Source organism: Coffea arabica, chromosome 4e (assembly GCF_036785885.1).
Source record: "Coffea arabica cultivar ET-39 chromosome 4e, Coffea Arabica ET-39 HiFi, whole genome shotgun sequence".
NCBI classification, from domain to species: Eukaryota; Viridiplantae; Streptophyta; class Magnoliopsida; order Gentianales; family Rubiaceae; genus Coffea; species Coffea arabica.
In genome coordinates, this window is record NC_092317.1 from 3,716,047 (window position 1) to 3,942,389 (window position 226,343).

General features: G+C 36.7%; 29 protein-coding genes and 2 long non-coding RNA genes across 47 annotated transcripts; 12 read left to right on the forward strand and 19 right to left on the reverse strand.

The window, feature by feature from the left end:
• Window positions 1-231: 231 nt before the first annotated feature.
• Window positions 232-5,289, forward strand: LOC113742672 (factor of DNA methylation 1-like). The gene is made up of 8 exons (XM_027270568.2): window positions 232-447; window positions 1,969-2,872; window positions 2,977-3,158; window positions 3,242-3,331; window positions 3,436-3,717; window positions 4,154-4,369; window positions 4,585-4,821; window positions 5,025-5,289. The coding sequence occupies exons 2-7, from the start codon at window positions 1,969-1,971 to the stop codon at window positions 4,810-4,812; spliced, it is 1,902 nt and encodes a 633-aa protein (XP_027126369.1). The 5' UTR covers window positions 232-447; the 3' UTR covers window positions 4,813-4,821; window positions 5,025-5,289.
• A 2,550-nt stretch (window positions 5,290-7,839) lies between these two features.
• Window positions 7,840-9,474, reverse strand: LOC113742877 (probable CCR4-associated factor 1 homolog 7). The gene is made up of 2 exons (XM_027270890.2): window positions 9,070-9,474; window positions 7,840-8,927 (listed from the first exon to the last, which is right to left on the reverse strand). The coding sequence occupies exon 2, from the start codon at window positions 8,769-8,771 to the stop codon at window positions 7,944-7,946; it is 828 nt and encodes a 275-aa protein (XP_027126691.1). The 5' UTR covers window positions 8,772-8,927; window positions 9,070-9,474; the 3' UTR covers window positions 7,840-7,943.
• Window positions 9,475-11,782: 2,308 nt separating this feature from the next.
• Window positions 11,783-14,570, forward strand: LOC113740290 (small ribosomal subunit protein eS12-like). Its single transcript, XM_027267860.2, has 5 exons — window positions 11,783-12,095; window positions 12,766-12,806; window positions 13,373-13,667; window positions 14,138-14,203; window positions 14,290-14,570. The coding sequence occupies exons 2-5, from the start codon at window positions 12,799-12,801 to the stop codon at window positions 14,347-14,349; spliced, it is 429 nt and encodes a 142-aa protein (XP_027123661.1). The 5' UTR covers window positions 11,783-12,095; window positions 12,766-12,798; the 3' UTR covers window positions 14,350-14,570.
• Window positions 14,571-16,107: 1,537 nt separating this feature from the next.
• LOC113742869 (stromal cell-derived factor 2-like protein) lies at window positions 16,108-19,081 on the reverse strand. The gene is made up of 6 exons (XM_072047221.1): window positions 18,651-19,081; window positions 17,974-18,114; window positions 17,742-17,882; window positions 16,791-16,840; window positions 16,578-16,707; window positions 16,108-16,435 (listed from the first exon to the last, which is right to left on the reverse strand). The coding sequence occupies exons 1-6, from the start codon at window positions 18,747-18,749 to the stop codon at window positions 16,340-16,342; spliced, it is 657 nt and encodes a 218-aa protein (XP_071903322.1). The 5' UTR covers window positions 18,750-19,081; the 3' UTR covers window positions 16,108-16,339.
• Window positions 19,082-26,268: 7,187 nt separating this feature from the next.
• On the forward strand, window positions 26,269-31,664 carry LOC113739746 (cinnamoyl-CoA reductase 1). Its single transcript, XM_027267059.2, has 5 exons — window positions 26,269-26,719; window positions 26,973-27,127; window positions 27,946-28,131; window positions 29,323-29,675; window positions 31,260-31,664. The coding sequence occupies exons 1-5, from the start codon at window positions 26,599-26,601 to the stop codon at window positions 31,441-31,443; spliced, it is 999 nt and encodes a 332-aa protein (XP_027122860.1). The 5' UTR covers window positions 26,269-26,598; the 3' UTR covers window positions 31,444-31,664.
• Window positions 31,665-32,755: 1,091 nt separating this feature from the next.
• Window positions 32,756-41,035, reverse strand: LOC113739747 (metal transporter Nramp1-like). 5 transcript variants are annotated; one of them, XM_072047223.1, is made up of 15 exons: window positions 38,692-38,824; window positions 37,982-38,102; window positions 37,074-37,152; window positions 36,949-36,989; window positions 36,479-36,557; window positions 36,279-36,383; window positions 35,549-35,658; window positions 35,210-35,391; window positions 35,053-35,122; window positions 34,133-34,306; window positions 33,905-34,009; window positions 33,631-33,762; window positions 33,389-33,484; window positions 33,190-33,261; window positions 32,756-33,040 (listed from the first exon to the last, which is right to left on the reverse strand). In XM_072047223.1, exons 2-15 carry the CDS (start codon window positions 38,093-38,095, stop codon window positions 32,996-32,998), a joined length of 1,404 nt encoding a protein of 467 aa, XP_071903324.1. In that variant the 5' UTR covers window positions 38,096-38,102; window positions 38,692-38,824; the 3' UTR covers window positions 32,756-32,995. The 5 variants fall into 5 exon arrangements, with proteins under 5 accessions (XP_071903324.1, XP_027122861.1, XP_027122862.1 ...); XM_027267060.2 differs by lacking the exon at window positions 38,692-38,824 and adding an exon at window positions 40,881-41,035 and having other exon boundaries at window positions 32,756-33,261; XM_027267061.2 differs by having other exon boundaries at window positions 32,756-33,261; window positions 38,692-38,823.
• An 8,120-nt stretch (window positions 41,036-49,155) lies between these two features.
• Window positions 49,156-50,985, reverse strand: LOC113738577 (CBL-interacting serine/threonine-protein kinase 5-like). The gene has a single exon (XM_027265820.2). The coding sequence runs from the start codon at window positions 50,791-50,793 to the stop codon at window positions 49,426-49,428; it is 1,368 nt and encodes a 455-aa protein (XP_027121621.2). The 5' UTR covers window positions 50,794-50,985; the 3' UTR covers window positions 49,156-49,425.
• Window positions 50,986-53,025: 2,040 nt separating this feature from the next.
• On the reverse strand, window positions 53,026-54,529 carry LOC113738780 (dehydrogenase/reductase SDR family member FEY-like). Its single transcript, XM_027266048.2, has one exon. It carries the CDS (start codon window positions 54,287-54,289, stop codon window positions 53,180-53,182), a length of 1,110 nt encoding a protein of 369 aa, XP_027121849.1. The 5' UTR covers window positions 54,290-54,529; the 3' UTR covers window positions 53,026-53,179.
• An 11,090-nt stretch (window positions 54,530-65,619) lies between these two features.
• Window positions 65,620-68,212, forward strand: LOC113738517 (probable WRKY transcription factor 40). The gene is made up of 5 exons (XM_027265756.2): window positions 65,620-65,961; window positions 66,088-66,144; window positions 66,362-66,703; window positions 66,890-67,006; window positions 67,550-68,212. Exons 1-5 carry the CDS (start codon window positions 65,887-65,889, stop codon window positions 67,913-67,915), a joined length of 957 nt encoding a protein of 318 aa, XP_027121557.1. The 5' UTR covers window positions 65,620-65,886; the 3' UTR covers window positions 67,916-68,212.
• Window positions 68,213-69,861: 1,649 nt separating this feature from the next.
• On the reverse strand, window positions 69,862-73,544 carry LOC113740019 (uncharacterized). Its single transcript, XM_027267495.2, has 5 exons — window positions 72,580-73,544; window positions 71,721-71,778; window positions 71,528-71,611; window positions 71,086-71,227; window positions 69,862-70,419 (listed from the first exon to the last, which is right to left on the reverse strand). The coding sequence occupies exons 1-5, from the start codon at window positions 73,121-73,123 to the stop codon at window positions 70,048-70,050; spliced, it is 1,200 nt and encodes a 399-aa protein (XP_027123296.1). The 5' UTR covers window positions 73,124-73,544; the 3' UTR covers window positions 69,862-70,047.
• Window positions 73,545-75,655: 2,111 nt separating this feature from the next.
• Window positions 75,656-78,712, forward strand: LOC113741265 (photosynthetic NDH subunit of subcomplex B 1, chloroplastic-like). Its single transcript, XM_072047225.1, has 6 exons — window positions 75,656-76,311; window positions 76,787-76,977; window positions 77,149-77,406; window positions 77,578-77,683; window positions 78,129-78,214; window positions 78,430-78,712. The coding sequence occupies exons 1-6, from the start codon at window positions 75,727-75,729 to the stop codon at window positions 78,599-78,601; spliced, it is 1,398 nt and encodes a 465-aa protein (XP_071903326.1). The 5' UTR covers window positions 75,656-75,726; the 3' UTR covers window positions 78,602-78,712.
• Window positions 78,713-79,910: 1,198 nt separating this feature from the next.
• Window positions 79,911-83,257, forward strand: LOC113739856 (uncharacterized). Of its 3 annotated transcripts, XM_027267238.2 has the most exons (5): window positions 79,911-80,103; window positions 80,726-81,053; window positions 81,863-82,108; window positions 82,592-82,643; window positions 82,788-83,257. In XM_027267238.2, exons 2-4 carry the CDS (start codon window positions 80,766-80,768, stop codon window positions 82,619-82,621), a joined length of 564 nt encoding a protein of 187 aa, XP_027123039.1. In that variant the 5' UTR covers window positions 79,911-80,103; window positions 80,726-80,765; the 3' UTR covers window positions 82,622-82,643; window positions 82,788-83,257. The 3 variants fall into 3 exon arrangements, with proteins under 3 accessions (XP_027123039.1, XP_027123038.1, XP_071903327.1); XM_027267237.2 differs by lacking the exon at window positions 82,592-82,643 and having other exon boundaries at window positions 79,913-80,103; XM_072047226.1 differs by lacking the exon at window positions 82,592-82,643 and having other exon boundaries at window positions 79,914-80,103; window positions 81,863-82,075.
• Window positions 83,258-84,439: 1,182 nt separating this feature from the next.
• Window positions 84,440-86,925, reverse strand: LOC113739857 (phosphatidyl-N-methylethanolamine N-methyltransferase-like). Its single transcript, XM_027267239.2, has 2 exons — window positions 86,497-86,925; window positions 84,440-84,884 (listed from the first exon to the last, which is right to left on the reverse strand). Exons 1-2 carry the CDS (start codon window positions 86,739-86,741, stop codon window positions 84,635-84,637), a joined length of 495 nt encoding a protein of 164 aa, XP_027123040.1. The 5' UTR covers window positions 86,742-86,925; the 3' UTR covers window positions 84,440-84,634.
• Window positions 86,926-90,487: 3,562 nt separating this feature from the next.
• LOC113739512 (probable N-acetyltransferase HLS1) lies at window positions 90,488-93,388 on the forward strand. The gene is made up of 3 exons (XM_027266734.2): window positions 90,488-91,017; window positions 91,357-91,505; window positions 92,441-93,388. Exons 1-3 carry the CDS (start codon window positions 90,796-90,798, stop codon window positions 93,312-93,314), a joined length of 1,245 nt encoding a protein of 414 aa, XP_027122535.1. The 5' UTR covers window positions 90,488-90,795; the 3' UTR covers window positions 93,315-93,388.
• A 1,325-nt stretch (window positions 93,389-94,713) lies between these two features.
• On the reverse strand, window positions 94,714-111,665 carry LOC113742696 (ABC transporter C family member 13). Of its 11 annotated transcripts, XM_027270604.2 has the most exons (36): window positions 111,213-111,665; window positions 110,688-110,728; window positions 110,493-110,580; window positions 109,740-109,895; window positions 109,509-109,637; window positions 108,365-108,465; window positions 107,504-107,573; window positions 106,049-106,300; window positions 105,678-105,747; window positions 105,097-105,157; window positions 104,669-104,756; window positions 104,139-104,257; window positions 103,464-103,561; window positions 102,929-102,995; window positions 102,487-102,604; window positions 102,282-102,398; window positions 102,105-102,185; window positions 101,792-102,016; window positions 100,973-101,074; window positions 100,824-100,891; window positions 100,490-100,621; window positions 100,239-100,386; window positions 99,474-99,748; window positions 99,141-99,297; window positions 98,418-98,593; window positions 98,232-98,343; window positions 98,060-98,113; window positions 97,350-97,472; window positions 96,974-97,072; window positions 96,659-96,751; window positions 96,403-96,513; window positions 96,165-96,323; window positions 95,718-95,905; window positions 95,337-95,526; window positions 95,103-95,270; window positions 94,714-95,017 (listed from the first exon to the last, which is right to left on the reverse strand). In XM_027270604.2, the coding sequence occupies exons 1-36, from the start codon at window positions 111,249-111,251 to the stop codon at window positions 94,937-94,939; spliced, it is 4,356 nt and encodes a 1,451-aa protein (XP_027126405.2). In that variant the 5' UTR covers window positions 111,252-111,665; the 3' UTR covers window positions 94,714-94,936. The 11 variants fall into 11 exon arrangements, with proteins under 11 accessions (XP_027126405.2, XP_071903328.1, XP_071903329.1 ...); XM_072047227.1 differs by lacking the exons at window positions 110,688-110,728; window positions 111,213-111,665 and having other exon boundaries at window positions 110,493-110,631; XM_072047228.1 differs by lacking the exons at window positions 102,105-102,185; window positions 110,688-110,728; window positions 111,213-111,665 and having other exon boundaries at window positions 110,493-110,631.
• Window positions 111,666-112,486: 821 nt separating this feature from the next.
• On the forward strand, window positions 112,487-117,748 carry LOC113742958 (protein LPA3-like). The gene is made up of 12 exons (XM_027270987.2): window positions 112,487-112,973; window positions 113,570-113,600; window positions 113,780-113,872; window positions 113,978-114,040; window positions 114,873-114,984; window positions 115,292-115,377; window positions 116,112-116,170; window positions 116,261-116,363; window positions 116,446-116,506; window positions 116,970-117,052; window positions 117,132-117,212; window positions 117,415-117,748. The coding sequence occupies exons 1-12, from the start codon at window positions 112,636-112,638 to the stop codon at window positions 117,472-117,474; spliced, it is 1,170 nt and encodes a 389-aa protein (XP_027126788.2). The 5' UTR covers window positions 112,487-112,635; the 3' UTR covers window positions 117,475-117,748.
• Window positions 117,749-118,057: 309 nt separating this feature from the next.
• Window positions 118,058-125,180, reverse strand: LOC113741545 (probable cyclic nucleotide-gated ion channel 5). The gene is made up of 8 exons (XM_027269081.2): window positions 124,888-125,180; window positions 124,194-124,366; window positions 122,412-122,997; window positions 121,590-121,802; window positions 120,936-121,243; window positions 120,241-120,352; window positions 119,364-119,600; window positions 118,058-118,959 (listed from the first exon to the last, which is right to left on the reverse strand). Exons 2-8 carry the CDS (start codon window positions 124,247-124,249, stop codon window positions 118,285-118,287), a joined length of 2,187 nt encoding a protein of 728 aa, XP_027124882.1. The 5' UTR covers window positions 124,250-124,366; window positions 124,888-125,180; the 3' UTR covers window positions 118,058-118,284.
• Window positions 125,181-133,171: 7,991 nt separating this feature from the next.
• On the forward strand, window positions 133,172-135,817 carry LOC113742928 (putative receptor-like protein kinase At1g80870). The gene has a single exon (XM_027270957.2). The coding sequence runs from the start codon at window positions 133,438-133,440 to the stop codon at window positions 135,616-135,618; it is 2,181 nt and encodes a 726-aa protein (XP_027126758.1). The 5' UTR covers window positions 133,172-133,437; the 3' UTR covers window positions 135,619-135,817.
• Window positions 135,818-140,777: 4,960 nt separating this feature from the next.
• On the reverse strand, window positions 140,778-141,448 carry LOC113741551 (early nodulin-like protein 17). The gene is made up of 2 exons (XM_072046787.1): window positions 141,265-141,448; window positions 140,778-141,061 (listed from the first exon to the last, which is right to left on the reverse strand). Exons 1-2 carry the CDS (start codon window positions 141,446-141,448, stop codon window positions 140,778-140,780), a joined length of 468 nt encoding a protein of 155 aa, XP_071902888.1.
• Window positions 141,449-143,281: 1,833 nt separating this feature from the next.
• LOC113741498 (pentatricopeptide repeat-containing protein At1g80880, mitochondrial) lies at window positions 143,282-146,393 on the reverse strand. Its single transcript, XM_027269028.2, has 2 exons — window positions 145,489-146,393; window positions 143,282-144,881 (listed from the first exon to the last, which is right to left on the reverse strand). Exons 1-2 carry the CDS (start codon window positions 146,100-146,102, stop codon window positions 143,807-143,809), a joined length of 1,689 nt encoding a protein of 562 aa, XP_027124829.1. The 5' UTR covers window positions 146,103-146,393; the 3' UTR covers window positions 143,282-143,806.
• Window positions 146,394-146,503: 110 nt separating this feature from the next.
• On the forward strand, window positions 146,504-148,626 carry LOC113741840 (uncharacterized). Its single transcript, XM_027269482.2, has 2 exons — window positions 146,504-146,860; window positions 148,229-148,626. Exons 1-2 carry the CDS (start codon window positions 146,689-146,691, stop codon window positions 148,324-148,326), a joined length of 270 nt encoding a protein of 89 aa, XP_027125283.1. The 5' UTR covers window positions 146,504-146,688; the 3' UTR covers window positions 148,327-148,626.
• A 273-nt stretch (window positions 148,627-148,899) lies between these two features.
• On the reverse strand, window positions 148,900-152,899 carry LOC113741435 (magnesium transporter MRS2-1). Its single transcript, XM_027268962.2, has 6 exons — window positions 152,451-152,899; window positions 150,779-151,372; window positions 150,481-150,609; window positions 150,049-150,384; window positions 149,906-149,953; window positions 148,900-149,270 (listed from the first exon to the last, which is right to left on the reverse strand). Exons 2-6 carry the CDS (start codon window positions 151,361-151,363, stop codon window positions 149,040-149,042), a joined length of 1,329 nt encoding a protein of 442 aa, XP_027124763.1. The 5' UTR covers window positions 151,364-151,372; window positions 152,451-152,899; the 3' UTR covers window positions 148,900-149,039.
• A 2,368-nt stretch (window positions 152,900-155,267) lies between these two features.
• On the reverse strand, window positions 155,268-157,280 carry LOC113742777 (chaperone protein dnaJ 8, chloroplastic). The gene is made up of 3 exons (XM_027270731.2): window positions 156,717-157,280; window positions 156,277-156,345; window positions 155,268-155,675 (listed from the first exon to the last, which is right to left on the reverse strand). The coding sequence occupies exons 1-3, from the start codon at window positions 156,927-156,929 to the stop codon at window positions 155,496-155,498; spliced, it is 462 nt and encodes a 153-aa protein (XP_027126532.1). The 5' UTR covers window positions 156,930-157,280; the 3' UTR covers window positions 155,268-155,495.
• A 7,789-nt stretch (window positions 157,281-165,069) lies between these two features.
• LOC140005689 (uncharacterized) lies at window positions 165,070-165,846 on the reverse strand. The gene is made up of 3 exons (XM_072046715.1): window positions 165,629-165,846; window positions 165,413-165,532; window positions 165,070-165,294 (listed from the first exon to the last, which is right to left on the reverse strand). The coding sequence occupies exons 1-3, from the start codon at window positions 165,821-165,823 to the stop codon at window positions 165,229-165,231; spliced, it is 381 nt and encodes a 126-aa protein (XP_071902816.1). The 5' UTR covers window positions 165,824-165,846; the 3' UTR covers window positions 165,070-165,228.
• An 11,727-nt stretch (window positions 165,847-177,573) lies between these two features.
• LOC113742569 (probable protein phosphatase 2C 21) lies at window positions 177,574-184,865 on the reverse strand. The gene is made up of 11 exons (XM_027270432.2): window positions 184,636-184,865; window positions 183,507-183,629; window positions 183,008-183,071; window positions 181,631-181,739; window positions 180,919-181,072; window positions 179,975-180,100; window positions 179,454-179,577; window positions 179,265-179,341; window positions 178,971-179,023; window positions 178,101-178,155; window positions 177,574-177,992 (listed from the first exon to the last, which is right to left on the reverse strand). Exons 2-11 carry the CDS (start codon window positions 183,621-183,623, stop codon window positions 177,795-177,797), a joined length of 1,077 nt encoding a protein of 358 aa, XP_027126233.1. The 5' UTR covers window positions 183,624-183,629; window positions 184,636-184,865; the 3' UTR covers window positions 177,574-177,794.
• A 3,775-nt stretch (window positions 184,866-188,640) lies between these two features.
• LOC113741356 (uncharacterized) lies at window positions 188,641-189,723 on the forward strand. Its single transcript, XR_003460596.2, has 2 exons — window positions 188,641-189,146; window positions 189,230-189,723. It is a non-coding gene; the product is annotated as an uncharacterized lncRNA (long non-coding RNA).
• Window positions 189,724-194,961: 5,238 nt separating this feature from the next.
• On the forward strand, window positions 194,962-199,170 carry LOC113742233 (shikimate O-hydroxycinnamoyltransferase). Its single transcript, XM_027270023.2, has 3 exons — window positions 194,962-195,208; window positions 195,326-195,773; window positions 198,075-199,170. Exons 2-3 carry the CDS (start codon window positions 195,366-195,368, stop codon window positions 198,969-198,971), a joined length of 1,305 nt encoding a protein of 434 aa, XP_027125824.1. The 5' UTR covers window positions 194,962-195,208; window positions 195,326-195,365; the 3' UTR covers window positions 198,972-199,170.
• A 312-nt stretch (window positions 199,171-199,482) lies between these two features.
• LOC113739651 (uncharacterized) lies at window positions 199,483-200,567 on the reverse strand. Its single transcript, XR_011813455.1, has 2 exons — window positions 199,919-200,567; window positions 199,483-199,847 (listed from the first exon to the last, which is right to left on the reverse strand). It is a non-coding gene; the product is annotated as an uncharacterized lncRNA (long non-coding RNA).
• A 1,146-nt stretch (window positions 200,568-201,713) lies between these two features.
• On the reverse strand, window positions 201,714-204,229 carry LOC113738805 (heat shock 70 kDa protein). The gene has a single exon (XM_027266073.2). The coding sequence runs from the start codon at window positions 203,879-203,881 to the stop codon at window positions 201,914-201,916; it is 1,968 nt and encodes a 655-aa protein (XP_027121874.1). The 5' UTR covers window positions 203,882-204,229; the 3' UTR covers window positions 201,714-201,913.
• A 2,732-nt stretch (window positions 204,230-206,961) lies between these two features.
• LOC113739534 (uncharacterized) lies at window positions 206,962-210,474 on the reverse strand. Its single transcript, XM_027266754.2, has 2 exons — window positions 207,793-210,474; window positions 206,962-207,433 (listed from the first exon to the last, which is right to left on the reverse strand). Exons 1-2 carry the CDS (start codon window positions 210,383-210,385, stop codon window positions 207,018-207,020), a joined length of 3,009 nt encoding a protein of 1,002 aa, XP_027122555.1. The 5' UTR covers window positions 210,386-210,474; the 3' UTR covers window positions 206,962-207,017.
• A 7,757-nt stretch (window positions 210,475-218,231) lies between these two features.
• LOC113742474 (F-box/kelch-repeat protein At1g57790-like) lies at window positions 218,232-219,374 on the reverse strand. Its single transcript, XM_027270309.1, has one exon. The coding sequence runs from the start codon at window positions 219,372-219,374 to the stop codon at window positions 218,232-218,234; it is 1,143 nt and encodes a 380-aa protein (XP_027126110.1).
• Between the last annotated feature and the right edge of the window lie 6,969 nt (window positions 219,375-226,343).

The window sequence follows — 226,343 nt, forward strand, 5'->3', positions numbered from 1 at the left end:
CTCTAATCGTGTCTCATCTAATGATGATGTTTGATTAACGGTTCCAATTAGTCATAGTGGTTTTTGCTGCGAAACACCGGATAATTCTCATCAGACCTCCAAGGTGGAGTGGAGGAAGTGACTCTACAGCTTTTTCACTTTTTCAGCGTCCCACCAAATTCCCTCCCACCAGTGACTTGTCCATACTCTCTATTGGTACTGTACTAAGAAGGATTATTATAGCTACAAAACCAAAACCCATTTTTCTTACTGACCTTTTTTCTTACTGCTTCTTAGGGTTTTGAGGAACCATTTTAGCTCTCCAAAAACCCTGCGATTGCTGCCGGCGATTCTCGTGGTCGCCGCCGCAGTTACTGACGGTGGAGCCACATACATTTGGTCATCGTTTACAGTTGTCGTCTTTCACTGGTCACTCCCCGCTCTGTCTCTCCTCCTCCATCTTTTGAGGTAAAATTTTGTAGAGGCCTTTTATTTTTCTTTTTCTTTTGTTGACAAAAAAAAAGTGGTGGAAATTTTGTGCTTCCGCTCTGTTTTCTGGCGTTATTTTCTGTTTTTAGTATCTATAAAGCTCTGCATTTGCGTAAGCTTTACCGTACTTAATCCCCTTTGCTTAATGTGATTTTTTTTTTCTCGGGGCATCATTTCATCCTCCTTTTGAACCTGCGTAATGGGACATTTTTGAAGTGTTAGCTTGGAGTACTGTTTGGAAATTTTTTTTTTCTCTTTTCAATCAAATTGGTTCCTTTTTTTCAACATTTTTTCTTATCGTATCTGTCAAATTTGCTAAATTTCTAATATTAGTTCCTGTTCACTCGACTATTAAGCACTTTTGAGAAAGCAGAAGAAAGCAAAAGAATATTTACCCACCATCAGAGAAAGCAGAAGAAAGAGATTAAGCAGAAGGTGCTCCTGTCTGAGCACTTTTGACTAATATGGCATAATTGATTTTTCTAGAGATTTGTCTTGCCTCTGTGAACTCTGCTATTGGGGTATAATGTAGAGACTGCTAACTCTTTAGTCCATTTAATCAAGAGTTCTTGTCTCAACCTTCTTGTATTTTTGGATTCAATTGGTAAATTAGCTCGACTTTACCCACTGCATCACACTCTAATTTTCATTCAGGTAACAATGTCGTGAAAGCTTCATTTTTATGTGATTTTTTAAATTTTCTTCTATTATTCTTGCTAATGTAAGAATACTTCTTTCCAGTAGCCCTTTTAAAATTTTTTTTTTTCCTCTCTCTCCCCTTTTTTCACAGTTTTTGGACATATTTGGTATGTTAAACTGCAGATACTTCTGCTCCTCTTTTTGTTTCTTTGCTTTTGATACAGAGGACAGGGACAGGATTGGAGGTGGGCTGGGCATTGTGGCTTTGTTTAAACTCTAATTGATGTACAGGGATTTAATGAGCTTGCAACTGATTTTTTTTCATTGTGCATGCTAATTTACAAAGCTTGACTTCACAGGCCAGACAATTACGTATTTTATTCTTCTTGAGTATGGATATGATGGCTCACAAAATGAAATGACCTATTCCACCTAAGCATGTTTGTGCTATCACAGCTTTAGCGCTCTCAAAATGCTTAGTAAGATTGCTTCTGTATTTCAATTGTCATTCCGCTGCCGTCATTTGGAAGTTTACAACTTAAAGAACAGTACATTGTTCACTTCAATTCTGCATCTGAGTACCTTATCACCTGAATTTATGATAGATCACACATTGTATCAAATTCAGTAGTCAGTACCTTGGGATCTCTCATGCAGTTCTATCATTATAATTTCCTTGTATTCCTAATGCTTATATTCATTTAAGCTTGATTCTTCAGGCCAATGTTTTGTGGTTTTATTGGTTGCTTCACTTTATGCAATTTAATTATATGTACAACTTTTGCTAATGATGTCAACATATTAAGCTTTATGGGTCACATGATTTATGTAAATCATCTTTTGGTTCATGTTTATTGTTAGATGGGTAGCAGTTGCTCAGATGAAGAATCAGATATAAGTGATTCAGAGATTAAGGACTACAAAGAAAAGCCGTTAGAAGAATTGAAGAGTGGAAAGTTCAAAGTAAAGGGCCCAAATGGCTCCCTTCGTTGCCCTTTCTGTGCTGGAAAGAAGAAGCAGGATTACAAATACAAGGACCTTCTACAACATGCTTCTGGAGTCAGTAAAGGTTCTGCCAACAGAAGTGCAATACAGAAGGCAAAGCATCTTGCTTTAGCTGAATATTTGGAGACTGATCTTGTAAACGAGGCTGAGCCACAACCATTACGTGTAACTCCACCAGCGGTTGCTGATACATCTGAGCAGAATGAGTTATATTGTTGGCCTTGGACAGGGGTGGTGGTGAACATTCTGAACGAGACGAAGAGTGGGAAAGCTGTGGATAGCAGTGCATTCTGGTTGAATAAATTCTCCAAATACAAGCCTCTGGAAGTTAAAGTTTTCTGGGATGATGAGTGTCAGATTGCACAAGCTGTGGTAAAGTTTGATAATGATTGGATTGGTTTCAGAAATGCAATGGAGTTTGAGAAGTCCTTTGAAGGTGATCACCATAGCAAGAAAGAATGGATTGATCAGAAAACTAACTCTGCTTCAGGTATTTTTGGCTGGTCTGCACGTGCTGATGATTATTATTCAGAAGGACCCATTGGAAAGTATCTTCGCGATACTGGAGAACTTAAAACTGTTGCTGACCTTGTCAAGGAGGCCGTGAATGACAGAAACAAAGTTGTGGCTAATTTAACCAATGAGATTGACCTGAAAAATGAAAATTTGAATAAGTTAAGAACAAAATACAATGAGAAGACCTTATCTTTAAGTAGGATGCTGGAGGAGAAAGACATGCTGCATCGTGCTTTCTGTGAAGGTTTTTCCTCCTATGTTTTCATGCTATTAGACACACTGATTTACTGTAATTAACTTTGGTTTATGTGTGTTTTTTTTTTTTTTAAATTTCCTTGTTCCTTTCAGAAAGAAGAAAGATGCAACGGCTTGCTCACGATCATGTTAAAAAGATTCTTGATGAACAAGAGAAGCTTAACTCGGAGCTGGATAGCAAGAAGAAAAAACTTGATTACTGGAGTAAAGAGTTGAACAAGCGTGAAGCCTTAACTGAGCGTGAAAGGCAAAAGCTTGATGAGGAGAAGAAAAAGGTGATACCATTTGCACATTAGAATGCAGTCACTTATATAATGTGAGAAACATTTCCTGATTGGTGTCAACTGATGGTTTCCAGAATGACATGAGAAACAATGCACTTCAAATGGCGTCTGTAGAGCAGAGAAAAGCAGATGAAAATGTGTTGAGACTAGTTGAAGAACAAAAGGTGGGTTCGATTAATATCATGTTTATGCTCCTTTTTCCGAGTTAATTATTACTTTGCTTTCTTTTTCATATTGTTCCTTGTAAATTGGGATGTTATATATGCAGAGAGAAAAGGAGGAAGCTCTAAAGAAGATTCTGGATCTGGAAAGGGATCTAAATGCAAAGCAGAAGCTGGAAATGGAAATTGAAGAACTGAGAGGTAAATTAGAAGTGATGAAACATTTGGGAGATGATGCTGCTGTTCAGAAGAAAATCAAAGAGATGACTGAGGAACTGAACGAGAAAGTTGAGGAAATGAAGTCTGTTGAGGATTTGTATCAAACTTTAGTCACCAAAGAGCGCCAAAGCAATGATGAGCTTCAAGAAGCTCGAAAAGAATTGATATCGGTACTTTCTTTTTCTTTTTTCCCTTTCAAGTTTCCATAGAGTTCATTAAAACTGAAGTTGTGGTTGATACTATATGAGAAGTATAGGATCAGAAAGCAAACATCGGAACCATTCTACATGAACTTGATTCATGTTAAAAAATTATTGCTGATTTATATGGACTGGACATCCAAAATGGTAGTGGCTATCTGATAATGCCTCTCTGATTTTATCTAAAGAATGAAAAGTTGGTGATGTTCTTTTGATACTAAACAAGATGACTGTAAGGTATGTTATATGTAGGAGAGGAATCTAGGCATGAGTTAATCAATGGGTGGTCCTTAGTTGATCACATCTGATTCAGAAGTGATATTCTTTTGCGTATCGTGTATGGCGTGAAACTGATTAGTTCACATGTTGAAATATGTGAATACAATGTTGTGTTCTTTGCTTTCAGGGCTTAAGTGAGATGCTGACAAGAGGCCGTGCTCATATTGGTGTTAAGAGAATGGGTGAAATTGATCCGAAGACTTTTGAAGGTGAATGCAAGCAGAGATACCCTGATGATTATGACTACAAGGCCCTAGAATTGTGCTCCTTATGGCAAGAAAGATTAAAGGATCCTGATTGGTACCCATTTAAAATTGTGAGGGTCGATAGTGAGAATCACCAGGTAGGCCCAAAATCATTCACTGTATTCTCTCCAGTTTCTGTTTTTCACCCCATCTTTTCACTCAATGCCTTTCATGGCTGACTTCCTCTTGTAAATACCGGAAGCCACTAGTTGTACGTCTCTTCAGCATGTTTTAGTTTCACTTATCTTCCATATCTATATGGGCAAAGGTTCTTTTATTCCCAGTATGTTGTAATATTTATTCCTCAATGCAGAAAATTCTGGATGAGGATGATGAAAAACTCAGGGAATTAAGGTCAGAATGGGGAGAGAATATCTTCCTTACTGTAACAATGGCCTTGAAGGACATAGATGAGTACAATTCAAGTGGTAGATATGTAGTTTCTGAGTTGTGGAACTTCAAAGATGATCGAAAGGCCACATTGAAGGAGGTGATTGGTTTCATCTTCAAGCAATTGAAGACTCTCAAGCGCAAGAGATGATTAGTTGAGGTACGCGTCTTATCCATGTATGCTGTCTGTTTACTAGATTTCGGATACATGCAATTAGCTTCTAGTTAACAGCTGGGTCAGTTGTCAAGTGATAGGCAATTATATATGTGGTTGTGCTTACCCTACTAGGGTTCTCTTATGTAGATGTGCTCTTCTTTCTCTCTCTCTCTCTCTCTCTCTCTCTCTCTTTTGTATTTCTGTAGGCTAGCGGGAGAAGTTTGCAAATTGAATGCTCACAAGCCAGCATGGATTGGACATGGTTTGAAACGATAATCCTCTGTAGCACAACGAGTCTCAGCAGGCATATGTTTTCCTTGTGCGCTCTTGTGGGAAAGACCGTTCAAACTAATAATAATAATATTTGCTGAAACAAGACAATTCTGTACATTCGAATTGGGCCTGGCCAAACTTTTGAAAATCAATTCGACCATGCTTAAAGGTCTCCTTTGCAATGGTCCGTTCTGGAAACTGATGCCTGTCCGTTATATTTGTTTTAGGTGGCCTGGCATATCATCTGTTCCATTCAATCCGGAATCGTTGCTGGGATGCCACGCCAACTTCAACACCCCAAACACATTCTAGAGTGTCAGGTTATTTAGTAGATTATGTTTTATACAGACAGAGTCCTAAAAATGATAGTTTAACCTTCAAAAATCAATTGCAAATCAGTTCAACATGTTCCGCGCACGTTAGCTTATTTCTGTGAAATAACGCTGTTCGTTCCTGGGTTGGGCTCTAAAATCACATAGCAACAAGGAAGACTTTAGAGGTGGTCAAAAGGAGAAGAATATTACAACCACCGATTAATATTATCAAACAAACAAGAACAGAAGAAAAGCTCATTAGCACTGTTGGTAAGGGCCAATTGTTCGTTAGGCCTGAAGGTTTCCTTTTAAAAGCTAGTTTTTGCACCGATTTTCGCACCGCTTGACCTGAGAAGAAAATCTAATTCTGGCAGTACAAAACATCATATGATTAGGGATCAATAATATTCCAACAGAATTTGGGTCACAATACAGTGAAGCACGTCTGATTTTACAAAACATTCTACTTCATCCTGCACTGCAGATTATTAACTACATATGCTGGAAAAAACAAAGTAAATGAAAAGGATTACGAAACTAAATCAGTGCCAGCACAAGGAAATGAAATCAGAATACCTGGTGACTTCATCCAGTCAATAACCACCCCAAACATCTGACTGTCGAATAGACGTAGAAAAGTAGAATTACTAGCAGATGTAGTACACACACGGTACTATGCTGGGAGAGAAATTCTTACATATCCGTAGCAAAAAAGTAAGACATTCCTTGCATATCCGTAGCAAAAAAGTAAGACATTGTCTGCGCTTGTGCGCTAGAGTAACTGTATAGAACCATTTCTCCAACAGATCATGTTTACCCAGATTGACTGGCCCAAAAATTTAGAACCCTTATGTCACCAACTACAGTTCCCATAGGTTCCCACACTGACCACAAAACACCCTCAGACTAATGCAAACAGAAAAGAATGGAAGGAAAAACAAATAGAGGAATGGTAGAAAGAAATTTTGACAAAAAAGAATCGATGAAAGAAATTTGTACTCACCTAGAGAGAAAATTTTGGACGAAAAATCTTCCTCCATATATAGGCCTGATAATTACAAGATAGCAATAATCAACAGGCAACAATAGATATTTGCAGGAAGAAAGTCTAAGTTCCAAGTTAGTAGTAAATTTGAATGCCACAAACCCAATGACATGCTGAACTTGATATTTGCAGGAAAAAAAAAAAAAAAGCTTCAGACAACTCAAAAATACAATAGATCCAAGATCCAGGCTTGCATGACTCATGTCTATGGTACCAACAAGATGCCGATTCTGAATCCCTTAACTAAATGTCAATGGTTGAGTGAATGAAAGAAGGCAACTTGGGAACAATCATACTAAGCAGCTTCTTTCGTTGTTCTTGAGCAGTGGGACAGCTCTCTTTCGTTGTTGACACTTAAAAGAACTCATGCTAAGCAGACTGTCAACATCCTTCTTAAAATGGAACTTCATAACATTTATCTCCAAGCATTAAGAGAAATTCACATTTTAACCCTGCAAATATAGTGGTTAAAACAAAGTCGAATATTACAGGAAGCACATCAATGGCACTTATCATTCATTTCTGACACTTGAAAGAACTTGTGCTAATATGGCTTTGTGCAGACTTTTGACATCCTTCTTAAAATGGATATTCATATTATTTAGCCGAAGGAGCCAGCTAGAGATATTGATTTTAACCATGCGAAGATCATGCTGGTTGGAAACAAAAGGGAATGATCAAGGAAGTAAAGACAAAAGGAATTCCTAACCAATATAACTATCACTATGACTTCAACATGCTCAATAAAGAAGAGATGAGTTTGAACGTGGAAACTATTTAAAGCTAATCTGTGAACCACAAGCTGGGAAAGCCATTAACTCACAATGAAGCCCGGTTCTAAGAATAAATTACTAGCATGCTATTGACATAAATGACGCAAATCCCGAATTAAGGTAAGTTGTGACTCAAGACATTTCTGTTTGGTCAATAAACCAAATAGTGGAAAGATTTACCAGGTTTCTATCACCCACGGATTGACTATTGATTCAAATCTAGGTTACGGTTAAAACTGGAAAGGACCAAAAGAACACAGATTAATTATGGAAAAGAAAAGGTACAAGAAGAAGAGAAAACGGATACAAAACATACCTGTACAACCTCTCACAAAAGTCTCGAAGCAAAAGCATTTGATTCAGCCAAAATGTGCATGATGAACCCTGGAATGTCAATGAGAACTTGTTTTGATAAACTTGAGAACTATCATTAATATCAATGAGACCTTGTTTTGATAAACTTGAGAACTATCATTACTCGCGGGACACCCATCCAAATGTTTTTAATTCTAGTCATCAATCCAGACCACTCATGTTGGGAGTGAGCAAGAAGTGAAGAGGATTGAAAACACAAAACCAAGGAAATCATTCAATATATACGGAAACGAACAGATAATTTCATCAATCAAACATCTTTATCTGGAAAGTTTACAAAGAAGTACATGGAGTACAATAAACATCTACTATCAATTCTTTGTTTTCACACATTTTTATTTTTTTTCAGTGAACATTCTGTCCATTCTCAACACCTAGACCGTACAAGACACCAGTATACTTCTCCAGCGAGCCACTAAAGAAGTTCTCTTTCAACTTCCTGAATGTACAAGCTGTGAGCAAGCTATCTGAACCGGCTTGGTGGCAGACACCAACCCTCTCAACTTCCAAGAGCTCTGCCAGCTTGTTTAATCCACCATGGAGGCTGTTGCAGAACTTCATCAAATGCTTGATATCATATATTACCGGAAAGTAGATATTAATCAATGTAAAAAACTCTGCCTGCGTGTCCGGCAGGTTCTGGCATGTGAGGAGCTTAAGCAAATACCCGAAATCATATCCACTATGAAATGTAACCCAATACACATTATCATTCAAAACAATCCCGGATGACATCAATAGCTCCCCGAAATGCTTTGCATCAATACCCTTTTCGTTATTCTTCGCAAAATCAAACCCACTCTGCCTCAACAATTCAATGGAATCATTCGCAAAAACATCTTCATTCGGGTTAAACTCCCTGAAATTGAACTGCCAGGTGCAATACTTATTATCCACTCCACATTTAGGCAGATTTCCCTTCTCATCCGAAAATGTGAGGCCTAATTGGATTAACTTCAGTAAGTCTACATTGTCCTTTAAAGTTTGATAATGAAAATCAGTATTGCTCTTGAAATTTCCCACGGGCCTAAGAACAACACCAGGAAACTCGGTATCCATAGCTACATAAGGATAGTCATCCACAATTTCTCGGATCAATGCAAACTCTTCTTCAAGATTATCATTCCATACCTCCCGAATTTGAACCGATTCGCTTTTAGGCAAAAGCGACATCTCTTGGAAAAACAAAAAAAAACCAGAACCTTTTTTTGAACTGTTTCAATCAAAATCTACACAAAATTTCTCTCAAAGAACATAATCCTCAGAGATCCTTGAGATTTACCAGAACCTAAATCCGATCTATTGGACAACCCTCCAACTCCAACAGACCTGCAAGAAAGTCAAAACCCAGAAAAATCAGCCCAGAAAACAACAATTAATCAAAACCCACAAAAAATTAACCAGAAAAGAAACAAAAATTATTAGGATCCGGATAAGCAAAAAAGCCAGAAAATCTTTCCGAAAAACTTACCCTCCAATCAATTAAAGATCCAAACTTCTTTGAATTCTGAATCAATGATCGGAAGCTAATAAGTATAAGAGCGTGGAAACGTATAATTTTTCTTTTCGAAATTATGTATTCCTTTATACATACATATCAATATATGTATATATATCTCTATAGAGAGAAATAGAGAGAGAGAAATGTCTTAGGGTTTGAAGATGGGAGATGTATGGCGGCCAAGAGAGATAAGAAGATTAAGTAAATTAGGGCAAGAAAACAAAGGCAATTTTTTTTTTTCCAATATTTTTATTTTTTTTTTAATCTTTTTTTTTTTTTAAAGAGAAACAGAGAAGAGTTGTTTTTTCTTTTCTACATAGAGAGAGTGAGAGGAGGCTTTGGGGTGAACGAGGATGGGGGGCCCCTTCCCTGTTCAAACCTTCTGCAACGAGTCTCTGAATTTCTTAAAGTTGCTGCTGCAGCCAGTAAAGGGCTTTTTTTTTAAAAAAAAAAAAAATTGTCATTATTAATTTAATTTAATTTTAAATTTTTGGGAGGAAAAAGAGGAGACAGAGGGCTGCATAGGATGTGGAGCATAGTATGTGGAGGGGAAAGATTTGAATTTTACTAGTCAATAAAAGAATCAAGGGTTTTGTTTGACAAAATGGTTTGATGGATGGATGGAAGATTATTGAACAAGTCAAGGGTTTTGTTAGGGTCTAATGGCCAATCTAATCACAAATTATGCATTTCATAATAAAAAAAAATGTATTATGTCTCCGAACTTTCTATTTTTGTCATTTGTTCTCTCGAAATTAAGCAAATCGCACCTTTACCTCATTACCGTTTCTCATAAATTGAACCATAACTAAAGCACTCTTTATCAGATTTGTGCAGCAGCTGATTGCAGATTAATAATTAATTAATGTTACTGTAATTAATGAATGAATAAGTTGGCACTTCTTCTACAGATTTGATTTTGATGGGAGCAGAAGCGAAAGTTAAGGAGGATAATTAATTAGAGCTAATTTGAAATGTAAGGAATTAGTGTATGAATAAATAAATAAATTGTATCTGACCTCCCTCATTCTCATCGTGGATGCCATGGTAGGGACCATTTAGGCCGGTAAGGGTAGATTAATGATTGAGATTTGTGTGGTCAGCGATGGAAGCCTCGTCCGGGGCGGCAATGGGTTGGCTTTTACCTATCAGATTTTTCTTGGGACGTTTTCGTTGACTCTTGAGGCCCCAAAAACAAAACAAAAAAGTTGCACAGTGATTTTTTAGCTCGAAGCATTGCTAAGTGGGACATTTGTACCACTACAAAAGCTGAGTAGAAAAAACGACCCAATTAGTGAGTCAGCAGAGGTTTTGGTGAATCTGAAAACAACACCTGGTCCTGCGCCTGCGCCTGCCGTAGTAGCTGCTGCCGCACTGCACTATGATCGATCATCAGGTACTGTCTTGTTCCTGATTCGTGAAGGATGATGACATATTATTAACTTTTGAAATTTTAAAGTGCAACGCTCGCTGTCAATTAGTGTACAAGTTTGTGGAAGATTCCACCGCGTAGGTGAAATTCAGTTGTTTGACAAAAAAAAAGAAGGTGAAATTCAGTTAGAGAAAGACAAAAAAGAAACTTGTGTTAAACCGGTTTGTTTGGATAGTGTATTATTTAAAATATTATTTGGAATAATTACTGTAGCATTTTTTGTGATGTGATGTATGTGAAATAAAAAAGTGATTGGGAATATAAAGAGGTGAGTTGGAAAATGTGTTTACGATGCAAGCGGAAATATTATTTGAGATAAAAGCACTATCCAAACAACAAGATGAAAATAATAATGACAGGTTTGTTTGGATTTTTTATTTTTTTAAATAATATTTCATTTGAATCATAAACACGTTCCTCAATTTATCTTTTTATATTTTCAATCACTTTTTTATCTCATATACATCACATCATAAAAAGTATTACAGTAACTATTATAAATAATATTTCAAAGAATACTCTATCCAAACCGACCCTATCTTAATAATGTAATCGAGAATATAAAAAGTGGTCAAAAAAATATGTTTATAAGAATGTAAATAAAATATTTTTTAGTGGCTCGACCAGATGAAAAGCTAGGCATTATCAGAAGGGGGCAACGAAAGAGAAGTGGTGCTACTCTGTACCAGTAATTCATATCCATAGTGGTTAAAGTTTTTCGAAGAAAAAAAAAAATCTGTAAAGCTGAAGTAACAAAATTGATGCAATAAGTGCAGGGGAGTGATGATTGGGACGGTATAATCATCTTCAAATGCACGCTACATTGACGTCTCTTCACCAAAAAAAAGTGAAGAGTGGAGGCCCCACTTTTGCCGTGAGCATTGAGCAGTCGCCATGAATGAATGAATGCATTATTATTGATTTGTTTGAGATGAAGACCGCTCATGGCAATTGGCAATACATTCCATGTACCAAAGGAGATGAATCTGTATCTTTCCTCTCTATCAATTTCCCCAACACTTTGCTTTCAACGCATTCATATATATACCTATCTACCTCTTTCTTTCTTTCTTTCTTTCTTTTTTTTTTTTTTAAAAAAAGCTACTCCGCATAACATCCAGTGATAGTTTAATGGAAGTGAAATTACTATATTAAGGAAGGGTGGGTAAAGAAATTCTTTTTTTTGGGTAGTTATGGTTCTTAAGAAAGATAATTAAATAAAAATTGTCGACTGAAAAATAATTCGTTACGCATAATTGAAGCATCGACAGAGGATATCCGAATCAAGCCCAACTCCGTAAGGAATTCCAGGCTACCCATCACAGGCAATTTGGGGCAATATCCGAAGTAGGCCCAACAGCGACGTGGCTGGAACATTTCCTCAGGGTAGGCCGGGCCTGGACTTAAACCAGATGGAGGATAAATCAGTAAATTCAGTGAGCAGCTAGGGTTTTGGGGCTCTCGTATAAGAGAGCAAAAGTTTCAGTCGTCGTCTCCGTTTTCACTCTCACGACTCTCAACTGCGGCCTCGGCTCTCTCTCTCTCTCAACCTCCGTCATCCCAGGTTAGTTGCCAACTCTCTCCCTTTAGCCTTCCCTCTTCATTCATTATTATTCGTATATGAGATTTGCAAATGTGTTTAAAGTTAGAGCCTTTAAGCTCTTAAGTATGAATTTTTAAATTGGTTAGATGGCTGCTTATTAAACAATGGTTTTTTTTTTAATGTTTTGGGTTGCTGAGGTTGTTTTGGAATTCAGTGGAAACTAACTCGTGGAGAAAGGTTATTTTGCTGGACCAGAAGCATGAGATGAGGAAATTGCATATTGTGAAATTTATCTGTTTGGATTTTGCTTTTCAAGTTGTAATGAAAGGCTAGATTAGTTGAACATTGTTGAATTGGAACTTTAACTTAAAAAAAAAAAAAATTTTGGACACGCTTTTGCTGAAATGAGCTTAAAAAAATGAAAGAAACCCAAAACAAGTGCTACAATTAGTTGTTTTTGTCCCATGAAGAGGATGCTCTATACTTGTTTTCTGTGTTTTGGATAGTAGAAATGCTCCTTTTCTTTTACATAGACGTTCATGAGAGCGTGATTTATTCTGTTTTTATTACCACTCTGTATATATTAGAAGCATTAAGTGATGCATAGTAATTCTTTTGATGTTTGGATCAGTTTTCCTGTGTGCAGGTTTTATGCTACATCTTACCTTTCCTTCACATTCTGTTTTGGCAGGTTTTAGTCGTTGTTTAAAAATCGAAGGCAACAATGTCGGGGTATGTGTATATGATTTTTCAGTTTGGCTTTTCTTTATCCTCTGTTCTGCTCATACTTTAATGGGAAATGCTCTGGATTGTCTTCGGTTGGGGTTTTTGATTAAACTTTTTAACTCTTGTTGTTTTCTTTTCTCAATATTTTGGTGGACTTATCTAAACTATTAATTAGTTCTTCTAAGTGTTTTGTTGCACGTAACCAGTTTGGACTAGTGCTGCCTTTTTCGGTTTTGTCTTGGCACTCGATGATGATTTTACTTTTCAGTATGGAAATTAGGATACTGATTATCATTTGAAGGACCAGGATCTTGATTCTTTGAACTTTGCTTAGATGGTAATATGTCAAGTGGAAAGTATAGCTTGTTTCCCGTGCTGGTTAATCATTCATTTTATGCCTTCCTTCTGTTTCTTTTTCTTATTTATCTTTTGCTGGCTCTATGTTTTCCTGCATCTGGGTTTCATTGTGGTTTGGATGGCTGTTTATCTTTCATTCTTATTTCGGAATTCTTATTTCGGATAAAGAATGCTGTCTTCTTAATTTTCTTTGTTTTGTATCTTTTATGTTGCAGTGAAGAGCAGCCAGTTGCTGTAGAGACTCCTGCTCCTGCTCCTGCTCTTGGGGAGCCCATGGACATCATGACTGCTTTGCAGTTGGTCTTGAGAAAATCATTGGCTCATGGTGGCCTTGCTAGAGGCCTTCATGAAGGTGCAAAAGTGATTGAGAAGCATGCTGCTCAGCTCTGTGTATTGGCTGAGGACTGCAACCAGCCAGACTATGTTAAACTAGTCAAAGCACTTTGTGCAGATCACAACGTGAACTTGATTTCTGTTCCTAGTGCCAAGACTCTTGGTGAATGGGCTGGTGTAAGTAAATATATGCTGTTGGATTTTGAGGATTATGCTTTTTGTTTCTTGATTATCCTTCCCACCCCACAACTCTTCCTGAATATAAACTTGTGTATCCTATAGCTTTAGTTCTTTAAGATCTTGAAATATTTAAAGCTACTTGCACATACAAAGAGCACTCATACAGGCACATTCTCTTGGTGGAACAAAAAAGCATGGTTAGCAAAGTAGGCTTGGCTGTTTGTTTCAGCTTTTTATACATATTTATGGTCAAAACATGCTGGAAACATTATATTTGAACATTTGAGGACTGATCAGTTAGAAAGGTAGTATTGAGGCATTGGACACTTTGTGATGGATTTGTTCCTTTTATGTGGAAAGAGGAAAATTTGTTTTTTGTACTTGTGATGTGTCTTAAACTTGTCTTTTACTTTTATCGTGTGAGATATGGTGCTGTAGTTTCACTTGTTTTTCCCCTCTGTATACAGTTGTGCAAGATCGACTCCGAAGGGAAGGCAAGGAAGGTTGTGGGTTGCTCCTGCGTCGTTGTAAAGGTAAAGAACGAGCCTAATGTTTTTTGCGTGTTTGGTGTGAAGATACGATGCTTAATATGAGCCCCAACATTTTCTTTTGCTTTCAGGATTACGGAGAGGAAACGGAGGGTCTGCACATTGTTCAAGAATATGTGAAATCTCACTGAAAAAACTGGACGTTGTCTGGGATTTTTTCCAAACAGAAAGCCTAGTTTCAGTTTGTTGTTAAAGAGCTTCTCTTAGAAAAGTTTTGTTATTCAATGAGAACCAAACTACCTTTTTGGAGCTTAACAGATTTTGATAATTGAGATGCCAAGAGTTGCTTCTTATGTATGTTTCACACTGCTACAGATTGTGGCTCTTTATTAGTGCAGCTTGTTTTTAATCATCATGGTCTTTAATACGTCTGGGGAAGAATTTGACAAGAAGTCTTCCGACTTAGGCTAGCAGTTGATTATCTATCCTTAGTTCTCGTGGTGATGATGATGTCTTTGGTTGAATGGTGGGTGTTAATTGCTTTCAGTAACGAAGTAATAATGTTTAATATGATCGGTTGTTGGTAGTGCCTTGTAGAAGTTTTAGCGCTGAAGAAGCAAGTCTCTAAGGTATGGAAGATGAAAATTTAGGCGTTTAAGTTTTTTTTTTTTAAATTAAGAGAACAGTAAAGTGTTCTTGTGCTACGTTGGAATTACAGCGAACTTCACTCAGTGCTTCATGCTGCCGAGCCTCCGTATGTTACTTCTTTTTCACCGAAATGCGTATGTCACTTCAGAATTTCTATGATTCAAAGCAATTAATAAGAGAAGGAAGGAATAATATGCAGAACCCGTGGGTTAGACATCTTAATGAAACTTTCTTTTTCGCCGTTAGAGGATGAGATCATATAGCCGGCTCCCCATAGTGTGATAAACATGAAGCCAGTTAAGCATCATCAGTCGATGGCAATTTATACGCGCAACTGAATACCATAAGCGGGTTATTATAGGCAACAGAAAATAAAACGGATCCACCCAAAAGGAAAATACACACACATATATATATATGTGTGTATGTATGTGTGTATATGCAGATAGTAATTAATTGTTCAGGAAGGTCTCAAAAGTCAAGACCATCTCCCCGAAACAAAATACGGCTTCAACCAAGTTTACACGGAAGAAGACACAATCTTCTTGTGCATCATCATCATTGATGTTGTATTTTCCAGAATTCGACCTCTGTAATTGCTAGTCGGACCTGAATTCTGCATCTGAAATCACCAACTTCGATGACCAGGACTAACTAATCAATGTCAAGATATGTCACGGTTCTTGAGGGTACTCACTGGGTTCGGAAGTTCGTATTTCACACCTAACTAGTTGAAAGAGATTTATTTGTTGCATTATTTGTATGTTCAAGATTAAACAGTGTATAGAAAGACTCTGACATGCAGTGAATATTTGAATACTTGCAGTTTATGAAGTTCTAAGGGTTCATTGTTTTTTATTTGAATGGCTGAAGGAACAAAATTCAAATTTTCTACTCCAACCAGTAACATAAACGTTGGACGAGGGAATTTGGGTAGTTTTCCACGGTAGATTTTAGCTTTCACCAGAAGCAATTCTTACGCGCATTAATCATGTTAGCTTTCTGTAAGCAGTTAATGTACTATATACAAACCAGAAGCATCAAACTGAAAACCTTCGGCCCCGTTCGTTAATTACAAATGCTTTGGGATCAAACGCACGAGTGCGGAAGGGGAGCCTCAAGTAGTAACCAAGATTACAAGCGTACATCTGTGCGTGTAATGCGCTTAAAGAGTTCAACAATGCAAGATTATATGGTAGAGAGAGCTCAAAAAGAGCACAGAATCATGATTTGATTCTTATCTACAGCAAACTTGACACCACCGGAAATTTGAAAGGACGATAAATTCCTGGAGTTCCACATGATTGTTAATAGTGCATTACTCTATATATTGGTTCAAAATCTTAAACACTTGCAGGAAAACGGGCCCTCTGATACAACTACAATTCTGAACCTCATTTGGAACAAAAACAGCAAATGAAGAGACATTTAAATGACATGTAAACGGAGCAAGTTAAAAAAGGTTTGGGCAGGGAGGTGCAGACGCAAGAATTCAGAAAAACTAAGGCATATTAGTGTCAAAGAACTCTAAAATCATGACGATGCATGCTTGCTTTCAGCTACTGGGAGGTACACACCCTCTGCCGCCAACCAAACATTATCAGGGCGCTTCTCCCGAACACCACAAACCTGCAGAATAGGCAAAGAAGCTGTCAAGGAAGGGCAGATTAAGGGAGAAGGGGCATTTAGCCTTTGGAATTTTCCAGATGCAAGAATGAAGATACAAATCATCCTTGTAAAGAGCTAAGTTTGCAATATATGTAGCTCTCACCTCCTGCTGGCCCCCTGCTATGCGGGTGTATTTCTTATCATGACTGTGGAGGTATCCACCTGTATCTACATGGCGAAGCCTCACCCGCTGATCTTGCCTCCAGCTTTTTCCGTTTCCCTCAATTTCAAGCCTACCGATACAGCATGATGACTAAATATCAATAATTTTTAAAAAAAAAGATATAATAGAAAATCTAAGGAACTCAAGTATCACCTCCAAAAGTCTCCGGTGTCAGATTCACCATCGCTGCCAAAACAACTGACCTGCAAAATTTGTTTAACAGATTACTTACAGCCTTTATAGTGTCAACACACTAAGTCCAAAATGGAGCTGATTCTAAAGCACAAAATATTTCTCCATCTGTGATAAGACACATTAAATTGGTACAACTTTAAGCAGGCTCCCTGTAAATTTAAGTTGATCCATCAGACTCAAAATAAATGATTAAATTGTAGCCTGAAAGTAATAAACCAGAAAACTTGTAGTCATGTCAAACTACTCTTCAAGTTCATTCTTTTGCTTCTACTATTTTCCTGTTTTGCTTGGAATTCACTCCCATGCTTTTACAAGTGATAAAGTTAATATAAAAGCATTCCTTGTTATCTGCAAGGCAGTATGACTACCCAATTGAAAAGAACAGGAACCTCAAGGGAAAGATTAGAGCAAACACAGACAGAGGAACTTAAAACACTGTGTGTCTTTTTCCTTTTGGGAATTGGGGTAAGGATGCGAGCTTTACTACAAGCAGAGTCGTTCTTCCTCTTTAGTCTTGTCCGTTTGTAGCAAGTGCAGGCTGATTCCAGGTAGGTCCAAAAGGATGCCTTTTTAATCAAGTGCCGGTTATGTAAACTATGAGTGAATTAAGACCAATGGAACAAGAGTTTAGGAACTTTCTTGCACAAGATAAACTGGAGGTTTCTTGAAAAGACTCCTATAACTTCAATTCAGGGACACATCTGTATTTGACATGTGAATGAGAGATTGTGATACTAACATGATCAGCTGCACATTCTACAAGTTCATAAACAGCTCGAGCTACACAAGTCAGTCTTACAACATTAACAAAGCCAAGGACACACCACTACTTTATACGTCAAAAAGAACCATTAAACATCATGTTCAACTTGGACGAGAGAAGCTACAGAGAAAAAGTAGGTGGCTGACCTCCATATTGCCAGAGATGGGGGATGCATGCAAGTGGCTATGTAACCATTTTCTGGTCCTCATGTGTTGCAGCTTGATGATGGTACCACCTTTGATTGTATCCCCTTGTTGGGCATTGGTATCTGGTACAGGTCTAACAATCTACAAGCCAAGTTTAATTACGTTAACCTTTACCTAACCTTAGAAAATTATGATGATCTAGAAAAAATAGATAGTAGAAAAAGAAACATACCCAATAGCTGTTTGAGTCATCAACGTTGGGAAAACCAGTGACGGACTGCTGCCCACTACCAGAGCCATATGGTACATCATGCGAATGCAGCCTAAACTTTGTTCTTTCATGCATCAACTTGATCACTGACCCATAAGTAATCTACCAAAATCACAGATGCCGAACAAAATAAGAATGACTTAGCACAAAGCCCCATTATACAACTATTAGAACTCAAAGCATCATACACCCATTTTTAATTTTCGCCACACAATAGAAACCTCAAACTATAAAATAGGAAAAAAAATCAAATTTAATTCATTAATCAGCTCTTTAAAAAATCCAAATTGCAATTTTTGACTGACACCCAGCTAGATTTTCAACAAAGATTGTCGAGGCATTTCATCAAACATGTCGAAGGCTATTACTAATTCTACACAAACAACTCCATTTCCTCTTTCCCTGTCCTCTTTTAGCTTAGAAGCCTCTGAAACGCTAGAATTTATATCCATCACATGCCTATAATAGCAAAAACTAGGTCAAAATTTTGAACCAAAAACAACTATAAATCAACTTTCCGAGTACAGTTTCAACAAATAGGGGGAAAAAGCACACACACAAAGATGCACCGCATATCTGTGCAACTACAGGAACGCAAAAACCACGAATTTGAAGTAGTAAGTGGGCTTTCGGTTTACCTGGACGCCTTCGGAAGCGGCAGAGACAGGGGAAGAGGTGAAATCGGAGTCAAGGGTAAGAAAAAGGAAAATGGCGAGACCGAAAAACGAGATTGCCATTAGTAAAAGTAAGCCAATGAACCAGGTAGTTTGCCAAAAAGGCAAATTGAGATCGGACTTGGAAGACGATTCTCGATAAACTATTCGAGTCGGGGGGGAAATTTGTTGAGCCGAATTCGAAGAAGAAGAAGATGATGACCCGGAAGTGGGTTTCCTTCGAGAGAGATTTTGTTGCTGTTGGCTGCCTGAGGGAGCCACGGTTGAAGCTTTATGGAAATCGGAGCTCCAATCACAGGCTCCGATGCTTGGAAGATCCTAATGATGAAGATGAAGGCGGGGCTAATCGCAACCGGAATCGTTTTTTGTTTTTGTTTTATTTTGATTTGATTTTTGTTTTTTGCTTTTACAGTTCTTTTGCCTACTGAGCTAATGATAAATTTCCAGTGCCACTCGTGCTGAGTCATCATGGCGAATTCCAATTCGCCAAGTGGAGATCGAGTGACGTGGCTAAATACAATTGGATGACCAGTAAGTCACCTGACGTGTCCCTGGCTTCGCGCTACTGTGGACTTTTTTTTCTTTCTGTTGCTTTTAATAATTTCCTTAATCAGCGATGCATTAGAAATTTCTAAAAGAAAACTTTCAAAATAGGAATTAAAAAGAAAAGGTTTTCCAAAAGAAAATTAATTCAACTGTAGATAAAAAAAAAAAGAGACTAAGCTCGAACCTTGATTTTTCTAAGGGTGCATAATATAGCTCATGACATAGATGGTTATTAGTAATAGCAAAATTTTACTTAAAATGTTCAAATTCATTTCCCCATTCTATTCGTAATAAATTTTGGGTCTCCAGTAGCAATGCTGCATATTATAGTGCTCACTGAAGTTTAACAAATTAGCCAAAAATTTTTTTTTTTAATAATTAAAGAAAACCACAAAGAATGGAAAAGGACCAAAATTCACAAGAATGATCCTTGATGCCAAAAGTTCAATCAATCACAAACTAAACCCCGATAGGTAATTAGTAGGCCATTAACAGCACATCCAAGGATCATGCACAATGCTCGTCTATAATCTTCCAGGCTTTGATGTCAAGATTAGTGTTGCTGGCTGCCCCCCGCACCAAAAATGCACGGCCAGTTAGGCACAAAAATCTTTTGTCATCTGCAGCATCTTGTGAGTTGTGAACGTAGCTCGTCAACTTATTTGCATAGAACTGCAATAGATACATGGAAAGCAAACCAATTAGTAGGTTTATTGGCAAGGAGCTAGCAGAAGAATCAAGCTGGTCTAATGTCCAAATTGACGTCTTCTTGCAGATTTTTTTTTCCCCGCGTATTGTAATTGATGGAAATTAAGTTGAAGGTCTAGTCCCTGCTTTATGCTCCTGGCACGGTGGACCTCTGCTTGCTCTAACAAACCGTTCCAAGCACAGTTGTAAAATCAGAGAACATCTGAACTCCTAGTAGCCGTCTCTTTAATTTCTCCGCTTCCTGTTGCTGTGAAGCTGTGGACATTCTTGAAACTGTTGCAAAGTTCAGCTGCTTCATTATCTTGTAAGACCCAGGCTTCGATGCACCAGCAGTCACTGAAATCTTAATTTGAACTCCTTTTGAGTACCATTAAGTGAGTCTAATATGCTACCACTCGCATGCCGGATTCTCCAACGTGGAAGAAATGCCTTAATTACAGATGAAAGAGATGGCTTCTAAAGCCCCTTCTAGCCTGGAACGAGAAAGGGAAATGATGTAATGATACTCTTCACTCCATATATATAGATGGCCCGCGCAATGTTTCATTTTCTTGTCATTCTTGTTCCATCTTCACTCTTTGCCACAGATCACTTCACCGGTTTCCTCTTGGTTAGCAGCAGGAGATCATTTAACAAGAATGTCCTTTGCTAGCTACTGTGCTACATCCAAAAGGAACACGAAAACAAGATTTGTACATAGGTGTGAGAGTGTGGCTATGGATTTTTCTAGTACGCAAGGCTTCTACGAAATGTTAATTGATTAGATTAATTATCAATTCTCGTCCAAAGAATTCCAATTAATTAATTGATGAAGCTTATGCCTTGGAATTGTTGCTTTGACATGCCTTGGAAGAACAATTGCACCTAGCAATCAGTATAATTGCAGTTCGTCTTGCTTTGACATTTAAGTTTTACCAGTATAACTGCAATTGCACCTAGAACAATTAATTCCTACTGCATGCTTTGACATGCCTGTTGGTGAATGAAATCGTAGTAGGAATTAATTGAACCTCGGTATAATCCACGAACTTCAAGCTCAGGGAAGCTAAGTGTTGAAGCTTGTATTGAAGTCTGGAAGAAGTTAACGGGCATATACGATTTTCACATAGAAATTCAGTGAAATATGCGTAATGCTCTGGCGAAACAAGCAAGTATAAGAAGTATCATTCATTCCCTCATGTTTCTATGGCTCCAGCAAAACATGACAGTTAAAACATTTATTGGCATGTTGAAGTGAAATCCAAACGTGATTATTGAGTCACTAAAAGAAGTTTAGGTTTTGGTGACTTATAAGATCACTACAAGCCACAAAAACTTCAACCGGTTTGTTATTTAGAGAAAAGCCAGCAGGGGACAATGTGGTACGATTATTTCTCTTCCTTCAACTGATTTGTTATTTAGAGCAAAGCAGATATAATTTTGTTTCTTGCTGCATCCAAAAATTCGTACCTCACTTCTGTTGTAATACTGTCTTGCTCATCGTGTTTGTGGATGACGGAGATATGCATCGCATGGACTTCCTTAATGTTGCTTTCCTTCATTTTGTCCACAATATGAGGTGTATGAAAAAGATCATCTTCCTGTAACTTCACAATAAAATTTGAAGGTGTACAGGAAGATAATCAGTGTGGAATGTCCCATTTGGATTGTTATTTTCTGAATCTTTTATATATAAAAAAACATATACTGCAACGATTTGATGTATGTAATGTAAAACAGTAATTAACAAATATGGAAAAAAAAAAGTAAAAATTTTTCTTTGAAAATCTCCTATCCAAACAAACTTAATAGTGTTTTGAGCAAGTGAGAATTCTTGTAGTGGTTCTGCATGGGCCACTCTAAATTCGTCTTGCTGCATTACCTAATTTTGATTTCGTGATCGCGAGTTTGATTTTGTTTGGAGCAAGTGAAATATGATGTTTGGAATTGAAGATTTTCAAAGTTCTTGAATTGACAACATCTTCTTTCTTTGCATTCTAGAAAAAGGCAAACCAACCCTCAAAAAAGAAGAAAGAAGGGGAGGAACAAAAGGGGGGAAACCAGGAAGCAAGTGAAAGGTAGTCTACTGACTTTCCACAATTTTATCGCTGGTGGTCTACAACTGAAAGCATATTATCCCGGAATCAGGTAGTTTAGATTTCTACGCATATGCCTTTAAGGTGTTCTTTAGGTAGACACAAGAAAAAATCAGCCAAGGATTGACATGTATCGTAAACAAAGCGTTTATCTTTTATCGTAAATGAAGATTACTTGTGAAAAACAAGAAATGGTGGTGGTATATTTTTTATGATTGTGGACATCGATTTGTGTTTGACTAATATTATTACAAGTCCCAAAAGCTTTTCAAGGATTGGGGGTCCGTCGGCGTCCACCATTATTATTACCTAAAAGAGAAAACAGCAAACAGTTCCCACAATCGGAAAAAACAGGATACAAAGGTGGAGGATCCATTTTATTAGCATTTAATAAATGTAATCATGTGGATAAAATGGCTCTTACATTTTCATTTCTTATGCTATAGAAGAAAAGGAAAAGTTGCTAAAATAGCACCTTAATGATCTGAAATCCCCAGCAGTTTAATTTTAATTAGTGCTCATGCATGTTTTTTTTTTTTTAGCACCACCTGATGGATTAACTCTAAAAAGGTATAACTTGAAAATTCATTCTTGATGTTGTCTTCTTTCTCCATCCTCTTTTCTAAAGGATGCGGAATCTATTCTGTCATTAAATTCTTTAGATCAGCCAGAAATGCACAAACGAACTGGCAGCTGGCAACCACAACGCAAATTAAGCTCCCTCCCTAGATAGCTAAGGTGGATTTATTAGTGCATGAAAATTGGATTTGCCATTTTTCCACTACGTTAATTAACCAGAAGCGACTTTAATTTACTTGTTTACGTTTATGTAGATTAAGGTATATTTATGCTGCTTCATGGACAGAAGGATGAGGAACCAGGGAGGAGAGGAGAAAAGAAAACAAAGAAAGTTAAGGGGAAAAAAAAAGAAATTAAAAGAAACAGAGAGAGGGAAAGAAACCCTCTAAAAATTTAATTATAAGTCAAATATTATTGAGAACTAAATTGTAGTTCGTACAAATTTTGTTGGTTAGTTTGCCTCTCTGACCAACAACGTTAATTGTCAAAAAAAAAAAAAAAAACAAGAGCTAATAAATACTGGGAGTTTGTTAAATTCAGGATTCAGAACACGACCAAAGTCAATGTGGGGAAGGAGAGCTTTAGGCGTAGGTGTAACTACAAAGAGAAACTTCCCCGAACATGGTTGAAATTTTCTAGCTAAGGTTGTTGCACTTAGATTATGCATTGAATTTTTTTCTGGAAGACTGGAACTAACTTGAGATGACAAGTCCGTGTAAATAATGAGCCAACATAATTAAATTTATTTCGCTCAAGAACCTGCTATGAATATGCTAATTAAGGTTTTCTCAAAAGGGGAAAAAAAAAAAAAAGAACTGGTGAATAATTAGTTTTAAACCAGAACACTGGATTCCTAGTTTATTGAATGTGAAAGCCAAATTTTGCACCAGTTTCCAACTAAAACCCTCTAGCCTTTGCTGTCTGATTGTCACGATACAGTTGAAATTGAAATGTCAGAAACAGGTGATTGGTGTTCGTCAAAGAAGGTAGCAACTACAAAAAAAAAAAAAAAATTTCCCCGTTTCTTTTGCCCTTCTTTTCTTAACCAGTAATCTTACATTAAGAAAACATCGATCAGCTAGCACAAGAACGTACGTAATTTTCAAAATTGGCAAACTGATTCGGTTCGAGTTTAGTCCAAGTGCTATGGATAAGAGGGGGCTGTTGTAAGCGTTTGTTTCGTCTGATGTTCTTCAATTGACTTGAGAAGCCGGTTAAGAGGTCATCGAAAATGACCATTTTTTGAGGACCAAGTCATTCACAGATATGAAAGAAATGCCAAATGCAGACTTCTTATGTCGATTGAACACAGAGTTGGTGAAGTATTTCAATCAAATGCATTTGGAAAGGAGTGAACCGGTCACGCGGTTTGAATTTTTTTCTCTTGCAGCCGAAGTAATAAGAAATAGAAGGAACAAATTAACGGTGGGAAGATAAAAGTTGGTACCGTTTGACTCTCAAGTAGAGTTCACATATGGGTACTCTTGTATTAGAATCATTAAATTCCACTACGAGTATGAGTCTTAATGATTCTGTTTGGCTTAGAACCGGGATAGATTTCATTCAGTCAATGAACTAATCGATTTGAGATTCAAATAGTAAGCGTGGAATGATAAGGGCAAAACTAGCACTTTCATTGCCATTGCAGGATGCCGAACAATAGGTATAGGTGTTATTAATTTTGACACCCATTTCTTACGATTATTCATAACTGTTTACCAAATCCCCCTACCTAAATCTAGTAACCTAAATTTAGACTTCTAGGTTATGTTCAAGAACTTGATTCTTCATTTCTCTCGTCCAAATTTCTTTTTTAAAATTTTTTCCTTGTGTGGAAGTAAATTAAGAAGCATGTTGTCTACTTTAAACCCGTCAGCAATGTTTACATGTCACATATTTGTGAATAAATTCAGTGCACAACATTTCTTTTTGCTACAACAACTATTACTGCAAGGAAAATAGCCTGCGAGACACCCTCTTAACCCAATATTTGCCGTCTTACTATGAGAAAGATTTGTGATGATTTACATCAGATTAAGGCAAAAGTGCTTTGCGTATGAGAGATATGGAAGCTGATACAAAGCATTGAATCAAAGAAGTTTAGCGTAATTGAAATATAAGGTTAAGCACTAAAACTGGGCTGGACATGCAAGGCAATAATAGGATCCTCTCGTTATGGTCTTCTGTGACTGCCGTAATCTTGATTCTTGATAACGGAAGAAAAATAATACTTCTGTTTATGAACAAACTAGTGAAAGCGAAGGCAATAACTTCTGTTTATATCTAGAATTCCAATTGGGTCTTTTGATTTGTCAGAGTTGCATCAATTAGGAGTTTTGGGCAGCATTCTAGGGAGTGGTCTTAAACCCCATGATTGATTAATGTGCCAGGATTCAAACTTCTGATTCCATACACATACAGGATGAAAACTAATACGCTACTATTGGCCAATGGTCGGACTGTTTTATCCACGTTAGGAAAGATGTTTAATGCAAACCCTATGCAAGTAGAAACGTTTTGTACCATTAATTTTTATTTGTGTGCATAACCAAAAAATGATGGGCTTGGCTTGCTTTGCCTAATTGGTTCTAGAATTTCTCTGCCCTCAACTGTTGTAACTCGTAACCTGGCTGGATATTTGATATTCTTTGTCATTTCTATTATTACAAAAGAGTAAATCTTATATATACTGACGGTGTATACATTATCACCGTTGAATTCATGATATGTATGTAAAAATTGAATTTCAAATTCAAATTTTGCATAGTTGTCATTCATCCGACGCTGACGGTGTAAACACTTTCAATGTAGAAAAATTAATCCATTACAAAAAAGTAAATCTTATATACACTGACAGTGTATACACTATCACCGTTGGATTCATGACATGTGTGCAAAAGTTGAATTTCAAATTCAAATTTTGCATAGTTATCATTCATCAAACGCTGACAGTGTATACACTGTCAGTATAGGAAAGATTAATCTATTATAAAAGAATAAATTTTATATACACTGACAGTATATACAAGTACAGGAAGGCTTACCAAAAGACTTGATAAAAGAAGGCTGGATATTTGATAATCTTTGTCATTTCTATTATTACAAAAGAGTAAATCTTATATACACTGACAGTGTATATACTATCACCGTTGAATTCATGATATGTATGCAAAAATTGAATTTCAAATTCAAATTTTGCATGATTGTCATTCATCCGACGCTGAATTCAAATTTTGTATAGTTGTCATTCATCCGATACTGAGAGTGTAAACACTTTCAATGTAGAAAAGATTAATTCATTACAAAAGAGTAAATCTTATATAAACTGACAGTGTATACATTATCATCGTTGGATTCATGACATGTATGCAAAAGTTGAATTTCAAATTCAAATTTTACATAGTTGTCATTTATCCAACGCTGACAATGCATACACTTTCAGTATAGAAAAGATTAATCCATTACAAAAGAGTAAATCTTATATACACTCGTCACAACGTATACAAGAAGGCCTACCAAAAAACTTGATAAAAGAAGGCCCTACAACGAATGAAGTAGACTTTCATCATCCAACCACCTCTGGAATCCTAATATATTTTCCTTAGTTTTGTTACTTATTTAATTAACTCGACCTGTCTATACATATATCCGGAAAATCACCAGCAGTTTAATTTAATCTTTTATAACCAACCCACTTGTCCCTCTCTGGCCTCTTCTTTCAGGAATTTCTGTTTATCTAATATCTATCACCATTTTCCTTTTATATTACTATTTCTAATTTTTTTTCTTTACTCGAGTGTGGTAGGTGAGCCAGTGAACGTTATTTTTCGCACTATAAATTCCACTTGAATCACAGCCTTTTTCTGTACTTTGGGTCTCTCCTTTGCCTTTCATTGCAGAAGAAATTTTGTTCTCGCGCGCAGAAATCTTCTCATTACTTACCAACCTCACGTCTCACCTAAACCAAAAAGAAAAGAAAAGAAAAGAAAAACCAGGTCAGAAGCATGCCTTCAGTTTCCGGCCAAGTCGTCTGTGTCACTGGCGCCGGTGGATACATCGCTTCCTGGATAGTTAAGCTCCTCCTTGAAAAAGGCTACACTGTTAGAGGAACTGTTAGAAACCCTGGTAAGATCAAATATCATTCCCTCCTCTTGACTTTGTATACTTGCGTGTTATGGTTTTCATCTTTTCTTAGACGGGAAAAAAAATGATTTTTTTACATGGCTGGTTGCTAAATTATTGATCATGTCTTTCCATTACTGGAGGAGGGAATTCTTGAGTGCATGAACATGTCAACAGCCAGTATGGTTATCAAAATGTTAGGTCCACCTATGTTTTTTTTTTTTTTTCCAAATTTTTTGTTTTGTATTAAGTGTAGATGATGCGAAGAATGGTCACTTGCGGGAGCTAGAAGGAGCAAAAGAGAGATTGACACTATGCAGAGCTGACCTTCTTGATTATCAGAGTTTACGTGAAGCCATCAAAGGCTGTGATGGGGTTTTCCACACTGCTTCACCCGTTACGGATGATCCGGTAAGTTCAAAGTTGTGGATCATGGTATCTTATACTGCATGTCTGTATCTCATCAGGAATCGACTCCTACTCACCAGTCACCAACCACCCTTTGATCTTTTCAATGTTGGTGAGAAAGTGAAAGAAAGCGATTGCAATCATCGCTATGGACAGCAATAGCATATTTTTACAAATTTTCTCGGTAGCTAATACTAGTATGCAAGATTAAAACCTTTTTTTTTTTGGGCGAAAAGCAAGATCACAAACTTTATGGCCCTGAAATAATTGGAAATAATTAGGTCCCGTTCGGATTGCATTTTTCTGGATTTTTTTGTAGAAAAATTATTGTAACAATTTGATATACGTGAGGTAAAAAGGTGATAAGGAGATGTGGTCACGGAAAACGTAATAATTTTTCTGAGGAAAATCGCAATCCAAACAGGGCCTTAGCATTTCTTAGATTTAAAAAAAAAAAGCAAAATTTAGAATATAATTTTGAGTTGGGTTTGGTGAAGGGCCCTACTTCTTGTTTATTATTATTATTATTATTATTATTTTTGAACATATCTTTTGTTTATCTTTAGTTGGTGGCATGATGCTAAGTAACAGAGCACCTGCCCAGCACCATATATTTCTTTTTTGACATTCACATTACCGGTAGCCTGTAACTCTCCATGGATCCCACCAACCACGGGCAATTTTTTTTTTATTTATTTATTTTGGGAAGGGGCGAGGGGCAAATGCGTATGCATGACGCTAGAGGAAATTCAATAGTACTATAGTTTTATTTTTGATGCCTTTAATAATTGTAATAATGATGATGGAATAAACTCATAAAGGAACAAATGGTGGAGCCAGCGGTGATTGGGACCAAAAATGTGATCAACGCAGCTGCTGAGGCCAAGGTCCGGCGGATGGTTTTCACCTCATCAATTGGTGCGGTCTACATGGACCCCAACAGGGAACCTGAAAAAGTTGTGGACGAGAGTTGTTGGAGTGATCTTGAATTCTGCAAGAATACTAAGGTTTGCTGCAACTCATCTTATCTGCTACATTTATAGCATTAGTCCATTAAATACTAGGAGACAAGAAGAAGAACCTTTTTTTTTTTTTCTCAAAACGGCAACATTTCATTCATGAAACTAAAACAGATTACAATTGTTGGAGCAACTGCCCCTATTATCCGCCTGAACCAACTCAAGCAACCATGCTGGGAAGTCTGACTTCCATTCAGCAGTTTCTTTCAGATTTATAGCAAACTTTGCTAAAGAATGACTAACAGAGTTGTTTTCCCTTCTAGTGAAGGAAAAGCAACATTCATAAAAACTAAGCTTCAGACTGTTTATATCTGAGAGCACAGCAGCAATTTCTACATCATCCCCCCCATTTGTAACTCTATCAATAACATTCTTGCAATCAGACTCAAATTCTACCCTCCGCCACCCTTGTTGTTTAGCCACCAGCATTGCTGATCTTAAAGCCAGTGCTTCCTCCATCTTTGGAGTTGAACAGCTCATGCCTGGTACTGCCCAAGCTCCAACCAATTCCTTCTGCCACGTCCTTGCCACCAATCCCCAACCTGCTCTCTCCTTGTTTTGATGCACTGCTGCATCAGAATTGATCTTCACCCATGCCTTCTTTGGTTCTTTCCAAGTACTCAGCTCTTCCCTCCCTAACTTTGCAGTTCTGCTTGAGTTTCCTTCCACCATTTGCCCCTCCTGATACTCCCTCCATACAAGAAGAAGAACCTTGCAAGTCATTTATTTTGTTCTTTAACGTGGACTCGAACACTTAATTTAGGTGGGGAATGTTGAATATACCGCCCAACAAAAGCTTGATGCTTGATCATGCGATGAACAAGTATATAGAAATGTGACATAACTCATTACACACATCATTTGTGCTTTTCGTGTAGGTGAGCAGCTTCCAAAGTTGCCAACTTAACCTGGCTGCCCTTAAAATATTCCGTTGAATTTTTACTGGGATCTGTCACAATTTTATGAACAGTGATCCCTTTTGGATCTTACGTATAGCTAGAACCAGATTTTGTAATTCTACCTTGCCCTTGTACATTGAATAGAGAGAATGACGGTATTGCAAAATTGTAACAAGATAGCAAAAAGATGGTAGAAAACTTTTGCCGGTGACCGACACATAGTCCAAACCATTAGTGATGATCCTACAAGGTTGATGCTAATTGATGATGGTACGTGCAGAATTGGTATTGCTACGGGAAAGCTGTGGCAGAAAAAGCAGCATGGGACGAAGCCAAGGAGAAAGGGGTGGATTTGGTGGTGATCAACCCGGTGCTGGTGTTGGGACCATTGTTGCAACCGACCGTGAATGCCAGTATTCTTCATATCCTCAAATACTTGACTGGATCTGCAAAGACTTATGCCAACTCTGTGCAGGCCTACGTGCACGTTAAGGATGTTGCATTGGCACACGTTCTTATCTACGAGACTCCCTCGGCATCTGGGAGATACCTCTGCGCCGAGAGCGTTCTTCATCGTGGTGAAGTGGTTGAAATCTTGGCCAAACTCTTTCCGGAGTACCCAATTCCAACCAAGTAAGTTCACTTGCTGCTCAATCATTCTGATTCTACTCCAACTCACTGTAACATTATTCATTACTTTTTATGTAAAACCCAGAAAAGCGGAAGTGGTAAATCAAATTTATGCTGTAGAAAATTAATGAGCCCACAAATTAATTTGGTGGCCGTTTGACTAATGTTAGGTGAAATGGTTTACACCCAAAAATAAGAAATAAAAAAAAAGAGTTACTATTTGAAAAATGACGGCGATTTCTTGTTTACTAATTTGATTGATATCTTTCTGTTTCCGCAACATTCTTTTTGTAGTCTTTACCCAACTTTATGTCAAAGATTTTGCTTCTCCAGTGATAGGTAATTGTTTCCCTCAAAATGGCCGGTGATTTGGCTTCTCAATTTCACCAAACCAAAAAAGTTTTAGCTTTTGGAGGATGGAAATAGTTTTTTTTTTTTGGGACGCATGTGTAAGAAGAGGCTTTATTATTATTATTATTCTTTTTGGGTGTGGGGAGTGGGGGAGATTCATTTATTTGTCATCTCCAATGGTGTTGTAAACGGATTAGGGAGCACAAGTTATGCACAATATATTAGCATAAACTATATTTTAGAGATCAATACAGTACATATAATAATCTTGTGGCTCTGAATGAAAACCCAAAATAAGCTCATGTTTGGAATTTCTGATAGTTTTTAGAATCAGAAAAGCAATCCACTCGCTTTGACAATATGTTAAGAACTTCCTCTTTATTATACAATCAATTTGAATTGATTTTAACTTGAATTGGTACTATAACAAGAATGAGTACACACCAACCCTTTCTTATTCAATTATCTTTTTTCGTTGCTGGTTTGTGGGCTGGAGGAACTTGGAAGCTCCTTCACGTAAAGTGGTTTAGGTAACCTACTATGACAGGCAAAAGTAAGTTGTGTATCAAATCATTAGACGAAGGCATAATTGGCAGTCATCCTCCTTATTAAAAATGATAAAGAAAGAGACCTCACCTACCGCCACGACCACGAGTCGTTTGTTATCTGCATACATCTCTACCTACCGGGGCCTTGTGTTTTGTGGCTTGCCATGGTTGAAAACGTATCCCTTTCGATCTATGTCATGGGGTCTAATCTCGTTCTTGTCCAAGAAAATCTAGTTCTGTCTTAATGCTTAGTGGCCCTATTTTGATATCCAAGTGTAGGGAAAGAACAATTTTGCTCCTCGCATGAGATGTATTAATTCTTGTTTCACTTGCGCATGAAAGTTCTGTCCAATCTGATGCTAGTTACTACACAAATTTTCTTTTTGAATTGAGTACGCATGTGGGGTTTTTTTTTTTTTTTTTTTTTGTGGTTTGAAGAATACACGTATGGATTTCAAATTTGCATCCACAATAATAGACTAGTATGTGCTAATTTCATCTTCTGCTCGTCATTGTTTTGGTCTCATACGTTATTGCCAACCATGCAGTGACTAGGATGAGATCATAAAATAGAGACATCTTGAATCTGCTGTACATTTTTTATATCATCTTGATTTGAGATGTTGACTTATTAGTTTGTGAACTGAGGTCTCATTTCATCGTGCAAACGGTTTGTATGGATGAACAGGTGCTCCGATGAAACAAGACCAAGAGCAAAAGCTTACAAGTTCACAAATCAGAAGCTCAAGGATTTGGGGTTTGAATTCACACCGGTGAAACAGTGCCTATATGAGACGGTTAAAAGCCTTCAGGAGAAGGGCCAGATACCCCTCCCCACTCGGAATGATGAGCCCATTAAAATTCACTACTAGTCTGACTCTCTCGTATTCTGATTGCTATTGATATCAAAATGTTAGCTTTTTATCATTAAAGAAGAAGAAGCAGTAGAAGTATAAAGAATGTTGAAGGTTGCAATCCAAATCCGTTGCTTGTGAACCAGAATGCTTAAGGTAGTAGTATTTGCGCTCCAGATTTCCGTACCCGTTGTGAAGTCTTTACTACCTAAGATATATACATATAGTTTCTGGCTTAATTTATAGTATCTACTTTTTACTGTTCTTGGTTCTTCCAATCACTCGGACAACTGTTTCTGGCATAAAAAGTCTGGATAGATGATTAAAAATCTTGCACGTTTTAGCGAGGGGAAAAAGATATGGTAGTATTAAATCAGGACGACTTGTCCACTGTATGCTACGTGCAAAACATTCATACGGTCACGTATACTTACAATATCCAGAACGTCTGCTAGTAACAGTTTTATACTTTTATGCATGAATGATCTGGAAATGATGATGGGCAAAGTCACCCAATGACTTTCTAGTGTGAAAAGTGAAAACGATCGTCGATTGTACTAGGGAATAGTGCAAGCCAAGTAGTAGTTTTTCGTGCGTATGGACTATGGTCTGAACACTTGTCGGTCATCTAATAAACAGACCAACAACAATCGATCCTATACATCACAAGGGTCGTGTTTTTGCCAACCTTGCTACTGTTTGACAAAATCTCTGGTTTGACTAGTTTGACCACACACACACACACACACTGCAGAAGCAATAGAGCTCGCTGTCTGTCATTAGCCCAGAACAGAACAATGGGAACAATGGGTGGGTTACACTTACACCACTGTGAGCCCTATCAGTTCAAAACACCAGAATTATGAATAGACTCTCCAGCATTTGCTTTTTCTTGGACCAATATTTTATATTCATCCCAAACCAGGAAAATACTTGGTTTAGATTCCATCACGTTTACATCACTAAAATCCTGCCACAAACTTTGGTCAGAAAATTAACCAATATAAAATCTTACACCCAACCACCCCAATAGATGAATAGACCCAGGGAAACTCGTGGAATCCTCCGAATGCACAGAATACCTCACAAAGTGTTGTGTTTTTCACTTTTTCTTTAACATCTCATCATGCTTAAATCAATGCAATTATCTTTTTGCTATCACATAGATCCACTTATATGGCAATGCCTAACCCCTTTTCCCAAATTCTGTGCTGATCCTTTTGCTACTTCAGCACTTGAGCTTGTGCTGCCCTCTAATGTTACAAAAAAAAAAAAAAAAAAAAAACATTCGAGACGAATGAATGTTGTCAATTTAGAATAAGCCACTGTGTGAAAATTATTAGTCCACGTGAGCATTGGAAAGACAAAGTCAAGTCACTTAAAATCAACAGAAAAATGGGGTAACATTCTGTGTAAAACAGCTACTTGAACTAGCTATCGTTTATTTGGAACTGAAAACAGAAACTTTCCCCTACTTCTGCCTCGCCTACGATATCTATACGGAGTACTTTTTTAGTCATCATCCGAAGTAGTCCTCGTCTGAGGCAATTGCATGTTTACTATATCCTCCCTAGGCAGAACTGATGGATTGCCCGACTCGTTTGCCATCTGCAAACTTTCGGGTAGAAGAATGTCAACTTTCTTAGTCTTGCGCACGACCAAGTATAGGATACCAGCCAAATAAACTAACACGGCCGAAAATCCTAGTACTCCACAGAATACAATGCCAACAACCCTTAAATGGCTATGAGTAAGAGTTGTTACCAACTTCTCTGCCAAATAGTAGATGTTTATGCCCATTATCAGGGAGCCAATAATCCAAGTTGCTGCAGAGATCTGTGCACAACAAAAGGCAGCAATGTGATGTGATGTTCTTAAAGCTGATATTACCGTACCTTAGATCGCATAGGCTGCATATGTATCAGCAAACCCATAAACAGAAAGCTAGCTCTCAGCCTCTTACCCAAATAGAGTTTGCATGCATTCCCATCTTAGTCTTGCTACTTGTGAACTTGAGAAGTGGGATGAGTGCAAACGGAAGTTCAAATGACAGGATCATCTGCAAAGAACGATAAAGAAAAGTAGTTTAACCACAACTTCTGTTATTCAACGATCTATCAGCATGACCTACAAAATTGGGTGTTCACCAAAAAGGAGAAAATAGCAAGTACATGTGTTGAAGACTACAAGGAAAGGATACCATACCGATGCTATAATAATAAGATTTCCAGCACCAGCAGAGCCTCCAATCAGTGCCACAATTAGACTGGGGACTATAGCTAAGCATCGAGTCAAGAAGTTCCGAATCCACGGTTTCATTTGCAAGTCAAGGAATCCCTGCAAATATGAGATAAGAAACATATAGTTCTCTACCATAAAGAACAACTCTTGCACTTTACTGCCATCCATATGCTTCCATTATAAAACAGAAAAGCGACAATAAAATTGTTTAACATATAAAAAAAAAAGTGCAACTGACTTGCATAACATATTGCCCTGCATATGTTCCAGTGATTGTAGAACTTTGGCCCGATGCAAGCAAAGCAATTGCAAATACCTTGGAGCTCCAACTTCCTAAAACATGCTACAGGTAACAAAGAAAATGATAGAAACCGGGGTCATGAAATCACGATAATTTGATGGTAATTGCAGTCAACATATACTCGCAATCATGTGTACCGTTTATCTTTCAAACCACGAAACATACTTTAAGTAAGAATGATGCTTTGTTCAAATCCAAGTCTTGACAATTCTGCTCATCTTCTGGGTTCAGATCTGGGGAATTGCAAACTGCACCACTTACTGAGATGACCGATACATTAATGAGGAAGGCCACCATTAGGGCAAACCCGCTTTCTAGCAGATAAAATCTGCAAGCCTCCTGTAGACAATACAAATAATTCAAAATTATGTGAAGAAATGAAAAGTAATAGAAGTGCTTCGGTAATTGCACTTCAAACGGCAAAAGTAGTGGATTGATGGTACTTAGTCCAAATGGAATTATCATTCATCTTAGGCTCAAAAGATCAACTGCATTGGTCAGAACAAATTTTAAATCTTCATCACTGGAGTAGCTATGGATGAACTTGATCCAAGCTTAAGAAAAAGACCTCGCATATAAGATATGCCCATGCTTTACCAAAACATCTTAATTTGGATGACTGATTGTCAAGAAAATCAAAAGTAGACAGAATGTGGTAGCCCGTAGTTTTAGATTGATTTGATAAGAGACTCAGCTTTGTACTAAATAGACCTCATCGTTTTCAACTTGATTTTGAAGTAATTACAAGAAACATCCGGGTAAGTAAAGGCAAAAACATGTAGCAGTGGAATGGGCTAGTAATGCAATTTCTGGGATGTAATGTTTGTTGAATTAAAAATTTCTATAAATCCTATATATTCTCTTAACATGGTAAGCATATAGCACTGGCATTACTAGAATATTTAAAACCTCATATCCAGTAACAGCATCAAAACATCATTTCATGATCAAAATACCTGTTGAAATTTAGAATAATCAAGCTAGTGTCAAAAGAACTAAATGATTTCACTTACTTGCATGTGCTAGTTGAAAATAATGAATAAATACATAAGTTGAAATTATAGTCATTTGGAGATGAAAATTACATTGATGCCAGAAACTGATCGTGGAATTTTCCTAGATAAGACCAAAGCAGAATGGAGGAACAGATTATGCCTGCAAGAAGGAAAGTTAATTACTGTTATAATGTGCATTAGCATGAGTCATTTCATTGTCAAATTAGCTAACATGCTAAACACTCACGGCATAACCATAGCACCAAGCAATGAAATGGCTAGTTTAGTGGCACCACTTCCCTTGAGCTGCGGAACAAAAAGTCCATAAAGAACCTCTGAAGATTTGGGTTTTGCATAGCCAAGCTCCACAAAGAAGCATGCGGCCATGATAAGCACCAACAAAGCAATAAAGATCTCAAGTTTTCTGACCTGTATAATGGTTGGAATTAATTAATACTGCAGTAACTGTATGCTAGGATTAAGGTGCAAATTCTTGATTAAACCATAACTTCTTCGAATTACAACTCAAATTCATCTTTCCTAGTAAGTTCAAAAACCTCAAAATTATTAAGAATAGCTTTAGTACCCCGTATTGCTGTAACAATAGCAAAACCAAAGTACTGAGCCCTGTGATTAGCACGCCACACCATATAGGAATTTTGAAGAGCATGTTTAATGCAAATGCCGTCCCTATCACTAGTATAAGAAAAAGTAACAGAGTTAGCACTGAAATTTATTGAGAGCCACTCACACAGTTTATGTCTTCAAAGAAAGTCACAGATAAGGAGAAGATTAAATTCTATCATAATGATATTATACTCTGCCAAATTTCAGGATGAGGATGTTAAACCAACATAACATCATCATTCCTCTGAATAAATATAAAATAAAATATGATACTCATGCAAGCCCAAGAAACCAGTTTTTGATGATAAACCCCACTTTCTAATTGCCACATGTTGGTTCTCCATTGAAGATAGAAAATTGATTTTGTAGAACAATCAGATTGTAGTCCTTGACAAGTCACTTACCGCATCCTTTCCACCCCTGCTCCTCCTTTAAGTGAACACACAATGAGAATTTGAATATGGAAAATATGTTATATGGTGCTGAGTTTTCTTTCTAAATGCCTATAATGTTTTCCAAATTAGTCAATCAACAATACCCACAATCCAATCATAAGTTGTGCTCAGCCAACTCACACACTAAAGCTGAATAGCTCCAGAAAAGAAGGGTGGAAGTAATATAACAATACTGAGAGCATGATATCACTGCCAAGATGAATTAAGTAAAATAAACAAAAACTGAATACCTACCTTCAGGAATATCACATGCAACAATAGCAATTTCAGCAAGAATCCACAAGATGATATTGGCCACCTTTGGATACTCTTTTCTACAGTGTTCTGCTAAATGCTTTCCTAAAATAGTATAAAGTGATCCAAACTAGCCAAGGTTACAATCAAATCTGAAAGATGATGGTAGCGGAAATACATATGGTAGACCAATAGAATACCTGTAACAACACCCAAATTTGCTGCTAGAGATTGGATTATGAGAGCTGCAATTGATGCCAGTAATATGATCCAAAGTAACTGTAAAATATTAAGAGAAGGTCTGAAGAAGTGGAACAGAATCTTCTTTAGTTACTCATGGGTAGATGTAGAAAAACTCTTGTGAAGGCAAAGCTTTTGTTTGGTGGCTCGCCAACCAAAATTGTAGAACAATGTTCAATGGCAATCCTACTTTTGAGCTCATTATTCGACGCAATCCACAAAAACAAGAAAGCTAATCAATGTCCCTCGTCCATTCAATTGGATTTTCTTTAAATTATAGAAGTCTAAGGGGACCAAATAGAGGAAGTTATTGCTCTTTCAATATGGGACAAGCAAAAGTATCTGATGCCAACAGAATCAAGACTTCCCAACACATGTTCAAGATAGACTTTAAGTTGGATGGACTAAGACAAAACAGGACAATACGCACCCCATACTTGTATTGGGCTCCTGACTGCAGATCAGTTTGAACTGTAAACCAAATCACAAAATAAGGGTCATGATGTGCGGCAATATCTCCATTAGCATGAAACAAAACACATGGCGAAGTCTTACAGTTTCCTGGATCAATGTAGGCAATAGAAACAAGAAATCCAGGACCCAAATAGGCAAAAAAGTTCCTCCAGCTTTTCTTCTGCAGATTGAAAATTGGAAAAGCCTCCAATCAAGTATCTATATTTCATATTACACAGCACTTCAATTATCATATTCAGTGATGAAGAGAAATAGCAAACCAAAAGCCAGAAAAATTATAAATGGGTCTGTTAACAACCATAACTCAAAGTGAAATTTTATTTGATGGGAGTTGATATCTGCAGCTCCAAGGTTATGCTTCTATGATCACTTCTATAAAGTCAAGAAGCAAGACAATGGGACTTTATTTACTTAAGATTTTAGAGATCAGATACATCAGTAATTAGCTGAGCCACTGCCACTTTATAATGCTGCACGAAGAAAATCAGTGATAAATGCTCAATGAGGCTAACCTGAACAAAAGATATGATATTTTGAATCAACAGATTTTGCAAGGAAAAAGGTTAGCTACTCAACTGAGTGTGCTCTCTCACGAACTCAATTGCTGAAGGCCACAAATGGAGTGCATTCTCTAATTCTGAGATTTTTAGTCAGAAATTTATGTCCATGGGATCCTTTTTAGATTCTGATAACTTGGTCTGTTGCACTAGACCCCAGCTTTTAAAATAAATCACAGTAAAGACAAAAAACAACCGACTCCTGCAATATAATTTTGGAAGATTCCTTATGCACTAAAAAAAATCTTCGTTTATCAGACATTTACATGTTGACATAAAACTAAAACCAATCTCAGATAATAAAAACAAACTAAGATGATACATCACTGCATGATATTGTCACCTATTACAGTTGTGGAAGACAATAACCATGAAAAAGGGAAATAAAAACTCCAAAAACTGGTGAAAAACAGAAGAGAGAGAAATACTGACATCAGAAACGACAATCTGATCATATTCAATGTTATCAATGAGCGGCTCATTGGCAAGCCTCGGATTTTCAGAGCTGGTCATGAACTGTCCTTGGCCAGCAGTTCTAGCCGCCATCTTGCCTCTGCTTCATGGGAAGTGAAACGAAAAAAAATTAGAAAATGGATTGAACATAACTGATAAAAGCTTGAATTTTTCCAAGAACAACAATGAGAAAAGAATAAAATTCACCAATCACAATGCATGCAAATAAACATTGAAAAGCCACCCGCAATTACTGTGAAGTATTTCCATCATATAAATTAAATCCACCGAACCGAAAACAAACTTCTGATATATCTAAACAATGGGAAAACCCCATTAAAGCTTAAGCTGCCATCTTGAAAAATTCTCCAAAGGTGCAAGGATTGAACCCAGTTACTCAATCTTCAAAAACATGCAAATTCATCGACCATGATTCTAGAACAAGCGGTAAGGATTAATCTCGTGACCCAGATCATGGTTTTAGTTTTTGCTCGTGATAAAATTGACTGGTTGACCAAAAAAATAAAAAAAAAATAAAAAAATAAAAAGAGGATAGTCTTAACTCTTAAATTAACCACCATTTTCAGGGCAGTTAATCTCACTGAAAATGCAATCAAACGCCGAGAAAATTAAAAAATTTCCAGGATTGAAAGAAACGAAAAGAATGTCAAGAAGAGTATGTGAACTACCTTTCTTGAGATACGCGTTAGTTTTGAGAAAACTGAATAAGGGTTGGTAACAGAAAAAAACTGGGGAACCGAATAGTATAGGGGTGGCAACAAAGATTTATCGGGGAGAGAGACAGAGACAGGTCAGAGTTAGGTGTCAGCTCCAGAAGTCAAACATAGAAAATATTTTTTTTTTTTCGGAGACGACAACAGTTGTATAATCTAATCTATTCTACACTAAGAAGGAGGGGCGGACCTAAGGAGACTCAGGGATAACACGGAGGGAACTGAACCACCACCGGACCAAACGATCACCAAGTTAGGTGGTGGCTTGGGCTGGTGGTTAAACATAGAAAATACTTGCTATCACAAAACTTATAATGTGGTGGTTTAAAATTATTTGGGACAACTAAATACTCTATGTTATAAAAAATCAATTTATTCAATAATCAATATTACAGAAGTTTAAAAGAAAACTATCTAAGGCTTGGTATTTATTATTTGCCAGGTCATCTAATGGAATAAACTTGTATAGTAATTAAAATTATATATATGAATATAAGATTTAAATTCTAATATATAATACTATATAGTAGACGAATAATTTGTATAACAATCAAACTTTGAAATGAGCTTGTGCTCCGCTTATAATTCAAATGATTGAATATTTAAGTAAAGTTCAATATTAAGTAAATAATATTTATTAGAAAGTGAAAGAAACAAAGCAATTTGTAAAATATTTTAGTTCAAGGTTCCATTGTGAAGATAGGTGAGAAATTTCACTACTTTTGTTGTAATCTTGGGGTAGAAGGAATACAATCAAAATTCAGAAAGGCAAAATGTGGAGCAATAGTAATATATCTAAAAAATAATAATAATACTATTCTACAGTTTCTACTACCGACAACGATAATATTTGTATAATCTAATCTATCCTATTCTATATGAGGGGGAGCCTAAAGAGGTTGTGTAGGAGGCTAGCAGGTAAATAATTTTTTTTGCCGGTAAAGTTTGTTTGGATACCTCAATTATCCCAAATAATATTTCGCTTGCATCATAGACACATTTTCCAACCTACCTTTTTATATTTTCAACCACCTTTTTATCTCACATACATCACATCACAAAAAGTGCTACAGTAATTATTCTAAATAATATTTCAAATAATACACTATCCAAACAGGGGGAATCTAAATAATACACTATCCAACGATAATATTTGTATAACCTAATCTATCATATTCTATAGGAAGGGGGAATCTAAAAAAGCTATGTAGGGAACTAGTAGGTATACAGACCTAACTAGACCAAAATGATGCTCTGTCACCACCTTTAAAATTTTTCCAAAACAGATGGAATTTAAACTCTGGACCCTGCAGCCCAAAAGCCAAAAAGGTACTTAAGTTTCGATTTGGTAACCACTACTTTTACGAGTACTACATTCATAGTCCTTGAATTTACCAGGAAACAGTTTACTTTTCCACCAATCACTACTTTTTTGGGGTTGTAAAAAAGATGCTTGGGTGAGTTCTAACTCCAATTATCATAATGGATTAGGATATACTTTCGAAATTATAAACAGGATTGGTATATAATCCACGCATCTCTCACATTCATAGCGAAATTTGAATACATGATCAATTCTAAAGCTTTGCATACGGAAAATTATGTACTAGTAATACAATTTGCAACAATCAAACTCCAAACGAGGACGAGGGGAGAGTGTTTTTTTTTAAAAAAAAATCTCTACTAGCATTATGTCTCGTGCACGGTGCACTGATAAGGTTGTCTAATATTTGAACTACTGCATTCTTTATGAACAATTACTCGGTCTCTTGAACGAATTATTTTCCTAGCTCTGTACAAGTAGTTTTACTGTATGACTACAGATAGTTCTACGGTTATATTTAACCATCCACAACTTAAGAAAAAAAAATATGCTAGTAAATTCCAAAAGGACTAGTTTACGAAGATGAGTCAATTAAACCAACAAAATTGAAAAGTGAAGAAAAGAAAAGAAACTAGCAGTAGTATTAGGGTGAGTGTTAGATTTATCAGTGTGGTTGCCCTAAGAAATTTCATTGAACATGCAATGAGGAAACGAAAAAATATAGTAATAAAGTTCCCGGAATTGAAAAAGAAGAGGAGGAAGAAGAAGAAAGGAATGTGAAGAGAGAGAGAGAGAGAGAGCTATAGACAGCTAAACATACCTCTTTGAAGAGCGAAGACTCGAAATTAATTGTACGGGGTTGACAACAAGATTTATAGAGTGGGGAAGAGAAGGGAAAAGAGCTTCTCTGGGAGCGACGAGGCTGAAAATAGTGAAAGTCTAACGCCAAAGGGGTCCTGACTCCTGAGTTGTTCCGTTCTAGACTTCTAGTACATGCAGTCCTTGTGCACTGGTTTTACTGCACTGTAAATGCTGCTTGTGCGGAACTACTTGCAGCATGCCCCTTTTAGCGTGTGCTAATTTTCCGCTGCGTAATACGCGGCCACACTCTTTGAGATAAATAATTGAAGATTAACTTTACGTAACTTCACGCAAAATGTGTCTCGATACACAATATTTTTTTCAAGTATTATTTTGTTTGCGTCATAAATGTATTTTTTAATTATCTTTTCATATTTTTTAACTATATTTTTATGTCACATACATCACATCATAAAAAATAGTACTCCCTCCGTCCCACTTTGATAGTCATGATTTCTTTTTCACACAGTTTAAGAAAAAGTAGTTAACTTTGTTGGAACAATCAATTTAGGTAGTTATTTTCCTAAAATAACCTCACATTAATTAGAGTACAACTTTATGGAAACTTGAATTGATGGTAAAAAAAGAATCAACTCTCATTAAATGGGGTAGATTTATAGTAACAACAACTTACATTGAATAAGGGTATTTTAGAAAAATTAAAATACAACTACAATCTTCAATTGGAAAGTGGACTACAATTTGGGACAAACGAAAAAGAAAAACAGGACTATCAAAGTGGGACGGAGGGAGTAATATTATAGAGGTTATTATAAATAATATTTAAAACAGTTCGCCAAACAGGTGCCTTATGAGCACTCGTTAAAATATATTTCAGGTGTTATATTTTTTTAAAAATCTTAAAAAAAATAAATAAATACAAGAGAAGGTTGATAAGATTAAATAACAAAAGCATATAAATATAAGAGATAATAATAAGTATTAGTGTATATATATATATAGTAGGTTAGACAAATACTGCATCCATTAGAAAAACCCTATTTAAAAAATATACACTATCCAAGTACATCACATCTTTCTTTACTTTCTTTTTGGCAAAGGTGGAGGAAATATTCGTCTTTTTTCTTGATAGTAATAACATGATTATCAATTGCTTAAGAAAACAAAAGGTATTTATTCTCAAACTGAAGCTGAAGCTGACTGTAGATGCACAAATCCAAGTTGACTGCTGAATAAGTGGAGCATGCTTAAGTAGCACGCCATACTTTCTGTTTTATTCCCAAACTCAGGCGGCGTAATTTATCCACCTCATCACAGATTGTAGTGTAGGACCCAGCTAATTCCATCAGTCTGTGATACAGACAATGTCGTCGTTTTACTGTTTTAGTGTTCGGCATCGTTCTTTTTGGACGGAAGTGGATGATTCTCATCTCTTCTTCTGCTGATTATTCATTTTCTGATCGATTCTCTTGCCAGTGGACAGTGGAGTGGGGTACTTTGAGATTACTCAATTTTGACGAGTTTGAGATTTTGTGGGTCCTCTTAAAGTTTCGAGCCTTGCCGCACACGTGGAATGCGTCAATTCCGGTGCTCGTACTTCCATTGCTACGCAACTAATACTAACACAAAGTACACAGGAAGGAAGATTAGTCTAGTTAAATTGAGATATTCTCTGTATTAAAAAAAAAAAATACACTAACACAAAGTGCAAGATTTATTTTTTTCCTCATTATTAAAATACTAGTAAATTTTATGGGCTACACGTAGATTGAAGGATGCTGGATTAGTTAATCGTGGACGCGGGGCTGAAGCGGTTGTCAGAACAACCGCTCCGGAAGGTGTAACACCATTTGTACATGGTGTAACATCATCTGTACAAGGTGTAACAATTGAATAACAGCGAGTAAAATAAAACAACATTTTTGTGGGTCCCACACGGCGTGAAAATCGAGTTACAAGACGTGATCTGAGCCGCACAAATTTTTGAGACTTCATCCAAGTCGTGAACTGCCTGGGACGGTTGTCAGACTGACAACCGTCCAGGCCCCTCGTCCGTTAATCGTAGTGCTACCGATGTTTGTGGGTCAAACAAGAAGGTGTTCCTTTTGCTGGCAATACCAGATGAAAGTATGCCTCCGGTCCAATGAAAGAAAAACAAAAAGAAACTTATGCAAAGTGCAACGAATCCAATTCCACATTTGATGGATTTAGATGTCTTTGAAAAAAGTAGCCATTAGCCAACCCCGTTTATTTGTGCACTTTTTGTCAATGGCATTAAATTTGGATAAACCCAATTTTCAAATATCAAACTATCAAAATTATGTTATGCACTCATCAAGTGGTATGGTACAATTTGAACAATTAAATCTTTGAAAATTGAGTCTATCTCAGTGTAAGACTCGTCAATACTTCGTGTTGGATAGATAAGTCAAGCCTAAAATGAGAGATTTTCTGTTTTGGACTTAAAAATTCTAGATAGCTTGAGACAACTAGAGTCAAACACAATTTAGCTAGAAAAGCTTAAAAAGAAATTAAGTGAAAGATTACCTTAAGGTTCAATGATTATCTTTTTTTGGTTATCTAATGTTTAAAACAAGAAAATCTATCTTACTCTGGAGGCTTGCAAACATGAAAATCTTACTTACTGTGAAAATCTTACTTACTTTGAAGACTTGCAAATGGGATGGGCCATTAAGGTAACACTTGTTCAAATGAAAAAGGGATGGGCCAAATCCATGCCTTTAGTGTCTAAATCCACGTCTGTACTGCATTGATAACTTGTATCACGAGCAGTCATAACTTGTGTCATTAGTATTGAAAATTATATCATGTGTGGATTTAGCCCCCAGTGAAAAATTACTCTTCATGCTAAGACTAAATTGAATATTTTTTTTCTGATTCAAGGGAGACGACCTAATTTGGTTTGACAGTAGCAGAAAATATTAAACTAGTAGTGAATACTAAGAAATTGGGCTAAGATTTCTGTAAGCCTCATGATTGGATCAGTAGCGCATAATATTTATTGAACGCTAGCGAGTGAGGCTATGAACTGCCCTTGACTGAATTCGCAGCAACCATGCATAGGATACAGAACAGCGGGCCTTTTTATTGGGCCATGAAATTTTTTTTCGGTTGCACCCACAATGGAGGCGGCCCATGTCTATCTGCCATTTTTCAATATTTGTTTGCTGTTATTGCATAAATATTAACGTTTATCCAACGGTTGATATACATGTATTATGACTTTGATTAGCTTATTCATTGATACACTTAGGCTCTATTTGATAACTCAATTCAGCACTTAAAATTAATAATTTCGGATCTTAATATATTCAGTTGCATTTGATAACAAAAAAAAAAGCATCTGAATTAATTAAGTGGTACCGAATTAGCTAACAAAAAACTTGGTCTCAAAAATAAGTGATAAGTGATAAGTAATATACACTCAAACATATCAAATTTAGTACTTAACTGTTCAATAATTTAATAAATTCAAACTTCAAATTTCAGTTTTATCAAATGCACCCTTAGTATAATTTATCTACTGATATTACTTGCATGAACACTTTTATTGAAAAGTTGGCACAAAATTTTATGTTAGGCAATAAAATACGTCTTAGGTGTGTTTGCTTGCCGGCTTTTGAAGTTACTGTGGGGATTAGGTTTATTTGCGATAAAAATCTTACTTTCGTAAGAAAATTTGGGAAAAGGTGTGTTTGCTTGCCTCTTGTTTGAGCATTGATTCACATTGTGACTACCACAGCTAGCCACAGCAATGGATGAGAGGTTAGTTGTTATATTTGTTTACAATATCTTTATTACTATACTTATGAACACTATAAGTGGTAATGCAATATGTTGGTTTATGTAAATGGTTACTTGTTAGAACAGGATTCAACCTCAACAGCAACAAATGGTTACTTGTTACATATGATACAGCAGAACCCGAAGAGAGAGGCAGAAAAAGACTAGCACAGCGATGACAAGCATCCAAGTCTGAATGAAACAACAGCCGCATGCAACTCCTTTTGATTAGCCAATGAATCACCCATTCGTAAATATAAACCTCTGCAACAAGGGCTGCATAATCTTTGGACTGAGGCTACATTCTGATAACTAATATGATTTATATAAAACAGCCTCATGAGTGGTATTTCCAATGGAAATACAAGAGCTGTGAAACAATCAGTTTATGTAAAAAATTCACTTATGTTATATAAACACATTAACTTTTGCATAAATCTTAATCATCTATATACACTGTATTATGTATCCATCCATTGCCAATCAAAACCTCTGCCCGAGCCACCTCACTCGAAGCCTGAGGCCGGCCCCTCTTCAACTAGTTTGAATACAAGTGACAGAAACAGCAAACCATTATAGCTTCAGAGACAAAGACAGCATCTGGAGAAGCACGATGTTTCGGCCCATCAGATGGGCCACCTTAGCTCATGGCCCCTTGTTTGAGCTTTGTTCCAATGTACACCAAAGTCTCCCAAGGGTCTTTCAGAAGATAAAACCTTCACTAGAAAAAAACAAAAAAAAAAAATCGTTCGTCTTTGTCTTAACTAATTCATCCCAATTTTTTTCCTTTTAGGGATGTTACAAAAATTAATGAGTTAATTACCATCCAATATAAGATGATTTTAGAAAATTACCGAGCCATGCTGGGAGATTTTTGATCCATGTATGACCTTGATAATTTGCTTGTCATGAGTTTCTCCACCTCATTGGGTTAGGTTTCTCCGAAACGTAAGTATCAAGGGATATATTATTTGTCTCCATATCTTATAAATTCTGAACCTACAAGCAAAATCCCCATACAACAGACGTTTGCTGATGGCACATTATTGATGATAGATTGCTTTTGCGCATTATTGGTGATTAATAAGTTTATTATTGCTGGGGATATCATTACAAGCATTATTATTGATCAAGTAGAGATATAATTAGCCGGAACTGGTCAAGCTCACGCCACTTTTGTAACAGGCCCTACTTCACATGATGCCCATTTCCATCGAAACATCGACGTTTGGAGTTAGGGTCAAATGCGCATGCATGAGCGTACAGTTGCAGGGATGCATGAGTTTTTTGACAAATTGTACTGTCCAAATAAAAATTACAAGAAGCCAACAAAAAATTAAACACACATCAAAATCATCAGTCCCCAGGTGGCATTTTCTAGATAGAGTTACACTAGTGCAAGCAACAAAACTGATGTCCCAAGCCGTGATAAAAACAAAAAGAAAAAAAAGGGTTAGTCATGTACTCCTCCTGCGTTCCTGGAAAAGACCATTGACAGTGAAAATTTGCCCTTTCTTATCATTCTTATTTTTGTTTTTGCTACGTTCCCCTTTTTCTGTGTTTTAATGCTCTAACTGATCAGAAGTCCTACGGAATTCATGTACTAAACAGAAATGGTTGTGAAGGATTTTTTCCACGGTAGTGAAGAATAAAACGATATACTCTAGACGAAACTTGGGGAACGAAATTAGATTCTAAGCAAGGAAAATTTTTCCTTCTATTAAACCTTTTCAGGGACTTCTATGGTTTTCTTTTTCCTTCAAAAGAAAAAGTAAATTTCCAATACTTGGCTGTGGTGACTAAAGCTTTTGGTAAGCCCCGACTCTCTTTATCGGACAAAGGTGTGAAGGCAAAAGAACAAGAAAGAATGTTTTGGAACCTGGACCTATCAAAGATGGACGTTAAGATTAAAACTTCAATGTGATTGTTCCGTGGTAGAGTCACTCTCTCTCTCTTTATACATGATTTCACTGGTTACATTTTTATTGGTAACAATCAATCAAACGTTTCACCCTCCTTAGTCTTGCCTTGGTCGGTCTAGTGGTTGACCTTGACGACTGATGAGATCATGAGACTTGTAGAACAGATAAGACACTAAATTCTGTTGAGAAATGTGACTATATTGTTGTTTTTCAACTTTTTTCATTTTACTTTTTCCCGTTCAGCAGAAAATTTCAGGTTCTACAACAGGAAAATGGGATAAAGGACTAGCTATTTTACCGTCAAAATAAGGACGTAATAGTAATGTCCCTAGCTATTAAGCGATTGCGTGTTGGGACTCATATTTGTGGTATGCATGGGTCCAGTATAGAGTAAAATCAGAAAGCAGGTACCTTCTTCTCTTTCTTCCGTTTCTTTTTTTCTTTCGTTGGCAAAATTCTGCATCAGACAAGTTATGTAATCTGCAACAAAAATGAAGTGCTTGCTATCCTGTGTAACTAATGGAAAAATATATAGTTCTCAGTTCTCAGCAGCTACTACTAAAGATTAGTCACGTTCTTTCCATATTTTATACTATACAAAGATATCTCGTTATGATTATAAGCAACGTACGTCTTTGTCTGTTACTTTGTCTCAATTACTCTCAAACTTCCAGAGAACAAATATCTAAGATAGGATAAAGAAAGAGAACATCTGATCTACACGAAAACCTCTGTAAATTAATAATCTTGGAACCATACAAATTCTCTTTATTAATTAATCAATAAACTGATAATTTATTAATTTATTGAGTGTACTTACAACTTAAAGAAACACCCGCTTAATCAACTAAAGTTTTATTTTATTTTATAAAAATATAAATTATTCTTTTAATAAAAGGATGCTAAAAGTTTAAGAAATATAAGTCAATCCATGTCTACTTGATTTACAAGTATAATTTAATTCTATTAATGTCTTCAATATATATATGTCATTGATATCATTTTTCTATGATCAAGTGGTCAAAAAGTCTTGAGAATATTAAATGGTAGATGTCCACTTTCATTTTATTAAATGCATACAATGAATTAAATTAACAATAACAATATAACGTATATAAATGATATGCAAGTCTTCTTATAATAAACACAGACAAAGTCTTCTTAATTAACTATCTCATTATTTGTTAAACTATGACTCTCCATCTAAAAAGCATTCATAAATAAATAGTATACTCATATTTTAGGAAAAACATTATATGTAATTTTAGTGAATTATTAATATATAATATGGACAGGACCAAAGGGTTATGCAAGGTTTTCAAAAATAAATTTATTATCTTATCATTTTATCAAAATTATTAATTTAACTCGTTAGCCCAAATTACGATCAGAAAAAATTACTATTATTTAATTGAGATTATTAATTTTCTGAATATTAATTTATAGAGATTTTAGTGTAGTACTTATTTTAGTTTGATATTAGTGTCTTCACCGGCTTTTATCCAATTTCATTTCACTAAGACCAAGGTTTAAAGAAATAGACAAAGTACTAGAAAAATAGCAACAAAAATAATGTGCAAAAGAATAAGGACAATGGTCAAATATAATTAGCTTTAATTTTTTTGACCTAAAGCTCAAGTGTATTGCCTAAGCACCATTCTTTTTTCTTCGTCTATTGAAGCCCTAACTACTATTCTTAGCGTATGCTTATGCCTCCCTTACTCGAATACAATTATTTTGCTTTTCAATATTTGTTTGGCATAAGTAATTCCAATAAAAGGACATTTTTTAAAAAAATTTAATCCTCTCATTTCCGAAATAATCTCATTTTAGTGTCTTATCCCTTGCACATTTGGTCCCTTATGCATTACGAATTATGATATATTTTGTTTCACTTTAGGTCACATTTTGATCTTAACACGTATAATCCCTTGTGCTTTTCTAGTTTGAAAATTTTGTATACCACTTTTGTAACTAAGTATTTTAGAAGCATACTTTGAGTACACAGCAAAATACAAAATATGAGGGTACAAAAGGTAGATAAAACCGAAAAATAAATGGATTCGTTGCCTGATTCGGACCCGGAATGTAGGTCAGATCCGGTCCCGTTTCAATCCATTGTCAACCCTAGTAATTCCAGGTGCCACGGAGCCCTTTAATTTGCCATTTCAGGGTCGGCTTAGGCCAGAAACCTTTTTCTTATCGGGTAAAAATAGTGTGTGGTTCCACTTCAACTACAGTCTACATCAAGCCCTCGAGAATTATTTTGATTCCGACACATAGCAACCCCACCAAAGTAGATGTTGACTACAGAACCTCGTCATACCCTGTCCCAGAAACCCTTTTCCAACTGCACAGCCATCGCTCAACTGCACAAACCACCCATAATGGAAAGATAATCTAAACTAAAATAAAAGTTGAGGGATTCGTCAATACGACATTTGTGTTGCCATGAAAACTTGGTTGGGGAGCCAAAATTCTTTCAAACTCCATTCTGACTTCTGAATAGGTGTATACCCAAGTCAAATAACAATCATATGCTCGAACTTAAGTTCGAACTCTGAATTTAGCTTAATTGCTTGTATTAAGAACTTGCTTTGACAATGCTATGTACATTCCCATAGCACAATCATCCAAACACAAAATTGAAATTGAACTAGCATCATTTACAAACACAAAATATCGACACTACTACTGCATCACAGCATGTCCATACAAAATTGGCAAAACAAAAGGCATGCAAAAACGGCTGTTAGGGAGGAACTTATCAAATCTAACCCAATGCCCATGCAGACAATAGCTTTCCAAGAACTAGCATTAGTGAGGTTGGTCTTGGCAATTACTCTCACCTTGCCAACTCCATACAATGTCCTTGAGGGCAGGCCTAACATCCTCATCACAAAATTTCTTATACTCTAGTGTGTCACCAGCGGACTTAGAAAACTCAACCACGGCCACCTCCGGCGCCACCTCGAACACCTCGGCCTTTACCGTTAAATTCCCTTTTCGGCCCTCGGAAACCCCTTGCATCTTCAAGGTGAATTCCTTGGCACCAACAATTTTGTAGTTGAGCTTCTTGGCCAGTGACTCCAACTTTCCCATGATCACTGAAGCAGAGCTCTTGGATGTGAAAAGTGAACCTGATTTTCTTTTGTTCTCAAATAGACTAGATAGATCAAATCCTGATGACATTGATGATATGAACTCAAATGCATTATAAAAAGGCGGCGATGATTTCGTTTTTACCAAATTTGCTTCTATGTTGACGTCGTCCTTCTGGTCAAGATTGTCTTGACCCGGTTCTTGGATTGTAAAGGCAGTTGGCCGGGTGAATCCCTTGAGGAACCAGGGGACTCTCATGATTGCTGGAATTAAAATCCTTTTCTCCGGATCGGCAACTAGAAGCTTTGTAACCAACCTCCTTGCATCACTTGAAAACCAAGGTGGGATCTCAAACTGGGCCTTGAAAACCTTCCTGTACATCTTCACGACATTTTCATCCCGAAATGGTAAACACCCGGCTAGCAGAGCATACAAGATAACCCCACACGACCAAATATCAGCTTTTGCACCATCATAGCCTTTCTTCCTCAGTACCTCCGGCGCAACGTAAGCAGGGGTGCCGCATTGAGTGTGCAACATCCCATCATTTCTCAAATGCTCAGGCAAAGCAGAAAGCCCGAAATCCGAAATTTTCAGATTCCCATCATCGTCCAGAAGCAAATTTTCCGGTTTCAGGTCCCTGTGCGAAACCCCGCGACTGTGGCAAAAATCCACAGCACTAATTAATTGCTGAAAATATTTTCTTGCCACCTCTTCTTTGAGCTTCCCTTTAGCGATTTTGGCGAAAAGCTCGCCGCCTCTGACATATTCGATGATGAAAAAGATTTTCTGCTTTGTAGCCATGACTTCTTTGATCTCCACCACGTTGGGGTGTCGAACCAGACGCATTACCGAGATTTCTCGCTTGATCTGCTCCATCATGCCGTCTTTCTTGACGTGATCTTTGTTGATTACTTTAATAGCAACGCTTTCGGAAGTGTTGAGGTTTCTACCATAGTAAACCTTGGCAAAGGTGCCTTGGCCTAACAGCCTGCCCATCTCGTACTTGCCAAAAATGATGTTTCTGTTGCCATTGATGAGGCCGTAGGTTTCGGATAACGACTTTTCTGATTGGACCTCCATTGATGAACGCCTGGAGGAAGATGCTGAAGGGCCTCCTTATATGGGCTGCTTGCTTGAAGGAGTGAATAAAAGAGGTTTGTCTTTTTTTTTTTTTCCCTTTTCCTTTGGGTTCCAGTGAGGGGGTTGTTTAGTAGTGACAGGAGGACATGGTTTTGGTATTTTTGGCGTTGGGGCAAAGGCAGAGGGGTGGAAGGACTGGAGAGGGCGGCAAGCCCATAGAAATAGAATGATAGAAATATCTACAAACATTATTATGTGGAAATTTGTCCCACTAAAAATGGGACAAGTGGAAAACTTGGGATGTTCTGTTGACAGGGAAATAAAGAATTATAAACCATTTCAATTAACAATTTCACAAAAACAACTTACTTTTCCTTTTAGGTCTTGTGGGTTTACCATTCGTGCTGGATTCTATGTGTGGTTTTGTTATTATTCTTTTATGCTTAAGTGATTAATTGGTGGGACCTAAACTATTTGATTGAAAAATGAATACAATGGTTTATTAAGGGGAAAAAAAATTAAGTAATTGAAGAGGAATGCCGAATCAACTTGGTCTATTGGAGAGAGAGAGACAATGCATTAGAAGAGTGAATTGCGAAAAGGATTATCCTGATGTTGATCTTTCATGAAGAGGGTTTATGTAAGAATAAAAAGACAATTATTCAAGCTTTAGGTTTATGGGTCTGTGTTTGGTCACCATTGGAGCCATATTCTTCTTGAATTATTTTGTGTATGTGGAGTGTCTGTTTTGTGTTCAAGTGATAAATGGTGGGACCTAAGCTAAAATTGAAAATTAGAAATTCAAAAAAAAAAAAAAAAAAAAACTACAAGTGGTTAGTGTTAATTGAAGACCATGGTATATATTCTTAGTGACAAGACTTGTGCTTTTGATCTTTTCTGGAGTCAGCTAATGTACGAATTTTCTTTTGAGGAAGCCACTTATTACTAGTATCATTTTATGACTTATAAGGTATTTCACAAAAAAAAAAAAAAAAAAAACTGTAGAGCAGTTCTGTTATAAGGTATAGAAGTTCAGTTCTAGAAAAAATGGAGATGTATAAACTGTAATATATATATTTATTAGGTGCTGCAAGTCTATGTTTTCAGAACCGGACCGGGTATCGACTCGGCCGAGGTCAGGGGTCAGGGGTCAATGGGTTCGACCGGGGGTCGATAGGGGTCGAACCGGATGACGTCATCAATAAAAATTATTTAAAAATTAAAATATTATATATAAAATATCTAATAATATGTTAATATTAATAAAGGTATATTCATATATATTTGATGTTTCAAATATATTTAACAAGAAAATACAAAGAAATTAGAACAATCAAGTAGCAGTTTATGTTATTTAATAAATATTAACAAGTTTAGAATTAAAATTATGAATTTAATTGAAAAATAACATCAAATTTTAGGACAATATTTATAAAGTATGAAATATTTGAGGTATATTAATAAGTTTTAACAATTTAGGGGGCCAAAACATAATATTGAAAAGATTGAGTTTTTTTTTTAAAAAAAATGGCCATTGAACCAGAAAAACCGATTTTTTTCCGATCAAACCCAATTTTTGACCGATTTTGACCGAACTTTAAATTTCCGTTTTTTTACCATGATTCGGACCGGACACTTGGCCGGTTCCTGATTCGACCGGCCGGTCCGGTCCGAGTTTCAAAACAGAGCTGCAAGTTTGTTTCCTCGGGGAGGATCTCTTAAATGAATTCACAATCAAATGGAGGCTAAGAATAGGGATTCAAGACAGGGGGAAAAATGAGGAAAAGACAGAGAAAAACTTATATATTCTGATAAATTAATTAAAAAAAAGGTCACTGATAATCCTTTGCACACACCATGTTGCAGGAACTGTTCCTACGGGCTCCAGTTTGGTTCTAATGTTGGTCTTAGACAACATCAATTTATTATGTTAGAGAATATATTCCGTTGTTAAACTGTCATAGTTTAGACTTATTTTTAGTGTTTCATTCTTATTCTTATTTTTTTTTTCTTTTTGTAGGTATTCAAATCATTTTCTTTTGATTTCTCACATTTTGTTCCCTAAAATTATAACATGGACTTTGTTAAACCGCTAAAAGAAGGAGAACATTAGTTGATGAATTCTAAAATCAGGTCCATTATTGCATTTGATGCCCCTTTTTTTTCCCTTCTTTTTTGTTGATAGTTTCCATGCTCTACTAAAGGAACCAATGAAATATTTGTGACTTTAAGTTCATGAATAAGGGCTTTCAAACATTCCATTTGAAAATAGATAGTAAATTGCTTTTGTCCAGTGGACATGAACATACATCTCTAACCCCGTCCAAGATGGTAAAGAAATTAAAAGAGCAAAAGAGCAAAGCTTCCAAATGTTCCATTCATCAGATCAGAGAGATGATCCATATCTGCAGTGGATTTCTTTGCCCTCAAGGAGCTTCTCCACAGCATCAGAAGGAAGGCCAACCATGTCTAGCGTCTTCTCCCACACCAAATCACTAGTCTTTTCATTGTATGCTGCTTTGGCAGGCTTGATGGGACGACAAGAATAGGAAAAGTAAGCGCACACAGCCAACTTTTCAGCCTTCAACTTACCACAAAATTTTGGGATATCTGGATCAATGGCCGCGAAAAGAGCACTCCTCGACCCCTGTTGAGCATCAAAAAGGAAAGATGGCATGCATTGATAAGCAATTTGCACCACTTTTGAGAGATCCCTTGCAACATTTGTGCGAACAGATCCAGGTTCAACACACAATACATCAATGCCTTGGGGGATATTTCTAGCAAGAATACTGGTGAACATCACCTGTGCTAGCTTACTACCCGAGTAAGCCCTTAAGCTTGTGAATTTCCTTTTACCAGAAAAGAAATTCATGTCATTTGGATCGACAAATCCAACAACATTCATGAGAGAATTCACATTTACGATTCTGCTTGGAGCTCCTCGTTGTAGGGATGGCAGAAGTAGCACGGAAAGCAATGCTGGTGCAAGATGGTTGACCTGCAAATGCGTTTCATATCCATCCCTTGAGAACTTTTGTGGCTCTCCCATGGAAAATATCCCTGCGTTGTTGATTAGAACATGCAACGGTTTCATGGATGAATTCCATGATTCTGCAAATTTCACTACTGATTCTAGAGAAAGAAGATTGATTTCCATAACATCGACGTTGAGGAGCCTGGAATTAGGCTGCCTATCGTTCCATTTCTCGATTATTTGATGGGCTGCTTTTGGATTTCTTACAGCCATGACAACATGAGCTCCTGATTCTGCCAATTGCCTGCCTATCTCAAGTCCAATACCACTAGTGGCTCCGGTAACCATGCAACTAAGGCCACTGAGTTGCGGTAAGGGATATTTCCTGGGCAAATGTTTTGCTTTGATTTTCTGAAAGAGTCCCTCGGATAACAAACGAGACCATCCTCTGAGCCATTCCAGCCAGTCCAATTCCTGATTCTCTTGCTTCTTCAACAGGGAAGAAGAGGGGGCAGCCATTACTGTTTATGCCTGCCTATCTTCTTCTCTATTTCAAGAAATGCACCTGTGTCTCAAGTAAAAGTTATAATTAAATTCCAGAAAACCTGAAAGGCTTTAGAATCCCCTCAAGAATATTGCATTTTTGAGACATTTATTGTTGTGCCAAGAAATCAATTAAGAGGATCTGCAGCAATCATTGGTGTTGTTCTGCAATTTGGAGTATGCTTAAGAACATCATCATCACGTTATAAGCGTTTTCTGGAGCCAATGTCTGTGAGGTATATGCATGATCCATGTAGAGATTGAATATGGTCAAACGAGCAATATATGTGAAGGAAATCGGGAATGAATGCTTTAACCGAAATATCACGCATTTTCTATGATAAAGTTGCGTGGGAGATTTCATCATCTGATTCCTTCAGTTTCTCTTTAGAATTTTGGAATTTGTTAAAGAAAAGGAAGTATAGAGAGGAAAATAATCGTTTGAATGTAGAGTATTTCTTTTCTCAGCATTTCAACTTCATTCTGTTCTTCCGGGGAAACAGAATGCAAGAATGTAACAACGCAAAAAAATCTTATATATGGTACTTTTTTTTGGCCAATATATTGGCAAGATGGGAGCTAGGTATTACAAGCTAATTTAGATGAAACGGGATACATACCTTGAACGGATGACGATCACAAAATCTAGCCCTCGCCGCCCCCCTAATACCTCAAATTGTATAGATTCTTCATGTTCTTGCACGCAAAAACCTGTGCCATTAACGTTGAAACACAGGTCAGGCAAAAACAATTTCTTGAATACTTGTGGGCTGAACCCCGAAATGCTCTTCATCATAATGAGATGAAGGGCTGTTTTAACACATTCACCTGTTATTGCTTACTGCATAATCTCAGATTTTTGTATTCGAAGGTGAGAGATGAGTTCCTTCCGCATTAAGAACATGATTTCTCGCACAATTTGAGCAATTGTCACATTTTTTTTCTACAAAATATTTGAAATGCAGAGTGTGACCATCTCTTTGGGCCGTGGATTTGAATCATGATGAGTTGGGAAGACCACATGTCTGTCTCCCACCATTGCAGACTAAAAGCCCATTCAAGATGAGTCTGAAATTCGCAACGCCTAAACCTTTCATGGGCTAGTCTTCGAACAGAAATTATGATGGGCCTTGATCTGTATTCCACTCCTGGAACTTTCCATTGTGATTCTCCCCAACGAATACAACAGGGCCGAAGACAGCTCGTTTCTCAGGCTTCTTCTGATTAAGATTAGACTGCAATCGGACCGACACTCCTTCCATCTTGGATTCCATAAAGTCCAAAAACTAACAAACGTTCAAGTTCATTGAAAAAGTAAGCTGAAAAGATGTAACTATCTACTTTTAGAGTAGTTGATCACCACCGAGGTGGTCAAGGGATTGAATACCTTGACTTGTATTCATCTCTGGAAGTTTCATCGGCGGGTACAAAGATAGCTGTTTGATTCAGTGATGATTTAGTTCAAAAAAATGCAATCGAAGTCTCTTTTCTTTAAATCCCATGAGAAATGGTGGGAGAAGGAACAGGTAGGAAGGGAACAGTAACAAGTGCAATTCCTTTCTTCTTCTTTTCTTTTTCATGAAACACATCATAATTTCACTAAATAATAAAGTTCGTATTAATGACAAAAATTACAGTACTAGACATACAAAGTTACAAATACTACAGATATGAAAAATTAATTAAAAAAAAAATTCCAATTCGACAAGGGCGATTTGACCATAATATCCCATTGTCAAGACTCAAAGAGCAATTGCAATTTGATCTTCTTAATTAATTTACTTGAGTTATCCCGATTAAATGACTAACAACTTGCTAACGTTAGTACAAGTAACGTGGTTGCATCCCATTTTAGGATCTACAATTGAACTTAATCCAGCATCTAAACTTGGCAACACCAATGATCAAACAAATCAGGACATCACAGATTTGCTGTAAGTTTTTTTCTCTCAATAGCTGAGGCATATTCAGAAACCCATCAAATTTTCAGTCAATTTCACTTTGTTCTTCTCGTATTCCTCCAAAGCTATGGCAGTAGTACATAGTATTCCTTGGTGGTGGTTGACCTGTAGCTTCAAACTGAGGACCAATTTTTACATGTGCCGTATTTTGAAACAGTGGTATTCTATTTCTACTACCTATAAAACGTGTCTCCCACGTCCAGAAAGCGTGCGCCAACTTTCGCCACTGCGCGCTTTCCAAGTCAACTCTTCAGTCCGTAGACTAAACCAATAAATACATCAAAAATTTAGAGTCAGACAACAACCAACAATACACTGTTCAAATTTCGGCCCCGAATATTAAAATCGTACGCATTAGAATCATCACCTAACGCATTCAACATGCTATGGGCAGTTTAAATGCTTAGACCAAATGGATGATGACATTTTTAAATCAACTCTCTTGCATAGACTATGGGGAAATAGTGCACACTAAAAAAAACAAAGGAGAAGACCAACCGGGGCCGGCGCCGTACCATTATCACCGTGTAAAGCTACGAAAATTGGTGCACAAAAAGATGATGAAGCAATGAATTGTGGGTATTGATTGAGAACTTGTTTTTAATCAAAGAATCTACTAATAGTGTCTTAGGTCTTAGTAATATTCAAAAAACAAAATGAGTATGTTCAACGAAATGGACTGGACACCACAAGAAAAAAAACGTTTGATTATCTCTTCGAGCAGTTTGAAAGTTTGGTGACCCAATTAATGTAATTGTTGGACTAAGAATGAAACAAGATAACATGAGTACGTTCTATCACTTCTTTTTTTTTTAATTAAGTGGGAGGTCTTAAATCAAAGACCTCCTACTTATAATCTCTTTTATTTATCGTTTAATCCAATCCTCCCGATGGTTCATTACTTATATAATTTCAAGTTATTAACGAGAAAATTTATAATTTCCATTTAGACGTTTCATTATAACTCGTCTACAGGCTAAGTGAATGTGTATTAATTTTTCGCTAGCATGACATGGAATTGTGGAAGATGCCTGTGGGATGGCATTTTGCCTTTCTTTGCTCAAAATAAAAGTCCTATTGCACAATAATTTGAGTTAGTTTCTGTCGCTGGAAGTATCATTGAGGGATAATATCAGAAACCTCCCATGAGGTTTCTCTTAATATCACTTAGTATGCCTAAGGTTTTAAAAATAATCACTTACCTCCCTCACTTTTGTTATTTGTGTAACAAAATTTTTAAAAATCCTAAACTACCCTTTTGCTCATCTTACTAAATAAAATACTCCTAAACTAAACCATTTTGTTTACTCCAAAAAAAAAAATCACAACATAAAAAACAATATCTAGTGGTACCACTGTAGTGTAAAGCTATAATCCATAAAAATAAAAATTTGCAAAACAAAAAGGATATTTATAAAAAAATACACTAGCACTAATTAAGTTCTATATATCCAAAATAAATTTCTTGTGAACCTTATTTTTTTTCCCCAACCTCTTCTGACCATGGTATAAACCTTTAAGTTGTACTAAATCATTATAAATATTTATTCAAAATAAACAAAAAATCATACCCGACTCTGTCATCATAAAACGAAAAAGATAAACAAAATTCAATTTGTATTAGTATTTACAAACAAAAAATTGCTTAGTCATCCAAAAAAAATGAGTAAGAGAAAATGTTGGAGAAAGGTGAAAAAGAAGAAGGTGAATTTTGTTTTTTTTTCCTTTAATTTTTTGAGACCATTATTTGATATATGAATTATGTATCCGGTTACGCTTAATATAGTCATTGTGCAGTTACGAACGAAGGTAAGTGATTTTTTAAAATTTCAGAGGCGCTAAGTGATATTAGGAGAAACATTAGGGGAGGTTTCTAATATGATCCCAATTATTGATGTTACTATAAGTGTTTTACCAAAAAAAAAATATTTGAAATATTTTTGTTTGGATAAGAGATTATTTGGAATAATTATTGTAGCACTTTTTTATGATGTGATGCATATGAAATAAATACGTGATTGAAAAGATAAAAAATTGTATTGAAAATTGTGTTTAATAAAAAATTTGGAGGCAAATAATAATGACTATCCAAATGCACTTATTACTTTTCTTGATTGTGTAAGGAAACAAATTTGACGGGACGAAGGGAGTCTGTCCTAATTAAATCTGATTGGGACTTATTGTAATCTTGTGTGACCATTGACCAAATTGTAGGAACATCATCATTCATATTAAGGGCGTTGATGAGATCAGGCATGCTATCATAAGGCAACGTTCTCCGCATGTGGGTTTAAGGGGTCTTATCTTAAGCTAGCATGGCCCCAGTTTCTGTTTACTCCATGTGTGTGGAAATGGCAACTCTCGTTTGGCCCGCAGAAGCTTCTATAGAAAGCGAAAGAATTTTGATCAGACTTGTTTTCCAATGTCTTAAAACCACCGTGGGATCGACAATAGGAAGCGACAAACGAAGGAGGGAAGCTCTAGAAATGGTAAAAAAGTACATTTGGATAAGCTCTTTGAGGCGTTCCATGTTACGGATTCAAACTCGTACGTTTGTATTCTAGTACCATATTTGTTCTATGTTCGTTGCATGGTATAGTTTGACTGTGCATGCAGTAGACTACTTTTAAAGTTGTCCGGTTTAGTTATAAGAAATTGCCTCGAGTATTATCCGTACGATTAGACGGTTAAAAACATGATGATACCGTAAGCCAGAGAGATGCGGTTATTCCTAAAGCCTGTGCAGGAACAAGTGATCAAATATTTGGCCAGTCTTGATTTGGCAGCCTATTAGTCTATTACAATAAACTGCGGCTCTAAGTTGAAAATCACAAAATCTTGTCAAGAAGTGATTCTTTCAGGATTTGGTCAGGGCATTCAAATCCACTTGCACAGGGAGAGGAGGAGGAGAAGAAGAAGAAAATTAGTCGGTTTTCTTTTTCTTTTTGGGTCAAAAAGAAAAATTCCTGGCATAAAAATGAAATGTGAGGAAGGAGTAGGTGATTTTGTTGGGATGCAATCATGCAACAACATATGTACGTGGAGAGAGTTACCAGCTAATAAAGAAAGACTTGGACCGTCGCAGAAATGACATGAGCGGCTGGAGTTGCAACGCGGGGAAAGCGTGTCAAATTTGAGTTTCTCAGCATTAAAGTTAATGCAGTGGGAATTTTATAACTTGTGAATTCAAGACCACAAATGAGATTACACTACTGAATTTGTTTGCCCCGATTGACTGGTACCACTTAGCAGCCAATTTGATTTGAGTCCACAAAGACTTGGGGCGGGGGGAGGCAATTTGTCGTTTTGTGTTCTTCAAATTCACCGGTGGCCATTTTTCATGTCTTATCCGGATGAAGACATGGAAGAGCCAAAGACCCTGGAGAGTTTACCAATTAATGCTCGATGGAAATTCTGGACGCCCTTCGTTTTTCTTCCCAAGTGGCTCACTCCGTGGGAATCCTGAAAGCTGGATTCTGCCTAATTCTGGAATGCTAGCACTGTATATTATGGGCTTTCACTATCATAAATCACTCCTGTTTTGAATTTTGGGGCATCCATGGTTAAAAGGTAGAGATGCAATTAGGCCATGATTACTCCTAATTGGATCCCCCTAACATTACGTTTAGTCGCTGACCTCCTCAGTGTTTCTAATCAAATCGGGTGTGTGAGTTTCCCTCTCTTGACAGAAAAAAAAAATAAAATTAGGCCATGATTGCTTTTCTCTCTGCTTTATCCTTTTTTTAATTTTTGTGACTTTCCTTCAACGAAGATTGTTCCTAAACAGTTACTTATTACTTAAACAGTCACGCATTTCAAGAGGAAAAAGAGAAGAACTTGATACCCAGATTAAGTAAATTCCCTCTTGAGAGCTAGAATGAAGATTCAGATGCAATTGGGCTAGCTGTTACTTAGGGTGAACGAGGAGGAAACGTTAGATAGAAAGTGAATAGGAATAACTTTCCTACGAGTTTTGAACAAACACAAGAATTTATTTATATTTTCTTGCATCATTTCCTTGTTAACTATACACGTGTGAGAAAATTAGTTTCCTTTTCCTTTATCTCACCTCACCTCATTTTTCCCATGACGCACTTTCTTACGCTACTTTCTAGTCAAACAAATAGAGCCTTGGGTAGGATTCTTATAATTTATGGAGAAAGGGAATTGGTTTATGGACTACTTGGTGTTGCTTCATGTCTGCTAAAGATATACAAGCATTTCCAATGTTTTGTCTCTGTCAAGTATGTGTACGTACACACACGTGTATATATATACATGTAGAATGTATTCTAGTCTGATGAAACATCTTATTAGCCCCTTGATTAGGAAAATTCTGGCTTCATTTCCAACTTCCAATTCAAGCCCTCTGTCTCTCACGGTCAACGCCATGCCGCAGACCAGTGGAAGCAGCCGAGCATGTAAATGAAAAGAAAAGTTGGAGGAGCAAGAAAATGAGGCTAAAAACCTACTACTGTTATGCACACGAAAGAGTCAAGGACACAAAAATATATACAAGTAAATATTTGCGGAAGCAGATTTCATAAATACCCCCTTTTAAATTCACCAGTACCAATCACAGTTAGATAACAGTAGTACTATTGTTCAAGAAAATAGGAAAAAGAAAAAAAGTTCAATCTTGCAAAGGTCAGTTACATACGGAGTAAAATACATCCCTTTTTATGTACATAGGATTTACGTACATCCCTTTTTATAATTTTTCTTTCTAAGCAAGGTGAGGGTAAGAAAACTTAAATTTGAACCAACTTTTCTTGAAATCTCAACGTTATAAGCTTCCTCAGTGCATATATATATATATATGTACACTCTTATTAAGGGCTTAATACTTATGAGAGGAATACAATACACAATGAAGAGTTAGTAATGATCTGGAATGGAACAAAATGAAGCCTAGCTATAGTCCACATTAGTTGCCAGATTTTGAGATGGATAAGGTTTTTGGTTCTCGAAAACAAAAAGAAGCGATTGCCATTTTTTCACGGTACGATGACCATCATGAATTACTTGAGTGAAAGGAGAACGGAATTATATATTTTTAGATGCGGACGGAAGAGATGAATTTAATTCCATGCAGGAAGCAGGAATCTTCTTCTACTCTGCCATATAGATGTAGGCCGCCATGTAAATCTGGCCCGCAGATTGAATATTCCACTCCCACTCAAAGGGTCTAAATTCAGGTGCTGCAATTTGCACTCACTAGCGACCATTTTAATCTCCCTATTAGTCAGTACAAAACAAAAAACGAATGTTAAAGAGTCCTAAACACGTGCTAATCCCCACTTTTTTGAATTCAATGCAATTTCTTCTTCTTTTTCTAAATGCTGCTACTGTATTTACTAGTTCTTTTTGCTGTAGTCCTGCAATTAACTGGATATGGACATTACTGCCCACCACTTTATCCAGTTCATGAATGTGGACAGACGTAGAAAATTTTTTGTTGGGTTTCGATTTGAAAGGTTCAATGAACGCACAAAATACACGCACGTAGAAGTGTGTGGTCATGGTCCATGGTGAAGTCTTGAGGTTGGCTGACTTTTTGACTTTGTAACATTCACTTTAGTTTTAATTTGCAATTGCAGCTTTGTCTATTTGGCTAAACTGTAAACTTGGCTTCTGCTTAATTGATCCTTTGTCGGCCCTGACCTCAGGACTATGACGTACCACTCCAATGCCGTCCAAGGTTAACTTCCGGTCGGCACCCCCCTTCGATTAGTCTTTAAGTTGGTTGGTTTATACTAATATATCTCTCTCTCTACAAGTTTCGTGTACCATTTCTTAAAAGTTGACTTTAAAAATGAAAGAAAAAGAATATGAACCACTAATATAATCGAGGCTTCTTTTTTCCCCCTCTTTGTAAGATTCTTTTTTGTTGAAGTTTTTAGGTAAAAAAAATCACTGACTTAAAGTTCTATCTTAGCTTCTTGATTTATTGCCTTAGAATGATGATTTCAATTACGGTTTAATCTTTCTTTAACTGTCACTGTAAAATTTCATTTATACTACTATTAATAAGTTTGCATGCATCCAAATCTGCTCTTGTGAGTTGTGAACCCAAAAAAAAAAAAAGAAAGAGAATTTTATTGGTTTTTCCTCGTTCACTATTTTGCTTAATCAGTAGTGCTTTAGGTTGTGTTTGGATTGTAATTTTCTGAAATTTTTGTAGGAAATGCACTGCAACGATTTGATATATGAGATGTAAAAAGATAATTAAAAAATGTGTTAAAAAGATAGAGATTTTTTGTTAGAAAATTCCTTTCCAAACAATTAATAGTTTCCGGTGGTAGTGACACTTTTCAGTTTCAGATTTTATTTTTCCGTGTGCAATCCATCCACCCAGAGTGTAAAGACCGTGTCGGTTGCTAGCTGCTAACATAATAAGGTTGCCTTGCCTCCGAGCGTGTAAACTGCGTCGATTTTATCTTTCTTTCTGCTCTTCTTTTGTGGGGGTTCTCCGCAAGAGTCAAAGAGTAGGTGGTTTTACTTTTATGTGGCGCCCTTCGCAACCAGCAATTAGAAACAGAGAGGACTGAGGAAGACAGCTGCCAGAGCCAAGAAATTGGTGGCCGGGAATCTTAATTATGGCTGGCTAAACTGGTGGAAGTCATGGAAAAACCTCCCATGTCAGGTTTGCCATTATTACGTCTTTTCTGGGGCTGCCCAGATTGCACAACTGTTAAATTAGACAGGGCTGACCAGCAACAGCAACGGATAGGTCTTGTAAAACATTTTGAGGAGAACTGAAAACATAAATACCATGGAATAAAACAACAATATAATATTCCTGTCTAGCTGTAGTTAATACCTATAGAGGAGGAGTGGATATGGTTGATTTTAATTGAAGGTTGCCAGCGCGTATGAAAGTCGAATTGGTAATACTTACTTGAGATGCCCCCTCAAGTTGCCACTGCCGGCCAACTTTGACACGTATTTACAGTTCATTGCATTTGCTTGGCTTCTGATTCGTTACTTTTTTGTCTCTCTTACGATACTACACTATCTGATGATTTTCATTTCCTCTTTTCCACACCCACATGCATGATGCATCCTCTAAACTTATGCACCAAAAAGAGAGAGAACCAATGTACGTGAATATGTTAAAGTTCCCAAACTTCAAACGTGTGGGGAAAGCTGATTATGGTTTATACATGTAGGTTCATCAGGCAGCAATGACGCATTGCATGATGCAAAAGTTTGGTGAAAGCCGGAAATTGGAATGGTTTGATATTCTTCCAAGGATGATATTCAAGTGTTCCGAGTATTCTACTACTCGCTGCTGTTGTTAAATTTAGGGTTCGAATCTCGAATCTAACCGTTAGACTCGGAAAGGGTATAAAGAAAAATGGAAGGTTATAAAAAAAAAAAAAAAAGGTGTTCCAAGTATCGTATCCTAATTGTGCAGTACTTAGTTCTTTTACTCATTTGAGTGTTTCTTTTAAAATGAACATAAAAAGGAAAGGCAGGCAGCACTAGATGACTATCTCTAAAAGTTGAGGAATGGAGGGTGACGGGTAAAATTTATTTTTGTATTTTTAATACAGAGAATTTGTCAACAACTCGGACGTGCGGTTGTTGTAATCCTTCCTTCTCTTTTCTTGGTTTCTAATGTATCTGAAACGACGGAGACACAAAAAATTTCTTTAGTCCAAACAGTACTATTGTTAACATCTCTAGCTTCCAAACGTTTTTTGAAAATTTAATTAATTTGGAATTTGTTTACCATCTTGAATACTCAAACATAATGAATGAATTACAAAAGTCAACATCCGGTCATGATCTGATTTTTTTCTTTTTCCTTTTTTTTTTTAAAAAAAAGTCATACGATCGGCCCATGATATATTTTTTTTCCAATAAAAAATTACTGCGCCACAATCATTATAAGGCAATTCTTGAAATTTAGACCAATTTATCAATGAATAAAACATATATATATATATATTTTTTTAAATGGTGGACATAAGGCGTTGTTGACCTTCAAATTGAGGTCAACCTTTTGGTTATTCAGACATGAAAAGGTTGCATGTACGAGAAGTACGTACTGATACGAGACTTTTGTTTGTAAACATAAGCAATAGCCGAATAAGACACTAATTACATGTACATTCAAATATTACCCTTTGATGCGCGGCAGAAAATCAAATCCTGGACCAGTAGTATGTATAGAAGAACTACCGTAGAAAACAATTGATTAGTCTTTCATTCTGGTCAGCAAGTTCTTCAGCTGTTAACTGCACTCAAAACATTCAAACCTGTTTGAACTTTATTTACAACTTTTTTTTTTTGTAATTCAAAACCCAAGATTAAAGAACTATCTATCTATCTATCATGTTCCTTGCGTTGAAACAGAGGACAAACCGCGTGGAGGAGGACAGCTTAATTTTCTTGCTTCCTAGCTGTATATCTGGCTATATATTTATTTTACTGCACTTGCCAGCACTAAGGCCCAATTTTGTGTATATTTTGGCCATGCTTGGATTGCTTGTTTCCGTCGGAAAATATTGTCGTTTTTCGTGATCACATTTTCCTATCACCTTTTTCCCTCACATATATCAAATCGCTACAGTAATTTTTTCATGAAAAATGACGGAAAATGCAATTCAAACACAACCTTTCTTCTTTTTTTTATTATTTATTTATTTAATAAAAAGCAAAATTTCATTAACGAATTACTGGAACTGTTTAGAGAAAAAAAATGCTAAATTTCACTTAAGAAATCAAAACTTATCCTAACTACTCTTACAAAATCTGCAATATATATAATTAATAGGTGTATGATCTTCTTGAACCCTTAATTTATGCCCTTTTTGTCTACTAGTATATGAAATAAACTAGCATTTCATTCGGTGCATATAAATATAAATAATGTGTAACGTGGAAAATGCTTTGAAAACGTGACAAGAAAGCAAGGTCCAAGTCCGCAACCACAACCTTCCCCGGTAGAAGTAGAACAACAAAGTATTATTAACCAGTGGTTGATTTATTACGAATTAGTAGTAGTATCAATTAATTTGTGATGTTAGATGGACAGATGGATAGATGGACGCTGAGGATCGGGTCAAACAGGACTTCAACAATCAATAAACAAATAAATGTGGGTATGGATTGGTACTACTTTGTCTCTTGTCTCTTTCTTCCTTTCTTCTCTCTTCCTTTGCTAAGGTGGGCTTGACTTTGACTATTACAAAGAATTTCAAGATCTCCCCATTTGCTTTTCAACTTCATGACCGACACCAAACCTTACTTTTCTTTTCTTGGCAGTCTCCAACGCCAGCCTTTTTTATAAATATATACTACAATATCACCAAATTATTTTCACTATTTTCTTTCATTCCTTCCGGCCATCTTCCTTCCGACCTTCCTTCCTACAAGTCGTCGGCTTCCTCTCTTTGGTTGTATATATCCCCACTGTATCCTTTCTCGATTATCAACACACACACACAGCAGAAGTAAACTTCTCAGCAAATATTATTATCAATCATCTCTTTAGCCATCCCTTGCTAAGTTTCGACTCTGATCTCAAAAGCTTCTTTAAAGGAGAAGTAGCTTCTTCTACAGTTCGTGTGGATTTGGCAAGCTATTTTAATCACTGGACCTATGGATTATACTAGTTTGGTTGATACTTCACTGGATCTCAATATTAAACCTCTCCGGCTCTTGGATGATGGTCTGGTACGTCAAAGTCAATGCAATCATCAAACAAGATAGGATATATTGGAGCATCTTCTGTTATTTTTGGTTATGAATTTTCCTTATCTACTTGCTGATTCTTGATGTGATTTACTACTTCGATTTCAGAAACAAGAAGTGCAAAGCAATTTAATTGGGGGAACAACAGTTCCCGTCAACGAGGAGGTTGGCTCTCTCTCTTCTCCTTCTACTCTTGTAATCCGAGATTTAATTTCCCTAGCCCCGTTTTCTTCAATTCAACAAAAAAGATTCTTAGTTCTACTCTTTTAAGTTTTTTGGAGCACGAACCGTACGATTTCTTGATATTTTATGTTACCAAACCGAGTAGTGTGATTAGGAAAGATCTAAATTTTAGCGCGGTCCTCCCATTATTTGCTTTCAGGCCGGTGCTTTGGTAGAGGAACTGAACCGAGTAAGCGCTGAAAACAAGAAGTTGACGGAGATGTTGACAGTACTTTGTGAGAACTATAATGCTTTGAGAAACCACTTAATGGATTATATGAGCAAGAATCCTGGAACTGACAACAACAATGGATCAAGAAAAAGAAAATCCGAAAGCACCACTACCAATAACAACAATGATACCATCATTGATGCTGCAACTAATGGGCCCTCAGAAAGTAGCTCGAGTGATGAAGCTTCATGCAAGAAACCAAGGGAAGAGCATATTAAGGCCAAGGTTTCAAGAGTTTATGCCCGAACCGAGCCATCTGATACAAGCCTGGTAAGTCCATAATCCCTAGCATAGACTTCAAAACAAACTTCCATATTTCATGTGGGAAAAAAGTACTAATTAATTAATAAGCCAATGTGAATCTGAAATGATTTCAAATAGTTGATCGTATGAGGTTGAAATATGATCTGTCCCTTTTATACTGCGAATCTGAATGGCAAAATTTCTTTATTACAGATTGTAAAGGACGGATACCAGTGGAGGAAATATGGACAGAAAGTCACCAGAGATAACCCCTCTCCGAGAGCTTATTTCAAATGCTCATTTGCTCCTAGCTGCCCCGTTAAGAAGAAGGTATGCTAAACTACTAGCCTGCGCGTTGCACAGGAAACTGCAAATTAACAGCTCATTATGCGATACTATTAATTCAGCTTACAGATCAAACTAGTAGAAATATCAGTTTTTGGTGGAGAAAAATGCGAGGCATGCAATTTTTATGTCTATTTATAAAAGTTCGAACAAGTCCGAAGAATGATAATTAAAAAAAAAAAAATACGCTTAACATGGAACTAAATCTAAATTAACCAAAGACAAATTGTCTACAGTCATTCCTACGATATCATCTTCTTGCAATAAACATTGAAGAGAAAGCATTCATTCCATTAATTTTGCCCAAGATAAGAGGTAGCTGCTCTGTCATGCCGTGTTTTATGTGTGTTTCTGAAGTTATCTATGGTACCAGAGAGGCATTACTAAAGTAATCTCTGGCCCAAGATGAAAGAATGTTTTTCTATCATGCCGTGTTTTAGTAGTGTTTCTGACAAAATCTACTACAGTTTTTTTGTAGTATTGGAGTGGCATTACTAAACTATTTTCGTTGCATTTGATCAAACACAGGTCCAAAGAAGTGTGGAAGATCAATCTATTCTTGTAGCAACTTATGAGGGGGAGCACAATCACCCACATCCATCAAAAATGGATCAAACACCCTCAAACTCTACCCGATGTGTAACACTTGGTCCAGTCCCATGCTCAACATCTCTCAGCTCATCTGGACCAACAATTACCCTGGACCTTACCAAGCCTAAATCCCATGAAGAAACAAGAAATTCAAGTACTCGCAAGGTTAATTCACCAGAAATTCAACAGTATATCATAGAACAAATGGCTTCTTCCTTGACCAAAGATCCGAGTTTCAAAGCAGCCCTTGCAGCCGCCATATCGGGAAAATTTCTCCAGCATAATCAGACAGAGAAGTGGTAAAGAAGGAAACAGTAGTGGAATCTAGTCAAGGGTTGTTGTCAATTTGCTTGTATTTGACTAGTCGAAGATCGATGGGACCAATTTGATGTATATACCACATTAGAAAATTTGAAGTTGATAGTATGGTAGGCGAACTTCATCCTTCGGACAAAAAAAAATATGATGGGTTAAAGGGGAGGGATTAATTCAAGTTGTAATATGGGCTGCCTCAACTAAAGCCCAAAAGGCAGCTGATTCAGCCACCTAAACATACGCTACTTGTTTAGTTGAAGATTCGGAAAGAAATTTTCTCACCAACTCTCCCTTAATATTTCTATGGATTTGTCAACAAATGGGGTTGCATTTGATTCTTTTATCTGTCCAAAGGACTTTTTGGCCAGAGGCGGTGGCACGACTTTTGTGCTCTAAACGTCAAGCTAAAGTCTATCGTTGTTCCGTCAACTGGATTCTACATTTCTTGAAAGGGATAATTTCAGAAACCTGAGGGGAGGTTTCTGGCTATGTCACTTAGTTCCCTTGAAGTTTTTAAAATTACACTTACCTTCATTAATTTGACACTTTGGTAATCAAACCTTAAAATAAGGTCAAAAATTTAATGAATACCTTAAAATGCCCTTATCTTATAAAGTTCAATTCATTCTTCTAAACAATTGTAAAGTAATTTGACACAATTATATATAAAAAAAAGGAGTCTCAAGTTTTTCATGCCACTATTTATTATTTAATAATCAACTATAACAATAAATCTTTTGTTATGATAAGCTATTTTTTATAGTGCTTTATTGGGAATATAGGTTTTTTTTTTAAGATTGAGAAGAAAGTGTTACCTTGTGTTTTTTAAGTTTATGGATTATTTTTTTTAATTAAAGTTTATATGGACTAGTTTAGTGATGGAACTACCATAGTTTGGTAGTGATTTTAGGCCATTTGTTTTTAATTATTGTTGATTTTGATACAAAAAAAGAGCTACAAAAAAATTGGATGATATAAAAAATCATTAAAAAAATTACTAGTTTAACATTTGATCTGTATAGATATTAGGGACAACATTGATAATTTTTCTATGCTTTTAATGAAATAGAAGAGAAATGAATAAGAAGGAAAAAAAAATTATAAAATCCATCGTTTGTATAAACATGGTAGCAAGAGAGTTTTATTACAATATTAAGGTTAGCATTGTTATTTTAAATGGATAAAGGAGGTAGGTGTAATTTTTAAAACCTTAAGGGAGCCACATGAAATTATCAAAAACCTCAGGAGAGGTTTCTGAAATTATCCCTTCTTGAAACGACAGCTTTGAGGGGCTAAATCAGAGCATACAACCATAGAAGATCAAATGTTTTTTCATAGATCCTGATGGGAATTCCCATGTGAAAACAACGTCGTATTGAGAGTTAAATTCGAGAGGAGCTCGAGAAGTAAACACGAAATTATTTCTCAAAGCCGCAGCTAATTTTTCTGAAATGATCATTGATGTTCACAGATTTGAATGGCATATACCAAGCAATGCCAGAATTTTGTTTGGCATTCAAAAAAGGTAGTTCGGTTAATTTATGTTGGGTTCCTTCTACTTGCAACTGCCGACTAACATCCAGTTTTTCAGTCCTTTGGCAAGACTGCCAACAAATATCCACGGAGCGTAATGGGTAGGGAAACTGCATGGCAAACGCTGTCTCAGTAAACATGCCATGAATCTGTGAAACCGGACACGCCTGGAAATCCATCAGTATGGAAGAAAAGAAAAACATGAGGTAGCCTATAGACCTTCGCAGCCTCATCCTCGGGCAGGACTGCTTTCTAATGCTACAGCAGCAAATTCCTGTTGGAAGAAAGCACTTGCTACTAAAGTGGCGTCAAAATTGAAGAAGAGGGTCAGTCCTGGAAGTCGCCAATTGGCAGTTGATGCCAAGCACGTAGCATGAAGCCTATACAGAAGGCGGCCGCAATTCACAGGAATACCCCAGATACCTTGAACATCATCGTCGTGTGCAGCCAAATTCTAATTGGCACTTTACAATGCAATGAACAAAAATGATTCATTATCATTTATACATAAACAAATTGTTGCATTAGCCCACAACAGCACACAAGCACGGGATACACTGCACAACATCATTTATCAACTTGACATGTCACAATGTTGATAAGCTCAATGCATCTAGTCTTTCCTCAAATCCACTTTCAGCTGAATCCTCGGCTTGTTTTCCTTCGATGGTGGCTATGAGGTCATCATCTTTATTTCTGCCATCACCCACATCTACACAATCCCTAAATCTGAAGCAACTTATGAGATGGTCATTCGTGATTCCAGCCACTTGCATGAATGAGTAGACAACCGTAGGTCCAATTCCTCGAAATCCTCTCCTTACAAGATCTTTGCTGATTGCATCAGCTTTTGACGTCTTAATTGGAACCTGCCTTGGATAGCGAAAATGACCAACTATAGGCTTGTAATTGACAAAACCCCATATATATTTCTCAAAAGACCCAAATTCCTCAATGATCTGCAACATGAGCAAAACAACGAACTCATTAGATGGATTACCATATTATCACTGACTCGCATACAACCCATAAGTGCTCCCTTTGTTTTCCAGATTGATTGTATAAATAAGGCTATTAAACACTACTATTAAGCAGTGCTGTATCTCTTTGTTTTTCAATATGGTAACAAGTTCTAATTTGGGAATTATTCTTCTGTCTACTATCTCTTTTCCTTAAAAAAAAAAAAAGAAATGGCAAGGAATGATTAGTATGAGATGCTAAATATGTTCATTTGTATAAGAAGAACGTAAAAATCATGTTTGCAAGAACTGCCTGAAAGTTGAACGTGGACTGCCAATTCTTCCATTCTTTAGGCTACAACTAAACTTCAAGAGTTTACACCACCAACAGTCACTTTAAAAAAGGAAAACTATTATTAGCAGATTCTTTCATGCTCAATATGATAAGACAGATTTAAGGCTCCCATTAGGTTCTAATTTGGGTCATCTTTCACTAAGATTTCATTAAATCATCCTGCTTTTAGCATCTACTATAAACATTAAGACCTCAAATACACTCATCTTCGAACTGAACACTAATAATTATAACAGCTAGTGAAAAGAAAGATATCACTCTTCAAAAACAGTCATAAAATGATAGAGCTACACAAATATATTAGTACTTACTTTACAAGCTTGGCGTGCATTTTCTACAATTGCACGCAGCTTTAACTCAGATAGAAGCGAACTAGCAGGGCTTCCTGGAGTTGCTATCTTCTTCTCATTTAATTTGGAGACAGCAACTGGATCAAAGTCCTGAAAGACCTCTCTGCATCCAAGCACATTCAATTGCATCAATCACTTAGATGTGAAAACTTTGAACCTGCTATTGTTTACTTTAAAGAAACTGATTTAGCTTTTTCTCAGCTACTTCTCAATGCATTTTCTTTTGCCACACCAATATATGCTTTTCAACATTTATGGGAAAAAAATGCCTACGAAAACTTCAACAATTCGTCAAGTTTTAGTACAAATTTTGGACAAGCTAAAGCAAAAAAGAACAGGACCCTCGTACAAGCATACAAAAAATTTTGAGCATCTGCCCAAACATCATAGACTTAGAACCTACCTGAATGTATGCCTTTTATTGAGAATGGTGGGCCATGGAAGTTCAGCCAATGCAGTGGATAGGCTGAGAAATTCAAAAAGCTTCCTGCAAATTGGCAAAAACAATCAAACTCAAACTTGAAAGCCCGTCAACTCAAGTTCATGAAACTTTGAAATCGACAAGATAAACAACAGGGTCTTTTGAGTTTTCTTACTTATCTTCATGAGCTGGCACTCCCCATTCTTCATCGTGGAAGGCAGCATAGGATGGATCTTGTCACAATAAGAAACTAATTAGCAAAAAAGTAAATCAAAGGATGGTATATGCACATAAGAGGACTACGTCAGATTGCAACACACTGACAGTGGAACGAAAAGATGGAGAATAAATGTACATCAAAGCAGTTAAAATAGTACCATCATGCATTGCCTTCCTAGTAAAACCTGTTCCTATTCATTGACATAGTGCACATATCCACAAGTAACATCATATTGAGAAACCCAGGCATAAATGAAGCACTAAGATGACTCTTAATATACCAAAAAGAACTGCCCTAAAATGATGCTTCACAATTCCCTGAGATGTCCTAAAAAATAACTAAGTCAGCGGAAAAACAGGACTAGAAATTACATTTAGAATCACATGAAATTAGAAAGTTCATTCATAACAAAATTACTAAAACTCATTTCCATGTGTATCTCACTGCCAGTTGTGAGCATTATACGGAAGCAAACTCGCTTTGACGACACTTTCAATCGCGTGAATTCTAAAACAGCAAAATGGAGGCCAATACATACCCCTTTACAAAGACAAATTACACATTTTCTGTCCTTCATATGCAGCACTCCCATGGTCACATCCCAAACATGTATGCTCGCATTATATCAGCTCAAACAAGTAACCTTATCAAACAAAACATCCAGTGAACACTAAAAACATAACTTTCTATGAAAAATTCAAACTTTTTGCTCGACTCTTTGAACAAGCTACACGGAAGGATGCTACACCTAATAAAGCTCAAACTTCTATATATGGGGGGAAAAAAGAAAAGAATAAAAGCCCAATAATCCTACCAGTATTTGGAGTGACCCAGGCACACCTTTTCTTAGCCACAGAATCATCAGCTAGTCCTACAACAGCTGCACTGTCAACCTCAGAACCAACTTTCTCCAATTTCTCAACTTTTGGCCCACAGTGTTGTTGCTTCCGTCTAATCGGAGTGGGCGTCAAGCTTCTCCTACTAATTTTCCCTGTCGACGCCCGGCTTTGGGAAGAATCCGTCGAAGCGTCCGACGAACAAGAAGCATTCATGGACAAATTCGACCTCATCAAAAACGACTTCACCTCCTGCCGCTGCTGCTGCTGCCTCATAATCGCAGCTGAAGCTCCCCCAAACTTCTTCTTCGGAGACGGGGACAAATCCTTCTCCATCGTGACAGTGGCCGGAGATTTCTTCTCCTCTCCTTCCTGCATTTTGTTCACACTACTAATCTTAGGCTTACTCACGGGCTTCCTTAGCTCCAATGCCGATCTCGTCTTGTTACCCGCCGGTCCGAGCACCGGGCGGACCTCCGACTCGGCATGGTTCATCGATCTCACTCGCGGCGGCCCAGACATTTCCTCTAATTCACCCAAATTTGCCGAAAATTTTAGTTAAAATTCACTGATCAGTGAGAAAAACTATCCCAATTGCTGAATTTGCTGAGTAGCTAGGGTTTGGGTAGTATGAAGAGTGAGAAAGTGAAAGGCGCATTGTAGTAGGGTGGGGAGGAGACTAGTGAAATAAAACCCAGAGGAGACAGGGGTTATGGTAGAAGTGGATGCATTAGTTACGATGAAGGCGAATACTGTAGGAGGAGAAATTCTGTGGCAGTTGGATGATCAGGTAGAAACCAGCCGGCAGCTGCTTCAGGGAAGATGGATGTTTCTAGATGGAAACCACTGAATCGGAGTTGGTGATGAATGATGATGATTGCTGAAAATGAAATTTGAAAGCAAAAAGACAGAAAAGGTCACCAGTAAAAGTTTGCCACATCAGCTATGGCAGCCTGGACTCGGGGAACCTAGTCCTTTTATTTTTCTTATTTCACTTTTTTTTTCTCTTGTTGGGGGATTTTCAAATTTTTGTTAATGGTGACAATAAATCTATTAGTATTAGTACCATATTTTCTCTTCTCTTCTTTCTTTTTTTCCTTTCCTTTCCTTTCCATTCCTTTTTTTTTTTGTAATTTTGGTGGGTGGTGTAGATGCTGGATAAATAAACTCGTGTCACATGCATAGGGTTCTTGTTTCCTTTGGCTTGTATTGGTGTATTTTGCTAAATTGGTGAAAACAAAAGTTATTCTAGTTTGAAATTGATTAATTGCTGCAAAAAAAATATTAAATTTGAGCCTAAAAGGGCATAAAGACAGGGATAATTTCAAAAGCCTCCCTTGAGGTTTATGACCATTTCACTGGTCTCGCTTTAGATTTCAAAAATTATTTTAACTTCTCTTGAGATTTATTATCTTGTATAACATTTAAATTCAACCAACCATTAAAAAGTGATATTAAAAGATAGAAGATAACATGATTTCATCATTGATCTTCATCTACTATATTATTTAGGTAATCCAGTACCATCTGACATATTAAAGAAAAACACTAGAATTTGATGTTTACCATCAGGAATCAAATCACATATAGAATCAAAAAATAATATATCATTCTATATATAAGATCCAAATTACTCTTTTTAGTTGCAGATCCATTGTCAAACATAACAATAACAAATAATCGAAAAAAAATCGACAACCAAAATATTACAAAGAGCGAACTTAAATACATTAAAAATCTCAGCAACTAACCTTAATATATTGACAAGGATATTTATGATCTTTATGTTTGCTCTCTGTAATATTTTGGTTGCAATTTTTTTTTTGATTATTTTTTGTTGATCATGTTTAACAATAGATATGTAACTAGAAAAAGTAATTAGCATAATGCATTAAGTGAAAATATAGATTGATGTATTATTTTTGGATGCTATATATGATTTAATTCCTAATGATAAATAGCAAATTTTAATGTTTTTCTTTAATGTGTAGGTTAGTATTACATAAACTAAATAATGTAATAGATGAGGGGTAATGGTGGAATCACGTTATATTCTCTCTTGTAATATCACTTTTTAATTACTAGTTGGGTCTAAATGTTACAAAATAATTAACCTCAATAGAGGTTAGTGTAATTTTCGATATTTGGAGAGAAGCCAACGAAATAGTCAGAAACCTTAGCGAAGATTTATAAAAATGTCCCAAAAGAAAAATTACTTATCTAACAAGTGCACATTTAGCACACATTGATATATATTTCAGAGGTCATATTTTAAAAAATGTAAGATTAATTAGAAAAAGTAAACAAATACAAGGGAGGGTAGGTAAGATTAGATAGGGAAAGTATATATATGCAAAGGAGGGTAATAATTGTTAGTTTGTACATATATATATATATATATATATGGTAGATTAGATGAATTTTAGGTATAGTAACAAGTATTCAATGGGTACTAGCTAGATTAACTCAAAAAAAAAGCGTTGAAAATAGATTATAGAAAAGGATACTTCGTTGTATGCATGAAGTATGTCAATAAAATCATGGAGTTAAACTTAGTCAACAAATTAAAAAATTGCAAAGAAAATTTAAACAAAATCTCAAACTTGAGATGGAAATTATGCCCCCAAAAGTACTCAGAAAGCTAGTACAGAACTTGCTGGCAAGTTTATTCATAATTTTTAGAATATGACTTAAAGTAGAGAAAAAAAAAAGAAGAGTGTCTGCGGACGTTAGCAGAAGTTTTTTAAAGAAAATTCTTCATGAATTGGACTTTGACTTCCGCCTTTGCGACTTGAGAGTTTAGTTAAATTAGCAGTTGGTTTAGACGGCTATAAGCATTAACAATTCTATAACAGCTGGATTATCCACACAGACAACTTACATTAATATTAATATTTAAATAAATCATTAAGTTGCATCTGTAACTTTTCTTCCTTTTCGTTTTTCCTTTTTTTTTTGGGATAACTTTCTTTGGGTGGGGCCTACTTATCCAATCTTCTTCACACATTCAAATCCAACGTCCAGTCGGCCACTATGATAAAAGTGCTAGCAAATACTACCACTAGTAGCAAGCAGCGATGGCTTGAGGCTGTTAATTCAAGAACACTGGAAGCGGATATACTAAAATGGCTGCAACTTCTCTACTGCCAAAGTCAATTTCACAATTTCTCATCAATCCGCCTTCAATTCCCTCAACAAGCTTAATCAATGTCACCTTTGTAAACAATTCAGCAGACTTAATTTTATGCACCAAAAATTCATGCAAGATTGTGACCAATGCCAAGAAAAATCCTTGGCTTGACCCTTTTGACGACGGTGTCGACCCCGAAATGGAGTATGGCTCGCTGTTTTCCGAGGGAAAGCAAGATGAAGATCCAAGGCCACCTGATAATCCTGATAATCCCTACGGGTTCTTGAAATTCCCAATGGGATATAATGTCGAAATTGCTTCATTGGGATTGAAAATTCGAGGCGACGTTAGAAGATGTTGTTGTGTTATTTCTGGTGGAGTTTATGAGAATTTGTTGTTCTTTCCAGCAATTCAGTTGTTGAAGGATAGATATCCTGGTGTTCAGATAGACGTTGTGGCATCTGACAGAGGGAAACAGACTTACGAGTTGAACAAGAACGTCAGATGGGCTAATGTTTATGATCCAGATGATGACTTCCCTGAGCCTGCAGAGTATACTGATATATTAGGAGTTCTTAAGGTTGGTGAACAATTCTTATTTGTGTCAAGGCAAGCAACCAAATTTTATATCAGTTGAATGGAATCTGATTTGATCCATAGCTAATTAGATTGTATAGACAACATCACATGCGGGAATGAAGAAAGTTTGAAGCAAACTGCCCAGAGATGTGAATTGGGGAGTTTTGGGGGAACAAAATCTAACGTAGTTAAAAAGGCAATATACGAACAATTTTAACAACACGCTGGAGGTAGTTTCACCTCCCACGACCCCATATATCTGCCATTGAAATGAGGAATTTGGCCCTAGCCATCAGCTTCCAAAACTCTGATTGAATATGTTTCTAGTTCAATGTGAATAGATTCTTCTTCTTCGCAGTTCGCACTGATTAAGAATCACTATGCTACATATCAATATTTCCATGTAGAACATGAGCGCATGGCTTGTCTGTTTTACACGGTGCTTCTATACATGTTTCCTCTTCTCTTGCTTGCAGAATAGATACTATGACATGATCCTGTCAACAAAACTAGCAGGGATTGGGCATGCAGCATTCTTGTTTATGTCAACAGCCCGAGACAGGGTTAGTTACATATACCCAAATGTAAATGCTGCAGGAGCAGGATTGTTTCTTTCAGAAACATTTAAACCAGACAGTACGAATCTCTCTGAGGGTGGATATCACATGTAAGTTGGACAAAAGGAAAGGCAGAAACTTGCAGACAATCATCGGCTTTCTCTGTTGAAAAATATCCCTAGCTAATGCCAGTGCATTAGAATTGGCAATGTCATGTTTTGTTTCTCAAAGAAAGACATGTATATGCTGTGATGCTGTTTGTGTTTATCTCGTGCATGCAGGTACCATCAAATGGTGGATTGGTTGGGGAGACCAGGTCGTAAGGTACCAAGGCACCCTGTGCCTCCCCTAAAAGTATTGATCTCAAGGAAACTTAAGGAGGTTGTTGAGGCTAAGTATCAGAAGGCAGGTGTGCAGAAAGGGAAATATATAGTCATCCATGGGATTAAAGCAGATTCAAAAGCTAATATGCAGTCCAGGGGAGACGCTGACAGTTTGCTTCCAATTGAAGTATGGTCTCAGATAACCAACGCGATTAAGTATGATACTTTGCCATTCCTATCTGTGGTATACTTGATTGATTTTTACTCACAGAAGCAATTCCTTTCTCATGATCAAAGTTATGATATTTTATGTCGATCTAAACTGACTTGGTTTCTTCTCAAATACTGAGATCAAATCTTTATCTTTTCTTAAAAATTGTTTACCAGTGGACTCAGGCCTGTTTTTGTCATCCCACATGAGAGGGAAAGGGTGCATGTAGAGGATGTTGTTGGATATGATGCAAGTATGGTGTTCATTACTACTCCTGGGCAGGTTTGCTTTTATCCCCTAAAATTATGTTCTTAAATACCGTGCATGTTGCGTAATAGTAGAAATACAAAGTAAGGACACAGTTGGAACGAGCTCTAGGACTACAAAATTGGAATCGTCTCTATATCATATCCACAAAAAAACACCATGATCTCAAGAGTGAGTCATAAATTGTTCTTCTCTGGACAACAATTTGAAGTTTCTAAACTCGAGTTGTGATAGTCATCACTCATCAGTAAGCTCGACAGCTTTATCTCATCAGTAGTTCTAGACCAAAAAGTGACCTTACAACTTTAGATGGTCAGCAATAAGCTCGACAGCTTAACTGATCATTAGTTCTAGTCTTCCAGACCATATAAGTGACCTTACAACTTGGAACTACTGTAGGGAGGGGCCAATGTAAATGAAGCATCTTTACCCTAACATGGTTTTGTTACCCTTGTTATAGCTGGCTGCTCTTATCAATGACTCTGCTGGGGTAATAGCAACAAATACAGCAGCAATTCAACTTGCAAATGCGCGAGAAAAGCCCAGGTAAAATGCTTCTTTTGTTCAACTGCACCCCAATTATTACACAATTCAGCAAATGAAGTTTGAGAAAACATGTGAATTATCTATTGAACTATAAACGAAGCATTTTAATCTATCTCCGAGATCTAGAATTGCAAAAACCTTCGTGCTATGTTAGGCAAGCAAGCTTTACAATCGATACAGGCTCATGTCATCTGTTTTCTTGTCTTGTTTTGCAGCATTGGGTTGTTCTCTTCTGAAGATAAGGGCAGGCTGTTTGTTCCAAATGCAGAAGCCAAGAAATGTTCGATTATTTCATCTAAAACTGGAAGACTAATAGATATTGATGTTGAAGCAGTCAAGAGTGCAGTTGAGATTTTCACAGTTCCCCTTGCCCTGGCTTCTGTATAGCAGATTATCCTCCAGATTACAGTTAAATACAGAGTATTATGTCCTCTTGGATTTTAAAATCCAAAGTTCACTGACGACGTATATCTAGTGAATTCAACTCATCATCCAAAATTCCCGTGTCTAAATGGCAACAAAGCAGCATTGAAGAGTCCTTTCTTGTATATTATCTATGCCAACAAAGGAAGAATACAAACTAATAAATGAATGCAGAAATCATAGAGGTGCTAAATCTTGCAACGATCACAGAATTACCAGCAAGTGTAGGCAAATCCTATGTTCAACCACTTGAATAACTTTAATTGGCCATGGGAGCGAGCGAGCGAGCAAAAGACTGAGGTATGCTGCACCAAAGCTTACAACGGGTTCATGAGTCATGACCCAAGCCTGAACCCCAAAAAAGACAGAAAAAGAAAAAAAAAATGTAAGAAAACAATCATGCAGTCAGTAGCTCCTTGAAAGCGTGACAGTAAAACCACGCCTTCGCACGAGGCAAACATAAGAAAGAGGATGACGGAATTGAGGGTCAATTTGATTATGATTCAAGATATTAGGGTGCTGTTAAACGAACCGAGCTGTTCGGTAGCTCGGTTCGTTTCGGCTCGTTCGTGTTCGTGAAAGGCTCGTTCGAAATTTTAAACGAACCGAGTTCGAACGAATTTTTTTGTTCGATTAATAATCGAGCGAACACGAGCATGTTCGCGAGTTTTAACGAACGTTCGCGAACATGCTAAACAAACGTTCGCGAACACGAACATGTTCGCGAGTTTTAACGAACGTTCGCGAACATAGACATAATTATCATTTGACAAATTTTAGGATTAATTTTATGGCTGGACTTTTATATTTGGAGGGCAAATTTCTTTGTTTTATTTGTTGTTTTTATGTTAATGTTAGTTATATAGTTAATGAATAATATAATTTAGTCACTTAGTGCTTTAATTATTTTTGAGAATGATTAATAATTTGCATGGCATGTTTAAGGCATAAAATAAATTGGATTCGAACATTTCGAACATGTTCGCGAACGGCTCGTTTATGTTAAACGAGCCGAACTCGAACTCGAATTCGAACACGAATTTTACTTAACGAACCGAACACGAACACAGGTTTGGAGTTCGAAAATTAACGAACGAACACGAACGTTGTTCGAACTGCTTAACGAACAGAGCTCAAACATGAGATACTCGGTTCGATTCGGTTCGTTTACAACTCTTTAGGGATACTCTTTGCCAAAAAAAAAAAAAATAATAATAATAAATAAAAGATATTAGGGATACAATTGATATTATATATGCATCAGGGGAGGAAAATGAAATTATCCATTTTCAGAAACAGGCGCCTTAGAGACTAGAGTAAAGCCCTTCGCTATCACTGAACCCATCGTGGTCGTCACTTTTGTCTAAGCTTCCACCACCGTTTCTCCCAGCACCTCCCTTCCGACAGCTCCACCGCAAGAAAACGTAATCGGCCTCTCTGAAATCATCAATAGGACTCCACTTGAGGTAAAGGTTAAATTTTTTCCGTTTTCTTGAATATGCCTGTATATATATGTCACCGGTGCTTCGAAATAATTAATTCTTTTTGCAAGCTTTAAGTCGATATACTTGTTATTGAGCTCTGCAATCGGGAAATCATTATGTTGAATTATAATTTTGTCTACTACTAGGTTATCTTGTTGCATTTTCACTGGATTTTGAAAATATACTGCTTGATTTCGTCGGCATTATGAACAATATACTGGAAATCTTGACCTTGACACAATTGAGATGCATGTCATCCTTATATGGTAGAGATTTTACTTCACTTTTGTGTGGGTCATATGGAGCAGACTCGGAAGGTGTTCTATCAAATGTTTGATTAATCTTTTCTTTTACACGAGCAGGTTTGGAATGCATGCCAAATTGCAAAAGAAAATATGTGTCAGGCATCCACATCTGTTAGTGTAAAACCTTAAGCTGACGGTGTTGAAAGGATTAAAAAAAGTTATGCCTTGTTTTTGTTCTCAAATATTCTTGTGTCTGCCCTTTGCCCGAACTCCCCATATTTTCAATCTTGGGACTAATCTCTCTTGTATAATGTTGTATAGATTAATGACTATTTTCCTCATGGTTGTTTAATTTGCAGTTGTATTGGATATGGAGAATCTCAAAGCTTTTTGAGCTTCATGCAGTCTATAATGAGCTGCCTTCAGATCACTGTGCACCAGCACTGCTGCAACTTCACTAGTGTATGTCATCTACGTTCTGCATCCTCAGTGCAGTGTGCGACACCAGCATTACAGAGTGTTCAACCTCATAAGACTTCGACAACTTTCAACTCAAACTCTTCAAGTTACCTTGGTGCAAGGCTTCCTAAGATTGCCAAAAAGCTAAGTATTGGTGCTTCTGGCGTTCAAATATCTACACCTGTCTGCTTATTTGGTGGCAAAGGGAAATCTGAGAATGCTGATGAGGTAAAGGTTTTCTTAAACTTCTGATAATTGGTTTGTGAATTTAGTAGGTTTCTGTGACTTAGAGAAATAACTTGTTTGATAAAGAAAGAAAGGGAATTAGGAATCTCTTTGTGGCTATTATGTGCTTAGGCTAATACTTTGCCTGTCGTTAATCTACTTATCTTGGGCCCAATAGCTGTGCAGTCTGAGTGGCTTACAACTTCCTTGTTCCTACAAGTTTACTGAGCATCTGCCCTACTTGTGCCTTCTTCATTTGTAACCAAATTGAAAACTTGAGCAGAATGTTTTTATTACATAATCTAATAAACTGCACAACTTGGTTGTAAACAATTAGTTCATTGAATTCACATGGGGTATTAAATTCCATTTTCCTTCTTATGCCTGCTACTATGAGCAATATTCGCAAACAAAACTGTTGGATTTACTAAATTGTTGCATGTTCAGTATGCTAATGGGTTAACAACAAAGTTTAATTTGGCATGACCAAGTGAATGCTCAAAATGGAGCCTAATGCTTTTACGTGGACTTTCCACAACCTGCATGTGAAGAGTTGACAGATTCTTGTAATGGTGTCTCTAGCTGGTTGTGTTTTCTTGACTTATTTTTCAAGCTTTCCAAACAGTAAGCATTTTGGCTCTCTCTCTCTCTCTGTGCCGGTGCCCATGCCCACTTGTCTATGATGAATTGTTAACTGACCTGCCCATACATTTTCTGCTCTTATATGCTTTGCTTTCTTCTGGATTGAAAATAGCATTTAAGAAGAAACATTTGAAGCATGTTTAAACCCAATAGCTACCAATTGGAAGCAGGGTTCTGCATGGAAAGCTTTAGAGAAAGCCATGAGAAATTTTGGGAAGGAACAGTCTGCTGAGGATGTACTACGTCAGCAGATGCAGAAGCAAGAATATATTGATGATGGAGGCAGTGGCGGAAGTGGTCCTGGTGGTGGTAGTGGTGGCAGTGGGGGCAATGGTGAATCAGAGGATGAAAGTCTTTCAGGAATATTGGATGAATTACTCCAAGTGATCTTCGCAGCCATTGGCTTTGTATTTCTGGTACACACACACACACACACTCTCTCTCTCTCTCTCTCTCACACACACACACGCGCACGCGCGCGCACATACACACACCCACACACACCCCAACACAGACACCCAAGAAGCCCAGTCACAAAAAGATACCTCTCAAATTTAAAGACGAACATGTTGGAGCTAGGTGGAGTAAGAATTACAAAGGGTAGACATAGTGAAGGAGGATATTGTTATTTCTGATAGTACTGTGGGTACTCAATTTACCTCATCCAGTCAAGCTCCTAAATATTTTCCAAGTGTTTGTCGCAGGAAAGCTGTAATAATCCTACCTCTTTTGTAAAATATTGAAAAATACTAGTAATAATTGATATGTCTGTTTACATCTTTTGCAACCAAAAACAATGTAAAAGAAAAGATGACCGTTGCTACTTGTTTATAATTATAATATTTTGCGTTAGCTGAGCATGAAAAATCTAATGTACAACGTAAGTTGTTGATTTTCAGCTTGATAATTCTGATAGGGGCACTATTTGAAAAAAGACCCAGCTTATGTTCGGTATGAACGTAGAATTTTTACTCTTTTAATATTAAATTCAGTTGCATATGTGAATATTATGCTCTTCAGACTCGTGAAAGAGTTACTTTAAGTTTCGTGCTTCATCATGGATCAATGATCTGGTGAATATTGCCTCTTTTTCAGTATATGTTGATTATTGAAGGTGAGGAGATCACTACCTTTGCAAAAGACATCATCAGATTTCTCTTTACTGGCCGAAAGAGTATTCGTCTGAGACGTTTGATAGATGACTGGGTGAGGTACTTCCGAAGTCTTTCAGCTACTAAAGATGAGGATCCATACTGGTTGGAGCGTGCAATTCTTGCTACCCCAACATGGTATGACAGCCCAACAAAGTATAAGCGCATGTTTAGGCGATATACGTCCTCCAGATCTTATTCAAGATCTTATTAGTGAAAGGAGAATCTCGAGTTTTTTTGCTTTCTTTTGCCTGCGTTTTAGTTCTGGATCAGGGAAAGGAGAATCTTATGTTTTTTTGCTTTGTTTTGTGTGTCAAGCAAAACCTTGCTGTTGACATTCAGATGTAGAGGCCTTACTGTGGATTTTTTAATTTTATATTTTTAATTTTTATCTTTAGATACAGTTTCAAGTTACCCTGATATGTGTGCTACACGCAGTTTTTTGCACTTGTATTGTGGCGTAAAATTTTTTTTGTTTTTCTGGGGTAATAAAAACTGTTTCCATTAGTCTTGGATTGATCAATCTCCCATGGTACAGTGGCAAATAAAAGCATTTGCCAGGAAGCCTCTGAATCCTGAGAAAACATGGACACGAAGTTGGGGGTTGGCTGAGTTGGTGCTGTTATGGTTAGTTTCGCAGCTTTCTTATGAACTGACTATAATTCAACTACCAGACAAAATGATTAGTGTCTAGCTAGGTTTCAAGTCGAACACTATATATAGCACGCAGTGAAGTAGTTCATCTCTGTTATGTCTGATCTCTAGCTAGATGAGATGTGGGAGCAATCCAAGCCGGTGGGTGCTTAAACTTCATGGTTTCAGTCGGATAACAAGCACTAAAGCTCCTCTTCCATGTTGAATATCCCGAAATCATGGCCTCCAAAAGCACAATTCTTGTTACCACGGAAATGTGCGTGATTTAACATGTAATGATCACCGAAGTGGATAGAATTTCCTTCAATTCCTGGGACTTGCTTAGCAGAGACGGCAGATTGTTGATTAATTTCCAGAAACAAAGTCTGATCACCCAAATCTTTCACCAAATGCAGTTTTTTCCCCGAACGATCAAGCTTGTAAGCATCAAAATCAAAAGTTCTATAAGGGAGTTCACACTCATGGTCCTGGATGCAGTCCAAACATGACGAAGGTGACGCTAAGAAAATACTAGTGTGATCAACGAGAAGGGCGTTGCGTTGCGAGGGTTGATTACTTTCACAGCAGGTATAAGGAAAGAGAAGTATTTATGTACGGCATTTCTTATGCTGCAAGGTTTCTTTTTTCATATTCTGTTTTCTTATTATTATTGTACAGCAGGCTGATGAACTTGTGAACTGCAAAAACCTGGATAGAGAATTTGGAAATGGCCTGAAAAACAAGCATATCACTGTTAAACACATCCTTGTTCAAGCCTTCAGAAGGAAGAAGAAGAAGATTTAAAGGCTTGAATAGATAATTTTTTTATCTATTAGCTGGTCAGAAACTCAAGCTGTAAAAACTAGTAGCAGTTCATTATTCAGTCTACGACATGCATCAAATTGGAACCACTAAAATGCAATAGTATTGGCACCCCAATACAAAAAAAAAAAGAAAAAGAAAAAGAAAAAGGGAAATGATGACTTAAAAAGGCATTCTAATGTTCAACCAGAAACTTACTATGTTCGCATTCGGCCCTATCAAGAAGTAAATGAAAAACAAAACTCATGGTTAGGGGTCCCTAGGGACCATACAAGTATTGTGCAATACGGGTCAAAATTTCTTCAGCACTTATTTCTTCAATCAGCAGATTAGCGATTAAGAAATAGCCTCTACACGAGTACTTGGGTCTTCCTTAGATTCCAGATGTATCATGAACGCATAACCCAGGACCCATAAAAGGATATATAGGTATGGAACCCAAGGCAGACAAGCAAGAAGACTCATAACACTACCAACATACTGTGGATCTTTGATAACTCCAAAAGGAAAGTCTGTCACCCATGGGATGGTCTTTCCAAATCGAACCCCATAGTAAGTTCCTGATTCTCCCAGCAGTTGATATACCCTGCATTCAATTGTGTGTTTTAACAGATTGTGGCAAAAATATTAGTAATCAAACATACAACGCCAAATTAATTAACAGCAAATGAAATAGATATCATCCATGCATTTTGGATCAAATACTAACAATACTTGGCTCCATTGATGATCTTAATCAACCTCCAAGTTCCTGTCCTTCACAGTTCACACACAGGAAAGTTATCCTATAGAACAAATTTCTGAAGCTTAACTTGTAGAATGTGTTCTGAATCCACATATAGAATCAACTTTGTTTAAATAGGTCTTTGATTTTCCAACTTCCCAATTCTCACTGAGAACAAGTTTTTGGATTCCAACAGCCAAGAGGCCATATTCTTTTAAGTCCATTGCTCTGAATACTAATTTATGACACCACAAGAGAAGTGACAGCATCTGATAAACTGCAGTATTACTCTTCTACCTTAGTTGTCTCTTTTACGTCTGTGTTTTCCTGTTCATTTACATTTTCTGCCTCTATCTCAGATATCCGGAAAAGTTGTTGAAGTCATTGTTTAGTAGCATCTCTTCCTCTATTCAAAATAGCATTCCTCCTTAGGCTAAATCCAGCACCAAAATCCCTATAGCTATCAAATCCTGCAATTCAGGTATTTAATCAAATGACAGATGAACAGAGCGTAACTTAAGTTGATCACAATCTCTATTCTACATATGCAGTATAGAAAGATCATTCCCCTAGTGTGACTTGATTAATTTGTTGAAAGTTCAAGGGTTTTTCCTAGAACATGTAGGTGAAGTATGTAAAAGGGGACTAATCTATGAACCTATTCCTCCAGCTTGTAGCTATACTATTCCATCTAGAGAAGCAAGAAAACATCTTGCTTGATGGCATAAGGAACAAATTCTAGTTAAAAGCCAGCACTTATCTTTCTTCTCTTTTCTTCTCAGGAATAAAATTAAACTTCTAATACCTCGCCTTTTCAGCGCCAAACCTTGGCATGTACTCGTTCATCAAATTTTACTAGAAGGCTGATTCCAAATGTAAAACTTGAGACATGATAATTTGGTTATCTATTAATGACACAAAATCACAGTTTATGTAGAGACACATTTGTACTCATACTATTTCTAAGCATGCATACAGGTAAAATTGGGGACACCTGAAGCACGGTAAGGCTATAACTAACTTCTATTTTCTCCAAAAACTAAAGCCACGCTAAACTTCTATATGACTTCAAGCCATCAAACGAACATCAAAGTGTTAAAACAGATCATCGCAGCAATAGGCCAAACACCACCAACCCCTTTACAAAATCCAAAAACTCTTCTTCTACCTTCCTCCTATTGACGTAGAAAGAACAATTATTTTCAAAGAAAATAAAGAATGAACATTTCTCAGAAAAGATAAAGAAAAATCTTCAATCTGGGCATCAAATGATTCTCCATCATTCAAACATTCACAGCATTTCTAGATCAAAAAACGCATATGAAAATCCATATTAGATTAAAAGTTTCCATCTGGGATCTCAATCAATTCCTCAAAATCTCAAACTTCAACAGCATTTCCAATATCAAAGACTTAAATGACTGCACATTTACAAAGCTACATAATATGAGGCAAATGGACAAAGCCGAAGAACCTGAAATTTAGGAACTGGCCGAATATGAAGAGGGGCCAGAAGTAGAAAGGAGGCGGCCAAGAAAGCGTTGAAACGGAAAGCAGAGATGCAAACTGAACCAACTTCAGAAAATGAGACACCATTGCCATAACTTTGCAGGGGTCACTCCCTTTCCCGCATAGATTTACCCATGTCTGAGGCTGAGTCCACAGCCAATAGTAAAATGGGAATGGTGATATCACCCCTAAGCAAGCCAGCAAACCCATAATTTTTCCTTTATCGAAGTACTGTTACTATCCACCAGGATTCCTTCCTTAATTTCTGAGCTCAATTCGTTCGACTGTTTCATCAATCTGGGCGAAGAAACTGATTTTGAGACGTTGTTGTCCTGGGGTTGCCATGGGCTGGGAGTTTTGGATGCTTCCTACCGGTGGGCTAGATGTTGTGTCTCGAACGATTTGACTTGTTGGCCCATTCAATCAGATTTAGTTATAATAGAAAAGCTTTCCTGGCCCATTAAATCATATTTCCGTTTGAGAATAAATTGCATAAATGGTCCCTCATATTTGCAAAACTATCCTTCTCTAGTCTTCTACATTTCTTGGTTCCTAAAACATTTACAGTGCGTTTGAGAGGAGAGAAATTTGGCTAGAAAAGAAAAGAAAGTGATACGGGAAATCAATTTTCCATCTTTGAGGAGATTCTTGATGTCAGAAAAGAAAGCTAGATCTGTTAAAGGAAATGAACTGATTTAACTAGATCTGTTTTAACACTACAGTAGAGAAAAGTTTTATGCCCATTTTGGGCTGATTTGGATGAAAAGTGGAAGAGTGCCTATAATTTTTTTTTCTTCAAAATGCCAATTGTGTTCTTAAATGGTTATTGAATAAATTTTTAATGACATATATATTCAAAATCTTTCCACCTTTTTCTTTAAATTCCCAAACAACAGCAAAATCTCTTATTTTCTTTTCTTTTATAACTTAAGGTTTCTTTTCTTTACTTTTCTACCCTAAACTCCCAATCTAGCCATTAAAGTGAAGTAAGATCTTTAGTCATTAATCTCATTTGTGGCCACTTTTTTGCCTCATGATCTTAGTCATAATTAGTTTGTATGGATAAGCAATTTTTGGACATTATTGGGAAAAAATTGAGATATTTCTTATATACTTCTCAATCATCTTTTATTTTTACACACATCATATCATCATGAAAAATATTATAAAAATTTTCATGAAAATATGATCTAAATGAACCCATATTGATCTCTTAATGGAGAAAGGATAAAGAAAGAATAATATGCAAATGTGAGGGATTGTTTCATTTTATTTTATGACCATGGAATGAAAATGTTTGCATATGAAAACTGGTAGGATGTCGGACCCTTTTCGCTTTTTTTGGGATGTGCATTTCTATTACAATACAACTATTATCAGAGAAGAAGGACTTTGTTTTGCTGTTTGAACTCTTCATTGATTCCTTTTTCTTTTTCTTAATTACCAACAATGTGGTGATATTTTTGTGAGTGGAAGTGAACGCATTTTCCAGCTTCATTCAGTAGTATCTTCAAGAACTATATCATCTTCCTGCATTGTTTCTTACATCAACTAAAATGCTACTGTGTCACGTCTGCTTGCCATAATATGATCATGGAAAACACCTATGATAATACAGAAAATGACATAAACCAACCAGTTTGTTGGATGGAACAATTTAAACTCAACTGTGTATGGCCGAATAAAATCTCGATCGCCTCTTTAGAGATCATTCATATCAAGCTTAAGTTTCATCATCTTCTTCCACTTTGTCAACCTTGTTTGCCACGATTCCACGAGAGAATTCTGGGCGGCATTATTTGCAGCAGTTCATGATGAGAGAACAAAATTAATCAGAGGGAACCTTTAAAAGGGCTCCTAGCTCACTAGGTACTGTAGAAAATGACGTTGAACAAAGAAAGAATATACTGTAGAGAGTAGATTGTTAGATGGTAGAAATTTGTGCTGTAGATCCTCTTCCTCCCTTTTCATCTGGCTGCGAAACGTATCCCTTCATACTTCCCTATCATACTTTTTCAAGATTTAACTTTATGATTTATGAGTGGGGAATTTACAAGTTGAAATATTCTGTCAATTTATTGTGGTCAATCAATTTCCATATCTCCCATAAAGCATTCGTAAATATAGACATACAAATGATGCTGGAAAAGTTATTGCCAATACATTCTTCATGTCATGAAATAGAAAGGTGTATTTCCATGAAGCAACCTACAAATGTTTTATCCACCAACCTACAAATGCTTGTATCAAGAAAGATTGATTGACTTGAGAACCATAAATTGATTGTTTCCTGCATGCATTCTTGCATCAAAAAATATGCATGCAGTATTAGTATGTTGATTACACAAACAGGAAAGGGAAAGAACAAAGAGAATCGTACGTATGAACAGTTAATAGTAGTACGTTATCCACAGGAAACTTCCTAAAATTGGTGGCTTCAGTCTTTGTTGTGAGTGGAGAATTCGTTGTGCTTGCGTCGCCCCTGGCTTTGGCTTAGGAAGATAAAGCCGTTCGAGGACCAAAACAATTTTATTCGACAGAGGAATTCTTACTACTTTGCAACTGACAGCGCAAGAATTCTCTATATAATCTCAGCCATCCAACATCTGTCCCCTTTGTGCGCCTCACCATTCTTTTTAAGGTACGCGTTTCGCTTGATGATTGGAAGAATTTTAAGCGTTTCTCATGTTTTTTAAATAATAAGATAATGCGATCATCAGGGGATGCTCCCAAGAGCCATCCACATGTCCACCAATAAACCCTTTCTTGGCCATTATTCTACAGACTCAACTCGAACCCAATAATTGACCCTACCAAAGTGATGCAATGATAAAAACAAGTTCTTGGGGTTTCTTTTTTTATTTTATTTTATTTGTATATATATATAAATTTAATTTTGTATAAAAAGGCTTAATTATGAAATATCACAGGCAGCAGCAGAAAAGGGAAATAGAAATTTGTGATTTTTTCTGAGGGAGGGTAAAGAAAAAGCATACTCATTCTCAATAATGTTTCTTAAAATTATACACGAGTATCTGATTTCTCTCAATCCGCTGCTCCAGAGAAATGAGAAAACTAAGAAGTGCATTAAAAGGGATTATTGTAAAAGATCCAGAAATGCTGTAATAATTAAGCTGCATTTTTTAATTTGCCATGATCAATCTGATAATGCTCAAGGCGACAACGAGGACTTCAGCTTATAAGGTACCATAGCCCATAGGGGCCGGGTATATGTATACATAACTAGATAATTCATGAAAAAAAGGCAAATTACATTCTACCTTCCAGTGGTTTAGTATTTTTTTTTTTTTACATAATTCCCTTATGATTTCAAAAACTATACATAACCTTATCATGATTTGGATTAAAGTGTCAAAGTGACGGAAATAGTCATTCGTGACGGAACTTTTAAAAATATCGAAATTATCCTTATAAATACATGACACACTAATCCTGTATGATTTTTATGTTTTACCATATAACCTCCTTATGATTTTTAAAGCATACATATAACCCCCTTGGTTAATAAATAATTTTTAACTTTATAAAAGGGCATTTTTGAAATTTTAACTGACTCCGTTACGAGTAATCATTTCCGTCACTTTGATACTTTAATTCAAGCCATGAGGAGGTTATGTATAGTTTTTGAAACCATAGGGGGATTATGTAAAAAAATACTAAATCACGAGGGATAAAGTGGAATTTGCCCAAAAAAAAAAAAAAACATTTCTAACCAAATCTTAGTGATGTGAATGATAAAATTAAAGCACATTTGCCAAGAGCCAGTGATTCAAATACTAGTTGGTGGATGAGTAGTGCGCCCAACATAAAATGAAATATGTCAAGCTGCACAATCCGTGTAGTGAAAAGGAAGAACTTTAACAACTTCACATTTACAAAAGCCAAAAGTTAATCAAGTAGGGAGAAGAATATGTTTACAAATAAATGGCCACACACTTCCACATATATATATATATATATAGTTAGACCCCAGTGCCGAGATCAAAATTGGACCAATTATTGGATACACACTGCCTAGATAAAAACACTCACCATTCCCCAAAAAGCACATGCGAAAATATATAGACTTGTGGATAGACACTCCACATTCCCATGTCATGTTTAGGACTAAATAAAGACCTACGGTCGAACTTCCAAAGCTGCCTTCTTGCTATGTATCCAGATGGTTATATATAAATAAGCCACAATCCATAAGCTTGTTTGCATTGATTTACTTCTACCCTTTCAGCTCCTAATTATACAAATGTCAACTAAAATAGCAGCTGAGAGTTTTCCAAATCCAACACCAGGAGAAAAGCCAGTACTGGTGGTGGTGAGAGTCTACGATGGAGAAAGAGATAAGGCGGCGGTGGAGGAGTTGGAGAGGCAGTACGAGGTCGGAAAACCCGGGAAGCCGTCGGTTGTCACAGACCTCATGGGCGATCCTACTGCTCGCATCCGCAACTTCACCTCCCACATCATGCTGGTAACGCTCAACTCATCAATTTCCTAACTCTCTTGAGTGAGTCCACCAGATATATCTGGATTTTACTCATTATATAGTGGAGTACTTGTTATTAGTAATTACGCATGCATGCTTTTACTCATTGACGGAATTGCTGCATCCTTTTGATTTCAAACTTTATTAATATTCCACGCTGACCATTAATGAAATGATTAACAAGTGGACATAGATGATGATCGATAATATAGTGGTGCATGGCTTCTTCATGCATGGCGTGATATATATATATATATATATATCTGGATTTTGTGTAATTAACTTGGCTATTGTCAATTTTTTCATGCTGTGACAACACAACAGGTAGCTGAATATGGATTTGAAAGACGGATTGTTGGTGTTATTAGGGGTTGCTTAAAATCTGTTACTAAAGGAAAGAATCCCTCCGGCCGGTTTCCTGCCTATGTGAAACTGGCTTGTATTCTTGGATTAAGGGTTTCCACTGCACACAGGTATTTCTTTCTTCTTCTTCTTCTTCTCTCTCTCTCTCTCTCTCTCTCTCTTTTTGAAAGACATCTTTTTCTCAAGTAAAGAAGCTAGGGATAATACTACTCACTTGTACGTATTTCATGCTGCAAAAATCACACAGGTTATCATAACTTCTCGATTAATGCTCTACACAGAACTCGCATATATATGTTACCATTCTACATTGTGAACATTCGCCTATGAAATGATGGGATATTTTAATTAACATTCACTGTTCTAAAACTTTTCTCTCCATATATATTATTATGGCCGATCGATCATCCCGTGTCCCTATATATGTGCATGAATTGTATGCAGAAAAGAAAAGGATAACGAAACCTCTTTACTAGTTTCTTGGTGCATGGGCCACGAAGCTCCCAACTGATTAATTTCTTCCAAGTGACAATTAGATTCCACACTAAAGAAATATCATCATCATAATAATTATCTCCCTTGAATGATAATACTGCGTGGCAAGAATAATAAAGCCCACTGTTTAGTTGTCTAGTCCCATCTAAATCATCATCTGATACAAAATGTCTCTGCACTACTGCACCAAATCATTCTTGCAACTTACCATAATTCTCCTGATTCCATTCTCGAGAAGTCGTCCATTGGACTCCTGAATGTGCTTCGCATTATTTTATTCTGACAAAACTTTTTTTGGAACATATTCCGTACAACATCTCCCCCAAAAGCAGCTATGGATCAACCCCATTAGTGATAATTTTAGAAAATGTCACCTGCTTTACATAATGAAATCACATCATCGATGACTTTCCAAAACGAAATAGTACAAGTGGGGAGACTAGAATAATTATCCACACTTCTTTATTGCAAACCTTGTAATTTTTTTTATTAGTGGAGAATTCTTTGTCAGACCATCTACTGTTCAAATAAAATAATTCTTCTTATGCAGGCGGCTCGGTATTGGTACAAAACTAGTTCAACAACTAGAAGAATGGTGTAGAAAGAATGGTGCGGATTACGCATACATGGCCACCGAATGCAGCAATCAGCCTTCCCTAAATTTGTTTACCATAAAGTTTAACTACATCAAATTCAGGAGCCCTACAGTTCTCGTTCAACCTATTCATGCTCATGACAAGTCACTAAGCTCGAGCATAGCACTGATTCGAGTCTCTCCAGAGCTAGCAACATTAGTGTATAGACGGATTTTTGCAAGTTCAGAATTCTTTCCTGAGGATGTAGATATGATACTGAATAACAAACTTAGTCTTGGCACCTTCGTGGCCTTGCCAAAAGGATACCTCTCCAATTGGGACCCTAAATCTGACACTTTTCCACCTAGCTTTGCCATCCTCAGCATATGGAACACCAAAGAAGTGTTCAAGCTGAAGGTAAAGGGTGTTTCCTCCCTAAAATACGCGTGCAGCGTGGCTAGTAGGGCGGTAGACGCTTTTCTTCCGTGGCTGAGGTTACCTTCAATACCTAATATATTCAGACAGTTTGGACTCTATTTTTTGTATGGCCTTCACATGGAAGGTCCTCATGGCTCTTATCTGATGAGGTCACTTTGTTCATTCGCCCATAATATGGCAAAGCATGATAGGGGTTGCGGCATCTTGGTAGCCGAGGTAAACCAAAATGATCCTGTTAAAGAGGCTATTCCGCACTGGAAAAGGTTTTCATGGGATGATCTTTGGTGCATAAAGAAACTCGCAGTGGCAAAGGAAGAGGGACAAGAAAGCCGGAGCTTTGAACCTCAGGATTGGATTAAATCTCGAGCTTGTTCTTCCTCAGTTACATTTGTTGATCCACGAGACATTTAATGGCGATGCATTTTTGCCTGGAACGACCCCTTCCAAACTGTACAGTGTTTAAATCGAAATTATCTAGAATTGTTTTCTATCTAAGATAAGTTTCATTGATCTTTCTGAGGGATCCGATAAGCTCAAACAATAAACAAAACCAAAAAAAAAGAAAAAGAAAAATTAAGAAATTGTTATGAACACAAAAAACAATAAGCCTTGGGCCCTTGACAGCTAATAAGACTACAAAGTTCAGATTTTGATAAAGTGAAAAACACATAAAGCCATTGTACTAGTGAGAGCAACTGCTTTCATTCTCCATCGCAAGACACCAAAACAAGAAAACGGGAAACAAAACGGGGAAGCGGACAATGTTTCGTGGAGACAATCTCAAGTTGTCTATACACAGACAAAACATGAATTTGGGTTCATCATTATGAAAGTTCTATGCTTTTCAGAACTCAACGCGTCACAATCAGAGTCGACCGCTTCCGCATGTTTGGGCAAATTCTCGTACAGATGTCTTAATTCAATCCTTTCGGCTAAAGAACTCGTCCAGCAACAATAATGGAGCTAATAAAACTATAAGTAAATCAGCACGCAGATGACCCCCAAAGAATCCAGGCAGCTTTAGAGCTTTAAGACGGATATAAGGTTTGGGAGACCTCGGTTTCATTTCACCAAGAATTAGGACCACATTTCCAATAACGCTATGATTTAAGTAACCCTGTGTATAAAAGGCAGTTATATTAGTATTATAACTTAACTGGTTAGCTACCTTCTGAAAGTCCGGATGAGCTTTTCTTTTGGCACCATGCGGGAAAGCATGCTCAAAAGAAATTACATTCACAATTTTATAGCTAGGCAAACATACAGTATAAAGTAAGGGGAAAAGGGCACGAGATGCATGGCACAGAATGACCAAACGTGGCTTTCAGCTCCATATCCAAGGATCATTTCAATATTCAATTGAAACGAATATCAGTCTTTTGCACATAAAGATACACCCAGAACTATTTTTATGTCCAAATTAATTTGTGCCACAACAAGAAATTAGACAAAAAGAAAGATGAGAATATGAAAGGAAAGTAACTCTGCCTACCGAGACATTTACTTGCAAGATTATCAGCTTTTTCATGTTTGCTATGACAAAAGTTTTAGGCCATTTCAAAGACATCATCAACAACATCAGACGGAGGTGCCTATACACCCGCAAGTGAGAAGACAGGTAACTGAAGGGATGTGGGAAGTACTTATTTTCTCTATGGTTTCATATTCACCAACCTTCTTCAGAACTGACAATTTCACGGGACATTTGGATGCAAAACTGATGTAACACAACAAACATAAAGAGGCGGAAATCAGCATTTGGGAAAATCAAACTAGTCTGTGTCAACGGATAATTTCTCTCTAGCCAGCATAAAGTAATTGGACGGGCTTACATTTGACTAGGAATCTAATAATTCATCGTTCATTTGAGTCTCATACAGCAATACTGTTATTATTCATACCGAAGTCGGCTCTTTGTCATGAACCACAAATATCACTGATACAAAGAAACGTGCACAAACAGAAAACCCTAACTGTTAAATAGTTCGTTCTAGCAGTGCTGGTTTTGAATACAACACAGGCAATGCAGGCCGTCACATTTTCGATGCTTTTGCAAAACTTGAGAATCTGGATAAGTCATCATTTAGAAGACTATTTGGATTCCCTTGCTCAACCTAAAGAAGGATGAAGAAAGATTAGATTCATTTTTCTGAGTTTCCTATCAGGAAATTTAGATTTACAGAAAGAACCTGAGCATACCAGGATTCCTTGATCTAAAATCAGGATATTGTCCATGTTCATAACTGTTGAGATACGATGTGCAATCGTAATTACTGTTAATCCTCGGCACTCACTAGCTATAGCGTTCTGTAGTTTTGCAGATGTTTGAGTGTCTATATTGGCAGTGCACTCATCCAAACATAACACCTGAAAGTTCAGTATCATCAGTACGCATACAAGTTCCTTCTAGCACACACACTCTCATTGTTCTACCTGAGAAGATTTGAGAAGTGCACGTGCAAGGCAAAGGAGCTGCCGTTGCCCCACAGAGAATGATATTCCGGACTCCTTTACATGCATGTCCAGCCCTCCCCCTGCTTCTACTTCTTGCTTTACGTGACATTTCTCGAGGATGTTCCAAATCATTCTATCATCGCTTATGTGCAATGGGTCTAGATTGTCCCTGAAAATTAATAATAATTGCAACAGTATTGCTGAATAACATGTAAGTATTTTGGGGAGGGTTGAGTTGAGTGTTCAGATGGGAGGAATTGTAAGTAAGAAGTTTTGGTTTCAAAACCTCTCGTTTGCCAAAAAAAAAAAAAAAAAAAGGTATTGAAGGAACATCTACGTATGATAATTAACTTAGTGTACCTTAATGATCCTTCAAATAAGAATGGACTCTGGGGAACGACAGCCAAATGAGAACGAAGGTCTCTTAGGGAAATCTCAGCTATATTAATTCCATCCACTAAAATACAACCTCCGCTGATTGGATTTAAGCGAAATAGGGCATTCAAAATGCTTGATTTTCCCGCACCTGTTCTTCCAATGACTCCAACCTGAATAATATAATATCAATCAGTGGCAGAACCAAGATTTAGCATTAGGAGAGGGGAGGGGGAGAGGTGGCGAATTGTAAAATAAAAGAATACGTAGAGGTTGTCCTAAAATATAAATTTTGTAGGTTTATATAGAACGTTAGTTTAAAACTAAAAGCTTGAATTTTTATTACTACAAAGGATTGTTTCAAATGTAAACCAAATTCAATTAAATGTAGTTTTTCTTGAAGGGAAAGAAAAACTACAAAGGTGGACTAACCTGAGTTCCGCCTGTAATAATAAAAGACACACCACGTAATGCAGGAGGCAGAGAAGGCATATATCGGAGTGTCACATTCTGGAACTGGATCTCCCCTTGAGATGGCCAATTCAGATACAATTGTTCGTCTCTAACTACTTCTTGAGGAATGTCCATATACTGAAATGAAAAGACAGAATGATAAATTCAAGTATGGAGATACATATATGTATGCTTCCTCTGTTTTAAACTAATTTACCTGAAGAACCCTCTCCACAGAAACCATCTCCTTCTCTGTTTCCGTGAAACTTGTCAAAAAGCTTCCGAGTAAAGATACGATCGGAGCTGCATATGAGAGAGCCAAGCCAACCTGATGTCAAGAGAGACATTGTAAATTAGTGTTTGCAGATTTTCGTCCAAACATCATGCTTGACATTTTCGTGAATAAGCAGAAAAATTAACATTGGATGCATAACTTTTAGGAAAAGAAGGCAAGCCAAAGCTCTAACACTCACCAGCCCTGGAGTGCCTAAAGTGATGGGGAGAAGTCTCTGAGATCCAACAACAGACATCACAGCAACAAATGAGACAATAAAAGCTGCCAACAACTGAAATGAGTCATGGATTAAATTGACTTTAGCAGGTTGGAGTGATTGCAAGAGTCGTAAAAATATTAAAATGTTGAGCTGCAAAGTTCTGATGAATACAAGCGTATATTCAAAACATAAATTACAATCAAGCATTGGATTCTCCTTTCCGAACTATATTAAAAAAAAAATGTAATAAGACCTTGTACAAGTAATTGTCTAATAAGAATTTCATGTATATACCTGAAGGCGCAGGGAAAGCCACAAACTTGCTGTCACCTCAGAGTAAGAAGTTCTTTGATATACTGTTATATGCTCAATGAATCTGAGGAAGAAAAAGTCCTGGCCACAAAAACAAACAAATGACTTTTAGGTCTTTGTCATTGAATAACCAAAAAAAAACGTGTACTCATATAGAATCTAGAAACTAAAAGCAAATTCTTGAGTAATTAATGCATCAAAAGCCATTCAATCCCATTCTTCGAGGCCTTGCCAAGTACAGGAGATTTGATAATCAGGTCTAAACATTACGTGAAGGATCTAATAGAACAATGGACTTAGATCATGCAACACTGACAGCAGTTAGTACCGAGATTTGGAACTTGCCAATACGCATTACCTCAGAGCTGAATGCCCTAATAGTTGATGCTCCATCCAGTGTCTCCGTGAATGATGCGTAAATTGGTGAGCGAGAAACACTATCCAGCCTTCGCAGCTCACGTGATGTTGACCTGTAGTAGAACTGCAGACTTATGTTTAATTACGTTAAAATTGAATTATCTTCAATTAGAAATATTTTTTGGGTAACACTTAATTGTAGTCCAATCCTCATCCTCATGAATAATATTTTTAGATGTTCATAAAGTAGATCATTTAGTTAAAATTACTAAAAGGTTCATCACATTCATATTAAGACTGCGATGACATTCAATGTGATCACATTAAGTACAAAATTAGCAAGCATAGTTGAGAAAGTGCTTGAAGTGAAACTATATATGCTGCAAGCATTCAAATTTTTTCAGATGAGCTGAAATACTTAACCCTGCTCCCGTGATGGAAAATACCAATTTTTTACTTCTTAAATTTCCAATTGTTAACTGCATTTTTAAACAGTAACTCTATGATGGTTCCATTATTATGCCAACTACTTTTGCAGAAAATTATGAGCATTTGAAACTATCTACTTGAATACGTTCCTCCAGTTCAGCTAGTAAACATTGAGCTAATCTGATTTCCAGATCTTCCTCTCAGTCACAGCAAATTGTAAGCATAACTAGTTAGCTGAATTATGGCTCTCCAAAATAATAGTACAGAAGATAGGACAATTACCTGTAATTTGCTGTATATGTACCAGAAAGGCAACAATACTAGCAAAAAGATGACCTGAAAATGAACTGAGCCTAGTAAAACAAATATTCCCACTTAACATTTTAAGTAAATCAAATCCATGTAACAGTAACAAAATAAAGTAAGAAGGATCTATAAGAAACTATTTCTGTACCTGCACATATGACAAGATTATAGCAATTCCCAACAGGCCAACAAAATTGGCCAGGAGAATGTTGAAAATAAATGGGAGAGAATCATCAATAGTATAAAGATCCGAAGAAAATCTGTGCAAACAAATTAGTTTTGTCAAACAATAGCAGTCTGGAATGTGTTATTTTAATTGATTAAGTCATGCTACCTGTTAAGTATTCTCCCACTAGGTGTCTGATCAAAGAAGCTAATACTTGCATTGATAAGCTTATTCAACAAGCGATCATGCATCTGGATGGCAGCATGTATGCCACCAAATGCAAATGAAAATGCCCTCACCAGAGTTAGTGTAGAATTCACCAAACAGAACATGCAGAGCATACCCTGCAATGCCAGTAAAAGTGTTCGAGTATGGTCAAATCTCAGATTCAACATAGTTTCACTTTAAACTTCAGTGAAACATTACCACAAAGGTTTAGCATACCAAAACCATGGAAAAGGGAAAGGCTTAAATCCAAACTCTTCCTATTTCCGTGTTTGTCACTTTATGTATTAGCACTCTTATTTCTCTGTATTAGAATTGGCATTGGCTGAAGGATGCTTTCTTCTATAATGATGAAGTAGGTGAGAACAGATTCATGCTATCACACAGTGTCCAAGTACAACTTGGTTATTAATTTTTCAAACCACTGATCTGAGCCTTCCCAAGAATGAACTTTGCTTTGAAAGCAAAGCTCATGTTCTGGGGAAGAAGGGCAAATTCTTTATGATCAGGTGAAAAAGTTATTCCTTTTGAAATTCTTCAAATGAAAACAGTTGCACTACTATTCTCATAAGTGGAATATAGAGATAGTTCTTATGTAGGTTATAACGCTCTGGTTGAAGTCACTTCTGCTAGACTAATAATGATACTAAGGAATTAAAAAATCACCAGATAAAATGTTGTCGAGTAGTCTTTCTGACTGCTTCCAGTTGTATCAACCCAATATGATAGCCACAAGTCATTTCCATTACGAGAAAATTGCATCAAAAGGGCCGACAAGCATGTTAATATCGTAATGAACCAACCAGCAAATTCTGCATAATTTCTGTGAAGACAGAATTAATAGATTGTCAAGTTGCTCACAGACAAAAAAAAAGGTAATATTGTAATAAGACCCAACGGAAAATTCTGCATAACTTCGGTAAAAGACAGGAGAAATAAATCAACTTGCAGTTCTCAATTTCTTCATTGCAGTGTACAATCATGGAAATAGTCACGCACTTGTATACAAGAAGTTCAACTCTCCCTTCTTTCCTCGTCTCAGCATCAATAGTCCCTTGAACTCCTTCCAAATTGTAGGAATTGTCCACCTCTACTCCTCCTTCGGCTTCTACAGAGATAGATGACCTTTCCCCTACTTGAACTTCGGAGGAAATACTACAGTTGTCTATAGAGGGAAATGCCAAATAGGAAGAAACCTTTAAGTCAGATGGAGTTCCCACCCACTTCACTCTTCCCTTGTCCATTTCAACCACCATATCAGCAGCATATATTGCCTGTAATTCAAAATACAAGATGCCAAATATTATTCACCCTTAAGAGCTTAAGTGCTTCTAATTGATGATACATGCAAATAGAGATGCCAAGACAGAGAATATTTTAAGGAAATTCACTAAATTCATCAATACAACTTTTACCTCATCATGATGATCAGCAGAATTTTCAGAAAAATTGAATACACTTTAAACAGTTTACGAGCACAACCAATAAAGGGATCATGATTTCCTTCTAGAATAGCACACGCATAACAAAAAAATCCTACCAAAATTTACGCACTTTATATTTATATGAAGGGCCTGGCATTGGCGACCCTCTTCCCTGTGGATGCTACAATTACTCGTCCTATAATGTTGTAGCTAGAACAGAGAAAATTTCTGGGCAGACCCATTGGTTTGTTACAATAATAGGAAAAAACACATACACCAACTTAGATAGCTACAAAATAGACAGAGATAGATAGATGTGAGAAAGAGACGGTAATAAAACCTGAATGTTATGTGTGCATAGAATGCGTGTCTGCAGGTTCATAAGAGGGCCAAGAATGGCATTATGCAAAATTGAGCAGGCAACATGAGCATCTACTGCACTCAGAACATCATCAAGCATGTATATATCAGAGGCACAATAGAGAGCCCTGTTGGTCAAAAGGAGTACCAGAGATCAGACCCAGTACCATGATTGCTTCAAATATTTCCATAGGACATGCTGATTACAACAGATTCAAGATACTTGTCTACCTGGCAAGTGCAAGACGTGCTCTCTGGCCACCTGACAGGTTAATTCCTTTCTCTCCGATACAGGCCATATCACCTCCAATCATCAAGGAGATATCAACATCAAGTGTACAAGCGTGTAATACATCTGAGTACCTGATCCAAGAAATGATGCAAAAGGTAAATAATATAAGAAGCCCTCCATGAAAGAAATTAAAATACAATTTAGTCACACAGGAGCACAGGCAGTCAGATTTCTATAAAGCAGAAGACTAAGTTAAACATGCGGTAAACACAATGTTACCAAAAAGAAACTGAAAAAGAATTCAGCTTTTTCCATTGAAAGTTATGAGGTTACCTTGTTGAGTTGTAATTCCTCCCAAACAAAATATTATCACGGATGGTTCCAGAGAGAATCCAAGGTATCTGTTGCAAAAGAAGATAGGATAAGAAGTTTTCTTAATCATTGTAGTTACAACATGCCAATAGAGGGACAACTTTGTCAACCTGCGGTACATAAGTTGTGGATCCATTCAGATGTATTGATCCAATAACAAGTCTCATTTCTCCTAAAATCAAATTTAGCACGGATGATTTACCTGATCCAACCTGCAACAAGCACATATTCTCTTTGAGAATATTAAATAGTATCGACATTGGAACATGAAAGGAAAGTATAATCACTGTATCATGTGTTTCATTTTAGATGTAAAATTGAAGCAAAAAAGTTTGTTGACGTATTCCAACCATGGTTCCAAGACTCGGCCGAGTCGTCACCGTCTCGGGCCCTCCCAATACGATACCGGGAAGATACGATTTCGAGATACTTGACTCGCCGAGATGTCACCGTGAAGGGTTGAAACGGCTGAGTCACACCGAATCCCTCTGAGTCATCCCGAGTCAACTCGAATTTTTATTATTTTTACTAATTTTTTAATTATTTTTGTTTATCATATTTTTTACAATTTTTAGAATATTAAATATTTCAAAAATTCGCGTCACGTCAAGACCGCGACCGATATACCGAGACTGATGTGAAATGATCCGGGCCACGACCGCGACCGCAACTTTGAACCATGGTGGCAACAGCAATGCCAACCTGCACTATGGCTTGTTTCAAATTACCCTGATTCCAACCCTTGCCATATTTTTCCAAGGATCTACCAAGGTGTATGCAATTCATAAGAAAACATGAATAGATGCTGAACAGCTCATCTACATGAAGCAATACTACATGATATTACTCTCTAAAAGGAAGATTATGAGTAAAGCCGAAGTGGAGAGTCAGAAATAGAAAGTAAATTTATTTGTGGCAACAAATCTGACCTCTCCAATAACAGCAACCAGGTAACCTTTTGGTATTTGAAGAGTAACATTGTCCAAAATCAAACTCAAATCTTTTTCATCACTGCTTGACCATGTTGAACATGCATCACAAATGATGACAGCCATGTTTTCAGGATTTCCTGAAGGATATCCTTTCTTCTCCATCCCAAGTTCACACTCAGAACTGGACAAATATTTGCTCAACCTCCGAGAAGATATAAAAGCCTGGATCATAACATGAGAAAGTAACTAATCTGAAGGTCTACAAAATACAAAGATGACAATTGAAGTCAAGACAGAAGGCAGTACTCACATCAATTAGCCCATTAATGACCCAAGGAAATGAGTTTAGTGGGGAGATTAAATTGTTAAATAATGCAAGGCAAGTGAAAACCTGAAAAGTAATGCTGAAATATGAGAACGATCAAATTGCTAACAAGATATAAGTTCACCCCGTATACACCATGAATTTAGCAAACAGGGATACTACCGTTGCCGCATCAAGCTGATGTCCCATCAAAGTGTAAAGTCCAAAGGTGAACAAAGAGAAAAGGGTTGGTGTAGTTGCCCAAAAAAATACACACCACGCGTCCAAGTATTTCCTGGTCTAGCAAAAAAGACAACAGGCTTTGAGGTGCAAAGAAGAAAGCCCAAGTTCCATATTACTGTACAATTAGAATATTCAGGTTCCTTACTGATAAGTATTTCACTTCCAATGCTCTTGTCTTCATCAACCAGCTAGCAAATATAAGCTCCCAGCTGTACATTTTCAAAGTCCGAATGTATGTGAAGAGTTCAGCCGTCCTCCTAATTCTGCAAAACAAATATATATATATGCATATATATATATATATATATATATATATATATAAGAGTGCACTTCAAAGATGTTGTTAATGACTTAGACCAGCAGAAATTCTGGAAAGCAATGAGGGCAACAAATATCTTCTTATATCACCCCCCCCCCCAAAACAAAAACCAATACAGTTAAACCTTGGCATATGTCTGCATCCACATCAAACATCAAAGAGAGGGTCAGGGTGCAACACTTGGTGGGAAACAAGAAAACCAATTTCACTTTTACAAACTTTTAAACAAATTGCAATGAATTAGAAGAATAAAAAATTGTACACATACCTTTCATCCTTCTGTTCCATCATGCTTCTTGTAGCCTTTGCAATTAGTTGAGCAATCCATTTATTGACTGCATATAAGTCAATATAACCAAGTTTTATCGTCTGCAGAATTCAGAATGACTTCTTGGTGGACTTGTCATACACTACAAAATCCTGCTGAATATATGCTTTTCAAGCATGGAGATAAAAGAAATTCTCTTGGATTCTTAGAATATTATTTTACTCAACTATTACACCTATCAACAAGGTCAACTATTTTTAAGCGTTCAACTACATTGATTTATTAACAGACATTAGTATTACATATTCTTCAGCATTATTCTCTTGGGGTAATTTCTTAGTTGTATAACATACTCCAAAGCATGCTGCTTACTCTGTCAAGCAATTTCACTGAAGAAGTAACAAAATTCTCAATATGTACAAATATGTGCGAGTACAGAAAAGTATCGAATTGGACACAAAATATGCCCACATCATAGCAAATTTACCCAACCAAAAAAAAATTTTAATCAGATACCAGTCCAAAATATACTCACCCGGTATTAGCAGAATGGTTATTGCTATTCCAGAAAGAAATGCAAACTTGACTTGTACGTAGAGTAGATATAGAGCTATTCCAATTTGCAGCGGCAAGCTGACAAATCACATGACAGTCAAACCATTTAAAGATTAAGAAGAAAGCAATGGTGCTTATAAACATAAAAAAGCTATTAACTGTTGTTAATCCCTCTAATTAACGAAAGACATTAATGCTCAACCGACTCAATTCTAATAATATTTAAAAACTTATGAAGGACTTGAATATCTGAGTGTTTAAATGAAATGAAGAGTTCAGAATGTACTAAGTTGAGCATCTAACAGATTGCTTGTCAGAATGTTTAAAACGGTTTAATAGACTGCTTGTTATCTGCCGATGTCTATTATTAAAAGAAAATAAAAACATTTATGCCGCACTTAGTAACAAAAAATTCTTTAGAATTTTCTCATTTGATCAGAACTGATTGAATCTGTTCAAAAAGACCATTAAAAAAAAGGGTTCTATGAAAGTTTTAATATGGGCAAAACTTTTCCAGTTTCCTTGAAGAAACGTTTGACAAATGATACAACTTCGCCAAAGGTGTAAACAAGCAACAGCTGTACAATGTTTATAGTAACACGAGTATATAACTGAAACATATCACCCGATATAGACAAAAGCATAGAAATAGGACCTCCATATATCATGGAAACTGTTGCAAAGGTTGACAGTTCTATCAGCATCAACAGACATGAATGTTTGAATCTCCCCTTCAGAAAATTTTGACCTCTCTGCAAGTCTAACATGAAGACACTGGAAAGTTGCAAGAGATGTCAATATTAACATTCTATATATATATATATATATTGCAAGAGATGTCAATATTAACATTATATATATACATATATATATATATTAACTTTGGAGAAAAATCGTTAAATGAAGCAAGAAACGTGTAAATTATATGGGTGGAAACATCTTACAAACAAAAAGCCTTCTTTTTTTTTTTTTTTTGGTTCAGGGAGAGGTCTTCTGTATCCTCATTAGACATAAGTTGAGACACCATTTCTTTTCGCAGTAAAGTTAATGAATCAAGAATATGTCTCATTGGACAGAGCTTGTACTAATTAATAAACATTCTATCCAGACAGATAAGAGAGAATAATCAACATACAGACTACCTAGCTAGTACAAGTTGATTACTAAGATAAACTAAGATATTACCTTATGGTAAATAATAGTCATAATGCTAGAGCGCAGCTTCAGCTTGAGTTTGGAAAGATGAAAAGTATATTGTGTATCAAGGAAGGATCTGCACCACACAAGATAATCATAAATATCATCCACGGGTAGTTAGTTGTCAGTGGAACAGATTGGATGAAGAGCACCACAAAGCTCCAGCAGATTTGGTTAATGTATGCATTCATTAAAAAAATAAACAAAAAATAAATAAATAAAGAAGAAGAAGTAGAAGAAGAAGAGTAAAGGCAAACTTCAATTAGGAGGGATGTTAATTTGAATCATGAAGCATTTACACAAATTTTTCCAATTTAAATACATACCCAAATAACGGATATAATAAATATATGTAGCTCAAGAAGAAAATAAAAATGACTTAACAAACATTACCAAATTTAAAGAGTGAGAATTACTTCAAAATAGAGGCTAGGCCCAAGGATATAGCAAAAATGTAGCCATGATAGTGGTCAGAACCTGTAAACCAAAAATTTCCTCTCCGTGAATACATAATTATAGCAGGTCAAGTCTCCTGTATAGGTAAGCATGTAACTAAGCAAATTTTGGACAAATTCCTATCACAGACTCTATATGAAAATTGAAATTTTGCTCTCATACTTATGCACCAAATTATTGCTCCATCCAATCCAGGACTCCACATGTAATTCACTTCAAATAGTCCTCATTGGTTTCATCCCTATATGGCATAACTTGCTTGAAGCTTAAGATATAAGCAACCCTCAGTGCCTTTCTTATGTAACCCATCAATCTTCCAATTTAATCTCCGACACCTTTAATTTTTACTTCATGAGGGATTGGAATGCAAATCAATTAGACTTCTCTTGCCAAATGGCTTCTATGTAGATTAACAGTTACAAGGGTGTTTGTTCAACATACTGACGAATCAGAAATAAAATCAATACAATAATTCATGTTCATCTCTGTCTTCTCGAATACCATGTTCATAGCATGATAATGTACCAATTGAAGTGCAAACCTTGCTGAAGAAATCGAATCAACTTATTGAGAAGCACGGGTCCCACAAAACCTAGACAATCATTAATCACCTGCAAAGGTACATAATACTTGTGATGGTACTTTGAAGTTGATGAACCCATATATGAGCCTTTTTCTTAATCCAGTTCACTCCAAATTCGATAAACAAACATTATGAGATAATTGAATAAGCCCCCAAATCAACGTTGCCTAGAGTACAAAGAAATATATTGAACCAGTTGAATTCCTTAGAAATTAATTCCTCATCTGCTTATTCAGTGTAACAATAGCATTCATCTACAAATTACAAAAATAAGAATGAAACATGCTGTTTTCTTACCAATGCTCCTGGTATATCACCAAAAGAAGTACCTTTAGAAAACCTAGATGAAAGTATGGCCACCCATATGCACAACAAATTGCTTTGAGTAAAGAAGGGTGAGAAGAATTTTTTCTTTGTTGAGCTTCCCAGCATTGCTGTAATATTTGATGGCAAGAAGAAGGATTCAAATTGTCTGGCAAATTGAGCAAATCATTTGAGTCAAGCTGTCTCTCTACACCACATGCCATTAAAGTGTCAATGGTTTTGAAAGTTATAAGGTGCCAAAAGTTGCACATAAGTCCCTACAAGAACAATGTAATTTTTAGATCAGTCTACAACATCGTGACAATTAAAAGGGGCTGATGAAATGAACTAGAAAAGAGTAGCAAAGGGATAATTGTGTTGGGAACAAATAATTTTATAGCCGTACATAGACAATAGTTAATCACAGAATCCTGCCAATCTGGGCATAGAAGGATGACAAATTTACAAGAATTAAACCTTATGACATCTTAAAGATCAAAGAGAAAGAGAGAGATTAATTTAGAGAATATGAATCAGAACAAAATGATCAACTGTTAAATGTAAGAAAAGCTTGGTTTGAATGCTTTTAGATATAGTAGAAGACAGTGCTATCTGAATTTGAGGACATGAGATAGGTTGTATTGTATGATCAACTAATACTATCAATTGATGAGATTCCACACAGTTTTAGTGGATAAGATCTTGTTCCACCATTTAAATCCTTTTGGGGATGCCTAAATCAAATATGAATTGATACTATGCTATAATCTGCATGCATTGCCTAAATTAATTTATCATTCTGTTTGATGCTTCCGCTAAATAATAGGAACGATTAGACTCACATATTACTAGCGAAATCATGGAAAAGATTTGGTCAAACTCAAAAGAACTTTACCAGGAAAAAACAATGCAAGTAACTTACAAAGCTTATCAGAAGTTCTAAGAGATAAAACCATCACAATGTCACAAAGAACATTCTGTCTAAGACACCATTAACTTGATTAAAAGCTTCTACAGATGTCATCCATCTAGCAAGCAATCTAAACTTTGCCTACAAATCATAGTTAAGTTTTCCTTCCAAGCATACAGTACAAGACACCAATAACTTGATTAAAAGCTTCTACAGATGTCATACGTCTAGCGAGCAATCTAAACTTTGCCTAAAAATCATAGTTTTCCTTCCAAGCATGCTGGTGCACAATTGAGAGCAATAATTAGCATTATCCAATTACCAGAAGCAACCCAATATAACAAGCTCTGCTAAAGGATGGATTCTAGATTGCAGTAATTACATTCTTTCAAACTCAGAGAGTTTGTCCTCGGAAACACAAATTCAAAGAGACAAGTTAAAGTAACGACAAGTACTCTGAGGTCCAATGGATGAAAATGATATCAAGTTGTCTTTTATTTGCGTGACTAAATAGGGAGGAGATCGTCACATTAACATTTTAAAGAATATGAAAGGTAAAAATAGTACATACTGGGAATTTTGGGTGACCTTCTTTGACATCAATCTTGCAAGGAAGAAGTGGTTCTTCCATGGAATTACTCCTTCACGAAGTAAACACTTGATATAAGGAAAGCACAAATGACATGATAAATACTATCTGAAGACACAGTAAATCAGAAAGTAGCAACTCTGGATACTGAAAGTTTCTTGATAACATAATGCAACAGATATTAATCATTCTGTGCAAACAAAGTAGGATGAAAGGAATAAGATGAAGATGAGACATAAATGGAATTAAATGCTTATCTTGTTTGGGAAGATGTAACATTTCTGGAAACCTACAAAGGTTTCCGTTGCTACTACTTTCTCTTGGACTCTGAGTTTCAGAAGTCAGTGTTCACATAAAATATTATGCTTCCTTAGTCTCCAAAACTAGAGCTTAGACATACTAAAACACAAAATATTGAGAATCAGGCAGGGCTCAGCGCTCATTTTTATTCCATAAATAGAGAATATCAAGCAGGGTACTTTTGCCAAACCCTCCAAGCCATCATAATTATGTAGGCAGTGTGTCCTACTCTTTCAGGTTTTCTACTGAAAACTTTAGGTTCTTCTAATATTCCATGTTGCTGAATCGAATGAGTCATTTAACAGTGAATTGAAGTCAACCTAAAGCATAACATGCCAAAGTCCTCGACTCCTGAAGGCACAGTTAACATGTACCTTTTCATTCATCTAAACTTCCAGCTAACTACTCAATACAGTTATGACAGATAAGATCATAAAGAGACAAAAAACAATAATCAGTTCCAACCGGAGAAGGAACATATACTTTCTGAAAGACTTATCCAGATGGCTAGAAAATTCACAACATATACGCAAGTGAAATTACCTGCCTCTGTAAGATGCCCATTTTATCCTCATGATGTTAATCAAGATCCCAAACATGATATCCAGTAAAGCAAGAGAGCTCTCCCTAAGACATCTGAAAGCCTGTCACCATCAAGTGAGACCAGATTTCATAAATAAGTACTTTATGATAAACATGAGTCATAAGCAACATATAAAGCATTTGTCTTGGTACACTACAGTATTGCAACAATAGTAAACAACGTTAATTGTACATTTTTGTTCATGGTAACATAGTGGATCCAACAAGAAGATACTTTAATCGCACATACAAGAAGATGGTAAATGACTACCTCAGATCCAAGAAAATTTGAATTTATTTCAAAAATTAGAAGGAAATGGAAAATCAGGATTCTCATCAGCTAAGCTTTGTCTTCTAGTGAACTTGTAAAGCATTGACACATCTCTTTAGCCACACAAGCAACCCATTCAATTTTCTCACAGTTGGAATTATTATACTTCAAATGTTCTCCATAAGAATGTACCCAAATATGTACCTAGCACATCAAATGCCATTGAGAAGACTATTTGGGCTTACATAAGACTACTTTTAACTCTGAACAATTAGACAAACATAGATATAAAAAATAAACTAAAATAATCTTCGTTTGCAGATTGCAGCTAAAAAAAATTAATTTTGACTACCTATATTCCTCCATAATGCTGTACATCTATCATACATTTGTGTATTTGAATGTTAATGTGAATTAACATTGTCAAACAGTGTGTATATATGGACTTGTAGAAAGATGTTTCAAGTTATCAAAGAAATTGCTCATAATACACTTCATGCTTAGCAGAGGTATGCTTTTGTACAGGAAAAATAACCCAGAGTTGGATATTTCAGATATGCAGATAATCAAGAGACAAAAGCAACTCCAAGAATGATGATTGACAAGAAAATGAATATTGAAGATATAACTTATAACATGTCTACAGGCAATGAATTCAAAAACACATAAGATCTTTTACAGAAAAAAACTGCATGCAGGTGCAATTACCTTTGAAGTGCTATCATCTCAAACATCAAACAACTAGAACAGGTGCATACAGGTTGTTTCTAGAGAATCCAATAGAGAAAATTAGACGTTGGTCACACATGATCAAAATTAATTAAGAAATCATACCCCTTGTGAAGAGAAAACTGTTTGCAGATGAGGAATCAAGAGAAATGGTTTAACAATCCACCAAAGACTCAAGACTTGGTTGCAGAAGACGAACCAGTAGCCACGTGTTGAAAAAAGTAAAACTGTAACCTAAAGGTTGTAGCACAAATGAGAGAATGGTGTAATCCCATGATACAAATGGCTACTATCAGAGGCTTCTATTAACCAACTCAGAAACATCTATAAGCTTACCCAGACTGCAATCTGGGAACAACTAAAGAGCCATCTGTGAAACACAACAGCATAACCCTGTCGGAGACTTCTCAGAAGCAAAACCATGTCGAAGAATGCTGTACATGCTCCAATAACAGGTAAAACGTACAACAAAACCTTGAATGGAAGATTTATCTGTTCAGATTAAATTTAAAAAAAAAAAATCAGTGCACTATAACAAGGCTACAAGAGACTATTTATCAAAAGCATTGCCATTTCTTGTAACACTACTAACTGAAAAGTTAATATAGTGGGCGGTGTAGCCAGGCAATACTAGTCAATCTCCAGAGGGTACAGAAATCTGCTGGGATTTGCAGAAAATGGAAGGCAAACACAGGATAGTTTAACAAGACTCTGAAGCGCAAAGAAATTATATGGAAACCAGTGTTGCACTGCAAGAAAACTTTTACTAAAACTACAGATTAAGTATTTTGAGAGGTACCATAAAAGTTCTGACATTGGCATTTTCTAGGTACAAGGGCAACGTGAGCAATTAGTATCTCTATGGTCCATATATATTCCAAGCAAATCAACTTATGCGCTTAATGAATACACACAATTAAGGCAGTTAGAATTGCAACTGCTGCGACTTAGTTGCTTATGTCTTCATTTCTTATAACAACTGCAGTTAAGAACTTCATTCCAATTCTGCAAGATTGTTTCTTTCACCTGTCTCTAAGAAGTCAGAAACTAAGCAAGCTCTGCAGTCTAGAGCAGTGAATTGGAACCTACCTTTATATTTTCCTTGACCCTTCTCTTTGTAACTCCAACCACCGCAATCGCAACCAAAGTTGCCACATTTGCTCCGAAAACTAGCACTGTAACTGCTCTTAAGGAAGCGAGATGAGAAAAAATAATTCAAAACCAGCATAGCAATTTTTTATGTATGTGCTAAGCAAAATAGAAGCCAGGGCAAGTGTAGGATATATGTCACTAAAACACTCCGAGACACCTTTGCCATCCCATACCTGACCAAGAATAACAAAGACAGAGTCATCAGCAGGAAACCAGCCAACAAAAATTAGGAATTAATAACCATTGTTTTATGTCCTGGACACCACGGCAAAGAGCAAATATTTACATCCACATTTTTTGATGCCAAATATGAGATAACCCTTCCTTCAATGCCTTGACATTTCCTTCAGAAGTCAAACTTTTTGCTACTGTATCGTTTCTTCATTGAAATGGCAGAAGGTAACACAAAGCAAAGAAGATGTCATAATCATCTTTGTACGTCAGACGAATTAAGCATTCCGGTGTCAAACAGATTATTCTCGTATACAATAAATCAAATACTTCGTGCTAGTCAAAATTGATCAAGAATTCTAGAAACACAAAGTAAAAGAGAATAAGATTGTCCCATAGAAACAGAATTCTTGGAATTCTTAGCATGATATCTTCAGCAATCATGAACCTTTCTCAATATTAAAAAAGAGGAAAGAATTTGCATACATATGGTGAGTCGGGGCAAATGTGCTTCAACAAGTCCATCAGAGCAAGGCTTCACTCTTGAACAGCAAATTTCTTTCAGGGCTAAAATTCTAATGGTTGAGGAATGCACTCGTGTTAGCATGATAAGGTAAGGTGGCAGAGGAACAACTACTAGCCCACTATCTTATGTTCATAAGTATGGCCTGATTAAGATTGTGACAGAGGAGTGTGGGTTTTAATGATTAGGTTTTTGGGTTCTAGGTGTAATATTGCAATCTGGGATGTGTTTTGTTGAGACTTTTACATCGGTTTTATGGGCAAAAGCGAAAGATACTCTGGTACTGGTAGCATGTGTGGGAGAGAATCCAGATTAAGAGAATATGTCAAAGATCCGCATGCATGTTTGTTTTTATGCCCTACACGTGGAATATGAGTGGCACGGAAAAGACTACAAGGCTTTCGCCCTCTCATTCTACAGAATCTTCTTTGTCTTCTTTTGCTTTTGTGCCCTTTAAATTTGCCTTTTGTTTTCCTTTGTTTACTTTTACGCTATTTTTCCCCTTTAACTTTTTGTTTCTCTCGTCTTATCTGATCCTGATTTTGCAGGAAACTCATCAGAGCCCACTCTCTTGAACATAGTGCACCAAAGCTCTTGCTAATCTAGCATATGTCTGAGGCAACTTGGACTGTCACCATGCATTTTTGAAGGGGAGAAGTTGATTGTAGATTTAGAAGAAAAGCATATTGATTGCTTATGTTTCTGCAGAGAGGATGTATCTGAAGAAATTTATCCATTGATTTATGGGGTGCAGTCAAATGACCCGATGCTAAATCCATAACACTGATATGAACAAAGGCAGCTAACAGAAATTCTTTTCTCCGTTCCTAATGTGTTGTTATACTTGCTTACAAATAAAATGGTTTTGTTATACTTTTCGATTGACATTATATTCTAACGCTTTCAAGTATTTGTTGTCAAATGATAAAAAAAAAAAACATTCATATATATATATATATATATATATATATATATAAGTTAGAATTTTTTCTTTAAGGAAAAAAAAACACTAACTGTATATATTTTCTTACCATTGATTTGAACCCCGTTGCATTTTTGGACTGCATTTTGCATTTTTCCCTTGTAGTCAAAACAACAATCACAAATTACACCTTCGTCTTTTTCAATTTCCAAAAGTCTTCTCATCTTCCTGCTTTCCATTCCTTCTCTCCCCCCCCCCCCCCCCCCCCCCCCCCCCCTTTCCAAATAATCCCTTCAATTCCTTTTCCGTTAATAAAAGGAAAATCAGTAAAAAGAGACCGATACTACCAAGTGAGAAAATACTGCCAATTATCAAATCCATTATATTTATAACCACTTCAGCTTCTGAACCTTGTGCTATCTTCCCTCCACTCCCCCGCTGCCTCCCACCAAGCAGACCTTATCATGGCCGTTCCCGTGCCCCTTTCACCCCCAGCACAGCCGCGTCCACTGTCCTCGACTTCCCTCTTTAAGATTCATCAACCACTTGCTCTCACTTCTTCTGTCTCTCTCTTTCCCACATTTTCTTGCCCGCCAAAAAGACTATGTTTATCTCCCGCCAGCTCATCGCAGTACCGCACTACCATCAAAGCAGCAAGAACAACTGCAGCTAACGAATCGGATCCCAAGCTCGGTGTCTCACTTTACAAGCCTAAATCTTACGAAGTGCTCGTCACTGATGCTGCCAATTCTCTGTTCTGTGCTCTTAATGATGGCAAGACCCGCCTCGAAATCGAATTCCCGTAATTTTTCATCCCAATGTACCTACTTAAAGTTCTCACTTTTTGATTGAACTTTACGGTTATTTTTAGTTTATTTGTGCAATTTTAGACATGGATTGTTGTTGTTCATGTTGGAATTATTTTGCTTTTGCTATACCACTATTAATTTTTTTGCAGCAGGGTCAAATGAAGTCCTGTAGAGTTCTTTAATTTATGATCCTACATTTCGTCTTGCGAATTTCGGCCGTGGGTTTTTTTTTTTGTTTTAGCTTATAATTGATGAATAAATGCGCACTCTTGCGAAAGAAAAAAAATTTTAAGTGCAGTTTAACTGAGGCAATTTTTTCAGCGAAGTAACAAAAATGACATTTATGATGTAGCTAACAAATCAGGGACTCTATCATGTAGAATTAATCTAAGATGCATCTCAATTCCCTGAGTTAACATTGCATTGTAGGGTGCCTAAATTCTGGTAGTGTAATTGCTTATTAACATTGGCGTAATCGTGTTTCTTAATCTACTTCAGTATCTGTCGTTACCGCCTCGATTTCTCTCTTGCTTATGCTGACACCATTTTCGTCTTTGTGTTTCACTTTTCACTGGTTTGCATCAAAAAGTCCCTTGCCTAGCAACATGTCTTCTTATAAGGTAATTCGTAGCCGGCCTTTATTTACAGAGTTTGTTTTACATGGATCGCGTGTCCTTTATTTTCCATAATTTGAGTGTGTCGTACTTATCCTTTTTCTGATGCAATTTGGAAATTGGAAAGGTATTGGCCTTTAACAAAAGATGTTACATGATATTGTCGAATTGCTGCATATGTGAAGGGATCATCAGATGAGTTCAGTGATGCCAATATTCAACTGGCTTTGGCAGTTGTAAAGAAACTTCAGGAGAAAACTGAAACAAGAGCTTGCATTGTAAGGCTAGACTTGTTTCGTTCACACACACACACACACACACATATACAGATAGAAACACGCTAAAAAGGGTATGAACTCTTATAACTCCTATTGGAATTCTAGGTGTTCCCAGATAAGCCAGAAAAGAGAAGGGCCACAGAACTCTTCAAAGCTGCCTTTGACTCAGTAAGAGAGTGTCTCATTTGTACATCACATACTGTTCTCTTCAGTCCGAGGTAGCTAATTCATATGTAGAAGCGCCTCAGGAGTCACATTGACTGTGAACTACCAGTGGAGTTGCTTTAATGCAGATTTTTTTTTTGAGAAGGAATATTAATGGGATGTACATTGTATCACGTGAAGTTTATGGGCTCTTTATCTTCTCTTGCTGGAAGTGCTGAAATGACTTCATCTTATCATCTCCAATGGTTGCTTTAAGATCAACTGAGGGAGAAGAAAGGAAATTTTATAATAACTAGTGTTGTTAGGACAAGTTTTCAAGATTTTTTTCAGTCTAAAAACAGGTTTTCAAATAGTTTGAATCAATTTTTATACCTCATGTGTTTCTAATAAAGTCAGTGAATTTCACATACCAAATTTTCACAAGTGTTATTTAGGTATTGAGGCTCAGTATTTACCTCTTTTGTTCAATGTTTTTAATGGTATAAAGAGCAGTTGCATGGTTTTGTGCTGCATGTGCTTTTATGTTGAGACGGCGCAAGGCAAATCACAAAAATCTTCCACATGATGTGATGGTCCAGAAATTAATTGTTGTGAGGAAAGGAGAAAAGATACATGCATTGAAGGATTGACATCCAATTAAAACTAGAATATTACTTGACTGAATCAATAGTTACATTACTCATTATCTTGTATGATAGAAACCTCTTAGCCAATGTCTTATGATACTTAGATGCATGAAATTGCTTGATGCTGCTTCTGGGAAAAATTGCCGGAGCTTTAACAATTTGTAAAGTCATATGATCTCAAGTGTTTATTTGTTTGTTTACGTGTTCAGATTGAAGGATTAACCATTGGATCCTTGGATGATATGCCTGCTGGTCCTATTACCACATTTCTTAGATCTGTACGGAACACCTTGGATTTCGATTTTGAGGATGAGAATGAAGGTTGGTTGAACGAATATAAGTGTCGCATTGCTTTGTGGAATTTAGACTAGACTTAGCGTATCCCTACAAGCTCATAATTGGTAAAATTAAATCTCTAGTATTTCATGACATAAAAAGTTCCTGTAGTCAAAGTAATGGAAATCTCATCATGAAACATGAAGGAACTATTGACATGCCAATGGAGGAGAAATAAGGAGGTCTGATTTAATAATCTGTTTCTTCTCCTTTGGATTTTGGCTGAGTGCAATATTCTTTCTGGAATTAATAGAAAAGTAATCACTATACCAACCATTCCTTCCAAATGCAGGTCGTTGGAAGTCTGACAAGCCACCATCAATCTATATATTTATTAGTTCTAGCACACGTGATCTCTCAGTGATAGAGAAGTATGTGGTATGCTATCCTTGCAACTATAATTTCCTAGTACTTGATGTCTATAAACTTCACGTGCAAATGTGACTGCATAGATGATGTTTCATGTCCAATAGTTGAGCATCGGCAATTTGTCAAGGTTATTATTGGCATCATGCATATATAAGGCTCTCAAAAGGTTTTTGTAGGGGTATGAACCATTTGTATGGATAAGGCTGTATGCACCTAACGTTCCTGCCATGATGGTAGGGCTTTTGTCCGCAAGATAACAAATAACCACATCAACAGATTTCTCCTTTTTTTCATGTGTGTTTGTGTTTAATTTCTAATACAAGAGTGTAGTGTTTCTTTGAAAGAATGAAATCCTTCTTAGATATGTAACTTTGCAAGGCAAGTGTGATTTTTTTGAAAAAACCTATGAGAAGAATCAGAAGAAGCTGAGTGATGTAAGGCTATTACCTTGACTCCCATTTCCTCCTTTAACATCACCTATTAAAAAATAACCAATTAAAACATAAATACTGAATTAACCTGAGGCATTTTCAGGTTTTGCAGTTTACATTCCCAAGCTCCGGACTCTGAGTCTGAAACTTATTATAATTGACAAATTTAGAGGTTGTGTTACTGATTGCCAATCATGAACACTAGTTGTACTTCTTGCAGCCTGTACTTTTCTAACTATAAAAAAGAAATTTATATGTGGTGCTCATATTCAGGTCACTGATGAGGCTTTTATTTCTTTTGCAATGATGCAGGAAAAATTTGCCACCTCCACTCCTACCCTTCTTTTCAATCTGGAGCTTGACACGTTGCGGTACTTTATGATGACCCGACTTTTAGTTGGATTAGTGGTAGTCTCATCTTTGATTTGTTCCCTCTGACCAAGAACCAATCACAATTGCAGTGCTGACCTTGGTCTTCTTGGCTTTCCAACGAAAGATTTACATTACAGATTCCTCTCTCAGTTTACTCCAGTTTTTTACATTCGAACAAGGGAATACTCAAAGGTAATAATTGCTGTTGTAGGTTTAACTTCCTGCTTGATTTCTCATAGTACATTTTACAGATCTTTGTTTTCTGATTTGGAAGACAATTGCAGTGGCACCTTATGTAGTGAATTATAGTGGAGCATTGTTTCGTCAATACCCTGGTGAGATATATAGCTGTCACGCATTCTTATAATACAAATCCTTATCATTTTCTTTTCTCTCTGCATCTTATAATGTTCCTATCTTTTGCTTCTACTGCTGATGCAGATTTGCTTTATTTTAATCAGGAGATTTCGTATAAATTCTCCAATAATGATTACTAGAAATAGATGTCTCTTACCTCAATCATAAGTTCTCAATGGTATGATATTCATTGAGGAGAATTTGGAGCAAAATTTTGGAGGAAAATCCATCTTTTGATGTTATTGTTTTGCATTCTTCTATAACACCTTAAAAGCACAAAGATTGGTTCTGCTTTCATCCCTGTAGCTTACACATTGGTACTTCTACTTCACAGTGTGTCATTAGCTATACAATCTTAATATGTAGCATATAGCAAGACACAAGACTCATGATTAGCTAACAAAATACAGTCATGCTCTTACATTCCCTCAAAAATTGCAGGGCCTTGGCAGGTTATGTTGAAACAAACAGATGGTTCTTTTGCTTGTGTTGCTGAGAGTACAACTCGCTTCACCCTTGGTGAAGTAAGAATCCTCACTAATCCTTAACAAATTCTAAGGCGTTATTATTATTTGTTAACTTGAGATTTTCTTGGCCTGCCAGGCCAAGGAAGAACTGTTGAGGGTCCTTGGACTGCAGGAGGAAAAAGGAAGCTCACTTGAATTTCTTCGAAGAGGCTACAAGGTTGTATTTCAGAGTAGTTTCCTGAGATCTCTCCCCGCCCTCAACTCCCCCCCAACCCCCAACAACACCCCCAACAACACCCCTTCTGGCTTCCTCTGGATATGCATCTGTTGTTCTTGCATAACTGCACTTTTTCCATTACTCCTGGTCCTTGCTCACATACTTGAATTGAAAAATTCTCATTTGAAGTACATAATTTCAGACTATCACTTGGTGGGAAGAAAATATTGATCTGGAACAGTCTGCTGCTTGGCGGAGCTGAACAGTAGCAATGGCAATGAGACAACTTTCACAGGGGAGAGGAAATTGAAGAATGAGAGAAACGAGTTCACTACATGGGTTGGGTGTTTGTAGTGGGAACCAATATGTATAAAGGAAACTCAGTTAATAGATTAAGTTACACATTCACCTTCATACCGTTCCCCTTCCTACAACTCAGCAGAAATTGTCTGCTTGCTTTACAAATGTATCGCAGTTGCTTTGAAACTGCAGAAATGGAAAGTCTTTTTTTTTAAAGTAGTGGATTATTAAGTTCATTCGTAGAGGCTTCCAAAGTTTATAATCTCCAAGGAGCCCTAGCGATGAGAGATCAGATTGTCAAGACTGATTTTATGCTTTATTTCTGTTCTTGATTTTGTTTTCTGGCAATATTCAAAAAGAAAATTGCAATTGAGACTTGAGACTTGAGAGTGGGTATTTGTTTCTCTTCATCCCGTTCATGATCCTTTTCTACCTGATACAAGTAGTTCTAAATATTTTGACGCACGCTGGTTAGTTTCTATATTTAACTTTTCCTCATTTGTTCTCGAAGCCAGATAATACCACAGATCAATTGAAAACTATCCTCATTTGAAGCGGATTAACATAAATGCTTTTCAACTACTAAGAGGACATTTGGTCTACAGCACAGATTACTGCTAGAGATGCTGCTTGGATACAGAAGAAATTTCACTTAGTACAGCAGATCCGGATTTCTATTTCACCTGACAAGTTAATCTACAGTTTAATCAACTTCTCAATCCACAACATCAGTGTTGGAATCAGGAGAGCTTGGCGCAGCTTCATCCAGCAGTTATAAACCAGCTTCAAAGTCAGGTTCGGGGGGCTTTTGCGGCTTTATCAACCTGGAGCTACGAATCCTGTGAACACCACGCAAAGCGTTGGCGGCAAATCTTGAGGCGTACATCGCAGCTCCAAAGCTGGATGATGGGACTGAGTTGGATTCATATTCTTCATCTTCTGCGGCTTCATCTTCAAGGCGACGAATTTCCATGTGCTTCCTCCTTGAATAGCGCCTCCATGCAGCCTGGATGAAGGTGGCGGCCCAAGTTCTCCACTGCTGTGAGTAAAAACGGAAGGTATGCTGCACTTGTCGACTATGAATGCGCCTGAACTGACTGGTAATGTATTTCACTTCATCTGCTATCAAGGCAAACGCCTCCACTTCTGTTAAAGCCTTGACAGTACGAGTAGATGGTGGTAAGTTGGAACCAGCTTTAGGATCCAATGCCCAAGTGAGGAGCTCCTCCCCACAAAAGTCACCTTGTTTCAAAAGACCTCGATTGAAAAATCCACTTCTCCCACCATCTGTTGTTACGCTCTCCAGGCGACCACGGATTATAAACAACATCTCGTCTACTGGATCCCCTTCTCGGACAATGTATGTATTTTCTGTGCATAAACTTGGTTTAAGTCTCTCACAGATTGCATCAAGCAACCTCTCATCCATATTGGCAAATAAAGGAACCTGCAAGCTCCCATTACTAAAATCAATAGCAACATATAAATGTTTATAATCGTTCAATGCTCATACATGATCATATACCATGCCATATTTCATCTGGCGCCTTTACAACCAGAAAAAGAAATTCTTAAAAAAATGTCACCCCAAAGTTATCATACACAGAAATACCCTTGGTCTTCATATTCTTGTTCACGACGACACAAGATAGAAAGTAGCTTCACAGACATGTATCAGATAATTCTACTCCCCAACAATGGAATATTTATCTAAATTTGAGGACTCGGGAGAAAAGCAACCATCAAATGCTTTTACCTATTATCTCATAGTCCCAATGCACATCTAAAAGAAAAGCTCACGTGGCAGTAAACAACTACAATAACAGGGGATAAAAGTTATATAACACTTACTCTTCTGACCAAATTCAAACAGAGATGCCGCTTGATATCCCTCCTGAGATCTTTTGGCAGACTCTGGACCAAGCTCTCTTCATCTACTCCTCTTGTTTCCATCCATTTGTACTGATCATAGCGCCGAACTCTTTCTCTTAGTTCAGGGGGAAGCACTCTATGATGCATCCACTGCTCAGAGTCACGTCTTTTAATTCTCATCTCCTCAAGCCGAACAGTCATAGATTGAAGATAAGTCTGTCGGAGAAACCACAAGAGTCAAGAAAGTCTTGCTTTCATTGTAGAAAATAATTGGTGTCTTAAAGATAAAATACTGTACGGATGTACTGCATAAACTTTGTACAATGGCTCTTTATACTCATTTAGAAAACTGCAGAAAAAAGAAAAACTTATGAATTCAGTATTCTTATTGATACATATGGCTTTGAGTAAGAATTTGAAAAAAGCCTTGGTACCCAACAAAGAAATCCTTATAATGAAAAGGAACTGTAAATGCAACAAAAATGTGCAAGTTAAATCCCTGTAAAGCTGTTCTGATCATAAACCTAATAACAGTATTCAATTCTTATCCAACGTATGGGATTCTGGGCTACCAAGCCGATGCTTCTGCAATTTCATCTGCTAAGCAGGTTGTGACACAGTGCTAGCAATAAATCGTTGACCCAAAATAGGTGGTTTAGCTAGTGTAGTGATCTGTATAAGTGCAGATTCTGTTTAAAATGTAAAGACATTGTATAGTAAGAATAATTTTGCAATTTATCATGTAATATCTTTATAGACGTTTTCTTTGTTAATCAGCAGAAATGAACAGATTAGTTCCATTGCCACAGTGTGCTGGTAAACTAAAGAAAACATCTGCAATTGATTTCTTACGCACCTGCATGTTACCGATGAGAAGAGCAAACAAAATGAGACCAAAAATTGCAATCGCTATGGAGAATATGACCTCTCCAGGATAAGTACTGGTTTCAAGCCCCTGACCAAGTGTACTGGAAAAAATGAAACATCAAAATGAGCTCTGAATACTGCACGCTACTCAACAGTTAAATTCTCTAAGCATATTGGAGAAGTAATGAATTTAGTAAATAGTTCATTTATGGCTTTTGTTACCAAACTATTTGCAACCCAGTCAATCAAATATTATATGCTTTCTCATGCGCAGCTTATACAAAAGACATGCACAGGCACTAGCATGTACAGGATTTTGATTTTCTTTTCTGCATAGCCCTCCCTCGGATTCAGTTTTTTGACAAGTTAATTGAGGAGGGAAAATCTCACTGGTAAAAGTGACATTTCAGAGCTTGTCTAAGATATTCCAAAATTAGCTCCTGCATCTTTTCAGTTAAACATGATAAGGAAAGTGAATGCGTATAATTTATCACAGAAATGCAAAAGACTCCAAAACAATATTTTAGCTGATAAGCATTGCATGGTGCTGCTTTTCCCCTCCCCACTTTCTCTCGAAGTCCGTCAGAAGTGGAGGGGACTTTAAATTTCAGTGGAATCCTGAATTATCATTGACAGAATGGCAGTGTAGATAGTATCCAATTTTTAAACATTTTAGCAGCTTACCTCAAATTCTGGAGGCCCCACCATAAACAGTAAAAGTATTTAGAGATAAAATATTCGGATTCAACAACTCCAGATGTTAAAGCATTTGCATAAATCCCATAATCGAATGCTGAATATGTATCATTAATAGCACAGCGAGAACCGAGAACTGTCTGGGTGACGTTTTCCCAATTTGAATTACTTGGTCTCTCACTTGCACAATAGAGAAGATTAGCATTAGCTTTGCACATGTCACTGTCTTGACAGGCTTCCTCCCAGCATGCATCTCTGCGTTCCACAGCTAATAGGTACCAAAAGGCCCCAACAATCTGTAGTGTCAGAGTAACATATGAGCTCAACATTTTTGTAGAGAGAAACTAGAGCAACGTGAGCAAGTAAAGCAGTTCCTTCAAGTAGCTCAGGTTTTTGATTTTCTGTTTCTGAGTTGGTGATTCAGAAAATCTTATTGCAGCAAAAGGACACCGTTTGAAAGTCAATTAGTTAAATTGTATCATATGAAAGACCATGATCTTTCTTAGGATGATTCACCTCAGTAGAGTCTCCATTCAATGATCAAAGATAGCAGTAAAATTGCAAAGAATGCCAGAGTAGAGTTTCGCCTTATAAGTAGCTGATTCTCTTTATTTGTTCATTAGTATCTTCAGAGCAACTTACATGGCTAGAAAGCAAAAACCACAGCAGATAGTATACGGCACCAGCCCAAGCACTTTCTGCAAAAACTCCAGCTGTTTTTTTCAACTCTGACATCAATGGTAAAAACCGCAAAAACCTGGGGATATATTGGAGAAACACAATGAATACTAATGCTTGTTTTGTTGCCAAGACATCTGAACCTTTTGCCCTATGAAGAAATCTCCACACAACAATCTGCGGATAAAAAATGATGTAATGGCAAATCAGATCAAGGATTTCCTGTAGTCTAATATTATGATATAGCAAAACAAATGTGCACTCATTCTGGTAGTCATTTCCTCCTATAAAAGGGAGATGCTACAAAAAACAGATGCCATTACTTGTTAAATGTTGCTTGGTGTAATCATCTAAATATAGGATCCTATTAAAGAGTCAAAAAGGGCAACAATCACTTCCGATGTCTCTAAAGTAAGAACTTCGTTTAAGTGGTGGTAACATAACTCTCACTCAGAAGCAGATTTGATATCAGCTCCCGCTTGGAGCTGTGTTTTAACTATTTCGAATATCAAACTATTTGTCTTAGATAACTGCAATGGCATAGGTTAGTAAAAGTGCCCTTTACAACTAAGTTGTTTGGGTATAGTGCAATTGTCAGCTGATGAAGTAAAAACTTTAACATATATTTATGAAGGATGGGAAGATCTAATTGACAATGTGGGCAATTAAATTTGAAATTTCTTTACCATGCTTTGGGATGTCAAATGTCACTCATGCAGAAATCATTATGTAAACCACTTTAACTTCCATTAGCTGTTCAAAAAGAAAGAAAAGCACGAACCAAACCTGTGGTAGAGGTAGCACAGAGAGAAGATCTACTATAAAATAACGATGTGTGTATCTTTTTGCAATTTGTTTAGGATCTATCACAAGTTCACCACGGCCAAACACTCGGGATGATGGTGCAATGTAAGCTGTCCGGAACTGCAGAACCATGCGAATAAGGTAAAATGCATCTACTAATGTCCGAAGAGTTGTAGTTGTGTGAGCTAAACTGTTATCTATGTGAAGGCACATCTCTTTACTCCGGAAAACTGGAAGATACAGAAACAGAGGATCTATTGATACTGCAAGGGTGCAGGAACAAACCAAAAGTTTGTTCCAGAATAAGAGAGACTTGTCTTGAGGATCAAAAACTTTTCTCCCAGAAACTTTAAGATCTTCTGGGAACACAGCACGGCTGACTCCAGATTTTAGTGATCTGCCCAAGGTAATAATACCCTCGGATCCTCTTTTCATCCCTACCCTAAATGATTTTGATGGTTTGTTGGAAGAACGATTGGCACCAGTCAGTCCCTCTAAGCTAAACCCAATTCTTGTTTTTCCAGGCATATCGGCTTTAAATGATAAATTAGAGTCCAAATCATCTAACCTACAACACAAACAAGTGTCAAATTATCATCTACAAACATTAATAAACATTTCATAGAGCCAAGCAAATGCAGATTAAGTCATCCAACAGAGGCTTCAAGCAATGCATACAAAAGAATAACCAGTACTCCAGCATCATTATAACCATCTATCATGCCACAGTATTTACAAGACAATATTTCAAAGGTTCTTACCAACTATACCTCCAGTACTCGAGTATTAAAAGGATGAGCATATATTAAGTATAACGAGGAATGCAACTTAATTTGTTTTCATTAAGTATATTAATTTGTTTTCATTAAGGATGAGCATAATTAAGTAACTTAATTTGTTTTCGTTCTGGATATCTATACTTGCCATCTTGTCTAGGGGCAACACATCAATTTACTAGATCTCATTCTGAGTGATCACATATGAGATAACATCAATCTCCTTTAAGCCCTTAATTGATTGTGAATGCATGAGAGAGACATGTACAGGCTTAAAATCAAGTTAGTAAGAAACAGGAATTAGTGGTTCTGGAACTATCAGTTGTATCATTACAAGTTGGTAACCACAAAAAGGCCAAATTTTAAATCTATCAATGAAAGAATATGCCTCACATCAAATTTTCAGGATCTCTCCCAGAAATGAAACAAATATATACATGCAAAATTTTAGGATTCCTTGCAGTCTGCAGAAATACACGCACAGTCTTAAGCATTCCAAAAGAGGGGGAGAAGGGAGGACTAACAGGAAACCACTTAAGAGTAATATTGAAAACCTGAAATGCTGAAAAGCCTTTCACTCTAGCTAAAGGAAACTGTAAAGACATAGTTTAACTTGCTGATAATTTGTTCATTCACCCAACAACATGATGTCCTGAATGGTTTTAATGCTAGAACATCAATTACCACCCTACCAGGAACTTACAATCGCCATGGAAGAGGAAGCAAAACAAAGACAAAATCAAATGACCTTCGACCATACATGCATAAGGTAGTTAATATGATTGTGAGACTCTTTAGGATGATTATAACACCATCAGTGGCACCATATAAAGCAAAAAAGTAGGCCCATAAAATATAGTCAATGGCATTTCAGATGGCTAAAGCAGCTAAAGTCAAAGAACCAAAAAAGTCCATATATTATAATTGACATAACCACAAATTCTTAATAAAATTACCATATCCCTGCAAGGCTGGTGCATTATCTTACCTGACAAACTTCTCTTTCTTGCCGCCCATAAACTGAGCCTTGTAGTTACTGAACATTTTGTAACACTGACAACATAGAGAATGAAGGTTCGCTTAATCCAAATATCAATTTCTTGTGAAGAATGCTGTACTGGTGTACCATAGGTCGGGCATCACGGTAATGCAATTCCTTTGCTGCACAATGATATATGATACAGCATGTGAATTCACATCTAACGAAGCAAATGACATACCTCGCAAGGTATCTTAGGCAGCCACATTGTCTCAGATGATCAATTAATTGGAAACATCAGAAGTAACTTAAGCTGAGGAAATATCAAGTCTCTTGTCCAGAGTGCAAATTTTCAGACTAACAAGGGGAAAAAAAACTTTTTATTTTTCAAAGGGATCATAAAAAGGAAATTATTGAATCACCGAAAATGCAGCAAGCAGGGAACGTAGAAACCAAGACAACGTTTTACAACTTTTCATATTTTTCTGGTGATATCAACATTTCGTAAATGCCCCATCTTAAAAAATGTCAAATCCCCTGCTTTAATTGGTCGGAAGTCTTTCATCCCGTTGATCATACAAATGAATAAAAAAAAAAAATCCTTAGTCTAACTACATTGCCTTTTTATGAATGTGAACAGGAATATTTCAAACAGATGACAGAATTGCATAAAAAGAATCCTTAAAACGAATGATTGACTTACAGGAACATGCGTCCAGTTTTGGTTCCCCAAAATGCTCTTCTCAAATGGGATGTTTGTATGCAATCCAATGAAAAACGGAAAAGGAATTTCTGGAAATTTAGTAATTTTCCCAGAGAAAGAATGATGGTTTTTCGTTTGGACGGAAATGCGCGCGAAGTGGATATCCTGCCCATTCAGATTGAGCAAACGGATTTGGAAAAAAATAGTAACCGATTAAAGCGGTTAAAGAATCGTCAGACTCTGTCCCTTTTTTAAGAAAACAAATCAATAAACTCGACTGTGTTTTGCATGATTCAAGAATTGGAGAAATTATGTAAATAAACTGAAGTTTGAGTCTTGCACAAATAGTATATAACAAGAATTCGATAATATTAAGGGATAATTTCAGAAACCTCCCCTGAGGTTTCTGACACTTTCACTGACATCCCCTGAGGTTCTCAAATTTTCACTTACCTCCCTTGCTTTTGATTTTGTGGTAACAATCCAGTCCAAATCAGATTAAAATATTATTTTCATGTGTGAGAAGGTATTTTTATTCCATAGCTACTCTTTGCAGAAGTTGTATTAGTAGAAGATTCAAAGAAGAATAAATGATTTGGACTAATTAGTAAAGTTGAGGGGGGGTAAGTGCAATACAAAAAATTGCATGCACCAGATGTGCCATGCAACAGTTATTTGGCAGATTTTGCAACTGCTAACTGCAAATTGCAACGGCCAGAAGGTTTGCTGTTTCAGTAGCAATAGCATATAAAGCAAAGCAACTTAACTACCTCTGAGGTTTCAAGCTATTAACATTCTTTGCTACTAATTTGGAGTGATAACAAGTGCATTTGCTGTGCTACAATTAGAGCTCTGAGTAAAAAGTTTTAGCTGCAACCATGGCCTCTTCAAGCCATAGGGGAGAATCATGGAATTCACCTACATCTTTCTCCATTAAAAACAGGTTTTGCCGCTGTAATCGCAAAGCAACCGTAATGATATCAGAGAGTGAAAGGAATCCAGACAAGTTGTATTTCTATTGAGAAATTTCCAACTTTGTGATGAATTTTACAAAAATTCTACAAAATGGGTGATTTTGGGTTTAATTTCCGTCAGGGGGGTCTTCGCATTTGTGAATTTCACAAATGCGAGCTTACAAGAGCTCGCATTCGTGGAATGCGAGCTCTGGTTATTGAGCTCGCATTCCACGAATGCGAGCTCTTCTCAATTTTTTTTTTCCTTTTTTAAGAGATAGGGAATTATTTCTAGGAAGCAAATGCGAGCTCTTATCTTTTTTATTTTGGTATTTTTTGAGAGGTAGGGAATTATTTGCAGAAAGCTTCTAATTTTTGTTTTAAAAAATGTTGCAAATATTTAAAATTTTGCAAATAGCTCGCATTTGTTAAATTTGACCTGCAAAAATTGTATTTAACTTTTTTGTTAGATTTCGCATTTATAAGTATGACTTGTAGAAAATTAGATTCAAATTTAGATGTATTAGGGTTTTAAAAATATTATATAAGTGATAAAAATTTTATAAATTGTAAAAATAAAATCAAACTGCTTGGATAATTAAATGTTATATTTGAATAAGAAATAATACAATAATCATAATAATGATAATACAATAATATTGGTGTAATAAAACTGCCATTAATTTAAATATTTACTTATAATGCCCAAAGAGCCTAATTACCAATTTTTTCTTCTCGCGCTCAAATATAACATTAACCCGCATGCGAGCTAACCTTGAAATAGAAAAAACACAGAATCCCGCTTGCGGGTTTCAGGAGTATTCGGATATTCTCATATGCACCTATGCAAATCGAACCAACCGGATATCTTATCCGTATCCCATTTTTTTAAATAAAAATCTTATAAATTTGAAAAATAAAATCAAATTTAGATGTATTAGGGTTTTAAAAATATTATATAAGTGATAAAAATTTTATAAATTGTAAAAATAAAATCAAACTGCTTGGATAATTAAATGTTATATTTGCATAAGAAATAATACAATAATCATAATAATGATAATACAATAATATTGGTGTAATAAAACTGCCATTAATTTAAATATTTACTTATAATGCCCAAAGAGCCTAATTACCAATTTTTTCTTCTCGCGCTCAAATATAACATTAACCCGCATGCGAGCTAACCTTGAAATAGAAAAAACACAAAATCCCGCTTGCGGGTTTCAACGTTATTCTGCGCTTCGTGTGTTTGCTTTTGTTTTGCTTTTGTCTTTTTTTTTCGAAATGGAGGGTTGGCGGTGGAGCTTAGTAACAATTAATTCTTCACTTTGTTGCCGCTACTCCAGTGCATATTAGGACCACTGGTTTGATCACAATTTCCTTTCCATTTTTGTTCTTGTTATTTCCTCTGTTTCTTTTCCTATATCCAGAATGTCGTATAAGACCACATATAAGTGATCTTATATGTGATCTTGTTATTTCCTCTTGTCAAATCACACCAGGCACAAAAAATGGCGCCAATATTGCAGCTCAATTGGCGCCTTACTCCCAAAATGACTGGATTAATTCATGTATCAGGAATCAAGTTTCTATTATTGTTGTTAAGCTTAATTAATCATATCAGATGCCATTATGTAACTAAACGGTAGTAATTAACCCCAACTACTTGGGATATATCTGTAATTTTGGCCCTGATGACGTCAGAAAAGGGGCCCAATTTTTTATCAAGGGAGATAAGTGAAATTTTGAGAACCTCAGGGGATGTCAGTGAAAGTGTCAGAAACCTCAGGGGAGGTTTCTGAAATTATCCCTAATATTAAACATATATTTACGACTTTCTCTCATTACTTGTTTAGAATATCTAATATATATGACAAGGTTTCAGAAATTATACGGTCAATTTCTCAGTTTGAACCCGCTTGTTGCTTGTGATGTTGGGTTGTATCAGTTGAGGAGCTGGATTACATCCTACCAAAGCAACTTCCATGCATATGAAGGTAAATTGGTCCAATACGCAATAGGCCACCCCAAAAAAAACTATTGCTAATAACTTTTAGTTAAAAAATATTGGTTACAGCAAACTAATCTAAATCCTTTACTTTGATCCCTTCGGTTTGTTACCAAAGAAATAAGCTTGCAAGAAGACAATTCATGAAAAGTTTCGCCTAAGTTGGTTGGCTTGTTCTTTCGAGAGAGAACCAGTCAAAAAACCTTTTTTTTTTTTTGGTTGCCTGCCACGGTATCCAGGGCTTTGCCCTGACTAATCCGTTGGTCGACCCGGGTCGCACACCTGGCTGTGGTGGGTGAGTCTCCCAACAAGGATAGCTGCATACGCCAGGTTTCGAACCCGAGACCTGCTTAAGCGGAACCAAGCTGCTTACCACTTGGCCCAACCCCAGTTGGTGTCAAAAATAAGAGGCATGAAGTTACCATTTTAAAAATAAAAGATGAAAAAATTCGTTTCACAAGATGTAAAGGTTTTTTTTTTTTAAAGGTCAAAAAACCTTTACATCTTGTGAAACGAATTTTTTCATCTTTTATTTTTAAAATGGTAACTTCATGCCTCTTATAAAATTAAGTCATCCGACACATGATCATTTTTTATGTGCAAAAACATTTAATCCCATTTATAATTAAATAAATAATCCGATTTATATTCATTTTTATCCCTATAAAAATAGGATCCGATCCGAATCATATTTATCTATTTCTTTAAAGGGTGAGATTGGACCCCATTTATACTCATTTTTGCCACTGAAAAAATAAGATCTAACATTTTTTATTGTATAAAAAATGAACGTGTGTGGATCACATGATGATGATTTCAAATGATCAAAAACTCGTTAAAATCAAATTTTGCTAATTTGAATTTATAAGAAACGTAACTTTTTAAAAGTAAAAGATAAAAAAAAATTTATTTGACAAAATATGATGGACATTTCGAACAATTTTTCCTCTTCCGACCTTGGGAGAATCTAATTAGTTGAATTGGTAACACACTTGATTAATTCTCGAATCGAGCTCCTGTGGTGGAAATCAAGAAGATAGCCATCAGAGAGCAGTTCCAGTCCATAAACAATTTTTTTGGGGAAAAAAAAAAAGTACAAGAATGTATGTGTGATCCAGCTGCAAAAGATAAACGATACTAAGGCGGTTCAATTAGACAAATGTTTACAGTTAAATTTACATTCATGCATGGAGGAGTACAACGTCTCTCAAAGACTAATAAAAGCTGAAAGGCAATGATGTTGTACTTCTTTTGATAAAAATAACTTTTTCTAGTGCGCATCCTTTTCAACAGAAACATATTGCAACTCGACAATTGACAAGGATTTAGGACCTAAAAGTAAAACGAAAAGGAAAACTTTCTCCTGATGCTTAAAATGGGTAAAGTTTAGAGACAAACAAGATAATATATGGGCCTAAGCAAATTGTCCGTAGTTGAGGGTGGAAACGTTGTCCTGTCTTTTCACATTCCTTTCCTGTTTCTCGCCAAAACCTAATATTCTTATGTTCGTCGTATTTGTTGCTAAGTGGATGCAGGTCATTGGAAAATTTTTCATGAGAATGTAACGCAAATTTTGAAATCAGGAATTATAGTTTGGAAAGTGGACAAAATTAAACCGGCTGTGGATAAATTAATTTTTTGGGGTGCAATTTATTTATACCAGGGAAAGACATTTTCGCTAGATAAAAACCAAGAATAACCTTGCTTTTTTTTTTTTTGGGAAAGACACAATAGCCTATTCTTCCCAAAATTCATAACCATACAAAAGGCTTACGCGAAAAATGTGCTTATATTACAGCCATATAAATCTATTTTCCGTAATCCTTGAAAACTTAAGTCTAATAAAAACCCTACATTCTCTGTTATGGATCAGGGGCATGTCTCCATTATGGATCAGGAATCTCATAAGTTGAGTTTTGTTTGATTCAAACCAAGCCATGCAATTTCTACTACACTTGATGTAAGCTCATATAGTTTTTAGGAATATTAATGGGTAAGGTAAAATCTAATGCATGTGAGTAGTCAATCCGATGGTTAATCTGATTAGATGATCAATGAGTAATCCGTTAGGATTTGGTATTGATGAGAGATTGCTGATAGATAATCCGATAAGGTTTGATAAGCAAACTCTAAATACCAGATACGTATGATGCATGCACGTGCCTTAATTTTATAGTATAATAAAATATAATTTTAACCCAACTTTTTATATAGCCCTTCACAAAAAAAATGTTGAATTTCTCTTATGCAGGTTCGATGACTCTATCCAAATTTAAGATTTAACGTAGTGGGTTAATTTAATATGATGCATGCATTAATTTTAATTCGATAATAGTTAATTCCTTTTTTTTTAACTATTCAAATTAGTGAGTAGAGGATACTTGATGGATTATCCAAGCTCGAGAGCCAGAAGACTTGGTGATGAGAGTTAAAACGCGTAAGGTCACCTAATTGAATTTGGTGAAAGATTTAAATATGCGGATTAGAATTTGGTAAATTGGATTTTTTGAGAGTGTCCGATCGGCTGCCATCCCTAACAATTTTGTTGTATTTGTAGTTTTCCATTTATTTAATTTTATGAGTTGATAAATTTAAATGTATGCTCAAAGTGTATGAATTTGCACCAAAAATTAAAAGAATTGCATCAACAGATTTCAACCGGAGAAATCCACAACTTGTGAGACCCGTTTCCCTAAGCTATGTACCTCTCACAATAATGTTATATACCTTTCACTATCCAAGGTGCCCAAGCCTATATGCTTCAAGCCCTGTACCCAAGCAAAGATAAATCGAGGAAGCACAAAGGAGAGGAAGGAAATCCAACCACCACAAAAGCCTTATTAATTCTGGTGATCTCTTACCCTCTTCTTGGTGGAATGGTCCTACATTTTCCGCCACCAACACCACCAGCAACAGCAGCCACGTTTGTTTTTGCCTGCCAGCAACCGGCTAAGCACGAGAAAGATATACTGCGATCCGTGACCTGTTTAATTAGGATAAGCCTTTCTTATTAAGAACAAGTGCAGCAAAGTGACAAGAACAACTTTCCACACGTCCAAATTCTGCTTTTGGTTACAAGCACAGTGCGGTGGAGGTGAGACTAGTGCTTGCTGCAATTAATGTCAACATCAAACGAAGATGAGGATCACTTATTAATGGTGCCCCAGCCCCTAACTATAAATGTCACAAACTTAAATTATTAATTGCATGGCTCAATCATGCATGCTTCAAAAACCAAAAACTAACCACGATAGCTAGACAAATGGGAACCTGTTCAAATTTATAAAATAGTAAATTTGATACAAATTGACAGTGTGTATATTATTATTATCATTAAATTCATGATATATGTGTAAAAATTAAATTTTAAATTTAAATTTTACATAATTATCACTTATCAAATGCTAACAGTTTATACACAGTTAGCTAGCGTAGAAAAGATTAATCCATATATGAAACAAAAAAGAAAAAACACTCTATCTAAGTCTAGGGCTTACATGGGGGGATTAACTTGCTAATTGTGAAGGGTTTTAATTTTCAAGAAATGAGTTGCATCATAAGAACATCATTCTCAATACCAATTTTAAGTTTTAACCGTAAAAAGCACTTCAGCATTGATACTATACTACTTGATATGGGGGTTAAAAGCACTAGCAGTCAAATTCACACGCATGCAATCATGAAGAGGAGCACTACTAATATGTTCCTTTTCAGTCATATTATCTCCCACAATTCAATTCAAATATTTGGAGAGGAACACAATTACAAACTTTTTTTAGATTCTGTTTTATTAAATTAAAAAAAAAAAGATTGTTACTTATATAACCCCCTCCCCCCAAAACCCAAAAAAGAAAAAGAAAAAGACGTGGTACTTTTTATCATGATTTTTGCTCATAGCTACGGACCAATATTACACTTTTTTGTTGAGATTTGAGAATTAGAAATTAGGAGGAATAGAATAGGTAACATACAATTATTATGCAAAATGCAACTCTGTATTTTAGGCAACATTTTTTTTTTTTTTTTGAAAGGATAATGGCAACAATAAATATGATTTCGTAAGGGAAATGTTACTGGCACTCTTTTTAACTTTTTGACCATATGATTTAGACCCTATTTTGCATTGAATTTACATCATAAATTTGTAATCAAAATGAAATGTATAGACCATTTTGTTCTTTTTCTATGCGAGTGGGGGAAAAAATGCCTCAAGAGAAGACAATTGAGTTATTGAGGGAGTACCACCAACATAAAAAGGTAAATTTAAGCAAATATTAATATGCATTTGGGATGGTGAGCTAATGGAAAGTGGAAAACTCTGTGGTAGCATTAATTAATTGCGTAAAGACCCAAACGCTGCCGATCCGATCCACATTGCAATTGCAAAAGGCCAACATCTTTGCCTAAGCTTGCGGATTAGCACACGACTTTTTGTTGCCAAATAAAAGTGAAGAATTTATTAGTAAAACGAGTGCATAATCTGTTGTCGTTCAATTCACAAGTACCTCAAAAGTCAAAAAAAATGATGAAACAAAGCATATCCTTTTCTTTCTTTCTTTCTTTGATTTTTTTTTTTCCTTTCCTTTTTGAAGCATGCCTAAATGTAGCTTTAGCTGAAAAATGTAGAAGGCTTTTCTTTAAAAAAAAAAAAAATCTCAGCCACAAAGCCTCTTGTCGTGTTAGGTCGAGTCAGAACTGAAGCTATTTAAGGTCTGGATTCAATTGATAAGAATAGAGCAGCAGTTTTATGCTCTATGATTTACTTGTAAAAACTCAGCATAGTGGGACCAAAATTTCAAGGTTCCTGATACCTCAAGACAGTCTTGAGTCTTGACTCTCAGTCCGCGGTTCTACGCCCGGAGGAAGGGGGAATTTGGCCAAAACATAAGCATTGGCAGTGCCAGTACCGTGTTTGGACTTTGGAAACCAAACAAGTTATATGAAAGAAAAATATTTTGAAATTCTCTTAACAAGTTTTATTATTATCATTTTTATTTTTTCAAGGGAAATTACCTTTGTATGATACGAGTACTTTATGACACAAAAAAGGCTACCGTAGATTAAAAAAAAAGTTTTTTTTCTCTCTAAATAATCCCAATTCAAAAACACTGCACCTAAGAAAAGAAAACAAAAAAAATGCAAAAATACATGCAGTTTTTCCCTCCAATTTTCTTCCCCAGTCCATCACCTGCAGAAACCTTCTCTTTGGTCAAAAACCCAAAAGCCGATTGGGTCCCCCACCCCACAATTCCCTCTGCTTTCATTAATCTCCTCCTTGGCCTCCTAACTTACACTAAAACGACTAAACAACCCCAGAAATACGTACGACTTTATTGTAGTGTGAAATGTCTCGTCTCGTTACAAAACTCATACTAGTCTGATTCTTTTACAGAGTCCATGCATCATAATCTAATCAATACTACTTGATTACCCAACTGTAAAGGCAACCCGTAACATAAACAAATACTCCCTTCTTCCCCGGACAACTCCCCCCCTGCCCTGCCCTGCTGCCATTCCCCACCCCAGACCCCGAACAATACGTCCTCAAAGACCCCATGAACTAGAAGAGTGAAGCTGAGTCGAAAAATGCCTTCAAGACAGCCATTTTCAGCAACCTCAAGGCCTAAAGCAAGCGTAGTCTTTCTAACAGTAACCATCTGTTCTTCTCTGATTATCCTCTTTGCAGTTGTTTATTTTCTTTATTATTTATGGTACTCGTTAGTCCACCGTTCAAGAACAAGCCCATTTGATTCCACCACCCCCCTTGTCAAGCTTCAAAGATTCACCTTCAAAGAGCTTAAGTCAGCCACCAATGGGTTCAGTGAATCCAATTCCATTGGTAAAGGAGGGTCTGGCACAGTCTACAGGGGAATTCTCAAAGATGGAAAGTTGGTTGCTGTCAAACTTCTTGATTCGGCTTCTTTGCAGAGTGAAAGGGAGTTCCAGAATGAGCTGCAGGTTCTTGGTGGGTTGAGATCATCTTTTATTGTCAATCTTTTGGGATATTGCGTAGAGAAGAGTAGGAGGCTTGTGGTTTATGAATACATGCCTAATCGTAGCTTACAAGAGAGCTTGTTTTCTGAGTCTAATTTGAGTTTGAATTGGGGTAGAAGGTTTGATATCATTCTTGATATTGCTAAAGCATTGTCCTTTCTGCATCTTGAATGTGATCCACCTGTGATTCATGGGGATGTGAAGCCTAGTAACGTGCTGCTTGACTCAGAGTACAGGGCTAAACTTTCAGATTTCGGCTTGTCCAGATTGAAGCTTGAGGCTGAATTCGGGGTTGATATGTTTAGTCAGGAGCTGGGGAAGAGTCAGGAGTTGTGGAAAAGTCAGGAACTTTCTGGGAATTTAGGTACTGGGGGCGGAGGAACCGGAACCGGAACCGGAACCGGAACTGGGACTCCTGTAATTGGGACTCCAGTAGATAGTCATGATGAGGTTGATTTTGCTTTGGCTTTGCAAGCTTCCTCTTCCACGAAAAATACTACAGCATTCCACAGTTTGAAAAGTTTAAGCTGGGGTTCTTTGAACTTTAATGGTAATTTTTTCATTGATGACGATACTAAGAGTCGCAATGCTAAGGGGAAGGAGGTTTCAGTTGTTGAAAATGGTGGTGGAGAAGATTCGAACAAGTTTCTGAATCCTGATAATGAGCTCAGTGGTGTTGAACTTGGTAAAGAGTTGAATCTGAATGCCGCTTTGGTTGGGGATGAACATGGTACCAGGACCAAACAATGGGGGAAAGATTGGTGGTGGAGACAGGATGGAAGTGGTGAATTATGTAGTAAAGATTATGTGATGGAGTGGATTGGAAGCCAGATCTGTCCATCCCCAACGCCAGATTGGGATGATGAAAAGAAGTCCTCTCCTCAAGACAATGACTTGGTGGATAATTCAATGCAGCTAAATAAGGTGGAAGATAAATTTGAAAACCAATTACAAGAATCCAGATTGGATTGTCCTAATAATGGGGTTGAGAGGGAGGGTTCTAATCGGTGGAGGAGAACGCGTAATAAGAAGCACAGGAAGATGCAAGAATGGTGGAAAGAAGAGCATCTTGATGAACTTAGCAGAAAGAATACTAAGGTAAATGAACTGGACGTTAGGATGAAGAAGCGCTTTAAAATGCCACATTTCAGTCTGGGTAAACGTTTTTGCTTAAAGAGGAGAAGTGTAAGGCGACAGAGCCAAGATTTAGACAATCAGGATGGGGAATTTAGCTTTAGAAAGGGTTGGAAGAAGAAGAATGCACGTTCTGTAAACAGCGATATGTGGAGCGGAGATCTCTTTAGTGGACAATTGAGCAGCACAACTAGCATGAGAGGCACTCTTTGCTATGTGGCACCTGAATATGGTGGTTGTGGATATCTAATGGAGAAGGCTGATATTTACAGCTTGGGCGTTCTGATCCTTGTGATTGTCTCTGGTAGAAGGCCATTACATGTGCTATCTTCACCTATGAAGCTTGAAAAGGCAAACCTGATAAGCTGGTGTAGGCATTTAGCTCATGCTGGAAATGTATTAGAAATAATAGATGAGAAACTAAAGGATGATTACAGCAAGGAACAAGCAAGCTTGTGTATTCACTTGGCACTTGCTTGCTTGCAAAAAGTTCCTGAGCTACGGCCAGATGTTGGGGACATTCTTAAGATCTTGAAAGGGGAAATGGAACTCCCACCACTCCCATTCGAGTTTTCTCCCTCTCCACCGTCAAAATTATTCAGCAGGTCAAGAAGGAGACAGAAGAGCAATCCTGAATAGGTTTTTAGTTTGTTAACATAAAGGAGAGGAAGGTTCTGATGATCATGTTCTTCCAGAAAGGCTAGTTTATTTTGATGCAAGATTGTAGATGCTGATTGCCAAGTTTTATTCTATTGTATGTAAATAGATGAACGAAAGCTTTTCTGAATTGAATTCACTTGCAGCGGCCCTTGATGCTGCTGCTCTTTTTTTGTCCTTAGATTCATGTTTTACTAAACAATAATATCAAATCGCACTGTTGACATCTGAACCAAACAATGCAGCACTGAGCTTGTATACCTCATACTTCAAAGACGAACATTTGTTATGATTGTCAACCCATCTCGTCCCTTCTCCCTTTTTTTCACGCCATGGTCCGTTGGCATGAAAAGTGAAAGAACAAAGGGTGGGGACTGGAGAGTAAAACAAATAATGCCTAACTTCTCCTTGTGGAAATCGACTTGGCCTGCTTTTACTGGAGAAGGGGATGGAGTAGGTGAAGCACCAGCAGAGAATTGAAATCAAAAAGTTTTTAACTAAGAGGAAAAAAGTATGCATTAGAGCGTTAAACTGCTGCCAGTATCAGTAGGTATTAGCAGTTTTGGCTCCTCCCTCTCCTCTTCCTTGGACCATCCTTCCTTGTTCATTTGGTGAGCAAGAATTTCCACTTTCCTCGCTTCTTCTGATGATGGGAGAAAATATACAAAATTTCTACAAACTTTCCATTAACTTTTTCCCCCTCTGTATATTCGAATCCAAGGACCCTATTTTTAGCAGCTGGTGTTCATACTTCATAGGATACTATTACTACTAGTGTCATGGCACTACCCACTTTGCGCTGCTATACTTGACTGCAGTTGGTCCACTTCATGAATGCCATCACACGCTCTGGCAGTTTTTGTTGTTTACTGTGTAACTTCCTAAAGCCCTAACAGACGCTATATGCCAATGGAAAGCAGATTGCTTCAATATTAGCCTTAGGAGGAAAGGGAATAAGTTTTCCTGAACTTCAAAAGAGTGGTCAAATTCAATACCACACGAGTCACCATCACGGTCTGCACCAACCACCAGTACCTTTAAACACACACAACACAACCAACAATTGAAATATATATATATATATATATATATATGCTCGTAGCTGCATGTTGGCATGGCACGTTCCAGAACCGCCAGTTCTGATTCTTCAAAGAGGTAGAACCAGAACCGCACCATATAAGATGGTTCTGGTTCTGGTTTCAAAACCGCCGATTCTGGTTCTTCAAAGAGGTAGAACCAAAACCGCATAGTTTTGATTTTGGTTCCTTATGGTTCTGGTTCTGGTTTCCGGTTCCGTATGGTTATATACAATTTCATTTAATTCCTTATCCTTACCAATTTTAATACGAATATAACAATACATTTAAAATTTCAAATAAAATGTAAAAAAATAAATACAAAATAAAAATCATATTTTAATTTTATTATTATTCTACAAAGTAAGATGTAATAAATAGATAACATAAATTTTATGAAAAGTACATTACATTGTCAAATTAAAAAATACATTACACTATCAAATGGTTGTCATGTGTTGACTTTCTTGAGTTGGACAATCATCAATGTTGAAGATTCCATTTGAAGAAATATTGCAAAAAATATTTTTTTGCTTGCTTGATTTTGAAGATGAGCTACTACCATCAAAACTTGTCATTTCATAGCAAATAAGCAAAAAAAAAATTGTAAGTAATAATTTAATACTTACAAATTATAATGATAGATATTAGATGAATAGAAAGAATTAAATAATTAATAAAATATATAGAAAGTCCATAAAATTTAAACTTTCTTAAAATTTATTAAACACAACTAATTTTTTTTGAATTATCTCACTACTTATATTAATTATTTTTAACGGTTCTGGAATAAGCGGTTCTGGTTCTGGTTCTATTTTTCAGAGAACCAGAACCGGAACCTTTATCCAAGGTTCTACCACGGTTCTGATTCCATGGTTTTGGTTCCGGTTCTGATCCGGTTCCAAACGGTCGGGTTCCGATCCGGTTCTTAGTTCCAAATGGAACCATGGCCATGCCTAGCTGCATGGCAAAAATGTCACGAGTCCGTTTACATAGAAAATTACTATATTTCTTTCAACTTGTTTTTTGAATAGAATAATACCGTTGTTATTTATGTGATGTGATATACATGAAATAAGAAAATTATTGAAAAGATAAAAATACAATTAATAAACTTGTATATAACGCAAGTAAAAAAAAAAAAAAAGAAAATTGCTAATAAGGATCAATCCCGACAACCTCACTCACCTTAGAGATGGAAATCTACTTTGAGAGTTGATTTCTGTCTATTTTTTTTAGGATAAGGAAGTATGCGATTCTCTCTCTCTTTTTTTTTTTGGGTTAAATCATTGTGCTACAATATTATTTGTCCACTAGAGGCATGTATAAGTATAAACAATTCATGGCTAGTTTGGGAGATAAGATTTGAGCAGAAAAGAAAAAAGGGAAGAGAAAGATAGATGTTTCCAATGTTTGAGAGATTTAGTGAAATAGAAAGAAAAGAAAGCAACTGATTTGGAAGAAAAAAAAAATTTCCATACGAAAGAAAGCAAAGGAAAGCCGCGGAGAGCTTGCAAAAAATTTTGAAATTGCTCATTCTATCCTTGAAAAGTTATTGAATAAAATTTTTATTGACCAATATGTCCAAAATCATTTCCTTTCTTTCATAAACTCTCAAACAACATTAAAATCTCTTCTCTTCTTTTCTTATCATTTCTTTTCTCTCATAACTTAACCATTCTCTTCTTTTCTTTTCTATCCTCAACTCCCAAACTATCTATAAGAGTTGAGTGGAAGAACTTCAAGAAGCAATATATAATCATGCCAACGTAGATTCGTTGAATGCAAATTGATTTCCCACTATAATAGATTTTTTTTTTTGGGCTTTGAGATTGAAGTGCATTGACATTTTGAATGACTTCATTCTGACTATCTTAATAATTCTGTAAAAAATTATGCAAAGAAAAATCCAGTAATTAATTGCGGAAAATCTCTTCAACAACTCTTTGTGTGATACGAATATTTTTCTTTCCAAGATATCATTGATCTCTTTTATCCAATGCCTTTGAAAATTCGAACCAGCACTTCTCGCAGCTATGGAATGTTATGCCATGTGTCATTTGACCCAAAAACTAAATTTTTTTTTTGCCCTCTTCCTTTCAAGTAAAGAATGTTGGAGTATAAACTTCGTAAAACAATTCCATTCTAGATTCTGAAACAATCCCTTTTGTTTTTTCTTTGTCAAGACAATATAATCTTCTGGATTAGACAACAAATTTGGGGATCAATCAACAAGACATCACTTAGATGATCAGTTGGCAGCAACAAGCCAACAAGTATATTAAGTTTTGTCCTGTTCGTATCATCGATATTTCATTAGGCTCTTATCCTTTAGCCTTTTTTTTCCCCCTCTTTGGGCCATTATTGTCATTTCGTTTCTCTCCATATGATATGATGCCACCACCAAAGTTGCTGGGGTGGGAGGTCAGGAATCAAATATTACCTCTCATTATTGGTCACAAAAATGTGGCAAGCCATTTTAAGTGGCTTCCAAACGAGTGCACAGTGCACTCGTTTGGACTGGTAGGTGGTTTCATCTCCTCCAATTTTTTCTTGATCTCTTCAAGTCTCTTCTTCAAAATATAGAATAAATGTAGGTCTTAAAAAAAAAAAAAAAAGATACGGTACCTCAAAACATGCGTCATAATAAAGAAGTAATACTACAAAATTAGAACAAAGCGTCCCGTCGAGGCCCATCAGTCAAGTAGGAATGTAGGATGTTGGGCTTTGTTCGTCAGTACTGTAAATGGATTCACCCCATCCTTTTAGTGTACAGAATCTGTACAATTTAGTTGAATTGTCTTATCAATTCAGTTACTATAAGACCAGGTAATTAACACACTCATCCCTCACTGTATAAAAATGTTTAGAGATTTCGTCAAGTGGCTTGCCTAATCAAATAATATGAAATTAACTGCTTTTAATTGCTGCATTGAGGTTTCAGTCAAGGGCTAGTAATGGCGAAGAATGTCAAAACTCAAAATTTAAACTCTCGGGTGTGTGGCTTTAACGAAAGAATGAAAATAAATTTTTGAATTTACTTATTCATAATTGCGTCGAAGTTCTAAGCTTTAAATTTAATGAATAGTAATTTTCGCTTGATATTGATCAAACTTGAATAGGTCGGATAGATCTTCACCTTCTGCTTTTAACAATTTGAAAGCAGAAGGTGAAGATCTATCCGATTTGGGGTAGAAGAGAGTTCTTAGAGTTTTTTCCCCTATCAGATTCAATGTGTGAATTCTGGTAATTGAAGGTGAAAAGGATATGAAGAAGGTAGAGAGAGTATTTAAAAAAAAAAAAAAAAAACTACAATGGGTTAGGGGAACTGGTAATAGGGCAGCCCACGCATTAGCCCAGCTAGCTAAGTTCTTTGATTTCCCAAATTTCTGGTCATCCACTCCTCTTTGTATATGAACAATTATGTTGGCTGATTTGATTCATGAATGAAAAGCTTGTCTAGTTTTTCTCTCTCTATTTAAGTGGAAAAAAAAAGAAGAATAATTAGACAATTGGGTTCACCAGAGGTTTTTGGGCTTTTGAATGAGAAAGGCATCTCCTTCAGCCCGTTCATTGTAAAACTCAAGTGTCATCGGTATACAATATATAAAATCAGAGGCGGCAATGCAAACCTAATCACATTTTTCTAGTATAACTATTCATAACCACCTTAACTGCTGTAATTACCAAATTACTGTACCTTATAAATCGAAGTTCTTTCATTAATTTGTCTAAAATTGTATTTATGTGAAAAACAAAATTCATTTTAATTGTTTTTAAATTGCATATATATTAGGCGTGCCCTTATTCGGACGAAAAAATTATGGAAGAAGACAATTCAACAAAAACTTTACGACAACATGAACAAGATGAATATGAATTAAAGACTCACCAATCTCCCACTAAATCAGGCTAAAAAATAATTTCTCCAAATTCAACACTTGGATCCCACACACAAACACAAATCAAAGGCAATGGATTTTTTTCGCACACCCACAAAAGCAAATTTTTTTTTTTAAAAAAAAAAGGGAATGCAGCCTAACTAGAAGAAGTCTAGATCCACAATCAAAGCCCAATCCATATAAACGGAAAAAGACCCATCAAGACCAGCATGGAGTAAATCCCACGCGCCGCTGCAGGTGCAGCTGACTTAGTGGACGCATGAGTGGCCGCAATGGCAGGCTTGGGCGGAGAAGGAAGAGGGTGGACGATGACAGAAACCTTCATCCCGTTGAAGCAGCCACCAGTCCCGCAGATGAAGTAGTACCTTTTAGCCTTGTTAAGGGGGATAAAGTCTTTTCCGCTGCTCCAGTTCCCCACTGCCCCTTCTATCGTACAGTTATCGTAACCTGTCTCGTTCACTTCAAAAACGTTGTACTGTGTCTTCTGATACCTAAATGCTGTCACATATATATATATATATATATAACCAAAATTAATCCAAAAGAAAACATAACATTATTGTTGTTTACAAATACAAAGTGGATGGATCGTATGACAAAGAATGTACTAGTACTACTAGTACGTGGTGGAAAGTAGTATATGTACGTACAAATGAGGTCTCCAACGTAGAAAGTTTGGTTGTTGGACCAGAGGGTGTAGTTGATGCCAGAATTCCAGCCTTTGTTGGCACCCACAATGTGGTCGGTGGCGGAGACTCTGGTGGTCAGGAGGAGGAGGAGGAGGGTGGTAGTGGTGATAAGGTGGAGCAGGGTTGAAGCTGCTGAGTTGGACATGATTGGATTGGATTGGGGTTGATGATGGTTGGAATGGTTGTTTTGGGAGGTGATTACTGTACTTGCAGCTCTTTTGACTGTGCTTGACTACTGCCAGTCCACTAGTGACTACACTTTTTCTTTTTCAAGACTGCTAAGCTACTAATTTGGGTTTGTCAGGGAGCTAGCTGTCATATAAAGTGCGGTGCCCCCGCAGAGTTGAGCCAATAAGGAAACAAACAACGGTTATCTAACGGATCCAAGAAAATCCTGAACGGATAGTAAACACTAAATAGAATGCTGGAGACTGCCTTTTCTTTCTTTTATCATTATTATTATTATTATTTTTTTTTTTTGTTCTTAGCAAGTCTAATGAAGTTAAGGTCATATATATCATCAGATCAGTTAAACTAGAACGAGACTGCAGGGTACCCTTTTCTTCCTTTTATCAGCATCATCATCATCATTATTATTATTAGGGTAAATTTTATATATATTGAGGGTATATATACTCTATCATCGTTAGATTTATGACACATATACGAAAGTTAGATTTTAAATTTAAATTTTGCATAATTGTCAGTCATTCAAAATTGACAGTGTATACACGGTCAATGTAGAAAAAATTAATTATTATTATTATTATTATTGTTCTTAGCAAGTCTAATGAAGCTAAGGCCATATATATGTATATATCATTAGATCAGTTAAAGTAGAAGGTGTAAAGAAAGAACATTTTAGCGGTGGTTATACTTATACATAGTCGTAACAATTTGTTTTGGAGAAAAAATTGTTATGTCAGATTTTTTTATCAATCATTTAACCAGCCCGAGATTTGAAGGATGGCTTTGTAGATATTTAAGACTGGTACATACAAGTTGTGAAATGGCTGGACTTGGCTGTACCGTACCAGGCCAGAAATTGTGATGTGGACCTTCCGGTATTCTAAGTTTCAAGTTAATTAATATGGCTGTGACTGTATTCATGTCATGTAGCAAATTTAGCAATTATTGGTTGGGCCATTTTGGCGTTTGCTTCCGATGTGTTGGATAAGATGCCGACGGAAAGAAAAGGTTGGTAGACGAGCCAGAGCAAGAGGGCGTTCTCTTTCTCTTGATACCCACCCAACAAAAAAAATAAATAAATAGATAAATTCTTCTCCTCGTCGTCCTCGATGAGATGGGACCAATATATTTTCTTGGTGGAAGCACTTGAACACTCACTAGTGAAATGTTGGAGCACAAACATCAAATTCGGGGATATGGACCCCAATGGTACGGGCGAGCAAAGCCTGAAAAGTCACGCTTGAATCTCATGCGCATTTCATTTCTTTTGGTTTAGTTTATTGATTCTCGCTAATCGCTCTTCCCCAATCCCAATTATCCATAGGCAACATTCTGGACTTAGCATGGAACGTTACGTTAAAGAATCGCCCTGCAAATTCCACCATACTCGAGATCTTGATTTGGCGCGAAACGCTGAGTCGGTTCCAGTGATTGCTATCAAGAGTTTTCCAAACAATGCGGATCTACAATTACATGGAGTAATCAGTGAACCAGGCCTTCATGAAGTCTTGATCCCGCAAATAAACACACAGTTCCCCCCCCCCCCTCTCTCTCTCTCTATGCGTGTGTTTGTGTGTGTGCTTATTCTATTGAATCCAAATTCTCCCAGCTTAACCATTTAACGAACTAAAATCACATGGCCTGTTTAGAATATTACCACATAAATCCCTGCAAAACACTAGACCCTACATCTGATGATTTCGAGTGAAAATGGCAGAACATTCCAACCTCTGAATTGCTGATAAAATGGTGGCTTAGATAGTTAAAGTTGCAAACTTGCAATCACCAATGAGCGAAGTCTTTTGCATTCAAGATGCCAATGTTCTCAAACTGACTTTTATGAGTATATCCTTACCATCTTACACTTCTTCTTTTTTGAGTATACCAGTCATCAGGGGACTAGACCTCAGAGGCTTACAAGTTATAACTGAGCTTCAAGTTGAAGCTCCGCTCTTTCCTGAATTTCATTCATAGTCCATGACTCCATGATACTGAATAGCACAAAGCACACCACAGACTCCAAAGAATGCAAAATGCAACAGCTCACCTAGGCACAGATTGACTCGCAATGCTGCCCATGGAACCAGCCCAAGCACAGCTCCTCCATAAATATAGGAAGAGGAGAAAAAATATAACAATCTTCCTAGTTTAGCCAATCTCCAAAATCAATAATATGCTTTCAGCAGACCACCCAAATGCAGACATCAAATATAAATTTTCCACGCTAAAATCCACGGGCTGACCCAATGAGTCATTGATCACCAAAAAATATGCATTTACCAAAGCCACAAGAAAGAGCAGAAGAATCTCAACTTCAAGTTATTTTATTCTTGCGTGAAGTTTTAGTACCTCTTCTATTTTGCATAGCAATATTTCTCCCATGAAATGAGGATTTGCCTTCCTCATTGTGTTTTATGGTTCTCTTTCGGTCTCCTTCAAGATGCCTATCCTTCCTTGGTTCTTTGAAAAGTTTCTCAAGCTTAGGATCCCTAGCAAATCCTTTAGATCTCATCTCATTGTAAAATTCTCTAGCCTTGACCAATAATCCGCATTTAGCTAACCCTTCAACCAGAACTCTGTAATGTGCTAAATCAGGCAATATCTCATAGTGCCTCATTTCCAGCCATACCTTCAGGGCACTTTCAGGTTGCTTCAATTCAAAGAATTTTCCCAGAATTTGGAGAAAGGTATTCCCGTTTGGACCAAGACCGGCTTTACTCATATGATTAAGAACTTCAAAAGCTCTTTCTAAACTTGCACCAGTAAGAAATGCATGGTATGTATCAATAGTTGGACTGACATTGTCCTCTATCATCATAGCCAGTACCATTCTTGCCTCCTCGAGTTTCATATCTCCACAAAGAGGGCTTATGATGTTGTTGTATGTGGTAGAATCAGGACATAGACCTGCTTCTTTCATTTTATTGAGAATGGTGAGAGATTCCTTCAAGCAGTTCTCAGAAGCCAGAACATATGCTAAAGAATTATACACCTCAATGCCAGGTTGAAAACCCCTTTTCTTCATCTCATCACACAGTCTGAGTGAGTCAAATAGATTTCTAACTTTCGCAAAACAGGAAATCAAGTGCGTATAGGACATCCCATTGGGCAAAATACAGCATTTTGACATTTCTCTCCACACTCTCTTGGCTTCGACTATATCAACTGCTATATTGCACCATCCATTGAGAATTATGTTAAAGCCCTCAGTCACCAGAGGGAAGAACTTTTTGTTGAGAAACATAAATTCTTCAGCCTCCTCGATGTTTCCATGCTTGCAGAGAATGTTAAGAAATGTGAAGAATGCATCCTGATCAGGCAACAAGCAGAACTTCTCCATAGTTTCAAATGTTTTCACAGCCTTGTCAAATTGATTTGTTGCTACATACCTGGTGAATTGCAATACAAGAACAACACCAAAATAAAAAAGTTAAAATCAATTATACTGATACTGTAAAAGACTCTAAAAGAAGTCATTTTGACTGTTAGATATAGGCAGCTTTGGCTTTCAGTGATTGGATTACTATTGTACAACAGATGGATTTTGATTCTCAATAAACTCTAGAAGGAACATGTCTACTAAATCTTTTGAACAAAACAAGTGCGACAGAAACAGAGTGACAAAATCCGTCAGTAAAATCTGTAATCACACAAGCAAAAAGGAATGCACTGCGCCACTGGCAATCGGCATGAACATGCTAGTAGCTAAACAAGATCTATGTTGGGAGTTTCTTCCGCAATGAATTTCTTCAAGCACTACAGGGAGCGACGGGAGGACGATGGAACCGGTTTTCACAATTAGGGACATCAGACTTGTACTCCAAATTAATATTGCAAATGTAATTTATATGCTACCAAATTCAACATAGCTGAAAGATGTCATTTGAAGTTTGACAGGTAGTGAGTGAATCACATCTCCTAGTTGGAATACCTGCTCTTTCTTACGGACGATCTACATTAATCAAGGAGATACAACCATCAAGACTCTGCGTTTACCTATCAATCATGATGAGCAATGCTTCTTTGGTATCCACTGAATTTTTATAAAGGTCATGAATCAAGGACCAAGCAGTACCAAACTTTGTATGGTTCCCCAGAACCCATATCATCAAACACCGAACCATTTCATCCACACAATCCCATCTTTCACCCCATTTATATAACAAGAATGCCAGCTTCCATTCTTTCCTCAAAGCAAAGATAGAGGAAAAAATCAAATCTTTATTGGGTTTAACGCCTCCCTTATCAAGAAAATCCAATGCTTCATCTCCGGAATCAAAGTTCTTAGCTTTTTGGATTAACTCAGTCAATTCACTGAGACCCACTTGAGCATTTTCACGGGTTTCTTTTACACACTCACGGAAGTTGATGACATCATAGACGTGTCGTTGGTCAGAACTATGGGATGCGGAGAAATGGAGGCTCTGTAGACTGGAGTGACAAGGGTTGATAAGCGTTTGCTGAAATGCCCCAATGGAATGATGCGACGGAGAAGCAGCTGTATAGCAAGATGAAAGTTTTTGATGAGCTAGTGGGTTCAGGAGTTGAGCCAAGAAGAGTGAGGTATGTGCTCTATGGAGTCTTCTAACATGGATAAGTAGACCTATCATTTTCAGAACTGAAGCATTTTTTAGGAGGAGAGACCTAAGAACACTTTTTAGGAGAGCACACAAAATGATACTACCCACATGTCCTCTTTCTGCCTGCAAAATAGATGCAGATTATTACATTGAGTCTTTCGCCAACCAAATTTAGAGACAAATACATATTTTTCTTTTTGGCAAAGCAGGAAAAAAAATTCTTTTGCCCAAAAAAATAAATTCTGCTTTTCTTTTATGAAGGGAGAAAACAATAAAACGGCAAAAAAAAATAAGTTATGCTTTTCTTTTATGGAGGAAATAATAAAGCAGTTGGTAAGTGTGATATCAAATTATCAATCCCTTCGCGACGAAAAATAATCTCCAAAAAGTGTCACGTGGCTAGATCAAACAAAGCACAGTGTCCCCCCAGAGCCAACACGTGCCGCCACTACAAGGCCCAGATGGCCTCTGGAGTCAAGGCTATTCACTATTTCTTTCTTTCTTCGTAGGGTTTAAGGATTTAAGCTCAAAATCAAGAAACCAAAGAGCAATAAAATTGAGGGGGAGGGTTTAAGGCTTTTCAGATAAGAAGAGAAAGAAAGAGACCGAGCTAAAGATGGCTAGTGAAACTAACAAAACAAGTGGAAGCAAGAAGAGTGGAGGAGGCAATGGTGGTTTCAGGGCTAAATTGGATCATTACCTGTATAGTGGGGAAAAGAAGCATGTCATCGCAGGCATAGCCATAATTGGCGTCCTCTTTGGGGTTCCTTGGTACCTCATGAACAAAGGTATCATCTTTTCACATTTTTCCCTTTTTTTTTTCAAAACAATTTCTCTCTGATCCTTTTAAATTTGAGGATTTTACTTGGTGCAAGTTGTGGTTGGTTTTGGAAAGATTACGTTTTTATTATCCAATTGTAAAGATTTTCGCGTCCCCAACTCCTTTTTGTGAATTTATTTGGTTACTAGAGAGGACTGTTGTTGTCGTCGTCTTTTCCTTCCCTTTTTTGTTTGGGGTGTCCCGTGTTTTGGAGACAATTCAAGTGATTAAGATGGTTTTGAAATTCGGGCATTTTTTTTTTGATTTAGTATGTGCCAATTATTGGTTTACGGGAAACAAATTGTTTTTGGGTGGAAATGTAGAAATCCTTAGCTTTAGAAAGGTGAGATTTTGCCTGAAAGATCAGGCATTATTTTACTCAATTCAAGGATAGAACATGTTCTTATGATCAGTGACCTGGGAGAATGTTCTTATGGTTCAGTTGAATAATTTGACATGAGAAAGCCAGTATAGCGGTCATTGGATTTCGAAGTATGACTAGGGAAAAATGCTTGAACTTTCTTGGACTTCAACAAGTTTTAACCATATGGAAAACATATCCGTTCTTGTTGCGACAGCAACCTCAACCCTCGTGCAGAAGTTCTTTTCCAGAGTGGTTACACATATTACGAAGTAGGCAACAATGTGATTGTAGTAGTAACTTCTGCTTCACCTAGTCGAAGTTTGGATTAACTGGAATGGATTACCCACAAGCTCTTTTTCAAGTTCGTCAGATTTCTCTCTGGGAGACATGCATACAGAATGCCTTCTCAAGGGTCTTATCATGTGGCAAATCTATGTGTTTGAATGTACTAAAATGCAGTGAATCTTGCGTGAAAGCCTTGTGGATTAAAATTGAGTTGACCCTGAACCATTGAGTAATTGTATAGCTGTTCCAAGCATTGTGTTTCAGGTTGATTGCACCAGCGCTATAAGATTTTTCTTTTATTAGATTGTGTATCAGGTTGCTCTATCCTCTCCCTATTTGCCCATGCATGGAAAGAAAATATAAATCTGCATTTTGTCACTTGTCTTCCTTTATCAGATATGCTAGGATAGTTCTTGTTGGAATTCTATGTCTGTGCGTTTCTTTGTGTGATCCAGATGTAATGGAGCTGATAGTCCACTGGTCTAACAAGATTGTAATGAACATGATAGATTTCAAACATGTAATTGTGGATCTCTGTCTCATTTGTCGTCTGTAAATGTTGAGAAACTAGCACGAAAGCTGTATCTCACGCTCTGCATTGGTTGCTTTCTTTCACTTACTGATCAAGCATGGAAAACTGAATTTTCTATTTATACCTGATCTTAACAAAAAATTTTCCACTTTCAGGCTCAAAACAGCAATCTCATCAGGACTATATGGAAAGAGCTGATAAAGCACGAAGTGAGAGACTTTCAAAAGGTTCATCAGCAGCTTCAACATCTTAGTGTGGGGAAAAGCTAGCTCGATGATTGTCTGATCATGGTTCATCGGACTTGCTGTTTCCTTTATACCACCCTAGTCCGTTCTATTTTTTGTGCTCAACAGAGAGTAATGGAAGCTTCATTAGGATTTTTCAGATGTTATAATGTTGCTGCACCGTTGTTTATATGTGAATTGTTAAGGCGTAGGCTCCCTTTTACATTTGATTTGACCATCATGTTCAAGAAGAGCATTTCTATTTCAAGAAATTGGAAAGCAGGAAACTTCTGCATTAATAATGAAAATCAGACGGTTGGGGGAGTCAATTGATGTGCCTTGTTGTCATGAGAAATACGGCCAGGATGCTGTTGGTTTAGAATATCACCATCTCATACTCTGCATCCGGCAAAAGGATGGATTGAAGTTTGAATGTATCCCGAAAACCGAAATTTGTTATGGTTAGAAATTCGCAGACGTGTATATTTTCTGCATACCCGATCTATGTTTCTTCTTTTGGGAGCATTCCAGTGCTTTTCGTTATCACCATGGCGTTGCTGGGGGTTCAAAGTATATTGATCGAAAAGTTAAAAAAGGGAAAGTATGAAACAGAGCAGTGAGCAGGGCCTATAAAAGAATTGAGGCAGCTTGCTCTTTTGCTATATTTCTTGGCATAGATTAGACACTCTTACAAAAATTTGATGCTAAAGGTTTGCATGACTAGCAATGCTCCTAAATTTCCTTACAGCGGCATCAGCCTTTTGTATTTGAAAAACCACAAAAATGAACAGAATATGATAATTCCACATACTGCTGTAATTATGAGGACCCACTTGAACGCATTTGGATTATCGAACAATGGTACTGTAAAATTCATGCCAAATATTCCAGCTACCACACCAAAGATGGCAACGACAAATGTTGCTGTTGTAAGTAACAACTCAAATTGTATAAGCTGGTTTCGGACATTATCCTGCAGAAAGAAATAGAATTAGTTGTCACAACTGGGTCATGCTTTATTTAAGAGCTAACGTTGAGAAACAATAACGAGTCATGTGAATTCACAATACACTCTTTATAACGCAGGACGTGTGGTTGACGAAAAATCCTTGCAATTGTTTACATTGATAGACACTTCGATGTCCTACGTACGTGATGCAAGTAAACAAAAAATTCAAACTGGGTAAAGCAATGATGACCAAACCTCGGAAACTATGTTTGACTTGCTGTGCAACGATTAGCTTACAGTCAGATATCTCAAGCGTATCCAAAGAAAATAATCGATAAGTCAACTATAAGCATACAGTCAGATATATCAAAAGTATACAAACAAAACCATCTATATAATTTTAACAAAGATGACCTGTGGTGTGTTCCAAGAATATATAATCAATATTGACTAAAATGTTCAATTTCAACTTTAAAAACTTAACAAATTAATGTTGACAGACCCTTTGAGCAGTGTGTCCACAGTTTTACCGTACGGGTAATATTAGAGATCATAGAAGAGGTATAGGTTCCATATCAATCCAAGATACATGCATATCAGTGTGCAACCTGTAGCTAAAAGACTCTTTTCACAACTTAGCCAGAGAAAGGAATGCATACCAGCTGAATGTTGATGAAATCTTCTGTGTCATCTATGTACTCCTTCAGCTGAAATCAGACAAAGAAAGTTATTCATCAACCTTTTGCCTTAAACCAACAGACAATAAAAAGCCAGCATAGGTACTTTTGACAACAGAATATACCGATGTCAACTTGTTCAAGGTGCTGTCAATAACAACAAAATAAGCTTCCAACAACATTTCGAGCTCTTCTATACTCTCATTTGCACTTTCTGAACTCCTGACACTCTCATGTCTGCTCCTTGCAATACTTAAAGTTTTCTCCAGCTTTCTGGAATCAGGAGGTGACGCAACAGGCGAGACTGGAGCAGAAATAGATTGTACACCATCACTTGACCGATATCCAAGAAGAGATTGATCACCATAAAAGGATGATTCCATTCGTCTTTTCTTCTCAGTAAGGTACATTTCAGCCATATCTCCATCATCGTCCATTAGCTGCTCTATCTCATCCCTAACCTAGATGAACGGTGGTATAAAAGAAAGACAGAGAAAACATCAGAAATGGGAAGAATGGGTTTCAATAAGATAGAAAAAATATAATAAGCACAATACCTTCTGAACTCTCCGGGTCAAAGCAACAAGTCGGCTTTTTAATCGACGAACACGCTCCAAGTTTAAGGTACTAATCTTTGATGTAAGCTCATCCAGCAGTGGGTATGCTTCAATCTCCAATTCTGCTGCCTGAATGTAATAATCAATTTTCCAACAGCTAATTATAACCATATACTGCTAAAGAAGGCATGGATAAAATTTCCTAGCACTCTTCATTAAGAGCTCAATCAATTCACGTTTCCAGCAAAGTCTTACTATTATATAGTTTAACTATTTGGTCATGGTTTCTCTTACGCACCTGAGAATCCAAAAATGTGCAAGCAGCCTCCAGAGCAACTTCAAGAGCCCGAAACTCGAAGGGCAAATAATCTGGTGAAGTATTTCCAAACATATTGTCAAAGTTCCTTCCCCTCCTGCTCGAATCACTACCTTCTGTCTGCCAAACATCACTGACTCCAGCAGCGTGCAGCCGCCGTTGCAGCTCCACCACATACTGCACTACATAGTTATCTAGAGAGTTCAAAAGCAGCACCTCATCTGCTGTTATAATACATCGAATCTGCTCCAGGTTTACAACTATTGCCTTCTCTCTTCCAAGAATTGTGGATGGGTAAACAAATAATGGATCTAACAGGCGCAAATCACGGGCAGGAAGATCACAACGACGCATCATACTGAATTTGTCAACCTCAATAACTTGCGAATTCCCAAAGGAATCGACACGAATCCATGAACGAAGGCCTTGGCCACGCTTTTTGAGGCCTAGAACGTCAACACCTGGAAATGGTGGACGGCCAGATGCAGAGGGCCTATAAGATACATCTCGAAGATTTGCAGCTGATGCAGGTTTTGGGGGTAGAAGGCGTTCTTTAAGATCAGCCATTTTCTAATTCTGAGATGTGAGAGAAGAAACAGAAATCAAACCATTACTTTGCATAATGAATGCAAAAACGAACAGAAGAATGTCACAACGTACAAAATGCCAAATATTTCATGATTTCAAGTAAAACTCATCCATTCACTATCTACCCCATGCATCATGTAAGAATTAGGGAACACTGGATCTATTTGGCAGTGCATGATGCTCTATTGGAAGCATTATTACTGAAAAACTTCATCACATAACTAAGTACTTTCACTAAAAGTAAAATGCTGTATGGTTGAGCTGGAATGATGAAATTCCTTCAGGAAAAAAGAAAAAAAAAGTCATGACATCATATCTCTTGTTCAGCTTACGAGGAAAATATACATTTTATTCCACAGTAAGGACAAAATGCTCGAATGCAGATATCAATCACCTTTGAATTGTCCTAACTCCGGCAAAAAATTTTGCATAATTGTCATTCATCCAACGCTGACAGTATACACACTGTCAGTGTAGGAAATATTAATCCCTTTACTTTTCCAATGCCTAAACGCAAAGATGATCAAAGGGCTAAACTAATTCATTCAGCAGAGCTACATTTTCAACATGACACCAGCAACAATCCAAGCACCATTCCCGCCCTCATTTCTCTTCCACCCATAAGGGTCCCACAATCCCCAAAAAGGCATTAACGAAAATAACATTCCCTTCACTGTTTAAAGGAAATGCCAAATCACATTCCCAGAATCCCAGAAATCAAAAGAAAAAACCGATAACTGAAATAGATGCTATTTTCCAATTGACAATCATACTCTTTCCAACAAAACAGCTTCAACCCCCATAGCCCTTCACTTTTTTCTTTCCACAATTCAATTATACGTAATAATATGGACAGTTCAAAATGAAAACAACACAGACAAATAGATTCAATCACAACATCCATCTCAAATGGGGACAAGTAAATTAGAAAAACAGTGTATTATTGTCAGAAATGCGATCAAATCCAAAAATTCCTCCCAAATCCGCGAAAGAGAAATTCGAACAAACTCTGCCAACTTAGCTCAATCAATTGAATTCACAGAAAGCTACGAACTCTGCAACATACCTCCAGAAGAGGAAGAAGCTAGGGTTTGGGCCAAAATGCCGCCGTAGCTGCCTCCACCGTAATATTACGTAAGACAATTATAAAATTCTTTACACTGTTGCATCGGCAACTCGAGAAACAAAAGAACAGAAAAAAAAATCCCCCCGGGGCTCGTGGGCTTATTTTATCTGAATCATCATTCTCGTCAGGAAGGGTACAAGAATCTTGATTGCCTTCCAAGAATCTTGATTGCCTTCCTCGGAGAGAAAGGAAGGAACTTCTCAGTAAAACGACCTCGTAACTTGGTCGCTTTGATTGACGTCAGCCTTTCATAAAGCCGGAGCTACAGCTACTACTTACCGAAGCAATCATAAGCTTGTTATTGTTACTATTATAGTAGTTTTTCTTTTTTGGAGACTATTGTAGTAATTAATGTATAACAATGGATTATTTTCCCCCATTTTCTTGGCAGTGAAGTGTTTTGGCGTCCGCTGTTTTCTACCGCTTTTTATCCTAAATTCATTTCGTAATTGATATATGATCATTTTTTAAAAGAAAAATGATTAGATCCCTTTGGTAGTTAAACAAAAGATTTGGTCCATATTCATTTTCGACCCTTTAAAAGTAAGATATGACTCAAATTATATTTATTTTATCCAAAAAAAAAAAAAGATTTGACCTAATTCATACAATTTTTTGTTACTAAAAAAGTGAAATCTGACATTTTTTACATAAAAAAAATGAGTATATATTAGTCATGTGATGATTTTTAGTCTAAAACCTAGTCAAAAATTTAGATTAAAACCAAATTTTATTAATTTAAATTTGTATAGGATGTAAAGTTAATATTTTAAAAATGAAAGGAAAAAAAATCATTTGGCAAAATGTGGAAGGCGTTCTGTATTACTTTCCTTTCTTTTCAATAAGCAGTTACAAAAAATAACCATCTTAAGCCGAAGGAGTTAGAATTATGGTGTTTTTATGAGATTCTATAATTTTCGAATGGATTTGGATTTTTATTGCACGTATAAATTCCAATTGAGGAATCTTTGAGCATGAATCCATTGTTTAATTTTTTTCCCTAGTGAATAATGTCTTAATCCATGACGTATGAGGCATGATTAAATATAGATGTGATCATGTGGTATTGGTAGATACAGGCCAAAAATATATAAATAAGCAATTCCTACTTTTAAGCTTTAGCTTTTGATTTTCATTGAATCTGGTGGTTTAGATTTCATTTTTCCTTCCTTTTCCACTTGTTGATTATTGTATTACGACAACAAGACGAATTATTATTATATCCTTAACCTTCCGTCTGGACTAACTTCACGCAAACTCAAGAGTTGGTTTTTAATCAATTCTTTTTTATCTCTAAGTGAATAAACGAGGGTCACACATGCCAAATCACAATGGTTGATGATAAAATTCACGGGGTTCACGATCTTACTTAAAGTATTTTGATTGGCTAAATATCAATTTCTAAACTTGTCAAGTAATTAATCTGGATCGAGATAAAACTTCTCGTTGCTAATAAATAATAATCACATTTATCGACTTAGCTCCTCCTTAGATCCTCTTCTTACTATTACTACTATTTATGGCTTTTTTCCTCCTTCTTCTTCTCGTCATCTTTTCCTTTTTCCTTTTTCTTTTTGATTCATGGATAACGAATCAAACTTTTCAATCCAAATTACCCAGGTAACTACTCCTTACTACGTCATCTTCAAATGGCAAGGAGTAGACAATTCAGAGTTCAATCTGCCCAAAAGGGCAAGAACGTGATATACAATGCCCTGCAGAAAACAACACGACTTCAACCGTCTACGAGTTCATTGACCTCGAAAGCGTTCACCGGCAACCACGACTTCTCCCAATCACGGCGTGCCCGGGCTAAGGGGCTTGTTGGATGCTGGAGCATCACCATTATTGATTATTGACGTTCTTGAAATCACGTACCTATTCTCAAAAAAAAAAAAAAAAAAAAAAAATCACGTTCCTCATAGTTTAACTGCCTCTCCGATTGTGACGTCCCCATTATTGATTATTGAGATGGCCGCCCCACCAATCATATGACAGCTGATTTGCAATTCTCCATCCTGGAATCCTCTTCTCCTTCATGATGTTACAGTAACTTCATATTATAAGTTAATGACTTTCCTGATCCATTTTCTTTTCCAAGTTACATTTTAAACAGGAACGGGTGAACAGTGAAAAGAGAGCAAGAACAGGGCAATCTTGTGATCCTAATGGTCTAATCTTCTTGATACTTCAATCTGTTATTTTTGAATGAACAATTTAAATCAGTGTCTTCTGATTAACCACTCCTTTTATCTTTAACTTCAAGATTGATGGGCTCAATTTCATCACCAGCATCTGCTTCAAGATTAAAGCAGCTTTTAGATTCAGCAGCATCACTCCCAAGTCCCAGTCTGTCAATCCCATGGCTTCGAGCTAGTATTACTGGGCAAACCAATTTCCTGTTTTGAAAAAAAAAAAAAATTTCCTTGATTACTCCCCTGCACCTGCAGGCCCCTGATTGCCCTTTGATGTTCCATCTATATTAAGCTTCCGGATGTTAGGCTCAGGAGGAATTAATTCAGTACTAAGCTTGGAATTTACCGATGAAATCATAGGAAGGAGTAATTAGAAACCAAGTTCCTGGCATTTGAAAGTGGTGAGGGGTGAGCTCAGTGCTTTGACAGGCCCAATATAGGTTTTTTCCTGTGATTCCATAATGCCCCAGAGGCAGAAGGAAACAAATGTACTCAGGGCCAAGGAACCAAGTTGGACAGATAGCATAAGAACAGTACAGAAGCGAAAGTGAAATCTTTAAGCTTTGAGCAAATTTTCAGTTCATTGATAGATGAGCACATGCAGTGTATTGAATTCACATCAAGAAAAGGTTCCGACATGATACAACTAATTAGAAGTACCCCCAGAATATTTACATAAATCCGACAATTTGTACATCAACCTCAACCATCTTCATCTGTTTCTTAGGTTGAAGATGTGGGTTTTTTTAACGGCCCTGTACTGTTGAAACAACCAAGCAATAAGATTTGATTAAATGTATGGATTGATATGGGATGTGTAGTCACGAATCCCCGCTCCTTCCCATCCCATCCATTCTTCCCACATGTCCCAATCAGGATCATTCATCCCCCTGAATGAATCATCTATACCGTCATCATAAGCCTCCATTTGTGATTGAGTTGATTCCCCTCTGAGATTACTCATCACAATCTGCAAACAAACCATGGAAACGAAAAAGCTCAATAACAGTACAGCCCACCTCTACCAGAAACTTGCATCAATCAAGAACCAATGAACTGATGACTATGATACTTTAATAACCAAGTTTTATCCAAAATTCTTGAATTGCTTCTTTCGGATAAGATCAGCAACTTGAGCAACCTACACCTGATGTGGCTTTCATCCTAATTTTTAACATGGCTGGAACAGATGCAACGTCTTGGGACAGGTTGAGAAACGTTGCGTGAAGCAATTGGCATCACTTTGATTGACAATGAAAAGGACTTGTTCTCCATTATTGTCACGTATAATAATTTTTTGGAAAGTTGTCGCGTATAATAATTGAATACGATTGGGAATAGGTAAAATGCTTGGCATATCCTTTTCAGTTATAACATGATATTATATTCCAACTTAAGGTCAACCATACATCCGAGGCTCCCACTTAGACCATAAAGTAATCATGCCCAGATAGACTACTATAGGATGATGTCTGAGATATCACTTCATTATCATATATATGTTATTTGTAACCTCAAGATCAACTGAACCTAATTTGTTAACGAGAACAGAGATCAACATGCTGACTTACATCATAAGCTTCATTAATTTCGTGAAATTGCACGCCACAGTTGCTCCCTTTGCAGACATCAGGATGATACTGAAATTGGATCACGGATAGATAATACATCAATAAACCAGCATTAGTTATGATATAATCTTAGCGCCAATTTTTTTTTAAAAAAAAAATAGGGCAATTTGAAACATTAACAGGCAACAATTGGCAACCAAAAAAAATCAAACTTGAAGGATCAGAAGTGAGAAATTCTCCTTCACATTATTACATGGCCCGGATTGAATACAGAACCAGAAAAGTGAAAAGTTAAGAACTTTCCAAATGAGCAATCAATTTAAAGAAAAGATTTTTATCCCAAAGCTGGCGTCTAGCAAATGGAAATGTTTGTAAAGATCAAATTTTTAGTGACAATAACACAAATAAAATGGAAAATTGGAGGTTAAAAATAAAAATACCTGAAGAGCGAGCTGTCTGAAAGCCTTCCTGACCTCAGATTCAGAAGCACTAGGGTGAATCCTTAGGGTCTTATATGGATCTGCGATAGAAGAAGAAACGCACGATACCCTGAACTTGGTATTGTCCTTGCCATTGTTCTTTCCCTTCTTTGCTGAGTTCTTCATCTGAATCCAAGAAGACGATGAAGAGGCAGAGCCTACAAAAGTCGCCATTGTTTCTGAAAAAGTCAAAAGCTACTCTTGGATCAATAAAAATTGGATTCTGTTTTCTTTTTTTCCAATAGAAATGAGCAAACCCGGATGCGATTTAGCAAAACCAGCTTCAAAGATATATATAGATTATGGGTATAAGATCATCTATCGAAGGGTCTGAAAGGAACAGGTAAATGAATATGGAAACGGGTTAGAGAAGGCAAGGTTTGGTGAATGTGAAAGCTATGTGAATATTTTAAAAGGGCAAAATTCAAAGAACAAGTCAATTGCCAATGAAGAATAGTATGGGGAGGGTACTTTTCTTTGAATGCAATAATGGGTTGAAATGGATAGGATATAATGAATCTGTTCAACTGGGAAAGAAGAAAATGGGCATATATAAAGATCAAGAAGAGAGCGGAAGGGCAAAAGGGGTTGATCTATGTGTCAAGCTGACGTAGGAAATGAAGTCCTTATCCATGGTGGTGAATTTTGGAGGCGAAGTGTCACCTGGCAATTTTTGATTTCTCTAGGAGCCAAGTCCTTTTGAGGTGTGGACAATAGAAAGGGAGAGATTTGGAGAGTTATCCGACCCTTGGGAGTTGGGTTGGTGACTCTGTCCAAGCCTTTTCTCGCAGAGAATCTTTTAAGATTTTCAAAGGATATGCCTCGTCTTTCCTGTTATTCACTTGAGGCCTAGTTTAAGTTATACTATTCCAAATTGTCCCTCAAACTATGAATTTCAACATGCTACTCCTTATCTATATTTAGATTAGGTTGTTACATGAATTTATCTTGAAAATCACTTAAATAGATGAGTTAGAAAACTTATGTCCTAAGTAATTTCCACTAGGATTTACATTATTGTATATGAATTCTGTTATTTTATTGTGCGCTTATATAAAAAGAAGAACGTTGAATCTTTTTTCTCTCTATAACAGGGTTTCGATTACTTGGTCACAAAAGTGTACGATCGTTTCAATAGCAAACTAAGATGTAGCTATATTCCCTTACTTTCTTTTACCACATTTTTTTTGAAAAATTGGATCAGTTAACTTATAATTATTACAAGTGAATTCTATTGAAAATAATAGGAGAAAATTTTAAAAAAAATTAATCTTCACAGACAAGCCTTTTATCTCTTATTTACGTCTCCCAACCATATCATATTATTTACCTCTATGGTTAGATTTAACTATTTCTTCTCATGAGGGATTACTACTACATAGAGTGAGATTTTTGTATTCTTTTTCTACATATTTGACGTGACTGGATGTTTTGTGATGCCGCCAAATATCCTGAAAAGTTATTATGCATGTAAAAATATCATATTATCATTAAAAAATAATAAACGTAAAATGCTACCATTTTTTGGTAATTTTCCAAGTGTTTTTGTTGGATTTTTAACGTATTACATAAGAATTGCTCGCTAGTGTTTCATTGTTGTACATAAAAATTTTTCACCTTAATGAATTCAATCCAATGAAAGAACAAAAAAGAAAAAGCCATCAATTAGGGTAGAAATTATTTGAAATGATCGAGACGAAGAGCAGCAATAACAAAACAATTGGGGTTAAAGGTAGAAAACGTAAAATCAGAGGGCGAAATCAAAATCGAGTGAAACAAAAGTGCTGATGTGGAAGAATTTGGTGACGTGTATTTTTGTCATCCAGTAAAACAAACAGTGTCTATCCAATAAATGAATTAATTACAAAAAAAAAAAAAAAAAAAAAGCAAAGGAGCTCGAGGTCGAGGCAAATACCCTGTGGCTTCTCATCCGCTGCCGGTGGGCGCGGTCTGGATTTGACGTCATCAAGCTAATTTTCTGTAACTGTCATTTGAAGATGGTGGATAAGGATTCTCTGGTACTCTGAACACGTGTCTATCATGCACCGCTGCATCAGTCCTTGATGATCTAGGATCCACATTCCACACACTTGAAGCCCCATTTCCAGGAAAATTCGACTTTTCAAAAGCTGTGCAGCCCTTTGAAGTTCTGAAATTGAAAAATCAATTTTTTGATTACTCAGTCGCAATGGTCAACAGCAGAAGAGAAAACGAAAGGAAAGGTAAACGAATCAATTAATAGTGGTTAAACTGATCAAGTAAAGTTGCAATTGACATGTTAAATTGTAGTACAATATTAAAAAGTGGGTTCTTCTATTTTGTTTCCCAAAGACAAAGAGCGTATTCAACAACCTCTCTAGTTGTTTGCAAAAGTTTCCATTTTTAAGCTGAAGTTTACATAATTCAGGTGGTAAATATTTGAAATTCACATTTTTAAGCTGAAGTTTACGTATCTGGCATCATGCTTTTTTACCAACTTAGGTTCAAACCTCTCGTGGAACATTTGTCCATTGCACAGGACCTGTATAATGCGTTTTATCCATCCGTGTGATTGATAGGTTATTGCATGAGATGGGATTTATCCGGTGCGCAGTTTTGGATAACCAATTTGAGTTCCCTTGTCACAAAATAAAAATAAAAAAGTAATCGGTAACAATTACTTGATCCGGTCCTTTCTCTTAAATTGTGGCTTTCATTTGAGATCAGAGAAAATCTTTTACTTTTACCTTTTTTTTTACTCAATTTGATGAGAAGAAAATTTTTTTTTACTACAGTAGCTGCAAGCCTACAATATGAATCTACCCTTAGGATATACTGTACATTGGTTCTTACTTTTCCATGGATGTCTCTTTATGCATAGTGACTTCAATAATTCGAATTGACTTTTATCTCTCTTCTCGAGTTAGTTATAAGTTATTAGCCTTTAATAAAATAAGGGCAAATTTTATATTTTTATTTTTTCAACGTTTTCGTAAGACCACATTGAATTCGATAAAGGAGCGTGGACCACAAAAGCGTTCCGTAAACTAAAAGCCATCTCTTGTGTAGACCGCGTGGTCCGAACTGCAGAAGTGAACTTGGTCCAAGACACAAAAACCCATGCATGTCTCCTTGTAGTTGTCTCGTCCAAACAAAAATAATTTTCACGTGTATTTTACTAAGTCCTGAGTTAACGCGACAAGTCTAGTTGATAAAACATCTTAACAGGTCATGAGTTTAACTCATCAAGAAAGTGAGTTGGAATCACCGTTGATCATCTTTTTAATAATTAAAAAAAAGTCATACTCACAAAGAAGAATTAAGCAAAACTACAAGGAACTTTCGAAGAATGAAGCAAAAACAAGAAAAAGAAGAAAAGTTTTCATACTCACAAAGAAGGAATTAGGAGAGCATCAAGTTTAGAATTAATCATTTGTACTCAAGGTAGATATCCACCTACATTTTCAACGCAGCAAGTATGAAAGTTAGGTAATATAAATACGTAGATCTCAAGGAACCACCATTAGGAAGTTGAGAGGAAAAAAATGGCATACAAAACAAAGTACAGTATGGTCTAAAAAAATGCGTCGAATTTGACTATCAATCAATTCAAAAAAAAAAAAAAAAAAGACTATCATCAATTGCTTCCTACTGTATTTTGGTTATGCTGAGTTATGATGGTCCAAACTCCATGTTAATATCATGCAAAACAAAGTCCTAGGACTAGAGAAACTAAGGAACTTTTATAGTAGAACAAAACGCAAATTGCAAGTGGTACAATTTACCAATAAAACGCTAAGATATTTCTTCCATCACCTAGTCGGCAGAGGTAGGTAGTAGTGTTTTGTGCATTCATGGTAGATGTTCTTAATTGTGTGAGGTGGGTAGCTTTTGACTTTTGAACGGATTTATATGTTAGAGAGGACTCTTCCTTTTCCTGGTAGTTGATGCTACGACAAAATTCCATCGGATTGGCTTTCAATACATGGATTATGATCAGGTTAAATCTAAATAATGTTTTCTGCACTCGTGTTTCAGTCTTTGTACCTTAGCTTTATGATGGAATGGGGTTTTGCTAACATTTCCTCTCTATGTATAGCAATGGAGAACCTCTGAATTAGAAGCAGGATTCCATTCTTGATGATAAACGTACGTAAGGACATTTTTTATTGGTGAGTGCTCCAAATTTTTTGTGCGAAGTAGCAGAAGCATTTCTGTTACACAGGCAAAATTAGGTTATATGTTTTCCAAATTTGGCGTCATAAACTACAGATGGTTACGATAGTTAGAGGGAAAGGCTAGTTACAGCTAATCTGCTTGTAAAAGATTGAAAATTCTTAATTCTAGAAAAAAAAAAAAGAAAAAAGCTTCATCTCGTTCTTGCTATACTTATGTATAGTGCACTAATACTTTGTGCATCCTATTGTACCATATTCTAATCTGTTATTTGAGAAATTCGGTTTTTGATGTATGTAATTCATCAAGATTATGTCCAAGAATTCTTTTTGTCCCAAAGCGTGAAAAGCCAGCAACTTTTTTCCCTTTTATCTTGCCCTTGAAGCGGATTTGGTCCCTTAGGTTCTGCATCTCTCCGTTCACCCTTTAAACATCCACATCTATAATACTTTCTTCGCAGCAAAAGCTTAGCTCCCAAAAAAAAAAATGAAAAAAGTGAGATTGACAGTTTTGGTATGTGAAAGTGGACCTCAATATCGCGATCAGATCGTTGGTTAATGGCATTCCTGTTCACGCCTACTGAAAACTGAACTCTCTCATCCATTGGTTTATCAATGTTATGATATGGTTTGCCTTATTAATTATATATCTGTTTGCATGTCAAGACTCAAGCCAACAAGTAGAGGATTCATTAGCTCGACGTACCGCTGCGTGGAGAATTGGATATGCAGTGGCATGCAGAGGCAAATTTAGGTTATATTTGACTTGAAATACTTATTAGAAGCCGCAAATGGCAATATAGGCAAAAGAGCTGATGATAGTCGAAAAGGGAGAACAATCTAAAATTGTGTGTGAGAAATACCAAAAACACACTTGAGAGACCAGAAATTATTCCGAGTGCCACAGTTATAGAGCTTTATATATCTAACTAAATGTATGTTATCTAAAATGAGACATAATGGACGGTGTAAGTCAAGATGATACTCCAATGCTTCACATAATATTACTTTTCTATTTATCAGAATTACATTTACGTTGACAGAAGCAGAATTTTTTTCCTGACATGCAAGTTTCCTGTCTAAGATTCCTGGCAAAAGTGCATGCGTCCAAATAATCACTAGCATAGCAAGAAACAGAATAAAACAGCAGTTCTCCAGTTTCCTATTTAATCAGTGAGAAGTGAGAACCATCAATCGATGCAACTTTAGGACGAGGGGAATCAAATAGTCGTAGTTGTTGTTGTTTTTGTTGAGAGAGATGGGGTAAATGATGAGATCAATGTCTTGATAAAGAAATATTTGGACATGAGATTATTTGAAATATTATTTAAAATAAGTATTATAGTATATATTTTTGGAATACAATGTATGTGAGATAAAAAATTAATTGAAATAATAAAAAGTTGTTTGAAAATTGTGTTTGCAATAATTTTATTATCCAAACATTCCGTTAGTTTCGTGAGTAAAGAATTATGTCCCACATTAGTTCGAGATGTAAAGAAAGAGCGGTTAATATGTAAGTAAGAACTCAAAATTTAATAGTTTAAACTTTTGAGTCAGAGTTGAATTCTTGACTTATATATTGGACTCTTTGATCGGGTCTATAGAGGTGTTTTTCCCTAACAAATGGTATTAGAGCTTCTAGTTGCAAGATTAAATTACTCATGGGCAAGTGAATTTGGACTCTTTGATGGACTCTCTCGAAATGTTTCTCTCTAACAAGTGGTATCAAAGTTTCTAATTGTAAGATTAGGTTATTCATAGGCAAGTGGATTTTTTTGGTGAAAATTCTCTTTTTGGTGGTGCGAAACTGGGTTACTCATGAGCAAATGGATTCTTCTTGTAAAAATTCTTTTCTTGATGGTAGATCAAAGTGTTAAGGAATTTGGTTACGAAATTGAGTTGCATGGGCAAGTGGATTCTTCCGGTGAAAATTCTCTTTTTGGTAGTGGATTGAAGTGTTAAGGAGTTTAGTTCCGAGACTAAATTACTGATGGGCAAATGAATTTTTCTCACAATTGAGCCGATGAATATTTTTTCTTGGTGGTGAACAGAAGTGTTAAGAAATTTGGTTCCTATTGAATCAAGTGCACCATGAGTTTGACAAGAGGTTCAGTACTTTTAGACCAAAGAGTCAAGAGTTGGCAGGGGTCTAGAATTTAGCTTGGACGTTAAAGAAAAATGGATCCATAATTGGAAGAATAGATGACTTTAAGTGTTAAGGTGAGTTTGCATGGAGTATTAAAGTGGCAGAGCCAAGGGTTGGTAGGGGTCAAAATCCAATTTGGATGTTGAAAAATAGTGGATCCATGATTAAGAGAAGATCATCTCAAGTTGGATGCTGTGAGAGGTTACTCACAAAGGGTTGTAAACTTAGGTTTAATAGAAGAGGTTACTCGTGAAGGTTTGGATGCTGAAAAAAAGTGGGTCTGTGATTGAGAGAAGAGATGACTTTAGGTGTTAAAGTGGATTGGGAGAACTGCACAAATAGTCCCTCACATATTGCAAATGTGAAAATTTAGTCCCTCAGATCAAAAATGATCAATTTTAGTCCTTATCAAATAAAAAATGATCAATTTGAGTCCCTTTTCATTTTTCCGACTGATTTTTGCCCGGAATATCTCACGCGCACACCACGTGGCCAACTTTTCAAGGGTAAAAATGCCAAACCACTTATCTGTTGACCAAAACCAAAATGTAAAGGACGAATACTTCCCGAAATTCTTCTTCTTCTTCATTTCAACCAAACCCAAAAGCTGAGCCTCATCTCCATGGCAGAACCACCAACTTGTAATTGCGGTGTACCAGCTAGGGTGAAGACGTCATGGACAACTGAAAATCCAGGAAAGAGGTTCTATGGTTGCGCTTACTACGAAGTAAGTGTGCCTGATTTCTGTTTCTTTTTTCTTTTAGAAAATGTGAAATTTGAAGAGGTAATTTTGAACAGCATAATGGTGGCGGCGGCTGTGGCTATTTCAAGTGGTATGATACAAACAGTTGCGAGAGGTGCGATAAATTAGTGAGACACACAAGAAGATTGGCGAAGAGATTAAGAGAGTTGGAGGCAAAGATGGAAGAAACAAGACGCAAGGAGAAAATGATGAAATTGTTGCTGTTTGCGGCCTTTGTTGTATTCATAGTGCAGAATTTATTGAGCAAAGATTGAGTTGTAACTGGCATTTGTTGGTGCAGGCGGTGAACTGGGAACTGGGTGGCTTTTATTTGTTGTACTTAGGTTGTGTTACGTTTAGTGGCCCTGTTGATTGTACAAATGGGAGTTGGAATGCAATTATGAAGCTTAAGTTCTTTCTGGTATATTGTGATTTTTTCTTGAATATGAGCTTACAGCATAAGATGGAATAAAAGTCTAACTTAAAAGATAATGCAGATGATAATGGCGATATTATAAGCGAAGACCCTCATGTTAGGGAAAAATTTTCTTGATCAAGTCCCATAAGTTAAACCTCACCTGCTGAGAGGGAATAATGGTATAGTATAGGTTACAAAAAACATTTCCAACTACAGGTTAAAAAAACACACTCGTGCATATCAAATACATTCTAAAGCCTAAAATATATATTTTTAAAAAAAAACTGTTTTAGGGTGGCTATTAAATATTGGAAAGAGAGGAGGACAAGCAAACCACTAGAGTGAGCCAACATGGCCGCATGTTAAGTCTTAATGCAGAGTTGGTAAGTAAAAGAATTTGTCAAAACTGCTGCTATACCGAAGCAGCAGCAGCAGGAGAGGGAAGAAAGTCGAAAGGGGAAGAAGGCATTAACACAAGATTTCATATTGCAGTCCACCATGTCTAGTCAGCCAAATATGAGACCAACAACATTAAAACCTGCCCTGCCAAAAACTTTTTAAGGGTTAAGCCATATCAGAACTTGGCAAGGTTTCAACAACATTAACTAACTACTCAATATTTGTGTCAGTAAACAAAATTGGAGACAACATAATTGTATATTCATTCTTCAGTCCTGCCAATGTCATCTGCTGAGGGTTCAACTAACCAATAATCAGTCCTTTCAAAAATAAGAAGAGCATGCATTCCATTGCAATGAAAAAAAACAGTACATAACCGAGCCAAGTACATTCATTACAATACGCCTGTTATAAAAAAAAAATGCAATGAACTAAGAAATCAATTCCATTGCTCCAAAAAAAGGTCTGCTGAAGTCAAATACAAGACAAAAAGGCGAAAAATAATCCATTTGCAGCACTCTTTTGTGGATTCTTTATTATATCCACCATTTGCAGCACTCTTTTGTAGATATCTTTGCAGTCATCCCTCTTTGCAATAACAGGCCAGTCATCTAGGCCTTTTTAGCCCTCTTTGCAGCACTTTTAGAAGTAGATATATTTGCAGTATTCTTGGGCCTCTGATACAAACAAAACAATGAAGAGGCCATTACTTACAGTCAATAGCAATTTTTGCAGTCTTAAAAGTAGATATCTTTGCAGTCTCTTTAGACTATGCATGTAGTAGACAATACTTACAGCCAATCCAGGTGGTTCCCATGGGTGTCTCTTATAGAGAGAGGCCAATGTTGAATCACAACTACTTCGAGTGTGTCCAAATCTCCGACATACACCACATCTGTACTTGACTTTCTTACCCTAACAATTGGCAACCAGAAATTCAAGTAAATAAATAATAGTATAGAAAGAAGTCAACATGCTATTATTAGTATGAACAAGTAGAGAAACATGAACTGGAGATGTTGCATTCTTTGTTGTCAATGTTGAAGTAGGTGGTTGGCTGGTTGTAGGTTGATCTGGGATTTGACTGATGAGATCAAACAAGACTTGGTCATTTGTATCAGTCTCCAAGCCACTTGCACCAAAAACTGCTTCAGGTGTGAAATTGGACTGCTGAGGTTGGGACTGCTTGTTTGCACCAGGATTCATAGTGTTGGGAGTCTGCTGTTGTGATTGAGAGCTACTTGTAATCGCAGTAGCTTGTTGCTGGACATTCTCTTGATCATGACTGCTTGGACACTTCCTACTATTGTGGCCCTTCTGTTTACACTTTCTGCACTTATAATCCATTAGACCAACTCTAGACAGTCTCTTTGTTTGTCCTCGAGAAGTTGTTGTAGCTGGTGGCTCATCTGGCTCTCTTCTTCTTACCTTCTTTGGCCGGTCAGGAAGCTTGATGGTTTCAGGTGGTAGGATAGGCCCCTGTTTCAAATCCTTCCACAAATGCTCACCATTGAGAGGATATATTATAGGCCCATATGCCTTCATATAGGCCTCTTTTGAGTAGCATTCATGAACAAAGTTCTCGGGAGACTCCTTTGTCAAAGCAATAGCACTTATTGCATGAGCACAAGGAATGCCATTTAGTTCCCACCTTCTACAACTACAAGTTCTGCTAGCCAAATTCACAGTGTACCTATCCCCATACATACATCTCACCTCATAATTCCAGTCCCCTGAATGTGTAGCTATACATGCATTAGAAGCAGTTTTTACCTTTTTCAACTTTTTTAAAATTTTGGGACATACCTTTCCTGTATATTTCTTCATCCACTCCCTCTTATTCTCCATTCTAACCATTAAATAAAGTCATATTGTTTCCAACATACCTAGTATAGGCCTCTCCCTTGCTTCTAAAATGCTGGAGTTGAAACTCTCACAAAGATTATTCAATAAAATGTCAATTGTCACATTTAGGGGAGGTTCTAAAGTAAGCTCTGGACCATTGCTGTGGTGTTGTGTTGTCAACCAACCATTGAAATGCACCCTCATCAACTGCTTTCAAAGCTTCCATCAAAGCCTTGAACAGATTTTTGTAAGGAGCACTTGCAAGTGCCCAAATTCTCTCCTTTAATGCCAAACCACCATGCAGCTTTTTAAAGTTATTGTACTTGTGTCTCACACACATCCTATGCTCCACATCTGGAAGCAAATCTTGAATAGCTTGAATCAGTCTCTTCAACAAATAAAAAGGTGAAACCAGATCATCAAATTAAAACTAGCAAACTCAGTTTAAAAAAACCCCAGAAAAATACACTAACATACCTTTTGTTTATCAGTAATAATTGTCCAATGATTTTCATCTCTGATTTGGAGGTCATTCAGCAATTCACCTACGAACCATTTCCAAGTCAGCTTGTTTTCTATTTCCACCACAGCATAGGCAATGGGGTACAACTGATCATTGGGGTCAATTCCTACAGCTGTAAGCAACACACCCTTGTGGGGCCCTCTAAGATGGCAGCCATCTAACCCGACAACAGGCCTACAACCACTTAAAAAGCCTGTCTTGCATGCATTGAGACAAATATACAACCTCTCAAACCTATCTTCTCCCTCATCATTTTCAACAGTGGTCATGAAAACATTTGAGCCAGGATTAGCCCTCTTTACTTCCCTACAATAGTTTCTTAGTTTGTTGTATTGGGCTTCATGTTCACCATTAACTAAACTCTCTGCCTTTTTCTTAGTTCTATAAGCTTGCCACCTAGAGATGTTGACATTAACATCAGTCTTCACTTTATCTGTGAGCGTAGTCACCTTCATGTCGGCCATGGCAGTCAGCTCCTTTTTGTATCTATCAACCAAAAAAGTTGAATTTGCTAGTCCGTGGTCAAATGTCCTCCCACAACTGTGTTTACCTTGCATGCTCTTGATTTGAAAAGTCTTTTTGTCTAGCATAACAGCTGTAGAAACTTTCCAGCTACAGTCCTTGCAATAAGCCGTAGCTCTTCTGCCATCATTTTTACTGAATTTTATCTTCCTTCCGTGAACCACTCCATGGCTCTTGCATGCCTTCATGAACAACTGCTTACAAGTAAAAATCTGCCCAACCTCAAATTTGGGATCAATCATATCAGTTTCAGGGTTAAATTTTGGAAACTTAGCTCTCTTTCTTGGCTGATCTTCTTTTTCTTCTGAGTCACACCAACTATCAAATTCATCTGAGTCAGTAGCATCTTCTTCCATCTCAGCATTCTCCACTTGACATGTTCTCTCCTTTGTACTCTTATTTGATTTGCAATTTTTGACAATTTTCTCCCATTCAGCTTTTCTTTCTTTAACAGATTTTACTATGTCTTCTTCATCACTGAACTCATAGTCACTATCAATGAACTTGTCACCATCAACAGATTCCTCATCTTCCTCAGCATGTGTCTCCTTCTTACTCTTCTTCTTTCTCTCAACTTTTTCAGCCTGCTCTTTATTTGTTGAGAATTTTTTCTGTAATGATTTCTCCTTTGGTGATTTGTTAGTAGAAGGTGCATTTTTTCCTGTATTCTGTACTTCTGAGTTTGTCCAATCTTGTTCTTTTCTAAAATTCTGATCAGGCCCTCCTATATTTGCTGCATTATCTCCTTTATCAGCAACTCTAATGTCAACTTCTGAAAGCATTTCACCTAAGTTCTCTCCTATGGCTACTTCCTCTATGTGTTTATTAGCTCCTGACTCACCAGCACCTATGCTATCCTTTTCACCCTCATTTTCGGATTGAGTTATAGAAATATTAGTCATCATTATTTCTTCTACATCAGAAGGTTCTTCATGCACCTTACTACCCTGTTGATTTTCCTTAGGATCAGTCCCCTCTTTTGGTTTACATGGTCCAGCTTCACATTCACTTATGGAGTAGGTTTTTAAGTGCACAAAGTATACATCAACCAGACCATATTTCACTCCGTCTCTAGCCAAATCCTGAGCAACATCTTCACATAACACATACACTAACCCATCCTCCATGTTCTTCCCGGGTATTAAGTAATAGCATATTACAGTAAACTCAGGATAACCCAGTTTTTCTGCAACCCTATCAAGTGTACATATAGACCATCTGTCAGGATTGCAACAGTCAACAATTTTTACACTACCCCCGCGGTATTCTTTGTTCGGCAACTCAGTGAATTCACCTCCATAGTGGACCCTAATGGAAAATCGATTCATACCATCTGCCAACCATTTAGGAGACAGTTAACAACAAAAAAATTTTTTGGGACCGACAGCCCATCTATGTAAAGCGACAACACAACACAATACAAGGGACCACATGTACTTACAACAATTTAATACATAAAATTGACCACCAGCAACCCTAATCAATATAATAATGCTTCTTAACTGCACAAATCATGCTTATTGCAATTGTATTTAAACTATTCACATAGTATCTGACATCATTCCATAAATTTTATAGTTTAGGGTTTAGAAAAACATACTGTAATTTGGGATCCGTTGAATGTCTTCTTCGTCCATCACTCTGGTATGCTTGTTTCTTCTTCGCTTTAGTCACTAACGCTCCTTTTCATCAACATCAGTCCGCTGCTGGGTAGTGGGTAGTGATAATTAAGTTTTTTTGTTTGGTTGAGAGGAATCGGAGATGGAACGGTGAGTTAGTACCAAAATGGAGATTTTTTTTGGGAAGTATTCGTCCTTTACATTTTGGTTTTGGTCAACAGATAAGTGGTTTGGCATTTTTACCCTTGAAAAGTTGGCCATGTGGTGTGCGCGTGAGATATTCCGGGCAAAAATCAGTCGGAAAAGTGAAAAGGGACTCAAATTAATCCTTTTTTATTTGATAAGGACTGAAATTGATCATTTTCGATCTGAGGGACTAAATTTTCACATTTGCAATATGTGAGGGACTATTTGTGCAGTTCTCCCAAGTGGATTTGTATTGAGTATTAAAGTGAGTTGAAAAAGAATTTGTAAATTTAGATTGAATGTGAAGGGTTACTCATGAAGAATTGTAAATTTGGATTTAATAGGAGGTTTTACTCATGAAGAATTAAATGTTGAAAAATAGTGAGTCCATAATTGTGAGAAGAGATGACCTTAGGTATTAAGATGAGATTGCATTAAGTATTAAAGTAGGTTTAGAGAAGAGTTTATAAATTTGGATTTAATATGAGGGGTTACTCATGAAAGAGAGATTTATAAGAATTACTAGGAGGGGAATGCTCGCGCATCGCACGGGTGTTTGGTGCTTATGGTTAAAGAAGATTTTACGGTAGTTCAAGCGAATATCAAAAAACTCACACACATTGAGTAATAAAATGAAGTAACAAAATATCTAATGTATACTGGGAGATGGAGAAGGAAATTATGCATGCTATCTTGCTCAGTTCATATATTTTGAAACAAACACTTGTATATGAGCTTTTCATTAATAAGACTAAATAAACTTTAAACAGATACCCAAACGATTCAGAGAATGTCAAATAAACAAAGTGATTATCCACTTAAAGATGCATCTACACAACATTCTTGTTGATGAAAGTAGCCAACTATGGCGGAGGCTTTTTGATCAAAGTAGCCAACATTCTTTTTGATCGAAGTAGCCAACATTCTTGTTGATCGAAACCTATTCCAACAAAATCACACCATTTAAATTGTATAGAACAACCAACTTTGTGGGGAAACAATAATATCAACATTAAATTGCGCTAACGGAGTATCCAATTTTGGAATGAAAGCATTTAGCTAACAATAGAAATTACGGTTTTCCAAAGCAAATCATACCTTTGAAAAAAAGAATGAAACCTCACCTCAAGTTGAACCACCAAAAATAACTTCACTAGAGAACCATATTGAAATCTAGAGTACAATAGCAATACAAATAAGTATTTACCGGAAGATGAAAGGAACATAATGGAAGAATGTGAAGGGGCAGACATTTGAAGAATTGAAGTTGAAACTAATGCTCAATCATAAATTCCTTAATAAACCACATTGTCCTTGCTTTAATTGAGATGAAAATGACGTTTGAAGTTCTTCAAGTTATAATAGCAAAGTAATAGTGATAATTGATTCAAACCAAAATGAATGTCTCTGCAAGGACATTTAAGTAATTACACCAATAAAGAACCTATTATGGGTTGTACCTATTGTAGAAAAGATGACCAAATAATCTCACATTCCCAAATTACCCAAACCTTTGAACAAATCATCACTGCATCTTTTAGAATATAAGGACATTTCAGTAAACACAATAATACACACGCTATCTAAAGTAGTACCCAATACTATAACTACACTTAAAACCACGTCACAATCCCAAAATACCCCTACTCTTGCGGTTGAAATTCAAAGCTATTCTTTAATCCAAACTCATTCTTATATAATATAAGGACATCCTACATTGGTTCGAAAGATGAAAAAAGAACGATTAATATATAAGTAAGAGACTGAAACCTAATAACTTAAATTTTTAGATTAGAATTAGATTTTTGATTTACATATTGAACACTTTGATAAGCTTTCTTGACGTTGTTCTCCCTAACACATACTAATTGGGATGATGCCATACTAGTCTAGATCATGCTGACTTATTTGGGGGAAAATGGTGCCACCCTAGTCTAGATCATGCTGACTTATTACGGAAAAATCCTTTCTTCAATATGATAATTTACTGGAAGAAGCAAGTCTTACTTAGACATAATATTTAAAAGGGTTAAATGTAGAAAATCCTCATAAAATTTTATAGCTGTCGCATAATATACCCCAAAGCATATTTATAGACACTTTGCACCTTAAAAAAATTATCGTTCACAGATTTCACGATCAAACAAAAGCACGTGTCTTGCAAGTTTTGTCCGTTGAAATTTCTTGATAGAATTGTCCTCCTTCCAAACGAACATAAATGACTATCTCTACCTGACAAAATATTATTAAGAATAATTTTGTTGTCGAAAAAGAAAACAAAAAGTACAAAAAATTTTTCTTATCAAATGAGTAAAAATTTTCTAAAAAAGTGTCGTTAACCAATAATATACTACTACTAATATTTTTTTTTATTTTAATCTTATTATTTGTCACTTTGCTATTAATAATTAGATTTATTATGAGCTCATTTGTTTTAGATGTATCTAAATAATTTGAATACTATACAAAATATGCTTTGCACATAGCTAACATATATTTGCAATTATTATTACTACTAATAATTGAACACAAAAAAGAGATGAAAAGAGAATAAGTTGAAGTTCATTAAAAATAATATACAAATAATAATAGTAAAAATTAAAATAACTAGTCATACAAGACAAAAAAGAACAAGAAAAATGTAAAATGGAACAAGGTAAAGAGTAAAGAAAAAAGTACAAAAAATAATTGATATATAAATAATATTCCAAGTAATAGTTTTTTTTCACATACATCACATTCCAAAATTATTTAGATATTTTATTGACCATCACATCCCACTCCACGCAACACAATGGCCATGAAGGGTGCTTTTATCCATTCAATTATCATTTAAGAATACAGTTATCATTTCAGTGGTAAGTAAATGGTGTATACAGATTCGTTAATTTTTAGTAGAATTTGAGTGCAAAGTGCCTATAAACATATTTTGGAGTGTATTGTGCAACAACCATAAATATTTATGGGAGTTTTTTGCATTTAACCCTATTTAAAATACTAGTAGTCTTAATTTCACCTGCCGAGACATTCGTGTTTTGTTAGGCCTTGTGTAAAATCAGAAGAATTGGGAAAAGTTTCATTGTTTTCTCATTGCCATATGCTCTATATATACAAGTACAATGTGCATCAGGCTCCCGTGACTTCAGCCCCAATTTACCTAATTATGTGCAATTACCAATACTACCAAATATAGATAGATACTATAAACACAAGATACCCTAAACTGCAGCCGAGACTCCTTCACTAAACTGCAGCCGAGACTACTTCACTAATACCCCCCCTCAAGTTGGAGCATGAAGATCAGAAATGCCCAACTTGCAAAGAATGTCATCAAACGAACGTTTGCCAAGAGCCTTGGTTAGGATATCAGCGAGTTGGTGAGACGAGGATACAAATTGGGGAAGAATGATACCACGACGAATCTCATCACGAACAAAGTGACAATCAACTTCGATGTGCTTGGTGCGTTCATGAAACACAGGGTTGTGAGCAAGATGAAGAGCAGACTGGCTATCACAATAAATCCGCATAGGAGATGAGTGAGGGACACCAAGAGAAGCTAACAAACCCTTGAGCCATTTCAATTCACAAGTCGTAGAGGCCAAAGAACGATACTCTGCCTCAGCAGAAGATCGAGATACGGTATGCTGTTTTTTCGTTTGCCAGGAAATTGGAGAATCCCCAAGAAAGACAAAATATGCCGTCAAAGAACGTCGAGTCAAGGGGCAACTCGCCCAATCCGCATCACAATAAGCCGTAAGATGAAGAGAGGAATTAGAACGGAGCAAAAGACCTTGCCCAGGATGAAGTTTTAAGAAACGAACAACCCGAAGGGCCGCCTCCCAATGACTATGCCGTGGTTCCTGTAGAAACTGTGCCAAGATATGTACACAGTAAGACAATTCAGGGCGAGTAATCGTCAGGTAGATAAGACGACCAATAAGACGCCGATAAGGCATAAAATCAGGAAGGATCTCGTCCTTAGCCAAAGCAAGGTGATGATTTTGCTCCATTGGTGTGCCGGCAGGTTTAGCACCTAACAAGCCGGTCTCAGAAATAATATCGAGAGCATACTTTCTCTGACAAAGAAAAATCCCAGTCGAATTTCGCGCTACTTCAAGACCAAGGAAGTACTTCAATTTACCAAGGTCTTTCATGTGGAAACAATCATTCAAGTAAGTTTTAAACGCATGAATGGCATCACTATCATTCCCACCTATCACCAGATCATCCACATAGACCAAAATGGTCAACTGAACTTTGCCACGCCGAAACGTGAACAAAGAATAGTCTGAGCCAGATTGCTGAAATCCATATTGAACCAGAGCCGCAGCCAGCTTGGCAAACCAACACCGCGGTGCCTGTCGCAGCCCGTAGAGAGACTTGCGCAGACGACACACTTTATCCGCTCCGGGTGCCGTAAAACCTGGTGGAAAACGCATATAAACTTCCTCCTCAAGGTCGCCATGCAAAAATGCATTGTGCACATCCATCTGATGCAATTCCCACCCACGGATCGCTGCTACTGCCAAGAAGGTACGAACCGTGACCATCTTTGCAGTAGGTGCGAACGTCTCAGTATAATCAAGACCCTCGATCTGATGATTCCCGAAAACGACCAACCGTGCCTTGTATCGCTCGATTGTTCCGTCTGCATGATACTTGATTTTGTAGATCCATTTACTACCAAGAGCCTTCTTTCCCGTAGGCAAAGTAGAAACTGTCCATGTCCCATTATCCTCTAGAGCCTCAACCTCCTTTCTCATTGCCTCACGCCAACATGAGTGCTGCATTGCCTCTTTAAAACTAGTTGGTTCAATCCCTGTAGTTACTGCAGCCACGAATCGACGATGCGACAGAGAAAATTTAGCACAATTCACATAGTTTGTGATGGGGTAGGGCGTACCTGAGGATGCCAAGGAAGAGGAAGGAGAGCTCGAGGAACTGAGGGCAGCTGTATGTAACACATAATCATGCAAACGAACTGAAGGCTGTCGCGCTCGTTTGCCGCGACCAAGATCGTCCACTGCACCTGTAACCTCTGCAACTTCAGATATTGGTACGATCCCATCTGCTGTCACGCCCTCTTCCACGGACTGTCCATCATATTCAGAGACTGGCGGAGATACCTCAATCTCAGGCACGTCCTCCAATATAGTAGGCTCAATGACAGTAGGCAGAGGATCTGGAGTTGCCGACCTTGCGGAGTCCGTATGGGCAAAAGGAAACACGTGCTCAACAAACTCAACATCTCGACTTTCAAAGCAAACCTTCCTATCTAGATCATACACCCTCCACCCCTTTTTACCATATGGATAACCCATGAATATGCACTTATGACTTCGACTTGCAAACTTATCCTTTTCCCGATTAATGTTCTTAGCATAACATAGGCATCCAAATACTCTAAGATGAGAAATAGATGGAGGGCTGTCAAACAAAATTTCATATGGAGTTTTTCCATCCAAAATCAACGATGGAGTACGATTGATTAAATATCCTGCAGTGAGAATGCATTCTCCCCAAAATTGAATAGGTAAGTTAGCCTGAAAACGAAGCGCCCTACCAACATTCAAAATATGTCGATGTTTCCTCTCAACTCTTCCATTTTGTTGGGGTGTCCCAACCATGGAAGTGTGATGAATAATGCCACACTCCTTAAAATAATCACCTAAACAAGTAAACTCTGTACCATTGTCACTGCGTATAATTTTGACTTGTTTATTAAATTGTCTCTCGGTCATAGCCAAAAAATTCTTAACAACATATGGGACCTCATGTTTTCCTTTTAACAAATAAACCCATACACCACGAGAACAATCATCAACAATAGTCAGAAAATAGGTAGCACCACAAAAACTAGCCTCTCGATAAGCTCCCCACAAATCACAATGAATTAATTCAAAAATAGCACTAGCTTTACGGTCACTAATAGGAAAAGGAATACGAGTTTGTTTTGCCCGGAAACAAACGTCACAAGGTTCATGAACACCTTTATTTATCTCTATACTACCGTCTATTGTAGGGAGCTTTTCTATGACTCGCACAGAGGGATGTCCCAACCTTTTATGCCACAAATCCATATTCTTGGCTCTAACGGCTCCATGAGCACTAACCAGAGGCTCCCCTCGTGCGACATACAGCCCCTCAAGCTCTTCACCCACTCCAATCAGCATCCTCGAAGTACGGTCCTGGACAACACATAAACGATCAGTGAATTTCAAGATATAAACTTTGTCACGGGCTAATTTTGAAACAGATATCAAATTGCATCGTATTTCAGGAACATATAAAACACCCTTGAGAGATAATTTTCCTACAAGAACTGTTCCTTCTCCTGTTGCCATAACATATTCACCGTTTGGCATTTTCACGGGACAAGGAGGTATTCCTTGAAGTTCTACAAATGCAGTTTCCTCTCCCGTCATATGATGCGAAGCACCTGTGTCAAACAACCATTGTAAATATGCCTTACCATTAAGCCTTGGCCTTGGCTGAGCAACTGATGTATTATTCGTGTGAGTGTTCCAGAGAGACTTCAAAGTCTCCCAATCAGCTTTGCTCAAGTTCTCCAATCCAGCTTTATCAGAATCATCAAGTGGTCTCCCATGGGAAACATTAGCAGCCACCTGTGCTGCCCCTTGTGCAACATGAGCCCGTGCTACTCCACCGCGACCACGCCCCTGGTTACCACGTCCTTTGCCTCTTCCTTGAGTCAAATTTCCCGGCCACCAGTCGGGATAGCCATGAAGACGAAAGCATGTGTCCATGCTATGTCCCGGTTTCTGGCAGTGAGAGCAAACTACTCCATTGTCTTTTTGGTCCCCCCCTGAATTCCGAGGGCCTGGGCTGACTGTTTTCATGGCAAAGCTCACCGGATCAGACCGATTGGGAGCTGCTCGCGTCATTACCTGCACTTGTTCTTGCTCCGTAACTTGAGAATAAACCTTATGAAGGTTTGGAAGAGGGTCTGAAGCAATGATGTTGGAACGAACATTACTATAAGATGATTCATCAAGCCCCATGAGGAATTGATGCACCCGCTCTTCCTCTTGACGCTGTTGAAGCCGTGTAACGAAGTTATACTTGCATCCATTACAAGAGCAAGTAGGCATAGGATCATAATCATTCAAATCATCCCACAGCTTCTTGAGTCGACCATAATAAGCCATGATCGAATCCCCGTTTTGTTTGCAATTGGCAACCTCCGTTTTCAATTGATGAACTCGCGCGCCATTACGAACAGAGAATCGTTGCTGGATATCGTCCCATAATTGCCTTGCCGTTTCCTTGTATGAAATCGTGGAACGCAAGCCTGGTTCGATGGTGTTAAAGATCCATGACACAATCATGGAATTCACTGTCCACCAATCATCAATTTCATCTGAGTTCTGGTTCGGCTCCTTAATGGTGCCATCAATGAAACCTTGTTTCTTCTTTGCCCTCAACGAAATCCTCATGGCCTTAGCCCATTCTTCATAGTTTGGTCCTTTGAATTGTGTCTGCGTAATTAAATTCCCTGGGTTGTCATTCGCGCTCAATAAGAACGGCGAATTGGTCTTCAAACTTGAAGCTTTTTGATCTGTCATCATCCTAGGATTTATAGTTCAGGGGTTCGGTATTGTTTTCAGAGCCAGAAGGCTCTGATACCATGTAAAATCAGAAGAATTGGGAAAAGTTTCATTGTTTTCTCATTGCCATCTGCTCTATATATACAAGTACAATGTGCATCAGGCTCCCGTGACTTCAGCCCCAATTTACCTAATTATGTGCAATTACCAATACTACCAAATATAGATAGATACTATAAACACAAGATACCCTAAACTGCAGCCGAGACTCCTTCACTAAACTGCAGCCAAGACTACTTCACTAATACCTTGCCCAACTGATTTTCGGAAATACAAATCATGAGCTGGCAGAGGTTTAAAAATTAGGGGACACGTTTCCCTAGGTCTGTTTGTACCTTTAATTGTGGTTAATATAATGATATCATGATTTTACCAACAATAGAAAAGGTTATCACGATTTTACCAACAATAGAAAAGGTTATCAAGATTTTACCAACGATAGAAAAGGTTAAAAAATACTGTGTTTGGATATGAGATTGTTTGAGATAATTTTTTTAAAAAAAATACTGTAATATTTTTTTAATGTGGCATATATGAGATAAAAAGATGATTGAAAAATGTGTTGATGATGCAAACGAGTCAGTCTGTAAATAAACTGTAAATAATGTGCAATCCAAACACACTCACTCCTTGACATCAAGTGTTTCATTAGATGTGTACTACAGAAAAGGAAATCCACACCTTAACAACTGGATCTTGTCATCGAACAGGATACAAAATTCCTAAAAACACTATTTTAAACAGAATCTGCAAATTTACAGAGAGGTTTCACATGAACTATTTACTTTCTGCATGACTCAGCATGGGCTTAACCTGGACTCGATTCAACATCTGCTTGATGTAGCTTAGGTTCAATTTCTGCTGGGTCTTTCATCAGATTCAGCTTGCTCATCAAGAGGAAATGGATGATCCTTGGAAGAAGCACCATTGTTCAAAGGTTTATTGAACTGGACAAGTATCATGGTCATGTTGTCACAGCCTTCCCCACCAGCAGTTGGTGCCAAACATTTGTCAAGCAACCTCTCACACACTGTTGAAAGCTTTGTCTCCTAAGTAATTTGTAAAATACCGGATGCATCAACAATCGTGTCATCAAATGACTTTTACTTTACAAAATTTATCAACAGCATTATTTGAGATATACACAGAAGACTTACGTTGTACAGCTGCTCTCGAACAAAGTCCACTACCTGTTGACTTGACATGCAATCCCTACCACAAAAAGATACATAATTAACATGGCAAACCATGTTACAAGAAGACAAACGTATGAATTAAAAGTTCTAACATTCAGCAGGGCATGCAAAGCAATGCCATCAACCAAAGCTGTAGAGGCAAAACAGTGGAGTGTCTTGTTGTACTCGTAATCTTCAGGTCCACTTTTCACATTGCAATTTTCATGCTAAACTCTTACCATAAAGAAACTATGGATGTTTAAAGTATACATTAATTTATGTATAGAGTACACATGATAGGCTAAAGGGCCAAAAAAGGGACAAAGGTTGCAGGCTTTTAATTCTTAGGGACAAAAATTCAGGACATATGTCGATGAACTACGTGACTAAGAAATGAAGTAGCAGTTAGATGGATTTGATATTGTCAATTTCATAACACACTACTCTTATCACAGAAAACATGTTAAAAGATCATCCACTATGCATCAGTTATCTTACATAAGTTTCATGAGGAGGAGATACAGCTCTTTTGCTAGAATTAAGAGTTTTCAATCTTTTACAAGCAAATCAGTGCTAACTAACTAGAGCACTATGGTAAAATCTCTGAATTAGAGACCTACCAAATTCACACAAATATAACTTAGTTTTGCCTCTGCATGAAAGTCTAACACAGCAATGCAGAGCAGCAAGTTCATGACATGCGTAGGTTAGCTACTACAGACAGTTGCAACATATCCTGATATAAAACCACTGGCTCAAAAATCCTTTAGAGGATGTTTTTAAGTCAAATTGATTACCAAGAAAAGTAACTATAACTAGGAAAAAGAAAGGAGCCAAGCGGAAAAGCCCTACCATATCCCATCACAGGCTAGAACAAGAAACTCATCGTCATCTTGGAGATCAACCTAGTATCAAAAGGACCAATGGAAAAAGACCATGTCACGTGAAGATACTATTCAATGAAATGCAAAAATATGCACACTAAATATTCCAAATCTTAACTAGGCGATTGCCAAATTGAATTAAACTTAAATCAATAGCCCTTTCCCATAAAGAAGATTGTAAAGCAAGACGTTGAACATAATATCACTTCTAAAATCATCGTTTAGCAGATTCAGCTCACAATAGCATTCAAGTCATAAATACCATGGTAATGTCAGGATCTGCTGTTACAATTTGCCTTTCAGCAGGAAGTGCTTTGTTTTGCTTTAATTCCATGTCACCTGAAGTCATAAAAATTGTCACGTCCATGCAATCAAAAAAGAAACAAATTTCATTTTCTCGATAAATACCAAAAGTAAAGCTCTCCGCCTCCCAACAAACCAACATGGGTACCTATTGCCCTGGCCAGGTTCAGGCTACCATTGACACGTCCACATTGGACATAGCCACCAGCTTGCAGTATCCTTTCTTTTTCCAATTCATGGTCAGGCTTGTGATCTTTTGACAGAGCATAGGCCTAAATTAGAGATAGTGAATTTCCTATTAGCACAGTTAGGACTGCCCTATAGAAGTAACCAGCAACATATTCCCTTTGGATTAGAAAACTAACAAGTTGCCTAAGTTCTTTGGTCTAAAAGAGCAAGTGAGTGGGACATGGAGAGCAAGACCAGATTTACTCTTCCTTCTTCAAATAAAAAGAATGAAAAATAAAAGTACATTTAGTTAACCATACTATATAATTAACTGATAGCATAGTTTTATTTTGGTAGGGATGCTATCAGGTCTCCAAACTCTTTGTATATCACGAAATCCAGTATCAAAAGTATAACCTAGATGGATCAAGACAAATCAGACTTCTTTCAGAAAACACAAGACTACAAAATTATTACCCAAAGCTTCAGCAAAATCTCTACCTGACCACCACGAGACATCACGCAACGAGAATCACCAGCATTTGCAACGACAAGTTGATTGTCACGGATAATTGCAACACAAGCTGTGGTACCAGAAGTTGGTCCAATATAATCAGAATGTGGTCCCTTCACTCACAATCATGTTTAATATGCCTTAGTTTCAAAACAAGATCATATGGGCTTATATAAATTTAATTAATAACACTATTTAAATATTTGCTTGCTGACACAAAGGAGGACAATAAATCATCTCAAGTCTTAGCAATGCTAAATGACGTACAGGTAAATAGTTAACCACAAAGAATCTGCATTGTAGCAGAAAATACAGGAATGATAAATTCCTCATCTCAACTCAGGTGGTGCATGCAAAATAAAACAATCAATCCTCAAGACCCTGAAAAACCCATGTTATATAACAAATTCTCAGCTTTGGATCGATGAAAAATTAGTAAAATAACAACATGGCACTGATGTCAAAATCATATATCGTAGAAAGAAAGAGCATAAAAAATTTTCCATACAGGATATGTTTGCAGACTAGGGAAAGATGCTGCCAAGAAAATAAGATTGTCTTTAAAATTAAAAAGTGAAAAGATCTCGGTGCTTGGAAGTAAAAGAAAGTTTATCATCACTTCATTCATTCTCATAATATAGACAATACATACAGGAAAATTTATTGTTACTTTCATAATATTATCTCATGATGGAGCTAGCTTAACAGAACATGGCCATCACCTCCTCATGCAAAAACTTACAATCCCCATTAACAGAACAGCACAAATGACTTTAGTATTGCAGCATGCAAATATAAGCTCCAAAAAACATGTGATATACTAAGAGGGGGAGGTATGCAATGGAAATACATAGGAGGTGATATATATTGACATCTTTAAAAATCATATTTGTATCTAGCGTACTAGACAGATGCAAGACCAAGGGCTTACCTGCTCAGAAGGCCAATCATTAATCTGGCTGTTGGCTTCGCCACTCCTTGGGGACCATATCAATCCTTCTATCATGCCTGTGACCTTTTGCATTTTATCCCCAAGTACAGATAATTCTCTCCAGCCTCTTTGCCCACACATCATCTCATCCATCCTGAAAGATAAATGACCACAAAGTAGACACAAGGTTACGCGGCATTTACAAGTTGCAACGCCTAAAAATTTGAAGAACTCTGTCCTATATAAGATTCTTCTAGTAAGACAACCACAAAATACAAATTGCAGAATCAAAATTAACCAAATTAAATGCTATTCCGACACTTACTGGGTATTATTTGTAAATTCATCAATCTGTACAATAATCAAATGATTTTTTTTAATCAAATGACTTAAAACCATCAACAGACTAACAAAAATTTTAATCCCATTCAATTATAAATGACTTCATACTCAAATGAGAAGTGACCAGGGTAAACTCCTACTTCACAAATCAAGGTATTACACAAAACTCAACTTGTGGGAATTACTACAGTTTCAGTGGCCAATGTTGTCATGAACAACACAGTCTGGTTCCATAATGCTAATCTGATATGAATAAGTGTTTTGCTAGTAATAACACCATACTGAAGTTATACATGCATTCCAGCTATGGTTAGACCGTGTCAATAACACATGTAGGTAAGGAACTAAAAAAAAAAAGGATTGGAGTAACCTGAGAAAAGATTTCTTCATCGAATCTCCTAAATCACCAGCTAAGTAGGCTTCATTTTTTAGCACTTGTTCGTGAAGATACTTGGCACAAAATTTAGCAACTGCTTTTCCTGCAAGAAAATTAAGGACACATATAATGAACCCACATATATCTGACGTCAAAAGTTCAAAGATCATATTCCTATTTAAACCCAATCTCCTCCTCCCCCAACCCTCCAACCACTCCACACCCCTCCCCAAAGAAAAAGAAAGAAAGGAAACAGACACATACACACGACACCAATGATGATCTCCAACAAGCAAAAATTAGCTCAGTGTGAGATTAACTTATTCCAATCATTTTGTTTAGTGCAGCAAGAATATAAATCTCATTCCAATCATTTTGTTTATTGCAGCAAGAATATGTCTTACATTTGGCATCTCAATTAATCATATTTGTAATTAACTAAATGGAATCAAGGTCATAATTGTAGCGCCCTGAGCCCGCCAGACTGGCCCAATACCATTTTGAGCTGAAACCACGGGCTCAAAATGCTTAACCCAAAGTTATTAGTTACCTGATGGTCCGGACGTTCTATACGATTCTTTTTCTTCTCTTGAGTCCGATGTGGGATATCACAATAATAATCCAGTATTAGCCGATTTTCCTAGCTCTAAATGGAGTTATATGAATCAAATATGAGCAACTCTTTATTCCAAGAGAAAAAACAATACACAAATCTCTCAGGTTCTTAACTCATCTCTGCAATACTCTACTCTACATAAATTGCTATGCTAACATAAGCAATTAAGCACTTTAGTCAAAATTACTTGTGAGCAAAAATACTATGTTTGTGATTATAGGAATAGATGTCTAAATATGTTTCCATTGTAAAGAGATTAGTTTTAATTATCTAACCGAGTTGCAGCCTTTCTTGTCAAATCCATCTTACACCTTTGAAGTTGTTTTTCAGTATATTTAATCTCTTTCGTCAGCTTGTTTATACATATCAGAATTGCCTTTGAGAAGCTATGCTATTTACTTGCTAAAATAATAGAAAGTATTAAATAGAAGGTTACAGAAATTGATAGATAAGAATAAATACCATTCAGCACTCCTTATAAGGGAAAAAATAGTATAAAATTAACTGATAGTAAGTCATGCAACAGGGGAAAAAAAATCAAGTTCAGTTTCAGATAGAAAAGGCAAAAAAGGTGATGTAAGGGGAAAAAATATAAAGGAGAAAGGTGCTAGAGAGGTGGATATTTTCTTCCTAAAACGCTGAGCCATATCCTAAAGATGTAGCCAGAAAGCAAGGCCAAGTACAAGTCAGCTTCATTTCAGTTTTCATATAAGTCAACAAAGAGCTATAAAAACTGACTCCGTTTAAAGTCTTACCTCCATGGCCATCATAAACTCCAAAGAAAGACGTAGCCTTGTCCAAGTTGGGATAAACTGCATGCTACAGAAAACAAGATGCTGTAACTAAGTAGCAGATTCTTTTAGTGCTAGTGATATTGTCCACATCCAAAGATAAAAGCAATAAAAGAAACATTTAAAGCTCACTGTACCATCAAAGAAGAATATACCAAGTATCTAGGCTTCATATATAAAGGTCCACAGGAATCTATGCATATATAAGAAAGCTAACACTTAGTTAATATCTCATCAAGATACCTGATTGAAATGCCAAATGGTGAATGACCTAGTCATGAGCTATTTGACAATGAACATATATTTTAAAAAAAATTAAAAACAAAAAACTAAAGAAGGTGATAGAAATGAAGAGCATGAACTGCTAAAAAGTCAAATGACAAGCTGCAATAGGTTTCATTTATCATTATTTACTGCTGACTAGCACTAGATTCCCAATAATTAGAAGCCAGAAGATACTTACAGCATCTTCCATGGTAGAGCGCCATCCTTGCATGGAGGACATGCCATATCTGAGTCTATCATTCTCGCCATCATCTGATGACTTCTCCGTTTTAGGAGTGCTTAGATATACCCCCATACTTCACTGCAGCCAAACTCAAGAATAAGCATAGACTACAAATTTGAACAAACACATTCTCTTTTCTTTTGTTTCACAGCAGCCAAACTCAAGAATAAGCATAGAATACAAATTTGAACAAACATATTCTCTTTTCTTTTGTTCTTCTTTTAATAATTTAAAAAAAAAAAGATAAATCAGGAAAAGAAAAGTTTGTTTATGTACGAAAAGGCTCATGTAGTACAATGGAAAAATTAACTCAACTCGCTATGACAGAAATACGTAGAAACACTCACAAAATGAAACTGTGGAGCCAGTTTACACTCTAAATTCACTAAAATTTAGTCAATTGAAAAAAATCGTACAACTATTTATGTTATCCACAACAGCCTACTTGGCATGTGTTTTCATCTGGTAGTTTAGGAAATTATACTAATTATTAAAGAATTAACAAGATGCATGCCACCAGCAAATAACTCATTTGAAATCCTTTTCCCCGATTATTTCTAACTTAAGAGAATTTGAGATTTACAATATCACCGCAAAAACTTGCCCAGTATAAAGTGCAATAAAATTGTAAAATAATTTCAACACAGTTCTTTATACTCTTAATATTAGCACGGAAATTGAATCAACAATGAGAAATCAACAGCATTTAAAACATTTTCAAACCAGCACAGCAAAACTCTATCGTTATTTCTCTATTTTCGTCAAGATGCCCGAAAATTCCACAGAGTTGACTCCATTTTCCACACATATACGATGCATTTTTCACATAATACGTAACAATTCTAACAACTCCACATACTTATAATCTTCTCTCTATCGTTCCAATTTTATTCGAACTATCACCAAACAGCTAAATAACATTCTGCGCTAATATCGATCATAACATAAGAAGTTACAACATAGAAAAGAATGAAAACGGTAAAAAAGCAATTCATCGCCATGATATATGGGGAAAAAAATAATTGTACAATTGATCACGAACATAAACTAACACAGATGCTTGGTAACGATCTAAAAAACTTACCAAACAAATCAAAATCGCATCCGAAATGAAGTCGAGAGAGTTGATGAAGCTGCGTTAGGGATTTTTCAACGAGCTGGCAAGCAAAGTTATCAATGTAGAAGCACCCGGAGAGTGAGAGTATTTTGTGCGTGTGTGTGTGTGTGTGGGGGGGGGGGGGGGAGTGAGAGAGAGAACTGATCAATGGAAGGCAGTTTTGGGTGACGAGGGATGACTCGGCAGCGGTGAGCTGTGGATTAACGGTGGATTAACTACGGTCTATTTATTTTTGGACCGTGATATATTTTATTCTCTGGGTTTTAATTATTTACTATGTGCTGGTTTAATAAGTGGGCCCGATGATGAGCGGATGCTATCCTTTTGGGCTGGACAGCTTTTTCCTAGGCAGAGAGTTTTGTGTTCCCAAAAAAAGGAAAAAGAAATGGATAAAAGGGGAAGATAAAATAAAAAGTTGGTCGCCACTTTTCTTAGTCATGTAGATGATTCCGAAAGAAAAAAGAAAGAAATCTGGTGAGAGATTAAAGGTGCAGGTTTAAATTGTAACTTAATTTGTAGAACTTTCCTAATAGTGGTTGATTACAGGCAAAATTTTAATCTGGTTCATGGATTTGTAATGATTAATTGCATTTTAACGAAGTTTTAGCTCGCCATGTAATAGAGGACCATGCTAGAAGCAGCTAAATACTGAAATCCTCATTTAAATTTAATGCTTTTTTAATCAAGTAAAAAAAATGATTTTTAAGACATTGAATTCTCATAGCATGTAAGTTAATGTGAAATTCCGTGACTTGGAACTTTTGCCATCAGAGGATTCACCTTTGTTGACCATTTCTAAGGTTGGGCCGACCGAAAACGTAGACTACTTAAATTGGACTTCGATCAAATGGTCAGGCAGAGTCTCATAGAACTCTCTCTCTCTCTCGTCGGAGGTTCAGACGCCATTTTACAATGAAACATTGTGCTTTATTTATTCAAAAAATTTAGAGAGTATAATAGTACACTTATATGGTTTAGAGGTTCTCTCGCAACCCCCATACAATGCCTAAATGATGATACTTGCTCCATCATTTTCATGAGCCACTAGTTGCTAAAGGAATTGAAAAGTTTCCTTGCTTGGATTGCTTGTTTCCATAGGAAAATATCGTCGTTTTCCGTGATCACATTTCCCTATCATCTTTTTCCCTCACATATATCAAATCGCTACAGTAATTTTTCCATGAAAAATGATGGAAAATGCAATCCAAACTTTAAACTTCTCGCCTCCATCAATTAAAATTTCATTTCAAGTTTTATAAATGGATCAATAAGTGTCTGACTTTTTTTTTTCTACCTATATTCTAAGTAATTAGCCGAATTTGAGCCTCTAAACTAATAATTAAATTTCAGCTTAGACTTGAAGTCTTGAACAGTCGAAACTAGGAAAATTTCAGCGCGGTCAGTGGGTCACCGGTGAGTCACGCATAATGATAAGAGTTCTTACACACCCAGTAGGATTTTGGACCTGAAATTGAAACTGACCATGAAAGTGAAGCCTAGTCCAGCCGGTAGATCTAAATATCGTGGCCCGAGTCCAAACTTCAAAATCAATGGATTTAAGGCTCATTCTGGCCCAGTCCTCTCCAAATTTTCTTTATTTTTTTTTCATTTTTCCTTTTTCCTCGCCAAAATTTATGGGATCACAAAATATACTTCATGGCACTAAAACAATCAAATTTTTTTCGGGCCAAAAGGAAACCTGAATCCGAAATTACATAAAAATAATGCGACTATGAATGGTCCCCAAGTAATCAACGGACGAAAACTACCAAATTTATTCCACAGATAGAAAAGTAACTCTAGGTTGTATGTTAAGGCTCAACTTGGCTCTAATACATTTTAAGTTACTCCCCCTGATAAGGTTCTTACTCGGTAATGTTATAATAGTATTTTGTTTAGTTTTTTTATTTTTTTCTCAAATTTAAAAGTTTTTAGGATATATATGTTGGATTTGAAATTTTTTGAGTTTTCTCAACAGATCTCAGTACCAATTTTGAACTTGAACTAGTTAATTGACAGATTTGAGGGAATAAACAAGCACAAATATTTATGGAACAACACATATATTTAGTCAAATCTAATGGTTTGTGATTCATAGTGTAATTTTTTTTATTTTATAATTTTGTTAAATCTAATGATTTTTAAAATTAAATATATTGAGATATGTTCTATATGCCTTTTGTCATTAGTGCAGCTGTCTTTAATGATATTGGCTTCTGTTTTATCAAAAAAAACTATATGGTATTTGGCAGTTTATAAATATCTTGCGACAAGAATGTTGGCAACATTTAAATAGAATGAATACCTTTAGACTATGGCACTCTTCTGGTATATAAAAGCATTTAGCTATTAAAAGATCCATCTTTTCGTTTTTGGATGCTCATCTACAATGTTTAAAGAAATTTTAGAGGAAAAAACCGTCAATACATGTGAGTGAGAGACCTGTACAATTAATAGCGGTAATTATCTAGTGAGTATTTGATGGTGAGATTGTTCCCTTCGAACATGATTGAGATCGCTATTGAAAAACCACCAGCCTTTGGTTTGGTGGCCACCACCAAAGCATTAAGGCTTGGTGGGGTGGGAGGCAAGGGTTCAAACCTTGCCCTCATCAATTTGCCACAATTAAATGTGGCCTTATTTAAAAAATTCAGACAGGTGCGTAATGCACCCGTCTGATCCGGTGGTGGTTTAGTCCCCTCTAGATTACCCCAAGATCTCTTCAGGTCCTCCCCCTCCCCATAGTATAGGAAACTATCGTATTGACGAAAAAAAAAAGAGAGATCGCTATTGAAAACTTTTTTGAGTACCTGGTACCAACAAACTTTCTCAGCAACGTAATATCTTGCCGGTCCACTCTTTTGTACTCCGTGGTGACGTGAAGGGCTATGTTTGAGCAAAATTCGTTATTTCTAGTCCGCTTGCCAATCACTTATGGCTGACATAGGAAAAACAAAATATGAGGGATATATATACAACATTTGACTCAGCTGTTATGTATTTTGCAGACCATTCAACAGTTGAAGTTAGGGTTACAAACGAATCGAATCGAGTCGAATTTTGATCTAATCAAGTCGAGGCTTAATTTATTTTTATTGAACTCAAACTCGAGCTCGAGCTCGACGAGTTGGTAATTTAAAACTCGAGCTTGAAAAAATAAAAATTAATTATTCTATTTTTAAAAAAATAAATAAAATAATATTTTTTCTTAATAAATAATAAAATATTAAGGATATATATATAATTTTACTATTAAAATAAATAAATATATATATATACTCGAGCTCGTGAGCCTGCTTAATATTTTGAACTTGAATTCGAGCCACAGGACAAAAATATCAACCAAATTATTTAATACTCAAATCGAATTCGACTTAGTAAGAATTCATTCGAATTAGATTCGTTAACTAGTCAAGCAAATTTGAACAACATTTTATGTTTAATAACTTTCAAATTCGATAAAAAAAATCCGTTCAAATTTGATTGAACGAATAAACAAGTCAAAATTGAATTCAATTTCAAATTTGTTAAAATAATCAAATAAATTTAAGCACTAAGGCGTTCAATTTGACTGTATTTATTTACACCCGTACTTAACCATCCCACAAGCAAGTATCGAAGTGGACTAAATCACAAAAATACAAAATAAACCGGATTTTGTAACAAGACCGCCTAAAATAAGATTATTCCGTAAAATGAGTGCGTGGACTTAACGCCTCAATAAAACTTGACCCGGTATACCTAATAAGAGTGAATGGTCCAAAAGATCACTAAACTATTAAAAATGGCACCCTTTGATCACCAAACTTTTTTTGTGGCCGAAAAGGTCACTAAACTCGCAAAAACTCTCCAGCGGAGCCATTTTATCGAATTTCAGCGGTTTCTCATCCGGTGGCATGGGCAACGTGGAATGGAGGAATATAGTCAAGGGGCAAAAATGTCTGAAAGGTTATTGGAATAGGTGAAGCCATAGATTGTCTCATTCCCAAACCACTTTTGAACCCATATATTGACTTCGTCTTCTCCGGCGGTAAAAATAGAGACTGTAATTTAAAATGAGAAACAGGGAATGATTAAAGGCGGTGGCAATAATTTAAGAGTATTATCGTTGAGCATGAAGAGAGGGGGATGGGGATGAGGACAGGAAGTGAATCAGTAAAATCTGCTGCTTTGAAATCAAATTGAGATTTCTCGTATTTTAAGAGCTTGACTGAAGCTATTGGAAGTGACTCAGGCTATACTCCAAAGTTGTCTGGGCTGGGTCCCTCAGCCCAATAGTTCGCTAGGGCGGTGCTCAGATCAACACAAATAAAAGAAGAAAACCCGTATGCCGTGTAACTGGCTCGCTGACTAGCAGAAGGCTTTATTCCTTTTCTTTTCTCGAAGAATGGGATAGCACAGCACTCCCTTCAACGGCTGCCCTCGGCAACCCACTGGTGACGGATGGGAGCACACGGCTGCGGAAATACAAAAAAAAAGTATCATTCTGTTCTTTTCTTTTTCTGTAAAAGAAAAAAAAACATTTTTCTGGGTAAACATTTTTTTTTTTGGCTGGGTGTAGTCATTGGAACTGCCAAGACTCTTTCCAACTCAGCTAGGTGGCTGGCGAAGGAAATCGAAGACTGAGCAAATAATGGGTATGGCTCGAGAGACCAAATTGAGAAAGCAGTGATGAAACCTATGGGCTCAAAGGGTCATCGTCGTCGGAGTTGGATGTTGGGTCGGGGTTAGTGGTGGGGCGGATAGGGATAGTAGGGAGGTCGGAAGTGACGAGACAGAGAGGAGAGTGAATCTCGGTCACAACCAGTAAACTTCTACGCTGGGTCAAATTGAAAAGTGAAGTGTTCCCAGCTAGTAAACTTCACCGGAGAAGATGAAGTGAATGTCGATCGATTGGTCAACTTTGGGAATGAAACAATCTGTGAGTTCACTTGCCCCAATAATCTTTTGGACATTTTTGCCCATATCAGAATATTTATTCAACTCAAGACCCTTGTAACCGGATGATTCACCGCTAAAATTCGGTAAAATGACTTCGCTGGTGCGTTTACGTGAGTTTAGTGACTTTTTTGGCTACAAAAAAAGTTTGATGACCAAAGGGTGCCATTTTAAATAGTTAAGTGACCATTTCGGCCATTCACTCTACCTATAATTAACAGTTCAAGGCTTCAAGCAATTTATTATTACTATTTTTTTTTTCAAAAAGCCGCCATTAATCCTTTTTTTTTTTTCCCTTTGGGTTCTTATCTCAGCTAACTGATAATTATGGACCAACCAACCTTTACCATCACCCAATCTCTAACATTATTTTGGGCCAACTAGCAAGAAGGCGTGACTGTTTTTTTTTTTTTTTTATTAGTTGGATGCATGTGGCCTAATGTGCACATCCACCTCAGCACATAAACAATTGTAAGACTGAGGAACTCACCTCCCTACCTCCCAAAATAATAGAAAAATAATATGTTTGTGGAATATATTTATATTCCTTACTAGTATTGCTAAATAATTCAAGACTATGCGAAATATTATTATCTCGTAATCACAGTTTAGTCATAAGTGTGCATCTAAAACTGTTGAACCAAAAGAGGGTACATGGCAGGCTTCATTGTTGATAGTCCACCACTCGTAGCAAAGCACAAAGCATCGTAAAAAGACCAAAGAGAAAGTGGGATTTGTACGATTTGAAGCTAATAAACAATAGCCACTGGTCATTTGGTCTGGTGGTCATCACCCTCCTTGGTAATGTTGGAAGTCAGGGTTCAACCCTTACCTCTCACAAATTTGCCATTTTACGTTGCTGGTCTTCTGTTCTCACCGGATAGCTCGAGCAGTCCGTTCCTCCTCCTTAGGGTATGGCGACCTTCTTAACTTGGTTAATAAACAATAACCACTGGTCATTTGGTCTGGTGGTCATCACCCTCCTTGGTGATGTTGGAAGTCAGGGTTGAACCCTTACCTCTCACAAATTTGTCATTTTGCGTTGCTGGTCTTCTGTTCTCACCGGATAGCTCGAGCAGTCCGCTCCTCCTCCTTAGGGTATGTCGACCTTCTTAACTTGGCTAATAAACAATAATAAAAAGCCAAATTTAATGCTGGAATTATTGATTGTACAAGCAATTTTATTATTCTTCATTGAATGTCATGAAATTCCTCTAACAAACTTGTTAACATTTGCCCCAAATAAGAAGTTGGTCCCATACATTTATAATTTGATTATGAACAGGATTTTTCTTGACTAGCAGCCGTTTAATTGGTTCCAACTTCCAACTCTTAAGCAATTGGATGCAGACACCAACACTAATAACTATACGTGAATAATCAATCTCCACCGGCACAACTTCATCTGAAATTAAACTATTCCTGTTATCCTTCCCATTACGTTTATGTTATGAGAATCTCTCCGCACTCAAATTCCGGGATTCCTAAACGGCTTTTCCTAATGCTCGAATTTGGTATTCGAGGATATTAATTGTGAGGAGAGGAGAAAATTTGGTACTCCCTCCGTCCCACTTTGATAGTTCTGTTTCTTTTTTCACACAGTTTAAGAAAAAGTAGTTAACTTTGTTGGAAAAGTAAATTTAGATTGCTATTTTTCTAAAATACCCTCACATTAAATAGAGTACAACTTTATGGGAACTTGAATTGATGGTAAAAAAAGAATAAACTCTCATTAAATGGGATAGGTTTATAGTAACAACTTACATTGAATAAGGGCATTTTAGAAAAATTAAAATACAATTACATTCTTCAATTGAAAAGTTGACTACAATTTGGGACAGACGAAAAAGGAAAACAGGACTATCAAAGTGGGACGGAGGGAGTATTCGACATCATATGTTTGGATTTTCAAAAAAATTTTTCGCTTGCATCATAAACGCATTTCCCAATTCACCTGTTAGGCCTTGTTTGGAAGTCAAGTTTGTTTGCTACAAGTTTTTTAAAAACTTTAGTTATAGTAACCTCAAAAAATTTTTCAAACTTTTTAAACTATACATTTCAAAATATTAAAGAAAACACACTTCATAAATTTTTTAAAAAACTTCTATAATAAGTTACAGTAAAGTTTTAAATAAACACCTAAAAAACTCACATTCCAAACGGGACAATATGATTAATTTTGAACCCAAAGGAGTCGTAGCCAATCTATGATTGCTAGCTAGAAACATTGAAGCTTTTTGGGTGCAACAACCACCAAGAAGCATTAAGTTGTCGGTATCCCTCTAATCGCAATAATCATCCAATGACTTGAAAATTAATTTATGTTTCTTATTAGAAAGGAAAATCCGATGGAGAGTTCTACAACCCCTTTTGAGTATTACATACATTGATGAAATTAAATTTATCATTGAACTAGAATAAGATCTATCAACTCTTAGATAATGTAGCTACTTATGACATTCTTTCTTTTTACCCGTTTGTTTAAGAATCATATAGAACCAAGAGCAGAAGGCTGTTGCTATGGATCATCACGAAGGCTGAAGCTACAATCAATGTAAATGAACCGGTATACTTCGAACGAACGAGGGACGATATTGTCCTGGTCCTGGTCTTGGCTTCATTTCTAGTGGGTTGCCACTCTTGACCAGGCAACCCTGAGTCCAGAAATGTCAACGATCAGGGGGAGTTTTTTGTTTTTTGTTTTTTTTTGGGTCAAACGATCAGGGGCAGTTGCGACTTGCGACGCCTTTTCCCGTGCAGGTTTTATCCCCTTAGCAAGTGGCAACTTTCCCCTCCCAGCGGGGCAGCTGATTACCGGGCAATGATTTCTAGATTGTGAATCGTCTTCATTCTTGAACTGTACCTCCGATCTTGTCCGGCAACTGCCAGATAAAGACGGTGGGGTGTCATTGACCACATCAGACAATTAATCCCAACCGAAATCATTCAACTAGATTTGCTCTAGCAGGGAAATTGCAAAGAGATTCAAGAATAAGAAGTTTTGACCAAGAACACTACTACTAGTTCATCATGATCAGAGTTACAAAATGGTTGGATTGTCAATTCAAGAGGTAGAAAGAAAACTGAGGGAGGGCAATAAAAGTAACTCTGTAACTAATATATAATAAATATTTGAATTAGTAACCTTGATTCAACATATCTCAAGAAGTGAAAATTAGCAATGTCAAGTTTGATTCAAGTCTTTATTTTATCTTCACTCTAGACAATTTGGTCTTCATTTAATCTAATTTAGACATTTTAGCCAACATTTTTTGGGCTCCAGCAGAGAGACAATTTTGAAAACTAGTCACGTTCTTCAAACATAAAGTTGTGGATATCTGATAGATTCAAATTATGTGGTTCTGAATAAGCTATTTTCCGTTTGTCAACGCTGGAAACTTTATGACACCCATAAACCATCCCATTGAAGTTTTGAGTAATGACTCAACCATCCATCCAAATGTATATGTCTATATATATTAGTAGTAAGCCCATCGGGGTGGGCTCGATTGATGTTGGATAGCCTTATTAGGTCCTGACACCGTGTGATTGTGGTTCGATTCCTTATACTATCTTGTGTATCTTGGGAGATGGGTGCACAAGTACAAAGAGATTAGTTCGAAATGAATACTTTTGTGATGACTGTATATATATATATTAGTAGTAGTAAAATAATAGGTTTATTTAAGGAGAAGCAAGTGACATAAGGTGGGCGTAGGATTCAACAACCACATGTGGGACCGGGCAACTCATCGGGTGGGTGGGTGGGTGGGCGCAAGGCGTGGCTGTGCCGCTACACTGCATGAAATTGGATTTTGACCCTCTTTCCCAAGATCGGCTTCACCATCAAGAAATACACACTTGTCAATTCTTATAGCGCACTTTTTTCTTTTTTTTAGAAAAAAAATTCTTACGACAAACTGCAACATGTACTATTGTTTGAGTAGTTAAATTACCAAATTTCAGAACCTTTGAATCTCCACCCAAAAAAAAAAAAAAGAAAAAAACCAGAACCCTTCACTTGGAACAGCATCTTCACCAATCTAATACTCATCTTCATCGAAAAAATATTGGCATTCGAATTAAACGAAGAGCTATTAATTTGGGTTGACGGTGATTACCTAATTTCAATACCCACATTTTAACATTTAAGCCACTCAAGACCAGTCCTTACCAACTACACAAGTGCATGCAACTCAAAATCAATTTGAATCAATTTTTGATGAGCCATGTGGATAAGAGACTTGACAATGAGAGAGTTTTTTTTTTTTTTCCTGAGCTTGACAATGAGAGAGTTGGTGAGATTCTTCTTGGGGCAATTCCAAATCCCTCATTGGGAATTATAGTGGGTATCTGGTCTTTTGCTTGAAGCGCCCTAGGTCACCATCTCACCAACCTCCGTGCTACCCACAACCGTTGGCCATTTTCTCCGTTTAGTGATTTTTTTTTAAATAAAAAATTTGTGTGGGTTTGACTTCAATTATCGACACGGATTAATGCATATTGTCCCCGGAATCATAAGTTACGTCTTACACATTACCCACCAATACAATTGTAGGTATTTCATTTATCTCAGATCAGAAAACACCTTGTTTAACCAAATCTAGAAGATATCTCGGACTAATTTGCTTTTGCCAGAACCCCACTTGGGATGACCTATTTATCTGAAGTATTAATAGTCTCGACTTATCTCTATGACATAACTGATGATTGATATGACAGTTAACCACTCTATAATTCAACCCTATTGCTGACATTGCTGTTATGTCTTATTTTACGTGGTCAGATTATCAGTAGACCTCATCATTTCACTCTCTAGATCCTCTAGTATAAATATTGGGATCTTGCTCACTTGAGAGGCATGCACTTTAACTCATCCAATATAACTCTCGACAACTACTGATTTAAGTATCAAAGTAAAATCGAGGGATTTAACCCTAACTACTCCTTATTTTGCAGGTGAACTAGTCTGACGTTTGGCCTCGGTTCGGCTCGCTAGTCCCTGCTCGCACAACAACCTTCACTTCGGCGGCGGAAATTCGTTCTTATTAATTGAACCAACTTGTGTTAGCCCCTTTAGCGTGTGCATGTATGTTTTTTCTTTCTTTTCTTGTTTTTTAATTAATATTTGTTTGGTTACGGCCACTTTCTCCGTCACTCACAACCATGTTTTCTTTCTTTTTCTCTCTATCGTTGACGGATTTTAGGAGTTAGTACTAAAAAACTATTTTCCCATTTAATTTATGCAATCTCTTTTAGTTGGGCCATTGATTTGTTGTGCGGCGAACCCGTCAATAACTTTCTTGTAGTGGGGTTACAAGTAAGCTTTCTTAGGCGCGGTAGGTAAGTCCCCCAAAACAAATTATATAGTCCCCCTACGGTCTCGCACTCTTTAACATTTTTTTCCCGTTTTGTTAGGACGCAGATCAGATTCATTTCGATTAAAGTCCAACCCACTTCGAACAACACCATACCTACAACATCATTGTCCTTACCACTTCTCCCATTAGCCAGCCTGCCACCTCCTCCTCCTCCTCCTCCTCTTCCTTTTTGAATTTCTTATCCCACCACCCAACATTCTTCTTCCTTCTCAACTCTTCAGGTACGTTTAATGCAAATTTCACGTAATATTTCACGTTCGAAATCCATTCTTCATCACCATTAAACTAATCAAAGTATGTTTATTGCACCATTTTCTTTTATGTTTTTTGGGGTACAGTTGTTGTACGTGTCAAGCAAGGATCATACAACTTTCAACCATGAAAATCGAGGTGAAGGAATCGACTATGGTGAGACCTGCCCAAGAAACTCCTAGGAGGAACTTGTGGAACTCGAACGTGGACTTGGTGGTGCCAAATTTCCACACCCCTAGCGTCTACTTCTATAGGCCGACGGGATCATCGAATTTCTTTGATGCCAAAGTGCTGAAGGACGCTTTGAGCCGAGCCCTTGTCCCGTTCTACCCAATGGCTGGTAGGTTAAAGAGAGACGAAGATGGGCGGATTGAGATTGAGTGCAATGGTGAAGGCGTGCTTTTCGTGGAGGCCGAGTCTGATGGAGTAGTTGATGATTTCGGTGACTTTGCACCAACTTTAGAGCTTCGTAGACTCATTCCTGCAGTTGATTATTCTCAAGGAATATCAAGCTACGCTCTCCTAGTGCTGCAGGTATGCTAACTCCTTTTCATCTTTTTTTTTTTCCGATCAATTTTGTATAAATATATCTGATAATTCGTGACTAATTAACCTGGATATATGAATATCCTAGTCATAAAATTGTGTTCACTGGTTCAAATAAGATATACGTTAATCATCAGCTTGTGCAACAAATCATGGAGTTTTGCTTAATTTATGAGTTAAGTACTTATTTTTATTTGATTACGTTCTTAGCCCTTAGGAATTAATGCATTACTAATACTTTATGCGCTACTGCATGGACAGATTAATTATCTTTTGTTTTAGTTATTCGTCAAATACTTTTTTTTTTTCTCGACTCTTGAACAGTTGCACGTTAGACTTATGAGCTCATACGATGTGAAAGCTTTACCTACCCTGACAAAACACAAAAGTCTGTGGAGGTTGAATTAAACTAACAATCAATAAATTTTTTTTTTTTTTGGGAAGTTTTATGTTGATGAAAGCAAGGTGATCTAAACTCTGACAACGAAATCTGGGCGTAGATTAGACTTTAGAGCAAAACATGTCAACTTCATTTGGCGTGGAGATTCAAACCTTGTACTAGTAAGTTTGTTTAGGTACTAATTTCAGATATCAAGAGAAACTAAGCTAGTAAAACTTTACTCCCTCCGTTCCATTTATTTAGTTATGTTTAGGGAATCAAATTTTTTTAAAAATAATGGTTTGATTGTGATGTTTTTTTTTTTTCAATTTTATCTCTACAAATTTAAAATATAAATTTGAATGGTAACATGTATATAATTAGAAAGAATAACTATATTGAAAAGAGAGACCAAAAGGTGTTTTGACTTTTCTAATATGATAATTATTTTAAAACATCGCAAAATGAAAGGTACGACACTTTTAATGTGACAGAAGGAGTATAAGTAAGAGTAGTTGGTGAAGTCGTTTTCCTTTTGGCTTTTTTCTTTTGAAGGGTGTATTATATGGCTTTGGCACCTTTTTTTTTTTTATAGCTTGTATTATTGCCTAGACCAATTTTTTTTAGGTCGATTAAGCTTTACACAAGTGGTCTCAAGATTGGATGGTTTCACTAGGAATTGTCATTACTAGATTATTACCATATTCTTCTTGTTCTTTTCTTTTTGTTAAACGAAGCTAAAGGAATATGTGCCTCATACGCTTACAGTTTTAGCATCTGTTTATCCTCCAATAGGCATTTTATTTTTCAGTGAATGAAGTGACTTGCCGAGGAGAGATTTTGTTTTTTTCACCTCAACCCTATTCTTAAAACGCCAAATGGAAAGAAAAAGATTCATACTACTTTATTAACCGACAACCTTTTTCGACTTCTGTAATTGACATTATTACTTCTTTTTTTTTTTTTTTTGTAAGCAACATTATGAATTCTGTGATTAGCTATCTTTTTGGTAAATACATCTCAGCCTGTTAGCTTCCCAGCTGCCATGTAGGAGCCTTGAATAATCGGGTTGGTTGAGTTGGTGACATAATTTATTATCACTAGGTATTGGTTGGAGTTGGTCAATTTTGATCTTGATCGGTGACGGTGCTCAAATTGAAGGAAAAAAAAATCAGCTAACACTTCTGACAGCGCATCATAATTTATTTTGTCAAATTTAGATATATAGACACTATAATATAGATTTATAGACATTATCATAATTAGATGGGGTGGAATATATGTCCAGTTAATTTGGAAATTGTGGACCATCTAATTCGTTCAATTACAAACCTATTTAGTAAGTCCAATAATGGTACAAGTATTAATGCGTTATTATTACATTCACCTACCAGCCTACCATTTAAGTATTGATACGTAACTATTTATTTCATGAGGAACGGGTTGGGTGATTCGGGATAGGGAGTGTGATTGAGAGGTCTCGAATTTGAACGTTCCTGCTTGTATTAAAAAAAATTAAAAAAATATTATACATGTGTTTATCTAAATTAGACGTACACACAATTAATTTAGACACTTTTTATAATTTTATTTTGTTTTGTATTAAAAGATTAATATCTGAATCTCCTCTTTGGACAAACAGCTATATACTAGCCTTTCTAGTAAAATTTGTGAGTTGAAACACTGAATTCAGGTTATGATTTCATACTGGGTTAGGTTGTGCTGGAATCATACGCACTAGGTAGCATGTAGCAGGATGAGAAGAGCTACACTTGTAGGTTGTTGCTAGTGATCGAATTCCTGTTAAGAAGAGAATGCAGAAAAGACTAACATGCCTTTGTTAATTTCGATTTGCTATGGCTAATAATGTTAGTTAGCTCATGAGATTCTTGATTGTAACTTTGGATCAGGTGACATATTTCAAGTGTGGTGGAGTCTCTCTTGGTGTTGGCATGCAACATCATGCAGCTGATGGATTTTCAGGTCTTCATTTCATCAATTCATGGTCTGATATGGCCCGTGGCCTTGATGTGACCCTGCCACCATTCATAGACCGCACCCTCCTCCGTGCCCGCGATCCGCCCCAGCCTCAATTCCAGCACATTGAGTACCAACCCCCTCCAACCTTAAAAGTTTCCCCGCAAACTGCAAAATCTGACTCAGTTCCTGAAACTGCAGTGTCCATCTTCAAGTTAACCAGGGAGCAAATCAGTGCCCTGAAAGCCAAGTCCAAGGAAGATGGAAACACCATTAGCTATAGCTCCTACGAAATGTTGGCAGGCCATGTATGGCGCTGTGCTTGCAAGGCACGAGGACTCGAAGTTGATCAAGGAACAAAATTGTACATTGCTACTGATGGACGAGCAAGACTTAGGCCTTCGCTCCCGCCTGGCTATTTTGGCAATGTCATCTTCACGGCAACCCCGATAGCTATAGCTGGTGACCTTGAATTCAAGCCAGTCTGGTATGCTGCAAGTAAAATCCACGATGCATTGGCGAGGATGGACAACGACTACTTAAGGTCAGCTCTTGATTACTTGGAATTACAGCCTGATTTGAAGGCCCTGGTTCGTGGTGCCCATACTTTCAAGTGTCCAAATCTGGGGATCACAAGCTGGGTAAGGTTACCCATCCATGATGCTGATTTTGGCTGGGGTCGGCCCATATTTATGGGTCCTGGTGGTATCGCTTATGAAGGTTTAAGCTTTATATTGCCTAGTCCAACCAATGATGGAAGCATGTCAGTAGCTATTTCATTGCAGGGCGAGCACATGAAACTCTTCCAGAGTTTCTTGTATGACATTTGAACGGGAGCACATCACATGAATTTTCACGCTTGTATTAATAGCTTTCGGGTCCGGGCCAGCTATTCATGCGGTGGTGGTTTCTTGAGTAATTGTTTAAGCTTATGAAGAACCACTGTTCTGTTTTGTACCTACGTGGACAATAATTCTTGTCTAAGTTCCTTGTGCATGTAATGATGATGAAAGGATAAGGTTCATTTCATTTTATTGTTTTGTCATTTAAGTTCTAAAGCTGTAATCTTTCTAACTTCACAAATTCGTTAGTTATTGTTTCTTTTTTAGTATTTGATGAATTTAGGACGGTTGATGAGATGAAAATATTCTGTCCAAATGTGCAGGCTTGGCCAAGTAATGTCTGAAGAAATTTTAAGCTGAATTACCAATCAGCGAAGGATCAAGTGTTGTATGGTTCCGCAGTTAAGATTTTGACCAAAGAATTAGCAAAACCATCCCTCGAATTCGCATCTATGGGTGCGACAGGAAAAAAAGAAAAAGAAGAAGAACTCCAAACCAGTGGCATAACCAACATTCATATGAAAAAATTGGAGATGAGCCAAAATTAAGAGCTCATGCGACAGTCTGCTCAAGGAAGAAACTTAGTAGTCCAAATCATAAATAGCTGAAGACAGAGAAGTGGTGGAAACTTCTGTGGTTATACTCCAGGGAGCATTTAGGCAACGAGATGAGGTAAAATAAGAAGCAAAAATAAGCCAAACGGGCTTTCTAGGACTGATGCTGCAGCCTTCTCACCAGGCCTTCGATGGACTACATTTGCACCGCCATAGGTTCCCCTCCCTCTCTGTGCCATCTCTGTATCGGTGGTGTGATCCTTTGCACCACCATAAGTATGGAGACTGAAATTGCCACTGCTATATGTTCCTGCAAACAGTACAAAATCAGGCTATTTCAAGCAACCGTTAAAAAACACAAAAAGGAAAAAAGTAACTTACCCTGTTTTTCTTGGGCTACTGGCGGAAGTTTTTTGATCTTGGGATCTTTATTTTGGAGTGTAGGAACTTCATCAAGAGACAAGCTACACAGGAATAATTGAGAACACAGCAAGGTGAAGAACCATAACAAGTAGCCTTTCCTCATCTCCCTTTCTATCAGTCCTGGATGTTTCTTCCTAGCTTTGAGGGGAATACCCTTCCTTTATCTTTGTTTATTTACTGCTGGTTGAGGCTACCTGGTTTATTTGCCGCTGTGGGTCAAATAGAGTTCTTTGCTTGAAGGAAATGGTTTTACGCTTTTCTCTTCAGGAATGAGGAAGTTATATATAGTGGCTAGTGGTTATCTTTCAATGGTGATCAAATTCAAAATATTCTCCACAAAGTGAAAAAATTTTAAAAAAAAACTGCAAAAACGTGGTTCCTCCTTTTTCCCCTAAAAAATAGTATTAATATTAAAGAGCGGCCCGAAGCATTGGAGCATCCTGTCTGCAGATCTAACTGTAGTGCCATTTTCCTCCTTGTGGAAGTATTCGTTTTAACTGTGCCTACACCAAATTGCCTTGACTGTTTACAATGGAAATGAGAGTATAATTTGTAGGATATAACTGTTACCACCGCATCTTCCTAAGACAGATCTGCGAGAGTTCGATCATCTTTCACTAGTTTCTGGCGACAAGCTTACTGCCTTTGAGTAGCTGTAAAGAGATGCCAAGGCGAATATTTAGCTGATTAGAATACAAGAATGCATCCATCTTGAGGGTCCCTTAATTAACTAATCCATTCAGGAGGGAATGTGATTCCATCATCTTCTCTTTAGCTTTAGAAGTAACTACAAGATGCTAGTCGATGTGAGAAACAAGTAGTACCTTGGAAGCTAATGAAAATCATTTTAATGTCAAAATCCTGCAACAGTCGCCCATAATGAAAAGGAAACTTCATCTAATACCCCATTAATGAGAATTGGAGATGAAAGCAGTTCAAAATGATCTTATATTACCCAAAACTCTAAAGATGTGGAGTTTGCTATTTTGCAACCTGGTTTCTGCTCAGCACTGTCGGCAGCATTTCAAGCAAAACTTGTTACGTAATTAATGGTACATTGTATTCTCGTCTCTGTAGATTTTGAGTTCCCAAGCAAATATGAAGATGATCATGGTGGTCTTACTAATCATCATTCAATCTCAGAACCCGACTGACAGGCCGTCTACAGCTTCACCATATAATTGATAAAAGGAAAAGAGTTCAGACGATCCCTGTTGACTTATTCAATGGTAATTGCATCCATCATCTAGAAAACAGATCAGTGATTAGAAAAGCTAATGAAAGCATAAGATGTGATCACTGAACACTTGATGAAAGCAGAAAATGTCCGAGATTCAAATTACAGGCAACCAAGCTGTAAGTTGATTACGATTGCACTGATTGAGTTGTAAGTGCTGCAAAATAGAAACCAAACAGGAATGTGTTGAAGTGAGGGAATCTCAAAGTAGCCGCGCAACTAAGATGTAAAATCAATAGAAGATTTCTTAAAAGCCTAGATTCTGAGGTCTCGTAGGAGTCCCAAAATTGCAGCAGACCTGCGCTCCATTGGGAGAGAGAAGGATTTTGTCTGCTCTCATTATTTTTTGAGTTGTCATATTATTATTTGTGATTATTGTTACTTCTTTGGGTTGAGACTTTTAAGAGTCTCATGATGGCTCATCATGTTTCAAAGCATATTGTGAAAGTCCACACAGAAAAAGAAGTTGCAGTGAATCTAAAATGCAGAAGAAATCAGAAATCAGACCCCAGTCAATTACAAAAAGAGGAAACTTTTATTATGAAGGACCTAAAGATCTACATCTATTACAGCTTTTAATCTGCCGCTCCCAACTGTTTCTGTCACTCCCAATTTTTGATACTACTATCATACAATAAAAACAGAAAAATAAAAAGATATGCGCGGGTGAAACAGAAAATCATAAACAGGCCATTTCAGCAAGAACTTTTAACTCTTCAATCAACTTCCTCAATCTTAGGCCCAGGACCATTGCTACCACTATCAGCTGTGCCACGACCAGCTCCAGGCATATCAGCACCTCCGCCCATCGGCACATCTCCACCAGCACCCTGGTACATTTTAGCAATAATTGGATTGCAGAGCGCTTCCAGCTCTTTCTGTTTGTCTTCAAACTCATCCACTTCAGCCAATTGGTTCCCGTCCAACCACTCGATTGCCTCATCAATTGCCTTCTCAATTTTCTGCTTGTCAGATGGATCCAATTTCCCAGCAAACTTCTCATCTCTCACAGTGTTTTTCATGTTGTAAGCATAGTTCTCCAAGGAGTTCTTGGCTTCTACCTTCTTCTTGACTGCCTCATCTTCAGCCTTATACCTTTCGGCTTCCTGGACCATTCTCTCAATTTCATCCTTGCTCAATCTTCCCTTGTCATTGGTAATAGTAATCTTGTTCTTCACACCAGCGGTCTTGTCTTCGGCAGACACGTTCAGGATACCATTTGCATCAATGTCAAAGCAGACATTAATCTGCGGTACACCTCTTGGAGCTGGTGGAATGCCACTTAGCTCAAATTTACCGAGAAGATTGTTGTCCTTGGTCATTGGCCTCTCTCCTTCATACACTTGGATTAGCACTCCAGGCTGGTTATCAGAATAAGTGGAGAAAATCTGCTCTTTCTTGGTCGGTATGGTGGTGTTTCTCGGAATCAATACCGTCATCACTCCACCAGCAGTCTCAAGTCCAAGACTGAGAGGGGTGACATCAAGAAGCAACAAATCTTGAACTTTTTGATCTGTTTCTCCACCCAAAATTGCTGCTTGAACAGCAGCTCCATAAGCCACAGCCTCATCAGGATTAATACTCTTGCAAAGCTCTTTACCATTGAAGAAATCTTGCAATAGTTGCTGGACTTTTGGTATCCTTGTCGATCCACCAACAAGAACCACATCATGAACATGGCTCTTGTCAACTTTAGCATCCCTCAAGCATTTCTCCACGGGCTCCATGCACTTCCTGAACAAGTCCATGTTCAACTCCTCAAATCTTGCCCTTGTAATTGTAGCATAGAAATCGATCCCCTCGTACAAAGAATCAATCTCAATCGTGGTCTGTGCAGTGGATGAAAGCGTCCTCTTTGCCCTTTCACATGCAGTCCTCAACCGCCTCAAAGCCCTAGCATTACCACTGATATCTTTCTTGTTCTTCCTCTTAAATTCTTGAACAAAATGATTGACAAGCCTATTATCAAAATCTTCACCACCCAGATGTGTATCTCCCGCTGTGGCCTTGACTTCAAATATCCCTTCCTCAATAGTCAGCAGTGAGACATCAAAAGTTCCACCACCAAGATCGAATATCAGGACATTCTTTTCGCCGGTTCTTGAGCCCTTCTTGTCCAAGCCATAAGCAATAGCAGCAGCCGTTGGTTCATTAATGATCCTCATCACATTAATCGCAGCAATCGCGCCAGCATCCTTTGTCGCCTGCCTCTGAGAATCATTGAAATAGGCAGGCACAGTGATCACAGCATTCTTCACAGTTTGCCCCAAGAAAGACTCAGCAACCTCCTTCATCTTCGTCAAGACCATCGAAGAAATCTCCTCGGGAGCAAAGTGTTTCTCCTCGCCCTTGTACTGAACAACGATCATGGGCTTATCACCTGGGCCAGCAATCACCTTAAACGGCCAATGCCTCATATCAGCCTGGACAGAAGGGTCAGAGTAGCGACGTCCGATAAGTCGTTTGGCATCGAAAACAGTGTTCTGAGGATTCATAGCAACCTGATTCTTAGCTGCATCACCGATTAACCTTTCAGTATCGGTGAATGCAACATAAGAAGGGGTTGTTCTGTTGCCTTGATCATTCGGGATGATCTCAACTCGATCATTCTGCCACACCCCGACACAACTGTAGGTTGTGCCAAGATCGATGCCAATAGCCTTGCCTTCACCTTTTGCTGCCATTTCAGCAACAAAGAATTAACTTAAACAAGTCAAGAAACGAAGAATTAGCTCAGGTCGATAAGAGATCAAGAAAGAGAATTTCTTGGAAAAGGCGGAGTTTTTAGATTTTCTTGAAAAGGTGTTGGTTGTCAGATTGGTCTTCTTTCTTATTGGTCTCGGATGCAGGAGGACTAACGAGGTGTTGGTGTATATATACAGGGTTGAGGGGTGGGGTCGGGGGGATTCGAGAGATGGCTGGAGGGAGGAACACGAAAGCAGGAAACTGGAGGGATCGGGAAAGAGCGAGGTTGAGCTGGAAGCAGGAGTCCTTTTTTTCAAAATATCGTTGGGGACTGAGGGAAAATCAGAGACTTCTGGAGAGGGCGGGAAAGGACTGGGGAGTCCGGGTTCTGGAGGGAGTGGGTTATGACGTAAGATGGGACAAATGGGTCGAGTATATTCACAACTTTGGGCTATGTTGTTTTCAACCCCAGAATACGTGGATCACTGCGCCTGTGTAATTTTTATGATGCTCTGGTGTCATACCATAATGGAATCATTGGGTAGTTTCTGGTTGTGGGCTTGGCCGGATTATATGGGTAATCCACATTTCTTTGTTTTTGTTTCCTGGTTGGTTCCCTTATGCATGCTACCCAATCAAACAATAATAAATTGAGAGTCCTCTCTAACCAAGAGCTGTAAACTTGGTGTTCGGGTTGTAGTTTTTCTATTAAATTTTTTTTATATTTTTTATGAATACATTTTCTAATTATCTTTTTTATCTCGTCGATATCAAATCATTATAGCATATTTTGTTTTACAATAACTTCAAAAAATAGCAATCCAAATGGGAAGGCTTTGTTTAAATTATTTTCTATTTTTGTAAAGAAGATTTTATTGAATTTACGATTAGAAATTAGGTTTCTTAAAAGAAATCATATGCTTTTGTTTACTGTTAAAAATGCTATTTAGGTGAATCTATGGTGTTATAGGGGAAAAAAAATGGTGCACTGTAATTACGGATGACCAGACCACCTTTGTATGCTACATAAAGAGGTCTTAGTTACTTTTACTAATTATCATAAAATTTTGAGGGTATTTCTATTTGCATGAAAAAAATATAATCCAAGATTAGAATCCTAAAGCAGCGTGAGCCATGAGTTTTATCTGCGATTGTTAGCTTTTCTTGGCCCAAAAAATTTAAAATTAAATACAATAAAAAAGGATTGAGAATTTCACAAAATAATTTTGGGAAAATCAAAGCTAAAATCCAGGTTACAAAAGCATTGAGATCAAGCCCAACAGACCAATACAGAAAAGTCTTGTCAAGCCCGACAGACCAATACAGAAAAGTGAAAACACGATTGTCTGAGATTTGGAGTAAAACTATCAATATTTATTTAGTTTTGCATAAGTGTATCAATTTTTGCATAAATAACCGGTAAAACGTGTTTGCATTTGGTTGCTTATTTATACTTTGTATCCATGCTGGTCGTTCAAGCATCGTCGCCATTTCTGGGATTCAATTCTGCTGTTGGTTTTCAGTCTCCTTACCATATCCAAAGCCAAATTTCAGAACCCCGCATGATCATTCACTTAAGTTTGGTCAATACATCAAATATGTTTTGAATGACCCGTACCTGTCTTTCAATGACAAACTTCTAGTTTGCAAATGCTTAAAAGGGTTAAAAATGGTTGCTTGATAAGATTGAGAATCTTCCTTTAATAACAGAAGTAATAATAAGTTATCAGCTTTGCAATTCAGCACTTGAGCTGGTTTCTCTGTTGATCAATTGCCAAGCGCAAATTCTTTTGGGCGATCTTTTTCACCACTTTTTATCTACTTTCCAGAAAGAATGGTATTGTTCTATCTTTCTTTTGCACAGCAGTTGATCACTTCTTTAATTGACCATATAGAGCATGCACTTAATCCCTCATTCCCTCCTAGAAATGAATCAATATGGTGAGAGGAGTAAAGATTTGATTTTTATGGTATCACCCTTGTAACACTATTACTTCTGCTTAGTTTCAGCACTGGGTTTTTCCTGTTCCGGGAAGATGAGAGTAGGACTGTTCTAATGAGAAACACTGAAACGGGAATGCACCAGTTGTTTTAAAATTCCCAAGAATCATGAGATTAGCAACTTTTCAACACTACCCCTTGCCAGTGCTGTAAGTAATATGCCTTTTTGGCGGGACACTAAGACTTCGATAGCAATGATGCTTAAAGAACTTTTGTTGTTGCTACGAGGACTAAGTTTGTTGCTGCTGTTGCTAATGGAGACCACATAAGGGGAAAGTGATGGCTATGTTGTGAGAGGTTTAATCAGTTCTACAGTTCTTCACATGATGGCGTTGATATTGCTGGAAGTCACTTTTAATGGGACCTTTGACATATCTTAGCTGGAAGTCAATTTGATAGTCTAAGTAACGAGCAAGCAATATTCAGGAACAAATTGTAGGGCTATCTTAACAACATTGACTTTTTACGAGGAGTTTTATGCTAGATGATTTCACAATGTGATTCAGCAGCCATTTCATCTTGTCTGCTGCGGACAAGGTGTAATCAGGATAGCCTAGGTGCATGAAGTTGCTGTCTTGTCAGTTGTCATGAACCTTGATGATCTTTACGGTATTGTGTGTTTAGTTTTGTGCTTGTGACCATTTAAGTTTTTCTCTTCTTCATGCAAAGTGCCTTCAAGCCATAACCACCCTGAGGTATGGATGGAAATTGACATATTCTCATTCATCAATACAACAAGTTTCACTATGGCTCAAATTAAAAGTAAGAAGTTGTTGTAGTATAGCTGATTTCTCTTTCTACTAACTAAATGGATAAACTTAAGTTTGATCATTAGAATATTATGTTAGTATGGTTCTCTTAGACTTTTTAACTGAATTGTTTTGCTTGTGATCAGTTCGTATGTTGTCCCTTGTTTTATGTGACTGTATGAGTGGACTATACTTGCCTTTGAGAGTATATTATGTTAGTATGGTTATTTTAGAGTATAGACCATAGCCTTTGATTTCGCATATTGATATCATATGCTATGCCTGCTCTGTCAGGTCAAGTGATTAGTAAGTAGTTCACAAAAGACGGATGAAAAAAGTCAATGAGTTTTGTTGTAAGAAGCTTAATTGAACTAAATCAACACAATCACCAATCACTACTAAAAGTGGATGATGATATTCCGAGAGATGAGGCAAAAGTTGCAGTGGTATCCCCACCTAAGTATTTCTTCAGGCGATTCAAATCATCTGCAGCATCGAGCATTGTAGGCCTCGCAGAGGGAGAATCCTGAGTGCAAAGAATGCCCAGTTCAATTAGTTCTCCTATAGCAACCTCCGACATTTTCTTGACTTCGGGAGTCTCGTCTTTTACAGCTCTTATCAATGAGGAGTCTACAATTTTCTCAACCTCTCTATGATAATAACATTTTACATATCTGTGCAGGCTTAGACCACCAACAAACATGTCATCTGTCGGTCTCTTCCTAGTCACCATTTCAAGAACCATCACACCAAAGCTGTATACATCTCCCTTTGTGGATGCGCTTGCCCCAAACCCATACTCTGCACAGTGCAAGATAAGAATCAGCCACCAATATCTGAACTAATATAAAATGGCCAGCCAAAAATGTTGTTTCTGGTCATTGACCTATAATCTGCCCTTTGTAGACAATACTTCAAACTAAGAATGATATTTATGACGTTATTCATCATCCAAAGCGTTAATTTTTCGTACATTGCAGCAGATTTGCTTTACTAATCTGACATAAAAACTAATTAATTTCTTTGCTTATGTTGTTTTCTTACTCTGTGCTACTTGTTTTTGGTGTAGATTTACTTTTGTCGAGTTTCCAATTTGCATTATTACTTTTTCTTTTCCTCGTTTCAACTTCAGAGGTGCACAAGTCAAAGGGAAATTGTACCTGGTGCAATATATCCAACAGAACCACGCAATAAGTTAGCAGTAGAGTTACCCATATTCTCCATTACCCCAGCATTTCCTGCACCAATTGTCATAACCAATCTTGCTATCCCAAAGTCAGAGACTAAAGCTGTCATGTCATCATTGAGAAGAACATTGCTTGGCTTTAGATCACAATGTATGACTTTTACAGGAGAATGATGGTGTAGATAAGCCATCCCTTCTGCAATATCACTGCAAATATTAATCCTCTGCAGGAGACTCAAGTCCGAGGAGCCCGAACTTAGACCCGTTCTTGGGTGGGGGTAGAGACGACTATCTAAGCTCCCATTTGCCATATAGGGAAGAACAAGAGCCTTGAAGTCAGGCAAACTACATGCGGTAATAATTCTCATCAGGTTCCTATGACGAATCCTTTTTAATACTTGGCATTCTCTGTTAAAACTCTTGGTAGAATTGCCAGTTTGTAAATGCAGAACCTTGACAGCTATGGATGTGCCATCTGGTAGAACTCCCTTGTAGACGCGTCCATAGCTGCCTGATCCAATCAGCCTCTGGTCTTCAAATCCTCCGGTTGCCTCTGCCAGTTCTTTATAGGTAATTCTTGGAAAATTGTGCATCACTTCTGGGGGCATTTGGTTTTCTCTTTCAGGCTGACTAGTAGAGCCAATTACGACTTTGAGTCTCTGACATCCAATGACACAGCATATCGTTGACAAGAACATTGATACAGATACGACTGAACATAAGATGATCAGAAACAGATGCGAGTGGAAAAATTCCAGTTTCTGGTGGCAAGTTGGAAATCCAGGAATAATCCCACAGAGATGCTGATTGCCCACAAATGATAAGTTCGTGGCAAAGTCAAATATGCCTCCAGTGGGTATTCGTCCATCGAAGTTGTTGAATGAGAGATTCAGAAAAGTAAGAGTACTGACTTTGTTCAAGCTTGTTGGAATCCTCCCAGACAACTTGTTCCATGCAACATCTACAACTTTAAGGCTCCAGAGCTCACCTAGGGATTCAGGAAGCTGACCTTCAAGAAAATTATTTGACAAATTTATTGTCTGCAAAGCAATGCAGCTTGAAATCTGAACAAATATAATTCCCCCTAGCTGATTTGATGAAAGATCAATCTCTTGGACGTTTTCAAGCTTGCTTAACTCAATAGGAATGTGTCCTTCTAGCTGATTATGAGAAAGATTCAGGAAAATCGCTATCCCACGGATTCCCATTTCTGGAGGTATGCTTCCTGTCAGTTTGTTATACGACAGGTCTAGCTTGTTTAAATCCCTGCACTTCCCTAAACTTCTTGGTATTTTTCCCGACAGAAGGTTGTTGTTGAGGAATAAATAATATATGTTCACTAGATCTCCAAAACTTTCGGGGATCTTACCCGAGAGTTGATTATTTGACAGATCAAGCAGGCCCAGACGAGACAACTGTCCTAACGCTGCTGGAATCTCCCCAGAAAAGGAGTTAAATGATAGAGAAAGTCGTTCCAAATATGATAACTGACCAATTTCATCTGGAATGGTACCATTAAACTGGTTGAGTGTCAAATTCATCAGTTTGAGATTGGACAGGTGTGCAATCTGAGGAGGAATTGACCCGTGTATATGATTTTCCTGCAGCAACAAAATCGCAAGTGTTTTAGTAACTCCTCCAAAGGAATACGGCAAGCTCCCTCCGAGGCGCATGCCAGCTAATTCCAGCTCCTCCAGTTCGCTGCAATTTGACAGGGCAGTGAAGAAAGGTTCTAGATTAGTGTTGGCATCTTGACTGATCATATTATTGTATGACAAATGAAGATAGTTGATGCTATATAGCTTTGAAACTATGTCCACGGGCAGTTCACCAGAAAGTTGGTTGTTTTCAGCATCCAAGTTGATTAGTTCTGAGGCATTGGTTATAGAGGAAGGGATTCCTCCTTCGAGTTGGTTGCTGTAAATGTTGAGAGTCCATAATTTTGGGCAACTTCCAATTTCAGCCGGAATTTTGCCACTCAGAAAATTCTCAGAGAGGTCTACATTGTGCAATGATGTGCAGTTGGAAAAGAACGAAGGTGGAATTGTACCACTCAAGTTATTTCCACTCAGAGCGACCAATGTAAGGTTGGCAAGAAAAGAGAACGTCTCTGGGATTGGACCACACAAATTGTTCCCGTCAAGCTTGATATGATGAAGGTTACGAAGGAAGCCAAACTCTGATGGAATGAAGCCAGAGAACTGGTTATTGACTAGCTCTATCACTCGCAGCTGTGTTAGGTTTGATATGAATGGCGAAAGTCTACCAACCAGACCAGAATCATTGAGATTAAGCCTCACAACACGATGATGATGCCGTCCGTCGCATGCAATGCCAGTGAAGCGGCACACATGAGTGGTCTCATTCCAGTTTGCAAGTCTGGAGTATGGATCAAATGATATGCTCCCTTTGAACGCCAAGAGTGCTGCTTTATCTGTTTCCAGAGAGTGGCGAAATGGGAAATGGTGTTGGTGAACAGAAAGACCTGTTGCAGAGATTATTAATAAATGTTGTAGGAAGTAAAGGATTACAGTTCCCTCGAAGACCATATTGGAGAAAAATGCCATGCCCTCATAATAGTTGATTCCCCTATTTCGTTCTAGGGGCTAAATATTACTCGCATGAATGGAACGCAACTTGCATACTTTTGTGTGCTTGTGGGCTGCTGCTTGCGTGAAATGCGTGTCGCAGAAAGCATAGCTTTTGTTCGAGGACGTCTGCACGTAGGGTGAAAGGAGATTTTTTTGGGATGAACAGTTGTATTGTGCTATGATTCGTGGAGGGACTAAAAAAAAAAAATAGTATGCTAAATCAGATTTGCTGCTGTGATGAGTAGATTCTCAACTCAGAGGATCACCCGTTTGGGAGGACAGGCCACTAGAAGAAGTGCGGCTGCAAGCCATTGGTCGAGAATCTGCTTCAGTTTTGCTACATTTGACTGATGTAACATGTCACATTTGTGTCCAATGCAGTGCAAATCTTAAACGGTGGGGGGCTCCGAGGCTGTGATTTTAACGATGCAAAAACTGATATTTACTTGGCTATGATCATTATTGTATTGTTTAGCAATTTTTGTTTTTTTTGGCGTTCATTCCATGATTCCAACCTTGATTATCCGTCGTGTTTCATCTTAAGCTCCATTATAGTTTGGGTTTTCACTTTCCATTATAGTTTTATCAAAATGTTGCTGGAAAACCTTCTTGTTACATTGCTAGTCAGATTCTTAACCACAGCCACAGTTGATTGATTCTGTGCTTTACACCGAGAGGACAAAAGCATGGCAACATTCAAAGCAAAAAAAATAACCGTTTAATTGGAGAGGAAAAGATGACAAAACATATTAATAGGATTTGGATCATCCATTGCATTGCTGTAGAAAAAGAGAGGGCTTGCAACTTCCAACCTGCGAGAGATTGTAGTAGACATACATATTATTAAAATTGTCAAGTGGCCAAAAGACGCATAAATTAATTTATTAAATAACGAATTCGGCATGCGCAATTGCGCATTGCTAAAAGTGGTGGTAAAAGATATCCTATAATGGCAGGGTAATCATATGCTTGTATTATTAGGATAATATGATGTGGTTTGATTGGTTGTATACGTATTTAGTCATTGTTGATACCAAGGATTTCCAAAATCAATACCCAGAAAGTGGAGCATCATTATTCTTTTGCAACTTTTATTTGTTTATTTACTCAACTACTCTCCTCTCACCTTATTCAAAATTTAGCAACTTTAATTTGTCTATTTACTCAACACCTTACTCAAAATTAATTTGTTTTTTTTTCTCTTTCTCACTATCTATGTTTTCAGTTCTTTTTTTTTCTAAATGCTTATGAGGTAGGTGTGATAAAGACGCTAGAATGAGGTACACGTAACTTGACATGTATTTTCTGTTTTTCTTTTGCAGGCTAAACAACAATATGATGGTCCTTGTTGGAACAACTGATGTTACATTGATTTTGAGGCACATAAACACAACACAGCAGAACATTTGGGGAAATGGGAGGAGCATAACTAAAACAAACACTGTAATATCCAAATTTATTTATTGTGATACCTTAGTTGTAATGACAAATCAATTTTAAAATCCTTTCATATTTGAAAACTTGATGGATGTGTTTTTTAAGTAAAAAAATTATAAGTTTAGAGTTAAGAAATGCTTTAAATAAAATTTTATTATTTGTTTGTACTTTAAAAAAGTATATTGTTTATGGTTGCAATTATTATATGTTGTTCTTTTAAGAAAAGAACATTTTCATGCTTTTTGTACTTATAATGCCCTGAGATTGCAATTTTGTACTTATTTTTAACATATGATTATTATTGGAAATAAATTATTTCTCTTTCTTAAATGAGTATTTTAATCATATAATTTGAATTGGATTGAAAATGTTACAAAATTTTAAAAATAGAGAAGGCAAGTAATATTTTTAAAATTTTAAGAATGCTATCAAAAACCTCAGGAGAGGTTTCTCAAATTACCCCTATTAGTAAAGGAAGAAATGAAGAAGACAACAAATGTCTCGTACCGTGGAGCAAATGCCATGGTGTCTGTGTTTGTGCAACACAGACTGGCTCTCAAACAGTTCCCCGTTGGTGTTGCATTGCCAATCTAAAACTTTGATAACAACCGTACTACAAATTCCACTTGGCTTGTGAGCAATAAGCTGGGACATGGTTGCAAATTTGGCTTTACAGATTTCGCACCTACAAGTCATGGCGATCTGTTCCTTGTTTTCTTATTTATTTCTTTCACTTTGAATTGGGGTAAGAGCTGAGTGGGTTGAGATTCTAATTTGGTTATCCATACTATATATAATTTTTTTGGGGAGGTGTTGTGTGTCTCGGGGGGGAGGGCCTCCCATTTGGTGTAAACAATGCATGTCACTTAATGTTAAATACCAAAAGTAACCTCTAAAATTAGTTTTTGAATTATTAAGTTCCTTCTTTTCTCTAGTCATCTCAATTCTCAAACACAGCTATTCACAACCCCTCTTGTTCTTTACCATGATTTTATATGCAATGACTGCCTTAAAAAAAATTAGAGTAGTATTTATAGATTTGAAAAAAAAAGGCACATATATGCTCTAAATGATTCTATACGTATAATAGCTTACTGTGGAAAGAAAAAAATTAATTATAGATTTTTAGAATAAGCACATATATAGAATGTGCTAAAAGCACTAGTTGTGTTTAATCTTGAGCTCCTAATTTGGGTATTCACGGCTCCGTTTGATAACACTGAATCTGAATTCTGAATTCTGAATTCTGAATTCTGAATACTGAAATAATTAATTTGCTGAATTTTAAACACTGAAAAGAGATATATGAATGTCTGAATCTTAATGCTGAATCTTAATGCTGAATCTATTTATACTGTTTGATAAATATTCATAACTTAATGCTTAATAAGCTAAATTGTACAATTTTGCCCTTCTATCTTTTAATCCAAAAAGGAAATAGAACCTATGATTTAATTAACTTAAAATTGTTAGGTATGAAAATGACAATGATTGTGAAGAACAACGCATACAATGACAATGTTTCTTTGTGTGGGAAAAGGGTATGGTTTCATCGTTTTTGAGAATGGGAAAACGAGTTTTTAATACTCCAAAAGCACGTTCAATTACATTTCTCAATCTTGCATGTGCTTGGTTAAAGCGTTCTTTTTTTGATCTTGGACGAGAAGCATTTCGAAAATTAGACAACCAATATCTAATATTTCGATATGGTGTCATAAAGCCACGTGTGTGTGGATAAGCTGCATCACATAAATAATATTTATCTGCACAAAAAAAATATATATCAAAATATAAATGTTTGTGGATGAAAATTACTGCAAAAAAAAATTTGTTAAAAAAAAAATTTGAATAAAGAATATCAGGTTGTTTTGTTTAATTAGATAAGGATTTTGAATAGGGAATATTATATTGTTTAATTAGATAAGGATTTTGAATGTAATTAACAAACAGGGATATATTTGGTAGATAAGATAAAGTAGTTGAAGTAAATCTCTTGATTCTTATCAAATTAAGCATTCAGCTACGATTCTTGTGCTGAAAAAAATACATACAAATTCAGCACTACTTAATAAGTTCAGCAGGTGAATTTTTATTTATCAAACACCCACAACATCTGAATGTCTGAATGAATTCAGTTTCAGCACTTTTTTATGTTATCAAATAGGCACTTAGGATAGGTTTGATAAACCTAAAGTTTGAAAACTGAAGTTTAAAATCTGAAATCTGAATTCATTAACTTATTGAATTGTTAATCTGAAAATTGAAGTTTAAAATCTGAAATCTGAAATCTGAATTCATTAACTTTCCAGTCAGTTGAAATACCTGCCCTTCTTCCTCTTCTCCTCAATTCTCAATCTCCATCCACTTTGAACCGTCCTTCCTTCCTTGTGAATTTTCTTTTTTGTTTTTTTTTTTTGTTGGGGGAGGGGGCTGGAGGTTCAATTTCCATCATCATTTTCTTTCATTTACTCACCTTACTACACATCCCACTTGGTTTGTGAGCATCAAGCTGAGACATTGTTGTAAATTCGGTCTTACAGATTTGGCACCTCCAAACCATGGCAAGCTTTTTTTTGATGTCTCTCTTTCAGTTTGAATTGGGTAAGAGCTGAGTGGGGACGATAGAAAATGGTTGACATTCCAATTTGATATCTATGCTATATGTAATTCGGGTGGGGGTGGTGGTGGGGGTGGGGAGGGATGAGCCTCCTATTCTATATATAATTGCTACAAATAATTGTCAAATGAAGGAGCATCTTGCTAAATACGTAGCCAACAGAAAATGTATAGTGGCGAAAAAGTTATCAAAATAGACAAAAAGTTGTCTTGCTTCAGATCAACCTTTTCTTATCTTCACGCATAGCTCTTACAACTCGATTTACCTATACTTCCCAAAAATTATCAAATAGAAATGAGAAATTGTCTTGCATCAAATCAACCTTTTCTTACATTTATACATAGCTTCTAAAATTTCAATTTAGGCCTTGTTCTGAACTGATTTTACAAACTTATATTACTTCCAGCAGTGGCAAGTGATAGTGTTGAAAAGTTGTAATCTACCTGGACAGTAACAATTCAATGCTGAAACTAAGTACAATAGTACAGGTCTGATACCATAAAAATCAAACTTTTGCTCCTCTGCCCCATTGATTCATTTCTAGGTGTGAAGTGATGAGGATTACCCCCTACACCCCTACTTAGTTAAATGCATGCTATATGTGGTCAATTAAAGAATTAATCAACAAGCATGCAAAATAAAGAACATTACTATTCTTGCTGGAAAGTAGGTAAAAAGTGGTAAAAATGACAGCCCAAAACAATTGTGCTTGGCAATTATTCAGCAGAGAAACTAGCTCATGTGCTGAACCGCAACGCCAATAGCATCTTATTAGTTCTATTATTAAAAGAAGCTTGCCCAGTCATATCAAGCAACCATTTTCAACCCTCTTAAGAATTTCCAAACTAGTAGTTTGTTATTGAAAGACAAGTACGTTTCATTCAATTCGAAACACATTTGATTTATTGACCAACCTTGAGTGAATGATCATGTGGGGTTCTAAAATTTATTAGACTGAAAACCAACAGCAGAATTGAATCCCAGAGACGGCTATGATGCTTGAACGACCAAATGAAGATATTCTTAATCAACTGGGCTAGGATTTGGACGGTAATTTGAATGAACGTAATCAAAGGTGTCAATCATAACCTCATTATGTTGATTCATCCAAACCCACCCACTAATAAGCCGGCCACTAATTTTAAATGGGTCTAAATAGGTACCCATTTAATTGGTGGATAATAAGTTAACTCGACTCATCCATTTATATTCATGTAAAAATAATTATACATTTAAACTCAACTTTTAATGAGTGTTAAACAAATAAATTTGAATTTAATATAAATCTAATAATAATAAAATATCATTATTTCTTGTCAAACAACATGTGAAAAAAAAATATAAAGTTGAATTATAAGTGATTCATAAATGGGTAATTGGGTATATTCGTTTCGTACCTATTTATTTAATTAGGTATAAATGAGTTAACCAAATTATAAGGTGTGAGAAATTATAAGTAGATGGTTCTAGATTCAAAACCTCCCATTTAAAAACAAATGTTAGTTTTCATCTAATGGCATGCATTACTACATGGCGTCATCTGGAGATGCAGAAAGTTGAAGTGTTTTTGTTAATTGGGAACTTTTTATTTTAATTTTTTTCCCTAAAGTATAACAAATCCACTGCTGAAAATTTCGATAATAAATTTCATCCACACGCATGGTTAGGCTTGCAGCTACCGGGCAATGGACTAATAAGTTCACGTCGTATGATCGAAAATACACAAGCTCGCTACATGATTAGTAGATATGATTAAGGAATCTAACTTAAACTATCTCAACCAAACAAATATCCTTTACCTTCAATATGGAGTTTATGCATGAGGTTTAAACTACCTGTTGATTGAAAATTCTACCATCATATCTCATGTCTAACAGTTGCTGTCATCACGAAGATGAATTGACCATTGTTCAATGTTCTTTTCACCATATTATCGGTGCTGTTATTTCACTGTTGGCCTTTTTAAGTTAGTGAACAAGCACCAAGAGTCACCAATCACTCGTACATCTTCTAGTAGCTAAGAGTTTTTCATCTAAATTTAAATTCCCTCGATTCCTGTCTTCAGTTTATTAGATCAAGAGTTGCATATTTCCTTCAAAATCACAACTGAGTTATGGCCATTCTAAGAACAGATGAGACGGAAAAGACCTCTACCTACGTTCCTACTAGACTAATCTTCGTGTTTACAAGTTAGAAGAGATTGAAACCACGAACCCCTATTTTCAAGTCCTTGTGATATACTCAACTCAACTTCATTCATATTAGCTTTGCCTACCATCTAATCAAATCCTATCCTTTGACAGTTTTCTGTTCCTTCCCACATATGGGGTGCCCGCATGCAATGCTTTTCGTTTGAAATTGCATAGCATGCAAGCTAAAGCACCAGTTTCATATCATTAGATTGTATAACTATATCATCACATCACATTTGCATAACATGATAAGCCCCCTGAATAATGATAGCGAGGATTCAAAGTTTTGCAAGATGCTAGGTACACTATGTTTATCAGAATCCCTTTTTTTTGTTTTTTTTTTTAATTTGGCAATCCGAATTAATGCTCTTGAAAGTGAAAAGTACTGAAACATCATTTGTCATTCATCTCAAGATTCTGCTTTAGATTTGAATAGTTCCCAATTCTTAAATTTGTGTCCTAAGGTAAAAATTCCTCTCAGTTACGAGTCTTGTGAGTTATTAGAAAACAAGGTACTATTGTCTATTGTTAGTTTTATGGTGGGAACCCAATAACAGAATGTTTCGCTTTGTTAATCCCTAGTTAATCAAGTACCTCTTTCCATAGATGGTATATGAAAATTTGTCTGCTCCCCTAGTGAAAAGTATCGTGGGATCTTGATATAGGATTAGGATGGTTGCTCATAGTAGGTTGCATCTCATGCTTTAGCACATACCTGAGATCATGGCAAAACTAGAAATACCAAATGTCAGAGTAAAATCATTCTTTACCTATTCGGCGAACTTTTTTTAAAAATTTTTTTGTAATCTTTCAGTTTTCGCAACATGAACTTCAAAATGTATGATTCCACTGAAGAGAATATGAGGCAAAAATTATGATTAGACTGTTATTTTCCATGGGGGGCTGAGTTTGATGAGTGAGAGATCTCGTGCAACATTCAAAATGAAAAATAACCATGAAGGACAGGAAAAGATGATAAAACATGTCATTTAATTGGTTTGGATTCATCCATTTGTGTACAAAACTATGTGGTAAGATAGAAGAAGGCTTACAACTTCCAGCCTACAAGATTCTATCTTAGTATACGTGTTAAAATTGTCAAATAGCAAGGTAAACTGTGCGGAGTTCAGTTTTATGCGGTTTTATTTAGTCATCGTTGATGCCAAGAATTAATACCCAGAAGTGGAGCATCATTCATTCAACTACTCTGCTCTCACATTTTCTCGTCCAAAATTTGCAAATAAAATGTGTAAGCGATTTGTGTGATGTGTAAGTGGCAAATGTAATTTGTATTTTGGGCATATCCACTCTCCTTGCACATCCTTCTTCAAGTGACAAAAGGTATACTGCTCAAAAGTGATAAAAAATAAGTATCTTGAATCCGCACATCTTTGGATCATCTGAAACTACTCACAATAAGTCTTTGGTATTCACAAGGATTAGATGTCACACTTCAAAGTGCTTGTTGAAGCAAAAGTAATGAAAGTTGATAACAAAAAGCACGGTTCACTAAAAACTCATCTGTGCACCTAAGGCAGGAATAACAATCTTGAAGAGGGTCAAGTTTTGGAATCATCTACCAGTTGAGTTGTTCTTCAGTAATGTGATGATCTGCACTTGGCTCAATCCAACAGCTACGCAATTGCTCCGGAGTATTATATAGACTTGCACTCGAGAAATCCGTCAGCAATGTGTGAAACTTTTTAGTGTCGAGTGAATAAAACACACAACACCCTTTGTGCAACCTTGAAAAATAGATCTTATTTTGCATTCCTTCTATGACTTTTTTTCTTGAAAAGGAATTTGTGGGGCTAATAAACACCATATTATCACCCAAATCAGATACCTCTTCCCAAGCCATCTTTGTCTCGTCCAACCTAAAAACAGAAATCTGTGAACCCAGCCGCCGGACAAACACGGAGATGAGCTCCCCATCAATCTCAAGTAGATATCTTTCATGGCCTCCTTTATAGATTTTCTGGGGTTTGACAAGAACAGTCCACTGATTGTCCTCGGGACTGAAAACTCCCAAATTCCCTCCTTCACCCAAGCAATAAAACATGCCCTTGTGGAAAACTGGATTGCAGTAAGATGGAATGATGGGCAGATTGTTTTCGAACCTGTAGAAGTTCCAATGTTTTTCTCCACGACGAATGATTGAAATCGCCACATGCCTGTAAAACAAGGCCGATAAACCAAAGACCAAGCAGTCCGGAGATGCTGGTGTTGACAGAAACGTTATAACTCTTAAGACGTAACGCTCAGGATCAGGTACAAGTGGCAAATACATCTTTGCTTTGGTGAATGGATTGTAAAAGAATACCGAGAAGCGCCCTTTCGACATTAGCAACCAACCCCCCTTGGAAAAACGTAGCACAGAAGAAATAACTGTATCACCACCAGGAGGAGGCTGGTGAGATGGCTGTGAATGCCCAGACAATTCAGGGGAACCGAGGCAGTATGCATCTCTATAAACTGGATGGCTGAATTTGCATGTCCCCCGGCTTAAATCTTTATGCATGAGCCACTGCGACTGAGGCACCGGGAATCGGATTGGGGATTGTTCGATGGGATCAGGGACCGATTTCCATGTTCTACACACGTTTCGGAAACGCCTGGCATCGTCCAGAAATAGATGTGACAAGATCAAGGTCAAAAGCTCCTCTGGAACGTTAGTCCAATCTCTCTGCTCCATGTTCATCCCTTCCACAACGTCCATCCCTTTTGATTCTAATGGCGGTTTGATTTTAAGGAAGATTGCAATACCTCTTGTAATTAAGACTTAATTAAAAGAAGAAGATGAATGGAAGACAGCAATTTCACCAAGATATCAATCCAATATCGCACAGAATTCTGAGCCATTGTCACCGTCTAATATTTTGACTTCAATCCAATGGTAACTATTTAAGCCACAAACGGCAGTAAAACAAGCGCTTAGCTTTGATACGAGCAATCAAATTGAAACAAACTTGGTTCTATCTATCAGTAATTCTATCTATCAGTAGGCTTGTTTAACGGCATAGGGCATAAGTATTGTGACGAATCTCACTAAAATTTTTTCAGATGACATAGCAAGAGAATAGAGTCAAAGTTAGTAACATGTTAAAACTTACTAAGCAGAATCAGTAAACAAGTGTAATCAGGGCGTACCTTTCAGATTGAAGATGCAAAATATGTGTGCATGTGTCTAACGCTGGTTCTTATACGTGTTTTTCCCTTCTTTCTGCTTTTATATTCCCTGCCTACCCCTCAAAATTTCGACTCATCTACTTTGGTTATCGGCTTCGTTTGAAGGTATTGTCCCCAAATTCTATTTTATTTTTTTCTGTGTACCTGTGTTCTTGTCTAAATTTTACATCATAATATTCGGTCCGAAACTTTTTTTTTTCTTTAATCTCTCTCTCTTTTTCCCCCCATATATTTACCTGAGGCGGCATATTTCCTATTTGTTTCGTCCGTTGATGATCATGGGCCCCAGAACATCTGGAGAAGTTCCGGGAAGCTTACTGCCATATTACAATCCATTAATTTTAATTAATAATTCTTCAAAATTTTGATCATACCAAGCTTAATTTGTTACGGTAGTCGTGCATATTGGAAGATTAGGAGGCTCGTTGAAGTTTAGTGCCACAGTGCAAATCTTTCAGCCTTTTTTTTTTTTTTAATGCTTTGCTGCTTTTTCTTTCTTTTTATTTATTTCTTGGTTGCTTATTATTACCTGTGATAATCACGAGGAGACTGAAGATTAGGAGAGCTCTAAGAAAGTTTACACTTGCTTGTATACCGTACTGCTAATCTTTAAGCTTTCTAATGTGAATTACTTTATGGGGTAGGTATTGTTTTATCTTGGCTGCTTAGAATCTTGCTGTACATGTCCCCAGTATGTGGTAAAGTTTACATTATCACCTCTTTCATAAATTCGACTAATGAACTAATTAAGAGAATTAAAAGAGAAAATCATTGGGAAAAATGTAGCATGATGCTCATCTCTGCATGTTTTTATTTCTTTAATCATTGAAGAGAATCAGACGTCAATTAAGCACTCTTCTTTTTATATGGTTAGCTTGAGTTCATATTGATCACTATAGTGTAGTGGAAACTGATACTACTATTATATATATATATAATCAAATCATTCTTAGAGTAGTCAAATGTCCTATCACATAACAATGTATTGACTGACTAGCTAAATTTGTACATCTTGTAGATGATGATGATGATGAATATAATTAGAGACAAGGGGCGTTCCTCAGTACCCCCAACCCCGAAACCTCATCGGTGGCTCATGTTCTCGCATGGAAGACATTCAGATATCCAAACCTTCTACAGCATACTGGAAGACCGTTACTACGTGAGAAAATTACCAGCGGGAAAATTATTAGCGCAAGCTGTGAAGGATGGATGATGATAGTAGATAACCATAAGGATCCGATTGATTGCTTTTTGTTAAATTTAGTCTCAATGGAAAAAGTGATGATGATCACAGACTTGAGTTGAGGAAACTAGGAGCAGAAGAGGCACCTTAATGTTTGGTGCCTGGAATCATTGGATCGGATCGTTACTTGATTGAATGTAATGGAGAAATGTTCCTAATTTTGTGGAGAATCAGAAACACGGATTCAGGAGATTGACGTATTCAGATATAACAAGAAAAGCTTGGGTTGATGACATAGGTGATCGCGCTTTCTTCATTTCTCAACGGGCTAATTCTATGTCATGTTGCGGTGCTTCAGAATCAGGGCTCAAGGGAAATTCCATCTACTTCACTTACTGGGGAGACAGCGGCCTCTACGTATTTGATCTCAAAGAAAAAACCAACTATGCGTCCCGTCCTTGTCCAAAACTGCCTAATTTGTCACCAGCTCATTGGGTTAACCCTTCACCATAATTTCTTACGGCTTAACTACTAGTAAGTGCCTAATTTTATTGAGTCGACCGGGTTAAACGCATAAAATCCCTACAAGGTTGTTCTCTATTATGGCTGCAAAGATTTATCTCGCGTTTTGGAGTTTCGGAGATTCAAGGTGTTTATTTTTCAGTTGATAATTCATATAAGAAGGAAATTCCTTCCGCTAATGCAGCTTTACACCCCCCCCCCCCCGGCGCGGGGGAACCAAAAAAAAGGCTTGTAGTTCTTTCGTTTGAATAGAACTAGTGCTAATATTTTCCGTGTTAAGTTGATTAATTTTTAGCCGTTATATATTTCTTATAATGTAGAGAGTTATATAATTATTATAAGTCTAGCTTAAATTATAAAATATTAGTGCGGTAAATTGGTTGGATGAATATAGTGTTAATAGTTTGTGAAGTATGGAGGATATTTTGTAATATAATGGTTAATAAAGTACTATAATTGAGACAATACAGTGTCGACATTTTGTGTGGTATGATTTGCATAAATTATGTGGTCTGGGTGAGGTAATTATAAAGATACCCGTCTATATTTATGTATATCTCTATTACTCACTAAGTTCCATAAATATGGGCCTATTTCCTTTTTTTTGTGCACAAATTAAAACATTTAATCAATATAATCACAAGAATTATTTTTCTTCCATATTTTTGTAAAATGTCGCTCACTAATATTAGATCATTAATCCACATTAAGAGCCATGTATTATTACATTGTTTTTGAAATTTACAGTACTTTAATTTTTTTAATGTAAGAAACAATGTAATTAATGTTGCATGTTTGACTAAAAGAATAATAAAAAAATAGCATACAACATTGCTTTTCAATTTAGAGTAATTTAGAGCCTTTAGGAAAAATGAATATATATACATTAAATTTAGAGCCATTAGGAAAAATTTTATAATAATTATATATATACATTAAATATGGATATTTATCTAACAATATAAAAGTGAGAGTTGCCCCATGAACAATGTTTTTTTGTCAAGCGGTTATCCTGCAATTGTTATTGGATGCCCAGACTATTAGTAAATAACATACTAATTATTCTTTTTTATAGAATGAAAAATAAGAATAAAAACAAGGGCATTAAAAATTTGTAATAATTATATAGACTAATATGGATATATAGACTAATATATCTTTATAATTGTATGTTTTAAAAAGTAGTAGGATTAGAAACCATTTTTAGTCAACGACACCTTAACCGATTTTGGTTAATTGTGATAACAATGCTGGACTATTTTTCTTTTTTTTTTTTTTTACTGCTGTTCAATTTTTGGGAATCATGCAGTCAAAAGCTACTGTTGAACATGCTAAACAATCACTGCATTCAACAATTTTAAAGAGCACTATTTTATTTCATTTTTTTGCAATATATGCATTCATTTTTTTCCAAACAATTTTATTTCATGTCGCAGTAATAAAATCCATTTTTTAAAGTCACTAAAGCCAATAATAATTTATTAATTATTTCCTCAATAATTGTGTATTTACACTCAACATTATTTAGATTGTTTCTTACATTAAAAAAATTAAAGTACTGTAAATTTCAAATAAATTTAATAATACATGGCTCTTAATGTAGATTAATGATCTAATATTAGTGAGCGGCATTTTACAAAAAATATGAAAGAAAAATAATTGTTGTGATTATATTGATTAAATGTTTTAATTTGTGCAAAAAAAAAAAAGAGGAAAAAGCCAACAAATACAAAAGCCATCAAAGTTACCCATAATTACCAAATAACCGCTTGACAAAACGTCACTATTCATAATCCAACTCTTTCTTTTATATATTTAGAAAATCACTATTCATAATCCAACTCTCTCTTTTATATATTTAGATTTAGATGAATGCTGACCTGCTTTGTCCTCTGATGCACCAGCTGTTGTCATTAGGGGTGGCAATTTTCGACACGACCTGAAAACACGACACGAACCTAACACGAAATTAATGGGTTTGGGTTGAGGTTTCGAGAATTCGGGTCAGAAACGGGTTGAACCCGATGAAACCGAAAAGAAAACATGTCGATTTCGGGTCAACCCGTGGTGACCTGATATGACCCGATATGACCCGTTTACGAATTAAAAATAATTTAATAAACATAAAAATAATTTTATCTAACTAAACTAAGTTATTCTTTTTTTCAAAGGCATTAATTACTTAATCCTAAATGAATTTATTTAATTTGTGTGAAGTTGAAATTATTATATTTGGACAAATAATATATTATATTATTTTTTACTTTTATACTGTTTTAATTTATTTTATATTTTGTTTGGGATAAAACACTTTTACGGTGTTTAATTTATTTTAGATTTGGTTTAGAATTATTTATTTAAATTTTTATTACTTGATTATGTAATTAGTTTTGTGAGAAATTGATTTTATTAGAAATTACAGTGATAAATTAATAAATTAAAATTAAGTTTCGGGTCATTTCGGATCGACCCGTCAACCCGTCAACCTGAAATTTTCGGGTTCGGGTCAGCATACCTGACCCGTCACAGGTTGACGGGTCGGGTTCGGGTCAACAGATTTTCTGACGGGTTGACCCGAACCCGACCCGTCAACCTGATTTGACCCGAATTGCCACCCCTAGTTGTCATGCTTTCAAATTGAAGGCTAACCAACAATGTAAGCTCGGTAGCTTCATTGGTTCTTATCCAGACGTCACCGTTTTGAGTCCCACTTATTACTGCGTAGTGCATCTTTAATCTGGCACAAGTCAGGATATCCCTGCGTTAGGATACCTCCTTCTGTTTCTTAGGAACATTATTGATTCTTTCAAGATTGCACACAATATGCCCACAGAAATCCCTCTTGAGGGCGGATCCTAATTTTTAACATATTCGTCTTCTCGACTAGCTAAATTGTGGTTTTTTAGTCGGAGTTGCATAGGTTCCTTTTGTAATTAGTCCAATAAAGTTTAAAAATTGGTAATTTGCATTTCAAAATCTAATGTATGCACTCCCAAAAGAGGCAAACTAATGAAATTGAGTTGACTTTTTTTTTTTTTTTTGAATTTTTACATTAATTATTCATTTATCTTTTCTTCTTTTTGCGTAGAGCTGAGTGTTTTTTTTTTTTTTTTTTGGTGTATAAGTGAGAGGATTTGAAGGAGAAGGGTTGGATAGGATGATAAGATGGGAAGGATTTTTGTGCTTTCAGTTGCACCATTGTTATTCAAACTAATTCCAAAAAATATATATATAAGGTACAAGAAACGAAGGAGAGCTACAAAAAAGAATGAAAAAACAAAATGTACACCAAGTGACAAAAGAACTTGGGCTATTCTCTTGAAGTAAAATTTTTCCAAGAGTTAAAAAAAAAAAAAAAAAAAAACACAAAGGCTACTCGTCACATGTTGTTTCTTCTTCTAGTCAAACTAGTAGTTAAGTGAAATATTAAAGAGATGAAATGTGTTCATAAATCAAATATGCAATTGTCTAGTATAATTGATGCAATCGTTCAATTAGCATGTTCTAGCTAGAGCAGCAACTTCACTGTAAAAGAAATGTATTCACAATATATTGAAAATATTGAGTATCTTCTAGACTCTATGGCATCGCAAAGAGTTTTGTACAAATTCCATGAAAATGTATGATATGTTGCCTCCATTAATCCCTTTTTTTTTTTTTCCTAAGGGGAGATTTAAAGCCTTGTAAGGAGTATCTTCTAGACTCTATGGCTTCAAAATAGGATGTCACGGTCATCTAACTAATTCTCCCTTAATAATTTTAGATGTTTATGTAAGTAAAAGTAATGAGGAAAAAAAAAGATTTGTTTGAGGAAACACCAGAAAAAAAAAAAAGTATATTTGCTTAACGAAATAAGACTGACACTGTGAAATATCTAAGACAAAGAACAGATACTTGACAAGAAAAAAAAAATAATGAAAAAAGAAAATAGATGAGAAACTTTTAGTCCTTGTCTAACCCAACCTGAGAAACAGACGCAGTTGATGATGGGCCATGTCCAAAATTTCCACGCGAAGCCGAAATGCTAAATCCAAGTTCTCTGAAGATGAACAGAGTTGTTATTTTTTTGTGCACTTTGCTATTGGCTTTTAAATTTTGTCAACGAATACTTTGAAAAACAAAATTAAATTGCTTAAACAAATGCATTTTTGCAGGCTTGCACGTCTTGATCTTGTTTCTGCTTCTCGTTAGATAGTTTACCTGTCAAGAATAAAGAGAAACTCCACATTCCCTGAGCTAGCATCCAAATAAGTTGTATAATTTTTCCATTCAAAGGTAAAGGATATTTGTTTGGTTGAGATAGTTTAGGTTAGATTCCTTAATCATATCTAATAATCGTGCAGCAAGCTTGTGCATTTTGAACCATACAACATGAAGTTGGTCCATTGTATGCATGAAATTTATTATCGAATTTTTCAGCAGTGAATTTGTTGTACTTTAGGGAAAAAATTAAAATAAAAAGTTCCCAATTAACAAATACAATTCAACTTTTTGCATACAGTTTTTTCCCTTTTTTTTTTTTTCCAAATGAGAGGTTTTGAATCGAGGACCACCTATTTATAATTTCTCCCACCTTACTATCCAAATCAACCCTTTCCGGAAAACTGACACCTTTCCTTATGAGTAGAAGGAAAATAATACCCAAGAAAATGCATTGAAAATCTCGGATTTCATTGATTAACACACAAGTGTTCTTCAAGAAATTATTCGACATAATGGAATAATGGACCTCAACTATGTCTGATATTATGAACGTTATAAACGCTAAAAAATCCAGAGTCATCACCACAA

Coding starts and splice junctions, on each gene's coding strand:
- LOC113739857 (XM_027267239.2), bottom strand. CDS start 86,741: ATGGGTTTGCTGGCTTGCTTAGGGGTGATATCACCATTCCCATTTTAC. Junction 84,885..86,496: donor GGCCAGTTCCTAAATTTCAG/GTTCTTCGGCTT, acceptor AATTGAATGCAG/GGTATATCAACTGCTGGGAG.
- LOC113742672 (XM_027270568.2), top strand. CDS start 1,969: ATGGGTAGCAGTTGCTCAGATGAAGAATCAGATATAAGTGATTCAGAG. Junction 3,718..4,153: donor CTCGAAAAGAATTGATATCG/GTACTTTCTTTT, acceptor CTTTGCTTTCAG/GGCTTAAGTGAGATGCTGAC. Junction 4,370..4,584: donor TCGATAGTGAGAATCACCAG/GTAGGCCCAAAA, acceptor TCCTCAATGCAG/AAAATTCTGGATGAGGATGA.
- LOC140005689 (XM_072046715.1), bottom strand. CDS start 165,823: ATGAATCCTGGTGCAAACAAGCAGTCCCAACCTCAGCAGTCCAATTTC. Junction 165,533..165,628: donor CAAAGAATGCAACATCTCCA/GTTCATGTTTCT, acceptor GCCAATTGTTAG/GGTAAGAAAGTCAAGTACAG. Junction 165,295..165,412: donor GGGAACCACCTGGATTGGCT/GTAAGTATTGTC, acceptor TGTTTGTATCAG/AGGCCCAAGAATACTGCAAA.
- LOC113742869 (XM_072047221.1), bottom strand. CDS start 18,749: ATGGCAATCTCGTTTTTCGGTCTCGCCATTTTCCTTTTTCTTACCCTT. Junction 18,115..18,650: donor CCGCTTCCGAAGGCGTCCAG/GTAAACCGAAAG, acceptor TGATTTTGGTAG/ATTACTTATGGGTCAGTGAT. Junction 16,841..17,741: donor CCATCTCTGGCAATATGGAG/GTCAGCCACCTA, acceptor CAAATTTTGCAG/GTCAGTTGTTTTGGCAGCGA.
- LOC113740019 (XM_027267495.2), bottom strand. CDS start 73,123: ATGTCTGGGCCGCCGCGAGTGAGATCGATGAACCATGCCGAGTCGGAG. Junction 71,779..72,579: donor CTGGGTCACTCCAAATACTG/GTAGGATTATTG, acceptor TATTGTGACAAG/ATCCATCCTATGCTGCCTTC. Junction 70,420..71,085: donor ATGCACGCCAAGCTTGTAAA/GTAAGTACTAAT, acceptor CTCATGTTGCAG/ATCATTGAGGAATTTGGGTC.
- LOC113742569 (XM_027270432.2), bottom strand. CDS start 183,623: ATGGGGGTATATCTAAGCACTCCTAAAACGGAGAAGTCATCAGATGAT. Junction 180,101..180,918: donor ATGATTGGCCTTCTGAGCAG/GTAAGCCCTTGG, acceptor TTGTGAGTGAAG/GGACCACATTCTGATTATAT. Junction 177,993..178,100: donor TTCGAGAGCAGCTGTACAAC/GTAAGTCTTCTG, acceptor CAAATTACTTAG/GAGACAAAGCTTTCAACAGT.
- LOC113742928 (XM_027270957.2), top strand. CDS start 133,438: ATGCCTTCAAGACAGCCATTTTCAGCAACCTCAAGGCCTAAAGCAAGC.
- LOC113741435 (XM_027268962.2), bottom strand. CDS start 151,363: ATGGCTGATCTTAAAGAACGCCTTCTACCCCCAAAACCTGCATCAGCT. Junction 149,954..150,048: donor CCTTGAACAAGTTGACATCG/GTATATTCTGTT, acceptor GTCTGATTTCAG/CTGAAGGAGTACATAGATGA. Junction 149,271..149,905: donor ATTTCATCAACATTCAGCTG/GTATGCATTCCT, acceptor TTCTTTCTGCAG/GATAATGTCCGAAACCAGCT.
- LOC113742233 (XM_027270023.2), top strand. CDS start 195,366: ATGAAAATCGAGGTGAAGGAATCGACTATGGTGAGACCTGCCCAAGAA. Junction 195,774..198,074: donor ACGCTCTCCTAGTGCTGCAG/GTATGCTAACTC, acceptor ACTTTGGATCAG/GTGACATATTTCAAGTGTGG.
- LOC113739534 (XM_027266754.2), bottom strand. CDS start 210,385: ATGGCATTTTTCTCCAATATGGTCTTCGAGGGAACTGTAATCCTTTAC. Junction 207,434..207,792: donor TGTTGGATATATTGCACCAG/GTACAATTTCCC, acceptor TGCACTGTGCAG/AGTATGGGTTTGGGGCAAGC.
- LOC113738805 (XM_027266073.2), bottom strand. CDS start 203,881: ATGGCAGCAAAAGGTGAAGGCAAGGCTATTGGCATCGATCTTGGCACA.
- LOC113741840 (XM_027269482.2), top strand. CDS start 146,689: ATGGCTAGTGAAACTAACAAAACAAGTGGAAGCAAGAAGAGTGGAGGA. Junction 146,861..148,228: donor TTGGTACCTCATGAACAAAG/GTATCATCTTTT, acceptor TTCCACTTTCAG/GCTCAAAACAGCAATCTCAT.
- LOC113738577 (XM_027265820.2), bottom strand. CDS start 50,793: ATGGAGGTCCAATCAGAAAAGTCGTTATCCGAAACCTACGGCCTCATC.
- LOC113739512 (XM_027266734.2), top strand. CDS start 90,796: ATGTCAACTAAAATAGCAGCTGAGAGTTTTCCAAATCCAACACCAGGA. Junction 91,018..91,356: donor TCACCTCCCACATCATGCTG/GTAACGCTCAAC, acceptor ACAACACAACAG/GTAGCTGAATATGGATTTGA. Junction 91,506..92,440: donor AGGGTTTCCACTGCACACAG/GTATTTCTTTCT, acceptor CTTCTTATGCAG/GCGGCTCGGTATTGGTACAA.
- LOC113741265 (XM_072047225.1), top strand. CDS start 75,727: ATGGCTGCAACTTCTCTACTGCCAAAGTCAATTTCACAATTTCTCATC. Junction 76,978..77,148: donor TCTGAGGGTGGATATCACAT/GTAAGTTGGACA, acceptor TCGTGCATGCAG/GTACCATCAAATGGTGGATT. Junction 77,684..78,128: donor TCATTACTACTCCTGGGCAG/GTTTGCTTTTAT, acceptor CCCTTGTTATAG/CTGGCTGCTCTTATCAATGA.
- LOC113741545 (XM_027269081.2), bottom strand. CDS start 124,249: ATGTTCAGTAACTACAAGGCTCAGTTTATGGGCGGCAAGAAAGAGAAG. Junction 121,803..122,411: donor CTGTGCTACCTCTACCACAG/GTTTGGTTCGTG, acceptor TTTTATCCGCAG/ATTGTTGTGTGGAGATTTCT. Junction 120,353..120,935: donor TGGGGCCTCCAGAATTTGAG/GTAAGCTGCTAA, acceptor CATTTTTTCCAG/TACACTTGGTCAGGGGCTTG.
- LOC113742777 (XM_027270731.2), bottom strand. CDS start 156,929: ATGGCGACTTTTGTAGGCTCTGCCTCTTCATCGTCTTCTTGGATTCAG. Junction 156,346..156,716: donor TCAGACAGCTCGCTCTTCAG/GTATTTTTATTT, acceptor ATCCAATTTCAG/TATCATCCTGATGTCTGCAA. Junction 155,676..156,276: donor AAATTAATGAAGCTTATGAT/GTAAGTCAGCAT, acceptor GTTTGTTTGCAG/ATTGTGATGAGTAATCTCAG.
- LOC113742958 (XM_027270987.2), top strand. CDS start 112,636: ATGGCCGTTCCCGTGCCCCTTTCACCCCCAGCACAGCCGCGTCCACTG. Junction 112,974..113,569: donor CGCCTCGAAATCGAATTCCC/GTAATTTTTCAT, acceptor TGCATCAAAAAG/TCCCTTGCCTAGCAACATGT. Junction 114,985..115,291: donor TTTTGAGGATGAGAATGAAG/GTTGGTTGAACG, acceptor TTCCAAATGCAG/GTCGTTGGAAGTCTGACAAG.
- LOC113738780 (XM_027266048.2), bottom strand. CDS start 54,289: ATGGCTGCCCCCTCTTCTTCCCTGTTGAAGAAGCAAGAGAATCAGGAA.
- LOC113742877 (XM_027270890.2), bottom strand. CDS start 8,771: ATGTCGCTTTTGCCTAAAAGCGAATCGGTTCAAATTCGGGAGGTATGG.
- LOC113740290 (XM_027267860.2), top strand. Junction 13,668..14,137: donor CTCTTGGTGAATGGGCTGGT/GTAAGTAAATAT, acceptor CTCTGTATACAG/TTGTGCAAGATCGACTCCGA. Junction 14,204..14,289: donor GCTCCTGCGTCGTTGTAAAG/GTAAAGAACGAG, acceptor TTTTGCTTTCAG/GATTACGGAGAGGAAACGGA.
- LOC113742696 (XM_027270604.2), bottom strand. CDS start 111,251: ATGGACTTGTTGAAGCACATTTGCCCCGACTCACCATAT. Junction 109,896..110,492: donor GGGTCAAGGAAAATATAAAG/GTAGGTTCCAAT, acceptor TAATCTGAACAG/ATAAATCTTCCATTCAAGGT. Junction 104,757..105,096: donor GGCCTAGCCTCTATTTTGAA/GTAATTCTCACT, acceptor TGTGTGGTGCAG/ATCCTTCCTTGATACACAAT.
- LOC113741498 (XM_027269028.2), bottom strand. CDS start 146,102: ATGATAGGTCTACTTATCCATGTTAGAAGACTCCATAGAGCACATACC. Junction 144,882..145,488: donor TTGCTCATCATGATTGATAG/GTAAACGCAGAG, acceptor GCAATTCACCAG/GTATGTAGCAACAAATCAAT.
- LOC113739856 (XM_027267237.2), top strand. CDS start 80,766: ATGCAGTCTATAATGAGCTGCCTTCAGATCACTGTGCACCAGCACTGC. Junction 81,054..81,862: donor AATCTGAGAATGCTGATGAG/GTAAAGGTTTTC, acceptor AATTGGAAGCAG/GGTTCTGCATGGAAAGCTTT. Junction 82,109..82,787: donor CCATTGGCTTTGTATTTCTG/GTACACACACAC, acceptor CCTCTTTTTCAG/TATATGTTGATTATTGAAGG.
- LOC113738517 (XM_027265756.2), top strand. CDS start 65,887: ATGGATTATACTAGTTTGGTTGATACTTCACTGGATCTCAATATTAAA. Junction 66,145..66,361: donor CAGTTCCCGTCAACGAGGAG/GTTGGCTCTCTC, acceptor ATTTGCTTTCAG/GCCGGTGCTTTGGTAGAGGA. Junction 67,007..67,549: donor GCTGCCCCGTTAAGAAGAAG/GTATGCTAAACT, acceptor GATCAAACACAG/GTCCAAAGAAGTGTGGAAGA.
- LOC113742474 (XM_027270309.1), bottom strand. CDS start 219,374: ATGGACGTTGTGGAAGGGATGAACATGGAGCAGAGAGATTGGACTAAC.
- LOC113739746 (XM_027267059.2), top strand. CDS start 26,599: ATGCCTTCAGTTTCCGGCCAAGTCGTCTGTGTCACTGGCGCCGGTGGA. Junction 27,128..27,945: donor CACCCGTTACGGATGATCCG/GTAAGTTCAAAG, acceptor AAACTCATAAAG/GAACAAATGGTGGAGCCAGC. Junction 28,132..29,322: donor AATTCTGCAAGAATACTAAG/GTTTGCTGCAAC, acceptor TGGTACGTGCAG/AATTGGTATTGCTACGGGAA.
- LOC113739747 (XM_027267060.2), bottom strand. CDS start 38,095: ATGGCGGCTAGAACTGCTGGCCAAGGACAGTTCATGACCAGCTCTGAA. Junction 35,659..36,278: donor TGCATGTGATATTCCTGAAG/GTAGGTATTCAG, acceptor TTCTTATACTAG/TGATAGGGACGGCATTTGCA. Junction 33,763..33,904: donor CAGGGCAATATGTTATGCAA/GTCAGTTGCACT, acceptor TCATATTTGCAG/GGATTCCTTGACTTGCAAAT.
- LOC113741551 (XM_072046787.1), bottom strand. CDS start 141,448: ATGTCCAACTCAGCAGCTTCAACCCTGCTCCACCTTATCACCACTACC. Junction 141,062..141,264: donor CTACGTTGGAGACCTCATTT/GTACGTACATAT, acceptor TGAACGAGACAG/GTTACGATAACTGTACGATA.